At 44.9% G+C, this 288,358-nt stretch overlaps 1 protein-coding gene across 2 annotated transcripts; it reads right to left on the bottom strand.

The window, feature by feature from the left end:
• Positions 1 to 66,979: 66,979 nt before the first annotated feature.
• On the bottom strand, positions 66,980 to 216,509 carry SLC2A12 (solute carrier family 2 member 12). 2 transcript variants are annotated; one of them, XM_077289328.1, is made up of 5 exons: positions 216,174 to 216,499; positions 95,314 to 96,639; positions 83,116 to 83,238; positions 75,035 to 75,167; positions 66,980 to 67,572 (listed from the first exon to the last, which is right to left on the bottom strand). In XM_077289328.1, exons 1-5 carry the CDS (start codon positions 216,259 to 216,261, stop codon positions 67,488 to 67,490), a joined length of 1,755 nt encoding a protein of 584 aa, XP_077145443.1. In that variant the 5' UTR covers positions 216,262 to 216,499; the 3' UTR covers positions 66,980 to 67,487. The 2 variants fall into 2 exon arrangements, with proteins under 2 accessions (XP_077145443.1, XP_077145444.1); XM_077289329.1 differs by lacking the exons at positions 75,035 to 75,167; positions 83,116 to 83,238 and having other exon boundaries at positions 216,174 to 216,509.
• Positions 216,510 to 288,358: the final 71,849 nt, after the last annotated feature.

Genomic DNA, 288,358 nt, shown 5'->3' with positions numbered 1-288,358 from the left:
CCCGGCAGTTGACATGATCCATCCGATTATATCTTTTGTACTACCGCTATTTTATTTGCATATTTGCCCATTGTATATGTATAACCATTGTATATATAGCATATTGTGTAGTGCGCCCTTAAATATATAATTTAACTTGGACTGCTCTTTTCTTGATGGAAAATAGTAATAATCCAGCAGGAATCTAGTACTTGTCATAAAAAATCATTGTTTATTAGTCCATCATTAAAAACACGGTTTTCCACAAAAAGAAGTGAATTGGCACATACAGCATCATACACACAGAGCAGCGTTTCGACCGGAGTCTTAGTCATGGCATATGTGATGGAGCACTAAGCATTAATGTGTTATATAGTCTCACATACTAATTGTCCCAGCTGATCTCATTAACATTATGACCTCATGGGTAACCATTGCAGTAGCCGCCCAAGGATAGAGAAAAAAAAAGGGAATGAATAGAAAATCATGAAAAAGGAACCCTATGTGACAAAACATCACCACACTGGTACGTGGTACAAAATATCTACTACATAATTGGAGCGCCCCCACACCGCCGCAGGGCCGAGGGATACCCGGAGCCGGGCCTCTGAGTCTCTGCTCTGGGGTTGTCACGGTGGCTAGACCCGGTCCGTGGCCCTGTCTGTCAGTGGGGGACGTCCGGTGCAATAAGTGGTGGTGTAGCAGTGCAGTTGTGGGGTGCAGGTCGCGGTAAATAACGAGGACACCAGGTTGCAGTCTCTTTACCTCTTTACTGAAGATCTCTGAGTCCTCAGTCCAGAATACGGTTTACCAGGCTGCGCAAGTCCGGCCGGTCCAATGGCACCTCCAGAGTTCTCTTCACAGGTGGAAATCTGTGCCTTCCTGCTTGCGCTATGTGTTGTGGTCCTTCCCTGCTGTGCTTACGGAAAGTCCCCACAACTGTTGTGTCTGTTTCTTAAGTTCCCTCACAACTCGACTAGATGATGTTCTGCTAATCCTCCGTCCCTCCCTGAGGTTCGGGTAGGAACGGCACCCGTTTGACGGGTAGGCTCGGAGCTCTTCCGGGACCCTAGAGACGCCCCTCTCCACAAGTTGCCCCCCAAGACTTCATAGGTGATTTGAGTTAGACAGCCCGCCTGAGACTGACTGTCCTGCTGCTGTTTAGAGTATTGCTTGAAGCTGTATGTTATAATACTCTCTCGGCGTTCCGGCCACCGGTTGTGCGCCTCAGTAGGATGTTGCCTCGGTCTTACAGCACGACTCCTACTGGTATTCTCCTATTGCGATAATCTCGTTTCTCACTCAGCACAATCTATTTCGCTTCTGATCCCTCCTTGGGCACCGCCGCTATCCTGAGCAGGCACGGTCCCGTTACGTTCGTTCAAGTTGCCAAGCCTCTGTCAGGATCCCACCCCTGACAGAGACCCTACTGTATCTTCCCCCACAACACCCTCTGCCACAAGGTGTTGCCTGTTTCCAACCCAGTCAGCTTCTGACTAACTTCCTGCTTGACCCCCAGTTTACCCACTATGGTGGGGAGTGGCCTAATGAATAGAACCCTTAGCTCCCCCCGGAGGCCCGGCTGTGAAATGTATTGGTGTCTGTGATACCTGATCAGATGAACTCCTTCAGTGCCATCAGACGCACCATAGCTCCCCATAGTGGCGGAGCCACAGTACTGCAACGACCAGGACTCTGGGGCGCTGCACTCCCCCCTGGTTAAACACAGTACTCCGGGACTGGGAAGAAAACAGCAATACAAGTTAGCAAAAAGACATACAGTTTTGTTGAGTGCAATAACAGTAAGTATACTTGAACAGGCTTCCCTTTATGGGAGGTAAGGACACTTGAACGTTACAAACATGGTTAAATATCATAGCAACATGCTATAAACAACTCTTCTTACCCAACCGGGTATTCTACTTAGTGCAACATTGTTGAACAATAATTTAACTTTGCCTTTAAGGACTTACACACGGAATCCACTAAAGACCTTCTTATAATCACATTATAAGGCAGTTTTTAACTTTTTCATTCTCCTACTTTAAATCTGCAGGACCGCCTGTCCTAACGGCGCCAGACCTACTGCCTCTCCTTTCTTACAGGACCGCTCCTTTCAGCCCGAGCCTTCTGTCTTTTCAACTACTATACACAGTATAGAACATAACATACTTTCAGTTTAGGAACACTGAGCCATCTTCATATGGCTCCTAGGAGGACTCACTGACTAACCCCTATGGGTTCACTTTCTGTCCTCTGTAACACATTATTAAACTCTTTCTTTACAATAAACTAGTTTTCTACATAGGACTCAGGGTTCACCTTCTATCCCCATTTTCTATCAACATTATCAAACATTTTCTTAGAGCATTAACTTCCATCTTTACTTTCTTACTAGCAACTATGCAGGACACTATGTCTACCCCCTACGGGCCTACTGCATCTTTCCTCTAACTTTCACTTTCTACTAAAGAACATTATCAGCATTTATTAGTCTTAAAGCAATACGGTTCATCCGCGTAATACGTGGACATCCCCTTTAAGAGGGGACCAAGTCTTTATGAGGTAGCATATCTTCTCAGGCTACCAGTCCGTACTCAACAAAGGCTCCGGTGCGGTATCTTCACAAAGAGTCTCTCTTTAAGTAAAACCAGTAGGGAGCGCCTTTAAGAAGGTGCAACTATTTACAATAAGTTTGTATCATGCACTGTTCATGATTGCGGCAGTTCTTGATAACAGGAAACAAAAAGTAGAAAAACAAACCAAACAATAGGGATCCCGGGTCAACAAAGGGATCCCTTTAAGAGTTAACCCTAGACGGGTTCAGCAGCAAATCAGGAAATGAACAGTTAACTATTTACATTCTCGTGGTATCGAGGTTTATCCTCATAGTAGGTTGCAAGACATCAGCCGGAAGTGGACACCTTCCGACTGTGCAGGCTTCAATCCTTGGTCCATGGCTGCTGTCGCGCCAGTGTCACTGGTGGATCTTCCCGGTGCAGTCAGACCACCTGATGCCTGAACCTGAAGGCGGATTCTAGCTGCCAGCTCAGTTGCTGCAATAAGACGTACGGTGGCAACGTCGGTAAGGTCTGCCACACCCGGTTCCATCATGGTCGAAGCAACAGATGCCACTCTCCCAGGTTCACAGCGGCGAACATTCCGGGCGTACCATCCGTACGCATTCCGATGACGGGTGTAGGTCACCTGATCCCCCTTTTGCAAGGGGTCACTGTTATGGTTCTCAATGGCAAGAGAACATAGCCCAGCATACATATGAACTAGCTCTTGGAAGGATGGAAACTTAAACTGACCATGAACTAAACCTGCCGCACAACTAACAGTAGCCGGGTAGCGTAGCCTGCGTTTTATCCCTAGACGCTCAGCGCCAGCCGGAGGACTAACTAATCCTGGCAGAGGAAAATACAGTCCTGGCTCACCTCTAGAGAAATTTCCCCGAAAGGCAGACAGAGGCCCCCACATATATTGGCGGTGATTTTAGATGAAAATGACAAACGTAGTATGAAAATAGGTTTAGCAAAATCGAGGTCCGCTTACTAGATAGCAGGAAGACAGAAAGGGCACTTTCATGGTCAGCTGAAAACCCTATCAAAATACCATCCTGAAATTACTTTAAGACTCTAGTATTAACTCATAACATCAGAGTGGCAATTTCAGATCACAAGAGCTTTCCAGACACAGAAACGAAACTGCAGCTGTGAACTGGAACAAAATGCAAAAAACAAACAAGGACAAAAGTCCGACTTAGCTGGGAGTTGTCTAGAAGCAGGAACATGCACAGAAAGGCTTCTGATTACAATGTTGACCGGCATGGAAGTGACAGAGGAGCAAGGTTAAATAGCGACTCCCACATCCTGATGGGAACAGGTGAACAGAGGGGATGATGCACACAAGTTCAATTCCACCAGTGGCCACCGGGGGAGCCCAAAATCCAATTTCACAACAGTACCCCCCCCTCAAGGAGGGGGCACCGAACCCTCACCAGAACCACCAGGGCGATCAGGATGAGCCCTATGAAAGGCACGGACCAGATCGGAGGCATGAACATCAGAGGCAGTCACCCAAGAATTATCCTCCTGACCGTATCCCTTCCATTTGACCAGATACTGGAGTTTCCGTCTGGAAACACGAGAGTCCAAGATTTTTTCCACAACGTACTCCAACTCGCCCTCAACCAACACTGGAGCAGGAGGCTCAACGGAAGGCACAACCGGTACCTCATACCTGCGCAATAATGACCGATGAAAAACATTATGAATAGAAAAAGATGCAGGGAGGTCCAAACGGAAGGACACAGGGTTAAGAATCTCCAATATCTTGTACGGGCCGATGAACCGAGGCTTAAACTTAGGAGAAGAAACCCTCATAGGGACAAAACGAGAAGACAACCACACCAAGTCCCCGACACAAAGCCGAGGACCAACCCGACGCCGGCGGTTGGCAAAAAGCTGAGTCTTCTCCTGGGACAACTTCAAATTGTCCACTACCTGCCCCCAAATCTGATGCAACCTCTCCACCACAGCATCCACTCCAGGACAATCCGAAGATTCCACCTGACCGGAGGAAAATCGAGGATGAAACCCCGAATTACAGAAAAAAGGAGACACCAAGGTGGCAGAGCTGGCCCGATTATTGAGGGCAAACTCCGCTAAAGGCAAAAAAGCAACCCAATCATCCTGATCTGCAGACACAAAACACCTCAAATATGTCTCCAAAGTCTGATTCGTCCGCTCGGTCTGGCCATTAGTCTGAGGATGGAAAGCAGACGAGAAAGACAAATCTATGCCCATCCTAGCACAGAATGCCCGCCAAAATCTAGACACGAATTGGGTTCCTCTGTCAGAAACGATATTCTCCGGAATACCATGCAAACGAACCACATTTTGAAAAAACAGAGGAACCAACTCGGAAGAAGAAGGCAACTTAGGCAGGGGAACCAAATGGACCATCTTAGAGAAACGGTCACACACCACCCAGATGACAGACATCTTCTGAGAAACAGGAAGATCCGAAATAAAATCCATCGAGATGTGCGTCCAAGGCCTCTTCGGGATAGGCAAGGGCAACAACAATCCACTAGCCCGAGAACAACAAGGCTTGGCCCGAGCACAAACGCCACAAGACTGCACAAAGCCTCGTACATCTCGTGACAGGGAAGGCCACCAGAAGGACCTTGCCACCAAATCCCTGGTACCAAAGATTCCAGGATGACCTGCCAACGCAGAAGAATGAACCGCAGAAATGACTTTACTGGTCCAATCATCAGGAACAAACAGTCTACCAGGTGGGCAACGATCAGGTCTATTCGCCTGAAACTCCTGCAAGGCCCGCCGCAGGTCTGGAGAAACGGCAGACAATATCACTCCATCCTTAAGGATACCTGTAGGTTCAGAATTACCAGGGGAGTCAGGCTCAAAACTCCTAGAAAGGGCATCCGCCTTAACATTCTTAGAACCCGGTAGGTATGACACCACAAAATTAAACCGAGAGAAAAACAACGACCAGCGCGCCTGTCTAGGATTCAGGCGTCTGGCGGACTCAAGATAAATTAAATTTTTGTGGTCGGTCAATACCACCACCTGATGTCTAGCCCCCTCAAGCCAATGACGCCACTCCTCAAAAGCCCACTTCATGGCCAAAAGCTCCCGATTCCCAATATCATAATTCCGCTCGGCGGGCGAAAATTTACGAGAAAAAAAAGCACAAGGTTTCATCACGGAGCAGTCGGAACTTCTCTGCGACAAAACCGCCCCAGCTCCGATTTCAGAAGCGTCGACCTCAACCTGAAAAGGAAGAGCAACATCAGGCTGACGCAACACAGGGGCGGAAGAAAAGCGGCGCTTAAGCTCCCGAAAGGCCTCCACAGCAGCAGGGGACCAATCAGCAACATCAGCACCCTTCTTAGTCAAATCAGTCAATGGTTTAACAACATCAGAAAAACCAGCAATAAATCGACGATAAAAGTTAGCAAAGCCCAAAAATTTCTGAAGACTCTTAAGAGAAGAGGGTTGCGTCCAATCACAAATAGCCTGAACCTTGACAGGATCCATCTCGATGGAAGAGGGGGAAAAAATGTATCCCAAGAAGGAAATCTTTTGAACCCCAAAAACGCACTTAGAACCCTTCACACACAAGGAATTAGACCGCAAAACCTGAAAAACCCTCCTGACCTGCTGGACATGAGAGTCCCAGTCATCCGAAAAAATCAGAATATCATCCAGATACACAATCATAAATTTATCCAAATAATCACGGAAAATGTCATGCATAAAGGACTGAAAGACTGAAGGGGCATTTGAAAGGCCAAAAGGCATCACCAAATACTCAAAGTGGCCCTCGGGCGTATTAAATGCGGTTTTCCACTCATCCCCCTGCTTAATTCGCACCAAATTATACGCCCCACGGAGATCTATCTTAGAGAACCACTTGGCCCCCTTTATGCGAGCAAACAAATCAGTCAGCAGTGGCAACGGATATTGATATTTAACCGTGATTTTATTCAAAAGCCGATAATCAATACACGGCCTCAAAGAGCCATCTTTCTTAGACACAAAGAAAAAAACGGCTCCTAAGGGAGATGACGAAGGACGAATATGTCCCTTTTCCAAGGACTCCTTTATATATTCTCGCATAGCAGCATGTTCAGGCACAGACAGATTAAATAAACGACCCTTAGGGTATTTACTACCCGGAATCAAATCTATGGCACAATCGCACTCCCGGTGCGGAGGTAATGAACCAAGCTTAGGTTCTTCAAAAACGTCACGATAGTCAGACAAGAATTCAGGAATCTCAGAGGGAATAGATGATGAAATGGAAACCAAAGGTACGTCCCCATGCATCCCCTTACATCCCCAGCTTAACACAGACATAGCTTTCCAGTCGAGGACTGGGTTATGAGATTGCAGCCATGGCAATCCAAGCACCAACACATCATGTAGATTATACAGCACAAGAAAGCGAATAATCTCCTGATGATCCGGATTAATTCGCATAGTTACTTGTGTCCAGTATTGTGGTTTATTACTAGCCAATGGGGTGGAGTCAATCCCCTTCAGAGGTATAGGAGTTTCAAGAGGCTCTAAATCATACCCACAGCGTTTGGCAAAGGACCAATCCATAAGACTCAAAGCGGCGCCAGAGTCGACATAGGCGTCCGCGGTAATAGATGATAAAGAACAAATCAGGGTCACAGATAGAATAAACTTAGACTGAAAAGTGCCAATTGAAACTGACTTATCAAGCTTCTTAGTGCGCTTAGAGCATGCTGATATAACATGAGTTGAATCACCACAATAAAAGCACAACCCATTTTTTCGTCTAAAATTCTGCCGTTCGCTTCTGGACAGAATTCTATCACATTGCATATTCTCTGGCGTCTTCTCAGTAGACACCGCCAAATGGTGCACAGGTTTGCGCTCCCGCAGACGTCTATCGATCTGGATAGCCATTGTCATGGACTCATTCAGACCCGCAGGCACAGGGAACCCCACCATAACATCCTTAATGGCATCAGAGAGACCCTCTCTGAAATTCGCCGCCAGGGCGCACTCATTCCACTGAGTAAGCACAGACCATTTACGGAATTTTTGGCAGTATATTTCAACTTCATCTTGCCCCTGAGATAGGGACATCAAGGCTTTTTCCGCCTGAAGCTCTAAATGAGGTTCCTCATAAAGCAACCCCAAGGCCAGAAAAAACGCATCCACACTGAGCAACGCAGGATCCCCTGGAGCCAATGCAAAAGCCCAATCTTGAGGGTCGCCCCGGAGCAAGGAAATCACAATCCTGACCTGCTGTGCAGGATCTCCAGCAGAGCGAGATTTCAGGGACAAAAACAACTTGCAATTATTTTTGAAATTTTGAAAGCAAGATCTATTCCCCGAGAAAAATTCAGGCAAAGGAATTCTAGGTTCAGATATAGGAACATGAACAACAAAATCTTGTAAATTTTGAACCTTCGTGGTGAGATTATTCAAACCTGCAGCTAAACTCTGAATATCCATTTTAAACAGGTGAACACAGAGCCATTCCAGGATTAGAAGGAGAGAGAGAGAGGAAGGCTGCAATATAGGCAGACTTGCAAGTGATTCAATTGAAAGCACACTCAGAACTGAAGGGAAAAAAAAAAAAAAAAAATTTTCAGCAGACTTCTTTTTTCTCTCCTTTCTCTGCCAATTAATTTAACCCTTTGTAGGCCGGTCAAACTGTTATGGTTCTCAATGGCAAGAGAACATAGCCCAGCATACATATGAACTAGCTCTTGGAAGGATGGAAACTTAAACTGACCATGAACTAAACCTGCCACACAACTAACAGTAGCCGGGTAGCGTAGCCTGCGTTTTATCCCTAGACGCTCAGCGCCAGCCGGAGGACTAACTAATCCTGGCAGAGGAAAATACAGTCCTGGCTCACCTCTAGAGAAATTTCCCCGAAAGGCAGACAGAGGCCCCCACATATATTGGCGGTGATTTTAGATGAAAATGACAAACGTAGTATGAAAATAGGTTTAGCAAAATCGAGGTCCGCTTACTAGATAGCAGGAAGACAGAAAGGGCACTTTCATGGGCAGCTGAAAACCCTATCAAAATACCATCCTGAAATTACTTTAAGACTCTAGTATTAACTCATAACATCAGAGTGGCAATTTCAGATCACAAGAGCTTTCCAGACACAGAAACAAAACTGCAGCTGTGAACTGGAACAAAATGCAAAAAACAAACAAGGACAAAAGTCCGACTTAGCTGGGAGTTGTCTAGAAGCAGGAACATGCACAGAAAGGCTTCTGATTACAATGTTGACCGGCATGGAAGTGACAGAGGAGCAAGGTTAAATAGCGACTCCCACATCCTGATGGGAACAGGTGAACAGAGGGGATGATGCACACAAGTTCAATTCCACCAGTGGCCACCGGGGGAGCCCAAAATCCAATTTCACAACAGGTCACCATCTCGGCCGCAGCAGGAAGTTTTCACGTTGCAACTGGTAACGAAGACATCAGTAGGTAGCCCCGGCTCCTGTATGGAACCCCATCCCCTCTTCGGCAACACCACTAGCTCTGCCGAGAGGAGGCGGCTCTTACTGCGATGAGGATCGGTCACGAGAGCGGGACCGGGCAGGGGAGCAGGGGCGCCGTCCATACCTGCGCCTGATGTAGTTCCACCGATGTCGATCCAGTCCGTTGACAAGGACGCTGGAGTCGGCTGCAGCCCGGACCGCGGCTCCTCCAATGCGGTCTCCGGAGGCGGCTCCGCCTTCCGCGACTCCTCCTCCGTTGGCTCCGAGGTCGGAATGGGTAGGTTCAGCTCCGCTGCCGGTTCCAAGGACTTCGGGTCCTCCCGCTGCAGTGGACGTGGGTCTGTCTCTGATGAATGAGGGCAAGCCGGGACCGTTCCTCCCTCGTTCTGGCACTTGCTGTTCATCGTCAGGGTCCGATAATCGGTGACAGTGCATGCATCGGACTCCGCCATTTCTCCAGGGCCGAGCTTCTCCGTCACCTGCTTCCCGCCGTTCCAGATCAGGGGGTGGTCCTCTGCTTCGTGGCAGGTCACCGCTTTGCAACAAGAGGTGCAGGGGGCGGTCGCCGCTTCTGGCGCCACTTTGGTAGTCTCCTCCCATGGCACGCCCTCCTTCTCCTTTGGTGCAGCAATGGCGGCGACTTTTGGCGGGAACTTTTGGCGGTAAATAGCAGCACACAGTCTTTGCAATTAAGTACAGTCCAAACACAACAAATCACAGTTCCAAGGCACACATGACCTGATTCTCCAGGCTTAAGTAGATCCTGTTCGTGACACCAAGTTGGAGCGCCCCCACACCGCCGCAGGGCCGAGGGGTACCTGGAGCCGGGCCTCTGAGTCTCTGCTCTGGGGTTGTCACGGTGGCTAGACCCGGTCCGTGGCCCTGTCTGTCAGTGGGGGACGTCCGGTGCAATAAGTGGTGGTGTAGCAGTGCAGTTGTGGGGTGCAGGTCGCGGTAAATAACGAGGACACCAGGTTGCAGTCTCTTTACCTCTTTACTGAAGATCTCTGAGTCCTCAGTCCAGAATACGGTTTACCAGGCTGCGCAAGTCCGACCGGTCCAATGGCACCTCCAGAGTTCTCTTCACAGGTGGAAATCTGTGCCTTCCTGCTTGCGCTATGTGTTGTGGTCCTTCCCTGCTGTGCTTACGGAAAGTCCCCACAACTGTTGTGTCTGTTTCTTAAGTTCCCTCACAACTCGACTAGATGATGTTCTGCTAATCCTCCGTCCCTCCCTGAGGTTCGGGTAGGAACGGCACCCGTTTGACGGGTAGGCTCGGAGCTCTTCCGGGACCCTAGAGACGCCCCTCTCCACAAGTTGCCCCCCAAGACTTCATAGGTGATTTGAGTTAGACAGCCCGCCTGAGACTGACTGTCCTGCCGCTGTTTAGAGTATTGCTTGAAGCTGTATGTTATAATACTCTCTCGGCGGTCCGGCCACCGGTTGTGCGCCTCAGTAGGATGTTGCCTCGGTCTTACAGCATGACTCCTACTGGTATTCTCCTATTGCGATGATCTCGTTTCTCACTCAGCACAATCTATTTCGCTTCTGATCCCTCCTTGGGCACTGCCGCTATCCTGAGCAGGCACGGTCCCGTTACATTCGTTCAAGTTGCCAAGCCTCTGTCAGGATCCCACCCCTGACAGAGACCCTACTGTATCTTCCCCCACAACACCCTCTGCCACAAGGTGTTGCCTGGTTCCAACCCAGTCAGCTTCTGACTAACTTCCTGCCTGACCCCCAGTTTACCCACTATGGTGGGGAGTGGCCTAATGAATAGAACCCTTAGCTCCCCCCAGAGGCCCGGCTGTGAAATGTATTGGTGTCTGTGATACCTGATCAGATGAACTCCTTCAGTGCCATCAGACGCACCATAGCTCCCCATAGTGGCGGAGCCACAGTACTGCAACGACCAGGACTCTGGGGCGCTGCATAATCGTCTAAGGGGGCACTTCCGTCTGTCTGTCACGGAAATGCAGCCACGACCAATCAGCGATGGGCACAGTCCGGCCGCAAATTTGCCCCTTCCTACTCTGTCAGTGCCCCCTCCAGTCAGCGCTAACACAGGGTTAATGGCTGCGTTACACCACATTATGCTGCGGTGTAACGCAGTCCGTTAACGCTGCTATTAACCCTGTGTGACCAACTTTTTACTATTGATGCTGCCTATGCAGCATCAATAGTAAAAAGATCTAATGTTAAAAATAATAAACAAAATAAAAAATCATTATATACTCACCTGTTGTGAATTTGGATTCTGGGCTCCCCCGGTGGCCGCTTGTGGAATTGGACTTGTCATCCTCTTTCCTGTTTCACCTGGTTCCATCAGTAGTGGGTGTCGCTATTTAAGCTCATTTCTCTGGTGGTTTCTTGCCGGTCAACAATGTTATCTGATGCCTCTCAGTGCTTGTTCCTGCTTCTAGACAACTACTAGATAAGTTGGACTTTTGTCCATGTTTTGTTTTGCCTATTTGTTCCAGTTCACAGCTGAAGTTTTGTTACTGTGTCTGGAAAGCTCTCGTTGATCAGGGATTGCTACTCTGGCGTTATGAGTTAATGCCAGAGTTTAAGGTAATCTCTGGATGGTGTTTTGTTAGTGTTTTTCTGCTGACCATGAAAGTATACTATCTGTCTTCTGCTATCTAGTAAGCGGACCTCAAATTTGCTAAGACTATTTTCCTGCTGCGTTTGTTGTTTCATCTGAACTCACCGTCATTATATGTGGGGGGCTACTGTCTTCTTTTGAATATTTCTCTAGAGGTGAGCCAGGTCTTATATTTCCCTCTGCTAGCTATTTAGGTCTTAGGCCAGAGCTGGGCATCTAGCGATAAATAGGAAATGCTACCTGGCTATTTCTAGTTGCGCGGCAGGCTTAGTTCATGGTCAGTATAGTTCCATCTTCCGAGAGCTTGTCCCTCTATAGGCTTGCTATGATCTCTGCCTGCAGAGATCATGACAGTTTGACCGGCCATTAAAGTGTTAAAGACCCAGGTTGAGAAAGGAGAGTTATAAGAAGTCTGCTGGAATTTTTTTTTTTTTTTTTTTTTTTTTCCCTCCAGTCTGCCTTGCTGCAGTCTTTTTTCTCTCTCTCCTCCTAATCTCTGTATGGCTCTGTGTGCACCTGACAATAATGGATCTCCAGAGTGTAACTGCGGGTTTGAATAATCTCATCACGAAAGTACAAAATTTACAAGATTTTGTGGTACATGCTCCGGTATCTGAGCCGAGAATTCCTTTGCCGGAGTTCTTCACAGGGAATAGAGCTTGCTTCCAGAATTTCCGAAATAATTGTAAGCTTTATTTGTCCCTGAAGTCTCGTTCAGCTGGAGACCCTGCTCAGCAGGTTAGGATTGTGATTTCCTTGCTCAGGGGTGACCCTCAAGATTGGGCCTTCTCATTGCCAGCAGGGGATCCTGCGTTACGCGATGTGGATGCGTTTTTTCTGGCCTTGGGCTTGCTTTATGAGGAACCTCATTTGGAACTTCAGGCAGAAAAAACTTTGATGGCACTATCTCAGGGGCAAGACGAAGCTGAAGTTTTCTGCCAAAAATTCCGTAAATGGTCTGTGCTTACTCAGTGGAATGAGTGCGCCTTGGCGGCAACTTTCAGAGAAGGTCTCTCTGATGCCGTTAAGGATGTTATGGTGGGGTTCCCTGTGCCTGCAGGTCTGAATGAGTCCATGACAATGGCTATTCAGATTGATAGGCGTCTGCGGGAGCGCAAACCGGTGCACCATCTGGCGGTGTCTATGGAAAAGACGCCAGAAAGTATGCAGTGTGATAGAATTCTGTCCAGGAGCGAGCGACAGAATTTTAGACGGAAGAATGGATTGTGTTTCTATTGTGGGGATTCTACTCATGTTATATCAGCATGCTCTAGGCGTACAAAGAAGCTTGATACGTCTGTTTCCATTGGCACCATTCAGTCTAAGTTTATTTTGTCTGTAACCCTGATTTGCTCTTTGTCATCCATTGCCACGGACGCCTATGTTGACTCTGGCGCCGCTCTGAGTCTTATGGATTGGTCCTTTGCCAATCGTTGTGGTTTTGATTTAGAGCCTTTGGAGACTCTTATTCCTCTGAAGGGGATTGACTCCACCCCATTGGCTAATAATAAACCACAATACTGGACACAAGTAACCATGCGTATCAATCCGGATCACCAGGAGATTATTCGTTTCCTGGTGCTGTATAATTTACATGACGATTTGGTACTGGGATTGCCATGGTTGCAGTCTCACAACCCAGTCTTGGACTGGAGAGCAATGTCTGTGTTGAGCTGGGGATGTAAGGGTATTCATGGGGACTTACCTTTGGTTTCTATTTCGTCGTCCATTCCCTCTGAAGTCCCTGAGTTCCTCTCTGATTATCAAGACGTCTTTGACGAACCCAAGCTTGGGTCGTTACCTCCGCACCGTGAGTGCGATTGTGCCATAGATTTGATACCGGGTTGTAAATATCCAAAGGGTCGTTTGTTTAATCTGTCTGTGCCGGAACATGCTGCTATGCGGGAATATATAAAGGAGTCTTTGGAAAAGGGACATATTCGTCCATCTTCTTCTCCCTTGGGAGCTGGGTTTTTCTTTGTCTCAAAAAAAGACGGCTCTTTGAGACCATGTATTGATTATCGGCTTCTGAATAAGATCACTGTTAAGTATCAATACCCATTGCCATTGCTTACTGATTTGTTTGCTCGTATAGAGGGTGCTAAGTGGTTCTCTAAAATTGATCTTCGTGGGGCGTATAATTTGGTGCGGATCAGGCAGGGGGATGAGTGGAAGACCGCATTTAATACGCCCGAGGGCCACTTTGAGTATTTGGTCATGCCTTTTGGTCTTTCTAATGCCCCTTCAGTTTTCCAGTCTTTTATGCATGATATTTTCCGCGATTTTCTGGATAAATTTATGATAATATATCTGGATGATATTCTGATTTTTTCTGATGACTGGGACTCTCATGTCCAGCAGGTCAGGAGAGTTTTTCAGGTTCTGCGGTCTAATTCTTTATGTGTGAAGGGGTCTAAGTGCGTTTTTGGGGTCCAGAAAATTTCCTTTTTGGGGTATATTTTTTCTCCCTCTTCCATTGAGATGGATCCCGTCAAGGTGCAAGCTATTTGTGACTGGACTCAGCCCTCCTCTCTTAAGGGTCTTCAGAGATTTTTGGGCTTTGCCAACTTTTACCGCCGATTTATTGCTGGTTTTTCGGATGTCGTTAAACCACTGACTGATTTGACCAGACAAGGCGCTGATGTTGCTAATTGGTCCCCTCATGCTGTAGAGGCCTTTCAGGAGCTTAAGCGCCGTTTTGCCTCTGCCCCTGTGTTGCGTCAGCCTGATGTGAATCTGCCTTTTCAGGTTGAGGTTGACGCTTCGGAGATCGGAGCTGGGGCAGTGTTGTCGCAGAAAGGTTCCGACTGCTCCGTCATTAGGCCTTGTGCCTTCTTTTCTCGCAAATTTTCGCCCGCAGAGCGGAATTATGATGTTGGGAATCGGGAGCTTTTGGCCATGAAGTGGGCGTTTGAGGAGTGGCGCCATTGGCTCGAGGGGGCTAGGCATCAGGTGGTGGTATTGACTGACCACAAAAATTTGATTTATCTTGAGACTGCCAGACGCCTGAATCCTAGACAGGCGCGCTGGTCTTTATTTTTTTCTCGCTTTAATTTTGTGGTGTCATACCTACCGGGTTCTAAGAATGTTAAGGCAGATGCCCTTTCTAGGAGTTTTGACCCGGACTCTCCTGGTAATTCTGAACCCACAGGTATCCTTAGGGAGGGAGTAATTTTGTCGGCCGTTTCTCCTGATCTGCGGCGGTCCTTGCAAGAGTTTCAGGCGGATAGACCGGATCGTTGTCCGCCTGATAGACTGTTTGTTCCGGATGATTGGACCAGCAGAGTCATCTCTGAGGTACATTCTTCTGCATTGGCAGGTCATCCCGGAATTTTTGGTACCAGGGATTTGGTGGCAAGATCCTTCTGGTGGCCTTCCCTGTCACGAGATGTGCGAGTCTTTGTGCAGTCATGTGACGTTTGTGCTCGGGCCAAGTCTTGTAGTTCTCGGGCTAGCGGACTGCTGTTGCCCTTGCCTATTCCTAAGAGGCCTTGGACACACATCTCGATGGATTTTATTTCAGATCTGCCTGTTTCCCAGAAGATGTCTGTCATCTGGGTGGTCTGTGACCGTTTCTCTAAAATGGTCCATTTGGTTCCTCTGCCCAAGTTGCCTTCTTCTTCTGAGTTGGTTCCTCTGTTTTTTCAGAATGTTGTCCGATTGCACGGTATTCCTGAGAATATTGTTTCTGACAGAGGTACCCAATTTGTGTCTAGATTTTGGCGGGCATTCTGTGCTCGGATGGGCATAGATTTGTCTTTTTCATCTGCTTTTCACCCTCAGACTAATGGCCAGACCGAGCGGACTAATCAGACCCTGGAGACATATCTGAGGTGTTTTGTCTCTGCTGACCAGGATGATTGGGTTGCTTTTTTGCCATTGGCAGAGTTCGCCCTCAATAATCGGGCCAGCTCTTCCACCTTGGTGTCCCCGTTTTTCTGTAATTCGGGGTTTCACCCTCGATTTTCCTCCGGTCAGGTGGAATCCTCGGATTGTCCTGGAGTGGATGCGGTGGTGGAGAGATTGCATCACATCTGGGGGCAGGTTATGGACAATTTGAAGTTGTCCCAGGAGAAGACTCAGCGTTTTGCCAACCGTCATCGTCGTGTTGGTTCTCGGCTTTGTGTTGGAGATTTGGTGTGGTTGTCTTCTCGTTTTGTCCCTATGAGGGTCTCTTCTCCTAAGTTTAAACCTCGGTTCATCGGCCCTTATAGAATATTGGAGATTCTTAATCCTGTTTCTTTCCGTTTGGACCTCCCTGCGTCCTTTTCCATTCATAACGTTTTTCATCGGTCGTTATTGCGCAGGTATGAGGTACCTGTTGTACCTTCAGTTGAGCCTCCTGCTCCGGTGTTGGTTGAGGGTGAGTTGGAGTACGTTGTGGAGAAAATTTTGGACTCTCGTGTTTCCAGACGGAGACTCCAGTATCTGGTCAACTGGAAGGGTTACGGCCAGGAGGATAATTCTTGGGTCAATGCATCTGATGTTCATGCTTCTGATCTTGTTCGTGCCTTCCATAGGGCTCATCCTGGTCGCCCTGGTGGATCTGGTGAGGGTTCGGTGCCCCCTCCTTGAGGGGGGGGTACTGTTGTGAATTTGGATTCTGGGCTCCCCCGGTGGCCGCTTGTGGAATTGGACTTGTCATCCTCTTTCCTGTTTCACCTGGTTCCATCAGTAGTGGGTGTCGCTATTTAAGCTCATTTCTCTGGTGGTTTCTTGCCGGTCAACAATGTTATCTGATGCCTCTCAGTGCTTGTTCCTGCTTCTAGACAACTACTAGATAAGTTGGACTTTTGTCCATGTTTTGTTTTGCCTATTTGTTCCAGTTCACAGCTGAAGTTTTGTTACTGTGTCTGGAAAGCTCTCGTTGATCAGGGATTGCTACTCTGGCGTTATGAGTTAATGCCAGAGTTTAAGGTAATCTCTGGATGGTGTTTTGTTAGTGTTTTTCTGCTGACCATGAAAGTATACTATCTGTCTTCTGCTATCTAGTAAGCGGACCTCAAATTTGCTAAGACTATTTTCCTGCTGCGTTTGTTGTTTCATCTGAACTCACCGTCATTATATGTGGGGGGCTACTGTCTTCTTTTGAATATTTCTCTAGAGGTGAGCCAGGTCTTATATTTCCCTCTGCTAGCTATTTAGGTCTTAGGCCAGAGCTGGGCATCTAGCGATAAATAGGAAATGCTACCTGGCTATTTCTAGTTGCGCGGCAGGCTTAGTTCATGGTCAGTATAGTTCCATCTTCCGAGAGCTTGTCCCTCTATAGGCTTGCTATGATCTCTGCCTGCAGAGATCATGACACTCACCTTCCGTCGCGTTTCCCGCTCCTCGCGACGCTCCGGTCCATGCATTGCGGTGTCATTACTACGTCATCATCTCATGAGACCGCAATGCATTCTTGGGACCGGAGCGTCGCGAGGAGCATTGGTAAATGCCTGGGCTGGATTCGAGGCCGACTCAAGGTGAGTATATAACTATTTTTTATTTTAATTCTTTTTTTAACAGGGATATGGTGCCCACATTGCTATATACTACGTGGGCTGTGTTATATACTGCGTGGGCTGTGTTATATACTACATCTCTGTGCTATATACTACATGGGCTGTGCTCTATACTACATCGCTGTGCTATATACTACGTGGGCTGTGTTATATACTGCGTGAGCTGTGTTATATACTGCGTCTCTGCTATATACTATGTGGGCTGTGTTATATACTGTGTGGGCTGTGTTATATATTGCGTGGGCTGTGTTATATACTACGTCTCTGCTATATACTATGTGGCTGTGGTATATATTACGTGGCTGGACAATATACTACATCGCTGTGCTCTATACTACGTGGCCTGTGTTATATACTGCATGAGCTGTGTTATATACTACATCTCTGTGCTATATACTACATGGCTGTGCAATATATTACGTGGCTGGGCAATATACTACGTGTCTGCTATATACTACGGGGGCTGTGCTATATATTACATGGCTGGGCAATATACTACGTGGGCTGTGTTATATACTACGTGGGCTGTGTTATATACTACGTGGGCTGTGTTATATGCTACTTGGCTGTGCTATATTTCTCTGCTGTATCTGTGCATCATGAATCGTGGTATGTGTTAAAGAGTGGGGCCCACTGAGACTCTTTCGCCCGGGGACCTCAAAAACCTGGAGCTGGTCCTAGCTTCACTGATTGTTCGCGGCCGATTGTGACCAATCAGCGACAGGCGCAGTCCGGCCGAGAATTGGCGTGGAATTTGAACCACGCTTCGCTAATTGGTCGCGCCCGGCCGGCCAAATCCTGTGTATAAATTGCATTATTCTGAAAACTTCATAAATAAAATACATACATATTCTAGAATACCCGATGCGTTAGGATCGGGCCACCATCTAGTAGATACATAAAAACCATAATGGATATAATAAAAAATTCATAACTGATACATTAATATTGTAAGATCAAGTCTTGTCTATGGTTCAGACCGTGTGGTGTTCTAGTATCGAGTGTGAAGAACCAGAAGGACTCTTGGTTCAAGTGTTTTCTTCTGTGATCTCCATCTGTTATTTGGTCTATAGACTTTTTCTGTGCCACAGAAAACAAATCCAGACGAATCACTCTTATGGACATTCAAAAAATGTTTGGATAATTAAGAATTGGACAAAGCTGCAGGGTTTACTGCATCAGCTAGGTGATGTCTAATTCTTGCTTTTAATGAACCTATTGTATATCCCACATACTGTACCCTACAGAGTGTACACTCAATAAAATATACCACATGTGTCATTGTTGGTCATTCAGTATTTCAGAGCAACATTTAGAAATTTATTCATCTACTGGGAACCTGTCTTTTAGTTCAACAGGAATGCTTAGCTGTTTCTCAGGAGATTCCCACTGCGCCAGGATCAGATTTTGGCTGTTTTCGTGTATGGTATTGATACACTGACGATTTTACAAGTTTTCCCACCTACAAAGAATGGAGAGTTTTCTAAGTTCTATCGTATGCATACTTCAACTGATAGACAGAATCTTAAAAAAAAATCCAAAAAAATCACATTGCATGATTTTTACATAATTAATTTGCATTTTATTGCATGAAATCAATATTTGACACAACAGAAAAACAGAACTTATTTATTTCATATGGAAATCTTTCTTTGCCATTACAGAAGTCAAATTTTCTCTGTAGTTCTTGACCAAGTTTGCACTCTCTGCAGCAGGGATTTTGGCTAACTCTTCCATAGAGATCTTCTCCAGATCTTCCAGGTTTTGGGTCTGTCTCTGGGCAACATAGAATTTCAGCTCACACCAAAGGTTTTCTATTGCGTTCAGGTCTGGCCACCCCAGGACATTGAAATGCTTCTTCCGTAGCCACTCCTTAGTTGTCCTGGCTGTGTTTCACATCATTGTCATGCTGGAAGACACAGCCATGACCCATCTTCAATTCTTTTACTGCGGGAAGGAGGTTGTTGGCCAAAATCTTAAGATACATGACCCCATCTATTCTTCCTTCAATACTATGCAGACGTCCTGTCCCCTTTATAGTAAAGCACCTCCAATGTATGATGTTTCCCCCACCATGCTTCACCGTTGGGACGTTGACGTTGAGGTTGGGGTTGTACTCATCCATCCTCCAAACATGGGTAGTGGAGTTGATGCCAAAAAGTTCTATCTTGGTCAAATCTGACCACATGATCTTCTCCCATGCCTCCTCTGGATCATCCAGATGGTCATTGGTGAACTTCGAACGGGCCTGGACATATGCTGGAGGTAGCAGGGGGACTTTGCCTACCCTGCAAGATTTTAATCCATGATGGCGTAGTGTGTTACTAATGGTATTGTGTAAGACTGTGGTCCCAACTCTCTTCAGTTCATTCATCCTGACCCTGTGAAGCGAGATCTTGCATGGAGCCCCAGACCGAGGAAAATTGACAGTCATCTTGTATTTCTTCAATTTTCTAATAATTATGCCAACAGTTGTTGCCTTCTCACCAAGCTGATTGCCTGTTGTCCTGTAGCCCATCCCAGCCTTGTGCATGTCTTTAATTTTGTCCCTGGTTTCCTTAGACTGCTCTTTGGTCTTGGCCATGGTGGAGAGGTTGGAGTGTGATTGAATGTGTGGACAGGTGTCTTTTATACAAGTAACAAATTCAAGCAGGTGCAATTAATATAGATAATGAATGCAGAGTAGGAGGGCTTCTTAAAGAATTCTTGCTGGTTGATAGGTGATCAAATACTTATTTCATGCAATAAAATCCAGTTTGATTATTTAAAAATCATACAATGTGATTCTCAGGTTTTTATTTTTAGATTCTGTCACTCACAGTTGAAGTGTACCTTTGATAAAAATTACAGATCTCGTCATTCTTTGTAGGTGGGAAAAGTTTCAAAATTGGCAGTGTATCAAATACTTATTTTCCCCTGGAAAGGTATCCAGCAACAGATCCATTCGGTTTGAAACATGTAAGGCCATGAATTTCCCAGGTTACTTACCTTTTCTCTAAACTAATGGTTTTATACCATAATTTTAACCATGTTAAACATTAAAGATTTTTGTTTTTAGTTATTCATCGATGGATCTGTTGCTGGATACCTTTCCCTCTTTGATACTGCTCATTTTTGCTGCTAACACGAACCTCTTTCCGTGCACGCTGCGGTGAGCTGGATTTTTTCTACAAAGTTTTTTTTATTTTCCCCACTGTATGACTGACCAGATCCAGCTCCTTTATCTCATTAGAGACTCCTCTCCCGGTTCTAGTTGTGAGAACGAGGGGTGGGGCCCCTTGTAATCACTGGCAGTTATCCTCTTCAGTGCGCATTGAACATGTGCTCAGTGTGGCACGCAACTGAAAGCAACGCTGCCTGGGTGTCCAACATCACGTCCGACATACGTCTCCACACAGGAGAAAGAGAGGAGTAAGTCTAGGGAGCTCACGGTGACCTCCAGCCTGACTCCATCCAACTTTATCCGATGACACAGAGAAGATGGAAAGTTCTGAGTCTGTAGAGACAGAAGCAGCAGGGAGAGGAGAGGCGAAGCAATCATTCTCCACCGGCCTGCTTTTCCTGGTATTTTAGCAGTCTTTGATGCAGGCATAGAGCACCACAAGATGACATCTTCATAGCAATATTGACAGGAAAATCACTGGAGAGGCTATTTGTCCTGTTTGTGTTTCCTGTCCCTATTAGGGTGGGGTGACATCCTCCTGTAGTGCTATCATGGAGGGTGTTTTGAGAAAACCTCATTTGGGGCTGTACCGTACTGCTTAGCCGCACGGCGAGACTCGGGAGAGACACAGTGCTATTTGCCTCCCGAAGCACAGATTTTTCTAGAATAGTTTGCAGACTACATATACAGCTCTGGCAAAAATTAAGAGACCACCTCATCAAAATCTTGTCATGGGCAGCCCAATCTCCAGACCTGAACCCCATTGAAAACCTATGGAATGTAATCAAGAGGATGATGGATAGTCACAAGCCATCAAACAAAGAACTGCTTACATTTTTGCACCAGAATCAGTGTGAAAGACTGGTAGAAAGCATGCCAAGACGCATGAAAGCTGTGATTAAAAATCATGGTTATTCCACATAATATTGATTTCTGAACTCTTTCTGAGTTAAAACATTAGTATTGTTGTTTCTAAATGGTTATGAACTTGTTTTCTTTGCATTATTTGAGGTCTGAAAGCACTGTTGTTGTTTTTTTGACCATTTCTCCTTTTCAGAAAAAAAAAATACAAAATTTATTGCTTGGAAATTCGGAGACATATCAGAAGTTTATAGAATAAAAGAACAATTTACATTTTACTCAAAAATATACCTATAAAGAGAAAAATCAGACAAACTGAACATTTTGCAGTGGTCTCTTAATTTTTGCCAGAGCTTTACAGAGGCCCTAAGTGATAGAAGAGCAGAATCCTCCCTCAAGTGACTCCATTTTGAAAATCATACCCCTTTGGGAATTTATCTACAAGTGTAATTATGATTTTGACTCCATGGGTGTTTTCCAGTTAACAAGCCAGCAGTGGATGATGCTGAGTCAAACTTGCATATGTGCTATTGTAGTGCCTGTACATTGTAGTGCCCAGCTCATGCTTCTGGAGACATGCACTCGTAAATTAAGCGGGCTTTGATTGCTACAGAAATGTCAAACATATGAACACTAAATGTGGGTTAGACACAATGTAGGGCTCAGAAAAAAGGGGGCATTTGGATTTGGGAGTGTAGAATTCGCTGGATTTTTGGGGAGGAGAGTCATAGTGCTTTTCCAGAGCTTTTGTACTACCAGTAACGTGGAAGCCCCCTATATCTCCATTAACAGATGACAGACCTGAGTGGGGACTTGCTTTTTTTTTTAATTGAGTTGAAGCTTTTATTGAGAACATTTTACATAACATTTTGGATCACATCCGGCGTTCTACACTGAGCACTTACTGTACATTGGGGTTTCCATCTAAATCTGCGAATGACGCGATTCAGATGAAACTCCCGATGGATCCATTCACTATAATGAGGCAGCAGAGTTACTCTGGACTCCATCTGGCCTCTGTTTAGCGGTGTCCTTCTTTTCAGATGTGCATAAAACTGTGGCCAATGGCACTTTTATGCATGCCTAAAAAGACGAACACCACCGGATCACAGGTCAGACGGCGTCCACAGTGCCTGCTTATGCCTCATTATAGGGAACCTTCCACTGGGGGTTTTGTCTGAATCACAGCAAGTTTTTGCATAACCATATTTTGAGAGCTATAATTTTTCTGCCAACAGAGTTATGTTAGGGCTTTTTTTTGCTGGACGAGTTGACATTTTTATTGGTACCATTTTCAGGCACATGACATTTTTTGATTGCTGTTCTGATTTTTGGGAGGCAGAATGAACAAAGCCCAGCAATTCAGGAATTGTTTTGTTTTTTTTTATGCTGTACCACGTGATAAAATTGAAAAGGCAGCTTTATTCTTTGTGTCAGTATGATTACAGCAATATCACGTTTATTTTTTTGGGTGTTTTGATGCTTTCACACAAACTGTTTTATAGAAAAAGATTATTTTTGCATCGCTTTATTCTGAGAGCTGTAACTTATTTTACTGCTGATGGAGCTGTACGGTGGCTAGTTTTTGCAGGACAAGATGCCATTTTCATTATCAGGGTTACCGAGGCAGGTATTCCGTAAGTGCTATAGCTATTCAATCATCCCTATTTATAAGTGAAAGTGCTGCATTGACACAAGTTAGATCATTCACTGCTCGTGATCTAACGAACATACTAGCCCTGGTTACCCGGATGTCGTCATCATGACATAGAGTCACCATGGCAACGGCCATTCCCTCATGTTCATGTCATAGGGTGCAGATCAGAGAGAAGTGGGAGCCTGCCTTCTAAATGCTGCAATCGATATCGATTGCAGCGTGAGAGGATTAAACTGCCGGGAGTGGTTCTGAACACCCTGAATAAGGTCATGAAGGGGTTAACCACTCTGGTGAGGGGACACGTCGCGGCAACCTTTGGCACTCCTGTGACATGATCACAGTCACCTCTGGATTGTTATGACAGCCAGGTGTTTGCCAAAGACCACCATGCTTGTCATTACAGAGCTCCCTTGAAACCCAGCCTGTGGCCGGGTTTCAAAGAAGACTATGATTTTCACTACATGCAGAAATACTATGTTATTGCTGTATGTAACACAAGCAATCAGACATTCACATGTTCAAGGTGACTAATAAATACAGTGGAAAGTAAAAAAAAAATGAAAAAAAATAAAAAACTAAAGTTCAAATCACCCACCTTTTCCCCCATTAAAAATGAAGGTAATAAAAAATCATTACTTCACAAGAAGTCCTATCAAAATATAAAAACAATCAACCTGATCATTAACACCGTATATGAAAAAACTTAAAAAACGCCAACATTTCTTTTTCATTGGCTTTTGCAATACCACAAAAACGCTGTAACAAGCGATCAAAATGTCATATCTATCCCAAAATGGTATCAATAAAAACGTTTTGCCTTGCTATCATATAGCTCCATCGACTGAAAAATGAAAATGTTATGAGTCTCGGAAAATCGAGACAACCCCCAAAAACTTCTGATCTTTTTTTCCACCACTAAAATACAAAAAAAAAAACTTGACATGTTTGGTATCGAAGTAATCGTATTGATGAGCAGAATCATATTTTCCCACTTGGAATTTTTTTTCCTGTTTTCCAGTACACAATGTGGAAAAAAACAAGGCTTCATGTTTATGTGGAAAAAAAAATATAATGGGTTATGGCTCTAGGAAGAGAGGGAGGGGAAAAAAAACAAAAATGTAAATTTTTTCCATTGTGGGAGTTTTAACTTTTAATGTAATATTATTAAATCTTATATAGCAGAATGAATAGAAATATCGGTAATAGTAAATCATTATTTCCTCCAGGCAGATCAATATTAGTAATAGAGACCCCAATCCTGGGAAGGTGGCAAGGAACATATCGGCTGAATTTTAGTTCGCCTGTCCCCGCATCGATGTCACTCTTTGCAATGGATAAAATCCACAGACAAAAGTCTACATTGTACGAGTTATGTTCTGTACTTAGAACAATGGACAGTTTTCATAAATACAACTGTGTGAATCTTCCCGTAGCCAACACTTCCTGCATGTTCACTTATTAGCAGGCAACATTTTCAGTGTTGGGTAATAATGTAGCTTTTTCTTCCCAGCAGAGGGCAGTAGTAGTATACTCTGAAAATCGAATAGCATAAGCTTGGGAAAAATGTGACATTTTAATGACACTATAAAAGGGAGTAGATGACTTGTCCTACAAGTCTGAAGATGTTTCTGTAAGCTAATTCCTCAGACTAGGACATTTCTTTTCACTGTGTCACCAAAGATATTTAATTGTAAATATACAATTATAAGTATATATATATTCATATAGTATATTTTTTAATGGTTTACTACTTTTGCACAATAAATACTGTGAATGGAACCCTCCAAATAAGGCCATGTTCCCACATTCAGTATTTGGTCCGTATTTTACCTCAGTATTTGTAAGTCAAAACCAAGAGTGGGTGATAAATACAGAAGTGGTGATGTGCAGGGTTGTACTGGGGTGTATGGGCCCACAGGGAGAATGGACTCTAGGGGCTCACCCTACAGCTATATGCAAACATCTGTCAGTCGTTATCCCCATTATAGTGGAGCATCGGCTGTAAAACAAAGGCGGCTCCTGCTCATCTACTGTGCGCCCCCCATAACTGGGATGTACAATTATGGTAGTTTACATTAATGGGGTTCTTTGGTTAAAACAAGTTATCACCGATCCATGGGCTCCATAGGATAGGTGATCGCTTAGATCCGACCATTAGAAACTGCACCGATCGGAAGAATGGGGAAGTTTTATCGTTAATAGGACACTTATCCCCATTTTAAAATGGAGCGGCAGGTGGGATATCTGACGGCAGCTCCATTTATCTTCTTTAGGGCTTCCAGAAAAAAAACTAGTGCAGCCACTGAGGGAATGAATATATCAGTGGTCAAGTCGGACATGCCACTACAGTCTAATGGGGATAAAAAGTTCCACATTTTGCTGAATGGATAGGTGATTACTTTTTTTTCACAGGAAAACCCCTGTAAGTGCATCTCTGCCACTGTGTTCCAAGTGTCTAATCTGTAATGGAAATAAAGAATCTTCTCCTAATTAATATCAGAGAGAACAAATGACCGCCATACACAGCACAATCCCCTATACCAAGACCAATACTACCACATAGAGGGAAGGAATAGCACCACACCATCACCAGACCACATAGTGACCGAATAATACTACATGGAAGGGAAAATTACCACCACACCATGACCAGACTACATATTACCACCACATAGTGACTGAATAATATGACATATTACCAGCATATAGGAACGAAATAATACCACATACTAGGAGAAATACTGCCACACCATGACCAGACCACAAATTACCAAGACATAGTCACTGAATACTACAATACTGATCATGAATACAAACCATAATACAACACTGTTATTACCACGAGTGACGTTATACACAGTACCTCTGTATATAGTGTCAGCGTACAGGTAATACAGTGATCACCAGTGACACTATACACAAGAGCTCTGTATATAGTGTCAGTGTACAGTTAATACCGCGATCACCAGTGACATTATACACAGGAGCTCCGTATATAGTGTAAAGCTCCAGTAGCTTCGTATGCAGTGAAGACATATGGTGGAGAATGCGGGCACCATATCCACCTGTTTGCAATCGTTGCACATGCTAGTCCTCTTTCGGGCACAGGACATCCACTTCCGGGCACAGAACATCCACCTCCGGGCACAGGACTGTTCACATCCGACTCCTACGGGCACAGAACATCCACCTCCGGGCACAGGACTGTCCACCTCCGGGCACAGGACTGTCCACCTCCAAGACCAGTACCATGGACGACTTGCATCTCTGTGTACGCTGCGGGTGCCAGGCTATTCAGCTGCCCTGGGTGCTGGCTCTGCTGGCCTCCATGCACTCTGCAGACCAGCACACACCAGACTGACACTGACGTGCACCTCACACACCTGGCCTGACGCCAGACACGGCCTGCACGGCCTGACACACCCAAACCCCTTACTGCAGGGCTTTTAAACACACACAAACCTGTGGCCTTCAGCCACCTGGAAAACCCAGACCGGAAATCCATGACTCTCATGCACACCTATGGACTTCATCCGTCTGCATGCACATTCTGGGGAGAACAAACAGCGCCCCCTAGTTGTATCAGAGGCCACAGCCTCACAATAGTGTACAGTGAACAGGTAATACAGTGATCACCAGTGACATTATACACAAGAGCTCTGTATATATGACAACCCCCCCCGAGGAAGCCCACGCGAGATGCCCGTCAGGGCTGCACTGGACAGCACATCACGCAGGCATTCATATTGGTAAGCTGTCTTTGCACTTGATTATTTCATTATATCCTTGCCTGGTGCTTTGTTATATGCGCTGTTGTGAATTCCGTTCTCGGGCTCCCTCCTGTGGTCGTGAATGGTACTTTGGTGAGTTCTGTCCTTGGACACCCTCTGGTGGCTTTCAGTGGAACTGCTGATCTTTGAGGTTGGCTTTCTCAGCTGCCCTCGCTTATTGCTTCTGCTGGCTTCCCTATTTAACTCTGCCCAGGTCGTTAGTTCATGCCAGCTGTCAATGTCTCAGTACTGGTTCAGATCTCTCTTGGATTTCTCAGATGACCTGTCTACTCCAGCAGAAGCTAAGTCTGTTATGGTTCTCAATGGCAAGAGAACATAGCCCAGCAAACATACGAACTAGCTCTTGGAAGGATGGAAACTAAACTGACCATGAACTAAACCTGCCGCACAACTAACAGTAGCCGGGTAGCGTAGCCTGCGTTTTATCCCTAGACGCCCAGCGCCGGCCGGAGGACTAACTAATCCTGGCAGAGGAAAATATAGTCCTGGCTCACCTCTAGAGAAATTTCCCCGAAAGGCAGACAGAGGCCCCCACAAATATTGGCGGTGATTTTAGATGAAATGACAAACGTAGTATGAAAATAGGTTTAGCAAAATTGAGGTCCGCTTACTAGATAGCAGGAAGACAGAAAGGGCACTTTCATGGTCAGCTGAAAACCCTATCAAAATACCATCCTGAAATTACTTTAAGACTCTAGTATTAACTCATAACATCAGAGTGGCAATTTCAGATCACAAGAGCTTTCCAGACACAGAAACGAAACTACAGCTGTGAACTGGAACAAAATGCAAAAACAAACAAGGACTAAGTCCAACTTAGCTGGGAGTTGTCTAGCAGCAGGAACATGCACAGAAAGGCTTCTGATTACAATGTTGACCGGCATGGAAGTGACAGAGGAGCAAGGTTAAATAGCGACTCCCACATCCTGATGGAAACAGGTGAACAGAGAGGATGATGCACACCAGTTCAATTCCACCAGTGACCACCGGGGGAGCCCAAAATCCAATTTCACAACAGTACCCCCCCCTCAAGGAGGGGGCACCGAACCCTCACCAGAACCACCAGGGCGATCAGGATGAGCCCTATGAAAGGCACGGAACAAATCGGAGGCATGAACATCAGAGGCAGTCACCCAAGAATTATCCTCCTGACCGTATCCCTTCCATTTGACCAGATACTGGAGTTTCCGTCTGGAAACACGGGAGTCCAAGATTTTTTCCACAACGTACTCCAACTCGCCCTCAACCAACACCGGAGCAGGAGGCTCAACGGAAGGCACAACCGGTACCTCATACCTGCGCAATAATGACCGATGAAAAACATTATGAATAGAAAAAGATGCAGGGAGGTCCAAACGGAAGGACACAGGGTTAAGAATCTCCAATATCTTGTACGGGCCGATGAACCGAGGCTTAAACTTGGGAGAAGAAACCCTCATAGGGACAAAACGAGAAGACAACCACACCAAGTCCCCAACACAAAGCCGAGGACCAACCCGACGCCGGCGGTTGGCAAAAAGCTGAGTCTTCTCCTGGGACAACTTCAAATTGTCCACTACCTGCCCCCAAATCTGATGCAACCTCTCCACCACAGCATCCACTCCAGGACAATCCGAAGATTCCACCTGACCAGAAGAAAATCGAGGATGAAACCCCGAATTACAGAAAAAGGGAGACACCAAGGTGGCAGAACTGGCCCGATTATTGAGGGCAAACTCCGCTAAAGGCAAAAAAGCAACCCAATCATCCTGATCTGCAGACACAAAACACCTCAAATATGTCTCCAAGGTCTGATTCGTCCGCTCGGTCTGGCCATTAGTCTGAGGATGGAAAGCAGACGAGAAAGACAAATCTATGCCCATCCTAGCACAGAATGCTCGCCAAAATCTAGACACGAATTGGGTACCTCTGTCAGAAACGATATTCTCCGGAATACCATGCAAACGGACCACATTTTGAAAAAACAGAGGAACGAACTCGGAAGAAGAAGGCAACTTAGGCAGGGGAACCAAATGGACCATCTTAGAGAAACGATCACACACCACCCAGATGACAGACATCTTCTGAGAAACAGGAAGATCCGAAATAAAATCCATCGAGATGTGCGTCCAGGGCCTCTTCGGGATAGGCAAGGGCAACAACAATCCACTAGCCCGAGAACAACAAGGCTTGGCCCGAGCACAAACGTCACAAGACTGCACGAAGCCTCGCACATCTCGAGACAGGGAAGGCCACCAGAAGGACCTTGCCACCAAATCCCTGGTACCAAAGATTCCAGGATGACCTGCCAACGCAGAAGAATGAACCTCAGAAATGACTTTACTGGTCCAATCATCAGGAACAAACAGTCTACCAGGTGGGCAACGATCAGGTCTATCCGCCTGAAACTCCTGCAAGGCCCGCCGCAGGTCTGGAGAAATGGCAGACAATATCACTCCATCCTTAAGGATACCTGTAGGTTCAGAATTACTAGGGGAGTCAGGCTCAAAACTCCTAGAAAGGGCATCCGCCTTAACATTCTTAGAACCCGGCAGGTAGGACACCACAAAATTAAACCGAGAGAAAAACAACGACCAGCGCGCCTGTCTAGGATTCAGGCGTCTGGCGGACTCAAGATAAATTAGATTTTTGTGGTCAGTCAATACCACCACCTGATGTCTAGCCCCCTCAAGCCAATGACGCCACTCCTCAAAAGCCCACTTCATGGCCAAAAGCTCCCGATTCCCAACATCATAATTCCGCTCGGCGGGCGAAAATTTACGCGAGAAAAAAGCACAAGGTCTCATCACGGAGCAATCGGAACTTCTCTGCGACAAAACCGCCCCAGCTCCGATTTCAGAAGCGTCGACCTCAACCTGAAAAGGAAGAGCAACATCAGGCTGACGCAACACAGGGGCGGAAGAAAAGCGGCGCTTAAGCTCCCGAAAGGCCTCCACAGCAGCAGGGAACCAATCAGCAACATCAGCACCCTTCTTAGTCAAATCAGTCAATGGTTTAACAACATCAGAAAAACCAGCAATAAATCGACGATAAAAGTTAGCAAAGCCCAAAAATTTCTGAAGACTCTTAAGAGAAGAGGGTTGCGTCCAATCACAAATAGCCTGAACCTTGACAGGATCCATCTCGATGGAAGAGGGGGAAAAAATATATCCCAAAAAGGAAATCTTTTGAACCCCAAAAACGCACTTAGAACCCTTCACACACAAGGAATTAGACCGCAAAACCTGAAAAACCCTCCTGACCTGCTGGACATGAGAGTCCCAGTCATCCGAAAAAATCAAAATATCATCCAGATACACAATCATAAATTTATCCAAATAATCACGGAAAATGTCATGCATAAAGGACTGAAAGACTGAAGGGGCATTTGAAAGACCAAAAGGCATCACCAAATACTCAAAGTGGCCCTCGGGCGTATTAAATGCGGTTTTCCACTCATCCCCCTGCTTAATTCGCACCAAATTATACGCCCCACGAAGATCTATCTTAGAGAACCACTTGGCCCCCTTTATGCGAGCAAACAAATCAGTCAGCAGTGGCAACGGATATTGATATTTAACCGTGATTTTATTCAAAAGCCGATAATCAATGCACGGCCTCAAAGAGCCATCTTTCTTAGCCACAAAGAAAAAACCGGCTCCTAAGGGAGATGACGAAGGACGAATATGTCCCTTTTCCAAGGACTCCTTTATATATTCTCGCATAGCAGCATGTTCAGGCACAGACAGATTAAATAAACGACCCTTAGGGTATTTACTACCCGGAATCAAATCTATGGCACAATCGCACTCCCGGTGCGGAGGTAATGAACCAAGCTTAGGTTCTTCAAAAACGTCACGATATTCAGTCAAGAATTCAGGAATCTCAGAGGGAATAGATGATGAAATGGAAACCACAGGTACGTCCCCATGCGTCCCCTTACATCCCCAGCTTAACACAGACATAGCTTTCCAGTCAAGGACTGGGTTATGAGATTGCAGCCATGGCAATCCAAGCACCAACACATCATGTAGGTTATACAGCACAAGAAAGCGAATAATCTCCTGGTGATCCGGATTAATCCGCATAGTTACTTGTGTCCAGTATTGTGGTTTATTGCTAGCCAATGGGGTGGAGTCAATCCCCTTCAGGGGTATAGGAGTTTCAAGAGGCTCCAAATCATACCCACAGCGTTTGGCAAAGGACCAATCCATAAGACTCAAAGCGGCGCCAGAGTCGACATAGGCATCCGCGGTAATAGATGATAAAGAACAAATCAGGGTCACAGATAGAATAAACTTAGACTGTAAAGTGCCAATTGAAACAGACTTATCAAGCTTCTTAGTACGCTTAGAGCATGCTGATATAACATGAGTTGAATCACCGCAATAGAAGCACAACCCATTTTTTCGTCTAAAATTCTGCCGTTCACTTCTGGACAGAATTCTATCACATTGCATATTCTCTGGCGTCTTCTCAGTAGACACCGCCAAATGGTGCACAGGTTTGCGCTCCCGCAGACGCCTATCGATCTGGATAGCCATTGTCATGGACTCATTCAGACCCGCAGGCACAGGGAACCCCACCATAACATCCTTAATGGCATCTGAGAGACCCTCTCTGAAATTCGCCGCCAGGGCGCACTCATTCCACTGAGTAAGCACAGCCCATTTACGGAATTTCTGGCAGTATATTTCAGCTTCGTCTTGCCCCTGAGATAGGGACATCAAGGCCTTTTCCGCCTGAAGTTCTAACTGAGGTTCCTCATAAAGCAACCCCAAGGCCAGAAAAAACGCATCCACATTGAGCAACGCAGGATCCCCTGGAGCCAATGCAAAAGCCCAATCCTGAGGGTCGCCCCGGAGCAGAGAAATCACAATCCTGACCTGCTGAGCAGGATCTCCAGCAGAGCGAGATTTCAGGGACAAAAACAACTTGCAATTATTTTTGAAATTTTGAAAGCAAGATCTATTCCCCGAGAAAAATTCAGGCAAAGGAATTCTAGGTTCAGATATAGGAACATGAACAACAAAATCTTGTAAGTTTTGAACTTTCGTGGTGAGATTATTCAAACCTGCAGCTAAACTCTGAATATCCATTTTAAACAGGTGAACACAGAGCCATTCCAGGATTAGAAGGAGAGAGAGAGAGAAAGGCTGCAATATAGGCAGACTTGCAAGAGATTCAATTACAAGCACACTCAGAACTGAGAAAAAAAAAAAAAAAAAAATCTTCAGCAGACTTCTCTTTTCTCTCCTTTCTCTGTCAATTAATTTAACCCTTTTAGGCCGGTCAAACTGTTATGGTTCTCAATGGCAAGAGAACATAGCCCAGCAAACATACGAACTAGCTCTTGGAAGGATGGAAACTAAACTGACCATGAACTAAACCTGCCGCACAACTAACAGTAGCCGGGTAGCGTAGCCTGCGTTTTATCCCTAGACGCCCAGCGCCGGCCGGAGGACTAACTAATCCTGGCAGAGGTAAATATAGTCCTGGCTCACCTCTAGAGAAATTTCCCCGAAAGGCAGACAGAGGCCCCCACAAATATTGGCGGTGATTTTAGATGAAATGACAAACGTAGTATGAAAATAGGTTTAGCAAAATTGAGGTCCGCTTACTAGATAGCAGGAAGACAGAAAGGGCACTTTCATGGTCAGCTGAAAACCCTATCAAAATACCATCCTGAAATTACTTTAAGACTCTAGTATTAACTCATAACATCAGAGTGGCAATTTCAGATCACAAGAGCTTTCCAGACACAGAAACGAAACTACAGCTGTGAACTGGAACAAAATGCAAAAACAAACAAGGACTAAGTCCAACTTAGCTGGGAGTTGTCTAGCAGCAGGAACATGCACAGAAAGGCTTCTGATTACAATGTTGACCGGCATGGAAGTGACAGAGGAGCAAGGCTAAATAGCGACTCCCACATCCTGATGGAAACAGGTGAACAGAGAGGATGATGCACACCAGTTCAATTCCACCAGTGACCACCGGGGGAGCCCAAAATCCAATTTCACAACATAAGTCCCTGCTAGTTCATTTGCTGTTCATTGGTTTTTGAATATATTTCTCAGTACATGCTATGTTTCTAGTTCAGCTTGCTATTATGATATTTCCTTGCTAGCTGGAAGCTCTGGGGGTGCAGAGCTGCACCTCCACACCGTGAGTCGGTGTGGAGGTCTTTTTGCACACTCTGCGTGGTTTTTGTAGTTTTTAATACTGACCGCACAGTTCCCTTTCCTATCCTCTGTCTATCTAGAGAAGATTCGGCCTCCTTTGCTAAAATCTGTTTCATTCCTGTGTTTGTTACTTCCGTCTTAACTCACAGTCAATATTTGTGGGGGGCTACCTTTACTTTGGGGAATTTCTCTGAGGCAAGGTAGGCTGCTATTTCTATCTTTAGGGGTAGTTAGCTCTTAGGCTGTGAAGAGGCGTCTAGGGAGAGTTAGGCATGCTCCACAGCTATTTCTAGTGTGTGTGATAGGATTAGGGATTACGGTCAGTAGAGTTACCACCTCCTCAGAGCTTGTCCCAGGTTTTCTGTTTTAACCATCAGGTCATTTCGGGTGCTCCTAACCACCAGGTCCATAACAGTACAGCTGACCCGCAAAGTGTTAATGCATCTCAAAAGAGGGATAAGAGAAGTTCTGAGTCAATTTTTTTTTCTTTGCAGCTTGTTTTGTCTTTCTTTTCCCCTTAACCTCTGGGTGATTCAGGACTCAGGTGTAGATATGGATACTCAAGGTTTGTCCTCTTGTGTGGATCAACTCACTGCAAGGGTACAAAGTATTCAAGATTATGTAGTTCAGAATCCGATGTTAGAGCCTAGAATTCCAATTCCTGATTTGTTTTCTGGGGATAGATCTAAATTTTTGAATTTCAAAAATAATTGCAGACTGTTTCTTGCTCTGAAACCCCGCTCCTCTGGTGACCCCATTCAGCAAGTAAAGATTATTATTTCTTTGTTGCGTGGCGACCCGCAAGACTGGGCATTCTCCCTTGAGCCAGGAAATCCTGCATTGCTTAACGTAGATGCATTTTTTCTAGCGCTTGGATTGCTTTATGACGAACCAAATTCTGTGGATCAGGCAGAAAAGATCTTGCTGACTCTATGTCAGGGTCAGGATGAAGCAGAAGTATATTACCAGAAGTTTAGAAAGTGGTCTGTGCTTACACAATGGAATGAGTGTGCCCTGGCAGCAATTTTCAGAAAGGGTCTTTCTGAAGCCCTTAAAGATGTTATGGTGGGGTTCCCCACACCTGCTGGTCTGAATGAATCAATGTCTTTGGCCATTCAGATTGATCGGCGTTTGCGCGAGCGCAAAGTTGTGCACCATTTGGCGGTGTCCTCTGAGCGGAGGCCTGAGCCTATGCAATGTGATAGGACTTTGACCAGAGCTGAACGGCAAGAACACAGACGTCAGAATGGGCTGTGTTTTTACTGTGGTGACTCCTCTCATGCTATCTCTGATTGTCCTAAGCGCACTAAGAGGTTCGCTAGGTCTGTCACCATTAGTACTGTGCAGCCTAAATTTCTCTTATCTGTTACTCTGATTTGCTCATTGTCGTCCTACTCTGTTATGGCATTTGTGGATTCGGGCGCTGCCCTGAACTTGATGGACTTGGAGTTTGCCAGGCGCTGTGGTTTTTCCTTGGAGCCTTTGCAGAGTCCTATTCCCTTAAGGGGATTGATGCTACGCCATTGGCTAAGAATAAACCTCAGTACTGGACTCAGCTGACCATGTACATGGCTCCCGCACATCAGGAAAATATTCGCTTTTTGGTGTTGCATAATTTGCATGATGTTGTCGTGTTGGGTTGCCATGGTTACAGGTTCATAATCCAGTACTGGATTGGAAATCAATGTCTGTGTCTAGTTGGGGTTGTCAAGGGATACATAGTGATGTTCCTTTGATGTCAATTTCTTCTTCCACTCCTTCTGAAGTCCCTGAGTTTTTGTCGGATTACCAGGATGTATTTGATGAGCCCAAGTCCAGTGCCCTACCTCCTCATAGGGACTGTGATTGCGCTATTAATTTGATTCCTGGTAGTAAGTTCCCTAAGGGCCGACTGTTCAATTTATCTGTGCCAGAACATGCCACTATGCGGAGTTATGTAAAGGAGTCCTTGGATAAAGGGCATATTCGCCAGTCTTCGTCACCGTTGGGAGCAGGGTTCTTTTTTGTGGCCAAGAAGGATGGCTGTTATGGTTCTCAATGGCAAGAGAACATAGCCCAGCAAACATACGAACTAGCTCTTGGAAGGATGGAAACTAAACTGACCATGAACTAAACCTGCCGCACAACTAACAGTAGCCGGGTAGCGTAGCCTGCGTTTTATCCCTAGACGCCCAGCGCCGGCCGGAGGACTAACTAATCCTGGCAGAGGAAAATATAGTCCTGGCTCACCTCTAGAGAAATTTCCCCGAAAGGCAGACAGAGGCCCCCACAAATATTGGCGGTGATTTTAGATGAAATGACCAACGTAGTATGAAAATAGGTTTAGCAAAATTGAGGTCCGCTTACTAGATAGCAGGAAGACAGAAAGGGCACTTTCATGGTCAGCTGAAAACCCTATCAAAATACCATCCTGAAATTACTTTAAGACTCTAGTATTAACTCATAACATCAGAGTGGCAATTTCAGATCACAAGAGCTTTCCAGACACAGAAACGAAACTACAGCTGTGAACTGGAACAAAATGCAAAAACAAACAAGGACTAAGTCCAACTTAGCTGGGAGTTGTCTAGCAGCAGGAACATGCACAGAAAGGCTTCTGATTACAATGTTGACCGGCATGGAAGTGACAGAGGAGCAAGGCTAAATAGCGACTCCCACATCCTGATGGAAACAGGTGAACAGAGAGGATGATGCACACCAGTTCAATTCCACCAGTGGCCACCGGGGGAGCCCAAAATCCAATTTCACAACAGTACCCCCCCCTCAAGGAGGGGGCACCGAACCCTCACCAGAACCACCAGGGCGATCAGGATGAGCCCTATGAAAGGCACGGACCAAATCGGAGGCATGAACATCAGAGGCTGTCACCCAAGAATTATCCTCCTGACCGTAGCCCTTCCACTTGACCAGATACTGAAGTCTCCGTCTGGAAACACGGGAGTCCAAGATCTTCTCGACAACGTACTCCAACTCACCCTCAACCAACACCGGAGCAGGAGGCTCAACGGAAGGCACAACCGGTACCTCATACCTGCGCAACAATGACCGATGGAAGACATTATGAATAGAAAAAGATGCAGGGAGGTCCAAACGAAAGGACACAGGGTTAAGAATCTCCAATATCTTGTACGGGCTGATGAACCGAGGCTTAAACTTAGGAGAAGAAACCTTCATAGGGACAAAACGAGAAGACAACCACACCAAGTCCCCAACACAAAGCCGAGGACCAACCCGACGCCGGCGGTTGGCAAAAAGCTGAGTCTTCTCCTGGGACAACTTCAAATTGTCCACTACCTGCCCCCAAATCTGATGCAACCTCTCCACCACAGCATCCACTCCAGGACAATCCGAAGATTCCACCTGACCAGAAGAAAATCGAGGATGAAACCCCGAATTACAGAAAAAGGGAGACACCAAGGTGGCAGAACTGGCCCGATTATTGAGGGCAAACTCCGCTAAAGGCAAAAAAGCAACCCAATCATCCTGATCTGCAGACACAAAACACCTCAAATATGTCTCCAAGGTCTGATTCGTCCGCTCGGTCTGGCCATTAGTCTGAGGATGGAAAGCAGACGAGAAAGACAAATCTATGCCCATCCTAGCACAGAATGCTCGCCAAAATCTAGACACGAATTGGGTACCTCTGTCAGAAACGATATTCTCCGGAATACCATGCAAACGGACCACATTTTGAAAAAACAGAGGAACGAACTCGGAAGAAGAAGGCAACTTAGGCAGGGGAACCAAATGGACCATCTTAGAGAAACGATCACACACCACCCAGATGACAGACATCTTCTGAGAAACAGGAAGATCCGAAATAAAATCCATCGAGATGTGCGTCCAGGGCCTCTTCGGGATAGGCAAGGGCAACAACAATCCACTAGCCCGAGAACAACAAGGCTTGGCCCGAGCACAAACGTCACAAGACTGCACGAAGCCTCGCACATCTCGAGACAGGGAAGGCCACCAGAAGGACCTTGCCACCAAATCCCTGGTACCAAAGATTCCAGGATGACCTGCCAATGCAGAAGAATGAACCTCAGAAATGACTTTACTGGTCCAATCATCAGGAACAAACAGTCTACCAGGTGGGCAACGATCAGGTCTATCCGCCTGAAACTCCTGCAAGGCCCGCCGCAGGTCTGGAGAAATGGCAGACAATATCACTCCATCCTTAAGGATACCTGTAGGTTCAGAATTACCAGGGGAGTCAGGCTCAAAACTCCTAGAAAGGGCATCCGCCTTAACATTCTTAGAACCCGGCAGGTAGGACACCACAAAATTAAACCGAGAGAAAAACAACGACCAGCGCGCCTGTCTAGGATTCAGGCGTCTGGCGGACTCAAGATAAATTAGATTTTTGTGGTCAGTCAATACCACCACCTGATGTCTAGCCCCCTCAAGCCAATGACGCCACTCCTCAAAAGCCCACTTCATGGCCAAAAGCTCCCGATTCCCAACATCATAATTCCGCTCGGCGGGCGAAAATTTACGCGAGAAAAAAGCACAAGGTCTCATCACGGAGCAATCGGAACTTCTCTGCGACAAAACCGCCCCAGCTCCGATTTCAGAAGCGTCGACCTCAACCTGAAAAGGAAGAGCAACATCAGGCTGACGCAACACAGGGGCGGAAGAAAAGCGGCGCTTAAGCTCCCGAAAGGCCTCCACAGCAGCAGGGAACCAATCAGCAACATCAGCACCCTTCTTAGTCAAATCAGTCAATGGTTTAACAACATCAGAAAAACCAGCAATAAATCGACGATAAAAGTTAGCAAAGCCCAAAAATTTCTGAAGACTCTTAAGAGAAGAGGGTTGCGTCCAATCACAAATAGCCTGAACCTTGACAGGATCCATCTCGATGGAAGAGGGGGAAAAAATATATCCCAAAAAGGAAATCTTTTGAACCCCAAAAACGCACTTAGAACCCTTCACACACAAGGAATTAGACCGCAAAACCTGAAAAACCCTCCTGACCTGCTGGACATGAGAGTCCCAGTCATCCGAAAAAATCAAAATATCATCCAGATACACAATCATAAATTTATCCAAATAATCACGGAAAATGTCATGCATAAAGGACTGAAAGACTGAAGGGGCATTTGAAAGACCAAAAGGCATCACCAAATACTCAAAGTGGCCCTCGGGCGTATTAAATGCGGTTTTCCACTCATCCCCCTGCTTAATTCGCACCAAATTATACGCCCCACGAAGATCTATCTTAGAGAACCACTTGGCCCCCTTTATGCGAGCAAACAAATCAGTCAGCAGTGGCAACGGATATTGATATTTAACCGTGATTTTATTCAAAAGCCGATAATCAATGCACGGCCTCAAAGAGCCATCTTTCTTAGCCACAAAGAAAAAACCGGCTCCTAAGGGAGATGACGAAGGACGAATATGTCCCTTTTCCAAGGACTCCTTTATATATTCTCGCATAGCAGCATGTTCAGGCACAGACAGATTAAATAAACGACCCTTAGGGTATTTACTACCCGGAATCAAATCTATGGCACAATCGCACTCCCGGTGCGGAGGTAATGAACCAAGCTTAGGTTCTTCAAAAACGTCACGATATTCAGTCAAGAATTCAGGAATCTCAGAGGGAATAGATGATGAAATGGAAACCACAGGTACGTCCCCATGCGTCCCCTTACATCCCCAGCTTAACACAGACATAGCTTTCCAGTCAAGGACTGGGTTATGAGATTGCAGCCATGGCAATCCAAGCACCAACACATCATGTAGGTTATACAGCACAAGAAAGCGAATAATCTCCTGGTGATCCGGATTAATCCGCATAGTTACTTGTGTCCAGTATTGTGGTTTATTGCTAGCCAATGGGGTGGAGTCAATCCCCTTCAGGGGTATAGGAGTTTCAAGAGGCTCCAAATCATACCCACAGCGTTTGGCAAAGGACCAATCCATAAGACTCAAAGCGGCGCCAGAGTCGACATAGGCATCCGCGGTAATAGATGATAAAGAACAAATCAGGGTCACAGATAGAATAAACTTAGACTGTAAAGTGCCAATTGAAACAGACTTATCAAGCTTCTTAGTACGCTTAGAGCATGCTGATATAACATGAGTTGAATCACCGCAATAGAAGCACAACCCATTTTTTCGTCTAAAATTCTGCCGTTCACTTCTGGACAGAATTCTATCACATTGCATATTCTCTGGCGTCTTCTCAGTAGACACCGCCAAATGGTGCACAGGTTTGCGCTCCCGCAGACGCCTATCGATCTGGATAGCCATTGTCATGGACTCATTCAGACCCGCAGGCACAGGGAACCCCACCATAACATCCTTAATGGCATCTGAGAGACCCTCTCTGAAATTCGCCGCCAGGGCGCACTCATTCCACTGAGTAAGCACAGCCCATTTACGGAATTTCTGGCAGTATATTTCAGCTTCGTCTTGCCCCTGAGATAGGGACATCAAGGCCTTTTCCGCCTGAAGTTCTAACTGAGGTTCCTCATAAAGCAACCCCAAGGCCAGAAAAAACGCATCCACATTGAGCAACGCAGGATCCCCTGGAGCCAATGCAAAAGCCCAATCCTGAGGGTCGCCCCGGAGCAGAGAAATCACAATCCTGACCTGCTGAGCAGGATCTCCAGCAGAGCGAGATTTCAGGGACAAAAACAACTTGCAATTATTTTTGAAATTTTGAAAGCAAGATCTATTCCCCGAGAAAAATTCAGGCAAAGGAATTCTAGGTTCAGATATAGGAACATGAACAACAAAATCTTGTAAGTTTTGAACTTTCGTGGTGAGATTATTCAAACCTGCAGCTAAACTCTGAATATCCATTTTAAACAGGTGAACACAGAGCCATTCCAGGATTAGAAGGAGAGAGAGAGAGAAAGGCTGCAATATAGGCAGACTTGCAAGAGATTCAATTACAAGCACACTCAGAACTGAGAAAAAAAAAAAAAAAAAAATCTTCAGCAGACTTCTCTTTTCTCTCCTTTCTCTGTCAATTAATTTAACCCTTTTAGGCCGGTCAAACTGTTATGGTTCTCAATGGCAAGAGAACATAGCCCAGCAAACATACGAACTAGCTCTTGGAAGGATGGAAACTAAACTGACCATGAACTAAACCTGCCGCACAACTAACAGTAGCCGGGTAGCGTAGCCTGCGTTTTATCCCTAGACGCCCAGCGCCGGCCGGAGGACTAACTAATCCTGGCAGAGGTAAATATAGTCCTGGCTCACCTCTAGAGAAATTTCCCCGAAAGGCAGACAGAGGCCCCCACAAATATTGGCGGTGATTTTAGATGAAATGACAAACGTAGTATGAAAATAGGTTTAGCAAAATTGAGGTCCGCTTACTAGATAGCAGGAAGACAGAAAGGGCACTTTCATGGTCAGCTGAAAACCCTATCAAAATACCATCCTGAAATTACTTTAAGACTCTAGTATTAACTCATAACATCAGAGTGGCAATTTCAGATCACAAGAGCTTTCCAGACACAGAAACGAAACTACAGCTGTGAACTGGAACAAAATGCAAAAACAAACAAGGACTAAGTCCAACTTAGCTGGGAGTTGTCTAGCAGCAGGAACATGCACAGAAAGGCTTCTGATTACAATGTTGACCGGCATGGAAGTGACAGAGGAGCAAGGCTAAATAGCGACTCCCACATCCTGATGGAAACAGGTGAACAGAGAGGATGATGCACACCAGTTCAATTCCACCAGTGACCACCGGGGGAGCCCAAAATCCAATTTCACAACATAAGTCCCTGCTAGTTCATTTGCTGTTCATTGGTTTTTGAATATATTTCTCAGTACATGCTATGTTTCTAGTTCAGCTTGCTATTATGATATTTCCTTGCTAGCTGGAAGCTCTGGGGGTGCAGAGCTGCACCTCCACACCGTGAGTCGGTGTGGAGGTCTTTTTGCACACTCTGCGTGGTTTTTGTAGTTTTTAATACTGACCGCACAGTTCCCTTTCCTATCCTCTGTCTATCTAGAGAAGATTCGGCCTCCTTTGCTAAAATCTGTTTCATTCCTGTGTTTGTTACTTCCGTCTTAACTCACAGTCAATATTTGTGGGGGGCTACCTTTACTTTGGGGAATTTCTCTGAGGCAAGGTAGGCTGCTATTTCTATCTTTAGGGGTAGTTAGCTCTTAGGCTGTGAAGAGGCGTCTAGGGAGAGTTAGGCATGCTCCACAGCTATTTCTAGTGTGTGTGATAGGATTAGGGATTACGGTCAGTAGAGTTACCACCTCCTCAGAGCTTGTCCCAGGTTTTCTGTTTTAACCATCAGGTCATTTCGGGTGCTCCTAACCACCAGGTCCATAACAGTACAGCTGACCCGCAAAGTGTTAATGCATCTCAAAAGAGGGATAAGAGAAGTTCTGAGTCAATTTTTTTTTCTTTGCAGCTTGTTTTGTCTTTCTTTTCCCCTTAACCTCTGGGTGATTCAGGACTCAGGTGTAGATATGGATACTCAAGGTTTGTCCTCTTGTGTGGATCAACTCACTGCAAGGGTACAAAGTATTCAAGATTATGTAGTTCAGAATCCGATGTTAGAGCCTAGAATTCCAATTCCTGATTTGTTTTCTGGGGATAGATCTAAATTTTTGAATTTCAAAAATAATTGCAGACTGTTTCTTGCTCTGAAACCCCGCTCCTCTGGTGACCCCATTCAGCAAGTAAAGATTATTATTTCTTTGTTGCGTGGCGACCCGCAAGACTGGGCATTCTCCCTTGAGCCAGGAAATCCTGCATTGCTTAACGTAGATGCATTTTTTCTAGCGCTTGGATTGCTTTATGACGAACCAAATTCTGTGGATCAGGCAGAAAAGATCTTGCTGACTCTATGTCAGGGTCAGGATGAAGCAGAAGTATATTACCAGAAGTTTAGAAAGTGGTCTGTGCTTACACAATGGAATGAGTGTGCCCTGGCAGCAATTTTCAGAAAGGGTCTTTCTGAAGCCCTTAAAGATGTTATGGTGGGGTTCCCCACACCTGCTGGTCTGAATGAATCAATGTCTTTGGCCATTCAGATTGATCGGCGTTTGCGCGAGCGCAAAGTTGTGCACCATTTGGCGGTGTCCTCTGAGCGGAGGCCTGAGCCTATGCAATGTGATAGGACTTTGACCAGAGCTGAACGGCAAGAACACAGACGTCAGAATGGGCTGTGTTTTTACTGTGGTGACTCCTCTCATGCTATCTCTGATTGTCCTAAGCGCACTAAGAGGTTCGCTAGGTCTGTCACCATTAGTACTGTGCAGCCTAAATTTCTCTTATCTGTTACTCTGATTTGCTCATTGTCGTCCTACTCTGTTATGGCATTTGTGGATTCGGGCGCTGCCCTGAACTTGATGGACTTGGAGTTTGCCAGGCGCTGTGGTTTTTCCTTGGAGCCTTTGCAGAGTCCTATTCCCTTAAGGGGATTGATGCTACGCCATTGGCTAAGAATAAACCTCAGTACTGGACTCAGCTGACCATGTACATGGCTCCCGCACATCAGGAAAATATTCGCTTTTTGGTGTTGCATAATTTGCATGATGTTGTCGTGTTGGGTTGCCATGGTTACAGGTTCATAATCCAGTACTGGATTGGAAATCAATGTCTGTGTCTAGTTGGGGTTGTCAAGGGATACATAGTGATGTTCCTTTGATGTCAATTTCTTCTTCCACTCCTTCTGAAGTCCCTGAGTTTTTGTCGGATTACCAGGATGTATTTGATGAGCCCAAGTCCAGTGCCCTACCTCCTCATAGGGACTGTGATTGCGCTATTAATTTGATTCCTGGTAGTAAGTTCCCTAAGGGCCGACTGTTCAATTTATCTGTGCCAGAACATGCCACTATGCGGAGTTATGTAAAGGAGTCCTTGGATAAAGGGCATATTCGCCAGTCTTCGTCACCGTTGGGAGCAGGGTTCTTTTTTGTGGCCAAGAAGGATGGCTGTTATGGTTCTCAATGGCAAGAGAACATAGCCCAGCAAACATACGAACTAGCTCTTGGAAGGATGGAAACTAAACTGACCATGAACTAAACCTGCCGCACAACTAACAGTAGCCGGGTAGCGTAGCCTGCGTTTTATCCCTAGACGCCCAGCGCCGGCCGGAGGACTAACTAATCCTGGCAGAGGAAAATATAGTCCTGGCTCACCTCTAGAGAAATTTCCCCGAAAGGCAGACAGAGGCCCCCACAAATATTGGCGGTGATTTTAGATGAAATGACCAACGTAGTATGAAAATAGGTTTAGCAAAATTGAGGTCCGCTTACTAGATAGCAGGAAGACAGAAAGGGCACTTTCATGGTCAGCTGAAAACCCTATCAAAATACCATCCTGAAATTACTTTAAGACTCTAGTATTAACTCATAACATCAGAGTGGCAATTTCAGATCACAAGAGCTTTCCAGACACAGAAACGAAACTACAGCTGTGAACTGGAACAAAATGCAAAAACAAACAAGGACTAAGTCCAACTTAGCTGGGAGTTGTCTAGCAGCAGGAACATGCACAGAAAGGCTTCTGATTACAATGTTGACCGGCATGGAAGTGACAGAGGAGCAAGGCTAAATAGCGACTCCCACATCCTGATGGAAACAGGTGAACAGAGAGGATGATGCACACCAGTTCAATTCCACCAGTGGCCACCGGGGGAGCCCAAAATCCAATTTCACAACAGTACCCCCCCCTCAAGGAGGGGGCACCGAACCCTCACCAGAACCACCAGGGCGATCAGGATGAGCCCTATGAAAGGCACGGACCAAATCGGAGGCATGAACATCAGAGGCTGTCACCCAAGAATTATCCTCCTGACCGTAGCCCTTCCACTTGACCAGATACTGAAGTCTCCGTCTGGAAACACGGGAGTCCAAGATCTTCTCGACAACGTACTCCAACTCACCCTCAACCAACACCGGAGCAGGAGGCTCAACGGAAGGCACAACCGGTACCTCATACCTGCGCAACAATGACCGATGGAAGACATTATGAATAGAAAAAGATGCAGGGAGGTCCAAACGAAAGGACACAGGGTTAAGAATCTCCAATATCTTGTACGGGCTGATGAACCGAGGCTTAAACTTAGGAGAAGAAACCTTCATAGGGACAAAACGAGAAGACAACCACACCAAGTCCCCAACACAAAGCCGAGGACCAACCCGACGCCGGCGGTTGGCAAAAAGCTGAGTCTTCTCCTGGGACAACTTCAAATTGTCCACTACCTGCCCCCAAATCTGATGCAACCTCTCCACCACAGCATCCACTCCAGGACAATCCGAAGATTCCACCTGACCAGAAGAAAATCGAGGATGAAACCCCGAATTACAGAAAAAGGGAGACACCAAGGTGGCAGAACTGGCCCGATTATTGAGGGCAAACTCCGCTAAAGGCAAAAAAGCAACCCAATCATCCTGATCTGCAGACACAAAACACCTCAAATATGTCTCCAAGGTCTGATTCGTCCGCTCGGTCTGGCCATTAGTCTGAGGATGGAAAGCAGACGAGAAAGACAAATCTATGCCCATCCTAGCACAGAATGCTCGCCAAAATCTAGACACGAATTGGGTACCTCTGTCAGAAACGATATTCTCCGGAATACCATGCAAACGGACCACATTTTGAAAAAACAGAGGAACGAACTCGGAAGAAGAAGGCAACTTAGGCAGGGGAACCAAATGGACCATCTTAGAGAAACGATCACACACCACCCAGATGACAGACATCTTCTGAGAAACAGGAAGATCCGAAATAAAATCCATCGAGATGTGCGTCCAGGGCCTCTTCGGGATAGGCAAGGGCAACAACAATCCACTAGCCCGAGAACAACAAGGCTTGGCCCGAGCACAAACGTCACAAGACTGCACGAAGCCTCGCACATCTCGAGACAGGGAAGGCCACCAGAAGGACCTTGCCACCAAATCCCTGGTACCAAAGATTCCAGGATGACCTGCCAATGCAGAAGAATGAACCTCAGAAATGACTTTACTGGTCCAATCATCAGGAACAAACAGTCTACCAGGTGGGCAACGATCAGGTCTATCCGCCTGAAACTCCTGCAAGGCCCGCCGCAGGTCTGGAGAAATGGCAGACAATATCACTCCATCCTTAAGGATACCTGTAGGTTCAGAATTACCAGGGGAGTCAGGCTCAAAACTCCTAGAAAGGGCATCCGCCTTAACATTCTTAGAACCCGGCAGGTAGGACACCACAAAATTAAACCGAGAGAAAAACAACGACCAGCGCGCCTGTCTAGGATTCAGGCGTCTGGCGGACTCAAGATAAATTAGATTTTTGTGGTCAGTCAATACCACCACCTGATGTCTAGCCCCCTCAAGCCAATGACGCCACTCCTCAAAAGCCCACTTCATGGCCAAAAGCTCCCGATTCCCAACATCATAATTCCGCTCGGCGGGCGAAAATTTACGCGAGAAAAAAGCACAAGGTCTCATCACGGAGCAATCGGAACTTCTCTGCGACAAAACCGCCCCAGCTCCGATTTCAGAAGCGTCGACCTCAACCTGAAAAGGAAGAGCAACATCAGGCTGACGCAACACAGGGGCGGAAGAAAAGCGGCGCTTAAGCTCCCGAAAGGCCTCCACAGCAGCAGGGAACCAATCAGCAACATCAGCACCCTTCTTAGTCAAATCAGTCAATGGTTTAACAACATCAGAAAAACCAGCAATAAATCGACGATAAAAGTTAGCAAAGCCCAAAAATTTCTGAAGACTCTTAAGAGAAGAGGGTTGCGTCCAATCACAAATAGCCTGAACCTTGACAGGATCCATCTCGATGGAAGAGGGGGAAAAAATATATCCCAAAAAGGAAATCTTTTGAACCCCAAAAACGCACTTAGAACCCTTCACACACAAGGAATTAGACCGCAAAACCTGAAAAACCCTCCTGACCTGCTGGACATGAGAGTCCCAGTCATCCGAAAAAATCAAAATATCATCCAGATACACAATCATAAATTTATCCAAATAATCACGGAAAATGTCATGCATAAAGGACTGAAAGACTGAAGGGGCATTTGAAAGACCAAAAGGCATCACCAAATACTCAAAGTGGCCCTCGGGCGTATTAAATGCGGTTTTCCACTCATCCCCCTGCTTAATTCGCACCAAATTATACGCCCCACGAAGATCTATCTTAGAGAACCACTTGGCCCCCTTTATGCGAGCAAACAAATCAGTCAGCAGTGGCAACGGATATTGATATTTAACCGTGATTTTATTCAAAAGCCGATAATCAATGCACGGCCTCAAAGAGCCATCTTTCTTAGCCACAAAGAAAAAACCGGCTCCTAAGGGAGATGACGAAGGACGAATATGTCCCTTTTCCAAGGACTCCTTTATATATTCTTGCATAGCAGCATGTTCAGGCACAGACAGATTAAATAAACGACCCTTAGGGTATTTACTACCCGGAATCAAATCTATGGCACAATCGCACTCCCGGTGCGGAGGTAATGAACCAAGCTTAGGTTCTTCAAAAACGTCACGATATTCAGTCAAGAATTCAGGAATCTCAGAGGGAATAGATGATGAAATGGAAACCACAGGTACGTCCCCATGCGTCCCCTTACATCCCCAGCTTAACACAGACATAGCTTTCCAGTCAAGGACTGGGTTATGAGATTGCAGCCATGGCAATCCAAGCACCAACACATCATGTAGGTTATACAGCACAAGAAAGCGAATAATCTCCTGGTGATCCGGATTAATCCGCATAGTTACTTGTGTCCAGTATTGTGGTTTATTGCTAGCCAATGGGGTGGAGTCAATCCCCTTCAGGGGTATAGGAGTTTCAAGAGGCTCCAAATCATACCCACAGCGTTTGGCAAAGGACCAATCCATAAGACTCAAAGCGGCGCCAGAGTCGACATAGGCATCCGCGGTAATAGATGATAAAGAACAAATCAGGGTCACAGATAGAATAAACTTAGACTGTAAAGTGCCAATTGAAACAGACTTATCAAGCTTCTTAGTACGCTTAGAGCATGCTGATATAACATGAGTTGAATCACCGCAATAGAAGCACAACCCATTTTTTCGTCTAAAATTCTGCCGTTCACTTCTGGACAGAATTCTATCACATTGCATATTCTCTGGCGTCTTCTCAGTAGACACCGCCAAATGGTGCACAGGTTTGCGCTCCCGCAGACGCCTATCGATCTGGATAGCCATTGTCATGGACTCATTCAGACCCGCAGGCACAGGGAACCCCACCATAACATCCTTAATGGCATCTGAGAGACCCTCTCTGAAATTCGCCGCCAGGGCGCACTCATTCCACTGAGTAAGCACAGCCCATTTACGGAATTTCTGGCAGTATATTTCAGCTTCGTCTTGCCCCTGAGATAGGGACATCAAGGCCTTTTCCGCCTGAAGTTCTAACTGAGGTTCCTCATAAAGCAACCCCAAGGCCAGAAAAAACGCATCCACATTGAGCAACGCAGGATCCCCTGGAGCCAATGCAAAAGCCCAATCCTGAGGGTCGCCCCGGAGCAGAGAAATCACAATCCTGACCTGCTGAGCAGGATCTCCAGCAGAGCGAGATTTCAGGGACAAAAACAACTTGCAATTATTTTTGAAATTTTGAAAGCAAGATCTATTCCCCGAGAAAAATTCAGGCAAAGGAATTCTAGGTTCAGATATAGGAACATGAACAACAAAATCTTGTAAGTTTTGAACTTTCGTGGTGAGATTATTCAAACCTGCAGCTAAACTCTGAATATCCATTTTAAACAGGTGAACACAGAGCCATTCCAGGATTAGAAGGAGAGAGAGAGAGAAAGGCTGCAATATAGGCAGACTTGCAAGAGATTCAATTACAAGCACACTCAGAACTGAGAAAAAAAAAAAAAAAAAAATCTTCAGCAGACTTCTCTTTTCTCTCCTTTCTCTGTCAATTAATTTAACCCTTTTAGGCCGGTCAAACTGTTATGGTTCTCAATGGCAAGAGAACATAGCCCAGCAAACATACGAACTAGCTCTTGGAAGGATGGAAACTAAACTGACCATGAACTAAACCTGCCGCACAACTAACAGTAGCCGGGTAGCGTAGCCTGCGTTTTATCCCTAGACGCCCAGCGCCGGCCGGAGGACTAACTAATCCTGGCAGAGGTAAATATAGTCCTGGCTCACCTCTAGAGAAATTTCCCCGAAAGGCAGACAGAGGCCCCCACAAATATTGGCGGTGATTTTAGATGAAATGACAAACGTAGTATGAAAATAGGTTTAGCAAAATTGAGGTCCGCTTACTAGATAGCAGGAAGACAGAAAGGGCACTTTCATGGTCAGCTGAAAACCCTATCAAAATACCATCCTGAAATTACTTTAAGACTCTAGTATTAACTCATAACATCAGAGTGGCAATTTCAGATCACAAGAGCTTTCCAGACACAGAAACGAAACTACAGCTGTGAACTGGAACAAAATGCAAAAACAAACAAGGACTAAGTCCAACTTAGCTGGGAGTTGTCTAGCAGCAGGAACATGCACAGAAAGGCTTCTGATTACAATGTTGACCGGCATGGAAGTGACAGAGGAGCAAGGCTAAATAGCGACTCCCACATCCTGATGGAAACAGGTGAACAGAGAGGATGATGCACACCAGTTCAATTCCACCAGTGACCACCGGGGGAGCCCAAAATCCAATTTCACAACATAAGTCCCTGCTAGTTCATTTGCTGTTCATTGGTTTTTGAATATATTTCTCAGTACATGCTATGTTTCTAGTTCAGCTTGCTATTATGATATTTCCTTGCTAGCTGGAAGCTCTGGGGGTGCAGAGCTGCACCTCCACACCGTGAGTCGGTGTGGAGGTCTTTTTGCACACTCTGCGTGGTTTTTGTAGTTTTTAATACTGACCGCACAGTTCCCTTTCCTATCCTCTGTCTATCTAGAGAAGATTCGGCCTCCTTTGCTAAAATCTGTTTCATTCCTGTGTTTGTTACTTCCGTCTTAACTCACAGTCAATATTTGTGGGGGGCTACCTTTACTTTGGGGAATTTCTCTGAGGCAAGGTAGGCTGCTATTTCTATCTTTAGGGGTAGTTAGCTCTTAGGCTGTGAAGAGGCGTCTAGGGAGAGTTAGGCACGCTCCACAGCTATTTCTAGTGTGTGTGATAGGATTAGGGATTACGGTCAGTAGAGTTACCACCTCCTCAGAGCTTGTCCCAGGTTTTCTGTTTTAACCATCAGGTCATTTCGGGTGCTCCTAACCACCAGGTCCATAACAGTACAGCTGACCCGCAAAGTGTTAATGCATCTCAAAAGAGGGATAAGAGAAGTTCTGAGTCAATTTTTTTTTCTTTGCAGCTTGTTTTGTCTTTCTTTTCCCCTTAACCTCTGGGTGATTCAGGACTCAGGTGTAGATATGGATACTCAAGGTTTGTCCTCTTGTGTGGATCAACTCACTGCAAGGGTACAAAGTATTCAAGATTATGTAGTTCAGAATCCGATGTTAGAGCCTAGAATTCCAATTCCTGATTTGTTTTCTGGGGATAGATCTAAATTTTTGAATTTCAAAAATAATTGCAGACTGTTTCTTGCTCTGAAACCCCGCTCCTCTGGTGACCCCATTCAGCAAGTAAAGATTATTATTTCTTTGTTGCGTGGCGACCCGCAAGACTGGGCATTCTCCCTTGAGCCAGGAAATCCTGCATTGCTTAACGTAGATGCATTTTTTCTAGCGCTTGGATTGCTTTATGACGAACCAAATTCTGTGGATCAGGCAGAAAAGATCTTGCTGACTCTATGTCAGGGTCAGGATGAAGCAGAAGTATATTACCAGAAGTTTAGAAAGTGGTCTGTGCTTACACAATGGAATGAGTGTGCCCTGGCAGCAATTTTCAGAAAGGGTCTTTCTGAAGCCCTTAAAGATGTTATGGTGGGGTTCCCCACACCTGCTGGTCTGAATGAATCAATGTCTTTGGCCATTCAGATTGATCGGCGTTTGCGCGAGCGCAAAGTTGTGCACCATTTGGCGGTGTCCTCTGAGCGGAGGCCTGAGCCTATGCAATGTGATAGGACTTTGACCAGAGCTGAACGGCAAGAACACAGACGTCAGAATGGGCTGTGTTTTTACTGTGGTGACTCCTCTCATGCTATCTCTGATTGTCCTAAGCGCACTAAGAGGTTCGCTAGGTCTGTCACCATTAGTACTGTGCAGCCTAAATTTCTCTTATCTGTTACTCTGATTTGCTCATTGTCGTCCTACTCTGTTATGGCATTTGTGGATTCGGGCGCTGCCCTGAACTTGATGGACTTGGAGTTTGCCAGGCGCTGTGGTTTTTCCTTGGAGCCTTTGCAGAGTCCTATTCCCTTAAGGGGATTGATGCTACGCCATTGGCTAAGAATAAACCTCAGTACTGGACTCAGCTGACCATGTACATGGCTCCCGCACATCAGGAAAATATTCGCTTTTTGGTGTTGCATAATTTGCATGATGTTGTCGTGTTGGGTTGCCATGGTTACAGGTTCATAATCCAGTACTGGATTGGAAATCAATGTCTGTGTCTAGTTGGGGTTGTCAAGGGATACATAGTGATGTTCCTTTGATGTCAATTTCTTCTTCCACTCCTTCTGAAGTCCCTGAGTTTTTGTCGGATTACCAGGATGTATTTGATGAGCCCAAGTCCAGTGCCCTACCTCCTCATAGGGACTGTGATTGCGCTATTAATTTGATTCCTGGTAGTAAGTTCCCTAAGGGCCGACTGTTCAATTTATCTGTGCCAGAACATGCCACTATGCGGAGTTATGTAAAGGAGTCCTTGGATAAAGGGCATATTCGCCAGTCTTCGTCACCGTTGGGAGCAGGGTTCTTTTTTGTGGCCAAGAAGGATGGCTGTTATGGTTCTCAATGGCAAGAGAACATAGCCCAGCAAACATACGAACTAGCTCTTGGAAGGATGGAAACTAAACTGACCATGAACTAAACCTGCCGCACAACTAACAGTAGCCGGGTAGCGTAGCCTGCGTTTTATCCCTAGACGCCCAGCGCCGGCCGGAGGACTAACTAATCCTGGCAGAGGAAAATATAGTCCTGGCTCACCTCTAGAGAAATTTCCCCGAAAGGCAGACAGAGGCCCCCACAAATATTGGCGGTGATTTTAGATGAAATGACCAACGTAGTATGAAAATAGGTTTAGCAAAATTGAGGTCCGCTTACTAGATAGCAGGAAGACAGAAAGGGCACTTTCATGGTCAGCTGAAAACCCTATCAAAATACCATCCTGAAATTACTTTAAGACTCTAGTATTAACTCATAACATCAGAGTGGCAATTTCAGATCACAAGAGCTTTCCAGACACAGAAACGAAACTACAGCTGTGAACTGGAACAAAATGCAAAAACAAACAAGGACTAAGTCCAACTTAGCTGGGAGTTGTCTAGCAGCAGGAACATGCACAGAAAGGCTTCTGATTACAATGTTGACCGGCATGGAAGTGACAGAGGAGCAAGGCTAAATAGCGACTCCCACATCCTGATGGAAACAGGTGAACAGAGAGGATGATGCACACCAGTTCAATTCCACCAGTGGCCACCGGGGGAGCCCAAAATCCAATTTCACAACAGTACCCCCCCCTCAAGGAGGGGGCACCGAACCCTCACCAGAACCACCAGGGCGATCAGGATGAGCCCTATGAAAGGCACGGACCAAATCGGAGGCATGAACATCAGAGGCAGTCACCCAAGAATTATCCTCCTGACCGTATCCCTTCCATTTGACCAGATACTGGAGTTTCCGTCTGGAAACACGGGAGTCCAAGATTTTTTCCACAACGTACTCCAACTCGCCCTCAACCAACACCGGAGCAGGAGGCTCAACGGAAGGCACAACCGGTACCTCATACCTGCGCAATAATGACCGATGAAAAACATTATGAATAGAAAAAGATGCAGGGAGGTCCAAACGGAAGGACACAGGGTTAAGAATCTCCAATATCTTGTACGGGTCGATGAACCGAGGCTTAAACTTGGGAGAAGAAACCCTCATAGGGACAAAACGAGAAGACAACCACACCAAGTCCCCAACACAAAGCCGAGGACCAACCCGACGCCGGCGGTTGGCAAAAAGCTGAGTCTTCTCCTGGGACAACTTCAAATTGTCCACTACCTGCCCCCAAATCTGATGCAACCTCTCCACCACAGCATCCACTCCAGGACAATCCGAAGATTCCACCTGACCAGAAGAAAATCGAGGATGAAACCCCGAATTACAGAAAAAGGGAGACACCAAGGTGGCAGAACTGGCCCGATTATTGAAGGCAAACTCCGCTAAAGGCAAAAAAGCAACCCAATCATCCTGATCTGCAGACACAAAACACCTCAAATATGTCTCCAAGGTCTGATTCGTCCGCTCGGTCTGGCCATTAGTCTGAGGATGGAAAGCAGACGAGAAAGACAAATCTATGCCCATCCTAGCACAGAATGCTCGCCAAAATCTAGACACGAATTGGGTACCTCTGTCAGAAACGATATTCTCCGGAATACCATGCAAACGGACCACATTTTGAAAAAACAGAGGAACCAACTCGGAAGAAGAAGGCAACTTAGGCAGGGAAACCAAATGGACCATCTTAGAGAAACGATCACACACCACCCAGATGACAGACATCTTCTGAGAAACAGGAAGATCCGAAATAAAATCCATCGAGATGTGCGTCCAGGGCCTCTTCGGGATAGGCAAGGGCAACAACAATCCACTAGCCCGAGAACAACAAGGCTTGGCCCGAGCACAAACATCACAAGACTGCACGAAGCCTCGCACATCTCGAGACAGGGAAGGCCACCAGAAGGACCTTGCCACCAAATCCCTGGTACCAAAGATTCCAGGATGACCTGCCAACGCAGAAGAATGAACCTCAGAAATGACTTTACTGGTCCAATCATCAGGAACAAACAGTCTACCAGGTGGGCAACGATCAGGTCTATCCGCCTGAAACTCCTGCAAGGCCCGCCGCAGGTCTGGAGAAACGGCAGACAATATCACTCCATCCTTAAGGATACCTGTAGGTTCAGAATTACCAGGGGAGTCAGGCTCAAAACTCCTAGAAAGGGCATCCGCCTTAACATTCTTAGAACCCGGCAGGTAGGACACCACAAAATTAAACCGAGAGAAAAACAACGACCAGCGCGCCTGTCTAGGATTCAGGCGTCTGGCGGACTCAAGATAAATTAGATTTTTGTGGTCAGTCAATACCACCACCTGATGTCTAGCCCCCTCAAGCCAATGACGCCACTCCTCAAAAGCCCACTTCATGGCCAAAAGCTCCCGATTCCCAACATCATAATTCCGCTCGGCGGGCGAAAATTTACGCGAGAAAAAAGCACAAGGTCTCATCACGGAGCAATCGGAACTTCTCTGCGACAAAACCGCCCCAGCTCCGATTTCAGAAGCGTCGACCTCAACCTGAAAAGGAAGAGCAACATCAGGCTGACGCAACACAGGGGCGGAAGAAAAGCGGCGCTTAAGCTCCCGAAAGGCCTCCACAGCAGCAGGGGACCAATCAGCAACATCAGCACCCTTCTTAGTCAAATCAGTCAATGGTTTAACAACATCAGAAAAACCAGCAATAAATCGACGATAAAAGTTAGCAAAGCCCAAAAATTTCTGAAGACTCTTAAGAGAAGAGGGTTGCGTCCAATCACAAATAGCCTGAACCTTGACAGGATCCATCTCGATGGAAGAGGGGGAAAAAATATATCCCAAAAAGGAAATCTTTTGAACCCCAAAAACGCACTTAGAACCCTTCACACACAAGGAATTAGACCGCAAAACCTGAAAAACCCTCCTGACCTGCTGGACATGAGAGTCCCAGTCATCCGAAAAAATCAAAATATCATCCAGATACACAATCATAAATTTATCCAAATAATCACGGAAAATGTCATGCATAAAGGACTGAAAGACTGAAGGGGCATTTGAAAGACCAAAAGGCATCACCAAATACTCAAAGTGGCCCTCGGGCGTATTAAATGCGGTTTTCCACTCATCCCCCTGCTTAATTCGCACCAAATTATACGCCCCACGAAGATCTATCTTAGAGAACCACTTGGCCCCCTTTATGCGAGCAAACAAATCAGTCAGCAGTGGCAACGGATATTGATATTTAACCGTGATTTTATTCAAAAGCCGATAATCAATGCACGGCCTCAAAGAGCCATCTTTCTTAGCCACAAAGAAAAAACCGGCTCCTAAGGGAGATGACGAAGGACGAATATGTCCCTTTTCCAAGGACTCCTTTATATATTCTCGCATAGCAGCATGTTCAGGCACAGACAGATTAAATAAACGACCCTTAGGGTATTTACTACCCGGAATCAAATCTATGGCACAATCGCACTCCCGGTGCGGAGGTAATGAACCAAGCTTAGGTTCTTCAAAAACGTCACGATATTCAGTCAAGAATTCAGGAATCTCAGAGGGAATAGATGATGAAATGGAAACCACAGGTACGTCCCCATGCGTCCCCTTACATCCCCAGCTTAACACAGACATAGCTTTCCAGTCAAGGACTGGGTTATGAGATTGCAGCCATGGTAATCCAAGCACCAACACATCATGTAGGTTATACAGCACAAGAAAGCGAATAATCTCCTGGTGATCCGGATTAATCCGCATAGTTACTTGTGTCCAGTATTGTGGTTTATTGCTGGCCAATGGGGTGGAGTCAATCCCCTTCAGGGGTATAGGAGTTTCAAGAGGCTCCAAATCATACCCACAGCGTTTGGCAAAGGACCAATCCATAAGACTCAAAGCGGCGCCAGAGTCGACATAGGCATCCGCGGTAATAGATGATAAAGAACAAATCAGGGTCACAGATAGAATAAACTTAGACTGTAAAGTGCCAATTGAAACAGACTTATCAAGCTTCTTAGTACGCTTAGAGCATGCTGATATAACATGAGTTGAATCACCGCAATAGAAGCACAACCCATTTTTTCGTCTAAAATTCTGCCGTTCACTTCTGGACAGAATTCTATCACATTGCATATTCTCTGGCGTCTTCTCAGTAGACACCGCCAAATGGTGAACAGGTTTGCGCTCCCGCAGACGCCTATCGATCTGGATAGCCATTGTCATGGACTCATTCAGACCCGCAGGCACAGGGAACCCCACCATAACATCCTTAATGGCATCAGAGAGACCCTCTCTGAAATTCGCCGCCAGGGCGCACTCATTCCACTAAGTAAGCACAGCCCATTTACGGAATTTCTGGCAGTATATTTCAGCTTCGTCTTGCCCCTGAGATAGGGACATCAAGGCCTTTTCCGCCTGAAGTTCTAACTGAGGTTCCTCATAAAGCAACCCCAAGGCCAGAAAAAACGCATCCACATTGAGCAACGCAGGATCCCCTGGAGCCAATGCAAAAGCCCAATCCTGAGGGTCGCCCCGGAGCAAAGAAATCACAATCCTGACCTGCTGAGCAGGATCTCCAGCAGAGCGAGATTTCAGGGACAAAAACAACTTGCAATTATTTTTGAAATTTTGAAAGCAAGATCTATTCCCCGAGAAAAATTCAGGCAAAGGAATTCTAGGTTCAGATATAGGAACATGAACAACAAAATCTTGTAAGTTTTGAACTTTCGTGGTGAGATTATTCAAACCTGCAGCTAAACTCTGAATATCCATTTGAAACAGGTGAACACAGAGCCATTCCAGGATTAGAAGGAGAGAGAGAGAGAAAGGCTGCAATATAGGCAGACTTGCAAGAGATTCAATTACAAGCACACTCAGAACTGACAAAAAAAAAAAAAAAAAAATCTTCAGCAGACTTCTCTTTTCTCTCCTTTCTCTGTCAATTAATTTAACCCTTTAAGGCCGGTCAAACTGTTATGATCCGGTGGTAGGATCACAAAACTGACCTGTCATATAACCAGAGTATAAGGACAAGTTCTGGGGATGTGGAAGCTATACTGACCGCAATCCTGATCCTATCCAAACACACTAAAGGCAGCCGTGGAGCGTTCCTAAAAACCTAGACGCCTCATCACAGCCTGAGAAACTGGCTACCCCTAGAGGGAAAGCAAAGACCTCACTTGCCTCAGAGAAATAACCCCAAAGTTTTAGACAGCCCCCCACAAATAATAACGGTGAGTTAAGGGGAAAATACAAACGTAGAAATGAAACAGGTTTAGCAAATGAGGCCCGCTTACACTAGTGTTAACTCATAACATCAGAGTGGCAATTTCAGATCACAAGAGCTTTCCAGACACAGAAACGAAACTACAGCTGTGAACTGGAACAAAATGCAAAAACAAACAAGGACTAAGTCCAACTTAGCTGGGAGTTGTCTAGCAGCAGGAACATGCACAGAAAGGCTTCTGATTACAATGTTGACCGGCATGGAAGTGACAGAGGAGCAAGGCTAAATAGCGACTCCCACATCCTGATGGAAACAGGTGAACAGAGAGGATGATGCACACCAGTTCAATTCCACCAGTGGCCACCGGGGGAGCCCAAAATCCAATTTCACAACAGTGAGCTTTCCAGACACAGAAACGAAACTACAGCTGTGAACTGGAACAAAATGCAAAAACAAACAAGGACTAAGTCCAACTTAGCTGGGAGTTGTCTAGCAGCAGGAACATGCACAGAAAGGCTTCTGATTACAATGTTGACCGGCATGGAAGTGACAGAGGAGCAAGGCTAAATAGCGACTCCCACATCCTGATGGAAACAGGTGAACAGAGAGGATGATGCACACCAGTTCAATTCCACCAGTGGCCACCGGGGGAGCCCAAAATCCAATTTCACAACAGATGGCTCTCTGAGACCCTGTATAGATTACCGCCTTCTCAATAAAATCACGGTCAAATTTCAGTACCCTTTGCCTCTGTTGTCTGATTTGTTTGCTCGGATTAAGGGGGCTAGTTGGTTTACCAAGATTGACCTTCGAGGGGCGTATAATCTTGTGCGTATTAAACAGGGCGATGAATGGAAAACAGCATTTAATATGCCCGAGGGCCATTTTGAGTACCTGGTGATGCCATTCGGGCTTTCTAATGCTCCATCTGTGTTTCAGTCCTTTATGCACGACATCTTCCGGAAGTATCTGGATAGGTTCATGATTGTATATTTGGATGATATTTTGGTCTTTTCGGATGATTGGGAGTCTCATGTGAGGCAGGTCAGGATGGTGTTCCAGGTCCTTCGTGCTAATGCGTTGTTTGTGAAGGGGTCTAAATGCCTCTTTGGAGTTCAGAAGGTTTCCTTTTTGGGCTTCATTTTTTCCCCTTCTACTATCGAGATGGACCCTGTTAAAGTTCAGGCCATTTATGATTGGACTCAACCTACATCTGTGAAGAGTCTTCAGAAGTTCCTGGGCTTTGCTAATTTTTACCGTCGCTTCATCGCTAATTTTTCTAGTGTGGTTAAGCCTTTGACTGATTTGACGAAGAAAGGCGCTGATGTGGTGAATTGGTCCCCTGTGGCCGTTGAGGCTTTTCAGGAGCTTAAACGTCGTTTTACTTCGGCCCCTGTGTTGCGTCAGCCAGATGTTTTGCTCCCTTTTCAGGTCGAGGTTGATGCTTCTGAGATTGGGGCAGGGGCTGTTTTGTCTCAGAGAAGTTCTGATTGCTCTTTGATGAAGCCATGTGCTTTCTTTTCTAGAAAGTTTTCGCCTGCTGAGCGTAATTATGATGTCGGCAATCGGGAGTTGTTGGCTATGAAGTGGGCATTCGAGGAGTGGCGACATTGGCTTGAGGGAGCCAAACATCGCGTGGTGGTCCTGACTGATCACAAGAATCTGACTTACCTCGAGTCCGCCAAGCGGTTGAATCCTAGACAGGCTCGATGGTCACTGTTTTTCTCCCGTTTCGATTTTGTGGTCTCATACCTTCCGGGATCTAAGAATGTGAAGGCTGATGCCCTTTCTAGGAGTTTTTTGCCTGATTCTCCGGGAGTCCCTGAGCCGGCTGGTATTCTCAAAGAGGGGGTGATTCTGTCTGCCATCTCCCCTGATTTGCGGCGGGTGCTACAGGAGTTTCAGGTTGATAGACCTGACCACTGGTCCAGTGGAGAAACTGTTTGTCCCTGATAGATGGACTAGTAGGGTTATTTCTGAGGTTCATTGTTCGGTGTTGGCTGGTCATCCTGGGATTTTTGGTACCAGATATTTGGTTGCTAGGTCCTTTTGGTGGCCTTCCTTGTCACGGGATGTGCGTTCTTTTGTGCAGTCCTGTGGGACTTGTGCTCGGGCCAAACCTTGCTGTTTTCGTGCCAGTGGGTTGCTTTTGCCTTTACCTGTCCCGAAGAGGCCCTGGACGCATATTTCCATGGATTTTATTTCTGATCTTCCTGTCTCGTTTGATCGGTTTTCTAAGATGGTCCATTTGGTACCCTTGCCTAAATTGCCTTCCTCCTCTGATTTGGTTCCATTATTTTTTCAGCATGTGGTTCGTTTGCATGGCATTCCGGAGAACATTTTGTCGGACAGAGGTTCCCAGTTTGTTTCTAGGTTTTGGCGGTCCTTTTGTGCTAAGATGGGCATTGATTTGTCTTTTTCTTCAGCGTTCCATCCTCAGACAAATGGCCAAACCGAACGAACCAATCAGACCTTGGAAACCTATCTGAGATGCTTTGTTTCTGCTGATCAGGATGATTGGGTGACCTTCTTGCCATTGGCCGAGTTCGCCCTTAATAATCGGGCTAGTTCTGCTACTTTGGTTTCGCCTTTTTTTTGTAATTCTGGTTTTCATCCTCGTTTTTCTTCAGGGCAGGTTGAGCCTTCTGACTGTCCTGGTGTGGATTCTGTGGTGGACAGGTTGCAGCAAATTTGGACTCACGTGGTGGACAATTTGACGTTGTCTCAGGAGAAGGCGCAACGTTTTGCTAACCGCCGTCGCTGTGTTGGTCCCCGACTTCGTGTTGGGGATTTGGTTTGGTTGTCTTCTCGTTATGTTCCTATGAAGGTTTCTTCTCCTAAATTCAAGCCTCGTTTCATTGGTCCTTATAAGATTTCTGAAATTATCAATCCTGTGTCGTTTCGTTTGGCCCTTCCAGCTTCTTTTGCCATCCATAATGTGTTCCATAGGTCGTTGTTGCGGAGATATGTGGCGCCTATGGTTCCTTCCGTTGATCCTCCTGCTCCGGTGTTGGTTGAGGGGGAGTTGGAGTATGTGGTGGAGAAGATTTTGGATTCTCGTATTTCGAGACGGAAGCTTCAGTACCTGGTTAAATGGAAGGGCTATGGTCAGGAGGATAATTCCTGGGTTGTTGCCTCCGATGTCCATGCTGCCGATTTGGTTCGTGCCTTTCATTTGGCTCATCCTGATCGGCCTGGGGGCTCTGGTGAGGGTTCGGTGACCCCTCCTCAAGGGGGGGTACTGTTGTGAATTCCGTTCTCGGGCTCCCTCCTGTGGTCGTGAATGGTACTTTGGTGAGTTCTGTCCTTGGACACCCTCTGGTGGCTTTCAGTGGAACTGCTGAACTTTGAGGTTGGCTTTCTCAGCTGCCCTCGCTTATTGCTTCTGCTGGCTTCCCTATTTAACTCTGCCCAGGTCGTTAGTTCATGCCAGCTGTCAATGTCTCAGTACTGGTTCAGATCTCTCTTGGATTTCTCAGATGACCTGTCTACTCCAGCAGAAGCTAAGTCCCTGCTAGTTCATTTGCTGTTCATTGGTTTTTGAATATATTTCTCAGTACATGCTATGTTTCTAGTTCAGCTTGCTATTATGATATTTCCTTGCTAGCTGGAAGCTCTGGGGGTGCAGAGCTGCACCTCCACACCGTGAGTCGGTGTAGAGGTCTTTTTGCACACTCTGCGTGGTTTTTGTAGTTTTTAATACTGACCGCACAGTTCCCTTTCCTATCCTCTGTCTATCTAGAGAAGATTCGGCCTCCTTTGCTAAAATCTGTTTCATTCCTGTGTTTGTTACTTCCCTCTTAACTCACAGTCAATATTTGTGGGGGGCTACCTTTACTTTGGGGAATTTCTCTGAGGCAAGGTAGGCTGCTATTTCTATCTTTAGGGGTAGTTAGCTCTTATGCTGTGAAGAGGCGTCTAGGGAGAGTTAGGCACGCTCCACGGCTATTTCTAGTGTGTGTGATAGGATTAGGGATTGCGGTCAGTAGAGTTACCACCTCCTCAGAGCTTGTCCCAGGTTTTCTGTTTTAACCATCAGGTCATTTCGGGTGCTCCTAACCACCAGGTCCATAACAATGCGCAGTGCCATGTGGTGGGGTATGTGCACTGCACATTTTTTTTTTACCAGGGCACATATGCAGTAGACTATGTTGGTTAGAGTAGGTCAATTAACTCTTTTCTGACTCACTTGGCATTTGCTGCTATATTTCATTATCACCAAGCACTTTATGCTGCTATTTAATTTTGGAGAGACAGTTTCCTCTGACCCTGTTTACTCATGTGATGTGTTTTTGTCCTCACACCTGAGCCTCTTTTCTGTTTGACTTGTATCGTATATATATTTCTTGTTATTTTTTTATGCTTCATTACTTAATAAAATAATTTTAATATTATTTCTTGGACTACAACGTCGTGTTTCTGTGTAGGATATATTGTATTGGGAGTGTCCATATACACTTTATGCTGGTTTTTGTAGATTTGCATTGCCAGCTTAAGTGGATATTTAAGATGCTTCAGTGGCTTTTGTTTCTAGTTCTGTGTATAGTGTCAGTGTACAGGTAATCTAGTAATCACTGGTGACATTATACACAGGAGATCTGAATATAGTATCAGTGTACAGGTAATACAGTGATCACCAGTGATATGCACAGGAGCTCTGTATATAGTGTACAGGTAATACAGTGATCACCAGTGATATACACAGGAGCTCTGTATATAGTGTCAGTGTACAGGAGATACAGGGATCTCCAGTGATATTGTACACAGGAGCTCTCTATATAGTGTCAGTGCACAGATAACACAGGGATCACCAGTGACATTATACACAGGAGCTTTGTATATAGTGTCACTGTACAGGTAATACAGTGATCACCAGTGACATTATACAAAGGGCCTCTGTATATAGCATATAATGTACAGGTAATGCAGTGATCACAAGTGACATTATATACAGGAGATCTGTACACAGTATATAGAGTATAGTGTGCGTGTACATGTGTAAGGAGGTGGCGGGGACCCTCATGTGCCTTTTACCACTGTTTGAGGCTGTGGACAGGTGTCTTTTATACTGATAACAAGTTCAAACAGGTGCCATTACTACAGGTAATGAGTGAAGGACAGAGGAGCCTCTTAAAGAAGAAGTTACAGGTCTTTGAGAGCCAGAAATCTTGCATGTTTTTAGGTTGCCAAATACTTATTTTCCGCCATAATTTGCAAAATCAATTCTTGCCAAATCAGACAAGGTGATTTTCTGGATTTGTTTTCTTTTTTTGACTCTCATAGTTGTGGTCTACCTATGATGTCAATTACAGACCTCTCTCATCTTTTTAAGTGGGAAAACTTGCACAATTGGTGGCTGTCTAAAAAACTTTTTTCCCCACTGTATATGCAGTTATGACAATTGTTTTCTCATCCCATTCTTTGTCCTTCTGCAGGTTGCTTCCCATCTTGCTTTTTTCTTTTATTATGCATGGATTCCTCTACTGCAAAATTGCAGTACTCTCATTCTGGAATTTCAAAGCAAGGCAAACAGCTGCAAGACTATGGCCCCCTCCTTATCCCTTTCTGTCCTACCTAAGATATTAGTTCGTCTGGCTCACACAAAAACAGCAGGGGGAGCTTACACCCAATGCAGAATTCTATGGTGTGGGAATCCTTCAGCTATTTTTTTATGTAGTCTACAGACCAATCATAAATCAAAACATGTTAGTGCAATTAAAAACAGCAAAGACTCAAACAACAGCGATCAATTCCTTTTCGAGCGGCATTATTCACTCACTCATCAAATTTCTTTTTATACAGGATAACTGACCAGGCTTAGTCTACGGCTCACCTAGACTTAGAAACTATCATCAGGAAGATGCAGATAAATTGCTGTTTGTAAGCGGACCCTTTACCTGTCCATTCAGGGTACATTAATCAAAGTAGTCCAGATGAGAGTAGTTGCTGTCTGGTCCCTGTTTGGACGCTAAATTTACTGTGGGCGTAAAGGGCCCATCAGAGTTGATGTGCAAGGCCGGAGTAGAGGTGTTGTGATGAACAAGCTTGAAGATTCAATAGACAACCCACACAGTGTCTAGCAAGAGATTACACTTCAATGAAATGCAAGTGGGGTTTATAGACACCCCTGAAAAAAAGGAAAATGGATTTAGATTTCCCCCAATTATATTATATAGCAGTATACTTACAATTGCTCATTTTGCGTTTACCCAGCTAATTATTCTACTTTAAATTAGGTCTATGACATCACATTATTAAAAACTTACCAGCAGAATTCTGCTAAGCTCTATGTAGAAACAGGAAGTCTCTTTTAGCTGCATGAGTCCTAGGTCACTGTAAAAGTCCCTGACGGGGGGAGGGAGCAGCTGGGTCAAGAGATGAAATTGGAATAAAAAATGCAAGGGACAAGAGATTTCCTGTTTCTATGTAGAGCAGAGAAAAGAGAAGAATTGGCTGGGTAGAAAGACAAAATGAGCTATTGTAAGTGCTATATAATATGATAAATGCAATATATTAGGAGGATAACAACTTTGATGTAAGTGTCTCTTTAAGAAGGGAGCAAATTACCTTATCTCCATTATGCATTTCAACAAAATTAACGGTCAACAGCTGGGATGCCAGCAGTCTCAGATTAGTACCTATTAAGACTTTGGTGCAAATGTTCTCAGACACCTTCACTTCCTTTAATTTCATCTCTGCATCCCAGTCAAGGTAAACCTGGGCTATAGGCAGAGCAAGGTTGTTTTGTCTAATTCCAATTATCGTCAGCCTTTTTTCTAGGGTTTCATATTTAGATGGAACATGTTCAGAACGGACCATGATCATCACCACACCGGTGTACTTCAGGCCGAAAGTGACACTATTACCGACAGTAATGTTCTGCAAATTCTCTGTTTCCCCTCTACCTTGCCCACAAACAGTTTGGGTGGGGAGTATTCTTTTTTTTGTCAGGACAAGTAGAGCTAGTGTGGTGCCCCAGGGTCCTGGTCTTCACAGTGGTATTGCTTTCCCCCCCGGAGAGAGATGCTACGTTTGGAGGCAAGGAAGGATAACTGCATCCAGGTATCACAAACATGCCACACATTCATACTCCAGGCCACCAGGGGGAGCTTTTGATCCTATTTACTAGGTGACTCCCCATATATATATATATAACTGGTAGTCTGTAAGGAAAGTGAGTCAGTCCTTCAGGGAAGCTGTTCCTGGTAGAAGCCAATTCCTGTCAGAGATGGAGGAGAGGGTCCACGGAGCTGTGCATGCCCTAAGAGCTGCAGTTCCCAGAAAGAGACATTGCAGAAAGCAGAATTATATTGCATCAAGCGTGAAGGAAAGCAAGGCACAGGAGAGGATACCAGAAGGGGACCAGCCAGGAGCAGGCTGTCTCCTTCTGCGGCGCAGAACACCGGTAGCCGGAACAGAGACCGGCAGGACAGCTAGTTGCACGTTACTTGTCCGCACCTACACCCAGGAGGCACGATGGAACCCCTCAGAGGCCGGGGCGTGCTAGAGTCCCTATAAACAGCCTCAAGCCACCAGTCATACGGGTTTTGTCCTACCCGACTACGGGGGACAGAGAGAGAGACACCACATCTGTGAGGCCCTTATTTGAAGCTTATGCAGTAAGGGACTACACGACTACAGCGCAAGGGAAGGCTGTTGATTTCCACCTGGACAAGGGGACTCTGGAATTGCCTCCAAATCGGCTGGACTCTACCTGCCCTGTGTTCTGGTGCCCTGGACTGTGGCTGCTGAAACCAACAGTAAACAAGGTAAAGAGAATGCAATCCTGTGTCCTCGTTCTTCACTGCACCTCTCACCATTCTACCATCTACACACTGGGAAGCCCTGGGGATACACTTCACCTGTGAGAAGGTATACCATCTAGCTGCCATAACATCACCCCAGCAGACCCCTTAAAGCAGCGTCGGTCACCCTGACCGAATACCACAGGTGGCGTCACGAACATAAACTCTATTCCCTTTAAAGACCTTCCCCTTTTATACGGATGTCCCAGGGCCACGGACTGGGTCAGCCACTCTGACATTCCCCTGTGAACACACAACCCGCTACCAAGTAACCCCCTTTGCCCCAAAACATCTGCAGGAATCAAATGTAGGCCTGGTGGTGTGAAGTGGCCCAGGACCCCCTGACAGTTGATTGCAATTCAGCTTGCTCTGCCAGGCATTTTGCAAATCATTGCACTTGTGTTCTCAAATAACAAACTGCACATGCATTTGGGGATCACACTTTCCCATTTGCTGAAGAATTAGTGGTAAGGAAGAGACCAATCCATGCAAGAGCTGTAGTTACTTCTGGTTACCTTTGGGTTGGACAGTTCTGGAACCTGATCCATGACTTGATATCCTGATAGGAATATTGGTCCTTGGCTCAATGGTGCTTGGCATCATTCTTGACCAAGGCACAGATGAACATTTCTTTGGTTTTATCTGTCCCAATGATGCCTCTCACCTCACAAAAGCGGGTCAACTCAACTTTCACTTTCTTCTTATGTGGTGGAAATAATTTCAAAGTTTACATTCAGACTCATCACACCTCCTGGTCAGTTGAAAAGAGAATGGTTGATTATATGCAAAGACAGTCAGTTTCAGGAGACAATTCTAATTTATGTCATATTTTCCCAAAGAAAACTCATTGTGGAATAATATGACCCTGTGAGATATGGGATAATGATATCTAATTGATATCATTTTGATATCTGATGGAGTTCCCTATCAGATACAGTTTGGCTCAAAAATACTTGCTCCAAACTCAGCCCCCACTTTTGGCATTACCCCAGGCCAAAATGGAAGTCAAATACACCTCAAACAATGGGACCTTATTATTCAGCGAAGGCACTTCCTTGGGCAGGGCAAACCAATGTTTTTTTTTTTTTTTAATAAGCTAAAGCAATACTACTTTGAAACTCTCTCCAGGGGTGCCAAAAGGCATAGACCCCGTGACCCCAGCAACAAGTCCAGCAATTATCATGGGGGTGTGAGCTCTTGTGCAGTTACCAGCCAACTGGCTTCCTTTGTTGGACTGAGGCTGACATGCAGACATATTGGCACTGCAGATCTCAGCACAAGGCTCAGAGATGTTGGATCTAGAAAGTGACATATAATAAAAGAATGCAATATCTCTGAACTTAACTGAGGACATAATCGGAATCTGCATTCCTTTCCCCACAAGCCCATACCATGCAGCCACCATTAGAACGCTGTGTTATTGAGTTATAAAGCATAGCTACCAGTAATTAAATATGGTAGCCATATTTGGTCACCCTGCACAGATAAAAGCCAGCAGAACCCAGTGGCGGCACCGCCGTCCCATTTAGAGCTTCGAGCGGAAAGTTATGGGCATCCACATTTCTGGCCAGAAAACCATGCTCTCAGATATCGTAGGAGAGAGGCTGCACAGCCAAGGGGTTGGCGCAGCGTGTGGGAGGTAGCAGCCTAAGGGATCATAGGCAGCTCCTCATTTTGGACTTAGTTTTTTTCTACTGGCAGGAGGCCCATTAGCTGATGCAGCCAGAGAATTACATAACAAAGATTTGGACCTGTGATTCATCAGCCCCTCCCTGTGGTCACATGCTACATAACACGGTAATTGTGATCTATCTGTACCCTACCCTTTTACTACACTCCTGACTGTATACTTGTATATTTGTTCTTGTATATATACATAGTTACATAGTTATTAAAGTTGAAGGAAGACTTTAAGTCCATCTAGTTCAACCTATAGCCTAACCTAACATGCCCTAACATGTTGATCCAGAGGAAGGCAAAAAAAACCCATGTACCTGTATCTTTATAGTGCGCCTCTCAGCGATTAAAAACAAAATTAGTCTTGGGCTGCTTTTTTATCTCGATTCATGAATCCCCATGTCCGCATGCTCAGTTGGTTATTATATGCTACACCGTGGTTGGTTTCTGACCCGGTATAAGCCTGTTGTTGGATGGGGCTCACATCTAATGAGGAATTGGTGGCAGCATACCGTACTGTGTTAGTGAGGAACTGTGACTGTGACGTCCGGGAGGTTTACATATATATCCCCAGCCTGGACTGGTGATATATATCCCCCCTCACTGGGAGCTCCTCAATAACTCGTACCTATAAGGGAAGCCTCTCCGGCGACTATTTGCCTTTGGTGCAGTTTCCTGACTGACCTGGTGTAAGTGGTGGTGCCAGAGAGCTGATCCCTATTGGATCATTCTCTCCCCTCCCTAGAGGTGAGTGAAGTCGACACAACCCTTCCCCTGTACGCTCCGTCACAGACTCTCATGTTTCTGAGCACATTTTTACAACCCTATACATATCAAACATGACTATGATATATCCATCATTCGAGTTGATATCATACTTATGTGGTTTCCCAAAGCTGAAATTCCTTCCTTTTGTAACAGTAAGGTTCCGCAGATATATCCATGGATTGTTTTAGCATCAGATTATTGTAGAGATGGCACTAGAATATTGCATTTTCATTGTGCCATGTTGATGTCCCTGGTGTGAACTAGAGATGGCCAGTCAGTGTAGGGGCATTTATCTTCACCTGTTTGTTAGGACATCTTTGATACAGAGGAAGCACAGAGAGACCATTTGGTCTTCTGGTGGAAGGTCGACTCCTAGCTAATGTGATTACCTAGATGATTAGATATACAGTGGTGCATTGATATCAGATTCTTATTCACCTAATCCATAACTATCCATAGGATAGGTGATACATTTATCATAGCTGGAGGTCCTACCAGTTACTGTAACGGAAACTGAGTATTGTACCAGCTGAATGTTTTTGGTTGACCCTATATACATTAAATGGAGAGGTATGTGACATGCATGACCACCCCTCCATTCAAACCTCTCACTGTGGTTGTGCAGTGAGATGGAATTAATGGTTGTGGAACCCCATTCTAATATTTTGTTGCGATCCCAGGATCTTCTATTTATGTAATAGGTGATATATTTCCTTTGTGGGATAACGCTCTTAAATCAGAATTTTAAAGAAGACCTTCTTATTTATTATTCAGTGGCATGAAACTTTCTTCCAGGTGTTATCATGATAAAACCAATCCATTATCATCTGTTCTTGTTTTCCTTTTTGGCATATAATTGAACCATCATTATGTGCTCCAGTGTAATAAAATATAAAGCATGTTGAAAATGTATTTTTATTGTAAAAATCCAACTTTGTTTTAGATTTTTCATGACAATAATTCAGACTGCAATATGTATTTAATACAATGATGGATCAATAGGTAATATACACTGATTATAAATACCATTCATTATACTAACAGCACATTGTAGATAACAGTACTAGGAATAATTGTGTGGATCATTGTGCAATCATATCAACAATATCAAATGATCATACAGCAGGAAAGGAGAAAACAGTCTTGGCAGAGCTAGTCATTACCGTACTTGCCATAGTGCAATATATCAGAAATATTTCATTTTTTCTTCCAGATTGACCTACAAAATATTTACAGAAAGCATGACACTATCATTTATAACTGCAGAACTCATTATGGGAATTTCATTCAGTGCATAAACAATATTTATAATTCTATTATAATTATATTAAAGCAGATATTGCAAATGCTTCAGAGGAAAATGGAATCTAAACCAGAGCATCTTCTTACTTATTGCTAAGATGTGATCTCTAAGCAGGATTTTGAGGAAGTTCCATTGGCACCAACTTCTGTCTACTTCTACTCCTGGAGCAGAACGAACGGCACACGTAACTCCTGAAAAATAATTAGATGGTTAATCATGCAATAAAGACATTAAGACAGTGTTTGCCGTAGGTAGAAATCTACAAATGGCTTAAAGTAGTGAAGTGGAGAAAGTTGTGACTGTAATTATCAGCATTTTACAGTTCACAGTCAATACATATAATGTTTTCATATGAGAATCATGGGTTGTAGAGATATACCACTCAGAATCAGAATGATTTATTATAGTCCTCCAGTATTGTCTGTTTGTGAATTTTGGATATGTTGTCTAGAAAAATAAAAAAAATCAGGTTGACAACCCTTATACGGACTGCAATGCCATGACTGACCGAGGATCTTCTGAGGCTGGAAATTATAGCCTCATTTGGGTCAAGAGACCCAAAGCTCAGCCGGAAATTTCAGGCCATATACAAACCATGAAATACAGTCATCTGATCCCGGCCTTTGAGACATGATGTTGTGGCATTTAGTAATAAATATCACTGGTTCTTTTACCACCCCACTGTTTGCCAGCACTGGTTGATGCACATGTATGAGGTTGAGCTGGCATATTTCTGGAACATCTCCTGAAGCATTCCTCACACACTGTCCATCAGTTTCCTCCAATTCTATTAACTGCAATTTTGAGAACAGGAGAGCTGTGTGGTGTACAAGGAAACCCGTACTAACAAGTGCAGGAGCAGATCCTGTACTACATACAGTATATAGTAGTAATAATTGCTATGAATCATGTCCCCGACACATTTATTACAACAAATAATAAGTGTTCAACCCTTTTAATTATTATCATTACTTGTTCATCAGTACAACCATTTACAGCAAATTCTATATGAAGAGTGTGCGTCGCTGAGATAATAACAGAGCACTGTTCTATTTTATGTTAATTTCTAATTATGTCATCCATTTTATTACTTATGTAATCTCTTCTGTTTCTGGGAAATCTTGGTTACAACCAGTATGGCCTGACCAGAGTTGTTAATCAGTAGTGATGAGCGAATATACTCGTTACTCGAGATTTCTCGAGCACGCTCGGGGGTCCTCCGAGTATTGTTTAGCGCTCGGAGATTTAGTTTTTCTTGCCGCAGCTGAATGATTTACATATGTTAGCGAGCATAAGTACATGTGGGGGTTGCCTGGTTGCTAGGGAATCCCCACATGTACTTATGCTGGCTAACAGCTGTAAATCATCCAGCTGTGGCAAGAAAAACTAAATCTCCGAGCACTAAACAATACTCGGAGGACCCCCGAGCGTGCTCGAGAAATCTCAAGTAACGAGTATATTCGCTCATCACTTTTAATCAGCCATCGCAAAAAAAAATAATTGTAGTCGCCCATCCCACAATATTCGTTTGTCAACTTAGGGTAATTGTCACGGGATTACCGCGACAGAGAGGAGCAAGAAGCCCGCAGCATCTGATTGCTCCTGCTCCTGCGCTGCATAGAAGTACTTCACCTTCTTTTTACATGGTGTAAATTTCTTTTGGCAATGCAGGAGTTAATCGGCCATATTGAGAGCTCTGGGAGCTGTGGCTCTTAGCTGAGTGTGGTTAGCCACTACTTTCCCCTGTATAATCTGGGTCCTGACTGACACACATCATCAGAGCTAGCTTATGCACATCAGATACCATTGTCAATATGATCGGTTCTCTTTAAGGCAGGTGGTGTTTTATTCTACAAGTATCTCAAACTCTGGGTTTAATGACTTCTTGGTAACTGAATGGCATATAATCTCTTTTGTAAAAATGAACTTCAGTTGCATTCATTAAGTTATGTAGTTTACTTGTCTTAGACAATTAAAAAAATAAATCAGCGTAATAACAATCATCACATTACCGTTACTTTACATGTGGAATGTGATTGACTGTTTATTATCAGCATCAGTGTTTTTTTTTGCGTTGTTTATTCATTGAGAACATGCTGTACATTTTTCTCTTTTGATAGACTTACATAAATCAGTAATCTCACTGGGTGTTGTAAAGCTACCTGACAATGACATTAATTATATCAAAGTGATTTATTACTCAGGGAAGTTTGCAGGTCATTGCCAATTTATTCGCATGGCTAGCTATAAGTTGCAAAACAATTAGAAATATTATTGGTGTGGATATAGACAGTGGCAAAAAGATATCTGTGTGTTTAAAGGGAGCCGTCAGCAGGATTTTACTCCTTCAACGATTTATATTATAATGATCATGAAACCCTTTCAAAGACAAGTCCAGCAATACCTTTTCATGGCCAGTCCATTCCTCCATTACTGAGAAATCAGCATTTGAATTAATATGCAAATAAAGCTAAAGGACTTAGGGTACTGTCACACAGTACCATTTTGATCGCTACGACGGTACGATTCGTGACGTTCTAGCGATATCGTTACGATATCGCAGTGTCTGACACGCAGCAGCGATCAGGGATCCTGCTGAGAATCGTACGTCGTAGCAGATCGTGTGGAACTTTCTTTCGTCGCTTGATCACCCGCTGACATCGCTGGATCGTTGTGTGTGACAGCGATCCAGCGATGTGTTCGCTTGTAACCAGGGTAAACATCGGGTAACTAAGCGCAGGGCCGCGCTTAGTAACCCGATGTTTACCGTGGTTACCAGCGTAAAAGTAAAAAAAAAACAAACAGTACATACTCACATTCTGGTGTCTGTCCCCGGCGTCTCAGCTTCTCTCCACTGTGTGAGCGTCTGCCAGCCGGAAAGCGAGCACAGCGGTGACGTCTGACGTCACCGCTGTGCTTGCCGGCTATGGCGCTTACACAGTGGAGAGAAGCAGAACGCCGGGGACAGACACCAGAATGTAAGTATGTACTGTTTGTTTTTTTTTACTTTTACGCTGGTAACCACGGTAAACATCGGGTTACTAAGCGCGGCCCTGCGCTTAGTTACCCGATGTTTACCCTGGTTACCGGGGACTTCGGCATCGCTCCAGCGCCGTGATTGCAACGTGTGACAGCAGTCTACGACGCTGGAGCGATAATCATACGATCGCTGCGACGTCACGGATCGTGCCGTCGTAGCGATCAAAATGGTACTGTGTGACAGTACCCTAAAGGTACCTTCACACTCAGAATGTGAGTATGTACTGTTTTTTTTTTTTAACTTTTACAATGGTAACCAGGGTAAATATCGGGTTACTAAGCGCGGCCCTGCACTTAGTAACCCGATGTTTACCCTGGTTACCCGGGTGCTGCAGGGGGACTTCGGCATCGTTGAAGACAGTTTCAACGATGCCGAAGTCGTTCCCCTGATCGTTGGTCGCTGGAGAGAGCTGTCTGTGTGACAGCTCCCCAGCGACCACACAGCGACTTACCAACGATCACGGCCAGGTCGTATCGCTGGTCATGATCGTTGGTAAGTCGTTTAGTGTAACGGTACCTTATGGTAGATCTGAAGCCTCTGCCACGCTAACTCTATTTCCTGTGCCTACTTTCCTCCCTAGCCTAAGTTGGGCTCCAGTTCATCATGGCCTCTACAGCAGCTACTTATGCTGCCTTAAAGGAAATGTAATATAAAAATCACCTATTGGATGAATTATTTATTTTTCTTTTGTTAACCCCTTAAGGACAAGGGGTGTTTCCGTTTTTGTATATCCATTTTTTGCTCCCCTTCTTCCCATGGCCATAACTTTTTTATTTTTCCGTCAATATGGTCTTGTTTTTTGCGGGACGAATTGGCACCATTGATTTTACCATATCGTGTACTGGAAAACGGAAAAAACATCCAAATGCAGTGAAATTGCAAAAAAACTGCAATTGCACAATTGTTTTTTGGATTTTTTTTACCATGTTCATTAAATGCTAAAACTGACATGCCATTATGATTCTCCAGGTCATTTAGAGTTCAAAGACACCAAACATGTCTAGGTTATTTTTTATTTAAGTGGTGAAAAAAATTCCAGAGTGTGTAAAACATAAAAAAAGTTGCCATTTTCTGAGACCCGCTGGGTTTCCATTTTTCGGGATCCGGGGCCAGGTGAGGGCTATTTTTTTGTGTTCCAATCTGACGTTTTTATTGATACCATTTTGGTATAGATACGTTCTTTTGATCGCCCGTTATTGAATTTTATTGCAAAGTTGCAGTGACCAAAAAAAGTAATTCTGGCGTTGCAATGTTTTTCTTGCTACGCCATTTACTGATTGGATTAATATATTTTTTTATATTGATAGTTTGGGTGATTCCAATACCAAATATGTGTATATTTGATTGTTTTAATTGTTTTATTTTGAATGGGGCGAAAGGAGGACGATTTGAACTTTTTATATTTTTTAATTTTTTAAATATTTTTAAAAACTTTTTTTTGCTTATTACTTGCTTCAATAGTCCTCATAGGAGATTAGAAGTTGTGATCATCCAATTGCTTGTGCTGCAGCCCTGCTCTATGTAGCAGAAATGCTCACGTGCTATGAGCACCGTTCACTGGGCGGCGCTCATAGCTATCCAGCTATGACAACCACAAGGGTCTCCTGCTGACCCTGGGTTGTCATGCCAACCCATTGGTGACCCGTGGTCATGTGACATGGACGGTAATGGGAGGAGGTAATGACGCGCTTCCTGTGTGTGCATGTTAAATGCCGCTGTCATAGTTTGACAGCGGCATTTAACATGCTAACAGCTGTGGGTAGATCGCAATCCACACGCGGCTGTTAGGGGCACATGTCAGCTGATCAGATCAGCTCAGCTGTCATGTGCTGGAAAAGGTGCAAGCTCATCGCCGGAGCCCACACCAAACAGGGAGAGGCGTCCAATGATGGACACTACCCGTCATTGGACATTAAGGGGTTAAAAACTATATTAAATATTGCAATTTTCACACTGGCCACTAGGGCTATTTTTTTTTTTTACAAAAGACTTTTCTGCAGCCTCATTATCATCAGAAGTAGAAGAGAAAATACCGCACACTCAAAATTTGATATGATGCAAAAAGGTAAATGCCAGATTTATTAACAAAAAAAGGTCAACAATTGCCACTGTATTGGTTTGTAGTAAGGAAACCCGTAGTAAGGAAACCCGACGTTTCGACCCTCCCGGGTCTTATTCATGGGGTTACTTCACTCTTTTGTTATTCATACATAGGAGTGGCAGTGTTGGTAGGCAAGACAAAGGTCCTTTAAAGTCTAACCTTGTGAGACTAATAATCACTCCTATACAATAGGCCAGGGAGTCCTGTAAGGGGTAAGCTGCAGCAAGGTAGGGAGACCTTAAAATGGGTCCGTGAGCAGCTCCTCTGTCATGTATAGAGGGGTCCTGTGTAGGGTGAATAGCAGCCTGTAGGGCTGACCTGCTCTGTGAAGCGTCCGTAGAATAGCGGCGCATCCCGCGCCCAGCTGTGTAGTCCTGGAGTCCATTCTCCAGGACTACACAGCTGGGCGCGGGATGCGCCGCTATTCTACGGACGCTTCACAGAGCAGGTCAGCCCTACAGGCTGCTATTCACCCTACACAGGACCCCTCTATACATGACAGAGGAGCTGCTCACGGACCCATTTTAAGGTCTCCCTACCTTGCTGCAGCTTACCCCTTACAGGACTCCCTGGCCTATTGTATAGGAGTGATTATTAGTCTCACAAGGTTAGACTTTAAAGGACCTTTGTCTTGCCTACCAACACTGCCACTCCTATGTATGAATAACAAAAGAGTGAAGTAACCCCATGAATAAGACCCGGGAGGGTCGAAACGTCGGGTTTCCTTACTACGGGTTTCCTTACTACAAACCAATACAGTGGCAATTGTTGACCTTTTTTTGTTAATAAATCTGGCATTTACCTTTTTGCATCATATCAAATTTTGAGTGTGCGGTATTTTCTCTTCTACTATTGACTTGACCACACGGTCTGATCTACCAGCACCTCCTCAGCTTTCGACCAGAGTGCACACCATTCCTCTTTTTTATCATTATCATCAGAGGCAAAATTACAATGACAGTTAACATAACTGGACGTTCCATTCGAGCCTCCATGCATAACCCTTCACAACCTTGGAATTTTCCATTTTTGTGGTTTTGTTTTTTGCTCCCCTTCATCACAGAGGCATAACTTTTTATTTTTCCGTCAATATGGCCATGTGGGCGTTATTTGTTGAAGAATGAGTTGTACTTTTGAATGACACCATTGGTTTCACCATACAGTGTACTGGAAAACGTGAAAAAAAATCCAAGTGCGGTGAAATGGCAAAAAAGTGCAATTCCACGCTTGTCTTTTTAATTTTTTTTACCAAGTTCACCAAATGCTAAAACTGAGCTGCCATTATGATTCTTGAGGTCATTATGAGTTCGCAGATATCAAACATTTCTAGGTTCTTTTTTAGATTCAAAAAAAGATTCAAAAAAAAGTAAAGCAGCACAAAAGAATTGAAAAAAGTGGACTTTAATGCCCGGCGTGGCAACGTTTCGGATGTGTTATCCTTTCTCAAGCTAGGTTCTTTTTTATTTAAGTGGTGAAAAAAAATCCAAATTTAAGAAAAAAAAAAACAAAATGGCGCCATTTTTCAAAAGTTGTAGTGATTCCATTTTTAGGGATCTGAGGCTGGGTGAGGGCTTATTTTTGTGCACTAAGCTGATGTTTCTATTGATACCAATTTGGTGTAGATACAGTGTTTTGATCACCTGTTATTCCATATTATTGCAATGTTACAGCGACCAAAAAGACGTAATACTTGCTTTTTGATATTTTTTCTCGTTACGCCGTTTACTGATTGGATTAATTATTTTTATATTTTGATAAATCGGGTGTTTATGAATACCAAACGTGTGTATTTTAAACACTCAGTTGAACTACAAGCAGAGATTTCACATACTGCCTTACTGTAACAAAAATGTGAACATCTCTGCGATGGAGTGATGCAGCACGAAATGAAAAAGAGTGGCAGACTCAGTGGAGAGTGGGGATTTTTTACAAAGTATTTAAATGATTTTTTTGAGCAAGTGACACATCCTTTTTAAAGACGTAAACAATCTCTTTCGCTCATGTGTCTCAATTATAAAAAACGTTAAAATAAACCCTGCCTACAACAACCAAACACAGAGCCACTTTAATTTTTCTAGTGCTATTTAAGTAAATTAAAACGTTATTTTTATTTGTTACCGTGGGTTACAAGATAATTTTTCTATTTTAATAAATTATGCTAGCTCTTCTCTATTTATATCTGCAAGATAGGATGGGAATTCTGTTGGGATCACGGTTACCTTTGAAGGTAATAATAGCACAATGTTATGGGTTGTTTTGGGCTACAAGTGTACATTTTCCATTATACTGTTTGTTTGTTTTTTAAATTAGGCACCTTCTATCACAAAACATATTTTTTTATGTCATAGTTACAAATATAATAATGTAATTTGTCGTCATGGCACTGATCAGAAGATAAATAGGACAGCTTTTCTGTGAATATATACACTCACTTTACATGAATTTCTGGATATTTAAAAAAATCATAATTATCTTGTAATGCTATCTTAAAACAGTGAATAAACACATTTACCTGTTTGCTAATTCCAAGGAAATCTCCTCCAAGGTCCTTCCCTTTGTATTTGGAACAAACATAAGAACAAAGAGCAAAGACGCCATGCTCATTACTGCATAACTAAAAATCATCCATGGAAGGCCAATGGACTCTGTTCATATTAAAAGTAAAGAAAAATGAAAAATTACTGAACCTACAAATCTGTAATTCTGTGAAAAGTAGATTAATCTTTAATAATGCTTGATTAGAAATAACAAACGACTAGGGTGAGAGAGTGTGGTTCAGATGGCCATATAGCTGAAACTCTGTCTATCAACACTGGCTAATGGCCACATGATTTTGTTTCATAATTGTGAGGGCATTGGTCACCCAGGATCGGCGGGTGGAGATTCGGTCTTGTGGTCAGCTGCATTGTATGTTCTAACCCTTATATTTATTGAATCAAACTATTTTTTCATCCAAAAGTTAATAATAACTAATATAAAAGAGAATCATTAACATTTTCTGAGGGCTCACGGTGTTAATATAAAGCCAAAGAGTTAGAAAAACAGTTAGTAAAGCGGTTGTGGAGGATTAAAAAGAAAAATATATATATTTTTTTTCCCCTCGAAATTGTGCCATGCCTGTCCACAGGTTGTGTGTAGCCTTTAAGAGAACCTGTGATGTAAAAAAAAAAACTATTAACCTGCAGATATATGATTCATTTGCAGATTAATAGCGTTCTGGACCTGCCCGGCACGTACACTGAGAACCCTGCTGTCGGGAACAAATTAACTTTATTCCTCCTGGCAATGTTCGGATTTCAGTCAAAGTGATGGGCCGGCGTGGCTTCAGTCACTGTTCAGTGTATAGTGAGCGGCTGAAGTAACCATGCCCCCACCACTGACTGACAGCCAACTCTGCATTAATCATTAACCTGAACATCAACTCCATATCTGCAGATTATTAGCATTCTTTACATGGCAGGTTTCCTTAAAAGGGAACCTGTCATATGATTTATGCTGCCCCAACCACGGGCACAATGAGCCAAAGACAGATTCCATAATTACAATTATCTCAATTATCTAAAATGCCAGTGTTAAAAAAACAAACATACTTTGAACAAAGACTTAGCAACAAGGTTACTACGATGACTAATCATGGTGGCAGATTGGCTTCTACCAGCTTCTCCTTTCCAGCTTTTCATAACTGATAGGTGTCTCTCAAAACACACATACAGCGGGTGAAATAAATATTGAACATGTCACCAATTTTCTAAGTAAATATATTTCTAAAGGTGCTGTTGACATGAAATGTTCACCAGATGTCGATAATAACCCATCCAAGCTACACAGGCAAAGAAATCAAATCATAGATGTCAGTAAACTAAGTTATGTGTAATAATGAGCAATGACAGACACAGGGAATAAGTATTGAACACATTAAGAAAGAGAGGTGCCAAAAGCAACGGAAAGTTTTGATACCAGCTGAAATCTATCAATTAGAAAGCAATCCTGCCACTTAGTGAAAAATAATTTCAGTTGGTTCAATTGACAGCCTATAAAAAGGTGTCTCATTATCAAGGTGCCACACAAGAAATAGCTCATGATGTGTAAAATCAGTGATCTGTCTTAAGACCTTTGCAACCTTATTGTTGCAAAACATACTTATTATGGTGATACTGCGACCGAGAGGGGCCAAAAGATTGTAGTGTCTGGTCACACGAAATCTTGCACTGATTAGAACAGCTTCACCATCCTATTAAACAGTGCCGGTTTTCCTTGCTGTGTCATTGTATGGGTTAATCAGTTCAGTTGATCTCATTGAGTACTCCATCCTGAAGTGCCTCAGCTGTTCTGTGTTGGCCACTCCCCATTAGTATATATGCTTGCCACTGTCACTTGGGAATTGTCAGTGATAGGTTTTACTTCCTGGTTAGCTGTTAGGGAGAAATTATGTGTCTGGAGTAGGCGGTTTTAGAGTTATTCAATAAATTTTTGCGTGGAGTTAATTTGCTTTCATTTGTTTATCCTTATCCTCTCCTATGTGGTTTCTCCAACCTTTCCCTCCCCTGTGTTCCATTCAGTTGTTTTGTGAGTTTTCTTTCATCCCAGTCTGCCTGTTTAGTGTAATCTTATAAACTTCAGCCTCACACCTCCCTGAGTTTTGGAGGAAACACATAAGATTTATGATAGAAAAATAGTAAGGTACATGACTCCACCTTCTGGGATAATCCAGAAGACAGGTATAGACTAGTGTTAGGGGTCGAGTTCCTGCCTCTGCACAGGGGGAATCTCGAGCCATCTCTGCTGCGGTCTCCCATTCTTCTCCTGCCGCAGTGGAGCCTGCTCAGCAGTCCTAGCGTCATGCTCAGTCTGACACTGTGCAAAGGGTTACTGCTGCCATTCCAGCTTCTGTCATTGTAGCCAGTACTGGCCAGCGGCGAGCAGACATCTTTGGGACTAATTCCTACTTTTCCCCTTCAGAGCATGCCCAGGGTAAGATCTCTCATTGGAGATCAAGGGTCACATGCTCAGGTACTGCAGCTATTCCCATTGGTACTCTAGGAAGGTCCTGAAGTTGCTGAAGTTCTGTGGCAGCTTCCCATTGGTCCTTTTTTGGAAGGTCCTGTAGTTGCTGCAGCTATATAAGATGTGCATGACCTCACGGCCATGCGCTAGTATCTTTCTGAGTTATGTGCTTTGCGCCAGTGTGGTCATGTGAGATTGTATTCAGGGACCCGGCTGAAGTAAGCCCCTAGAATACCGGCACCTCCAGTGAGGAGATTGTGTGTTTTTGTGTATTCAGGGACCCAGGTGAAATAAGCCCCTAGAATACCGGCTCCTCCGGTGAGGAGATTGTGTGCATGCATGACCACTGACTGCTCTCTGTTGGGCAGTTAGCCTGTGCTCCTGTGAAATCTAACAGGGCGCAGTGCTTTCCTTTCGCGGCTACTCTGTGAAGTAACAAAGCTAGTCTATACTGCCCAATAGTGCCACCATTTACTACAGCAGGTTCCCCTGCACGGTGGACCCCGGGCTGCGAACGCATCAATAATAATAACCATCATATTTACTCGGTGCATTCCGCTAGCCCTAACAGACTAAGATGCCCTCTTTGATTGAGGGATCAGGTACGCACTCACCGTCCCTAGTCACTATGTGACATTATAACTTGCCGTAGCTTATTGGATCCATTGTGGATCCTGTGGCTTGGAGGGCAGTCTTGCACTCAGTGGGTTTGCAGCACCCATTATCTCCAGGCTTAGGTCCCTCGGCTACCCGGCAACCCCTTGGTGGAGCAAAAGATCGCTCTGCCAGATAGGCTGTCTGGTGGTCAGGATAAGTTTGTGGCTTTCAGGAAGGCCTGCAAAATTATTTTACATTGCTTCCTCACTCCTTTGGTGCCAAGGAGCAATGGATGGGAATCGTAATCTATCTTCTCCAGTCTTCTCTAATTACAAGCCGGTTCCTATATGACAGAAAGGGGTTGTTATTGCTACTATATGTTCATAAGTGATCATAGAAGCTCAGGGTGACATCTCTGCTGCCTTTCCTTCAGGTAAACTGTTTGTTCCTGTGTACCTCCATCTTGAAATTTTGAGTGAAGATCCTGATTTGGTCTTGGCTGGACATCCTGGTAATAAAGCCACCATAGAGCTTCTTACTTGTCGTTTTTAGTTGTTTGGGGTGCACCAGGGCGTTCGGGAGTATGTAACTGCCTGCAGTACTTGCTCTTGTTCTAAGACCCTACATAATCGTCCGTCCGTGGTATCCGGAATCTTTGGCAATTCCCTGCAGACCATGGACTCATTTATCTGTAGATTTTATCACTGATCTAACCGTTTCAGCAGGCAACACTCTAATATTGGTGGTGGTTTACAGATTCAGCAAGATGACTCATTTCATTGCGTTACCTGCTTTAATGAATGCCAAGACTTTGGACCAAATTTCTATAAAACAAATCATGAAATTACATGGGATTCCATCTGATATTGTTTCTGACAGGGTTTCCAAAATGTGGAAACATTTTGCTTGGGGATTCATCTTTTATTCTCATCCACTTTCATCTTCCGTCTAATGGGCAAACTGAACGAGTGAACCAGAACCTTGAGACATATCTTAGGTGCTTTGTGTCCGAGAATCAGGAGGATTGGGTTTCTTATTACCTCTAGCTGAGTTCACTGTGAATAATCGTTGTCATCAATCTACTGGCAAGTCTCCATTCTTTGAGGCATACAGTTTTTATCCTAAATTCTGCTCCTTCGATAGGAATCATTCTTCAGAAGTACCTGAGGAGGAACAGTTGTCTTCGTCTATTACATCAGTGTGGCAAGGTGTTCTTAATAATTTGGAAAAGACAGGGTCCAAATTTAAGAGTATGGCTGACCTGTGTGTTGGTAATTTGGTGTGGTTGTCCTCGAAGAACATTAAGTTGAAGGTTCCTTCTTGAACCAGGGACCTAGGTTCATCGGCCCCTATAAGATAGTTGCCATCGTTAATCCAGGTGGATTTCGTCTTGCTTTGCCACCCACTTTTAAGATGCATGTGTTTCATTGCTCCCTTCTCAAAAAGTACATTGCTTCCTCTGAGCCATTTTCACCACCACTTTCCCCAATCATTGTTGATGGTAATCTGTAGTTCCAGATAGCGAAGATTATCAATTCTCACTTTGTACGGTCTTTTCAATATTTGGTACATTGGAAGGGTTACAGTCCTAAAGAGAGAATGTGGGGACCGGCAACTGAAGTTCATGCGATCAGGCTGGTCCAGTGTTTTCAAGCATCACATCCAGATAAAGCTGGTTGTGAGATTCTGGAATTCCCTCTTAGGAGGGGTGTACTGTCACGGGGATACTACAACAGAGAACAGCCAGAAGATCGGAGCATCTGATCACATGAATTCCTGCAATGATTAGAACTGCTTCACCATCCTATCAAATAGAGCATGTTTTCTTTGCTCTGTCAATGCAAGGGTTAATCAGTTTAGTTGAGCTCCTGGAGCTCTCCATCCTGAGTTGCCTCAGCTTTTCTGTGTTGGTCACTCCCCCTCTGGTACATATGCTCACCTCTGGCACTTGAGAATTGCCATTGATAGTTCTTGCTTCCTGGTTAGGTGTTGGAGGAGAATTTCACTGTTTGGAGTAGGCAGTTGGAGAGTTGTTCAAGAGATTTCTGCATGCAGTTGGTTTGCATGCTTATCCTCATTCTATCCTATTTGGTTTCTCCTTCCTTTGCCTCCTCTGTGTTCAATTCAATTGTTTGGTGAGTATCTTTGTATGATTGTAGTTTTCTCTCATCCCAGTCTGTCTTCCTTTGTCTGTCTGGTTAGTGTAATCCTATACACTTCAAACTCACTCCTTCCTGGGGGTGGGACGGAACGGATAAAGTTTAAGAGAATTGCAAGGTACTTGACCCCGGCATCTCCACTACTGGGGAAATCCGGGGGACAGGGATAGACTAGGGCGCTCCCCATATCTCAGGGCATCAGGTAGTAGCCCAATGTCCCTTGTCACTATGTGACAAGACTAATGGCATTGGATACAGAAGAATTTCTAACCTACTGAAAGTTCCAATGAGCACTGTTGGGGCCATAATCCAGAATTGGAAAGAATATAATTTTACAATAAACTGGCCACGAACAGGTGCTTCCCGCAAGATTTTAGACAGAGGAGTGAAAATAATTATCAGAAGAACTGTTGCAAAGCCAAGGACCACCTGTGAAGAGCTACAGGAGGACTGGAATCAGCAGGTACAATTGTTTCAAAGAAAGCAATAAGTAATGTGCCCAGTAGCCATGGCCTGTATGCTCGCTCACCACAAAAGACTCTATTGTTGAACAAAAAGCAATTTCAAGTTTGTTTAAAAGTTGCTCATCAAGATTTAGAAAAGCCTATGAAATATTGGGTGAATAATGTCTGGTCAGATCAGACCAAAGTTGAACCCTTTGGATGCCATAGTACACACCATGTTTGGGACCAAAAGGCACTGCATAGCACCTGAAAAACACCATACCAACAGTAAAGTTTGGAGGTGGGAACATCATGGCATGGAGCTGTTTTTCAGTGTATGGCACCGGCAAACTTCATTTAATTGAAGGAAGGATGAATGGACAAATGTACCAAGACATTCTTGATAAAAATCTGCTGCCATCTACCATGAAGATGAAGTGAAGGTGGACATTTCGGCAAGACAATAATTCCAAACACACAGCCATGAAAACTTTCAATTGGTTTCAGAGAAAAAATAAAGCTACCCAGCAAATCACCTGACCTGAATATAATACAAAATGTATGGAAGCAACTAAAGCTCAGAGTTTATAGAAGGAGCTCACGGAATCTACAGGATTTGAAGAATGTTTGTGTGGAAGAATGGGCCCAAATCACACCTGAGCAATGAATGCGACTAGTTTCTCCATACAGGAGGTGTCTTGAAGCTGCCATCAGCAACAAAGGCTTTTGTACAAAGTATTAATTAAATTTCACTAAGTGTGTTCAATACTTTTTCTTTGTGTTATTACACATATCTTCATTTATGGACACCAATGGTTTAATTTATTTGCCTGGGTGGATTCGATGGGTTGTTACCGACATCAGGTAAGAATTTGATGTCAATAGCACCTTTAAAAATATATTTACCTAGAAAATAGGTGACGTGTTCAATACTTATTTCACCAGCTGTAGGTGGCTCCTTCTTCAAAGTACAGTATATTTTCTCTGAAACCACAGTGTCTCAGAGTGAAGCATAAGTGTAAGTAATGGAGGAGCCTGCCTATGATTAAAGCTTCCCAGGGGTTCTGGCAGACTGAATCAATTGACTGGTCCCTTTTAATGGAGCTGAGATAGAATACCAGCCAGAACCCATGGACAGGTGTTGTTGAGCCAAATATCCTTACTAAATGCTAATTCTGCTGTGTAATGTTTGCATGGATGTTGCCAAGAAGTGCTACATGTAAATGCAGATCGGCTAATACAGTTTACATTTTTGCAGAAGGTATTGGCTCTCACTCTTGTTAGCATGTACAGATAACACTGTGTGCATTTGGGTGTGCACAACAGGACCCACCTTAAATTTAATTAGCTGTGTAATGTACGCAGATGACTGGAAGTTTTATTAGGCAACGTGATCATTAAAATGAAACAATGAAAATTCTGTTGAGAATAAATTCTACAAATGGTGAGAGCAATAATTGTGATAAAATCTCTTAGCTTAGATGGGATACAATTATATAGACTAAGAAAATGTGAAGTCAGTTTCTTCTGCGTATATTGTCTTTAATTCTGCCAAATATATCAATGTCACATAATATTTGATACATTTGTTGTGTCTTTAGATGCAAGACTTTTGTCTAGAACTGATTCCAATTTTTACGCCATCCCTCTACTGGAGTGACTTTTTGACTTTTTAAAAGAGTTACAAGCCAGAAATATGGATACAACCATGAAAATGTCAGGGACATTTGTCATTTTGTGTGGAGTCCATCATTTTTATTTTGAGATCATCAAAAGATGGAGTCTGGACTCAACACAAAATGACAAAGAAAGCATAAACTGCCCCATACATGTTAGACTGACAACCGACTTTAGTCCAATATATAGTTTAGCCTTGACTACCCCATGAGATTGAGAGCTCCCTTCTGCTCCTCTTCTCAGTGACTTCACTGCTCTTTATATTAGCTGGCTCACTGTATGTTTTATGCGTAAGCCACAAGTCTCTTTCACAATGTAAGTCTATGGAGTGGCTTGTAGAAGTCACTTCCTGGTCACGTAGAGCGAAATGCGACCCGGATAGTTTGTAGAGAGAGGACATCACTAAGATGAGAAGCAAAACAGTGCTGGATCCCGGAGAAAGAGTATGCGAGTATATTAATACACTTATACTACATTAGATACAGATATACAGGTTTTTTGTTTTTTTTAAAAAAGAACAATCATCTTCTTTAAGGAAAACTGTATATATTTATCATACGTTTTTATGCATTATTCCACGTTGTTTTGTGTTAAAATTATGAGTGGTAAAGTTAAGGCATTGCTAACAGCAAAAATTATGAAAACATTAAAAATAATGTGATTGTGTGCTAGTTAAATTAAGTACACAAAAGAATTTTAAAGATCATTCTCACCCGTTAGTGTAAGGAACGTCAACGAGATGAGAAGATTCATGCCCCAGTTCATGCTACTTGTTATTGCAAAGGCTCGACCTTTTATCCCAGCAGGAAAGATTTCACTCTGTACTAGCCAAGCCACTGGAACACAGAAAAGCTGGAATGTTCACTTAATGACCGATATTCATGAAATTTGTGAGAAATAACAACTCAAAACATGAAATAGTCACCAATAAATCTAAAGACACTACTACTGGAGGCCAGTAGATACTACCAATATTTGTATTGCAATATATTTCAGGCTTTTTATTTAAGCAATGAGAAACAGGTAATTTTTTAATTTGTGATACAGTTTTAGTAAGTGATTAACCCCTTCGCTCCAAAACTTTTTTCACCTTTCTGACCAAGCCAAATTTTCAATTCTGATTAGTGTCACTTTATGAGGTAATAACTCTGAAACGCTTCAACGTATCCCAGTGTTTCTAAGCTTTTTGTTCATGACACATTCTACTTTACGGTAGTGGTAAGTTTAGGTAAATATTTTTTTGCGTTTATTTGTGAAAATATCAGAAATTTGGAAAGAATTTTGAAAATGTCGCAAAATTGACTGCAATAAATAGCGGACTCCATGTCACGTTTGAAAAGCACCTGATGTACCGAAACAGTGGAGACCCCCACAAGAGACCCCGTTTTTAAAGCTACACTTCACAAAGTAATTTTTCTAGAGCACCTTGAACTCACATGCTGCACAGAATTTGATAATGTTGAGCCGTAAAAATGAGAAAGTGACATTTTCCCTGGAAAAATGTTGCTTTAGCCCCAGATTTTTCATTTCCACAAGGGGAATAGGAGAAAGTGGACCACCCAATTTTTTGTGCAATTTATCCTGAGTATGCTGATATCTGGTGGGAAACTACTCTTTGGATACACAGCAGGGCTTGGAAAGGAAGGAGCACAATTTGACTTTTGAAGCGCAAAAAAGGCTGGAACAGAAAGCAGAGCCAAATGCCATGTCTCATTTGCAGAGCCTTTGAGGTGTCTAAACAGAGGAAACCTTCACAAATTACCCAATTATGGAAACTACACCTCTCAAGGAATTGTTCTAGAGGTGTGGTGAGCAACTTGAACCCATAGGTGGTTCATAGAATTTGATAACAGCTTGAGCTTTGAAAATGAAAAAATACATTTTTCCTCTAAAAATGTTGCTTTATCTCCAAATTTTTCATTTTCATAAGGGTAACAGGAGAAAATGGACCTCAAAAATTCTGCAATTTCTCCTGAGTATGTCAATATCCCATGTGTGATGGGAAACTACTGTTTGGGCACACTGCTGAGCTCTGAGGAAGGAAGGAGCAATGTTTTTGAGCTCAGACTTTGATGGAATGGCTTGTGGGTGCCTTGCTGCATTTGGAGAACCCCTGATGTGCCTAAACAGGGGAAACCCCTGGCAAGTGACCCCATTTTTGAAACTACACCTCTGAAGGAATTTATATAGAGGTGTGGTAAGCACATTGAACCGCAGGTGCTTCACAGAATTACATAACGCTGAGCTGTGGGAATAAAAAAATATTTTTCCCACAAAAATTTGTTGTAACCCCAAAATGTTATTTTCACAAGTGTAAACAGGAGAAAACGAACAATTTCTACAATTTATTGCTCATTTTCACATGCAGTATACACTAATACCCCATATGTAGTGAAAAAACTACTTTTGAGGCACAGTACAAAGTTCAGAAGTGAAGGAGTTGCCATATTATAGTGCAGATTTTACTCTTATGGTTTGCGGGTGCCATATCAGGTTGGCAGAGCCCTGAGGTGTCAAAACAACAGAATCCTCCTAAAAGTGACCCCATTTTGCAAACTACACACCTCAATGAATTCATCTAAGGGTGCAGTGATCATATTGACAACACGGGTCACAGCACCTTATACCAGTGAAGCAAAAATAATTACATTATTACCACAAAAATTTAGTTTCAGTACCAGGTTTTACATTTTCACATGGGAAAATTGGTAAAAATGGCACGAAAATTTGTTACTCAATTTCTGTTGAATGTGGTATGTGGCTGTATAGTACTGTATATACAGCAAGACTCAGTAATGAGCACTATGTGACTGTTGAAGCACAGATTTTCCTAGAATAGTTTGTGGATGCCATGCATGGGGCTCCTAAGTGACAGAAGAGCAGAATCCCAACTCGAGTGACCCCAGGTGTACTGATAATTTTGACTTCATGGGTGTTTTCCAGAAATAAACAGCAATAGATGTTGTTGAGTGAAAATTGCAAATCTGCCATTGTATTGGCCAGTATGTTGTAGTGCCCAATACATTGTAGTCCACATACAGTACATTGTAGTGCTCGTACCTTATGCCCAGCTCGTGTTTCTGGAGACATGCATCTGCAAATTAAGTGGGCTCTTATTGCTACAGAAATTACAAACTTGGATGCTAAATGTAGTTTAGGCATGCTGTGGCTCAGAAGGGAGGGGGACGTTTGGATTTGTGAGTGCAGAATTGTTTTGCGTTTGCCCTTTTGCTTTTCCAGAGCCATTGTGTTACCAGTAACATGGAATCCCCTATATTCCATTAACAGATGATGGACCTAAGTGGGGACTTTCTTTTTTTTTGGAATGAGTTGAAGCTTTTACTCGGAACATTTCACATAACATTTTGGATCACATTTATCCTGCGCTCTAAGCTGAACACTTACATCAGGGTTTCCATCTAAATCTCTGAATTGTGTGATTCAGATAACTGCCGTGTCTGATCCAATCACTATAAAGAGGCAGCGGCATTACTCTGGACTCCATCTTGCTTCTGTTCAGTGGTGTCCTTCTTTGCAGAGCTGCACAAAACTGTGGCGGATCGCGCTTTTATGGACGCCAAAAAAAGACAGACACATCCAGATCACAGGCCCAACAGTGTCCACAGTAACCCCATCTGCCTCATTATAGGGAGCCTTCCATCAGGAGTTCTGTATTTCAGAGATTTACATGGAAACCTCGGTGTAAGCGCTTAGCATACAGCGCAGGATAGATATTCAGCCGAGCCTTATTGCGATCTTTGGGAGGCAAAATAAACAAATAAACAGCTGGTCAAAAATTGGTTATATTTATTTTTCACGCCATTTCTTGTGTTGCATGAGTGATTAGATGGCTTTGTGCTTTGGGTCGGTGCGATTACAGCGATACCACATTTATGTCTTGATTTTATGTTTTGCTACTTTTACAGTAAAAAATGTATTAAAAAATTGATTTTGCGTCACTGTATTCTGACAGCTATATCTTTTTTATTTCTCACCTGATGGAGCTGTAAGGCAACTTCATTTTTGCGGGACAAGATTAGGTTTTCAGTGATACCATTTTTATTTACATTTTACAATTTGATCGTCTTTAATTCCTCTTTTTGTTTCGTGGTGAGATGAAAAACATTTTTTCCCACTTTTTTTATTTACCATGTTCACAGAAGAGGTTAACTAGTGTGACAGTTTTATAGAATGGGTCAATCTGGACGTGCCGATACTAGATACAGTGGGGAAAATAAGTTTTTGATCCCTTGCTGATTTTGTAAGTTTGTCCACTGACAAAGACATGAACAGTCTATAATTTTAAGGTTAGTTTAATTTTAACATTGAGAGATAGAATATCAAACATAAAATCCAGTAAATCGCATTTTATAAATTATATGAATTTATTTGCATTTTGCAGTGATAAATAAGTATTTGATCCCCTACAACCATTAAGAGTTCTGGCTCTTACAGACCAGTTAGACGCTCCTAATCAACTGGTTACCTGCATTAAAGACAGCTGTCTTATATAGTAACCTTTATAAAAAGATTCCTGTCTACAGACTCAATTAATTAGTCAGACTTTAACCTCTACAACATGGGCAAGACCAAAGAGCTTTATAAGAATGTCAGGGACAAGATCATAGACCAGCACAAATCTGGAATGGACTACAAAACCATACGTAAGATGCTGCGTGAGGAGACAACTGTTGGTGCAATAGTAAGAAAATGGAAGAAATACAAAATGACTGTCAATCGACATCGATCTGGGGCACCGTGCAAAATCTCACCTTGTGGGGTATCCTTGATCATGAGGAAGGTGAGAGATCAGCTTATAACTACATGGGGGAACTTGTTAATGATCTCAAGGCAGCTGGGACCACAGTCACCAAGAAAACCATTGCTAACACATTACACCGTAAAGTTTTAAAATCCTGCAGTGCCCGCAATGTCCCCCTGCTCAAGAAGGCACATGTGCAGGCCCATCTGAAGTCTGCCAATGAACACTTGGATGATTCTGTGAGTGATTGGGAGCAGGTGCTGTGGTCAGATGAGACAAAAATGTAGGTCTTTGGCATAAACTCAACTCGCCGTGTTTGGAGGAAGAGAAATGCTGCCTATGGCCCAAAGAACACTGTCCCCACTGTCAAGCATGGAGGCGGAAACATTATGCTTTGGAGATGTTTCTCTGCTAAGGGCACAGGACTACTTCACCGCATCAGTGGGAAAATGGATGGAGCCATATACCGTAAAATCATGAGTGACAACCTCCTTCCCTCTGCCAGGGGGTAAAAATGGGTCGTGGCTGGGTCTTTCAGCAAGACAATGACCCAAAACATACAGCCAAGGCAACAAAGGAGTGGCTCAAAAAGAAGCATATTAAGGTCATGGAGTGACCTAGCCAGTCTCCAGACTTTAAACCCATAGAAAACTTATGGAGGGAGTTGTAGCTCTCAGTTGCCAAGCGACAGCCTCAAAATCTTAATCATTTAGAGACGACCTGCAAAGAGGAGTGGACCAAAATTCCTCCTAACATGTGTGCAAACTTCATCATCAACAAGGGTTTTGCCACCAAGTATTAAGTCTTGTTTGCCAGATGGATCAAATACTTATTTATACAATGTGATTTTCTGGATTTTATTTTTGATATTCTATCTCTCAATGTTAAAATTAACCTACCCTTAAAATTATAGACATGTCTTTGTCAGTGAGCAAACTTACAAAATCAGCAAGGCATCAAATAATTATTTCCCCCACTGTATGTAGGGGAGCAGTATTATTAAATGTCCAGGCTGGTTTATTAGGACTGCATAAACCGCTTAGGAAACCAAACATCCTTTTTCAACACAAAATGAAAACACAAAGTAAATAGTCCATACACTGTTGCGGATTCGCCCACTCAGGTGAGTGTCCAGTTCTTAAGGCCTTACCACAGACCAACACACTGGAGATCTACACATCTCCAGACCCAGACACTGAATGAGAAAACTGGTCTCAATTTTATTGCCATACCACACCCCCATGGTGTAGATATGTGAGCAGTCAGTCACACTCATCTCTTTGACTGCTCATAAAACCTGGCCCTGATACACCCTATTAACTCTCTCAGCACTATAAGTGTTGAAGCCTGCTTTCCCACTCTTACATCACCAAAGCTACTAACCAACCTCGACGATGCATATCTCTCCTCAAGGACATGTCCTTCGGTAATCTTATAATGTGCACTTTTTTAACCCCTTTCTGACCTCGGACAGGATAGTACGTCCGAGGTCAGATCCGGCGGTAAGCCCACATCAAAGCTGCGACATGTCAGCTGTTTTTAACAGCTGACATGTGCGCGCAATAGCGGCAAGTGGAATCGCGATCCACCCGCCGCTATTAACTAGTTAAATGCCGCTGTCAAACGCTGACAGCCGCATTTAACTTCCCCTCTCAGCTGGAAATGCGCTCATCGCCGACCCCATCACTTGATCAGGGGTCAGCGATGCGTCAGCATAGTAACCAGAGGTCTCCTTGACACCTCTATGGTTGCTGATGCCGGCTTGCTGTGAGCACCACCCTGTGGTTGGCATTCATAGCAAGCCTGTAATTCAGCTTCATAGGAGCGATCTGATGATCGCTGCTATGTACCAGAGCCAATCAGGCTATGCCAGCTTCTAGCCTCCCATGGAGGCTATTAAAGCATGGCAAAAGTAACAAAAAATGTTTAAAAAAATATGAAATAAATAAAAAAAATATAAAAGTTTAAATCACCCCCCTTTCGCTTCATTCAAAATAAAACAATAAAAATAAAATCAAATATACACATTTTTGGTATTCAGAATCGCCCGATCTATCAAGAAAAAAAAGGATTAACCTGATCGCTAAATGGCGTAGAGAGAAAAAATTCGAAACACCAAAATTACGTTTTTTTGGTTGCCACGACATTGCATTAAAATGCAATAACGGGCGATAAAAGAACGTATCTGCACCAAAATGGTATCACTAAAAACGTCAGCTCATTGCGCAAAAAATGAGCCCTCCCCCGACCCCAGATCACGAAAAATAGAGACGCTATGGGTATTGGAAAATGGCGCAATTTTTTTTTTAGCAAAGTTTGGACTTTTTTTTCACCACTTAGATAAAAAATAACCTACACATGTTTGGTGTCTGTGAACTCGTAATGACCTGGAGAATCATAATGGCAGGTATCAGAAAAGTTCCCATGCTCGAGTTCATATGAGTTCATCCAGCAGAGCGCACATCACCGTGACTCGAGGTAACTACAAGACATTCCCCTGCATTCCAGTCATTCACAAAGTTTTACAGACAGGAGCACAGCTGCATTAGCAGAGCTCCTGGGTGTAAAATGATTTAACCCCTTCAGATGGATTTACAGCGTGGGACAATACTGAACGACGGAAGGTATGGAATATTGTTGTTTGTTTTGTTTAACTTTATTTCAGGTGACAAGGGTCTTCAGGTGGATTAAGAGTATAATAAAATATTAAAACACCATGTGTCTTTATTTCATTAAAATACTTTTAATAATGTGTGTGTGTTTTATTAACCATTTCATACTATTGGATTAATAATGGATAGGTGTCATAATTGACGCCTCTCCATTATTAACCTGGCTTAATGTCACCTTACAATAGCAAGGTGACATTAACCCTTCATTACCCCATATCCCACTGCTACACGGGAGTGGAAAGAGAGTGGCTAAGTGCCAGAATAGGCGCATCTTCCAGATGTGCCTTTTCTGGGGTGGCTGGGGGCAGATGTTTTTAGGCAGGGGGGGTCCTATAACCATGGTACCTCCCTAGGCTATTAATATCTTCCCTCTGTCACTGGCTTTCCCACTCTGGCGGAGAAAATTGCGCGGGAGCCCACGCCAATTTTTTCCGGGATTTAACCCTTTAATTTAATAGCTGGAGACTAGTGTTGAGCATTCCGATACCGCAAGTATCGGGTATCGGCCGATACTTGCGGTATCGGAATTCCGATACCGAGATCCGATACTTTTGTGGTATCGGGAATCGGTATCGGGATTAATATCAATGTGTAAAAGAAAGAATTAAAATAAAAAATAGGGATATACTCACCTCTCCGGCGGCCCCTGGACTTTACCGCCGTAACCGGGAGCCGTTGTACCTAAGAATGCGCGCTTGAAGGGCCTTAGATGACGTCACGGCGCTCTGATTGGTCCGTAGCGGTCGCGTGACCGCTACGCGACCAATCAGAAGCTGCGGACGTCTTCTAAGGTATTTCAAGCGCTTGAAAGACCTTAGGTGACGTCACGGCTTTGTGATTGGTCGCGTAGCGGTCACGCGACCGCTACGGACCAATCAGAGCGCCGTGACGTCATCTAAGGCCCTTCAAGCGCGCATTCTTAGGTACAACGGCTCCCGGTTACGGCGGTAAAGTCCAGGGCGCGTCAGAGGGTGAGTATATCCCTATTTTTTATTTTAATTCTTTCTTTTACACATTGATATGGATCCCAGGTCCTGAAGGAGAGTTTCCTCTCCTTCAGACCCTGGAAACCATACAGGATACCGTCCGATACTTGGTGTCCCATTGACTTGTATTGGTATCGGGTATCGGTATCGGATTAGATCCGATACTTTGCCGGTATCGGCCGATACTTTCCGATACCGATACTTTCAAGTATCGGACGGTATCGCTCAACACTACTGGAAACCCCAAATTTTACAAAGAGACACTTGTTACAATAGTAAAGAGGAATATGTAATAAAAGAAGGGATATGAGATGGTTTACTGTATGTAAACCATGTCTCATATCATGTCGGGTTTGTGAAGGAGAGAGCAAAAGCCTGCAATTGAATTATCGGCTTTTCTGCTATCTAGCGCTGAATTAAGTATAAATATATATATATATGTGTCTCACTGACATTATATATATATATATATATACCTATTCTATGTGTACACATTTATTCTACCAATTCTATTCTATTCTGTCAGTGTGATTTTACTGTACACCACACTGAATTGCCGGCTTTTCTATAGAACACTGGTCCGTATTTCTCGCAAGTCACACGCATGGTCCGTGTGTAGTCCATAATTTTCTCGCCCCTATAGACTTTCATTGGCATATTTTTTGCGCAATATGCTGACAAATGCAGCATGCTGCGATTTTCTACTCCCATAACATGCCGTATATTACGAATGCGTAATATACGGCAGATAGGAGCTGAGAATCATTGGGCCGTGTGCAATGCGTCTGCAATGCGTATTTTCTGGACGTATTTTCTGCGCTCATACGTCCGTAAAACTCGCCAGTGTGACGCTGGTCTAAGAGGTCTACCAATGTCTGATGAGTCTACTGGATGTTCCAAGGCAGTAGCCAAGTATGTGCTACACATTGATTTACAGCATTCATTTTTTACATTGTGCTCCCAACAAAAAAATGATCCCTCAATACTTCCTAAAAACACTCCTAAACTTTGAAATTCCAAAGCAAAGAAGGAAAAGTTGTAAATTTATGGAAATCACAGGATGAATAGACATGTTAATGATATGCAAGTGATGAACTAATGGAAACCTTTTTAAAAACATTTACATTTTTTCAATTTATTATGTACTGAGTATGAGTGCCACATGCACAAATGCACGCACTTACTCGCCTTTTCTGCTATCAGTGAGGATATTAATGGTTGTCTGAGGAATTTTCTGCCATTCTGAGTACATTTGGGCATCATCAAAATGCACTGCTGGCAGCTTCCTTTGCAATTGCCAACTAATGACTTCTCATATGGGTTTGATGGGAGACAAGTCTGGAGATGCCGCAGGCCATGGTAGCACATTTAGGCCATGCAGGTTGCTCAGAGTAGCATGAGAAAGATGAGACCTAGTATTTTCACATTTTAAAAAGGCACCTCGGACACTTTAGAAAAATGCAGTACAATTGGTACCATGACCAAATCAATGTAATTAGTAGCAACTAGTATCAAAGGATGTTTGCTGAACATTGGGCTACAAGGCTATTATGGTGCAAGACATAAATGGAGGCTGGACTTGAGGTCTATCCTCTTCAAACTTAAGTCTCAGTTTTGTCTTAGATGCAACGATAGCAGGCAATTGCTCTGTAGACCAAGTGTGCAATGGCATGAAGAGGTCTTCATGAGGGATTATCACACTGGCCCTACTCTCAGTTAGGGTGTAACAATGTCGGGTGGCATAATGTACATTAGCTGGACCACTCCTGTCTGCATTTCAGGTAAACTGCTACAGCTAGACATTACAATGTTGAAGAGTTTTTGTCTGCAAAGTGGTGTAGTGGTATTAAAAAACGTACTGATCATTGTATTCCCTGTTTCCTAATGTTATATAACTCCTGTGTGATCTGGAGTTTATTAGAAATTAAAGGGAACCTGTCACCAGGTTTAGCGGATTCGAGTTACGGCCACCCCCTTTCAGGGCTTATCTACAGAATTCTATAATGCTGTGTATAAACCCCCGATCCGACCTGCAAGAGAAGAAAAATAACTTTTATTATACTCACCTGGGGGTGCTCCGGTCTTATGGGTGTCACAGGTACTGGTCTGGCACCTCCTATCTTCTTGGGATGCCGCCTCCTGCTTGCTTCACAGGCTAGCTAGCATTGTGCTCTTGCGCAGGCGTACTTATCTGCCCTGTTCAGGGCAGAGCAAAGTACTGCAGTACGCAGGCACCAGGAAAGGTTCAGAGAGGCCCAGAGCCTGCGCATTGCAGGAATTTGCTCTGCCCTCAACAGGACAGATAAGTATTCCTGTGCAGGAGTGCGATGCCGGGGAGCCTGTGAAGCAAACAGGAGAGCGGCATCGCAAGAAGATGAGAGGCGCCGGACCAGGACCTGCGACATCCATCGGACCGTTTAATAAAAGTTATTTTTCTTCTCTTACAGGTCAGATTGGGGCTTATATACAGCATTATAGAAAGCTGTAGTTAAGCCCTGAAAGGTGATGGCCATAACTCATATCGGCCAAACCTGGTGACCGGTTCCCTTTAAAGTCACATGACTCAGAAGAGGACCAGTGCAACATTAGAAACCCATAAATATGGAAATCGGTAAGTATCATGTTCCTTTGAAAATAATACAGGGTCTTATAATATTTTTTGCTATAAAACATGGGTTAGGGCTTATTGTCAGAGGATGTCTTTTTTCCATGAACAATTCTTTCTTGAATTCTTATTCTTGAAGTACAAACTTAGCATTTATTAAATTACAATCATGTCATCTTGCATTTAAAGGACCTTTGATTAAATCATGGTCACATGATCGTGATGCCGCCAAAGGTCCATTGGCAGTTTTAAGCTAAGAATAGAAATGCTGGGGGCCCCTAAGAGAGTGGGGGCCCTGAGAAATTGCCCAGTTTGCCCCCTTCCCCCTAATGCCAGCCCTGCATAGCAGCCTGTATCCTCTTTAGTTCCTCTACACTCCTGTAGTCAAAAGACTTTTTTGTGACATCATGGTCACATGACCGTGATGTCACCAAAGGTCCTTAAGCATGTCCTTTAATCTTGGAATAGAAATACTGTGGTTCCATAAAAGAGTGGTAGCTCTGGGCAACTGACCAGTTTGCCCATACCACCATCCAAACCCTGGTCCTGTCTGTAACAAGTGCTTATTTTTGGAGTAGGGCTTATATTTCAAGCATACTCCAAAAATCCTGAAAAATAATGCTAGGGATTATTTTCAGGGTAGGCTTTTTTTTCAGGGAAACACAGTATTTTAATACAACTACACTACACTCACTGGCCACTTTATTAGGTACACCTGTCCAACTTCTTGTTAACACTTAATTTCTAATCAGCCAATCACATGGCGGCAACTCAGTGCATTTAGGCATGTAGACATGGTCAAGACAATCTCCTGCAGTTCAAACCGAGCATCAGTATGGGGAAGAAAGGTGATTTGAGTGCCTTTGAACGTGGCATGGTTGTTGGTGCCAGAAGGGCTGGTCTGAGTATTTCAGAAACTGCTGATCTACTGGGATTTTCACGCACAACTATCTCTAGGGTTTACAGAGAATGGTCCGAAAAAGAAAAAAAATCCAGTGAGCGGCAGTTCTGTGGGCGGAAATGCCTTGTTGATGCCAGAGGTCAGAGGAGAATGGGCAGACTGGTTCAAGCTGATAGAAAGGCAACAGTGACTCAAATCGCCACCCGTTACAACCAAGGTAGGCCTAAGAGCATCTCTGAACGCACAGTGCGTCAAACTTTGAGGCAGATGGGCTACAGCAGCAGAAGACCACACCGGGTACCACTCCTTTCAGCTAAGAACAGGAGACTGAGGCTACAATTTGTACAAGCTCATCGAAATTGGACAGTAGAAGATTGGAAAAACGTTGCTTGGTCTGATGAGTCTCGATTTCTGCTGCGACATTCGGATGGTAGGGTCAGAATTTGGCGTAAACAACATGAAAGCATGGATCCATCCTGCCTTGTATGGAGCATCTTTGGGATGTGCAGCCGACAAATCTGCGGCAACTGTGTGATGCCATCATGTCAATATGGACCAAAATCTCTGAGGAATGCTTCCAGCACCTTGTTGAATCTATGCCACGAAGAATTGTGGCAGTTCTGAAGGCAAAAGGGGTCCAACCCGTTACTAGCATGGTGTACCTAATAAAGTGGCCGGTGAGTGTATATTACAGACATATTTAGAAAGATTTAGGGGATAACATTTTGTCGAGAGTGCTTATTTAAAGGTAATTTTATTGAATTTGAATCAGAAATTTAATGACTGCACTCTTCTTCATATTCTGATGCCACATTTGCCATCACGAAAGTTCACAAATTGATATGGTTTACATGTGTACGTCAGTCTATGGATTCTGAAAAGACATATTTTTGAGCAACATAAAGTATAAATGAATTATAGTTTACACAGGTGTATACTCGTTTGTAACTATAATGCAAACTAAAAATAGGAACAAAACACTTACTTGGTCCTAAACCTATGGAAAATGCTGCTACATAAGACAGAAGACTGGCCAAATACAGCCATTTCATAAATACTGGAACATCTTCTTTCTTTTGGGTGATTTGAGGTCCTTCTGAGGAGCTTGGAGGTATCCGAATAGTCGAATATCCCAGTTCGATCTCATGTTTTGAAACATTCAGTAAAGATGTTTTAGATGATAACTGATTGAATTCTTTCCAAAGAGAGTCATTACTACTGACTATTGTCATTTGTTTATATAAATAGGTGTCATCCAATGACTGGTTTAGTTGGGAATTGATTTTACAAATACTATTAAAATTAACATGAATGTTGAGAGTTATGATTCCCATTGTAACTAGTGACGCAGCCATGACAGCTGACCCAACACAAAGAAAAGTCTTACTTCCTACACGATCTACAAAGAATGTTGCTGGAATTGTACTGACCACTTTAACAACTCCAATTCCTGTAGAAGCAAGGCTTGCAGCTTCATTACTTTCATAGCCTACTGACTTTAGCACTGTAGAGGCATAAAACAAGATATTTGGTTGCCCAGTAATTTGCACAAAGAAACTTAATGCTAAACCTATTAAAAGACGAGCTCTCATGTTGTCCCTCGAACAAAATAAGTCCCAAAAATTATATTGGTATTCCGCTTTGATAGAAGATCTGATGGTCGTGAGTTCCTCGTTGGTTTGCGAAGTTGCTCTTAGTTTTTGAAGAACTTTCCCTGCAGCCTCATCATTTCCCTTCATGATCAGAAAACGTGGGCTTGGTGGGAGAAAATACATAGCAATGGCTTGTAAAGCAGCTAAAGGAATGATGAGTCCAAACATATATTGCCAACCATTGGTGACTGTTGCAAATACATAGTTAGAAATATAGGCCAGAAGAATGCCAACAACAATCATTAGTTCATTTAGAGACACCAGCATTCCTCTTTTATGCTGAGGAGCAATCTCTGCAATGTAGACACAGGTTGCAATGGCAGATAAGGATATGGAAATTCCAATGACAATGCGACCCGCAATGAGGCTTTCATAGGATGCAACGGCGATCAACAGCAGATTAGCAAAAACAAGTAAACAAGAAGTAACCATGATTGTGATTCTCCTGCCATAGTAGTCTATGAGAAATCCTCCAACAAGAGAGGCAAAAAGTGCTCCAATGAGTAGTGCACTCACGACTATTTCCTGGTGTTGACATGAAAGGTCTAGTAAGGAGTGCAACTGAAGAAGAGCTCCTGAAATAATTCCTAATTCGTAGCCCACAAGTAGTCCACTTATGGCTGCTATTACCGATGACAGAATGATAAAAAATCCACATCCTAAAAAAAAAAAAATAGTTATATGAAGTAATGACACTTTTAGCTCTATATATCATAACAAAACATGTGATTATATCAGTTACAAATACACAATATTTAGATGCTAAAAATTATCACTTTTAATATACTTCTTATATAGTTTGGACCCAATTTATCAAAACAAACATTTTGTACTCCAGTATTGATTAAGAGTGACTTGGAGAAAGATGTGAGAAAATCACGAAGAGGCATGCACCCATAAAAAGAAAAGTTGTTAGAACATGACCTTTTATTTAAATCATATTTTTTGCCATTACATTTATTACCAAAAATGTTTTGCGGTAAATAATATGAAAAAACTATATTCGTAATCTTGCAATTTTTACCCTGGGGTTATTTTTAACTCATGCTTCCTTTCCTTCCAGGAACAGTTTAAGGCCATGTGCACACGTCAGGATTTTTTGCGTTTTTTCGCTATAAAAACGTGATAAAAACGCGAAAAAAAGCTAACATATGCCTCCTATTATTTACAGTATTCTGCATTTTTTGTGCAAACGTTGTGATTTTTTCCGCGAAAAAATCGCATCGCGGAAAAAAAAGCAACATGTTCATTAAAAATGCGGAATTGCGGGAATTCCGCACACCTAGGAGTCCATTGATCTGCTTACTTCCCGCACGGGGCTGTGCCCACCATGCGGGAAGTAAGCAGATTATGTGCGGTTGGTACCCAGGGTGGAGGAGAGGAGACTCTCCTCCACGCACTGGGCACCATATAATTGGTCAAAAATAAAAGAATTAAAATAAAAAATAGTCCTATACTCACCTTCGATGTCCCCCCGCAGTGTTCCCGCCTCACCGCTGCACGCTGCCGCTTCGGTTCCTATAGCTGGTGTGCGGTGAAGGACCTGTGATGACGTCACTGTCTTGTGATTGGTCGTGAGCGGTCATGTGACCGCTTACGTGACCGCTCACATGACCGCGACGTCATGGAAGGTCCTGCGCGCACACACCAGCTATAGGAAGAGGAACGGACGCCGCTGAGGAGATCGTCTGGGTGAGTATAAGCATTTTTTTTATTTTTTTTATTATTTTTAAACATTCTATCTTTTACTATAGATGCTGCATAAGCTGCATCTATAGTAAAAAGTTGGTCACACTTGTCAAACACTATGTTTGACAAGTGTGACCAACCTGTCAGTCAGTTTTCCAAGCGATGCTACAGATCGCTTGGAAAACTTTAGCATTCTGCAAGCTAATTACGCTTGCAGAATGCTAAAAAAAAACGCGAAAAAAACGGAAAAAAAACGCAAAAAAAAAATGCGGATTTCTTGCAGAAAATTTCCGGTTTTCTTCAGGAAATTTCTGCAAGAAATCTGGACGTGTGCACATACCCTTAAGCAGTTTTCTTATCATCAGGATTACAATGACAGATAACACCTCAATGCAAAGCTGATAATAAATCACAACAGTTCATTTCACAGCTGAACCTGCTCCCCCTCATTGCACAATGAGTTTTGCATGTGCTTATTAGAAGCTTCAGTACAAAACATAGGGTCAGAGTCTGTTAATTGCTGCTACTCTACATGTGAACTTCCTGAAAAAAAACAGGAAGTTAGAGTGTAAAAAGCCCAACTGGCAAGTGTGAGAATTGCAATATTTCTAATTATTATTTTTAATAAAGATTGTGCAATGGAAAAAAACATTGTTTGCAATTAAAAAATACCGTACATTTAACACAAAAACAGATTAAAACAATAACTTATTGGAATATCCATGTTGGTACCTTACGACTCTTAGGGTACTGTCTCACAGTGGCACTTTGGTCGCTACGACGGCACGATCTGTGACGTTGCAGCGTCGCTTGATTATCGCTCCAGCGTCGTAGACTGCGGTCACACTTTGCAATGCACGGCGCTGGAGCGATAATTTCATGACGTATTTGCGATGTAGAAGTCATACGGGACAGTCGTACGGGCATGTCACACAGGAGGTGCTCTCACAATCCTGCTTCTGTTGCTGGACAACACTGCAATTTTCATTGTGGATGAGGCAAGGTGACAGTGCGACGCGACTTCCCAGGGAGCTTGGGGATTAATTCCTGTTATTAGTTTAGCATTAACTTCCTGTTGTGAGCTCTGGATGATTCTGCTCAATATATAAACTCTTGAATCCCTGTCTTCCTATGCCAGTTATAATTACTGTTTTACCTGGTTCACAAATGTTCTTTTCCCCTGTTTTGCAAGTGTTGATTCCTGTTTAAGAAGAGGTCTTATTTTCTGACTATTTTTCTTTTTGACTTTTGGGTTCTCATCCGTATTTCTGAGTGAAGGGGGGCACAGGGCCGGTTGCTGTGGACCAGAACTGAGTTCTCTTTGCCTTGAAACCCCTCTTCTAAACAAGAATAAGTGGAGTGTGTTGGGCTGTGGGGTTCGTTCTTTACCCACTTTTAGTTCGGGAGTCCTTGTTACCTCCCCATCCATTGGACCAGATCCGGCTACAGACAAGACAGGAGACCTTAGGCCCGGTTTAACAGGTCCAGCTTTACTGTACAATTCAGTTACACATGGCTACAGCATACAAATTAAGTCAGAGTCTATTTTTGGTGATGTGCCCTTTGTCCTATGCCTTCGTTCTGCCTGACCTGACACCTCCTCAACTTCCTCTGTTGGTACTAGGGACCTTCTATCTGGCATGACAGCTTCCGTGAAGACCACTATTCTTCCCCTTCGCTGAGACCCAGCTGACAACTTCTTCACAGGGTTTGCATTAGAGATATTACACTCAGTACCTCTTCCAGGCCCTAGGCCCAAGACTTTCCCAGCATCCTCAAAAAGCTGGAGATGTGTCCTCATGCTGTTTGGAGATTTGTCACTGACAGAACACTTTCGCCTATGTTGCATCATCTTTCCCAGAACCTTCAAACACTGAAGTGTCTAGCCCTTTCTTCTACACTCCACACTCTCCACTCTGCTAGACTTCTCTCTTCTCTTTAGGCTCTCACTAACTTAACCTCTAAACCAAGAAATGCTTTTTCTAAAAACTCATCTAACTAATCACAACTAGTGGGCTAATCCCAGTGTATTAACTGTATGCTCCCTGTGTAGCGAGAACTATATCCCTATGCTGGTAATGGTTCCCCTACTGGACAGAGCTCCCAAATACCCAGGGACAGCCTTAAGGTAAAGCCTAGCGTAGAAGTGAGACACTAAACCGGCCATAGGAATAAAATAGAACTTTTTATCACACACCTAAATAATCACACATCAACATCAATATATCAAGCTTCAAACAGAGTCAGGTCAACCCCCTTGTTGCCACAGAGTCTTCATCATCCTTTCTTCCTCCCTGCATGAGCATACTGAAATTCTCTCACAGCATTCCCCTCCGGAACACAGCTACTCCTTGAACTCAACCCAGGGCACCTGGGTAAGTCTCAATCTCTGTGTAGGAGGCAAATGGTTAAGGCCAGGGATTCCTGGGACTTGATAGAAGGAGTAGCTAGTGTAAAGCCTGTGTGTGGAAACCTTATATAGAGCTGACATGCTACCCATAGAGAGCAACTTTACGGTCATTTTTTATGATGCATTCCCTTTAAATACAGTGTGTCTGGTCATACAGCTTAGCATTATTAACCTGAATGAAATCTGTAGTGGTATACAATACCAGGCACAGTCACGAATAAAAGTACAGAGCTATACCAGGTAGACAATAAAGGAAATGCACTGCTTATATTGCTGCAGCCCTATGAATAATTTGATTCAGGTTGACAACAAAAGGATAAACCATAAACTTTTCAGTTCTAGATAATTCTTTTAAAGGCTCCCTCACACAAGTGTAGTTTCTCTCATATAAGAGAATAGGATCGATTATGTAAGAGGTGTTCAGACTTCTGAATTCCCCCAGCGCATGCACTGTGCACTGCGAGGATTTGCTGGTGAGCCAACAACGGAATGAAGGTGATGTATGCATTATGCTATATCTCAGGCAGAACTGGGAATGGCGGTGATTTATGTAGTATGCATATTCCCAGGCAGAACCAGTGTAGTGGACACGGCCTAGTTCAGTATAAGTTTATGGAGTAGGCCGCGCACACTAGACAGGCTCTGGCCAGGAGTCCAATTGACTCTAAGGGTACCGTCACACATTGAAATTTTCATCGCTGCGACGGCACAATTCGTTACGTCGCAGCGTCGTATAATCATCGCTCCAGCGTCTTAGACTGCGGTCACACGTTGCAATCACGGCGCTGGAGCGATGCCGAAGTCCCCGGGTAACCAGGGTAAACATCGGGTAACTAAGCGCAGGGCCGCGCTTAGTAACCCGATGTTTACCCTGGTTACCAGCGTAAACGTAAAAAAACAAACAGTACATACTCACCCGTCGGGGTCCTTCAGGTCCCTTGCCGTCTGCTTCCTGCTCTGAGTGCAGCCGTACAGTGAGAGCAGAGCGCAGCACCGCTGTGATCTGCTCTCACTTTCCGGCCGGCACTCAGAGCAGGAAGCAGACGGCAAGGGACCTGAAGGACACCGACGGGTGAGTATGTACTGTTTGTTTTTTTACGTTTACGCTTGTAACCAGGGTAAACATCGGGTTACTAAGCGCGGCCCTGCGCTTAGTTACCCGATGTTTACCCTGGTTACAAGCGAAGACATCGCTGGATCGCTGTCACACACAACGATCCAGCGATGTCAGCGGGTGATCAAGCGACGAAAGAAAGTTCCAAACGATCTGCTACGACGTACGATTCTCAGCAGGGTGTCTGATCGCAGTAGCGTGTCAGACACAGCGATATCGTAACGATATCGCTAGAACGTCACGAATCGTAACGTCGTAGCGATGGAAATTTCAATGTGTGACGGTACCCTAAGGCTATTTCATGGACAGGTGTGGGCAATCCCTTCGTTATGTCATTCTCAATTAAGCAGATAAAAAGCCTGGAGTTGATTTGAGGTGTGGTGCTTGCATTTGGAAGGCTTTGCTGTGAAGTAAACATGCGGTCAAAGGAGCTCTCCACGCAGTTGAAACAAGCCAACCTTAAGCTGCGAAAACAGAAAAAACCCATCTGAGAAATTGCTACAATATTAGGAGTGGCAAAATCTACAGTTTAGTACATCCTGAGAAAGAAAGAAAGCACTGGTGAACTCATCAATGCAAAAAGACCTGGGCACCCACGGAAGACAACAGTGGTGGATGATCGCAGAATAATCTCCATGGTGAAGAGAAACCCCTTCACAACAGCCAACCAAGTGAACAACACTCTCCAGGAGGTCGGCGTATCAATATCCAAATCTACCATAAAGAGAAGACTGCATGAAAGTAAATACAGAGGGTTCACTGCACGGTGCAAGCCACTCATAGGCATCAAGAATAAAAAGGCTAGACTGGACTTTGCTAAAAAACATCTAAAAAAGCCAGCACAGTTCTGGAAGAACATTCTTTGGACAGATGAAACCAAGATCAACCTCTACCAGAATGATGGAAAGAGAAAAGTATGGCAAAGGCGTGGTACAGCTCATGATCCAAAGCATACCACATCATCTGTAAAACACAGTGGACGCAGTGTGATGGCTTGGGCATGCATGGCTGCCAGTGGGTCACCAGTGTTTATTGATGATGTGACACAGGACAGAAGCAGCCAAATTAATTCTGAGGTATTCAGAGCCATACTGTGTGCTCAGATCCAGCCAAATGCAGCCAAACTATTGGTCGTCGTTTCATACTACAGATGGACAATGACCCAAAACATAAAGCCAAAGCAACCCAGGAGTTTATTAAAGCAAAGAAGTGGAATATTCTTGAATGGCCAAGTCAGTCACCTGATCTCAACCCAATCGAGCATGCATTTCACTTGTTAAAGACTAAACTTCAGACAGAAAGGCCCACAAACAAACATCAACTGAAAACCACCACAGGGAAGGCCTGGCAGAGCATCAAAAAGGAGGAAACATAGTGTCTGGTGATGTCCATGAGTTCAAGACTTCAGGCAGTCATTGCCAACAAAGGGTTTTCAACCAAGTACTACAAATGAACATTTTATTTAAAATGATTTAATCTGTCCAAATACTTTTGGTCCCTTTAAAAACAGGGTGGCACATGTTAAGGAGCTGAAACTCCTAAACCCTTCATCCAATTTTAATGTGGATACCCTCAAATGAAAGCTGAAAGTCTGAACTTCAACTGCATCTGAATTGTTTTGTTTAAAATTCATTGTGGTAATGTCTATAACGAAAAATAGAAAAATGTTGTCTCTGTCCAAATATATATGGACTTAACTGTAGCTATAGTGTATTCAGTGCATACAGGACAGGCAAAAGAACTATTCAGAATAATAAAGGGAGAAGTGAGCACAATGAAGCTTCCACTGTGACAGTTGCACGTAGCTAAGATGTTATAATTAAAAGAGTTGTAAAAGAGTTGTCTCAAGTTCATTAAATGTTAAAATTGCAAAGTGTTTGTTAAAACAAGCAGCTTTGCAATTTATTAAACACAGAGGGATTTTAAATCTAGGTTACCGACCACCTGAAATTAGCTCCTAGGCAAAGAGAGCGTGCTTGCTTGCTGTTTGCTATACAGCTTGCATGTGCCAGTCTGAAGCTGAGTCTTTGGATTCAGTGTCCCGGTGCTACTCCCATGCTGCAGAGTGAAAGCTACCTCTGCTAGTAGTATCAGCCAGTGCACAGTTCAAATCAATGGCATGACCTTGCTGCTGATCAGAGATGTCAATCTTCAGGAGCACATCACTGACCAGCAAAAAAAAACCAGGAGGCAAAAGATTGATTTGCTCCTAAATACACAATATTAGCATACTTCTTCAAAATTTACAGTTGCAATCAGAATTATTCAGCCCCTATTGCAAATTAGGTTTATTAGCAAAATGTATGCTTTTATGCAATACACTTATCAAACTAGAAAAAACAAAATAACTCAACACAACCAATATAACAAGTGGTTGTTCCCTCTGCAGACTCTTGTCTTTAGCTGACATGATATCTCCCATGCACACCACAGCACACAGGCATTGATTCCTGCTCTTTATTTATTTTTTCATACGGACAGAATCAGCAGCAGAAGCAAGGAAATTAGGCAGCAGTGATCAGTGTAGATTGTTATATAATTGGATTCTGGGCTCCCCCGGTGGCCACTTGTGGAATTGTACTTGTGTGCATCATCCCCTCTGTTCACCTGCTCCTATTAGGATGTGGGAGTCGCTATATAACCTTGCTCCTCTGTCAGTTTCATGCCGGTCAACAATGTAATCAGAAGCCTTCTGTGCATGTTCCTGCTACTAGACAACTCCTAGCTAAGTTGGACTTTTGTCCTTGTGTGTTTTTGCATTTTGTTCCTGTTCACAGCTGCTGTTTCGTTACTGTGTCTGGAAAGCTCTTGTGAGCGGAAATTGCCACTCTGGTGTTATGAGTTAATGCTAGAGTCTTAAAGTAATTTCTGGATGGTGTTTTGATAGGGTTTTCTGCTGACCATGAAAGTGCCCTTTCTGTCTTCATGCTATCTAGTAAGCGGACCTCGATTTTGCTAAACCTATTTTCATACTACGTTTGTCATTTCATCTAAAATCACCGCCAATATATGTGGGGGCCTCTGTCTGCCTTTTGGGAAAATTTCTCTAGAGGTGAGCCAGGACTGTCTTTTCCTCTGCTAGGATTAGGTAGTTCTCCGGCTGGCGCTGGGCATCTAGGGATAAAAAACGTAGGCATGCTACCCGGCCACTTCTAGTTGTGCGACAGGTTTAGTTCATGGTCAGTATAGTTTCCATCTTCCAAGAGCTAGTTCTCATATATGCTGGGCTATGTTCTCTCGCCATTGAGAATCATGACAGTTTGACCGGCCCGAAAAAGGGTTAAATTACTGGCTGAGAAAGGAGAGAAAAAAGAAGTCTGCTACAATTTTTTTTTTTTTTTTTTCCTCTAGTTCTGAGTGTGCTCTTAATTGAATCACTTGCTAGTCTGCCTATACTGCAGCCTTCCTCTCTTTCTCTCCTTCTTATCCTTGAATGGCTCTGTGTTCACCTGTTTCAAATGGATCTTCAGAGTGTAGCTACAGGTTTGAATAATCTCGCCACAAAGGTACAAAATTTGCAAGATTTTGTTGTTCATGCACCTATGTCTGAGCCTAGAATTCCTTTGCCTGAATTCTTCTCGGGGAATAGATCTCACTTTCAAAATTTTAAAAATAATTGCAAATTGTTTTTGTCCCTGAAGTCTCGCTCTGCCGGAGACTCTGCACAGCAGGTCAGGATTGTAATTTTCTTGCTCCGGGGCGACCCTCAAGACTGGGCTTTTGCATTGGCACCAGGGGATCCTGCGTTGCTCAATGTGGATGCGTTTTTTCTGGCCTTGGGGTTGCTTTATGAGGAACCTCATTTAGAGCTTCAGGCGGAAAAGGCCTTGATGTCCTTGTCTCAGGGGCAAGATGAAGCTGAAATATACTGCCAAAAATTCCGCAAATGGTCTGTGCTTACTCAGTGGAATGAGTGCACCCTGGCGGCGATTTTCAGAGAAGGTCTCTCTGATGCCATTAAGGATGTTATGGTGGGGTTCCCTGTGCCTGCGAGTCTGAATGAGTCCATGACGATGGCTATTCAGATCGATAGGCGTCTGCGGGAGCGCAAACCTGTGCACCATTTGGCGGTGTCTACTGAGAAAACGCCAGAAAATATGCAATGTGATAGAATTCTGTCCAGAAGCGAGCGGCAGAATTTTAGACGAAAAAATGGGTTGTGCTTCTATTGTGGTGATTCAACTCATGTTATATCAGCATGCTTTAAGCGTACTAAGAAGCCTGACAAGTCTGTTTCAATTAGCACTTTACAGTCTAAGTTTATTCTATCTGTGACCCTGATTTGTTCTTTGTCATCTATTACCGCGGACGCCTATGTCGACTCTGGCGCTGCTTTGAGTCTTATGGATTGGTCCTTTGCCAAACGCTGTGGGTATGATTTGGAGCCATTGGAGGCTCCGATACCTCTGAAAGGGATTGACTCCACCCCATTGGCTAGTAATAAACCACAATACTGGACACAAGTGACTATGCGTGTTAATCCGGATCACCAGGAGGTTATTCGCTTTCTGGTGCTGTATAATCTACATGATGTTTTGGTGCTGGGATTGCCATGGCTGCAATCTCATAACCCAGTCCTCGACTGGAGAGCTATGTCTGTGTTAAGCTGGGGATGTAAAGGAACTCATGGGGACGTACCTTTGGTTTCCATTTCATCATCTATTCCCTCTGAGATTCCTGAATTCTTGTCTGACTTTCGTGACGTTTTTGAAGAACCCAAGGTTGGTTCACTACCTCCGCACCGGGAGTGCGATTGTGCCATAGACTTGATCCCGGGTAGTAAATACCCTAAGGGTCGTTTTGTTTAATCTGTCTGTGCCTGAACACGCGGCTATGCGAGAATATATAAAGGAGTCCTTGGAAAAGGGACATATTCGTCCTTCGTCATCTCCCTTAGGAGCCGGTTTTTTCTTTGTGTCTAAGAAAGACGGCTCTTTGAGGCCGTGTATTGATTATCGACTTTTGAATAAAATCACGGTTAAATATCAATATCCGTTACCACTGCTTACTGATTTGTTTGCTCGTATAAAGGGGGCCAAGTGGTTCTCTAAGATTGATCTCCGTGGGGCGTATAATTTGGTGCGAATCAAGCAGGGGGATGAGTGGAAAACCGCATTTAATACGCCCGAGGGCCATTTTGAGTATTTGGTGATGCCTTTTGGTCTTTCAAATGCCCCTTCAGTCTTCCAGTCCTTTATGCATGACATTTTCCGCGATTATTTGGATAAATTTATGATTGTGTATCTGGATGATATTCTGATTTTTTCGGATGACTGGGACTCTCATGTCCAGCAGGTCAGGAGGGTTTTTCAGGTTTTGCGGTCTAATTCCTTGTGTGTGAAGGGTTCTAAGTGTGTTTTTGGGGTTCAAAAGATTTCCTTCTTGGGATACATTTTTTCCCCCTCTTCCATCGAGATGGATCCTGTCAAGGTTCAGGCTATTGGTGATTGGACGCAACCCTCTTCTCTTAAGAGTCTTCAGAAATTTTTGGGCTTTGCTAACTTTTATCGTCGATTTATTGCTGGTTTTTCTGATGTTGTAAAACCATTGACTGATTTGACTAAGAAGGGTGCTGATGTTGCTGATTGGTCCCCTGATGCTGTGGAGGCCTTTCGGGAGCTCAAGCGCCGCTTTTCTTCCGCCCCAGTGTTGCGTCAGCCTGATGTTGCTCTTCCTTTTCAGGTTGAGGTCGACGCTTCTGAAATCGGAGCTGGGGCGGTGTTGTCGCAGAGAAGTTCCGACTGCTCCGTGATGAGACCTTGTGCCTTTTTTTCCCGTAAATTTTCGCCCGCCGAGCGGAATTATGATATTGGGAATCGGGAGCTTTTGGCCATGAAGTGGGCTTTTGAGGAGTGGCGTCACTGGCTTGAGGGGGCCAGACATCAGGTGGTGGTATTGACTGACCACAAAAATTTAATTTACCTTGAGTCTGCCAGGCGCCTGAATCCTAGACAGGCGCGCTGGTCGTTGTTTTTCTCTCGGTTTAATTTTGTGGTGTCTTACCTACCAGGTTCTAAGAATGTTAAGGCGGATGCCCTTTCTAGGAGTTTTGAGCCTGACTCCCCTGGTAATTCTGAGCCCACAGGTATCCTTAAAGATGGAGTGATATTGTCTGCCGTTTCTCCAGACCTGCGGCGGGCCTTGCAGGAGTTTCAGGCGGATAGACCTGATCGTTGCCCACCTGGTAGACTGTTTGTTCCTGAGGATTGGACCAGTAGAGTCATCTCTGAGGTTCATTCTTCTGCGTTGGCAGGTCATCCTGGAATCTTTGGTACCAGGGATTTGGTGGCAAGGTCCTTCTGGTGGCCTTCCCTGTCACGAGATGTGCGAGGCTTTGTGCAGTCTTGTGACGTTTGTGCTCGGGCCAAGCCTTGTTGTTCTCGGGCTAGTGGATTGTTGTTACCCTTGCCTATCCCGAAGAGGCCTTGGACGCACATCTCGATGGATTTTATTTCGGATCTGCCTGTTTCTCAGAAGATGTCTGTCATCTGGGTGGTGTGTGACCGTTTCTCTAAGATGGTCCATCTGGTTCCCTTGCCTAAGTTGCCTTCTTCTTCCGAGTTGGTTCCTCTGTTTTTTCAAAATGTTGTTCGTTTGCATGGTATTCCGGAGAATATCGTTTCTGACAGAGGGACCCAATTCGTGTCTAGATTTTGGCGGGCATTCTGTGCTAGGATGGGCATAGATTTGTCTTTTTCGTCTGCTTTCCATCCTCAGACTAATGGCCAGACCGAGCGGACTAATCAGACCTTGGAGACATATTTGAGGTGTTTTGTGTCTGCGGATCAGGATGATTGGGTTGCTTTTTTGCCTTTGGCGGAGTTCGCCCTCAATAATCGGGCCAGCTCTGCCACCTTGGTGTCCCCGTTTTTCTGTAATTCGGGGTTTCATCCTCGATTTTCCTCCGGTCAAGTGGAATCTTCGGATTGTCCTGGAGTGGATGCTGTGGTGGAGAGGTTGCATCAGATTTGGGGGCAGGTGGTGGACAATTTGAAGTTGTCCCAGGAGAAGACTCAGCTTTTTGCCAACCGCCGTCGTCGTGTTGGTCCTCGGCTTTGTGTTGGGGACTTGGTGTGGTTGTCTTCTCGTTTTGTCCCTATGAGGGTTTCTTCTCCTAAGTTTAAGCCTCGGTTCATCGGCCCGTACAAGATATTGGAGATTCTTAACCCTGTGTCCTTCCGTTTGGACCTCCCTGCATCCTTTTCGATTCATAATGTTTTTCATCGGTCATTGTTGCGCAGGTATGAGGTACCGGCTGTGCCTTCCGTTGAGCCTCCTGCTCCGGTGTTGGTTGAGGGTGAGTTGGAGTACGTTGTGGAAAAGATCTTAGACTCTCGTGTTTCCAGACGGAGACTCCAGTATCTGGTCAAATGGAAGGGATACGGTCAGGAGGATAATTCTTGGGTCACTGCCTCTGATGTTCATGCCTCCGATCTTGTCCGTGCCTTTCATAGGGCTCATCCTGATCGCCCTGGTGGTTCTGGTGAGGGTTCGGTGCCCCCTCCTTGAGGGGGGGGTACTGTTGTATAATTGGATTCTGGGCTCCCCCGGTGGCCACTTGTGGAATTGTACTTGTGTGCATCATCCCCTCTGTTCACCTGCTCTTATTAGGATGTGGGAGTCGCTATATAACCTTGCTCCTCTGTCAGTTTCATGCCGGTCAACAATGTAATCAGAAGCCTTCTGTGCATGTTCCTGCTACTAGACAACTCCTAGCTAAGTTGGACTTTTGTCCTTGTGTGTTTTTGCATTTTGTTCCTGTTCACAGCTGCTGTTTCGTTACTGTGTCTGGAAAGCTCTTGTGAGCGGAAATTGCCACTCTGGTGTTATGAGTTAATGCTAGAGTCTTAAAGTAATTTCTGGATGGTGTTTTGATAGGGTTTTCTGCTGACCATGAAAGTGCCCTTTCTGTCTTCATGCTATCTAGTAAGCGGACCTCGATTTTGCTAAACCTATTTTCATACTACGTTTGTCATTTCATCTAAAATCACCGCCAATATATGTGGGGGCCTCTGTCTGCCTTTTGGGAAAATTTCTCTAGAGGTGAGCCAGGACTGTCTTTTCCTCTGCTAGGATTAGGTAGTTCTCCGGCTGGCGCTGGGCATCTAGGGATAAAAAACGTAGGCATGCTACCCGGCCACTTCTAGTTGTGCGACAGGTTTAGTTCATGGTCAGTATAGTTTCCATCTTCCAAGAGCTAGTTCTCATATATGCTGGGCTATGTTCTCTCGCCATTGAGAATCATGACAGTAGATATAGTTTCATAATTTTTAATGTTGAAGTCAGACTTGGCTCTATCAAGTTCAACAGTTCAACCTATAGCTTAAAATGTTGATCCAAAGGAAGGCAAAAAACCCATGGAGCAGACACTAATAGCTCCATATATTAATAGCTTCTTTACTCTACATATGGCAATCAGAAGAGTCCCCATCACAGAATATAGTACACATAACTACATGTAAGCTAATCGGCGGTTATTTACAGACCTGTTTAGACAGGCCAATCACACTTCCATGTGCACAAACAGTTCTGAGCACATAGAACATCATGTTCTTAGCAATACATGTCCGGTGGACATTTACTCGGCAGCACACGTACCGCTCACCCGAGCGGTTTAAGGCTATGTTCATGTGTTGAGACAGCGTTGCATTCTTTTGTTGCTAAAGTAGAGCTGAAACATTTTTGGCACAATTTCAGAACAACAACACAATAAAAAAGTGCAGATACAGTAAATGCTTTTAAATTGTTACCTGCAATTGGTAAAATGTTTTTTAAACCTTTTGACAAAACCCATGAAGGAGCTTGGGAAGAGACAGATTAGATTGTTTTGTTTAAAATACATACATTTCCTCAGTGTTAATGACATTTTCTAAGGAAATCTCTTAAGACAATTATCTTTATTTTTTGTTTGCAAAAAATCTTAATGTGTATAGCCAGCTTAACCCTATTGATGCATAGTCCCTTCATATCTAGTGTCTATGGGAAGTTGTATAACTTCCTACTGGGCATTCGGCTTCAGGAGATTAGTGATAACAGGCATTTATTGTCGCTGAATCTGCTCTATTTTATCATAGATTTGTTTCCATCCTATCTACTTTGCTAGTGTCTGTTATACAGGTCCTTCTCAAAAAATTAGCATATAGTGTTAAATTTCATTATTTACCATAATGTAATGATTACAATTAAACTTTCATATATTATAGATTCATTATCCACCAACTGAAATTTGTCAGGTCTTTTATTGTTTTAATACTGATGATTTTGGCCTACAACTCCTGATAACCCAAAAAACCTGTCTCAATAAATTAGCATATTTCAACCGTCCAATCAAATAAAAGTGTTTTTTAATAACAAACAAAAAAACCATCAAATAATAATGTTCAGTTATGTACTCAATACTTGGTCGGGAATCCTTTGGCAGAAATGACTGCTTCAATGCGGCGTGGCATGGAGGCAATCAGCCTGTGACACTGCTGAGATGTTATGGAGGCCCAGGATGCTTCAATAGCGGCCTTAAGCTCATCCAGAGTGTTGGGTCTTGCGTCTCTCAACTTTCTCTTCACAATATCCCACAGATTCTCTATGGGGTTCAGGTCAGGAGAGTTGGCAGGCCAATTGAGCACAGTAATACCATGGTCAGTAAACCATTTACCAGTGGTTTTGGCACTGTGAGCAGGTGCCAGGAAGCATGAAGTGCTCCAAAATCTCCTGATAGCTAGCTGCATTGACCCTGCCCTTGATGAAACACAGTGGACCAACACCAGCAGCTGACATGGCACCCCACACCATCACTGACTGGGTACTTGACACTGGACTTCAGGCATTTTGGCATTTCCTTCTCCCCAGTCTTCCTCCAGACTCTGGCACCTTGATTTCCGAATGACATGCAAAATTTGCTTTCATCAGAAAAAAGTACTTGGGACCACTTAGCAACAGTCCAGTGCTGCTTCTCTGTAGCCCAGGTCAGGCGCTTCTGCCGCTGTTTATGGTTCAAAAGTGGCTTTACCTGGGGAATGCGGCACCTGTAGCCCATTTCCTGCACACGCCTGTGCACGGTGGCTCTGGATGTTTCCACACCAGACTCAGTCCACTGCTTCCTCAGGTTCCCCAAGGTCTGGAATCGGTCCTTCTCCACAATCTTCCTCAGGGTCCGGTCACCTCTTCTCGTTGTACAGCGTTTTCTGCCACATTGTTTCCTTCCAACAGACTTACCATTGAGGTGCCTTGATACAGCACTCTGGGAACAGCCTATTTGTTGAGAAATTTCTTTCTGGGTCTTACCCTCTTGCTTGAGGGTGTCAATGATGGCCTTCTTGACATCTGTCAGGTCGCTAGTCTTACCCATGATGGGGGTTTTGAGTAATGAACCAGGCAGGGAGTTTTTAAAAGCCTCAGGTATCTTTTGCATGTGTTTAGAGTTAATTAGTTGATTCAGAAGATTAGGGTAATAGGTCGTTTAGAGAACCTTTTCTTGATATGCTAATTTATTGAGACAGGTTTTTTGGGTTATCAGGAGTTGTAGGCCAAAATCATCAGTATTAAAACAATAAAAGACCTGACAAATTTCAGTTGGTGGATAATGAATCTATAATATATGAAAGTTTAATTGTAATCATTACATTATGGTAAATAATGAAATTTAACACTATATGCTAATTTTTTGAGAAGGACCTGTATTGGCTAAGTAGAGGAAAAGTAGAACAGCACTCCAGAGTAGTACATGTTTGCCTCAACCAAAGATTTCAGATTCAGCAGAAAGACACTTTATCAGACTTTATGATGATTTATTTATTTACTTTTTGAGCTGAAGCATTTTATGTAATGAATAAGAATTCCAAGAGCTGTATTTTTGTAGAGTCTGGATTTTTTCATTAAATCTATAATTGAGTAAATCCTGTAAGACTCTTGATTGCTGTTCTACTTTTCTCTACATATAAGGGTACTTGGATGAGGGGTGGGCAGCTAACATATAATGTGCACCCGTACCCCATACACTATGTAGCAGTTGTGCGGCCTTAATTTGTACCAGGTATCTGTTATTTTGAATATGCCCACATCTATCTTAGAACTGTAAGGCAGCGGCTTTAATGTCTGTGTGGTAATTAGGCAGTGACCCAAGAAAGTTCAATATAAATGTCTTTGTTTTCAAGATCACAAACTATATCATCCAGTTTGCAACTGGAACGTCCGTATCAGTCCTTTGCTGCGGGTGACTGCGCTACCATATGACTTGTGGGTGCGTCAGAAACTTTGCTTTCCCTGGCTCTGGCCTTTTATCAGTCTCACAAAGACTTGTCCTACATAGAGCCTCCTATTCTGATGTTCCAAACAGAATATTGACAAACCCAAACCATAACTGAAAGTTTAAATGTGATTTGTGGACATGTGTCAGTCCCATGACCTGGAGTGGAGGAAGGGATCCACCCAACTACCATCCTGCAGATCTCTCCAAAAATAAAAGCCCATCTGGTGACTCAAAAATTCCTCTCCTTGACATTTCTTATTGAGATGAAGTGCGAATGGTTCGTTACCAAGCGAAACTGTTACCGGATCAGATAATAACATAGAGACACCAAGGCACACTTAATGGCCAATCACTCCTTTTCCATTACATTATAAGTTTTATCTGCCGGGGTACATTTCCTACTCAAGTAGGTGACTATTAGTGTTGAGCGATACCTTCCGATATTTGAAAGTATCGGTATCGGATTGTATCGGCCGATATCCGAAAAATATTGCATATCGCCGATACCGATACCCGATACCAATACAAGTCAATGGGACACAAATATCGGAAGTGATCCTGGATGGTTCCCAGGGTCTGAAGGAGAGGAAACTCTCCTTCAGGCCCTGGGATCCATATTCATGTGTAAAATAAAGAATAAAAAAAAAAAATAGGGATATACTCACCCTCGGACGCGCCCTGGTGGTAACCGCTGCAACCGGCAGCCTCCGTTCATAAGAATGAGCGAGTGAAGGACCTTCGATGATGTCGCGGTCACATGAGCGGTCACGTGAGCGGTTACGCGACCAATCACAAGACCGCGACGTCATCGCAGGTCCTTCACTCGCTCATTCTTAGGAACGGAGGCTGCCGGTTGCAGCGGTTACAACCAGGGCGCGTCCGAGGGTGAGAATATCCCTATTTTTTATTTTTATTCTTTATTTTACACATAAATATGCATCCCGATCCTGATTCCCGATATCGCAAAAACATCGGAACTCGGTATCGGAATTCCGATACCGCAAATATCGGCCGATACCCGATACTTGCGGTATCTGAATGCTCAACACTAGTGACTATATGTTTTTCTCTGTTCACCTCCTGTGACAAAACTGCTCCTAGTACTGCTTCAAATTAGGGTTGAGCGAAACGGATCGTTCATTTTCATAAGTCGCCGACTTTTGGCAAAGTCGGCGTCTCATGAAACCCGACCCGATCCCTGTGTGGGGTCGGCCATGCGGTACGCGACTTTCGCGCCAAAGTCGCGTTTCAATGACGCTAAAAGCACCATTTCTCAGCCAATGAAGGTGGACGCAGAGTGTGGGCAGCGTGATGACATAGATCTCAGTCCCCACCATCTTAGAGAAGGGCATTGCAGTGATTGGCTTGCTTTCTGCGGCGTCACAGGGGCTATAAAGGGGCGTTCCCGCCGACCGCCATCTTACTGCTGCTGATCTGAGCGTAGGGAGAGGTGCCGCTTCATCAGAAGCAGGGATAGACAGTGTTAGGCAGGGTACATTCACCCCCAAACCGCTTGTGCTGTAGCGATTTCCACTGTCCAACACCACCTTTTGTTTGCCGGGACATTGGAAGCTACATTTTATTTTTCCTCAGCGCTGTAGCTCATTGGGCTGCCCTAGAAGGCTGCCTGATAGCTGCGTTGCTGTGTGTGTACGCCGCTGTGCAAACCAACTGCTTTTTTCAAAGCACAAATCCTGTTGTTCCTTCCTTTCTGCACAGCTATCTTGTTTGTTTGTCCACACTTTTGTGTGCAGCAGTCCTTTTTATAGCTGCCTGCCATACTTTTCTGAGATTACTGCAGGGAGATAAAGATTGGCAAGTCTGCCTCTGTGCCAGTGCTGTGTGTGGCATCTGTCTCTCATTGTGTGCCACAGAAAACCTAGTGTGTAATATTGTTTTGTTTTTTTTTGTTTTTTAATTCTCCCTGAAAAAAAAAAAAATAGTGGGAGATAAAGATTGGCAAGTCTGCCTCTGTGCCAGTCCTGTGTGTGGCATCTGTCTCTCCTTGAGTGCCACCAAAAACCAGTGTGTAATATTGGGCCATTTTTTTTGGGGGGGGTAAATTCTCCCTGTAAAAAAAAAATTAATAGTGGGAGATAAAGATTGGCAAGTCTGCCTCTGTGCCAGTGCTGTGTGTGGCATCTGTCTCTCATTGTGTGCCACCGAAAACCAGTGTGTAATACTGGGCCATTTTTTGGGGGGGGTAAATTCTCCCTGTAAAAAAAAAATTAATAGTGGGAGATAAAGATTGGCAAGTCTGCCTCTGTGTCAGTCCTGTGTGTGGCATCTGTCTCTCCTTGTGTGCCACCAAAAACCAGTGTGTAATACTGGGCCATTTTTTTGGGGGGGGTAAATTCTCCCTGTAAAAAAAAAAAATAATAGTGGGAGATAAAGATTGGCAAGTCTGCCTCTGTGCCAGTCCTGTGTGTGGCATCTGTCTCTCCTTGTGTGCCACCGAAAACCAGTGTGTAATATTGGGCCATTTTTTTGGGGGGGGTAAATTCTCCCTGTAAAAAAAAAAATTAATAGTGGGAGATAAAGATTGGCAAGTCTGCCTCTGTGCCAGTCCTGTGTGTGGCATCTGTCTCTCCTTGTGTGCCACCGAAAACCAGTGTGTAATACTGGGCCATTTTTTTGGGGGGGTAAATTCTCCCTGTAAAAAAAAAAATTTATACTGGGAGATAAAGATTGGCAAGTCTGCCTCTGTGCCAGTCCTGTGTGTGGCATCTGTCTCTCCTTGTGTGCCACCGAAAACCAGTGTGTAATACTGGGCCATTTTTTTTGGGGGGGGTAAATTCTCCCTGTAAAAAAAAAATTAATAGTGGGAGATAAAGATTGGCAAGTCTGCCTCTGTGCCAGTCCTGTGTGTCGCATCTGTCTCTCCTTGTGTGCCACCGAAAACCAGTGTGTAATACTGGGCCATTTTTTTTTTTTTTGGTAAATTCTCCCTGTAAAAAAAAAAATTAATAGTGGGAGATAAAGATTGGCAAGTCTGCCTCTGTGCCAGTCCTGTGTGTGGCATCTGTCTCTCCTTGTGTGCCAACGAAAACCAGTGTGTAATACTGGGCCATTTTTTTTTGGGGGGGGGTAAATTCTCCCTGTAAAAAAAAAATTAATAGTGGGAGATAAAGATTGGCAAGTCTGCCTCTGTGCCAGTCCTGTGTGTCGCATCTGTCTCTCCTTGTGTGCCACCGAAAACCAGTGTGTAATGCTGGGCCATTTTTTTTTTTTTGTAAATTCTCCCTGTAAAAAAAAAATTAATAGTGGGAGATAAAGATTGGCAAGTCTGCCTCTGTGCCAGTGCTGTGTGTGGCATCTGTCTCTCATTGTGTGCCACCGAAAACCAGTGTGTAATATTGGGCCATTTTTTTTTGGGGGGGGGTAAATTCTCCCTGTAAACAAAAAAATTAATAGTGGGAGATAAAGATTGGCAAGTCTGCCTCTGTGCCAGTCCTGTGTGTGGCATCTGTCTCTCCTTGTGTGCCACCAAAAACCAATGTGTAATATTGGGCCATTTTTTTGGGGGGGGTAAATTCTCCCTGTAAAAAAAAAATTAATAGTGGGAGATAAAGATTGGCAAGTCTGCCTCTGTGCCAGTCCTGTGTGTGGCATCTGTCTCTCCTTGTGTGCCACCGAAAACCAGTGTGTAATACTGGGCCCTTTTTTTTTTTTTTTTAATTCTCCCTGGAAAAAAAAATAGTGGGAGATTAAGATTGGCATTTCTGCTTGAGTGCCGGTCCTGTGTGTGCCATCTGTCTCTAATTATTGGGCCACAGAAAACCTAGTGTGTAACATTGGGCCTGATTTTCCTTTCAGTGTCAGGCACCTATAAAGGTATATATAAATCCAACAGAAGTTTGAGTTCACCTTATAAGTTGTTTTACAGTAACAAATACCGTTACTTTGGTTACGTTTTGCAAACAATGAGGAAGTCTAGTGGAAGAGGTCGTGGCCGTGGGCGGTCATTGTCAGCTGGTAATGATGGTAGTGGTGGTGGAGCATCAGGTGGTCGTGGTAAAAGCAGTACAGCACCTAAGTCTCGAGTTGTTGAGCCAGGTTCGTCGTCTGGCTACACAAGGCCTCGAACGCTCTCTTTTCTGGGAGTAGGAAAACCACTTTTGAAGCCAGAGCAGGAGGAACAAGTATTGGCTTTCATTGCTGACTCTGCCTCTAGCTCTTTCGCCTCCTCCTCGGAAAGTGCCAAATGTCAGAGCAGTGCATCGTCAGTGGATGCTCCCGGTCAGGAACAAGTCGCTTCCTTGTGTCCTTCACCCAGAACAACAGTGAAGGATGCGTCAGTCGACACAACAGGTTACTCCATGGAGCTCTTTACACATACCGTTCCTGGGTTAGACAGTGAAACAGTTAACAGGCCATGCCCATTAGAAGTTGAATCGGACATGGAGTGCACAGATGCACAGCCACAGCCAGGTTACTATGCTGTTTCTTTGACTCAGACCAGAAAATTGCCCTCGCAGTGTACTGAGGCAGAATCAAACCCAGCGGAGACTATGGTGCCCCGTCACGAACGCTATACCACCGGCTTACACGGTGACACAGACGAAGTTGCACACGACATAGAAGAGGAGGTCATAGATGACCCAGTTGTTGACCCCGATTGGCAGCCATTGGGGGAACAGGGTGCAGGCGGCAGTAGTTCTGAAGCGGAGGAGGAGGAGCCACAGCAGGCATCAACATCACAATAGGTTCCATCTGCCGGGCCCGTATCTGGCCAAAAACGCTTGGCAAAACCAAAACCAGTTGGAGGACAGCATGGCCATCCGGTTAAAGAAGCTCAGTCTGCAATGCCTGAAAAGGTATCCGATAGTAGAAAGAGTGCAGTCTGGCATTTTTTTAAACAACATCCAAATGATCAGCGCAAAGTCATCTGTCAAAAATGTTTAACTACCTTAAGCAGAGGTCAGAATCTTAAAAGTCTAAATACAAGTTGCATGCATAGACATTTATCCACCATGCATTTGCAAGCCTGGACTAACTACCAAATGTCCCTAAAGGTTGCAGCACCCTCGGCCAATGAAGCTAGTCAGCAACGCTACATCCCTTCCCTCACTGTAAACCCACCATTTCCCGCACCACCTGCAGTATCTGTGCAGCTTTCGTCGCCAGGCCAAAGCAGTCAGGGAATCACCAGGTTCGCAGTAGGAAACACTGCATGTAGGGCACCGGCAAGAATACCATCTCCAACCCTCTCTCAGTCACCCATGTCCACCGGCACCACCGCTAGTTCCACGATCTCCAGCTCTCCAGTCCAGCTCACCCTACATGAGACTCTTGTTAGGAAAAGGAAGTACTCATCCTCGCATCCGCGTACACAGGATTTGAACGCCCACATTGCTAGACTAATCTCATTAGAGATGATGCCCTACCGGTTAGTTGAAAGCGAAGCTTTCAAAGCGCTGATGGACTACGCTGTACCACGCTACGAGCTACCCAGTCGACACTTCTTTTCTAGAAAAGCCATCCCAGCCCTCCAACAGCATGTTAAAGACCGCATCGTCCATGCACTCAGGCAGTCTGTGACTACAAAGGTGCACCTGACAACAGATGCATGGACCAGTAGGCATGGGCAGGGACGTTACGTGTCCATCACGGCACACTGGGTGAATGTGGTGGATGCAGGGTCCACAGGGGACAGCAATATTGGGACAGTTCTGCCTAGCCCATAGTCAAGGAAAGAGTTGGCTGTAGGCGTTCGCCCCCCCTCCTCCTCTTCCTCCTCCTCCTGCAGAAGCGAGAGCTCGTCCACAGACCGCAGTCGCACATCCACTCCATCCGCAGCTGCCACTGTTGCACACCAGGTGTGCCATTATGGGACAGCTAGTGGCAAGCATCAGCAGTCTGTATTGGCAATGAAGTGTTTGGGTGACAACAGACACACCGCGGAAGTTCTGTCCGAGTTCTTGCAGAAAGAAACTCAGTCATGGCTGGGCACTGTACATCTTGAGGCAGGCAAGGTAGTGAGTGATAACGGAAGGAATTTCATGGCTGCCATAGCCCTTTCCCAACTGAAACACATTCCTTGCCTGGCTCACACCTTAAACCTGGTGGTGCAGTGCTTCCTGAAAAGTTATCCGGGGTTACCCAACCTGCTCCTCAAAGTGCGCAGACTTTGCTCGCATATCCGCCGTTCGCCTGTAAACTCCAGCCGTATGCAGAACTATCAGCGGTCTTTGAACCTTCCCCAGCATCGCCTAATCATCGACGTTGCGACAAGGTGGAACTCCACACTGCACATGCTTCAGAGACTGTGCGAACAGAGGCGTGCTGTTATGTTTTTGTGGGAGGATACACATACACGGGCAGGCAGTTGGATGGCAGACATGGAGTTGTCAGGTGTGTAGTGGTCGAAGCTACAAGACCTGTGTCAAGTCCTTCAGTGTTTTGAGGAATGCACACGGCTGGTTAGTGCAGACAACGCCATAATAAGCATGAGCATCCCCCTAATGCGTCTGCTGATGCAAAGTTTGACGCACATAAAGGAGCAGGCGTCTGCAGCCGAGGAAGAGGAAAGCCTTGATGACAGTCAGCCATTGTCTGGTCAGGGCCGTGTAGAGGACGCGGTAGCGGGTGAAGAGGAGGAGGAGGACGAGGAGGATGATGGGGATGAGTACTTTTTTAATGAGGAAGCTTCTCCTGGGCCAACCGAAATTAGTGGCGTTGCAAGGCCGGGTTCTGTTTTTTTAAGGGAGACAAGTGACGTAGATTTCCCTGTAACTGCCCCTCAAACCAGCACAACCGCAGATTTGACAACTGGAACTTTGGCCCACATGGCGGATTATGCCTTACGTATCCTCAAAAGGGACCCACGCATTATTAAAATGATGAGCGATGACGATTACTGGTTGGCCTGCATCCTTGACCCTCGCTATAAAGGCAAATTGCAAAATATTATGCCACATGAGAACCTCGAACAAATATTAGCAACCAAACAAGCTACTCTTGTAGACCGTTTGATTCAGGCATTCCCAGCACACAGCGCCGGTGATGGTTCTCACACGAGCTGCAGGGGGCTACAGGGCAGAGGTGTTAGGCTACGTTCACATTTGCGTTGTGCGCCGCTGTGTCGGCGACGCAACGCACAACGCAAACAAAAACGCAACAAAACGCACGCTAAAACGCTGCGTTTTGCGACGCATGCGTCCTTTTTTGCCGAAAGTTGGACGGAAAAAAAATGCAACTTGTTTGCGTTCTCTGCGCCCAACGCTTTTTTTAACAAAAAATTGGTGGTTACGGCCTACTAACGGTGTCTGCCGCTCCATGGTGTTGTCCTCCACTGTATAAAGCTGAGCTTCAGTCTTTAGGCTTTTGGCCTATAGTAGCAGATATTAAACTGCATTTGGCCTACTAGTGTGGTTGGGCCCTTAAAACAGTGTCTGCTGCTCCTGGGTTTGCTACTCCACTGAACAAAGCAATGCCGCCTGTTTAGTCCTGTTACCAATTTTGAACTGCATTTAGCCTACTTTATTCTTTGGCCCTATATCTGTGTTTCCTCCTCATCCTGCCCATTGCCCAGCCACTGCTAGATGAGTCTGCTGGTACATTGACCTAGACCACTACATTCCCCTTGCACTCTACACAGCCAGAATCTGACCCTGCTGAAAGTAAGGTTCCCCTTCCCGCATGTTATACCACCTTACACAGGGACAAAGAGGAAGGTGCAGATGAAAGTGCAGGTTCCTTCATCAGGTGTGGGGGGCATACTCGTTGGCGATGTCACTGGCACAGGGCCCCTCAGAGTACGCAAAAGTGTCGCTGCTGGTGGGAGGCGCCCCCGCCGTGCAAACACACCGCTGTACTTTGAGGGGCCCTGTGCCAGTGCCAATGCCAACGAGTGGGCCCCCCCTGCTTGCTTAGGATCACAGCACTTGCAAACTTGACATACTTACCTCTCACTGCTCCACCGCCGTGACGTAGTCCATGTTTCCTGGGCCCACTAAAACCTTGAACCAGCCCTACCCCCCACAACTTTTGCCAAATGACCCCCAATTTCCAATGTCCAACTATTATTATAAAGTTAAATAAGATTGACAAGCTTCAGAAACAAGAATGGATGTTTTTGGCATTAAAATGGGCACTGTAGGTGTTTTCCTGGCCTCCACTCACTGCCGACTATGCTTCCCCATTGACTTGCATTGGGTTTCGTGTTTCGGTCAATCCCCGACTTTTAGCGATAATCGGCCGACTGCACTCAACTCGACTTTGGACAAAGTCGGGTTTCGCAAAACCTGACTCGATCTTAAAAAAATGAAAGTCGCTCAACCCTACTTCAAATGCATCTGTTTGCACAATAAAGTCTTTCTTGAAGTTGGGACTGGTGAGGATGGGCTTTCCTCACAATGCCAACTTCATGTACTGGAATTTTCCTCCACAAAACCATTAACAATTTCCTTTGCTTTAAGAGATCGGTCAAGGGTACAAATCTCCAGGCAAAATTAGCTATAAATTGTTGGTAATACCTAATGATGCCGAGGAATGCTCTTACCTGTTTTGTAGTAAGAGGCTGGGGCCAGTATTGAATGGCCTCAATTTTGTTTAATTGGGGTTAGCTAAAACCACGGCCAATCATGTAACCCAAATCCTAGGCTTTATCCAGACCTATTGCAAATTTTTTTGGGTTCACCATCAAGCCTGCGGCTCGGAACAAATCTACTACCTCTTGCACCTGGGATAAGTGGGTATGCCTGTCGGTACTAAAGATGATAATATCATCCAAATATGCAAATTCATACTTCTGATGGAGCTCTCAAACTATGTCCATCAGCCTCTGAAACGTGGCCGGGGCCCCATGTAACCCAAAATGCAAGAAAACATAGTGATAGAGACCCTACTGCATTATGAAGGTGGTCTTTTCTTTCGCTGACTCTGTCCGAGGCATCTGCCAGTATTACTTTGTCATTTCAAGCGTCATAAATCACTGGGCCTGCCCCAGTCTCTCATTCAAGTAGTGCACCCAGGGCATTGGATAAAGGTCAAATTTTGATATTTCATTCAATTTTCATAATGATCCATCTGGCTTCGGAATCAGGGCAAGTCCACCCACTCCTGGACTTCTCAATAACTCTTAGCTGGAGCATTTGTTTCATCTCAGCCATAATGGCTTGCCTTCGGCACATGGTACAATTTCATTTGTATCCTTACCTGAGGCTCGGTGACAATGTTATGTTGGATTACAGATGTTCAGCTGGGCAGTTCCAAGAATACTTCTGTATTATTTTGCCATTTTCCGGGCCTCACGATTCCGCTGTTTAGAGAGTGTCGGTTATGTTTACCTCTCCCCCAGTGTAGGAGGATTCACAGACCATACAACCAGAGTGTCATCCGTGATCATACATTCTTGGTCTTTCCATGCTTTTAGCAGATTTACAGGATATAGTTGTTCAGGTTACCTCTTCCCAGGCAGATATACTCTATAATTTACTTCCCCAACATTTTCCTGGACTTCATATGGCCCTTGAACTTGGCCACGAGCTTACTTTGTGAGGTGGGCACTAAAACTAAAACCTGATCACTTTGTTTAAAGGACTAATTGTTGCCTTTCTATTATACGTTCAGCTCTGTGCTGCCTGGGCATCCAAAAGATGTTCCTTTATTTTTTTTACAATAAGCATTACTGCCATGATCTGGTCCTGCATACTCGCCGCATGGTCTATTATGCTTTTATGTGGAGTAGGCTCCTGTTCCCATGTCTCTTTGGCTATGTCCAGCAGGCCTCTGGGATGTCTACCGTATAATAGATCGAATGGAGAGAACCCCATTGAGGACTGCGGTACCTCTCGGACGGCAAACATTAAATAGGGCAGTAACATATCCCCATCCTTCTCATCTTTGGAGACCACTTTCTTTAGCATAGATTTAAGGGTCTTGTTGAATATTTCCACTAGACCATGTGTCTGTGGCTGGTACACCGATGTGCGCAACTCTTTTATCTGAAGCAGTTTACACAGTTCCTTTATAACCTTGGACATAAAATGAGTCTCCTGATTCATAAGGATCTCCTTAGGTAGCCCAAGGCGACAGAACATGGAAAACCACTCTTGAGTAATAAGTTTAACCGAGGTGTGATGAAGCAAAATTTCCTCCATTGTAACGAGTAGCATAGTCCCACCAGATCCATAGCAATCCATTCAAAAGGTACCTCTAGATAATAAGATAATAGGCAGAGGCACCAATGGACTACAGAAAATTGCGGTGGGTGTGGTGATCTAACACTCTGGGTATGACTAACAAAACCTTTGAACCTCGGCATAAATCCTGGGCCAAAGAACAGTTGAAGAATACGCTCTTTTTAACTTCTAGGTGACCACCCAACATGTGTTTTTGTGCCATCTCGCACGCCACCTGGTGGAACGATTGAAGCAAAACCAGCTGTTCCACTACTTTGTCCCAGATTTTGTGAACCTGATACAGCAACTGTTAGTTGACCGCCATATGCGGAAATAACGCTTCTGCTCCCAGTTGCTGAGCCACCCCATTTACCTCTATCACCCTTTCCCATGCCCAAGTCAGATTAGGATCCTGAGATACTTCCAGCTCTTGGATCAACGTGGTCTCCTCGACCTCGCCTGTCAACAATTCTTGGGAAAACCTGTGCAGTGTTTCTTTCGAAGATGGTGAGGAAGGCTTCCAGGTCGTCCTCCAGACTCATTTTCCTCAGTGTCATTCTGACTTAGTCCCAGGCCTCGGAATGGACCAAGGTCAGTGGTGGGGGTGCCTCTCACAGAGCAGCAATCTGTTGCAGTTTCAGGCTGTTAGTCTGCAACTGGTACAGCTCCTGCTGTTGACGCTGCTCCTGCAGTTGCCACTGAAACTATAGTTTCTGCTCTTGGGTGAGATCGACTGCTTCAATAGCTCCTCCATATTGTCATATAGGAGAGTAGCTTACTCACCTACCTAGCACCCGATGTGCAATTCGTCTGACAAAGTGCATCGGGTGCTTTGTGGGTGAGTATGCTACTCTCCTATATGATGAAGCACGTCGGGTGCTTGGTGAGTGAGTAAGCTACTCTCCTATTTGATTTACATGTGATCCTTTACTTCATACCTTGGGGGCTATTTGTATGTGCAGGTTTAATGCCCGTTTGCATTCCTCTTTGTATACAATCTTTCATAATAGTAGCTAAAATACATATATACTTTTTCTTGCTTTGTATAACATGATAGTAGGAATATTTAACTCTGAGGTAGCTTTGTAAATGTATTTATTTATTAATGCACTTTAGAACTAGCACATACTTATATATATATAGGAGCAAAAATATGATATACCCTTTACCTGAATACATTTGTTAAAACCTCATCTTCACATATTTGTATGTAAATACCCCAGATTGTCTCAGCTACCATCTTTTATGTGTCTGCTCTTTGGATTTTAAATATATATTTTAAATATTTTTTATATATATTAATTTCAATAATGATTTTGAACTTTTTTAACATGATATAATACTAGTCCTGGCATTCTTTTTTCTTTTTGATGTATATTTGGTGATGCTATATGGGACAAAATAAATACCACCAGAGGTAATATTGCAGCTCATTGATATTTATACATGTAGATGTTAGTAAACCGTAAGTCAAATTGTATGCAAGTAGTAAAGATACGTAGCAGTTAAGGTAAACATTTATGCTTATAGGTATTACTGGAGTGTTCAATCTGAGCACAATCTCGCCTGATGCTCCAACAATAGTCAGTGACTAGTCACCCATCCAACAATAGTCACCCATCATGTGAGCAGGTAGCAGGATATAGTAACGGACAGGAGGCAGAGCAAAAGTTAACAGGTTTATTAACAGGGGTATACTCCATGCAGGGAGGTAATGGGTTAAGCAGGGGGTGTAAGGGTTAATATAAGCATGATATGAATGCGGGGCGAGGTAACAGAATAAGCAACTGTTCATAACAGGGTTAACTTATCAATCCGCCGACTTCCTGACTGCAGAGCCTTTAGGTTCCAGTGGTGGCGCCTATGCAACTGGCGCGTGATGACACCGGTTTTGTCCTTTAGAAGCTGGAGGTCCAGTTCCCGATGATGGCGATGAGTCTTCGTTGTTTCAAGTGGCAACCTGGATCCACGGTTTGTCGTATGGGGTACAGCACAGTCTGTTACACCGCTGGAGCGTGGCTCAGCTCGGTGAAGGTCAGTCCGAGTTGGAAAGCTTTCCCCCTGGCATCAATGGTGACAGCCCCGACCGTTCCGGAACCGGCGAAAGAGAAGTAGCTCTCCAAAAGTTTCTAAACAATTTTGGTGAAACTACATTGTATTTCCAAAAAAGACAAGGTCTATGAGTGATAACAAAGCATTCTTTTGGAGTTCTGAGACTGTCCTGAGGAAATGTTCATTATTGATGAGCTGTTGAATCTGTGGACCATCAAACACACCGGTCTTTATTTTTTCATATGACAGGCTAGTAAATGCCAAAATGAGGTACTTGAAACAGTAGGAAATGCTTTTTGAGACCAAGTTTCATGTGCAGAGGTGGGAATATTATCATGCAGAGTGTGGGAAGACTAAGGGTACCGTCACACCGTGCAATTACGATCGCTACGACGGCACGATCCGTGACGTCGCAGCGTCGTATGAGTATCGCTCCAGCGTCGTAGACTGCGGTCACACTTTGCAATCACGGCGCTGGAGCGATGCCGAGGTTCGCTGGTAACCAGGGTAAACATCGGGTTACTAAGCGCAGGGCCGCGCTTAGTAACCCAATGTTTACCGTGGTTACCAGCGTAAAAGTAAAAAAAAAAAAACCGTACATACTCACCATCTGATGTCTGTCAGGTCCCTTGCAGTCCGCTTCCTGCTCTGACAGTGCCGGCCGTACACTGAGAGCAGAGCGCAGCGGCGACGTCACCGCTGTGATCTGCTCTCGCTTTCCGGCCGGCGCTCACAGTCAGAGAGGGAAGCAGACTGCAAGGGACCTGACGGACATCACATGGTGAGTATGTACGGTTTGTTTTTTTTTACTTTTACGCTGGTAACCACGGTAAACATCGGGTTACTAAGCGCGGCCCTGCGCTTAGTTACCCGATGTTTACCCTGGTTACCAGCGAACAGACGCGGATTCTTTACTGTAAGAGCAGTGAGACTATGGAACTCTCTGCCGTATGATGTTGTAATGAGTGATTCATTAATTAAATTTAAGAGGGGACTGGATACCTTTCTGGAAAAGTATAATGTTACAGGGTATATACACTAGATTCCTTGATAAGGCGTTGATCCAGGGAACTAGTCTGATTGCCGTATGTGGAGTCGGGAAGGAATTTTTTTCCCCATGGTGGAGTTACTCTTTGCCACATGGGGTTTTTTTGCCTTCCCCTGGATCAACATGTTAGGGCATGTTAGGTTAGGCTATGGGTTGAACTAGATGGACTTACAGTCTTCATTCAACCTTAATAACTATGTAACTATGTAACTATGGATCGCTGTCACACACAACGATCCAGCGATGACAGCGGGAGATCCAGCGACGAAAGAAAGTTTCAAACGATGTGCTACGACGTACGATTCTCAGCAGGGTGTCTGATCGCAGTAGCGTGTCAGACACTGCGATATCGTATGTATATCGCTACAACGTCACGAATCGTGCCGTCGTAGCGATAAAAATGCCACTGTGTGACGGTACCCTAAGTGCAACACGAGGGGAGGAGGGGAAGAAAGCTCAATGGCTAGAGAAAGGGGGAGTGGAGACCCCTAGGCAAATGTGTCATCTTTAACGTTAGGCCTTTAGACATCATTTCATCTTCAAATTGCTTACCTGTTCACAATAACAGTAATTTTCACCAAGGGTACCCAAACTTTTACATGCCACTGTACATGATGCCTTAAAACACAGTCAGATTTGTGCATGCAAAGAATGCAGATTCATAATATAAAAAGTCAGTACAAGCTCGTTTACGGCAATTTACACGGCACAATGCACATCAAATATAATAATCGATTTGTATATTGTTAACAGCAGATCAAGCGTTTTCTTTTGAAAATGAGATGCCAATGTCACTTATATTTGAGGCCTCACAAATTATGCAATTTTCTCTTTCAACGTAAACCTTGTATCTCCAATATCTCCAATGATCAGGAACAGTCGTTCTTATAAATGGTTGTTTGTCTGACTAACAATAATCTAAAAAGGCCTTTGGTTTAGCTAATTCTGCTTGTACATATTACATTATACTACCACCATGAAGGCAGCTTTTCTTACATCGATTAGAAATTGCTAGTTCCCTTGTTGTTTCATGGTGCTGATTTTTCTCTTCTGTTTTACATGTGGTGAGAAAACTGAGATACTTTACCTTATCAGTACTCATGTCCCCAGATAATTAAAGTCCTTGGCAATTCGGCCATGTTTGTAGAGTTAAACCTGACAATATGCTTACATAATCTTTCTTATGTTTGAGGAGATGAAAAGTGCAAAGGGCAAAAAGAAAGGTCTAGATAATCTGACACTATACATCTTGGAAACGTGAGTTCATTACTGACTTCTAAAGTAATTTAGCCAAAGTAAAAACAAGTGGTAATAAAAGCAATTTAAAGCAAAATACAAGTGATTTATTTTCTTTTTTCTAAATATCCATTATATCAAATTGTGCCCTTCATTGACCCCTTTCCGACATCGGGCATAATAGTACGCAGATGTTGGACTCCTCCTGTTTGGTGCGGTCTTTGGCGCTGAGCCCGCACCTTTCCAGGCACATGAAAGCTGAAATATACAGTTGACATGTGCCCGTAACAGCTGCGGTTGGAATCGCGATCCTCCCACGGCTGTTAACTAGTTAAATGCCACTGTCAATTTCTGACAGCGACATTTAGCTCGCCCTTCCATCAAGTGCACCTGAAATTCCCGAACATCGGTGACCCCGTCTTGTGATTGTGGGTCACCAATGGGTTGGCATGACAACCAGAGGTCTTCAGCAGACTTCTATGGTTGTCATAGCCAGATTGCTATGAGCGCCGCCAGGTGGTCGGCGCTCATAGCAAGTGAGCATTTCTGCTACATACAGGTGATCTGATCATCACCTGTATGTAGCAGAGTCGATCAGACAACTGCAGCTTCTAGTCTCCCATGGAGACTATTGAAGCATGCAAAAAGTAAAAAAAATGTTTTTAAACATATTAAAAAAATAAAAAAAATAAAAGTTCAAATCACCCCCCTTTCGTCCCATTGAAAATAAAACAAAAAAAAATCAAATATACACATATTTGGTATTGCCACATTCAGAATCAATATAAAAAAAATTAACCTGATCGTTAAACGGCGTAACGAGAAAAAAGTTAAAACGCCAGAATTACATTTTTTTGGTTGCTGCAACATTGCATTAAAATGCAATAATGGCTGATCAAAAGATCGTATCTGTTCCAAAATTGTATAATTAAAAAGGTCAGCTCAGCACACAAAAAATAAGCCCTGAACCAACCCGAGATCACGAAAAATTGAGAAGCTACGAGCATCGGAATATGGCGCTTTTATTTTTATTTATTTTTTAGCAAGCTTTGGAATTTTTGTCACCATTTAAATAAAAAAGAACCTAGGCATGTTTGGTGTCTTTGGATGAAGAAATCCATCTTCTGTTTCTTGTGTAATCAGTGTTAGAAAGTTTCAGATAATGATATGCCCGTGCTCCGGGGCGGGACTGTCTGTTCATCATCATAGAGACAGACAGTTTGTGGTTCGGGGTGGCCTGTGGGCAGGTCTCTCCTTGGTTTCTCTGGCCTAGAGCAGGAAGATAAGACCCTTCCTACAGTCCAGCATGGGGATATCATTAACTGAAAACTTCTAACACTAATTGCACAAGCACTAGAGACAGATTTCTTCACTGCAGGTATCAGTTTAATCAGTATAACACTGCCAACCTGACAATGCCTGTAGTTTACTTAGCAAAATCCTGCTGACAGGTTTGTTTTAACCTATTGTTGCTATGATGAGGCACAAAATGAAAAGGCTAATCATCTAGAGATGACTTTTGTTGCAACCATACCACAGAGAAGACAATCAAGGACAGGTAACTACATGCATCTAGCAGAAGTCAATCAATGTATTTTCACTTTTTTAGTGTTGAATTTAAAACTGGACATTGTATTGACATACTGTATATATTTGTGTATAAGCTGAGTTTTTCAGCACTTTTTTTTGTGCTGAAAATACCCCCCTCGGTTTATACACGAGTCATTGTCCAGAGTTTATGGTGGGGGAGGGAGAGTGGTGGAGCAGTGGGTCTCAGGAGGCTGGAGCCGATCTTGTGCCTGCTGCTAAGGAGAAATGAATATTCATTGCACTGGCAATGAATATGAATTCCTCTTATAGCCTGCGCCCTGTTACAGCTGCGGCTGCCGGCTTCCAGCAGATTCCGGGCTCTCACGGGTGCCTGCTCATTAAGGTAATTAATATTCACCACTCAAACATGCGTGGAGAGAGATGAACATTCATTACCTTAATGAGCGAGGACACATGATCGCTTGGCCGGAAGAGCTGCTGGCATCGGAACGAGATGCTGGGAGAGCGGGCAGGGAAGGTAAGTAGTATGTTTTTTTTTTTAATGCTTTTCTCAGGTGGGCGATACTTAACAGGATGAGGATAAGGAGCCATGTATACAAGGATGACGATAAGGAGCCATGTAGACAAGGATGGGAATAAGGAGCCATGCATACAAGGATGAGGATAAGGAGCCATGTAGACAAGGATGGGAATAAGGAGACCATGTATACAAGGATGGGAATAAGGAGCCATGCAGACAAGGATGAGGATAAGGAGCCATGCATACAAGGATGAGAATAAGGAGCCATGCATACAAGGATGGGAATAAGGAGCCATGCAGATAAGGATGGGGATAAGGAGCCATGCATACAAGGATGGGGATAAGGAGCCATGCATACAAGGATGGGAATAAGGAACCATGCATATAAGGATGAGGATAAGGAGCCATGCATACAAGGATGAGGATAAGGAGCCATGCATACAAGGATGGAAATAAGGAGCCATGCATACAAGGATGGGAATAAGGAGCCATGCAGACATGGATGGGAATAAGGAGCCATGCAGACAAGGATGGGGATAAGAAGCCATGCATACAAGGATGAGAATAATGAGCCATGTAGACAAGGATGGGAATAAGGAGCCATGCATACAAGGATGGGAATAAGGAGCCATGCATGCAAGGATGGGAATAAGTATCCCGTGCAGACAAGGATGGGAATAAGGAGCCATGCATACAAGGATGGGAATAAGGAGCCATGCATGCAAGGATGGGAATAAGTATCCCGTGCAGACAAGGATGGGAATAAGGAGCCATTCAGACAAGGATGGGAATAAGGAGCCATGCATACAAGGATGGGAATAAGGAGCCATACATGCAAGGATGGGAATAAGGATCCCGTGCAGACAAGGATGGGAATAAGGAGCCATTCAGACAAGGATGGAGATAAGGAGCCATGCATACAAGGTTGGAATAAGGAGCCATGCATACAAGGTTGGAATAAGGAGCCATGTAGACAAGGATGGGAATAAGGAGCCATGCATACAAGGATGAGAATAATGAGCCATGTAGACAAGGATGGGAATTAGAAGCCATGCATACAAGGATGGGAATAAGGAGCCATGTATACAAGGATGGGAATAAGGAGCCATGCATACAAGGATGGGAATAAGGAGCCATGCAGACAAGGATGGGGATAAGAAGCCATGCATGCAAGGATGGGAATAAGGATCCCGTGCAGACAAGGATGGGAATAAGGATCCCATGCAGACAAGGATGGGAATAAGGAGCCATGCAGACAAGGATGGAATAAGGATCCCATACATACAAGGATGGAATAAGGAGCCATACATACAAGGATGGAGATAAGGAGCCATGCATGCAAGGTTGGAATAAGGAGCCATGTAGACAAGGATGGGAATAAGGAGCCATGCATACAAGGATGAGAATAATGAGCCATGTAGACAAGGATGGGAATAAGAAGCCATGCATACAAATATGGGAATAAGGAGCCATGCAGACAAGGATGGGAATAAGGAGCCATGCATACAAGGATGGGAATAAGGAGCCATGCATGCAAGGATGGGAATAAGGATCCCGTGCAGACAAGGATGGGAATAAGGAGCCATCCAGACAAGGATGGGAATAAGGAGCCATGCATGCAAGGATGGGAATAAGGATCCCGTGCAGACAAGGATGGGAATAAGGAGCCATTCAGACAAGGATGGAGATAAGGAGCCATGCATACAAGGTTGGAATAAGGAGCCATGTATACAAGGATGGAAATAAGGAGCCATGCATACAAGGATGAGAATAATGAGCCATGTAGACAAGGATGGGAATTAGATGCCATGCATACAAGGATGGGAATAAGGAGCCATGCATACAAGGATGGGAATAAGGAGCCATGCAGACAAGGATGGGGATAAGAAGCCATGCATGCAAGGATGGGAATAAGGATCCCGTGCAGACAAGGATGGGAATAAGGATCCCATGCAGACAAGGATGGGAAAAAGGAGCCATGCAGACAAGGATGGAATAAGGATCCCATACATACAAGGATGGAATAAGGAGCCATACATACAAGGATGGAGATAAGGAGCCATGCATACAAGGTTGGAATAAGGAGCCATGTAGACAAGGATGGGAATAAGGACCAAGGCATACAAGGATGAGAATAATGAGCCATGTAGACAAGGATGGGAATAAGAAGCCATGCATACAAATATGGGAATAAGGAGCCATACATACAAGGATGGGAATAAGGAGCCATGCATACAAGGATGGGAATAATGAGCAATGTAGACAAGGATGGGAATAAGGAGCCATGCATACAAGGATGGGAATAAGGAGCCTTGCATACAAGGATGGAGATAAGGAGCCATGCATAGTAGGTTGGAATAAGGAGCCATGCAGACAAGGATGGGGATAAGGAGCCATGCATACAAGGATGGGAATAAAGAGCCATGCATACAAGGATGGGAATAAGGATCCCATGCATACAAGGATGGAAATAAGGAGCCATGCATACAAGGATGGGAATAAGGAGCCATGCATACAAGGATGGGAATAAGGAGCCCATGTATACAAGGATGGAATAAGGAGCCATACATACAAGGATGGAGATAAGGAGCCATGCATACAAGGTTGGAATAAGGAGCCATGTAGAAAAGGATGGGAATAAGGAGCCATGCATACAAGGATGAGAATAATGAGCCATGTAGACAAGGATGGGAATAAGAAGCCATGCATACAAATATGGGAATAAGGAGCCATACATACAAGGATGGGAATAAGGAGCCATGCATACAAGGATGGGAATAATGAGCAATGTAGACAAGGATGGGAATAAGGAGCCATGCATACAAGGATGGGAGTAAGGAGCCTTGCATACAAGGATGGGAATAAGGAGCCATGCATACAAGGATGGGAATAAGGAGCAATGCATACAAGGATGGGAATAAGGAGCCATGCATACAAGGATGGGAATAAGGAGCCATGCATACAAGGATGGGAATAAGGAACCCATGTATACAAGGATGGAAATAAGGAGCCATGCATACAAGGATGAGGATAAGGAGCCATGCAGACAAGGATGGGAATAAGGAGCCATGCATACAAGAATGGGAATAAGGAGCCATACATACAAGGATGGGAATAAGGAGCCATGCAGACAAGGATGGGAATAAGGAGCCATGCATACAAGGATGAGGATAAGGAGCCATGCAGACAAGGATGGGAATAAGGAGCCATGCATGCAAGGATGGGAATAAGGATCCCGTGCAGACAAGGATGGTAATAAGGAGCTATTCAGACAAGGATGGGAATAAGGAGCCATGCATACAAGGATGGGAATAAGGATCCCGTGCAGACAAGGATGGGAATAAGGAGCCATTCAGACAAGGATGGAGATAAGGAGCCATGCATACAAGGTTGGAATAAGGAGCCATGCATACAAGGATGGAGATAAGGAGCCATGCATACAAGGTTGGAATAAGGAGCCATGCAGACAAGGATGGGGATAAGGATCCCGTGCAGACAAGGATGGGAATAAGGAGCCATTCAGACAAGGATGGAGATAAGGAGCCATGCAGACAAGGATGGAATAAGGAGCCATACATACAAGGATGGAGATAAGGAGCCATGCATACAAGGTTGGAATAAGGAGCCATGCAGACAAGGATGGGGATAAGGAGCCATGCATAAAAGGATGAGAATAATGAGCCATGTAGACAAGGATGGGAATAAGGAGCCATGCAGACAAGGATGGGAATAAGGAGCCATGCATACAAGGATGGGAATAAGGAGCCATGCATGCAAGGATAGGAATAAGGATCCCGTGCAGACAAGGATGGGAATAAGGAGCTATTCAGACAAGGATGGGAATAAGGAGCCATGCATACAAGGATGGGAATAAGGATCCCGTGCAGACAAGGATGGGAATAAGGAGCCATTCAGACAAGGATGGAGATAAGGAGCCATGCATACAAGGTTGGAATAAGGAGCCATGCATACAAGGTTGGAATAAGGAGCCATGCATACAAGGTTGGAATAAGTTTCCATGTAGACAAGGATGGGAATAAGGAGCCATGCATACAAGGATGAGAATAATGAGCCATGTAGACAAGGATGGGAATTAGAAGCCATGCATACAAGGATGGGAATAAGGATCCCATGCAGACAAGGATGGAATAAGGAGCCATGTATACAAGGATGGGAATAAGGATCCCATGCAGACAAGGATGGAATAAGGAGCCATGCAGACAAGGATGGGGATGAGGAACCATGCATACAAGGATGAGGATAAGGAGCCATGCATACAAGGATGGGAATAAGGAGCCATGCATACAAGGTTGGAATAAGGAGCCATGGATACAAGGTTGGAATAAGGAGCCATGCATACAAGGATGGGGATAAGGATCCCATGCATACAAGGATGGGAATAAGGAGCCATACATGCAAGGATGGGAATAAGGAGCCATGCATGCAAGGATGAAAATAAGGAGCCATGCAAACAAGGATGGGAATAAGGAGCCATGCATACCAGGATGGGAATAAGGAGCCATGCAGACAAGGATGGGAATAAGGAGCCATGCAGACAAGGATGGGAATAAGGAGCCATGCAGACAAGGATGGGAATAAGGAGCCATGTAGACAAGGATGGGAATAAGGAGCCATGTATACTAGGATGGGAATAAGGATCCCATGCAGACAAGGATGGAATAAGGAGCCATGCAGACAAGGATGGGTATGAGGAACCATGCATACCAGAATAGGGATTAGGAGATAATGCATACTCGGCTTATACTCAAGTCAATATGTTTTCCCAATTTTTCGAGGCAAAATAGACATACACGAGTATATACGGTAATTAGAAACTATATGAAAATTTGAAAATGCTACTGTAGTGGAAAAAGAATGTGTAATTTGTAAGGTCACTTTACTCCTGTATTGAGTAATTGCCGCAAACATTTATAGGAAATTACAGCCGTGCAGGCCAATGTAGCAATGGTTAAAGGGAATCTGTGAGCAGTTTTTTGCTATGCAATCTGAAGACAGCATGACTTCAATGATGTGTCGCTATTTTGGCTGTGTGCTGTTGTTTCCATACAATGAAGGTTTTGACATCAGAACATTATTACTGTCAGGACTAGTACCCACACTCTTCCTTCTCTGATAAGGAGCTTACTGTCATTATACAAGGTACATGAAAAGCTGTGGTGTGGGCAAGGTTAGCTTTGTGAGCTTTGCTACATGCTACATCTAAAAACTCTTTGTCATAACTGCTGCACCCATTAAACTAAGTGATACATCGTTGGAATCAGGGTCTCTTTTCTGACATTATTCTGCTCTCAGATGGGATAGCAAAAACTTGATGACAGATATCTTTCAACCAACTTGGGTCCCTTAAAAAACAATGAATGGTTGGGATATGGATGTGGAACACAAGTGGCAAAGATACCATGATGATATTTATGTTTGCAGGGGAAAAGGCAAACAGCATCCTCTCACACCCGTGTCCTTGTAAGAATACCATATTACAAGGGCAAAACACGCCAACACATTATACTGAGTAGACTGTGTTATACTCAGTAGTTTATTGAATCCCTTCTTTCCTTGACAACTCAGCAATTTCAGCAAGTCAAGTAGTGCTCCAAGAAGGGCTCCCATCAACATTTTTATCCTCTTAACCCCTTTCTGACATCAGACGTACTATCCCATCAAGGTGACCTGGGCCCGTATGACCATCGATGGGATAGCATGTCATATGCGATCAGCCGCGCTCACGGGGGGAGCACAGCCGATCACGGCCGGGTGTCAGCTGATTACCACAGGTACCATCCAGTACTATGTGCCAGGAGCGGTCACAGTGTTCACAGTGTTTCGGTGGCATAGGGAAGCATCGTGCAGGGAGGGGGCTCCCTGCATGCTTCCCTGAGACTCTCAGAACAATGCGATGTGATTGCGCTGTTCCGAGGGTCTCCTCCCTGCCATGCGCCCAAACGGTGATTCCCCCCACATATGGGGTATCAGCATACTTAGTACAAATTGCACAACAATTTTTGGGGTCCAATTTCTCAGTTACCCTTGAGAAAAGGGCGAAAAGATCATTTTTGTGAAAAAAATATGATTTTTTAATCTTTACAGCTCTACATTATAAACTTCTGTGAAGCACTTGGGGGTTCAAGGTGCTCACCACACATCTAGATAAGTTCCTTAGATGGTTTACTTTCCAAAATTGTGTCACTTGTGGGGGTTTCCACTGTTTAGGCACATCAGGGGCTCTCCAACGCGACATGGCGTCCAATCGATCTCAATTCCAGCCAATTTTGCATTGAAAAGTCAAATGACACTCCTTCCCTTCTGAGCTCTGCCATGTGCCCAAACAGTGGTTTACCCCCACATATGGGGTATCAGCGTACTCAGGACAAATTGCACAACAACTTTTGGTGTCCAATTTCTCCTGTTACTCTTGGGAAAATAAAAAATTGATGGCGAAAAGTTCATTTTTGTGAAGAAAATATGATTTTTTATTTTTAACTCTCTACATTATAAACTTCTGTGAAGCACTTGGTGGGTCAAAATGCTCACCACACATCTAGAAAAGTTCCTTAGGGGGTCTAAATTCCAAAATGGTGTCACTTGTGGGAGGTTTCCACTCTTTAGGCACATCAGGGGCTCTCCAAACGTGATCTCAATTCCAGCCAATTTTGCACTGAAAAGTCAAAGGCGCTCCTTCCCTTCCAAGCTCTGCCATGCACCCAAGCAATTGTTTACTCCCACATATGGGGTATTGGCATACTCAGGAAAAATTGTGCAACAGTGATGTAGAGTTGTAGTTCTAATGATGACTCATACAGGGAGAATAATTTGCCAAGCCTACCTTTTACCCCGCACATGAAGGTAGATTTAATCCACCATTATATGCCTCTAACAGCCACAGGTGGACCTAATAAATCCCGATGGCAATCTCTGACAGCGGCACTTCACAGTGCCAACAAGGGCACGAGTCGTTCCACGCTCCCATCGGCAGTGTGCTCGTGACATGATCCTGGTGCACTGATGAGTTGTCATTACAGCCGGGGTTTTGCTGATGACACTTATGCCTCTCATTAGGATCCTTCTATGAACGCCAGCCAGGGGCATTCATAGGAGATCACGGTTTAGCTATGCACTGCCATGTATAGCACAAGCGATTGGATGATTGCAGCTTCAAGTCCAGGGAACCCCCTTCGACAAAGCTGGTTTGCGAAACGCATGTCAGGGGCCGTGGGGAGGGTGACAGTTGCTGAGATCTACTATGGGTAAGCGGAGAGGACTTCTTAATGACTGGTTCATTACTTGATGCTTATCTTGCACTGTATCTTTTTACTCCTGTGATGGTTGGACCTGTGTCACAGTGTTTTACTTGATCCGCTTTATGGGTCCTATTTTCACACTGCTGCCTATTTCCTCTCCTCCCCTATCTCCTCCACATGTTTTCATGTTTTTCATGGTTACATGTTTTCTATTGTAATATGTGTGGTTTTTATGTGTATTAATAAAAATCTGATTTGTTTTGCTTTTCAACCTTTGTGGTTTACGGCTTACTCCATTTTTCTTGTCTTATAATAATCTCGGCGCACTCCCAAAATACTCAGAGAACACCAGAGCATGCTTGGAAAACCCGAGTAGCAAGCACACTCGCTCATCACTAATGATTAGTGTTGAGCATTCAGATACTGCAAATATCGGGTATCGGCCGATATTCGCTGTATCGGAATTCCGATACCGAGTTCCGATATTTTTGTGATATCGGAAATCGGAATCGGAAGTTCCCAGTGTGTGGTTCCCAGGGTCTGGAGGAGAGGAGACTCTCCTTCAGGCCCTGGGATCCATATTCATGTAAAAAATAAAGAATAAAAATAAAAAATATGGATATACTCACCCCTCCGGCGGACTCTGGACCTTAGCAGTGTAAGCGGCAGCCTCCGTTCCTAAGAATGCAGTGAGTGTACGACCTGCGATGACGTCACGGCTTGTGATTGGTCGCGTGAGCGGTCACATGAGTGGTCACGCAACCAATCACAAGCTGCGACATCATCGAAGGTCCTTCACTCTGCATTCTTAGGAACAGAGGCAGACGCTTGCAGCGGTGACAGCCAGGGGCCGTCCGAGGGTGAGTATATCCATATTTTTTATTTTTATTCTTTATTTTTTACATGAATATGGATCCCAGAGCCTGAAGGAGAGTTTCCTCTCCTTCAGACCCTGGGAACCATCCAGGATACCTTCCGATATTTGTGTCCCATTGACTTGTATGGGTATCGGTATCGGCGATATCCGATATTTTTTGGATATCGGCCGATCCAATCCGATACCGATACTTTTGAATATCGGAAGGTATCGCTCAACACTACTAATGATTACAGATTATTAAAGGCATATGGCATCTGAAAATTAACTATTGGTTGAATTCAATTTTTATGTTGATGATTTTTTTGCTTATTTTTTTAAATCAACTTTCCATATCCAATCAGAAATCTTGCACTTCTTATAAAGGTCACTAGTTCTTAAGCTCATTCTCATCACAGACAGGATTATGTAGTATATCGTAGAGGATCTATCATATACAATAGGTGGTGTCACAACTCACCACCTCCCTTTACAATGACGTTTGCCCACATTAGAGCATGCTCAGATTATAAACTCAGAAAAATTCTATATAAACAAAATAGGGTCTGAGCCAGTCTATTGATATTAATGTCTGACAGACAAAATATTTTAAATTTTTTTCAATATAGATAGCAATATTTTTTTGATACAACTATGTGAACATTTCCCATTTATTTGTTCTGTTCCAGATTTTTGCTCTGTTTAGCATTCTAGTGTAAATCTGCAACAAGGTCCCTGCAGAGATTAAGTCAGAGCTGGAACATCTTCCAAGATGTGGTTATTATTGATAGTCAGTAAGTAAAAACATGATAATCTGCTTTTCTTAGAAAGCAAAAGAGTTTGTTGTCCTGGTATAGGATTTATCCACGAGCAGAAATGAAAAGTAGAACGGCACTAGAGCGATGTGAGTTTCCAATGGACAGGACTAAAAGTGGACAGCTGGTAAGCAGGCGTCACGAACGCTAAGGGTTTTTTGGTGCTCTGCATGAAAATATCAGGAATATTCCATAAACCATCCAAAAAGAGAAAAGAATATGCGGCACTCACCCCAAGATAGCAGTGATGTTCGTGAGCTTTATTGGAGAAAATATATACAAAACATCCGTCAGGACATCAGGAGTACAGGTATGCAGGAGGGTGCGGTATTGGAGTGTGGACAACGGCCGTTTCGCACAAAAGTGTGCTTCGACGGGTCCAGAAGGTAGATTACACCACGCCATTTCCTTTTAAAGGATCTCAGACGTGTAACCATAATTAAAAACATAGGATTTCAACGATTGTGACCAGTTTGTGATTGTGACATATAAAATAATCTACATACAGACATACAATCTAGATTGGAAACTTCATTTTTACATTTTATCAAACCGTCATACGATATACGATCTCGACTTATTTATAAAAATTAATAAATAACCTCTCAAATATCATCAGTGCCATACCATAGAAAAAAATCTTATAAAAATACAGACATATCCAAAGATTGGATATGTCTGTATTTTTATAAGATTTTTTTCTATGGTATGGCACTGATGATATTTGAGAGGTTATTTATTAATTTTTATAAATAAGGGTGGTGCTTTGATGTAGGGTAGTGCTGAGCCATGGAGTGCTTTGTGGATGAGGATAAAGGTATGTGCACATGTCAGGATTTCTTGCAGAAATTTTCCTGACAAAAACCGGACATTTCTGCCAGAAAACCGCATGCATTTTTTTGCATTTGCGTTTTTGACGCTTTTCTTCTGCGTTTTTTGTGCGTTTTTCTCCAAATGCATAGAATTGCGGGAAAAAAGCAGAAAATCCGCAAAATTAATGAACATGCTGCTTTTTTTACCGCAATGCGTTTTTTTTGCGGAAAAAACGCACCATGTGCGCAAAACATGCAGAATGCATTTTAAATGATAGGATGCATAATGTATGCTTTTTAAATGAGTTTTTATCGCAAAAAAACGCGAAAAACCTGAACGTGTGCACATACCCAAAAAGTTTTGTACTGGATTCTTGAGTGGATGGGTAACCAGTGTAATGACTGGCCCAGGGTAAGGCATCGGTGTAACGGTTGGTGAGGAATATAATCCTGGCAGCAGCATTCAGGACAGATTGGAGCGGGGAGAGTTTGGTAAGAGGGAGGCCAATTAAGGCTACGTTCACATTTGCGTTGTTGTGTGTTGCGTCGGCGACGCAACGCACAATGCATGCAAAACGCATGCAAAACGCATTGTTTTGTGACGCATGCGTCCTTTTTTTGCTTGATTTTGGACGCACAAAAAATGCAACTTGCTGCGTCCTCTGCGCCCTGACGCGTGCGCCGCAGTGACGCATGCGTCACAAACCGCAAGTGCAACGCATGTCCGTGCGCCCCCATGTTAAATATAGGGGCGCATGACGCATGTGTCGCCGCAGCGGCGCCCGACGCTGCGTCGCACGACGCTAATGTGAACGTAGCCTAAGAGAGAGTTGCAATAGTCCAGACAAGAATGAATGAGTGAAACAGTAAGAGTTTTTGCAGTGTCGAAAGTAAGAAAAGGGCGAATTCTAGAAATGTTTTTGAGATGCAGATAAGAAGAGCGAGCCAATGATCGGATGTGGGGGGTGAAGGAAAGCTCAGAATCAAGGATAGCCCCAAGGCAGCAGGCATGTTGCTTGGGAGTAATGGTGGAACCACACATGGATATGGCAATGTCAGGCAAAGTTAGGGTAGTAGAGGGAGAGAACACGAGGAGTTCAGTTTTTGACAGTTTCAGTTTCAGATAGAGGGAGGACATGATGTTAGAGACAGCGGTAAGACAATCACTGGTGTTTTCTAAAAAGGCAGACATGATATCAGTAGAAGAAGTGTATAATTGGGTGTCATCATCATAGAGATGGTACTGGAAACCAAATCTACTGATTGTCCAATAGGGGCAGTATACAAAGAGAAAAAGAGGGTACATAGGACTGATCCTTGAGTAACCCCAACATTCAGGGGAAGGTGAGGGGAGGAGGAACCAGCAAAAGATACAGTGAAGGAGCGGTCAGAGAGGTAGGAGGAGAACGAGGAGAGAACAGTGTCCTTGAGGCCTATGGAGCGAAGCATAGTGAGGAGGAGCTGATGATCCACAGTATCGAATGCTGCGGAGAGATCCAAGAGAATTAGCATGGAGTAGTGACCATTAGATTTAGCTGTTAGTAGATCATTAGAGACTTTAGTGAGGGCAGTTTCAGTAGAGTGTAAAGAGCAGAAACCAGATTGAAGAGGGTCGAGAAAAGAGTTATCTGAGAGATAGCGGATAATACCGGAGTGGACCAGGGGTTCGAGGAGTTTAGAGATGAAGGGAAGATTAGAAACAGGTCTATAATTAGTGGCACAGCTTTGATCGAGGGATTTTTTTAAGTAATGGGTGTATGATGGCATGCTTAAATAAAGAGGGAAAAATACCGAAAGAGAGAGAGAGGTTGAATATTTTTGTTAGGTGAGAGGTGACAGCTGGGGAAAGGGACTGGAGGAGATGTGACGGAATGGGGTCACTGGTGCAAGTGGTCGGGCAAGAAGATGCAAGGAGCATGCTTACTTCTTCTTCTGTAACTGGTTCAAAGTCAGAGAGTGAACTGGATGCGGTGGGGGAGGGAGGACAGTGCATGGTATGAAGGGATTGGGAGATAATTTCCTGTCGAATGTGGTCAATATTTTCTTTGAAGTTATTGGCCAGATCAACAGAGCGGAGATCCGTGGTTGGGGCCTGCACTCTTGGGTTGAGTAGGGAATGGAAAGTGTCAAAGAGACGTTTAGGGTTATTGGACAGCGACCTTCAGTCAGTTTCCACATACACTCCAGACTTTTTGTTGCCACCACTTGCTTTTTGAACGAGGCCAGTGGGATGCTCGCAGTGAGTAACACACTAGCACACTTGACACCTAGATTTCCCAAGCATCCTGGTAGGTACTCTTCCTGAACCACCAGGCTATACTTTCCCTCTTAAGAGCTGTGAATATGTTTTGAGCAACAAGGCACAACTTTATTACATTTTAGATTTAATATACAAAAAACTGTACAGTGCTTCAGAAGTTAAGTACAGTATAAAAATAAAAGGGATAAATACAGAAATGTCTTACGAATTGGATCCGTGAAAGCTTTGGGCAGAAATTTGGACAGATCTACAATAGACGCTTTCTTTTCTGAACATCAAATCATCTAGATGAGATTTTATATAAGTCTCATCTGATACCTCTCACCCATTGTCTTGGTCAGGATAGACGAGGGTTGCTAATTGCATGCACAGGAAAATGGTAGACAGGCACAATTCAAAAATAAAATAGGACCAGAGATGAGCAGATTGAACTACTACGAATCGACTTTTAGTCAAATTTCTTGAAATTTTCCAATACTGGAAAATACAAATTATTTGCTATTTGATTTTGGAGGATCAAAAAAAAAATCCTGGCATTTCACAAACAGCTGACGATTGTATCAGCCTTCTAGCGGGCTTATGAAGTCATGCACAACCTTGCAGGCCTCTTCATAGTGCCTAGCAGCTATCATGCATTGTTTAGCACAGCCAATCAGGGTGTCTATTGCAAGGACTATAGAAGATAAAAGGGCAAGCAGCAGCTATTTTAAGAGTTTACAGCCATGGCATCGTCAGTTTGCACATAGGAATATTAAAAAGGCCTTAATCTGATTGTGGGGTACTACTGCATTGCTGAAACACATTAAAAAGGAGAGTGGTAGTCATAGGGCAGAGACAGACTGCCGTATAACTCATGCGAAGATCGTAACGCAATCCTCGAACTGGCTGTCTGCTCTCCGGACCAGAGTGTGACAGCTGCATAGAAATACATCACGCTGATATACTCAGGTCAGGAGAGATGCAGGGCCAGTCCGTGCAGTGTGATACGATCATTGCACGAGTTATTTGGCAGTCTGTCTCTGCCCTCAGTTGGTGAATAATAATGCGAAGACTTAAAGTTATAGGGAGGTGCTGGAGATGTAGAGTGTAACTGTGAATTAATTAATTGATTTTTAATAGACAAAAAAATCACCAGAATCTAGAAATTTGAACACAACTGTCTACTTCACAAATTGTGTGTGTTGTAAAATAAGATATATTTTTAGCACACTTAGTTGTATTAATAGTCCACTATTAGACCCATACACACCACCATACAGTAGCATGTTGGGACCTAACTTTTCTTATCCTGTCTTTATTTATTTTTAAACATCTTTAAAAAAAGACACATTTCAGTTTATGAATTGATGTTTTAATAGTCAAATTTCACACCTGTGTACCCCATGGCAATATTCCATACTGTTGGCACATGCTACTTTACAGGTGTTAACCTATATATAGCTACTTAGCAACAATGCATTTTAGGGTTTTGTTCCATTTTTTTTCCAGGAGGGGGTGGGTGGAATAATTAAAACAGAAAAAAGTAAAAGCTGTATATAAAATAGCAAAAACAATTAAAGTGAGGAACTGTTTTACTAGTCCAATTTAACAGACGTATACATTATAACAATACTTCTGGCTGTTCATGCAACTTCCTTTCTATGCATGCACATACAGCACAACAAAGTTTTTTTAGAGTTGAGAACTTTGTTAAGATGAGGAGAATATAAGCAACAAAATATCTATTAAAAAAATACTAAAATGGTTTTGCATTACTCTTTTAAAAATACAATTTAACAAGGGTATGCGCCACAAGAATCTGGCTGTCCTTTGCCGCAAGTTACTTTCCAAACGTGTTTTAAAAAAACAAATGGTTTTGACATTGGGCACACATTACTTCTTTTATACCTGTTTTAATACTTCTTTTATACCTGTTTTAATATTCTAATTATCAACTGTACAAACCACAAATATACTTTGGGATTTTGCTGCATTTCAATACAGTGTTTCTAGGTCCGGGTATTTGTTGTTATATGGCCCTTTTTGGGCAAGTGGAATTAATGTTTTTTAACCAAAAATCTAATTATTACACTAAATCAAGATATTTATCTATGCAGGTCTGTTTTGGTGCATCTGTTTAAACTGTCAAATTGGAGACACACACAAGCCACCCGATATTTCAGGGAGGCTGCTATTGCATTAGACCTTCTATGCATCATGCGTACCCTTGCAATTCTGGATAATTTCATATTGCAATAAGCGTGGTATAAATTCTTTAAAAAAAATTTAAACATTATACTTCTGTTCAAAATGTATGTTAAATGAAACAGTGGCACAGGCAACAAACATGGCAACACGTGAGAAAAAAAACCACACACCACATCAAGAAATGTGGAAGCCGTTAACAGCAACAACACCAGCTCTGCTGGCAGCAACCATTCTGACAATAGTAATTCCAAATGCAGGTCATGCTTGGCATTTTTAGCCTCTGGCAAGCACACTACTGAGGAGGAAGCACAGGGGGTAATTGAATGTATCTCATTTCACATCAGTCTTTGAGGGAATGTGTAGCCTCTGACAGCAACAAAATCAGCTTAAGTCATTGTTCTGTTCCCAGTCCATCATGCTATCAATACTGCAGTACTACTGCTGTCTGGGCTGGCCTTGCTAACCCTACAATGCCTGAAATCTCTGTTGCCTGCCCCATTTTATTTTTCTCACTTGCAGCTTCTGAAGCTGCCACTGACTCTGCACAGCCTGGCCAGCCATACATCTCCTGACTGCCCATGGTGTTTTACCATACTATACTACCGGCTGCTATTGCTGGTCTAGCATTTCCAGACATGTTCTTGTGTGCTTCATATTATTTTTCACCCATGCGGCTTCTGCCACTGGTGCTAGACGCCCAGACAGATCTCCTCCGCTTGTGTATTGTGTTGTATAATTATAATGTACTGGTGCTAAGAAGCAGACTACCTTAAAGCTACATGAACATGTATCAGATAAGAAAATATAAATAATTTTTTCCACAGCTCGTTGACAAGCCATTCTTCACTTTGAAAACAGCTAGCCTGTTCCTGATCCCTAAAACAAGGATAATTTTGGATGGCTTGAATAAAGCATTGGTAGTTATTTAATCACTTTGACAATAGCAAACCTATTGCGGATCACAAAAAAGGGATATTTCTTTCTCACTTTTGAAAAGCCATTTCTTCTTCACTTTCAAAACAACACACTGTTTTAGCTCCCTACATAAAGGGATAATTTCTGGATGGCTTGTGAAAAAGTTATTGCTTTTTTAGCGAGGAACATAGTTCTTGATCCTGTGACTTGAGACTGTGTTTGAGTTAAACCATACCAAAGCCGTTCAACAGTTCAAGGAGACCTCAGCTTGTTATACATGTATTTTCCAAGATGTTAAAATGTTTGCAGTAATGAGAATCTCTATGGATTTATTCATTGGAAATTACATTTTGACGTAAAATTTGCCAAACATGGCAAATTCAAATGTCAAAGGATCTGCTCATTTTTATCTAGGACTCCTACAACTTGCTTTAATGAAAAAGATGCATTGCCTTGGCGTATAATGTTGACTACAGTATCTGTTTACCAGAATAAAGGTGCTACCATGGAAGCAAATATCAACGATATGTACACGTGCACGTATATATGTCAGTTATTTGTGTATGTGTACTTGTTTATTTGCGTATGTGTATTAGTGAATAACCTTATAACTAACCAACTATTTTGAAAAATCTGGCAACTCATTTTGCTTCATGGACGGCATGTTACTTTGCTGTAGTCAGTTGTGAATGTCCATTATCTATATTAGAAGGCAGACAGTTATTCTTTGTTTCTAGGCAATATTTTTTGTTCAGATTAAGTAATTGATTTTACTTGTGTCAATTCAGAACCATTGTTTGTACGGTTACACCCAATGTCTACTAATTCTTATGTCGTAACTTAATATCAATTCCAATAACAGTTGCTCAAAAGAACAAAGCATGCTGGCATCCAGCAAAAGGTATTTGGAAATCTTTCTTATTAGTTTACTTTTAGGAGATAATTGATGCATTACAGGCGAATTATAATGCTTACCTTCTACATGTACCTGGATAGTGTTGCCTTACATTATTATATTTATCAGAATATACCCTATAAGAGGTTGGCGCTTTTGTACAGCAAGGTCCTATGTGTTTGGCTCTCAGTAAATTTGCTAGAGGAATAAAACATTCCTTTAATAATATATGAACAGATAGTACCTTCTCCGTGTTTCTGCTTGTTTGGGAGTCTTGCTGTAGCCTCCTTATTATCGGAAGTGGATTGTAAAGATTTCAGTAAAGGGTGATTTTTCCCTTAAATCCAAATTGATGTGAGATATAACCATTTGCACTGTGCAAATTTGTATCCTTCACCATGGGGTACATTAGTGCATAGATAGGAAAGATAAAGTGTTTGATTGAAAAAAAATATTTTTGTATAATTCTCAAATATGCAAATCAATGTTGATATTTCCCCTCTCTGCTATTTTTAGCAAGTTATTTAAATGGGGATTTCATTAAGACACCAATCTTAATATAACACGTGCTGGAGTAAGATGCGCCAACTTTATTGAGACCTGTTTACACTTACTGTCTGGCGGCACAATACATCCCGTTTGGTAAACTTTTGTCTGTCTGCGGTCAGTTAAATGTCTGTTTACACAGGCAGACCAAAGTGAACAAAGCACACTGAGTGATCTATACTATACCTGATCACAAATTGCATAAGCTGCCACAGTTCTTGGTAGTGCAAGTCCTGTTTACAAAGGACGTTGTACCGCCAAGAACGATGATCTTTTGTGATGCACAAAAGATCATTTGATCCAATGCTTGAGCGTTTTGCTTGTTTATTGGGCGATTTGCAGCCTGTTTACATGGCCATATCATTGTTAAATTTGCATTTTTAGCAAAGCTCAATCATGGCTATCTTTCATTGCAAATGCGTCTTTAAATTTGGTATATCTCTTACCGTTCATGCTCCAGAAAGAAAAATCTACTTCTGCATGCTGCTTCTTTCAAATACTACCTAGTATTCCCATAGTTCCCTCTTATCCTCCATTAGCTGTCTGAGTAAAGAGGAAGACCGAGCTGTGGGCACCTGTACTGTGCTGCGTCCAGAACTGTCAAGGCTACATCCCAGGTTGTCCGGGGGAAAGAATAGGGAACCGGACAGACCTTTTCACCCAGAAGCAGGGGGCATGGCAAACAAAAAAGCACACGTAGCGATCAGCAGTTTCCCACCAACGGAGACAGAGCTGGTGTGTGTGCAGCGTGCTTCGCTTAGCGTGCAGCAACACCGCAATGTACTGTTGGCAGCTACACATGACCACGCCACTGAGACCGGCAGCAGAGGAAGAGCCGTGGGCTCCATTAAGCTGAGTGCTGCGCGCGGGTATAAGAACGAGGCCCATGTTCTGTACTGTTCACTGTGGCCCTCTTTGCCGGACATCATACTACAGTTCTCCCTTGACAATAGACTGTACGCAACTCCTTTGACTTTGGCTGCACAAGTTTATGGACTGTTGGCTCAACGGGTAAAACTGAAGATCGACCGTTGCCACCAGAAGACATATCGTGAGCTGTGGAATTTCCCCTGAGGACATTGCATTGGCCGTTGTTGGGACTACAACCCTCATCAGATCGTCCGTGGCCGAGGAAGCCACGAACACGATAAGTTTATTGGGTGGACTGTTATCATGTTGTTGTCATCTATTTTCCCTATCATTTGCCATTTAACTGTTCATCTCCCTGCGAGAGGAGTATTTTCACCGCTAAATTAAATTGTTAACCCTTGCTCTGCGTTTCTTGCGTCACTGCATCCCGCAACCTGCTTACACTTGCTCTGCAATAGTTTTCAACTGGAAGTTCATCTGATAACTCACCTCCAGTTGAACATAGCACTGGCCCCAAAGGGCCCCCATTCTTTCTGGGGCTAGCTGCTGTTGCACCCCCTGTGATGATGATCGTTATGCTCACGTCGATGAGCAATACTACCACTTTTATTGCTGCAGAGCAGATGTTTAGCTAGGTGTACTTTTACCTGACAATATCAGATTTATTTGTAAGAGAGGGTTGCCATGATTAGACAACTCCTGTAAAGAAAATGAGTCATCAGAAAATAATCTAAGTTTTTTATCAAGTTCTCATGTTAAATGTATTTCAGTAAAAAAAAATAAGTTTTTTTTCTTTCCATATCACGATCCATATTAATTAGAACATTTCAGAATTCTTGCAATTTTCACTCTGGTCCCTAGACTTTATATTAGACTCATACTTCTTATTTTGTACTGAAGACTTTTCGTCAGACTCATTCTCACAGACACGATTATAATGATAGGTGACACCTCAATATACACCATTATTAGTAGGTGACCTTATGCTATTGTTGACCATAACATGAGGCCATGTGCACACGTTCAGTATTTTTCGAATTTTTTTCGCGTTTTTTTGCTATAAAAACGTGATAAAAACGCAAAAAAAACGCGAAAAAAAGCTAACATATGCCTCCTATTATTTACAGTGTATTCCGCATTTCTTGTGCAAATGTTGCATTTTTTTCCGCCAAAAAATCGCATTGCGGAAATAAAAGCAACATGTTCATTAAAAATGCGGAATTGCGGGGATTCCGCACACCTAGGAGTGCATTGATCTGCTTACTTCCCGCACGGGGCTGTGCACACCATGCGGGAAGTAAGCAGATTATGTGCGGTTGGTACCCAGGGTGGAGGAGAGGAGACTCTCCTCCACGGACTGGGCACCATATAATTGGTAAAAAAAAAAGAATTAAAATAAAAAATAGTCATATACTCACCCTCTGATGGCCCCCGAAGTGTTCCCGCCTCTCAGCGCTGCATGCTCTCTCTTCCGTTCCTATAGATGCTCTGTGTGAAGGACCTGCGATGACGTTGCGGTCTTGTGATTGGTCATGTGACCGCTCACGTGACCGTGACGTCACCGAAGGTCCTGTACGTACCATCTATAGGAACGGACGCCGCTGAGGAGATCAGCTGTCTGCAGGTGAGTATAATCATTTTTTTTTTTTATTATTATTTTTAAACATTTTATCTTTTACTATTGATGCTGCATAGGCAGCATCTATAGTAAAAAGTTGGTCACACTTGTCAAACACAATGTTTGACAAGTGTGACCAACCTGTCAGTTTTCCAAGCGATGCTACAGATCGCTTGGAAAACTTTAGCATTCTGCAAGCTAATTTCGCTTGCAAAATGCTAAAGAAAGGGAAAAAAACGCAAAAAAAAAATGCGGATTTCTTGCAGAAAATTTCCGTTTTTCTTCAGGAAATTTCTGCAAGAAATCCTGACGTGTGCACATACCCTAAGATCTGAATCCAGCCAAAATTAAATACCCTAAAATATAATTAGTATAGAAAATCTTTTTTTTTTCTTTTTATATAGAGCTAAAATATTCCGCAGCGCTTTACAGTTTGCACACATTATCATCACTGTCCCCGATGGGGCTCACAATCTAGAATCCCTATCAGTATGTTTTTGGAAAATGAGGAATGTTCAAAAAACAAGTTTGGAGACATGCAGTGCTTTACAAAGAAACCTGCATTAATGCTTATTAAATGGTGACAGTTTTTATATCAAAGGTGCTGGTATTAATCACTTAGGAAAGTACTCCTTGTTCTTTTTTAATTTATTATTTTCTTGTTACACTTGTTTATCCTGTTCCATATATACCTGTGAGTTTGTTAAACCATACATTTTTGTCTAACAATTGTGTGTTGTTTGTGCTTTTTGCATTGACAGTCTAACCTGTAATTACTAAAACATTTTTGCTTTCAGCTACAGTACAAAAAAAATGTAACCCTGCCCTTCCATGTGATAGCAATATCCCCACATCTTGATACTGCACCAACATGTTTTAAAGCTTTTATTTATACGAGTAGACATGTGATATACATGATTGCTGATATAGTAGCTATAAGTCAGCACACTGTGATTAATGATGCGAATTCCACTATTGCTATAAAAGTGAAAACACTTTTTTTTTTTTTTTTAGCAAAAAGCGTAAAGGCCATCCAAACATGCCAATATGACATATGCCCAGCCAGGCTTTAAATAAAAATGGTGAAGAACTAGAAACCAGGCTTAGCTTATAATAATACCTTTCTGGAAAAGATTGGTGGATAAAGGTGTAGAGCCAAGGAGGGGGCTACCCTCTTCCCAATGCAAACTAAAAAAAAAAAAGGTCCCACACACCTTTTCACCTTTTCTACCAGCCTGGGCTCCTTGTGTGTTCAACTTCTTTGTGTGTTCCCAAATTAATTGACAATTTGTTGTAATCTTTTGCCACCACATTGTGAGCTATAAGTTAGTTTTGGATACTAGCAATAGATAGTCCTCAAGTTCCTTGTAGGATTCACTTAGCAAGAAGGAAATCATGTCCTACCCATAGAATTCCACCTCACTTGGTCATGGAAATGTAAATGGAATCTGTCAGCATAATCTCACACCCCAAACTACTTATATGTGCACGTGCAAGCATGTGGGGAATAGACCTGGAGTGACAGATGCTTCAAATCTGCAATAGCTCTTCAGCTTCAATTGCACATCAATGGACTGGCTATGTAAATGCATTGCTGGACTACTCTTTGAAAGCACTAAATGCACATAAATAGTTTGGTGCTTAAAATCTAGCAAATAGATTCCTTTAAAGGGTCACAAATTTGTTAACTATTGTGGTAGATGGGCTCACTTAGCTGCACATAGAGGTAGACACAGGAACACTGTCTATTTAACCCCTTAACGACCGCCGATACGCCTTTTAACGGCGGCCGCTAAGGGTACTTAAACCACAGCGCCGTTAATTAACGGCGCTGTGGAAAAAGTGAATAGCGCCCCCCAGAGTCGGATTTTCTCTGGGGTCTCGGTTGCCGAGGGTAGCCGAGACCCCAGAGAACATGATTCGGGGGGTTTTTACCGACCCCCGAGTTGCGATCGCCGGTAATTAACCGTTTACCGGCGGTCGCAACAAAAAAAAAAAACGCGATGTGCCGTTTAATTTCTCTGTCCTCCGATGTGATGGCACATCGGAGGACAGAGAAATAGGGTCCCCGATGGCCCCCAATAGCCCCCCGATACTTACCTACCTCCCCCGGTGCTCCTCGTGGGTCCCCATGGGCGCCGCCATCTTTTTTCCGGGAAAAAATGGCGGGCGCACGCGTAGTGCGCCCGCCGCCCGGCACCCGGATGTTCTTTGGGGTCTCGGCTGCCGGGAGTAGCCGAGACCCCAAAGAACATGATCGGGGTCGGTTTGCACCGACCCCTGTTTTGCGATCGCCGGTAATTAACAGGTTACCGGCGACCGCAAACAAAAAAAAAAAAAAAAAAAAGCGATCTGTATTTCTCTGTCCTCTGATGTGATCACACATCAGAGGACAGAGAAATAGGGGGATTCGGGGACCCTAACATACTCACCCGGTGTCCCTGGGTCCTCTTCTGTCTTCTCCTGCCAGCCGGCTTTTTCCTTATGGCGGGCGCATGCGCAGTGCGCCCGACATCTGCTGCCATCTGCCGGCCGGCAGGAGAAGACGAGTTGGGGCTAAAATTAGGGTTAGGGTTAGGGTTAGAGTTAGGGTTAGGGTTAGAGTTAGAGTTAGGGTTAGGGTTAGGGTTAGAGTTAGGGTTAGAGTTAGGGTTAGGGTTAGAGTTAGGGTTAGGGTTAGAGTTAGGGTTAGGGTTAGAGTTAGGGTTAGGGTTAGGGTTAGGGTTAGGGCTAGAGTTAGGGTTAGGGTTAGGGCTAGGGTTGGGGCTAAATTTAGGGTTAGGGTTAGGGCTAGGGTTAGGGCTAGGGTTAGGGTTAGGCTACTTTCACACTAGCGTTTTTTGGCCTCCGTCGCAATGCGTCGGAGAAAAAACGCATCCTGCAAAAGTGCTTGCAGGATGCGTTTTTTCTCCATTGGCTTGCATTAGCGACGCATTGCGACGGATTGCCACATGTCGCATCCGTCGTGCGACGGATGCGTCGTGCTTTGGCGGACCGTCGGCACAAAAAAAGCTACATGTAACTTTTTTGTGCGACGTGTCCGCCATTTCCGACCGCGCATGCGCGGCCGGAACTCCGCCCCCGCCTCCCCTCACAATGGGGCAGCGGATGCGTTGAAAAAACAGCATCCGCTGCACCCGTTGTGTGGCGCTTACAACGCTAGCGTCAGTACGTCGGCCCGGCACACTGCGATGGGCCGAGTACGACGCTAGTGTGAAAGTAGCCTTAGGCTTCTATCACACTTGCGTCGGTACGGGGCGGTCGCAATGCGTCGGCCCGACGTACCGACGCACGTTGTGAAAATTGTGCACAACGTGGGCAGCGGATGCAGTTTTTCAACGCATCCGCTGCCCAGTCTATGTCCTGGGGAGGAGGGGGCAGAGTTACGGCCACGCATGCGCGGAAATGGCGGACGCGACGTACAAAAAAAAGGTTACATTGAACTTTTTTGTGACGACGGGGCTAAAGTTATGGTTAGGGTTGGGGCTAAAGTTAGGGTTAGGGTTGGGGCTAAAGTTAGGGTTAGAGTTGGGATTAGGGTTTGGATTAGGGTTGGGATTAGGGTTACGTTTGGGATTAGGGTTAGGGGTGTGTTGGATTTAGGGTTTTGATTAGGGTTATGGTTAGGGTTGAGATTAGGGCTGTTTTGGGGTTAGGGTTGTGATTATCGTTAGGGCTGTGATTAGGATTATGGATCGGGTTAAGATTAGGGTTAGGGGTGTGTTGGAGTTAGGGTTGGAGTTATAATTTGGGGGTTTCCACTGTTTAGGTACATCAGGGGGGTCTCCAAACACAACAGCCAATTTTGCGCTAAAAAAGTCAAATGGTGCTCCCTCCCTTCTGAGCTCTGCCGTGCGCCCAAACAGTGGTTTACCCCCACATATTGGGCATCAGCGTACTCGGGATAAATTGGACAACAACTTTTGGGGTCCAATTTCTCCTGTTACCCTTGTGAAAATAAAAACTTGGGGGCTAAAAAAATCTTTTGTGGGGAAAAAAAAATATTTTTTATTTTCACTACTCTGCATTATAAACTTCTGTGAAGCACTTGAGCATTCAAAGTTCTCACCACATATCTAGATAAGTTCCTTAGGGGGTCTAGTTTCCAAAATTTGGTCACTTGTGGGGGGTTTCTACTGTTTAGGTACATCAGGGGCTCTGCAAACGCAACATAACACCCACAGACAATTCTATCAAAGTCTGAATTCCAAAATGGCGCTCCTTCTCTTCCGAGCTCTGCCGTGCGCCCAAACAGTGGTTTACCCCCACATAGTGGGTACCAGCATACTCAGGACAAATTGGACAACAACGTTTGGGGTCCAATTTCTCCTGTTACCCTTGTGAAAATAAAAACTTGGGGGCTAAAAATCTTTTTTGTGGGAAAAAAAAATATTTTTTAATTTTCACTACTATGCATTATAAACTTCTGTGAAGCACTTGGGCATTCAAAGTTCTCACCACATATCTAGATAAGTTCCTTAGGGGGTCTAGTTTCCAAAATTTGGTCACTTGTGGGGGGTTTCTACTGTTTAGTAGGGTTGAGCGAAACGGGTCGTTCATTTTCAAACGTCGCCGACTTTTGGCTAAGTCGGCGTCTCATGAAACCCGATCCGACCCCTGTGCTTGTCGGCCATGCGGTACGCGACTTTCGCGCCAAAGTCGCGTTTCAATGACGCGAAAAGCGCCATTTCTCAGCCAATGAAGGTGAACGCAGAGTGTGGGCAGCGTGATGACATAGGTCCTGGTCCCCACCATCTTAGAGAAGGGCATTGCAGTGATTGGCTTGCTGTCTGCGGCGTCACAGGGGCTATAAAGGGGCGTTCCCGCCGACCGCCATCTTACTGCTGCTGATCTGAGCTTAGGGAGAGGTTGCTGCCGCTTCGTCAGAAGCAGGGATAGTGTTAGGCAGGGTCCACTAACCACCAAACCGCTTGTGCTGTAGCGATTTCCACTGTCCAACACCACCTTCGGTGTGCAGGGACAGTGGAAGCTATTTTTTTTTTTTTCCCTCAGCGCTGTAGCTCATTGGGCTGCCCTAGAAGGCTCCGTGATAGCTGTATTGCTGTGTGTACGCACTGTGGAAACCAACTGCTTTTTTCAAAGCACATATCCTCTTGTTCCTTCCTTTCTGCACAGCTATCTTTTTTGTTTGTCCACACTTTTTATTTAATTTGTGCATCAGTCCACTCCTATTGCTGCCTGCCATACCTGGCTTACATTACTGCAGGGAGATAGTAATTGTAGGACAGTCCCTGTTTTTTTTTTTTTTTTTTGTGGAAGATTAAGATTGGCATTTCTGCTACAGTGCCATCCCTGTGTGTGCCATCTCTCACTGAGTGGGCCATAGAAAGCCTATTTTTTTTTTCCTTGATTTGTGTTCTAAAATCTACCTCAACACAAAAACACTACATCAATCAGTGGGAGAAAAATATTGGCCTCAGTCAGGGCTTGTGTGCCACTCCTGTGTGAGCCATCTCTCATTCAGTGGGCCATACAAAGCCTATTTATTTTTTTGTTTTTTTTAATATTATTGGGTTTCTAAAGTCTCCGTGAAAAAAAAAAAAAATACATAAAAAAACAGTGGGAGAGTAATATTGCCCTTTCAGCTTGTGTGCCAGTCTTGACTCCTGGGTGTGCCACCTCTCTCTCTCTAATTGTGGGCCATAGAAAGCCTATTTATTTTTTTGCTTTTTTTAATATTATTTGGTTTCTAAAGTCTCCCTGAAAAAAAAAAATACATAAAAAAACAGTGGGAGAGTAATATTGCCCTTTCAGCTTGTGTGCCAGTCTTGACTCCTGGGTGTGCCACCTCTCTCTCTCTAATTGTGGGCCATAGAAAGCCTATTTATTTTTTTGCTTTTTTTAATATTATTTGGTTTCTAAAGTCTCCCTGAAAAAAAAAAAGTACATAAAAAAACAGTGGGAGAGTAATATTGCCCTTTCAGCTTGTGTGCCAGTCTTGACTCCTGGGTGTGCCACCTCTCTCTCTCTAATTGTGGGCCATAGAAAGCCTATTTATTTTTTTGCTTTTTTTAATATTATTTGGTTTCTAAAGTCTCCCTGAAAAAAAAAATACATAAAAAAACAGTGGGAGAGTAATATTGCCCTTTCAGCTTGTGTGCCAGTCTTGACTCCTGGGTGTGCCACCTCTCTCTCTCTAATTGTGGGCCATAGAAAGCCTATTTATTTTTTTGCTTTTTTTAATATTATTTGGTTTCTAAAGTCTCCCTGAAAAAAAAAATACATAAAAAAACAGTGGGAGAGTAATATTGCCCTTTCAGCTTGTGTGCCAGTCTTGACTCCTGGGTGTGCCACCTCTCTCTCTCTAATTGTGGGCCATAGAAAGCCTATTTATTTTTTTCCTTTTTTTAATATTATTTGGTTTCTAAAGTCTCCCTGAAAAAAAAAAAAAGTACATAAAAAAACAGTGGGAGAGTAATATTGCCCTTTCAGCTTGTGTGCCAGTCTTGACTCCTGGGTGTGCCACCTCTCTCTCTCTAATTGTGGGCCATAGAAAGCCTATTTATTTTTTTGCTTTGTTTAATATTATTTGGTTTCTAAAGTCTCCCTGAAAAAAAAAAATACATAAAAAAACAGTGGGAGAGTAATATTGCCCTTTCAGCTTGTGTGCCAGTCTTGACTCCTGGGTGTGCCACCTCTCTCTCTCTAATTGTGGGCCATAGAAAGCCTATTTATTTTTTTCCTTTTTTTAATATTATTTGGTTTCTAAAGTCTCCCTGAAAAAAAAAAAAGTACATAAAAAAACAGTGGGAGAGTAATATTGCCCTTTCAGCTTGTGTGCCAGTCTTGACTCCTGGGTGTGCCACCTCTCTCTCTCTAATTGTGGGCCATAGAAAGCCTATTTATTTTTTTGCTTTGTTTAATATTATTTGGTTTCTAAAGTCTCCCTGAAAAAAAAAAATACATAAAAAAACAGTGGGAGAGTAATATTGCCCTTTCAGCTTGTGTGCCAGTCTTGACTCCTGGGTGTGCCACCTCTCTCTCTCTAATTGTGGGCCATAGAAAGCCTATTTATTTTTTTGCTTGATTTGGGTTCTAAAATCTACCTGAAAAAAAAAAATACTACATCCATCAGTGGGAGATTAATACTGTCCTCAGGGCTTGTGTGCCACTCCTGACTCCTGTGAGCGCCATCTCTCACTCAGTGGGCCATAGAAAGCCTATTTATTTTTTTGCTTGATTTGGGTTCTAAAATCTACCTGAAAAAAAAACACTACATCCATCAGTGGGAGATTAATACTGTCCTCAGGGCTTGTGTGCCACTCCTGATCCTGACTCCTGTGCGCGCCATCTCTCACTCAGTGGGCCATAGAAAGCCTATTTATTTTTTTGCTTGATTTGGGTTCTAAAATCTAACTGAAAAAAAAATCACTACATCCATCAGTGGGAGATTAATACTGTCCTCAGGGCTTGTGTGCCACTCCTGATCCTGACTCCTGTGCGCGCCATCTCTCACTCAGTGGGCCATAGAAAGCCTATTTATTTTTTTGCTTGATTTGGGTTCTAAAATCTAACTGAAAAAAAAATCACTACATCCATCAGTGGGAGATTAATACTGTCCTCAGGGCTTGTGTGCCACTCCTGATCCTGACTCCTGTGAGCGCCATCTCTCACTCAGTGGGCCATAGAAAGCCTATTTATTTTTTTGCTTGATTTGGGTTCTAAAATCTACCTGAAAAAAAAACACTACATCCATCAGTGGGAGATTAATATTGTCCTCGGGGCTTGTGTGCCACTCCTGATCCTGACTCCTGTGCGCGCCATCTCTCACTCAGTGGGCCATAGAAAGCCTATTTATTTTTTTGCTTGATTTGGGTTCTAAAATCTACCTGAAAAAAAAACACTACATCAATCAGTGGGAGATTAATATTGTCCTCGGGGCTTGTGTGCCACTCCTGATCCTGACTCCTGTGCGCGCCATCTCTCATTCAGTGGGCCATAGAAAGCCTATTTATTTTTTTGCTTGATTTGGGTTCTAAAATCTACCTGAAAAAAAAACACTACATCCATCAGTGGGAGATTAATATTGTCCTCGGGGCTTGTGTGCCACTCCTGATCCTGACTCCTGTGCGCGCCATCTCTCACTCAGTGGGCCATAGAAAGCCTATTTATTTTTTTGCTTGATTTGGGTTCCAAAATCTACCTGAAAAAAAAACACTACATCAATCAGTGGGAGATTAATATTGTCCTCGGGGCTTGTGTGCCACTCCTGATCCTGACTCCTGTGCGCGCCATCTCTCACTCAGTGGGCCATAGAAAGCCTATTTATTTTTTTGCTTGATTTGGGTTCTAAAATCTACCTGAAAAAAAAACACTACATCCATCAGTGGGAGATTAATATTGTCCTCGGGGCTTGTGTGCCACTCCTGATCCTGACTCCTGTGCGCGCCATCTCTCACTCAGTGGGCCATAGAAAGCCTATTTATTTTTTTGCTTGATTTGGGTTCTAAAATCTACCTGAAAAAAAAACACTACATCAATCAGTGGGAGATTAATATTGTCCTCGGGGCTTGTGTGCCACTCCTGATCCTGACTCCTGTGCGCGCCATCTCTCACTCAGTGGGCCATAGAAAGCCTATTTATTTTTTTGCTTGATTTGGGTTCTAAAATCTACCTGAAAAAAAACCACTACATCAATCAGTGGGAGATTAATATTGTCCTCGGGGCTTGTGTGCCACTCCTGATCCTGACTCCTGTGTGCGCCATCTCTCACTCAGTGGGCCATAGAAAGCCTATTTATTTTTTTGCTTGATTTGGGTTCTAAAATCTACCTGAAAAAAAAACCACTACATCCATCAGTGGGAGATTAATATTGTCCTCGGGGCTTGTGTGCCACTCCTGATCCTGACTCCTGTGCGCGCCATCTCTCACTCAGTGGGCCATAGAAAGCCTATTTATTTTTTTGCTTGATTTGGGTTCTAAAATCTACCTGAAAAAAAAAACACTACATCCATCAGTTGGAGATTAATATTGTCCTCGGGGCTTGTGTGCCACTCCTGATCCTGACTCCTGTGCGCGCCATCTCTCACTCAGTGGGCCATAGAAAGCCTATTTATTTTTTTGCTTGATTTGGGTTCTAAAATCTACCTGAAAAAAAAACACTACATCCATCAGTGGGAGATTAATACTGTCCTCAGGGCTTGTGTGCCACTCCTTATCCTGACTCCTGTGTGTGCCATCTCTCACTCAGTGGGCACTGGGCCATAGAAAGCTTTTTTTTTTTTTTTATTATTATTTGGTTTCTAAATTGTCCCTGAAAAAAACAATTTATCTTATTTGGTTTCTAAAGTCTCCCTGAGGGAAAAAAAAAAAAAAATAGGTGGGAGATTAATATTGACATTTGTGTTTGAGTGACATTCCTGCATGTGTGGCATCTCTGTGATTTGGTGCCACAGAAAACAGAGTGTGTAACATTGTGCCTGATTTTCCTTGTGGTCTCACCAACCTGTTAAGGGATATTGAAATCATACTGAAGTTATAGCGCACCGTGTAAGTTGTTTGACAGCAACAAATAAAGTTACTTTGGTTAAGTTTTTAAAACAATGAGGAAGTCTGGTGCAAGAGGTCGTCGTGGGCGTTCATTGTCAGCTGGTAATGATGGTAGTGGTAGTGGAGCATCAGGTGGTCGTGGGGATAAAAATATTCCACGTAAGTCTGGAGCTGTGGAGCCAGTTTCGTCGTCTGGCTACACAAGGCCTCGAACGCTCTCTTTTCTGGGAGTAGGAAAACCGCTTTTAAAGGCGGAGCAGCAACAGCAAGTTTTGGCTTACATTGCAGACTCAGCCTCTAGCTCTTTTGCCTCCTCTTCTGAAACTGGTAAATGTAAAAGCAGTGCGTCACTTGTGGATGTCCACGGTCAGGGACAAGTCGCTTCCTTGTCCTCTTCAGCAAAAACTACAACAAGAGAGAAGGATGCAGCAGGCGACACAACGGGTTACTCCATGGAGCTCTTTACACATACCGTCCCTGGCTTACAAAGTGAAACACTTAACAGGCCATGCCCATTACAAGTTGATTCTGACATGGAGTGCACTGATGCACAGCCACAGCCAGAGTACTATGCTGCTCCTTTGACTCAGACCACCACATTGCCCTCTCAGGGTACTGATCCACAATCAGACCCTGATGAGACTATGTTGCCCCGCCACGAACGCTATACCACCGACCGACACAGTGACACAGACGAAGTTGCACACGAGCTCGAAGAGGAGTTAATAGATGACCCAGTTATTGACCCCGATTGGCAGCCATTGGGGGAACAGGGTGCAGGCGGCAGTAGTTCAGAAGCGGAGGTGGAGGAGGGGCCACAGCAGGCATCAACATCGCAACAGGTTCCATCTGCCGGGCCCGTATCTGGCCCAAAACGCGTGTCAAAGCCAAAACCTGTTGGAGGACAGCGTGGCCATCCGGTTAAAGCTCAGTCTGCAATCCCTGAAAAGGGATCCGATGCTAGGAAGAGTGCAGTCTGGCATTTTTTTAAACAACATCCAATTGATCAGCGCAAAGTCATCTGTCAAAAATGTTCAACTAGCTTAAGCAGAGGTCAGAATCTGAAAAGTCTCAATACTAGTTGCATGCATAGACACTTAACCACCATGCATTTTCAAGCCTGGACTAACTACCAAACGTCCCTTAAGGTTGTAGCACCCTCGGCCAATGAAGCTAGTCAGCAACGCAACATCCCTTCCGTCACTGTAAGGCCACCATTTTCCGCACCACCGGCAGTATCTGTGCAGGTTTCTTTGCCAGCCAAAAGCACTCAGGGTCAGGGAATCACCAATTTTGTAGGAGGAAATATTGCATCTAGGTCACCGGCGGAAACAATACCATCTCCAACCGTCTCGCAGTCTGCCATGTCCACCGGCACACCCGCAAGTTCCACGATCTCCATCTCTCCAGTTCAGCTCACACTACATGAGACTCTGGTTAGAAAAAGGAAGTACTTATCCTCGCATCCGCGTACACAGGGTTTTAACGCCCACATAGCTAGACTAATATCGTTAGAGATGATGCCCTACCGGTTAGTTGAAAGCGAAGCTTTCAAAGCCCTGATGGAGTACGCTGAACCACGATACGAGCTACCCAGTCGACACTTTTTTTCCAGAAAAGCCATCCCGGCCCTGCACCAGCATGTTAAACAGCGCATCGTCCATGCACTCAGGCAATCTGTGAGTACAAAGGTGCACCTGACTACAGATGCATGGACCAGTAGGCATGGCCAGGGACGTTATGTGTCCATCACGGCACACTGGGTGAATGTGGTGGATGCAGGGTCCTCAGGGGACATCAATTTCGGGACAGTTGTGCCTAGCCCACGGTCTAGGAAACAGTTGGCTGTAGGCGTTCGCACCCCCTCCTCCTCCTCCTCCTCGTCCTCCTGCAGAAGCTACAGCTCTTCCACAGACCGCAGTCGGCCAACCACTCCATCGGCAGATGACACTGTTGCACACCAGTTGTCCCATTATGGGCCAGCTACTGGCAAGCGTCAGCAGGCTGTATTGGCTATGAAGTGTTTGGGCGACAACAGACACACCGCGGAAGTTCTGTCCGAGTTCTTGCAACAAGAAACGCAGTCGTGGCTGGGCACAGTAGATCTTGAGGCAGGCAAGGTAGTTAGTGATAACGGAAGGAATTTCATGGCTGCCATCTCCCTTTCCCAACTGAAACACATTCCTTGCCTGGCTCACACCTTAAACCTGGTGGTGCAGTGCTTATTGAAAACTTATCCTGGGTTCTCCGACCTGCTCCTCAAAGTGCGTGGACTTTGCTCACATATCCGACGTTCGCCTGTACACGCCAGCCGTATGCAGACCTATCAGCGGTCTTTGAACCTTCCCCAGCATCGCCTAATCATAGACGTTGCAACAAGGTGGAACTCAACACTGCACATGCTTCAGAGACTGTGCCAACAGAGGCGGGCTGTTATGTTTTTGTGGGAGGATACACATACACGGGCAGGCAGTAGGATGGCAGACATGGAGTTGTCAGGTGTGCAGTGGTCGAAGATACAAGACATGTGTCAAGTCCTTCAGTGTTTTGAGGAATGCACACGGCTGGTTAGTGCAGACAACGCCGTAATAAGCATGAGCATCCCCCTAATGCGTCTGCTGATGCAAAGTTTGACGCACATAAAGGAGCAGGCGTCTGCACCAGAGGAAGAGGAAAGCCTTGATGACAGTCAGCCATTGTCTGGTCAGGGCAGTGTACAGGACGAGGTAGCGGGCGAAGAGGAGGTGGAGGACGAGGAGGATGATGGGGATGAGTATATTTTTAATGCGGAACCTTTCCCGGGGGCACTGGAAATTGGTTGCGTGTCAAGGCCGGGTTCTGGTTTTTTGAGGGACACAAGTGACGTAGATTTGCCTGCAACTGCCCCTCACCCAATCACAACCGGAGATTTGACAACTGGAACTTTGGCCCACATGGCGGATTATGCCTTACGTATCCTAAAAAGGGACACACGCATAACGAAAATGATGAACGATGACGATTACTGGTTGGCCTGCCTCCTTGATCCACGCTATAAAGGCAAATTGCAAAATATTATGCCACATGAGAACTTGGAACTAATATTAGCAACCAAACAATCAACTCTTGTTGACCGTTTGCTTCAGGCATTCCCAGCACACAGCGCACGTGATCGTTCTCACACGAGTTTAAGGGGGAAACAGACTAGGAGTGATAGGGGTGCACACATCAGAAGTGGCGTTGGACAGAGGGGTTTTCTGACCAGGTTGTGGAGTGATTTTGCTATGACCGCAGACAGGACAGGTACTGCTGCATCAATTGAAAGTGACAGGAGACAACATTTGTCCAGTATGGTTACTAACTATTTTTCATCCCTTATCGATGTTCTCCCTCAACCGTCATTCCCATTTGATTACTGGGCATCAAAATTAGACACCTGGCCAGAATTGGCAGAATATGCATTGCAGGAGCTTGCTTGCCCGGCAGCAAGTGTCCTATCAGAAAGAGTATTCAGTGCTGCAGGTTCAATATTAACCGAAAAAAGGACTCGTCTGGCTACCCAAAATGTTGACGATCTAACATTCATTAAAATGAACCACAACTGGATTTCGAAATCTTTTGCCCCACCTTGCCCGGCCGACACCTAGCTTTCCTATGAAAAGCTCTTGCCTGTGAATTACTTTTCTAATGTCTAATTTGCTGCAGCTGATTGTACAGCATACGACATGTTTACACCTCCCTAAATGGCCAAACTCCCCACACGGGGCCGTGGTATCGCGACTTGGCGCAAGCACCCGTGAGACTGCTGTTTGTCTGAAGAGGTGGGTGTGCTCGCTTTTGGTTGACGGCATTGCTACTGGGTCCCTCATAGTACAATGTAGTGTCTCTGGCGGTGGTGGTGCGCACCCAACGTCAGACACACCGTTGTAACATGAGGGACCCTGGGGCGGTCCCGCCGGCCTCAAGAGAGTTCCCCCCTCCCCCAGCTCAAACTGTGCTCTACCAAGTGCAAAATTATGTCGCACAGCTCCACCAATCTTTAGTCTATTCGCTGACATCATTCAATGTCTGGCACTGACAATACAAATTTGTAGACATCTATGATGCAACTTAAAGTAGTCTGTGTCTGTGTCCTATATTGGCACCATTAAATAGTTACTGCCAAATTACTATGTCAGAAACTCAGCAGATGAGCCAACCCTGTACCTAAGTATGCCACCTTTTTTTTTTTTTGGTTGTTTTGCGAGACATTAACATCTATTTATATTTTGGGAGTACTGGGACAGACACTCCTTGCAATACTCCTCCACTGACCACCAAGCTGCCTGCCCGTGTATCCATGTAACCGATGTAAAACAGCCATGAGCCTATTGTTTGTTATTTTAGGCCTTTGATAGCCTGTCTGCGGTCCCTACTTTAAATACTCCTCCACTGACCACCAAGCTGCCTGTGTATCCATGTAACCGATGTAAAGCTGCCATGAACCTATTGTTTGTTATTTTAGGCCTTTGATAGCCTGTCTGCAGTCCCTACTTTAAATACTCCTCCACTGACCACCAAGCTGCCTGCCCGTGTATCCATGTAACCGATGTAAAACTGCCATAAGCCTATTGTTTGTTATTTTAGGCCTTTGATAGCCTGTCTGCGGTCCCTACTTTAAATACTCCTCCACTGACCACCAAGCTGCCTGTGTATCCATGTAACCGATGTAAAGCTGCCATGAGCCTATTGTTTGTTATTTTAGGCCTTTGATAGCCTGTCTGCGGTCCCTACTTTAAATACTCCTCCACTGACCACCAAGCTGCCTGCCCGTGTATCCATGTAACCGATTTAAAACTGCCATGAGCCTATTGTTTGTTATTTTAGGCCTTTGATAGCCTGTCTGCGGTCCCTACTTTAAATACTCCTCCACTGACCACCAAGCTGCCTGCCCGTGTATCCATGTAACCGATGTAAAACAGCCATGAGCCTATTGTTTGTTATTTTAGGCCTTTGATAGCCTGTCTGCGGTCCCTACTTTAAATACTCCTCCACTGACCACCAAGCTGCCTGCCCGTGTATCCATGTAACCGATGTAAAACTGCAGTATTTTGCTTATAAAAAAGAAAATACTGGAGAGATATCAAATGCAGACATTTTAACATTAAAAACAAAAACACATACAACAAAAAACTGGTACAGTACAAAAATTGTCCACCAGCTACAAAAACTTTCTCCTGCAAGTAGTTAACTGAAAGGTTTTTTTCCATTGAAAACACAGATATGGCATCCACCGAGTGTTGTCCTGTCGCGTCTTCTTTATATTATTGCCAAGAAGCTGCAACTGAATAAAGCTGAGCTTCTACCTTCTGCCTCTTATTAACTGCTTTTTTTAAAAAAAATTGTCCACCAGCTACAAAAACTTTCTCCTGCAAGTAGTTAACTGAAAGGTTTTTTTCCATTGAAAACACAGATATGGCATCCACCGAGTGTTGTCCTGTCGCGTCTTCTTTATATTATTGCCAAGAAGCTGCAACTGAATAAAGCTGAGCTTCTACCTTCTGCCTCTTATTAACTGCTTTTTTTTAAAAAAATTGTCCACCAGCTACAAAAACTTTCTCCTGCAAGTAGTTAACTGAAAGGTTTTTTTCCATTGAAAACACAGATATGGCATCCACCGAGTGTTGTCCTGTCGCGTCTTCTTTATATTATTGCCAAGAAGCTGCAACTGAATAAAGCTGAGCTTCTACCTTCTGCCTCTTATTAACTGCTTTTTTTAAAAAAAATTGTCCACCAGCTACAAAAACTTTCTCCTGCAAGTAGTTAACTGAAAGGTTTTTTTCCATTGAAAACACAGATATGGCATCCACCGAGTGTTGTCCTGTCGCGTCTTCTTTGTATTATTGCCAAGAAGCTGCAACTGAATAAAGCTGAGCTTCTACCTTCTGCCTCTTATTAACTGCTTTTTTTTAAAAAAAATTGTCCACCAGCTACAAAAACTTTCTCCTGCAAGTAGTTAACTGAAAGGTTTTTTTCCATTGAAAACACAGATATGGCATCCACCGAGTGTTGTCCTGTCGCGTCTTCTTTATATTATTGCCAAGAAGCTGCAACTGAATAAAGCTGAGCTTCTACCTTCTGCCTCTTATTAACTGCTTTTTTTAAAAAAAATTGTCCACCAGCTACAAAAACTTTCTCCTGCAAGTAGTTAACTGAAAGGTTTTTTTCCATTGAAAACACAGATATGGCATCCACCGAGTGTTGTCCTGTCTCGTCTTCTTTATATTATTGCCAAGAAGCTGCAACTGAATAAAGCTGTGCTTCAACCTTCAGTTCCAAATTACCATTTTTAAAAATGCCATTGGCTGTTCCGGCCTACTAAAGGTGTCTGTCTGCCCCTGCCTGGTGTTGTCCTCAACTGAATAAAGCTGAGCTTCAATCTTCAGTTCCAAATTACCATTTTTAAAAATGCAATTGGCTGTTCCGGCCTACTAAAGGTGTCTGTCTGCCCCTGCCTGGTGTTGTCCTCAACTGAATAAAGCTGAGCTTCAACCTTCAGTTCCAAATTACCATTTTTAAAAATGCAATTGGCTGTTCCGGCCTACTAAAGGTGACTGTCTGCCCCTGCCTGGTGTTGTCCTCAACTGAATAAAGCTGAGCTTCTACCTTCTGGCTCTGATTAAGTTTTTTTTTTTTTTTTTTTTTAATTGCTGGATGGGGCCTAATACCTCTGTTTGCTGCTCCCTGGTGTTTGTCCTCAACTGAATAAAGCTGAGCCTCTACCTTCTGGCTCTGATTAACTGCTGTTTTTTTAAAAATTGGTGGTTCCGGCCTACTAACGGTGTCTGCCCCTCCCTGGTGTTGCCCTCAACTGAATAAAGCTGAGCTTCTACCTTCTGGCTCTGATTAACTGCTGTTTTTTAAAAAATTGGTGGTTCCGGCCTACTAACGGTGTCTGCCCCTGCCTGGTGTTGTCCTCAACTGAATAAAGCTGAGCTTCTACCTTCTGGCTCTGATTAAGTTTTTTTTTTTTTTTTAATTGCTGGATGGGGCCTAATACCTCTGTTTGCTGCTCCCTGGTGTTTGTCCTCAACTGAATAAAGCTGAGCCTCTACCTTCTGGCTCTGATTAACTGCTGTTTTTTTAAAAAATTGGTGGTTCCGGCCTACTAACGGTGTCTGCCCCTCCCTGGTGTTGCCCTCAACTGAATAAAGCTGAGCTTCTACCTTCTGGCTCTGATTAACTGCTGTTTTTTTAAAAATTGGTGGTTCCGGCCTACTAACGGTGTCTGCCCCTCCCTGGTGTTGCCCTCAACTGAATAAAGCTGAGCTTCTACCTTCTGGCTCTGATTAACTGCTGTTTTTTAAAAAATTGGTAGTTCCGGCCTACTAACGGTGTCTGCCCCTGCCTGGTGTTGTCCTCAACTAAATAAAGCTGAGCTTCTACCTTCTGGCTCTGATTAAGTTTTTTTTTTTTTTTTTTTTTTTTAATTGCTGGATGGGGCCTAATACCTCTGTTTGCTGCTCCCTGGTGTTTGTCCTCAACTGAATAAAGCTGAGCCTCTACCTTCTGGCTCTGATCAACTGCTGTTTTTTTAAAAATTGGTGGTTCCGGCCTACTAACGGTGTCTGCCCCTCCCTGGTGTTGCCCTCAACTGAATAAAGCTGAGCTTCTACCTTCTGGCTCTGATTAACTGCTGTTTTTTTAAAAATTGGTGGTTCCGGCCTACTAACGGTGTCTGCCCCTCCCTGGTGTTGCCCTCAACTGAATAAAGCTGAGCTTCTACCTTCTGGCTCTGATTAACTGCTGTTTTTTAAAAAATTGGTGGTTCCGGCCTACTAACGGTGTCTGCCCCTGCCTGGTGTTGTCCTCAACTGAATAAAGCTGAGCTTCTACCTTCTGGCTCTGATTAAGTTTTTTTTTTTTTTTTTTTTAATTGCTGGATGGGGCCTAATACCTCTGTTTGCTGCTCCCTGGTGTTTGTCCTCAACTGAATAAAGCTGAGCCTCTACCTTCTGGCTCTGATTAACTGCTGTTTTTTAAAAAATTGGTGGTTCCGGCCTACTAACGGTGTCTGCCCCTCCCTGGTGTTGCCCTCAACTGAATAAAGCTGAGCTTCTACCTTCTGGCTCTGATTAACTGCTGTTTTTTAAAAAATTGGTGGTTCCTGCCTACTAACGGTGTCTGCCCCTGCCTGGTGTTGTCCTCAACTGAATAAAGCTGAGCTTCTACCTTCTGGCTCTGATTAACTGCTGTTTTTTAAAAAATTGGTGGTTCCGGCCTACTAACGGTGTCTGCCCCTGCCTGGTGTTGTCCTCAACTGAATAAAGCTGAGCTTCTACCTTCTGGCTTTCGGCCTATACTATCAGATATTAAACTGCATTTGGCCTACTAGTGTGGTTGGGCCCTTGAAACAGTGTCTGCTGCTCTTGGGTTTGCTACTCCACTGAACAAAGCAATGCCGCCTGTTTAGTCCTGTTACCAATTTTGAACTGCATTTAGCCTACTTTATTCTTTGGCCCTATATCTGTTTCCTCTTCATCCTGCCCATTGCCCAGCCACTGCTAGATGAGTCTGCTGGTACATTGACCTAGACCACTACATTCCCCTTGCACTCTACACAGCCAGAATCTGACCCTGCTGAAAGTAAGGTTCCCCTTCCCGCATGTTATACCACCTTACACAGGGACAAAGAGGAAGGTGCAGATGAAAGTGCAGGTTCCTTCATCAGGTGGGCGGGGGCATACTCGTTGGCGACGTCACTGGCACAGGGCCCCTCAGAGTACGCAAAAGTGTCGCTGCTGGTGGGAGGCGCCCCCGCCATGCAAACACACCGCCGTACTTTGAGGGGCCCTGTGCCAGTGCCAATGCAAACGAGTGGGCCCCCCCTGCTTGCTCAGGATCACAGCACTTGCAACGTTGAAATACTTACCTTTCCCTGCAACACCGCCGTGACGTAGTCCGCATTTCCTGGGCCCACGAAAAACTTGAGCCAGCCCTACTCCCCCCACAACTTTTGCCAAATGACCCCCAATTCCCTATGCCCAACTATTATTATAAAGTTAATTAAGATTGACAAGCTTCAGAAACAAGAATGGATGTTTTTGGCATTAAAATGGGCACTGTAGGTGTTTTCCTGGCCTCCACACTGCCGACCATGCTTCCCCATTGACTTGCATTGGGTTTCGTGTTTCGGTCGATCCCTGACTTTTAGCGATAATCGGCCGACTGCACTCGACTCGACTCTGGACAAAATCGGGTTTCACAAAACCCGACTCGATCTTAAAAAAATGAAAGTCGCTCAACTCTACTGTTTAGGTACATCAGGGGCTCTGCAAACGCAACATAACACCCACAGACAATTCTATCAAAGTCTGAATTCCAAAATGGCGCTCCTTCTCTTCCGAGCTCTGCCGTGCGCCCAAACAGTGGTTTACCCCCACATATGGGGTACCAGCATACTCAGGACAAATTGGACAACAACATTTGGGGTCCAATTTCTCTTGTTACCCTTGTGAAAATAAAAATTTGGGGGCTAAAAAAATCTTTTGTGGGAAAAAAAAATATTTTTTATTTTCACTACTATGCATTATAAACTTCTGTGAAGCACTTGGGCATTCAAAGTTCTCACCACATATCTAGATAAGTTCCTTGGGGGGTCTATTTTCCAAAATGGGGTCACTTGTTGGGAGTTTCTACTGTTTAGGTACATTAGGGGTCTGCAAACGCAACATAACGCCCGCAGACAATTCTATCAAAGTCTGCATTCCAAAATGGCGCTCCTTCCCTTCCGAGCTCTGCCGTGCGCCCAAGCAGTGGTTTACCCCCACATATGGGGTACCAGCATACTCAGGACAAATTGGACAACAACTTTTGGGGTCCAATTTCTCTTGTTACCCTTGTGAAAATAAAAACTTGGGGGCTAAAAAATCTTTATTGTTAAAAAAAAATTTTTTTTATTTTCACGACTCTGCATTATAAACTTCTGTGATGCACTTGGGCATTCAAAGTTCTCACTACACATCTAGATAAGTTCCATGGGGGGTCTAGTTTCCAAAATGGGGTCACTTTTGCGGGGTTTCTACTGTTTAGGCACATCAGGGGCTCTCCAAACGCGACATGGCATCCGATCTCAATTCCAGTCAATTTTGCATTGAAAAGTCAAATGGCGCTCCTTTGCTTCCGAGCTCAGCCATGCACCCAAACAGTGGTTTACCCCCACATACGGGGTGTCGGCGTACTCAAGACAAATTGTACAACAACTTCTGGTGTCCATTTTCTCCTGTTACCCTTGGTAAAATAAAAATTTGGAGGCAAAAAGATCATTTTTGTAGAAAAAATGCGATTTTTTTATTTTCACGGCTCTACGTTATAAACTTCTGTGAAGCACCTGGGGGTTTAAAGTGCTCACCACACATCTAGATAAGTTCCTTAAGGGGTCTAGTTTCCAAAATGGTGTCATTTGTGGGGGGTCTCCACTGTTTAGGCACATCAGCGGCTCTCCAAATGTGACATGGCGTCCGATCTCAATTCCAGCCAATTCTACATTGAAAAAGTAAAACGACACTCCTTCTCTTCCAAGCTCTTCGGTGCGCCCAAACAGTGGTTTACCCCCACATATGGGGTATTGACGTACTCAGGAGAAATTGCACAACAACTTTTGTGGTCTAATTTCTCCTGTTACCCTTGTGAAAATAAAAATTTGGGGGCAAAAAGATCATTTTTGTAGAAAAAATGTGATTTTTTATTTTCACGGCTTTACGTTATAAACTTCTGTGAAGCACTTGGGGGTTCAAAGTGCTCACCGAATATCTAGATAAGTTCCTTAAGGGGTCTAGTTTCCAAAATGGTATCACTTGTGGGGGGTTTCCACTGTTTAGGCACATCAGGGGCTCTCCAAACGCGACATGGCATCCGATCTCAATTCCAGCCAATTCTGCATTGAAAAAGTCAAACGGTGCTCCTTCACTTCCAAGCTCTGCGGTGCGCCCAAACAGTGGTTTACCCCCACATATGGGGTATTGACGTACTCAGGAGAAATTGCACAACAACTTTTGTGGTCTAATTTCTCCTGTTACCCTTGTGAAAATAAGAATTTGTGGGCGAAAACATCATTTTTGTGAAAACAAATGCGATTTTTTATTTTCACGGCTCTACGTTATAAACTTCTGTGAAGCACTTGGGGGTTCAAAGTGCTCACCACACATCTAGATAAGTTCCTTAAGGGGTCTAGTTTCCAAAATGGTATCACTTGTGGGGGGTTTCCACTGTTTAGGCACATTAGGGGCTCCCGAAACGCGACATGGCGTCTGATCTCAATTCCAGCCAATTCTGCATTGAAACAGTCAAACGGTGCTCCTTCACTTCCAAGCTCTGCGGTGCGCCCAAACAGTGGTTTACCTCCACATATGGGGTATCGGCGTACTCAGGAAAAATTGCACAACAAAATTTGTGGTTAAATTTCTGTTTTTACACTCGTGAAAATTAAAAAAAATGGTTCTGAAGTAAAATGTTTGCAAAAAAAAGTTAAATGTTCATTTTTTTCTTCCACATTGTTTCAGTTCCTGTGAAGTACGTAAAGGGTTAATAAACTTCTTGAATGTGGTTTTGAGCAGCTTGAGGGGTGCAGTTTTTAGAATGGTGTCACACTTGGTTATTTTCTATCATATAGACCCCTCAAAATGACTTCAAATGAGATGTGGTCCCTAAAAAAAAATGGTGTTGTAAAAATGAGAAATTGCTGGTCAACTTTTAACCCTTATAACTCCCTAACAAAAAAAAAAATTGTTCCAAAATTGTGCTAATGTAAAGTAGACATGTGGGAAATGTTATTTATTAACTATTTTTTGTGACATATCTCTCTGATTTAAGGGCATAAAAATACAAAGTTTGAAAATTGCAAAATTTTAAAAATTTTCGCCATATTTCCATTTTTTTCATAAATAATCGCAAGTAATATCGAAGAAATGTTACCACTAACTTGAAGTACAATATGTCACGAAAAAACAGTCTCAGAATCAGTGGGATCCGATAAAGCGTTCCAGAGTTATAACCTCTTAAAGTGACACTGGTCAGAATTGTAAAAATTGGCTCGGTCATTAAGTACCAAATTGGCTCTGTCACTAAGGGGTTAAATCTTCCACTGGTTTATTAAAAGTACTGCATAAACCAGTGCAATGTTAGCAAAAACAAACCCGCCCTTCCTGGCCTAACAGGAAAACAAAAACATAATGTAAGGCACAGTCATTGTTGCTACGGGAATGCTGCTTCAGGAACAAATAGCAAAACGTTCAACTTCCCTTAACATGACAACAAAGCTCCAGAGCTTGCACCTCCAGGCCCACTCCTTCTGAATGCACCTGAAGGCTGGGTATTTACCCTCTGGAACTAGAACCTAGAACTAAACGTAGATGATTAACCCCTTTCAGCACTTAGCGTGTTGGGGCATTTGCTAGATTGCTATCACTGAGGCTAACCCTTAGTGAAACATACTTCCCCTCCAGTACTTTGCCAGTGACTTTGTCACACTATATACACAGTCCACAAACCGGGTTGGGCTGTCCATCTCAGTTCTTTAAAAATGACTCTGTAGCTTAATTTCATTCTCTGCTCACCTAAATTTCTTGTAGTGCAGAGATGCCTGCAACATTTATGCCAATGGTTGAAAGAAGACTTCACTGGGTTAGTATCTCTGACCAAGTTTCATTAGCTGCATACTTTGTGGTCAACATAATTGTGATCCTTAAATGAACCATATCCTTTTGCTGCAAACACACCCATAAATACTCAAAAGACATCCAAAATGTGAAATGTGCCTTAGGCTTCAAACACATAGCTATAATACTTCTATGTATTGCACTCATATTTGTTAAAAAAAACAAAAAAAAAAACCTCTTGGTTATGGGTCTATACTAGAGATGATTAAATCTCTTGAAATGAAATTTTACAAAGTTTCCCCAAAAAGTGTTTTGCAGCTCATTGATTCACCCAAAATTTCACTAATGCAAAGCCCCTTATTGCTCAGAAAAGATGTAACATTATCAGGTTTCTTTTGGACTGTATTGAACCCATTTAAGTTCTTTAACGGAAACAACCTTAAAAATGTTCAAGTGAGCTCAACATATCTAGCTAGGGAATAAACAGAAGGTAATCTCTGATGACTAACAACACACTGCACTATTAGACTTTTTACATTGTAAAAATTGTCCAAAAATTATCACTTTTTGGGGGCAGATGTATGCCTTCCTGGTGTTTATAAGCAGGCAGAGCAAATGGAAGAAGCCTTTACATAAGGGGTGGTGCAAATATTATCCCCACTTGGGGGTATCAAGATCTTTCTAGTTCTTTGCTAAATGAAAAGGCAGGAATTTTTTTAGACACTGATCTATGTCTGATTCATTTTGGCAAATATAAGATTTTCCATGCTTGTGGTTAATAACCTGGTTTGCTTTGATGTGACAAAGCCACTGACCATGCTGAATGCTATTTCTTACAGTACCCTGGAGAAGGTTAGACATTATAGTATGCTCTTAACAAACTGGGTCAGTTTTTGACACTGCGCCAGTAAGATGTCAATGGGATTAGGACTCCAGTATACAGCCTTGGTATGAATAAATAAGCATCAGGTTGGCACAGCAGATGATTAAACATATGGTACATCATGCCAAATATACTGTAGGTGCTGCTGATTATAGACCTAACACTGGCACAGGCAAATAAGCGCTATCTCTGCAGATAGCAAAGAGGGTTCTCCTGGTCAGCTGTATGTTTAGCAGGTGTTTCTCTGCAAGAGCATCACTAAGCAGTGCACACAGCTTATCCTTGTAATACACCAATTTGAAATCCCTTTTGGAAACCAGGAAAAATTTCCCCAATTTGTTTTTATAGCAAGGGTCTCAAAGGATGCCTATCCAATAGCCATCCCTAAAGGTACCCATGTCATGCCACAAAAATTCCAGCATACAGATTGACTTTCTCTAAAGCACTACTGAGGGCACCATTGGTTTAATTTCTGCCCACCCCTGAAAAGACTAGTCATCATGGCTAGTGTTGCTGTTGTCATTATTTTCAATCTGATTGTCAGCCTTGTCTCTTGGCTGCGTCAACTCAATGTCACCCTCCACACCCACTCACTGCTACTCCTTTTCCACTCCCTCCTCCAAACCTTGCAGCATGTAACATGGACCTTGAGTTTTTCAACAGCCACATGGCAGTGATGAACATATATAAGTTGCTGTTCTTCCTCCATCACTTTTTCTATGAGAGTATTTTCCAGGATAAATATGTGTTGAATTACATTGTTGATGCCACAGTGCCCTCCTTACAAATGTTGTCACCTCTTCGAAGGGCTTCAGTAGGCAACACACATCTCCTCATCAGCTGTCAATAGCAGATCTCAAAGCAAGCTGTGCTTTAACTGCTACATGATATAAGCTATGACCCCTTTATGCCACTCATACAGACCCTACAGCATATGCAGCATTGAATTCCAGCATTTTATGACATCGGAGATCAGGCTGTGCGTTGGCAACACATACTGTTTTTGAAAAACCAGGAGAGCATCCTTTGCCACAGTTAAAATGAGCACTTTCCTTGCCATAGCCACTTCTTGGTATATTTCAAAAGAAATGTTGCACAATTAAATTCAGGATGAGTGCCATGAAGGGAGCTTCAGTTACTTTACTCAACTATAAGGAAACCAGAATGTTCCAGGCATTGTCGCTCACAACAGTTCCCAGCTGCAGTTGACAATGAGCCATCCAGGTGGGATTTACGGCTACATGCACAGCAACAGCTCATTCGCATATGGCTTTTGTCACACATGCTTCCAAGCTGTATAACTGTTTGGCAGCAATTTGCATTGCATGAACAAAAATAATGAGGACAATGTGTAGAATCAGTGCTTTGGGGATCGGGTCATATTTGTTGAGTAGAATGTGTAGGAGGAAACAGATATTTGCCACTTGGTGGTGGAAACAGATGTAGCTGCCAGTTGTAGAGGCATTACCACCTATCCCAATTGCTTTGGTGCATCGCTGCCGCTCAAAACATTTACTCAATGGGATGTGAAACTCATATGTTGTTCCTGGCCATAGTTACTGCTCCAAGTGTCTACAGTGTAGTGCACTTTAGAGCACAAAGACAAGTTGAGAGAGTGGCACAGATTCTCCTGAATGTGACAGCACAGAGCAGGTAACCTTTATGTGCAAAATAATGATGGCTCTGTATCTTCCAGGAATGCTGAGTGCTAGCCGTAATTTTGCAAAATAGCGATGACTCGGAGAGCACACAGTTATATTTCAAATAGAGGTGTCAGAAGATAGAGACAGAGCCGTGATAATATGTCTAGTCACTAGTGTTGAGCATTCCGATACCGCAAGTATCGGGTATCGGCCGATACTTGCGGTATCGGAATTCCGATACCGGGATTCCGATACTTGCCGCGTATCGGATACCGGAATCGGAAGTTCCCAGATTCAAAATTCCGAAATTCAGCCAATGAGAATGATTCCAAGTGTGGGCACATCCTGTTTAGCATGGAGGGCATGAAACTACTGGCAAGGCTGTGATTGGCTGCTGAAATGATGTCATGCTGCAGTTTAAAATTCGCTGGCGCCATTTTGCGATCACTCTGCTGTGAATTCAGTTAGTGACAGGACGCTGTTTGCTGACTGAGGGACAGTTTAGAGATAGCGATTTGCTTCTTTGTGCTTTCCAAAGGCTAATTTAGCAACCGCTGTGTTCACCTACGATTCACCTTGCTTTTGCCTTGTAGCGCTGTTTTCACAGCGATCTGCAAGGTCTGTGTGTGTGTGTGTGTGAGTGCAGCCCACTCTCTAGTCTGAGTGCAGCCACATAGGCCATCCATAGCTGGTTGTATTCAGTTCAGGGAGGGTGGTTCATTGCCTCATACTGTTCTTTTTTTTTTTTTTTTTTTTCAAGTAGTGTAGTCTGCTGCTAATTTATTCAAAAAAATCCTATTAGTGTCTTTCCACCCGTCTCCAGCTAATTTGTGGAAAAACACTACATAGGATAAAGTAGAGGAGGGTTTTTGGGCCTTGCAGCGCCGTTTACGGCTGTCTGCACGGTCTCCGTGTGACTGCAGCTCGCCCTGTAGTCTGTGAGCAGCCGTAGCCTGGTTGTCTCCAGCTCAGGGTTGTTCACTGCGTCATACCGCCAAATCAATTTTAATTTTTTTTCAAGTAGTGTAGTCTGCTGCTAATTAATTTAAAAAAATCCTATTAGTGTCTTTCCACCCGTCTCCAGCTAATTTGTGGAAAAACACTACATAGGATAAAGTAGAGGAGGGTTTTTGGGCCTTGCAGCGCCGTTTACGTCTGTCTGCACGGTCTCTGTGTGACTGCAGCTCTATCTGTTGTCAGTTCAGCCCCCAAAAAAGAAATAAATAATAAAGTTCACCAAACACACCAGTTACACCACTTTACATTTGTGTAGGCCACATTAGCTCATATTAAAGTCTAGTCCACACTTTAGAAAATTAGTGTTTCTTATACCTGTTAGGAGGAGTTGCTCAGGAATAAGCACACAAATCCGTTAGTACTTTTCTGCTTATCTTTATCAGTCAACCAAGATGAAGAAGGCAGTGAGTAAGGCACGTGGGCGTGGGCGTGGGCGCGGAGCAGGGAGGGGACGTGGGGATTCTGTGCCTGCTGCGGGCACCGGTGACTCATCAGCACCCACTTTCACCAGGCAACAGTCGTTCATGCGCAGCTTTGTGTCAGAGCGCCGTACACCGCTGCTGCGTCAAGACCAAATTGAAGCTGTTGTCGGATGGATGGCAGCTAATGCATCAACTTCCATTAGTGCCACATCCTCTCAGACACAGAGCACTGGAGAGCAGCCATCTGTCTCTTCACCACCTGCCAAATTGCCCAGGCAGACAGAGAGCCCAGGACAGGAGCCGTCTCTACTTCTGTTCTCTGAATCTCTTGGCTTGGAAACAGGGGGCCAGCCAAGCAGCATTGGAGAAATGGAAGAAGAGGCAGGGTGCAGTGATGCCCAACAGCTTTTTCTGTCTTCCTCTGAAGAGGCGGGTGGGCCAGTGGCTCCGGTCACCACATCGCAGGCCGCATCAGCTGATGATGACACTCAGGTGCCACTTACTGGTGCGTGCTCTGCTGCTGAGACTACCCAGGAGGAGCAGTTGGGGGCAGAGGGTAGTGTAGATGATGAGGTCCTCGACCCATCTTGGCGTGAGGGACAGGAAGGTGGTGGGAGCAGCTCTGAGGAAGAGATTCCCCGTACGGCCCAAAGAGGGAGAGGGAGGGGGAAGACTGCGGATCCTGCAGCCTCCGCTTTGGCACCCGTTAGGAGCATGTCTCTTCCAAAAGCCAAAAAGGGCGCTCCCAAGACTTGCAGTGCCTGGTCCTTTTTTGACACAGTTGCAGATGACATTTGCTATGTCAGATGCAACGTGTGTCATCAAAAAGTCAAAAGAGGGAAAAATGTCAGCAACCTCAATACCTCCAACATGTGGAAACATGTGCGCAACAGGCACCCGGCGGAGTTAGAAAAACACACTGAAGAGGTAGGCCAACCAACAGCGGCAGCTACCACCTCTTCAGCTCGTGTTGCCTCTTCCTCTAGCTCACACGCAGCTGGTTCGGCTTCCTCCCAGGATCGCCGTGGAAGAACCTCTGGCCCTGTTGTCCAGAGACCCGCTGTAATTCCACCCGCAGCACCACTTTCCCAGTCATCCACACACTCCCAGCCCAGTCTACAGCCATCGGTAGTACAGGCATGGGAGAAAAGGCGGCCTTTCTCGTCAAACCACCCACGAGCACAGGCTCTGACTGCAGGCATTGCCAAACTTCTGTCACTGGAAATGCTGTCATTCAGGCTGGTGGAGACTGACAGCTTCCGTGACTTGATGTCATTGGCAGTCCCACAGTACAATGTGCCCAGCCGCTTTTACTTCAGCAGGCAAGCCGTCCCTGCCCTGCACAAGCATGTGGAGGGACACATAAAACATGCGCTACTGAACGCCGTCAGTAGCAAGGTCCACCTCACCACCGATGCGTGGACCAGTCAACATGGACAGGGGCGATACCTTTCCCTCACTGCCCATTGGGTTAATGTCGTTGAGCCAGGTACAGACCGTGCGAGTGGCGCAGGACGTGTCCTGCCCACTCCAAGGATTGCAGGAATCCATTCTGTACGCATTGACTCCTCCTCTTACACCAGTTCCTCAGAATCATCGCTGCAGGAGCCGTCACAGTCCACCTCCACATGGACCCGTGATGAACGTGTACCTGTTACGACCGACATGAGCACAGCCGTGGCCAAACGTCAACAGGCCGTCTTGAAATTAATTTTTTTGGGGAATCGTAGCCACACAGCGCAGGAGCTCTGGAATGCCATCAAGCAGGAGAGCGATGTGTGGTTTGTGCCAGCGAATCTCCAGCCAGGCATGGTAGTGTGTGATAATGGCCGAAATCTGGTGGCAGCTCTGGGCCTCGGCAACCTCACTCACATCCCATGTCTGGCACATGTGCTCAATTTGGTCGTGCAGAGCTTTTTGAGGGACTATCCGGATCTTGATGCACTGCTGCACAAGGTCCGCCTAGAGTGTGCTCACTTGCGGCGTTCCAGCACGGCAAAAGCGCGCATTGCGGCTCTGCAGCGCCGACACCGCCTGCTGGAACATCGCATCATATGTGACCTACCTACCAGGTGGAATTCCACGTTACATATGTTGGAGCGGTTGTGTGAGCAGCAGCAAGCTGTAATGGAGTACCAGCTGCTTCAGGCACAAAAAAGTCGCAGTCAGCGCCGTACAGACTTCACAACCACAGAGTGGGCCACTATGAATGACGTCTGCCAGGTTTTGCGTCCCTTTGATTATTCCACGCGGATGGCGAGTGCAGATGATGCACTAGTCAGCATGACTGTCCCCCTTATCTGCCTGCTTGAAAAATCACTGCAAGCGCTAAGGGATGATGTTGTGGAAGAGGTGGAGGATGAGGATTCACCATTTCCATCATCTTCTGGACAGTCAGCGCCACGTGGTTCCTCACAAACGCTTAGGCAGGGGACAGTTTGTGAGGAGGATGAGGAGGAGTCAATGGAGGAGGAAGACATCCGTCCAGAGGAGGGAGTTACCGAATTGTCCAGTACTCAGTGTGTACAGCGAGGGTGGGGTGATGACGAGCAGGCAGAGATCACGCCTCCAGCAGGGGACAGCGTTTCTTGGGCAGTTGGCAGTCTGCAGCACATGGTGGATTACATGCTGCAGTGCCTGAGAAACGACCGCCGCATCGCCCACATTCTCAACATGTCTGATTATTGGGTGTTCACCCTCCTCGATCCTCGCTACCGGGACAACGTAGAAAGCCTCATCACACCGTTGAACCGGGAGCGAAAAATGCGGGAGTACCAAGACACACTGGTCAATTCCATCATCTTCTCCATTCCAACTGAGAGAAGTGCTGCTAGTGCATTCCAAAGCAGCTCAGTGCGTCCAGGCAGTGGTGGAGGCTCTGCACAAAGAGGGAGCAGAAGCAGTGCCTCTGCCCAAGGCAAGACCAGTATGGCCCAACTGTGGCACAGTTTTCTGTGCCCCCCACAAAAGTCTACACCATCACAGACGGCTCCAGTCAGCAGGAGGCAACGGTTCCGTCAGATGGTGACAGACTACATGTCTTGCCCTCTTGCTGTACTCCCAGACGGCTCTTCCCCTTTCAAGTTTTGGGTCTCAAAGCTGGATACATGGCCAGAGCTAAGCCAGTATGCATTGGAGGTGCTGTCTTGCCCTGCGGCCAGTGTATTATCGGAACGTGTCTTTAGTGCTGCAGGTGGTGTACTAACTGACCATCGCATGCGACTATCCTCCGATAACGTTGACCGGCTTACTTTCCTGAAAATGAACAAGGCCTGGATCTCGCAGGAATTTGCCACTCCTCCTCCTGATTAAATAATTAGGTCACTGTATACGTTATCCAGGTCTCCTGTTGTGTTCATCTTTCTACCACCTGAACTTAAATTCCTGTGCTCCAACACCGCCAGTTGAGGCTCAGAAGTGCCGTCTGCACAGTCAAAACATACGACCCAGTGTTATTGGGTTTCAGTAACGTCAGCTGATCCCCAGCTGTGTAGCCGGCAATGTGTCATGCGACCGCCACGCTGACACAACAACTGAAATGTAAGGGAATCTGTCCCCCCCCCCCCAAGGCGTTTGTTACTGAAAGAGCCACCTTGTGCAGCAGTAATGCTGCACAAGGAAAAGGTAGCTATTTTTGTTTAGCTCCTTGCACACGCAGAACTTAACACTTATAAAATGTGTCCACTGGTACCGTAAAACCGTCCCGGAGGTGGGACTTTCCTTCGTAATGTGACGCAGCACAGCCGTCATTCCTACCCCCACGGCGCCGCGCACCGGCTCCTCAGCGTTGTTTTATTCCATCCCGGAGCCTGCGCTGTTATGTTATCCCGTGGCCAGGCACACTTAGCGCTGCCCGTCTTCTGGCATCATTTGGTGTCAGGATTGCTGCGCCTGTGCGGCCGCGCTGGCAGAGAGCCCGCCTCGCAGTGTCTTCTGATTTAATCCCACTGGGGGCCTGGGATCCATGGACATGCGCAGTGCATATCTGAACCTCCACCTCTCACTCATTTCCCTATGGCTTCTTCACACTGTTCGGTGTCAGCTGGTCCCTAATAGCATGCCACGGCCGTGACACCGCACAGTCTTAAGAAGCCGTAGGGAGGGGAGTGAGAGGCGAGGATATGCACTGCGCATGTCCATGGATCCCAGGCCCCCAGTGGGATTAAATCAGAAGACACTGCGAGGCGGGCTCTCTGCCAGCGCGGCCGCACAGGCGCAGCCATCCTGACACCAAATGATGCCAGAAGACGGGCAGCGCTAAGTGTGCCTGGCCACGGGATAACATAACAGCGCAGGCTCCGGGACGGAATAAAACAACGCTGAGGAGCCGGTGCGCGGCGCCGGGGGGGTAGGAATGACGGCTGTGCTGCGTCACATTACGAAGGAAAGTCCCACCTCCGGGACGGTTTTACGGTTGCAGGGGACACATTTTATAAGTGTTTAGTTCTGTGTTTGCAAGGAGCATGATGAAAAGAGCCACCTTTTCCTTTTGCATCTTTTGTGCTGCACAAGCTGGCTCTTTCAGCTACAAACGCCTTGGGGGGGGGTTAAAGGTTCCCTTTCGACTTTCTCAGGCTTCGGCCTACATTGTGTTCCTCTGCTTTTCCACCTGTCCCTGGGCTCCAACACCGCCAGTTGCCGTCCAGAAGTGCTGTACGCACAGTCAACAGTCGCTCCTCTGTTATTGGGGTTCAGTAACGTCAGCTGTTCCCCTGCTGTGTGTGTGGCAATCCCTCCTACCTCCTCCAACCTCCTCCTCCTCCACTTGTCCCTGGGCTCCAACACCGCCAGTTGCCGTCCAGAAGTGCTGTACGCACAGTCAACAGTCCCTCCTCTGTTATTGGGGTTCAGTAACGTCAGCTGTTCCCCTGCTGTGTGTGTGGCAATCCCTCCTACCTCCTCCAACCTCCTCCTCCTCCACCTGTCCCTGGGCTCCAACACCGCCAGTTGCCGTCCAGAAGTGCTGTACGCACTGTCAACAGTCGCTCCTCTGTTATTGGGGTTCAGTAACGTCAGCTGTTCCCCTGCTGTGTGTGTGGCAATCCCTCCTACCTCATCCAACCTCCTCCTCCTCCACCTGTCCCTGGGCTCCAACACCGCCAGTTGCCGTCCAGAAGTGCTGTACGCACAGTCAACAGTCCCTCCTCTGTTATTGGGGTTCAGTAACGTCAGCTGTTCCCCTGCTGTGTGTGTGGCAATCCCTCCTACCTCCTCCAACCTCCTCCTCCTCCACCTGTCCCTGGGCTCCAACACCGCCAGTTGCTGTCCAGAAGTGCTGTACGCACAGTCAACAGTTGCTCCTCTGTTATTGGGGTTCAGTAACGTCAGCTGTTCCCCTGCTGTGTGTGTGGCAATCCCTCCTACCTCCTCCAACCTCCTCCTCCTCCACCTGTCCCTGGGCTCCAACACCGCCAGTTGCCGTCCAGAAGTGCTGTACGCACAGTCAACAGTCCCTCCTCTGTTATTGGGGTTCAGTAACGTCAGCTGTTCCCCTGCTGTGTGTGTGGCAATCCCTCCTACCTCCTCCAACCTCCTCCTCCTCCACCTGTCCCTGGGCTCCAACACCGCCAGTTGCCGTCCAGAAGTGCTGTACGCACAGTCAACAGTCCCTCCTCTGTTATTGGGGTTCAGTAACGTCAGCTGTTCCCCTGCTGTGTGTGTGGCAATCCCTCCTACCTCCTCCAACCTCCTCCTCCTCCACCTGTCCCTGGGCTCCAACACCGCCAGTTGCCGTCCAGAAGTGCTGTACGCACAGTCAACAGTCGCTCCTCTGTTATTGGGGTTCAGTAACGTCAGCTGTTCCCCTGCTGTGTGTGTGGCAATCCCTCCTACCTCCTCCAACCTCCTCCTCCTCCACCTGTCCCTGGGCTCCAACACCGCCAGTTGCCGTCCAGAAGTGCTGTACGCACAGTCAACAGTCCCTCCTCTGTTATTGGGGTTCAGTAATGTCAGCTGTTCCCCTGCTGTGTGTGTGGCAATCCCTCCTACCTCCTCCAACCTCCTCCTCCTCCACCTGTCCCTGGGCTCCAACACCGCCAGTTGCCGTCCAGAAGTGCTGTACGCACAGTCAACAGTCGCTCCTCTGTTATTGGGGTTCAGTAACGTCAGCTGTTCCCCTGCTGTGTGTGTGGCAATCCCACCTACCTCCTCCAACCTCCTCCTCCTCCACCTGTCCCTGGGCTCCAACACCGCCAGTTGCCGTCCAGAAGTGCTGTACGCACAGTCAACAGTCGCTCCTCTGTTATTGGGGTTCAGTAACGTCAGCTGTTCCCCTGCTGTGTGTGTGGCAATCCCTCCTACCTCCTCCAACCTCCTCCTCCTCCACCTGTCCCTGGGCTCCAACACCGCCAGTTGCCGTCCAGAAGTGCTGTACGCACAGTCAACAGTCCCTCCTCTGTTATTGGGGTTCAGTAACGTCAGCTGTTCCCCTGCTGTGTGTGTGGCAATCCCTCCTACCTCCTCCAACCTCCTCCTCCTCCACCTGTCCCTGGGCTCCAACACCGCCAGTTGCCGTCCAGAAGTGCTGTACGCACAGTCAACAGTCGCTCCTCTGTTATTGGGGTTCAGTAACGTCAGCTGTTCCCCTGCTGTGTGTGTGGCAATCCCTCCTACCTCCTCCAACCTCCTCCTCCTCCACCTGTCCCTGGGCTCCAACACCGCCAGTTGCCGTCCAGAAGTGCTGTACGCACAGTCAACAGTCCCTCCTCTGTTATTGGGGTTCAGTAACGTCAGCTGTTCCCCTGCTGTGTGTGTGGCAATCCCTCCTACCTCCTCCAACCTCCTCCTCCTCCACCTGTCCCTGGGCTCCAACACCGCCAGTTGCCGTCCAGAAGTGCTGTACGCACAGTCAACAGTCCCTCCTCTGTTATTGGGGTTCAGTAACGTCAGCTGTTCCCCTGCTGTGTGTGTGGCAATCCCTCCTACCTCCTCCAACCTCCTCCTCCTCCACCTGTCCCTGGGCTCCAACACCGCCAGTTGCCGTCCAGAAGTGCTGTACGCACAGTCAACAGTCCCTCCTCTGTTATTGGGGTTCAGTAACGTCAGCTGTTCCCCTGCTGTGTGTGTGGCAATCCCTCCTACCTCCTCCAACCTCCTCCTCCTCCACCTGTCCCTGGGCTCCAACACCGCCAGTTGCCGTCCAGAAGTGCTGTACGCACAGTCAACAGTCGCTCCTCTGTTATTGGGGTTCAGTAACGTCAGCTGTTCCCCTGCTGTGTGTGTGGCAATCCCTCCTACCTCCTCCAACCTCCTCCTCCTCCACCTGTCCCTGGGCTCCAACACCGCCAGTTGCCGTCCAGAAGTGCTGTACGCACAGTCAACAGTCCCTCCTCTGTTATTGGGGTTCAGTAACGTCAGCTGTTCCCCTGCTGTGTGTGGCAATCCCTCCTACCTCCTCCAACCTCCTCCTCCTCCACCTGTCCCTGGGCTCCAACACCGCCAGTTGCCGTCCAGAAGTGCTGTACGCACAGTCAACAGTCCCTCCTCTGTTATTGGGGTTCAGTAACGTCAGCTGTTCCCCTGCTGTGTGTGTGGCAATCCCTCCTACCTCCTCCAACCTCCTCCTCCTCCACCTGTCCCTGGGCTCCAACACCGCCAGTTGCCGTCCAGAAGTGCTGTACGCACAGAGCCAAACACCTCGCCAATGTGTTAGTGGGGTTCAGCACCGCCAGCTGTTCCCCTGCTGTGTATACGGCAACGTGTACTGCGACCGCCACGCAGGCACAACAAGTTAAATTTAAGGGAACCTGTCCCCCCCCCCCAGGCGTTTGTTACTGAAGGAGCCACCTTGTGCAGCAGTAATGATGCAAAGGGAAAAAGTGCCTCTTTTCGTGGTGCTCCTTGCAGATGCTGAACCTAACACTTATGAAATGTGTATCCTCACAGCGTTCAACCGTCCGGTAGGTGGAACTTTCCTTTGTCATGTGACGCAGCACAGCCGTCATTTTTACCCCCTTGTCGCCGTGCGCCACCTCCTCAGCGTTGTTTGAATCTGTCCCGGAGCCTGCGCTGTTAGGTTACCCCTTGGCCATGCACACATTTTGCGCTGCCCGTCTTCTGACATCATTTGCTGTCAGGCTGGCTGCGCCTGTGCGGGTGCGCTGTCCGAGATTCAGCCTCGCGGTGTCGTCTAATGTAATCCCACCGCGGGCCTGGGATCCGTGTCCATGCGCAGTGCATATCCTCGCCTCTCACTCCCCTCCCTACGGCTTCTAAAGACTGTTCGGTGTCAGCTGATCCCTAATAGCATGCCACGGCCGTGACACCGCACAGTCTTAAGAAGCCGTAGGGAGGGGAGTGAGAGGCGAGGATATGCACTGCGCATGGACACGGATCCCAGGCCCGCGGTGGGATTACATTAGACGACACCGCGAGGCTGAATCTCGGACAGCGCACCCGCACAGGCGCAGCCAGCCTGACAGCAAATGATGTCAGAAGACGGGCAGCGCAAAATGTGTGCATGGCCAAGGGGTAACCTAACAGCGCAGGCTCCGGGACAGATTCAAACAACGCTGAGGAGGCGGCGCACGGCGCCAAGGGGGTAAAAATGACGGCTGTGCTGCGTCACATGACAAAGGAAAGTTCCACCTACCGGACGGTTGAACGCTGTGAGGGGACACATTTCATAAGTGTTAGGTTCAGCATCTGCAAGGACCATAATTAAAAGAGCTAAGTTTACCTTTTCCAGCATTAGTGCTGTACACGATGGCTCTTCCAGCTACAAACGCCTGGGGGGGGGGTTAAAGGTTTCCTTTCAACTTGCTCCAGTGCAGGCTTCGGCCTACACTCCGCTCCCCCTGCTCCTCCTGCTGACCCTGGGCTCTAACACCGCCAGTTGGGGCCCAGATGTGCTAGCTGCACAGAGAAAAACACCTCGCCAATGTGTCAGTGGGGTTCAGCACCGCCAGCTGTTCCCCTGCTGTGCAGCCGGCAACGTGTCCTGCAAAAGCCACGCAGACACAACACACCCAAAGCTGCCGCCAGTGCAGGCTTCGGCCTACACTCTGCTCCCTCTCCTCCTCCTGCTGACCCCGGGCTCTAACACCGCCAGTTGGGGCCCGGTACTGCTAGCTGCACAGAGAAAAACACCAGCCAATGTGTCAGTGGGGTTCAGCAACGCCAGCTGTTCCCCTGCTGTGCAGCCGGCATCGTGTCCTGCGACCGCCACGCAGACACAAGAACTGAAATTGAAGGGAACCTGTCCCCCCTCCCCCAGGTGTTTCTATGTTTTACAGCCACCTTGTACAGCAGTAATGCTGCATGTGTGCAAGGTGGCTCAGAAACGTATTCTCCTTGCACTCGTGGAACTGAACACGTCTAAAATGTGTCCTCTGTGACCATTAAAACGTCCCTCAGGTGTGATTTTACTTTGTATTGACATACGCAACAAGCTCCTTGGTAACGCTGCCCGTCTTCTGGCATCATTGTTTGGCTGGGTGCGCCTCTGCGGCCGCCTTGACCCACACAACGCCCCTCGGTGTCTTATTTATTTTGACTGCGAGGGTGTGATTGACGGGCATGAACGGTGCAATTCTTCGCCTGTCCCTCATCTCCTTCCGCCTTCTTCGGACTGTGCGGCTTCATGGCCGTGGCATGCGATAAGGGATCAGCTGACGCCACATAGTCTGAAGCAGGTGTAAGAACCCAAGCGAGAGGCGAACATATGTACTGCGCCAGGCCATGAATCCCAGCCCCGCAGTGTTTTAACTATGTCAATACACTGCGGGGCTGTGATTCATGGGCATCGCGAACCGCACCGGCCGACATTAAATGAGGTCAGAAGATGGGCAGCGCTAACAGCGCTAGGCCAGGGGATAACACGACAGCGCAGACTCCTGTACAGCAAATAACAACGCTCAGGAGGCTGCACCCAGCACCAAGGTGGGATTCTTGACATCTGTGCTGTGTCTCATTACAAAGGGAACTCGCGCCTCCAACACAGTTTGACTGTATAAAGGGCTAAATGTTATACGTGTTCCATTCAGCGTGTGCAAGGAGCCAAATTAAAAGAGCAACCTTTGACTTGTGCAGCACTACTGCTGCATAAGCTGTTGCTCTTCTACTTTGTAACCCCTGAGGGGGGGTTAAAGGTTACCTTTGAAATTGGTTCGATTAGGCTTCGGCCTACACTCTGCTCCCCCTGCAGAGCCCGGGCTCCAACACCGCCAGTTGGGGCCCGGTACTGCTAGCTGCACAGAGAAAAACACCTCGCCAATGTGTCAGTGGGGTTCAGCACCGCCAGCTGTTCCCCTGCTGTGCAGCCGGCATCGTGTCCTGCGACCGCCACGCAGGCACAACAGACCCAAAGCTGCCGCCAGTGCAGGCTTCGGCCTACACTCTGCTCCCTCTCCTCCTCCTGCTGACCCCGGGCTCCAACACCGCCAGTTCGGGCCCGGTACTGCTAGCTGCACAGAGAAAAACACCAGCCAATGTGTCAGTGGGGTTCAGCACCGCCAGCTGTTCCCCTGCTGTGCAGCCGGCATCGTGTCCTGCAAAAGCCACGCAGACACCAGAACTGAAATTGAAGGGAACCTGTCCCCCCTCCCCCAGGCGTTTGTACGTTTTTAAGGCCACCTTGTACAGCGGTAATGCTGCATGTGTGCAAGGTGGCTCATAAACGTATTCTCCTCGCACATGTGGAACGGAAAACACGTCTAAAATGTGTCCTCTGTGTGACCATTTAACCGTCCCGGTGGTGTGACTTTCCTTTGTAATGACACGATGCAACCCCCTTGGTAGCGCTGCCCGTCTTCTGGCATCATTGTTTGGCTGCCTGCGCCTCTGCGGCCGCCCTGACCCACACAACGCCCCTCGGTGTCTTATTTCTTGGGACTGCGAGGGTGTGTTTGATGGGCATGAGCAGTGCATCAGTTCGCCTGTCCCTCATCTCCTTCCGCCTTCTTCAGACTGTGCGGCTTCATGGCCGTGGCATGCGATAAGGGATCAGCTGACGCCGCACAGTCTGAAGCGGGTGTAAGGACCCGAGTGTGAGAGGCGAACATATGTGCTGCGCCAGGCCATGAATCCCAGCCCAGCAGTGTTTTAACAATGTTAAGACACTGCGGGGCTGGGATTCATGGTCATCGCGAACCGCACCAGCCAACATTAAATGAGGTCAGAAGATGGGCAGCGCTAACAGCGCTAGGCCAGGGGATAACACGACAGCGCAGACTCCTGTACAGCAAATAACAACGCTCAGGAGGCTGCACCCAGCACCAAGGTGGGATTCTTGACATCTGTGCTGCGTCTCATTACAAAGGGAACTCGCGCCTCCAACACAGTTTGACTGTATAAAGGGCTAAATGTTATACGTGTTCCATTCAGCGTGTGCAAGGAGCCAAATTAAAAGAGCAACCTTTGACTTGTGCAGCACTACTGCTGCATAACCTGTGGCTCTTCTACTTTGTAACCCCTGAGGGGGGGTTAAAGGTTACCTTTGAAATTGGTTCGATTAGGCTTCGGCCTACACTCTGCTCCCCCTGCAGAGCCTGGGCTCCAACACCGCCAGTTGGGGCCCGGTACTGCTAGCTGCACAGAGAAAAACACCAGCCAATGTGTCAGTGGGGTTCAGCACCGCCAGCTGTTCCCCTGCTGTGCAGCCGGCAACGTGTCCTGCAACAGCCACGCAGGCACAACAGACCCAAAGCTGCCGCCAGTGCAGGCTTCGGCCTACACTCTGCTCCCTCTCCTCCTCCTGCTGACCCCGGGCTCCAACACCGCCAGTTCGGGCCCGGTACTGCTAGCTGCACAGAGAAAAACACCAGCCAATGTGTCAGTGGGGTTCAGCACCGCCAGCTGTTCCCCTGCTGTGCAGCCGGCATCGTGTCCTGCAAAAGCCACGCAGACACCAGAACTGAAATTGAAGGGAACCTGTCCCCCCTCCCCCAGGCGTTTGTACGTTTTTAAGGCCACCTTGTACAGCGGTAATGCTGCATGTGTGCAAGGTGGCTCATAAACGTATTCTCCTCGCACATGTGGAACGGAAAACACGTCTAAAATGTGTCCTCTGTGTGACCATTTAACCGTCCCGGTGGTGTGACTTTCCTTTGTAATGACACGATGCAACCCCCTTGGTAGCGCTGCCCGTCTTCTGGCATCATTGTTTGGCTGCCTGCGCCTCTGCGGCCGCCCTGACCCACACAACGCCCCTCGGTGTCTTATTTCTTGGGACTGCGAGGGTGTGTTTGATGGGCATGAGCAGTGCATCAGTTCACCTGTCCCTCATCTCCTTCCGCCTTCTTCAGACTGTGCGGCTTCATGGCCGTGGCATGCGATAAGGGATCAGCTGACGCCGCACAGTCTGAAGCGGGTGTAAGGACCCGAGTGTGAGAGGCGAACATATGTGCTGCGCCAGGCCATGAATCCCAGCCCAGCAGTGTTTTAACAATGTTAAGACACTGCGGGGCTGGGATTCATGGTCATCGCGAACCGCACCAGCCAACATTAAATGAGGTCAGAAGATGGGCAGCGCTAACAGCGCTAGGCCAGGGGATAACACGACAGCGCAGACTCCTGTACAGCAAATAACAACGCTCAGGAGGCTGCACCCAGCACCAAGGTGGGATTCTTGACATCTGTGCTGCGTCTCATTACAAAGGGAACTCGCGCCTCCAACACAGTTTGACTGTATAAAGGGCTAAATGTTATACGTGTTCCATTCAGCGTGTGCAAGGAGCCAAATTAAAAGAGCAACCTTTGACTTGTGCAGCACTACTGCTGCATAAGCTGTGGCTCTTCTACTTTGTAACCCCTGAGGGGGGGTTAAAGGTTACCTTTGAAATTGGTTCGATTAGGCTTCGGCCTACACTCTGCTCCCCCTGCAGAGCCCGGGCTCCAACACCGCCAGATGGGGCCCGGTACTGCTAGCTGCACAGAGAAAAACACCAGCCAATGTGTCAGTGGGGTTCAGCACCGCCAGCTGTTCCCCTGCTGTGCAGCCGGCAACGTGTCCTGCAACAGCCACGCAGGCACAACAGACCCAAAGCTGCCGCCAGTGCAGGCTTCGGCCTACACTCTGCTCCCTCTCCTCCTCCTGCTGACCCCGGGCTCCAACACCGCCAGTTCGGGCCCGGTACTGCTAGCTGCACAGAGAAAAACACCAGCCAATGTGTCAGTGGGGTTCAGCACCGCCAGCTGTTCCCCTGCTGTGCAGCTGGCATCGTGTCCTGCAAAAGCCACGCAGACACCAGAACTGAAATTGAAGGGAACCTGTCCCCCCTCCCCCAGGCGTTTGTACGTTTTTAAGGCCACCTTGTACAGCGGTAATGCTGCATGTGTGCAAGGTGGCTCATAAACGTATTCTCCTCGCACATGTGGAACGGAAAACACGTCTAAAATGTGTCCTCTGTGTGACCATTTAACCGTCCCGGTGGTGTGACTTTCCTTTGTAATGACACGATGCAACCCCCTTGGTAGCGCTGCCCGTCTTCTGGCATCATTGTTTGGCTGCCTGCGCCTCTGCGGCCGCCCTGACCCACACAACGCCCCTCGGTGTCTTATTTCTTGGGACTGCGAGGGTGTGTTTGATGGGCATGAGCAGTGCATCAGTTCACCTGTCCCTCATCTCCTTCCGCCTTCTTCAGACTGTGCGGCTTCATGGCCGTGGCATGCGATAAGGGATCAGCTGACGCCGCACAGTCTGAAGCGGGTGTAAGGACCCGAGTGTGAGAGGCGAACATATGTGCTGCGCCAGGCCATGAATCCCAGCCCAGCAGTGTTTTAACAATGTTAAGACACTGCGGGGCTGGGATTCATGGTCATCGCGAACCGCACCAGCCAACATTAAATGAGGTCAGAAGATGGGCAGCGCTAACAGCGCTAGGCCAGGGGATAACACGACAGCGCAGACTCCTGTACAGCAAATAACAACGCTCAGGAGGCTGCACCCAGCACCAAGGTGGGATTCTTGACATCTGTGCTGCGTCTCATTACAAAGGGAACTCGCGCCTCCAACACAGTTTGACTGTATAAAGGGCTAAATGTTATACGTGTTCCATTCAGCGTGTGCAAGGAGCCAAATTAAAAGAGCAACCTTTGACTTGTGCAGCACTACTGCTGCATAAGCTGTGGCTCTTCTACTTTGTAACCCCTGAGGGGGGGTTAAAGGTTACCTTTGAAATTGGTTCGATTAGGCTTCGGCCTACACTCTGCTCCCCCTGCAGAGCCCGGGCTCCAACACCGCCAGTTGGGGCCCGGTACTGCTAGCTGCACAGAGAAAAACACCTCGCCAATGTGTCAGTGGGGTTCAGCACCACCAGCTGTTCCCCTGCTGTGCAGCCGGCAACGTGTCCTGCAACAGCCACGCAGGCACAACAGACCCAAAGCTGCCGCCAGTGCAGGCTTCGGCCTACACTCTGCTCCCTCTCCTCCTCCTGCTGACCCCGGGCTCCAACACCGCCAGTTCGGGCCCGGTACTGCTAGCTGCACAGAGAAAAACACCAGCCAATGTGTCAGTGGGGTTCAGCACCGCCAGCTGTTCCCCTGCTGTGCAGCCGGCATCGTGTCCTGCAAAAGCCACGCAGACACCAGAACTGAAATTGAAGGGAACCTGTCCCCCCTCCCCCAGGCGTTTGTACGTTTTTAAGGCCACCTTGTACAGCGGTAATGCTGCATGTGTGCAAGGTGGCTCATAAACGTATTCTCCTCGCACATGTGGAACGGAAAACACGTCTAAAATGTGTCCTCTGTGTGACCATTTAACCGTCCCGGTGGTGTGACTTTCCTTTGTAATGACACGATGCAACCCCCTTGGTAGCGCTGCCCGTCTTCTGGCATCATTGTTTGGCTGCCTGCGCCTCTGCGGCCGCCCTGACCCACACAACGCCCCTCGGTGTCTTATTTCTTGGGACTGCGAGGGTGTGTTTGATGGGCATGAGCAGTGCATCAGTTCGCCTGTCCCTCATCTCCTTCCGCCTTCTTCAGACTGTGCGGCTTCATGGCCGTGGCATGCGATAAGGGATCAGCTGACGCCGCACAGTCTGAAGCGGGTGTAAGGACCCGAGTGTGAGAGGCGAACATATGTGCTGCGCCAGGCCATGAATCCCAGCCCAGCAGTGTTTTAACAATGTTAAGACACTGCGGGGCTGGGATTCATGGTCATCGCGAACCGCACCAGCCAACATTAAATGAGGTCAGAAGATGGGCAGCACTAACAGCGCTAGGCCAGGGGATAACGCGACAGCGCAGACTCCTGTACAGCAAATAACAACGCTCAGGAGGCTGCACCCAGCACCAAGGTGGGATTCTTGACATCTGTGCTGCGTCTCATTACAAAGGGAACTCGCGCCTCCAACACAGTTTGACTGTATAAAGGGCTAAATGTTATACGTGTTCCATTCAGCGTGTGCAAGGAGCCAAATTAAAAGAGCAACCTTTGACTTGTGCAGCACTACTGCTGCATAAGCTGTGGCTCTTCTACTTTGTAACCCCTGAGGGGGGGTTAAAGGTTACCTTTGAAATTGGTTTGATTAGGCTTCGGCCTACACTCTGCTCCCCCTGCAGAGCCCGGGCTCCAACACCGCCAGTTGGGGCCCGGTACTGCTAGCTGCACAGAGAAAAACACCAGCCAATGTGTCAGTGGGGTTCAGCACCGCCAGCTGTTCCCCTGCTGTGCAGCCGGCAACGTGTCCTGCAACAGCCACGCAGGCACAACAGACCCAAAGCTGCCGCCAGTGCAGGCTTCGGCCTACACTCTGCTCCCTCTCCTCCTCCTGCTGACCCCGGGCTCCAACACCGCCAGTTCGGGCCCGGTACTGCTAGCTGCACAGAGAAAAACACCAGCCAATGTGTCAGTGGGGTTCAGCACCGCCAGCTGTTCCCCTGCTGTGCAGCCGGCATCGTGTCCTGCAAAAGCCACGCAGACACCAGAACTGAAATTGAAGGGAACCTGTCCCCCCTCCCCCAGGCGTTTGTACGTTTTTAAGGCCACCTTGTACAGCGGTAATGCTGCATGTGTGCAAGGTGGCTCATAAACGTATTCTCCTCGCACATGTGGAACGGAAAACACGTCTAAAATGTGTCCTCTGTGTGACCATTTAACCGTCCCGGTGGTGTGACTTTCCTTTGTAATGACACGATGCAACCCCCTTGGTAGCGCTGCCCGTCTTCTGGCATCATTGTTTGGCTGCCTGCGCCTCTGCGGCCGCCCTGACCCACACAACGCCCCTCGGTGTCTTATTTCTTGGGACTGCGAGGGTGTGTTTGATGGGCATGAGCAGTGCATCAGTTCGCCTGTCCCTCATCTCCTTCCGCCTTCTTCAGACTGTGCGGCTTCATGGCCGTGGCATGCGATAAGGGATCAGCTGACGCCGCACAGTCTGAAGCGGGTGTAAAGACCCGAGTGTGAGAGGCGAACATATGTGCTGCGCCAGGCCATGAATCCCAGCCCAGCAGTGTTTTAACAATGTTAAGACACTGCGGGGCTGGGATTCATGGTCATCGCGAACCGCACCAGCCAACATTAAATGAGGTCAGAAGATGGGCAGCGCTAACAGCGCTAGGCCAGGGGATAACACGACAGCGCAGACTCCTGTACAGCAAATAACAACGCTCAGGAGGCTGCACCCAGCACCAAGGTGGGATTCTTGACATCTGTGCTGCGTCTCATTACAAAGGGAACTCGCGCCTCCAACACAGTTTGACTGTATAAAGGGCTAAATGTTATACGTGTTCCATTCAGCGTGTGCAAGGAGCCAAATTAAAAGAGCAACCTTTGACTTGTGCAGCACTACTGCTGCATAAGCTGTGGCTCTTCTACTTTGTAACCCCTGAGGGGGGGTTAAAGGTTACCTTTGAAATTGGTTCGATTAGGCTTCGGCCTACACTCTGCTCCCCCTGCAGAGCCCGGGCTCCAACACCGCCAGTTGGGGCCCGGTACTGCTAGCTGCACAGAGAAAAACACCAGCCAATGTGTCAGTGGGGTTCAGCACCGCCAGCTGTTCCCCTGCTGTGCAGCCGGCAACGTGTCCTGCAACAGCCACGCAGGCACAACAGACCCAAAGCTGCCGCCAGTGCAGGCTTCGGCCTACACTCTGCTCCCTCTCCTCCTCCTGCTGACCCCGGGCTCCAACACCGCCAGTTCGGGCCCGGTACTGCTAGCTGCACAGAGAAAAACACCAGCCAATGTGTCAGTGGGGTTCAGCACCGCCAGCTGTTCCCCTGCTGTGCAGCCGGCATCGTGTCCTGCAAAAGCCACGCAGACACCAGAACTGAAATTGAAGGGAACCTGTCCCCCCTCCCCCAGGTGTTTGTACGTTTTTAAGGCCACCTTGTACAGCGGTAATGCTGCATGTGTGCAAGGTGGCTCATAAACGTATTCTCCTCGCACATGTGGAACGGAAAACACGTCTAAAATGTGTCCTCTGTGTGACCATTTAACCGTCCCGGTGGTGTGACTTTCCTTTGTAATGACACGATGCAACCCCCTTGGTAGCGCTGCCCGTCTTCTGGCATCATTGTTTGGCTGCCTGCGCCTCTGCGGCCGCCCTGACCCACACAACGCCCCTCGGTGTCTTATTTCTTGGGACTGCGAGGGTGTGTTTGATGGGCATGAGCAGTGCATCAGTTCGCCTGTCCCTCATCTCCTTCCGCCTTCTTCAGACTGTGCGGCTTCATGGCCGTGGCATGCGATAAGGGATCAGCTGACGCCGCACAGTCTGAAGCGGGTGTAAGGACCCGAGTGTGAGAGGCGAACATATGTGCTGCGCCAGGCCATGAATCCCAGCCCAGCAGTGTTTTAACAATGTTAAGACACTGCGGGGCTGGGATTCATGGTCATCGCGAACCGCACCAGCCAACATTAAATGAGGTCAGAAGATGGGCAGCGCTAACAGCGCTAGGCCAGGGGATAACACGACAGCGCAGACTCCTGTACAGCAAATAACAACGCTCAGGAGGCTGCACCCAGCACCAAGGTGGGATTCTTGACATCTGTGCTGCGTCTCATTACAAAGGGAACTCGCGCCTCCAACACAGTTTGACTGTATAAAGGGCTAAATGTTATACGTGTTCCATTCAGCGTGTGCAAGGAGCCAAATTAAAAGAGCAACCTTTGACTTGTGCAGCACTACTGCTGCATAACCTGTGGCTCTTCTACTTTGTAACCCCTGAGGGGGGGTTAAAGGTTACCTTTGAAATTGGTTCGATTAGGCTTCGGCCTACACTCTGCTCCCCCTGCAGAGCCCGGGCTCCAACACCGCCAGTTGGGGCCCGGTACTGCTAGCTGCACAGAGAAAAACACCAGCCAATGTGTCAGTGGGGTTCAGCACCGCCAGCTGTTCCCCTGCTGTGCAGCCGGCAACGTGTCCTGCAACAGCCACGCAGGCACAACAGACCCAAAGCTGCCGCCAGTGCAGGCTTCGGCCTACACTCTGCTCCCTCTCCTCCTCCTGCTGACCCCGGGCTCCAACACCGCCAGTTCGGGCCCGGTACTGCTAGCTGCACAGAGAAAAACACCAGCCAATGTGTCAGTGGGGTTCAGCACCGCCAGCTGTTCCCCTGCTGTGCAGCCGGCATCGTGTCCTGCAAAAGCCACGCAGACACCAGAACTGAAATTGAAGGGAACCTGTCCCCCCTCCCCCAGGCGTTTGTACGTTTTTAAGGCCACCTTGTACAGCGGTAATGCTGCATGTGTGCAAGGTGGCTCATAAACGTATTCTCCTCGCACATGTGGAACGGAAAACACGTCTAAAATGTGTCCTCTGTGTGACCATTTAACCGTCCCGGTGGTGTGACTTTCCTTTGTAATGACACGATGCAACCCCCTTGGTAGCGCTGCCCGTCTTCTGGCATCATTGTTTGGCTGCCTGCGCCTCTGCGGCCGCCCTGACCCACACAACGCCCCTCGGTGTCTTATTTCTTGGGACTGCGAGGGTGTGTTTGATGGGCATGAGCAGTGCATCAGTTCACCTGTCCCTCATCTCCTTCCGCCTTCTTCAGACTGTGCGGCTTCATGGCCGTGGCATGCGATAAGGGATCAGCTGACGCCGCACAGTCTGAAGCGGGTGTAAGGACCCGAGTGTGAGAGGCGAACATATGTGCTGCGCCAGGCCATGAATCCCAGCCCAGCAGTGTTTTAACAATGTTAAGACACTGCGGGGCTGGGATTCATGGTCATCGCGAACCGCACCAGCCAACATTAAATGAGGTCAGAAGATGGGCAGCGCTAACAGCGCTAGGCCAGGGGATAACACGACAGCGCAGACTCCTGTACAGCAAATAACAACGCTCAGGAGGCTGCACCCAGCACCAAGGTGGGATTCTTGACATCTGTGCTGCGTCTCATTACAAAGGGAACTCGCGCCTCCAACACAGTTTGACTGTATAAAGGGCTAAATGTTATACGTGTTCCATTCAGCGTGTGCAAGGAGCCAAATTAAAAGAGCAACCTTTGACTTGTGCAGCACTACTGCTGCATAAGCTGTGGCTCTTCTACTTTGTAACCCCTGAGGGGGGGTTAAAGGTTACCTTTGAAATTGGTTCGATTAGGCTTCGGCCTACACTCTGCTCCCCCTGCAGAGCCCGGGCTCCAACACCGCCAGTTGGGGCCCGGTACTGCTAGCTGCACAGAGAAAATCACCAGCCAATGTGTCAGTGGGGTTCAGCACCGCCAGCTGTTCCCCTGCTGTGCAGCCGGCAACGTGTCCTGCAACAGCCACGCAGGCACAACAGACCCAAAGCTGCCGCCAGTGCAGGCTTCGGCCTACACTCTGCTCCCTCTCCTCCTCCTGCTGACCCCGGGCTCCAACACCGCCAGTTCGGGCCCGGTACTGCTAGCTGCACAGAGAAAAACACCAGCCAATGTGTCAGTGGGGTTCAGCACCGCCAGCTGTTCCCCTGCTGTGCAGCCGGCATCGTGTCCTGCAAAAGCCACGCAGACACTTGCTCTTGTACCTTCTGCTCCCCATCCTGGTTCCAGTACCGTCAGCTGGTTCCGGGCAGAGCCTTTGGCTTAGGTGCCTCCCTCTGGGTATCCGAGTTCCACCAACGTCAGGTGGTCCTTGGTAGTGCTTTCAGGCACGGGTACCTCCTGCTTAGTAACCGGGTTCCAGTAACGTCAGCTGGTCCTCGGTAGTTCCATTGGCTCTTGGACCTTCGGCTACCCATCCGGGTTCCAGCACCGTCAGCTGGTTCTCGGCAGTGTCTTTTGCTCTTGTACCTTCTGCTCCCCATCCTGGTTCCAGTACCGTCAGCTGGTTCCGGGCAGAGCCTTTGGCTTAGGTGCCTCCCTCTGGGTATCCGAGTTCCACCAACGTCAGGTGGTCCTTGGTAGTGCTTTCAGGCACGGGTACCTCCTGCTTAGTAACCGGGTTCCAGTAACGTCAGCTGGTCCTCGGTAGTTCCATTGGCTCTTGGACCTTCGGGTAGCCATCCGAGTTCCAGTTCCATCAGCTGGTTCTCGGCATTTTCTCAGCCTTCTTGTACCTTCTGCTACATTTCCAAGTTCAAGAGACTAAACACGATGACCCGGAAGAACACCCCTAAGATGACGACGACACCAGAGACGACAACCACCGTGATGACGACGACCCTGGAGACGATGACCCTGAAGACCACCGTGATGATGACGACCCCGGAGACGACGACCCTGAAGACCACCCCGATGACGACGACCCCGGAGACGACGACCCTGGAGACGACGACGACCTGGAAGACCGAGAAGCAGAAGAACAAGAGGCTGCAGAACAAAGAGCAGAAGAACATTAAGCATAACACTAAATATCAGAGCAAAAAATATTATCTAAATTATAAGCAGAAGAAGACTAAGCAGTGTATGGGGGTGAATCCGTTCCTCCTCGTGGTGCCCCTGGATAAAGCCTGATGCTGCAGGCCAAACTGAACGCGGACAAATGTAACTGTTTTGTGACAGGCAGAACGGAAGGTGTAATCTTCAAACTTTTATAGATAACAACTACAGGAATGCCTGTCACAAATAAGGATATGATGAAGAAGTAGAATATGATGAAGATAATAGTAAAATAAAAAGAATATGAACAATGTAACCCAAAAAATAATAGGTAGAAGATGAAGAAGAAGATGAATAAGGTGAAGAAGTTGATGTCAAAGAAGCTGATGATGAGGATAATGAAGAAGAATGCGTGGGAGAAGTAAAAAAGAAGGTGAAGGGCGTTGAAGTAGTGAAACATCAATATGTGACATCAAAAAAAAAAAAAAAATTAACATAGTCAAATTCTTTCTAACGCCGAACGTCATCAAAAAAAAAAAAAATCCTGCTATTCTATTACATTGGGCTAAACCTCTGTGCCTTTAATGTCTCCGCCACGTCCCCCAATACATCCTACATTATTCTTAGTTGTTTTCCTTCATGTAGAATGAACCTACAAGTGTATAAAGGGTTTATTTTAATTCCGATATTTTCGTCCCATTGACTTGCATTGGGATCGGGTATCGGTATCGGATTGGATCCGATATTTTGACGGTATCGGCCGATACTTTCCGATACCGATACTTTCCGATATCGGAAAGTATCGCTCAACACTACTAGTCACATTCACTGCACACTCCAATAGTATCACTCATCAAATATATTTTATTGTGGTAGATAAGATGTCATACAGTTCAAAGGAAGACAATGCAATCATTCAATGCTTTTTGGAGATTTTACACATGTGGTCAAAATTGTTGGAACCCCTCGTTTAATGACAGAAAAACCCACAATGGTCACAGAAATAAATTGAATCTGACAAAAGTAATAATAAATAAAAAATCTATGAAAATGAACAAATGAAAGTCAGACATTGTTTTTCAACCATGCTTCCACAGAATTAAAAAAAAATAAAACTCATGAAATAGGCCTGGACAGAAATGATGGTACCCCTGAAAATAATGTGACGAAAGGGACATGTTAAATCATGGTGTGTCCACTAATTAGCACCACAGGTGTCTTGGAATCAATCAGTGAGTGGGCCTGTATATAGGGCTACAGATACTCACTGCGCTGTTTGGTGACATGGTGTGTATCAAGGTATGTGCACACGTCCGGATTTCTTGCAGAAATTTCCTTAAGTAAACCGGAAATTTTCTGCAAGAAATCCGCATTTTTTTTTTGCGTTTTTTCCCCGTTTTTTTCGCGTTTTTTTAGCATTCTGCAAGCGTAATTAGCTTGCAGAATGCTAAAGTTTTCCAAGCGATCTGTAGCATCGCTTGGAAAACTGACTGACAAGTTGGTCACACTTGTCAAACATACTGTTTGACAAGTGTGACCAACTTGTTACTATAGATGCTGCTTATGCAGCATCTATAGTAAAAGATAGAATGTTTAAAAATAATTAAAAAATAGATGCCGGTGTGGTTCAGGACCTGTGATGACGTCGCGGCTTGTGATTGGTTGCGTGAGTCACATGAGCGGTCACGCGACCAATCACAAGACAGTGACGTCATCACAGGTCCTGGACCACACCATCTATAGGAACCGAAGAGAGAGCATGCACCGGAGAGGCAGGAACACTTCGGGGTCCATCAAAGGGTGAGTATATATTTTTTATTTTAATTCTTTTTTTTTGACCAATTATATGGTGCCCAGTCCGTGGAGGAGAGTCTCCTCTCCTCCACCCTGGGTACCAACCGCACATAATCTGCTTACTTCCCGCATGGTGTGCACAGCCCCGTGCGGGAAGTAAGCAGATCAATGCACTCCTAGGTGTGCGGAATCCCCGCAATTCCGCATTTTTAATGAACATGTTGCTTTTTTTTCCGCGATGCGATTTTTTTGCGGAAAAAATCGCAACATTTGCACAAAAAATGCGGAATACTATGTAAATAATAGGAGGCATATGTAAGCGTTTTTTTCGCGTTTTTATCACGTTTTTATAGCGAAAAATCCTGAACGTGTGCACATGGCCTCACGCTCAACGTGGATCAGAGGAAAGGAAAGAAAGTGTTGTCTCAAGAGATTAGAAAGAAAATTATAGACAAACATGTTAAAGGTAAAGTAATAAGACCATCTCCAAGCAGCTTGATATTACTGTAGCTACAGTTGCACATATTATTCAGAAATTTAAGATCCATGGGACTGTAGCCAACCTCCCTGGATGTGGCCGCAGGAGGAAAATTGATGACAAATGAAAGAGACCGATAATATGAATAGTAACAAAAGAGCCCTGAAAAACTTCTAAACAGATTAAAGGTGAACTTCTGTAATAATTATAGGGGATAACTCAGGAGACTCTTTGCGTGGAACAAGACAACTACAGGACACAGTTTTATAAGTGGTAAAGTCTATATTATCACACGGTGATTCAAACAGGTGCAGAGAGAAACTCAAGTCCACAACACTTGGTGCAAATATCAAATGCAGCTCTGCAGTCTATAGGAAACTTATATATATATATATATATATATATATATATATATATACACTCACTGGCCACTTTATTAGGTACACCTGTCCAACTTCTTGTTAACACTTAATTTCTAATCAGCCAATCACATGGCGGCAACTCAGTGCATTTAGGCATGTAGACATGGTCAAGACAATCTCCTGCAGTTCAAACCGAGCATCAGTATGGGGAAGAAAGGTGATTTGAGTGCCTTTGAACGTGGCATGGTTGTTGGTGCCAGAAGGGCTGGTCTGAGTATTTCAGAAACTGCTGATCTACTGGGATTTTCATGCACAACCATCTCTAGGGTTTACAGAGAATGGTCCGAAAAAGAAAAAAAATCCAGTGAGCGGCAGTTCTGTGGGCGGAAATGCCTTGTTGATGCCAGAGGTCAGAGGAGAATGGGCAGACTGGTTCGAGCTGATAGAAAGGCAACAGTGACTCAAATCGCCACCCGTTACAACCAAGGTAGGCCTAAGAGCATCTCTGAACGCACAGTGCGTCGAACTTTGAGGCAGATGGGCTACAGCAGCAGAAGACCACACCGGGTACCACTCCTTTCAGCTAAGAACAGGAAACTGAGGCTACAATTTGTACAAGCTCATCGAAATTGGACAGTAGAAGATTGGAAAAACGTTGCTTGGTCTGATGAGTCTCGATTTCTGCTGCGACATTCGGATGGTAGGGTCAGAATTTGGCGTAAACAACATGAAAGCATGGATCCATCCTGCCTTGTATGGAGCATCTTTGGGATGTGCAGCCGACAAATCTGCGGCAACTGTGTGATGCCATCATGTCAATATGGACCAAAATCTCTGAGGAATGCTTCCAGCACCTTGTTGAATCTATGCCACGAAGAATTGAGGCAGTTCTGAAGGCAAAAGGGGGTCCAACCCGTCACTAGCATGGTGTACCTAATAAAGTGGCCGGTGAGTATATATATATATATATATATATATATATATATATATATATATAGGAAAATGCAATCACGCAGAAACTCTATGAAGCACAGTTATTCTTGAGGATACTTGACACGAAGTCCTTGCTTAGTCCACAACACAGATAGATATGCTTATAATTCAGTTCAAATAATATCTTTGCTCAACCAGGGAGGTCTGCGTAATAGTCACAGGTTCTTGCAGAGCAGAAACAGCTTACATGTCCAGCAAATGCAGATGGAAGCAAACACGAGCAGCAGATGAAGGAGGATTACTGGAACTGGTGTATGCAGCAGGAACTCAGAGCAGAGTAGCAGGATAACCCCACAGGTTCACAGGAGCAGGTATATAGCCAGGGAGTCACCAGAGGTCAGGAGCTGGATGAAAGGCAGAATACTCTAGCACAGACTGAAGGTTGGGGTGGAGTTTTATAGCAGGAAGACACAGTGCACATGAGACCAAAGACGCCATCTTGGAAAAGGGCAGTAATGCACAAAAAGGTAATAAAAAATTTTTTCAGAGTCCTGACAACTTCAAGCTCAAGCAACATCAGTGTCAAATTGCACCATCCATTGTTCTCTGAGCCAAAGCGGACTTCATGGGAGACGACCAAGGAGGACACCATTGTTGAAAAAAAATCATAAAAAAGTCAAACTGGAATTTACCAAACTACATGTTGACAAGCCACAAAGCTTCTGGGAGAATGTCCTAAGGACAGATGAGACAAAAATGGAACTTTTTGGCAAGGTACATCAGCTCTATGTTCACAGACGGAAAAATGAAGCACATCAAGAAAAGAATACTGTCCCTACTGTAAAACATGGAGTAGGCACTGTTATGTTCTGGTGCTGCTTGGTCTCAGTCACAGGCCATGGGTCTTGCAACAGGATAATGACCCAAAACACACAGCTAAAAACACCCAAGAATCGCTAAGAGGAAAACATTGGGCTATTCTGAAGTGGCCTTCTATGAACTAAATCCTAATGAGCATCTTTGGAAAAAGTTGGGACATGCCATCTGGAAAAGGCAACCTTCAAACACGAGACAACTGGAGCAGCTTGCGCTTGAGGAGTGGGCCAAAATACCTGTCGAGAGGTGCAGAAGTCTCATTGACATTTACAGGAATCGTTTGATTGCAGTGATTGCCTCAAAAGGTTGTGCAACAAAATATTAAGTTAAGGGTACCATCATTTCTGTCCAGGTCTATTTCATGAGTTTTATTTTTTTTTAATTCTGTGGAAGCATGGTTGAAAAACAATGTCTGACTTTCATTTGTTCATTTTCATAGATTTTTTATTTATTATTACTTTTGTCAGATTCAAGTTATTTCTGTGACCATTGTGGGTTTTTCTGTCATTAAACGAGGGGTACCAACAATTTTGACCATGTGTGTACTTCTTTATTGGAGCATGCATTGATTGTAACCATGCTTCATTTCACAAAAGGTAGCCAGCTCCACATGGTAGTATGGCAGCGACTGCACCATCAGCCCCTTGACCTGGTGGGATTTTAATTGGCACACAAACAGTTGTCTGGGAGCATACGTACATCTGTTTTAGTCTACGTTCACATTAGCGTTCGGCACCGCAGCGTCGGGCGCCGCAGCGTCGCCGCATGCGCCATGCGCCCCTATATTTAACATGGGGGCGCATGGACATGCGTTGTGCTGCGTTTTGCGACGCATGCGTTTTTTTGGCCGCAAGCGTTGGGCGCAGGAAACTGTTATGACCCCAATGGCGAGGGTCTCAGAGATATCGGCAAGTCTGCGAAGTACAAAAATCCAGCTCATAGGGCAGTGGTAACTGGGTTGACCATATATCTACTCCTAACGCCAACACTAGAAGTAGCCGGGGAACATGCCTACGTTGGTCGCTAGATGTCTCGCGCCAGCCGGAGAGCTAACTACCCCTAGAAGAGGAAAACAAAGACCTCTCTTGCCTCCAGAGAAACGACCCCAAAAGTTGGATACAAGCCCCCCACAAATAATAACGGTGAGGTAAGAGGAAATGACAAACACAGAGATGAACTAGGTTTAGCAAAGAGAGGCCCACTTACTAATAGCAGAATGTAGTAAGATAACTTATATGATCAACAAAAACCCTATCAAAAATCCACACTGGAGATTCAAGAACCCCCGAACCGTCTAACGGCCCGGGGGGAGAACTCCAGCCTCCCTAGAGCTTCCAGCAAGGATAGGATACAGATTATGTACAAGCTGGACAAAAATGCAAACAAAAACAAATAGCAAAAAGCAAGAAAGCAGACTTAGCTTAATCACGCAGGAACCAGGATCAGTAGACAAGAGCACTACAGATTAGCTCTGATATCAACGTTGCCAGGCATTGAACTGAAGGTCCAGGGAGCTTATATAGCAACACCCCTGACCTAACGACCCAGGTGAGCATACAAGGAATGAATGACATACCCAGAGTCAAATCACTAGTAGCCACTAGAGGGAGCCAAAAGGTAAATTCACAACAGTACCCCCCCCTTAGTGAGGGGTCACTGAAACCTCACCAAGACCACCAGGGCGATCAGGATGAGCGGCGTGAAAGGCACGAACTAAATCGGCCGCATGCACATCAGAGGCGACCACCCAGGAATTATCCTCCTGACCATAGCCCTTCCACTTGACCAGGTACTGAAGCCTCCGCCTGGAGAGACGAGAATCTAAGATCTTCTCCACCACGTACTCCAACTCGCCCTCAACCAACACCGGAGCAGGAGGCTCAGCAGAAGGAACCACAGGCACAACGTACCGCCGCAACAAGGACCTATGAAATACGTTGTGAATGGCAAACGACACCGGAAGATCCAGGCGAAAGGATACAGGATTAATGATTTCCAATATCTTGTAAGGACCAATGAAGCGAGGCTTAAATTTGGGAGAGGAGACCTTCATAGGAACAAATCGAGAAGACAGCCATACCAAAGCCCCAACGCGAAGTCGGGGACCCACACCGCGGCGGCGGTTGGCAAAACGCTGAGCCTTCTCCTGTGACAACTTCAAGTTGTCCACCACATGACTCCAGATCCGCTGCAACCTATCCACCACGGAATCCACCCCAGGACAGTCAGAAGGCTCCACATGTCCCGAGGAAAAACGAGGATGGAAACCAGAGTTGCAGAAAAATGGCGAAACCAAGGTGGCGGAACTAGCCCGATTATTAAGGGCAAATTCAGCCAACGGCAAGAAGGTCACCCAATCATCCTGATCAGAAGAGACAAAACACCTCAAATAAGCCTCCAGAGTCTGATTAGTTCGCTCCGTTTGTCCGTTAGTCTGGGGATGGAAAGCGGACGAAAACGACAAATCAATGCCCATCCTACCACAAAAGGATCGCCAGAACCTGGAAACAAACTGGGATCCTCTGTCCGACACAATATTCTCAGGAATGCCGTGCAAACGAACCACGTTCTGGAAGAACACAGGAACCAGATCAGAAGAGGAAGGCAGCTTAGGCAAAGGAACCAGATGGACCATCTTGGAGAAACGATCACATATCACCCAGATGACAGACATGCCCTGAGACACCGGAAGATCCGAAATGAAATCCATAGAGATGTGTGTCCAAGGTCTCTTCGGGACAGGCAAGGGCAAGAGCAACCCGCTGGCACGAGAACAGCAAGGCTTAGCTCGAGCACAAGTACCACAGGACTGCACAAATGACCGCACATCCCTTGACAAGGAAGGCCACCAAAAGGACCTGGCCACCAGATCTCTGGTGCCAAAAATTCCCGGGTGCCCTGCCAACACTGAGGAATGAACCTCAGAAATGACTCTGCTGGTCCATTTAGCAGGCACAAACAATCTGTCAGGTGGACAAGAGTCAGGCCTACCAGCCTGAAATCTCTGCAACACACGTCGCAGATCTGGAGAAATAGCAGACAAGATAACTCCTTCCTTAAGAATACCCACAGGTTCAGCGACTCCAGGAGCATCAGGCACAAAGCTCCTAGACAGAGCATCGGCCTTCACATTCTTAGAACCTGGTAAATACGAGACCACAAAGTCAAAACGGGAGAAAAACAATGACCAGCGGGCCTGTCTAGGATTCAGGCATTTAGCAGACTCGAGATACATCAGATTTTTGTGATCAGTCAAGACCACCACACGATGCTTAGCACCCTCGAGCCAATGACGCCACTCCTCAAATGCCCACTTCATGGCCAACAACTCCCGATTGCCCACATCATAATTTCGCTCAGCCGGCGAAAACTTCCTAGAGAAGAAGGCACAAGGTCTCATAGTAGAGCAACCAGGGCCTCTCTGCGACAAAACGGCCCCTGCCCCAATCTCCGAAGCATCCACCTCAACCTGAAAGGGAAGTGAGACGTCAGGCTGGCACAAAACAGGCGCCGAAGTAAACCGGCGTTTCAACTCCTGGAAAGCCTCCACGGCCGCAGGAGCCCAGTTAGCTACATCAGAGCCTTTCTTGGTCATATCCGTCAGCGGTTTAACAACGCTAGAGAAATTTGCGATAAAACGATGGTAGAAGTTAGCAAAACCCAAGAACTTCTGAAGACTCTTAACTGACAAGGGTTGAGTCCAATCATGAATAGCTCGGACCTTGACTGGATCCATCTCCACAGCAGAAGGGGAAAAAATGAACCCCAAAAAGGGAACCTTCTGTACACCAAAGAGACACTTTGAGCCTTTTACAAACAAAGAATTTTCACGCAAAATCTCAAAAACCATCCTGACCTGCGCCACATGCGAGTCCCAATCATCAGAAAAAACCAGAATATCATCCAGATAAACAATCAAAAATTTATCCAGATACTTCCGGAAAATGTCATGCATGAAGGACTGAAAAACTGAAGGTGCATTAGAGAGCCCAAATGGCATCACCAAGTACTCAAAATGACCTTCGGGCGTATTGAATGCGGTTTTCCATTCATCGCCCTGCCGAATGCGCACAAGGTTGTACGCACCACGAAGGTCTATCTTGGTGAACCACTTGGCACCTTTAATCCGGGCAAACAAATCTGACAACAGCGGCAAAGGATACTGAAATTTGACAGTGATCTTATTTAAAAGCCGGTAGTCAATACAAGGCCTCAAAGATCCGTCCTTTTTGGCCACAAAAAAGAATCCCGCACCAAGAGGGGAAGAAGAAGGACGGATATGCCCCTTCTCAAGAGACTCCTTGATATATGAACGCATCGCGGTATGTTCAGGTACCGACAGATTAAACAGTCTCCCCTTAGGAAACTTACTGCCAGGAATCAAATCTATTGCACAGTCACATTCCCTATGAGGAGGCAGTGCACTGGACTTAGACTCGCTGAAGACATCCTGATAATCAGACAAATACGCCGGAACTTCCGAAGGCGTAGAAGAAGCAATAGACAAGGGCAGGGAATCTCCATGAATTCCATGGCAGCCCCAACTTGACACTGACATAGCCTTCCAGTCCAAGACTGGATTATGGGTCTGTAACCATGGCAAACCCAAAACAACCAAATCATGCATTTTATGCAGAACAAGAAAACGTATTACCTCCCGATGTTCGGGAGTCATGCACATGGTAACCTGTGTCCAAAACTGCGGTTTATTTTTTGCCAATGGCGTAGAATCAATACCCCTAAGAGTAATAGGATTTTCCAATGGCTCAAGAACAAATCCGCAGCGCTTGGCAAATGACAGATCCATAAGGCTCAGGGCAGCACCTGAGTCCACAAACGCCATGACAGGATACGAAGACAGTGAGCAAATCAAAGTTACAGATAGAATAAATTTAGGTTGCAAATTACCAATGGTGACCGGACTAACAACCTTAGTAAGACGTTTAGAGCATGCTGAGATAACATGTGTAGAATCACCACAGTAGTAACACAAGCCATTCTGGCGTCTATGAATTTTCCGCTCATTTCTAGTCAGGATTCTATCACATTGCATTAAATCAGGTGCCTGTTCAGACAACACCATGAGGGAATTTGCGGTTTTGCGCTCCCGCAACCGCCGGTCGATTTGAATAGCCAGGGCCATAGAATCATTCAGACTTGTGGGAATGGGAAAACCCACCATCACATTCTTAATGGCTTCAGAAAGGCCATTTCTAAAATTAGCAGCCAATGCACACTCGTTCCACTGGGTCAGCACGGACCATTTCCGAAATTTTTGGCAATACACTTCAGCCTCGTCCTGGCCCTGAGACATAGCCAGCAAGGCTTTTTCTGCCTGAATCTCAAGATTGGGTTCCTCATAAAGCAAACCGAGCGCCAGAAAAAACGCATCAATGTCAGCCAATGCCGGATCTCCTGGCGCCAGCGAGAAGGCCCAATCCTGAGGGTCGCCCCGTAAAAAAGAAATAACAATTTTTACTTGCTGAGCGGAGTCTCCAGATGAACAGGGTCTCAGAGACAAAAACAATTTACAATTATTCCTGAAATTTCTAAATTTAAATCGGTCTCCGGAAAACAGTTCAGGAATCGGTATCTTAGGTTCTGACATAGGATTTCTGGTAACATAATCTTGTATGCCCTGCACACGAGCAGCAAGCTGGTCCACACTTGTAATCAAGGTCTGGACATTCATGTCTGCAGCAATCACAAGCCACTCAGAGGTAAAGGGGAAAAGAAAAAAAAAAATGAGAGAGAAAAAAAAAAACTCAGAACTTTCTTTCTTATAATCCCGCTTCTGCAATGCATTTAACATTTAATACGGGCCTGGCAAACTGTTATGACCCCAATGGCGAGGGTCTCAGAGATATCGGCAAGTCTGCGAAGTACAAAAATCCAGCTCATAGGGCAGTGGTAACTGGGTTGACCATATATCTACTCCTAACGCCAACACTAGAAGTAGCCGGGGAACATGCCTACGTTGGTCGCTAGATGTCTCGCGCCAGCCGGAGAGCTAACTACCCCTAGAAGAGGAAAACAAAGACCTCTCTTGCCTCCAGAGAAACGACCCCAAAAGTTGCATACAAGCCCCCCACAAATAATAACGGTGAGGTAAGAGGAAATGACAAACACAGAGATGAACTAGGTTTAGCAAAGAGAGGCCCACTTACTAATAGCAGAATGTACTAAGATAACTTATATGATCAACAAAAACCCTATCAAAAATCCACACTGGAGATTCAAGAACCCCCGAACCGTCTAAAGGCCCGGGGGGAGAACTCCAGCCTCCCTAGAGCTTCCAGCAAGGATAGGATACAGATTATGTACAAGCTGGACAAAAATGCAAACAAAAACAAATAGCAAAAAGCAAGAAAGCAGACTTAGCTTAATCACGCAGGAACCAGGATCAGTAGACAAGAGCACTACAGATTAGCTCTGATATCAACGTTGCCAGGCATTGAACTGAAGGTCCAGGGAGCTTATATAGCAACACCCCTGACCTAACGACCCAGGTGAGCATACAAGGAATGAATGACATACCCAGAGTCAAATCACTAGTAGCCACTAGAGGGAGCCAAAAGGTAAATTCACAACAGGAAACGCAGCAAGTTGCATTTTTTTTTGCGTCCAACTTTTGGCAAAAAAGGACGCATGCGTCGCAAAATGCAGCGTTTTAGCGTGCGTTTTGTTGCGTTTTTGCTTGCGTTGTGCGCTGCGGCGCACAACGCAAATGTGAACGTAGCCTTACTGATACACAATCATGGATGAATATCTGGTGTTACAGAAAAGGAGGAGTATTTGGAGAAAAACAAGCAGTAATGGTGGATGGTAATAAATCATATGAAGACTGCAACCAGGTAGTACTTGATTGCTGAACTGCTTGTTTTTTCCAAATGAACAGGTGATGCTGCTTTGTGTATTGATGGAGAGCTTGCAGAGAGCCAAAGAATCATATGGCAGAAATGTGCAAAAGAACTCTCACACATGAAATAGCTGTGCATGCAAGTTTCAGAGTTCTTAGGTGCTTTTTAGCTTCCTCCATTAATAGCATGTGCAGAATCACCTGGTCCAGAACCAACCACAAAAGAAGGAGATTTTACCCGAGTTTAATTTTGCAGCACATTGCCTCTGCTGTGTATCACTGAGGCAAGTACCCTGCTCCTCTGATAACATCACCTCCTCAAAACCCTTCTTCGGTTCCCAGATCTGGTCCACCACAGAATCATCATTATTATCATCCTCATCATCCCCTACTCGGCTGACTGTTTCCTCTGTGTGAAAAATGACCTCAACTCCTTGCCCTGCCTCCACAAAATCCCCACCAAGAGATTTGCCCTGGGTCAGTGGGCTACTGCCACTGCCAGTGCCTCAAACACCATAACTCTGACTGACTGTTTACGCTTCCAATAAATCAACTAGAACTTTCTTCAATCCCAGGGGGATGTAGAGGTGTCATTGATAAAATTGAAATTGTACTATGTAAAGTATTAAGCAAAGGATGTGGACTAAGCAGGACATTGACTCACTGATTGTGTCCCTGTTGGAGGCAACATCATCCTCCTGTGACCTAGATGAGTGATGTTGCATAAATTACATTATCGCCTCCACTTCATCACCGATATTGTGCTTCCTAGAAATTAAATAGGGAAGTGTGACCTAAATTTGGTACTACTATTGATGGAATGGCTGATGCCAGCAGTGCCTGTGGTATGTTTTGATTTTTACACTAACACAATCGTTGCCAGTGCCACATTTTAATTCACCATACATTGTGGACATATGTATAATGTTATCCAACTCTGGAAAATATTGCATCAACAAGAAATGCTATGCAGGTTACACGTGATAAAGGCTAATGTCAAAAGGTGTAGGGGATATGATAAACTGTATTTATGTTTTTGCCAAATGTTCTTTGTTTACATATAATTGACACATACATACACTATGGTACTGCTATACCACTAAGGTGTATTACCATTGTTTGTAATATTGGAATTGCTACATCTTATATGTATTACCATTTACTGTATTTGTATGTATTAAATAGGGACAGTTTACTACCCCGGGTTAGCCACTAGATGGGGGAAGAGAACATTACCTCAGCTGGGTCACTAGATGGGGGAATTGTAGTACAGTACATAGTTAACAATAGGAGGGGCTGCTGCTTGGTAAGCCAGGGAATAGTTCCTGGAATAGTTGACTAGGGTGGGAGCGCCCAAAGGGTCCACATGGGCTATAGGCCTAGGACACAGCAGAAGCTACGCACCATCATGAGTGGGCCCAGCATCTAGCATCCAGGGGGCCAGAGCACAGAAGAAAGTACAGCAGCAGCAGAGCTAGCCCACGAAGAGTGACTGAGGCTGTAGCACTGAGGAAGAAGGCTAAGCAGAACGGGAGCAAGTAATCCAACATGTGGCAGATTTTTGCGTGGGCCGCTATTCTTAGGACCGGGACGAAATGGCAGAGAATACCCCCATGAGAAGCATTTTTGCCAAATGTTCTTTGTTTACATATAATTGACACATACATACACTATGGTACTGCTATACCACTAAGGTGTATTACCATTGTTTGTAATATTGGAATTGCTACATCTTATATGTATTACCATTTACTGTATTTGTATGTATTAAATAGGGACAGTTTACTACCCCGGGTTAGCCACTAGATGGGGGAAGAGAACATTACCTCAGCTGGGTCACTAGATGGGGGAATTGTAGTACAGTACATAGTTAACAATAGGAGGGGCTGCTGCTTGGTAAGCCAGGGAATAGTTCCTGGAATAGTTGACTAGGGTGGGAGCGCCCAAAGGGTCCACATGGGCTATAGGCCTAGGACACAGCAGAAGCTACGCACCATCATGAGTGGGCCCAGCATCTAGCATCCAGGGGGCCAGAGCACAGAAGAAAGTACAGCAGCAGCAGAGCTAGCCCACGAAGAGTGACTGAGGCTGTAGCACTGAGGAAGAAGGCTAAGCAGAACGGGAGCAAGTAATCCAACATGTGGCAGATTTTTGCGTGGGCCGCTATTCTTAGGACCGGGACGAAATGGCAGAGAATACCCCCATGAGAAGCAGAAATTCTGGGCATTGAGGACACTAAGGGACTGGAAGACACGGTCCGTCCCGGGGACAGGCTTAGCGGCAGAGAGAAGAGGCAAGGGAAAGCGTTACCAATTGCTGTGATTGATTGTGCCCTGGATGATGTCATGCTGAGTAAAAGAGTTGAAGTTAAAGTGAAGCCGGACTGTGACTCTTTATTTGTGGAACCATCTGCAGAGGAAATAATCCTGTACCGGGAGAACCCAGATGGCGTAGAGGAGCAGCACTGAGGTACTCAGCAGGGAAGTGGCCAGCGGTGATACAGGGATTACTGGCGGCCATGATAACAGCCCTGGCCCCAGCTTTCTACAAAGGTCTAATGCAACAGCTTGCCCATGATATTGGTTTGGCTTGTACTTGTCTGCAATTTGAAAATTTAAACTGATATGCCACTACAGACCAGAACTATTAAATGTCTCAATGTAGTGTAATAATTTCCTTTTTTGATTGCTGGTTAAAGTGAACCTGTCAGCAAGATTGTGCACAGTAACCTACAGACACTGTCAGATTGATGCCGTTACCCTGATTAAAGGGAACCTGTCAGCAGGATTGTGCACAGCTCCCTACAGACAGTTTCAGGTCGGTGCCATTATACTGATTAAAGTGATACCTTGGTTGATGAAATCCATCTTGTGGTTGTTGTTTAATCTTTATTTTCAGTTTTTAGCTAATGATTTGCCCATGCCCCGGGGTGGCCTGTGGGGGGGGGTCTTCATGTGGAGCTCTGCTTAGGTATTCATAATGCAGACTGCTGACAGGTCACTGATCCCTCATTGACCTGCCCCCAAGATTGCATAATGAATACCTGTACGTATTTTTTTTTAAAACCTTTTGCAGGCAGGTGCCAGCCGTGACACCTGTTCTGCAGTATAATCGCATGTTTACCAATAATTAGTGTTGAGCATTCCGATACCGCAAGTATCGGGTATCGGCCGATACTTGCGGGTATCGGAATTCCGATACCGAGATCCGATACTTTTGTGGTATCGGGTATCGGTATCGAAACAACATTAATGTAAAAATGTGTAAAAGAGAGAATTAAAATAAAAAATATTGCTATACTCACCTCTCCGACGCAGCCTGCACCTTACCGAGGGAAGCGGCAGCGTTCTTTGTTTAAAATTCGCGCTTTTCTTTCCTTTACGTGAAGTCCCGGCTTGTGATTGGTTGCGTCGCAGTCACATGGGCGACGCAACCAATCACAGCAAGCCGTGACGTAATTTCAGGCCCTTAAGGATTTTAAAATTACGTCCCGGCTTTGTGATTGGTTGCGTCGCAGTCACATGGGCGACGCAACCAATCACAAGCCGTGACGTCACGGGAGGCTGGACACGCGCGCATTTTAAAATGCGCGCTTGTCCAGCCTCCCGTGACGTCCCGGCTTGTGATTGGTTGCGTCGCGGTCAACCAATCACAAGCCGGGAGGCTGGACACGCGCGCATTTTAAAATGCGCGCTTGTCCAGCCTCCCGTGACGTCCCGGCTTGTGATTGGTTGCGTCGCGGTCAACCAATCACAAGCCGGGAGGCTGGACACGCGCGCATTTTAAAATGCGCGCTTGTCCAGCCTCCCGTGACGTCCCGGCTTGTGATTGGTTGCGTCGCGGTCAACCAATCACAAGCCGGGAGGCTGGACACGCGCGCATTTTAAAATGCGCGCTTGTCCAGCCTCCCGTGATGTCCCAGCTTGTGATTGGTTGCGTCGCGGTCAACCAATCACAAGCCGGGAGGCTGGACACGCGCGCATTTTAAAATGCGCGCGTGTCCAGCCTCCCGTGACGTCCCGGCTTGTGATTGGTTGCGTCGCCCATGTGACTGCGACGCAACCAATCACAAAGCCGGGACGTAATTTTAAAATCCTTAAGGGCCTGAAATTACGTCACGGCTTGCTGTGATTGGTTGCGTCGCCCATGTGACCGCGACGCAACCAATCACAAAGCCGGGACGCAATTTTAAAATCCTTAAGGACCTGAAATTACGTCACGGCTTGCTGTGATTGGTTGCGTCGCCCATGTGACTGCGACGCAACCAATCACAAAGCCGGGACTTCACATAAGGAAAGAAAAGCGCGAATTTTAAGCAAACAACGCTGCCGGTTCCCTCGGAGAGGTGAGTATAGCAATATTTTTTATTTTAATTCTTTCTTTTACACATTAATATGGTTCCCAGGGTCTGAAGGAGAGTTTCCTCTCCTTCAGACCCTGGGAACCATCAGGAATACCGTCCGATACTTGAGTCCCATTGACTTGTATTGGTATCGGGTATCGGTATCGGATTGGATCCGATACTTTGCCGGTATCGGCCGATACTTTCCGATACCGATACTTTCAAGTATCGGACGGTATCGCTCAACACTACCAATAATACATTTTCTTCACATTATTCAGCTAGGAAAAAAAAATCAATTTGAAAATGATGCCCACCGCACCGATAGATGCAACTGCGCAGGCAGCGCCATCTTGTAGGAGGATTTTTTTTTTTCTCCGGTAAGATGGCTCCGCCGGCGCATGCGTAATAGCAGCTATCAGATCACAGCTAGACACCCAGAGCAGCTACTGCACAGGTGCGGCGGGCGCCATTTTCAAATTGATATTTTTTCCTAGCTGAATAACGTGAATAAAATGTATTATTGGCACATAAAACATGCGATTATGCTGCAGAGAAGGTGCTACGGCTGGCACCTGGCTGCAGAAGGCTTTTTTTTTTAATTATGTAAGGTATTCATTATGTAAACTAGGCTGCAGGTCACCGAGGGATCAGTGACCTGTCAGCAGTCTGCATTATGAATATCTAAGCAGAGCACCACATGAAGCCCCCCACAGGCTGCCCTGGGGCTCGAGCATATCATTAACTGAAAACTGAAAATAAAGATTAAAGAACAATCATATGATGGATTTCATCAACCCAGGTATAATTTTAATCAGTATAACGGCGTCGACCTGACACTGTGTCTAGGTTACTGTGCACAATCCTGCTGACAGGTTCCCTTTAAGCAGGTACATTCCCCCTGCTCAAATAGGATAACATAACAACTAATGTAAGGGAGTAGTACAGTTGTGCTCAAAAGTTTACATATCCTGGCAGAATTTATGCTTTCTTAGCCTTTTTTCAGAGAATATAAATAGAATTATAGAATCATAGAATGGTAGAGTTGGAAGGGACCTCCTGGGTCATCTGGTCCAACCCCTTGCTCAAAGCAGGATTCAAATGTTAACACAAAAACTTTTTCTCCACTCATGGTTAGTGGTTGGGTGAAGCCATTTATTGTCAAACTACTATGTTTTCTCTTTTAAAATCAAAATGAAAACCCAAAACATCCAATTGACCCTGATCAAAAGTTTGCATACCCTGGTGATTTTGGCCTGATATCATGCACAGAAGTTCACACAAATGGGTTTGAATGGCTACTAAAGGTAACATCCTCCTCACCTGTCACCTGTTTGCTTGTAATCAGTGTGTGTGTATAAAAGCTGAGTGAGTTTCTGGGATCCAGACAGACTTGCATCTTTCATCCAGCCACTGACGTTTCTGGATTGAGAGTCATGGGGAAAGCAAAAGAATTGTCAGCGGATCTATGGGAAAAGGTAGTTAAACTGCACAAAACAGGAAAGGGATACAAAAAGATATACAAGGAATTGATAATGCTAGTCAGTAGCATTCAAAATGTGATTAACAAATGGAAAATCAGCGGCTCTGTAAAAACAAAACCACAGTCAGATAGCCAAAAAAAATGTCATCCACAACTGCCAGGAAAATTGTTCGGAATGCAAAGAATAACCCACAAATAACATCAGCTGAAATACAAGACACTCTGAAAACTAGTGGTGTGGCTGTTTTAAGATGCAAAATATGGCAGCACTTAAAGAAAAATGGGCTGCATGGTCGAGTTACCAGAAGAAAGCCATTACTGCGCAAATGCCACAAAATATCTCGCCTTCAATACGCAAAACAGCACAGAGACAAGCCTCAAAACTTCTGGAACAAAGTAATTTGGAGTGATGAGTCCAAAATTTAACTTTTTTGCCACAACCATAAACGTTAAATTTGGAGAGAAGTCAACAAGACCTATGATGAAAGGAACACCATTCCTACTGTAAAGCACGGAGGTGGATCGCTGATGTTTTGGGGATGTGTGAGCTACAAAGGCGCAAGAAACTTGGTCAAAGTTGAAAGAAAGATGAATGCAGCATATTATTAGCAAATACTGGAGGCAAATTTGCACTCATCATGAAGCTTGTATAACAGTGTTCATTTGAAATTCATGAAGAACAGGAGAAGTTCCAGAAGACTGGAGAAGAGCATGTGTTGTCTCTATCTTCAAAAAGGGAAAGAAGGTGAACCCAGGGAACTATAGGCTTGTGAGCCTGACTTCTATACCTGAAAGATCTTTGAACAAACTATTAAACAACATGCATGCAAGTACCTGGTTGAGAATGAAGTGATTAACCAAAGCCAGCATGGGGTTGTAACTAATAAGTCATGTCAAACTAACTTAATTTCCTTCTATGACAGAATCACTGACTGGGTGGATCAGGAAAATTCAGTAGCTATAGTGTGTCTTGACTTCAGCAAAGCATTTGACATCTATATTTGATTTGATATCATACCATCCTTATTGAAATGACCAAGTATGGAATGGACAAGGCAACTGTTAGGTGAATTTATAACAATCTTAGTGATCTGACCCAAAGAGTGGTCATAAAGTACTGCACAAGCTAGGAGGGATAGCTAATACTAGAGAAGACAGAGAGAGGATTCAAAAGGATCTATGCAAACTGGAACTGTGGGCAGCAAATAACAGAATGGTTTTTAACAAGTAAAAATGCAAAATCCTACATCTGGGCATGAAAAAATGCTAAAAACATATACAGAATGTGAGGAATAGAGCTAAGCAACAGCACATGTGGAAAAGACTTGGGTATACTAGTAGATCACAGACTGCACATGAGTCAACAGTGTGATGCAGCAGAAAAAAGGCAAACACAATTCTGGGTTGTATTATCAGAAGCATAAAGTCTAGATCACGTGAAGTAATTATCTCCCTCTACTCCTCTTTGGTCAGACCTGGAATACTGTGTTCAGTTTTGGGTAGCACATTATAAAAAAGGCATTAACAAACTGGAGCAAGTTCAGAGAATAGCGACAAGAATGGTGACTGGTCTGCAAACAATGTCCTATGAGGATCGTTTAGAGGAATTAGGAATAGTGATGAGCGAGTGTACTTGTTACTCGGGTTTTCCTGAGCACGCTCGGGTGATTTCCGAGTATTTGTTAGTGTCAGGAGATTAAGTTTTAATCGCCTCAGCGGAATGATTTACAGCTATTAGCCAGGCTGAGTACATGTGGGGGTTAGCTGATTGCTAGGGAATCCTCACATGTAATCAAGCTGTCTAGTAGCTGTAAATCATTGAGCTGCCACGATGAAAACTTAATCTCCGAACACTAACAAATACTCGGAGATCACCCGAGCGTGCTCGGGAAAACCCGAGCAACGAGTACACTCGCTCATCACTATTTAGGAATGTTTAGTTTGCAAAAGAGAAAACTGAGAAGAGACTTAATAGCTGTCTACAAATATTTGAAGGGCTGTCACAGTGTAGAGGGATCATTCTTATTCTCATTTGCACAAGGAAAGACTAAAAAAAATGGGAAGATATAGATTAGATAATAGAAAAAAAAATGTTGACAGTGAGGGTGATCAACGAGTGGAACAGGCTGCCACGAGAGGTGGTGAGTTCTCATTCAATGACAGTCTTCAAACAGAGGCTGGACAGACATCTGTCTGAGATGGTTTAGTGACTCCTGCATTGAGCAAGACACATGAAAGCTGTGTTTAAAAATCATGGTTATTCCACAAAATATCGATTTCTGAACTCTTTCTGAGTTAAAACATTAGTATTGTTGTTTCTAAATGATTATGAGATTGTTGTCTTTGCATTATTTGAGGTCTGAAAGCCCTGTTTTTTAATTTTTAATTTTGACCACTTCTCCTTTTCAGAAAAAAAATACAAAATTTATTGCTTGGAACTTCGGAGACATGTTGTCAGAAGTTTATAGAATAAAAGAACAATTTACATTTTACTCAAAAATATACCTATAAAGAGAAAAAATTAGACAAACTGAACCTTTTGCAGTGGTCTCTTAATTTTTGCCAGAGCTGTATATACTGTATATACTGCATATTTTAAAATGCATGTCATAGTCCGCCCTGACTGGGTGCGCTAAACGATATGATGTGATAACTGCACGGCATTATGAAGATGCTCGTGTGGCCATACGTACTGTTATGTGAGCCCGCACTCTGGCTAATTCAATATTCAGCAACGTGTTAAATGGCACCAGGTATTTTTGTTTTTTACTTTTTGCCCAAATGAAATCGAAAATTGTTCAAATTCACCAGGACCTGCGAATTTCATGAAATTCAACTCAAATTCAATTAGCAGCAGACGTTTTGATCATCTCTGTACCCTTGTGAACCTTGTGGCATGCATCATTGTACCACATATTAGGCAAAAATACTCTTGTAAAAACACTGATGAACGATTGCATACAGGTGCATAGAAAGGACCCTACTATACCATTAGATGAGATATTTGATGGGCTCCTTATAATGTAGAACTGTCATACGATAATATGAAGGAAACCCTGTGATCACCAATGCTTCTAATTTCCTATTAGCGGCATTGTAGGTCCAAAAATGCAGAAATGGAAAGAAAATAACTAGAGTGGTGTAGATACAGCCGAATCTGCTCTGCATTATGGCCTCAAAAATTGTTTCACTTATCTTATAGGCTTATATACATGCCTGTATCCTGAAATTTTAATATGATAAATTACAGCATCCATAGACTTCTGTAAGTACCCTACTGTGAGATTGTATGTTCTCCCCAGGTTTGCATGAGTTTCCTCCCAGCACTCCGGTTTCCTCCCACACTTCTAAGACATACTGATAGGGAATTTAGATGGGGACAGTGATGATGATATCTGTGATATCTGTAAAGTGCTGTGGAATATGATGGTGCTATATAAGCAAGCAAAATAAAATATTGAGTTATGAAATACTGCACCTCTGTGATCTCCATTGAATGTCATATTATGCACCCAATAACCTCATGATGGAGAAACACAGACCCGTTGTGTCCTTGAAAAGCCTCATGCACAGATTAATTATACACACGAGGCTTAAATATAACGCTAGGGAAAAGGAATATTGCACTTTCAGAACTTTTAACTTGTGAATAAAGTTAGACAAATTTTTTTTTATAAATGTAGCAAAACAGCACCAACTAATACATGACAACTGGTATGGGCAGCATGGTGGCTCAGTGGTTAGCCCTACAGCGCTAGAGACCTGGGTTCAAATCCCAAGAAGGACAACATCTGCATAGAGTTTGTATGTTCTCCCAGTGTTTCCTCCCACACTCCAAAGACATACTGATAGGGAATTTAGATTGTGAGCCCCATCGGGGACAGTGCAGATAATGTATGCAAACTGTAAAACGCTGTTGAATACCTTAGCGCTATATAAAAATAAAGATTATTATTACGGACACTTTTTTTGCTTTTGGAGGTTCAAGTAATGATTTTACAATATATGGATAAAAAAACCACAAAACCAAAACAAATAAACAAAGACGGAAGCAGTCTGAAATAATATAGATCACTTTATGCATTTTGTGAATAAAAAAGTCAAGCTACAGTATGTTTTAGAGTTACTTTACCTTTGGTCACTGCTGAAACAAACCACATTAGCAAAAGTAGAAGAACAAGAGGCCTGGTGAGAACTTCACTTAATAAAAAATGAGAGAAAGTAAAGTTCCAGAACGAGCAGAATTTGTATTTCCATTGTCACGCAGATTGTCGTTACCTGTTTGTCTAGGATCTGGTTGGTTCCTGTCAGCTGCGGCACTCTGCTGCTGTAGTATGAGGTCCTCTGTGGTGCTCTCGGGAAGCATTTTCCTGGTGTATGGGATTGTTTCCCAGGGGACATGGATCTCTATGGAATAGATGCTCTTCTCTTCCCAGCTGCAGCAGACAGTGAGTTTACCTTGCCCAGCATGGCTTCATACGGGCTGCAGGTTTTAAAGTGCTGGTGCGAACAACTTTGTTTCTATTTCAAAATACTTTGCCCTTCAGTGACACAGACTGCAACTATTCTTAGCAACCTATGGCAGGCTCAGGGAGGGGCCTTGTGCGGCCGCATATTGTTCTGTGCCTGACACAACAACAGCCTGAAACATGGAGCATTTCTGTTCCCTTCATTTGCATTCTTCTTATGATTAATGTCCCGTGTGTGCTTCATTACAGGATTTAAAGCTCACCTAAGGTCAAAACCTGTTACTTGACTCCTTCAAGAATTTGCAGCGTAATGAATAAAGTTTCCCTGGTTGTTATTAGACTTTTACAGATTTTCCTTAAAGAAAAAGTCCCTTTCCTGGGTCCTCTCCTCAGTCTATCTAGAACAGGGATGTCAAACTCAAATACACAGAAGCTTGAACAAAGTCGCCGGCCAACCTTGATATTTATTAAAAAAAATGTCTACAATTGAGGAAGTTTTTCCTTATCAAATATAACGATGAACTTTTTCATATGGAAACAAACTTAAAGGGTTGTCCCACTAACAAAGTATATTTTAATTAATAGATCTTAGAATAAAATATTGGAATAATATAATATGTTATGCAAGAGCAGTAAAAAACATATTGTCCCAGTGGCCTAATTTAAATATGTAATAACAAAGCATGAAAAACCTTGAATAATACAGACAATAACGTAGACTGCTCAAAAAATAACGGGAACACTTAAACCACAGAATATAAGTAAATCAAACTTCTGTGAAATCAAACTGTCCACTTAGGAAGCAACACTGTTTGACAATCAATTTTACATGCTGTTGTGCAAATGGAATAGACAACAGATGGAAATTATTGGCAATTATCAAGACACACTCAATAAGGGAGTGGTTCTGCAGGTGGGGACCACAGACCACATCTTAACTCCAATGCTTTCTGGTCACTTTTGAATGTTGGATGTGCCTTCACACTCGCGGTAGCATGAGATGGACTCTACAACCTACACAAGTGGCTCAGGTAGTGCAGCTCATCCAGGATGGCACATTAATGTGAGCTGTGGCAAGTAGGTTTGCTATGTCTGTCAGCGTAGTGTCCAGAGACTGGAGGCACTACCAGGAGACAGGCCAGTACGCCTGGAGTAGTGGAGGGGGCCGTAGGAGGGCAACAACCCAGCAGCAGGACCGCTACCTCAGCCTTTGTGCAAGGAGGAACAGGAGGATCACTGCCAGAGCCCTGCAAAATCACCACCAGCAGGCCACAAATGTGCATGTGTCTGTGGTTAGAGTGCCCGACGTCCACAGATGGGGGTTGTGCTAACAGTCCAACACCATGCAGGACGATTGGCATTTGCCACAGAAGACCAAGATTGGTAAATTTGCCACTGGCACCCTGTGCTCTTCACAGATGAAAGCAGGTTCACACTGAGCACATGTGACAGACGTGACAGACGTGACAGAGTCTGGAGATGCCATGGAGAGCGATCTGCTGCCTGCAACATCCTTCAGCATGACCGGTTTGGCAGTGGGTCAGTAATGGTGTGGGGTGGCATTTCTTTGGAGGGCCACACAGCCCTCCATGTGCTCGCCAGAGGTAGCCTGACTGCCATTAGGTACCGAGATGAGATCCTCAGACCCCTTGTGAGACCATATGTTGGTGCGGTTGGCCCTGGGTTCCTCCTAATGCAGGACAATGCTTGATCTCATGTGGCTGGAGTTTGTCAGCAGTTTCTGCAAGATGAAGGCATTGAAGATATGGACTGGCACGCCCGTTCCCCAGAACAGAATCCGATTGAACACATCTGGGACATCATGTCTCGCACTATCCACCAACGTCACTTTGCACCACAGACTGTCCAGGGGTTGGCGGATGCTTTAGTCCAGGTCTGGGAGGACATCCCTCAGGAGACCATCTGCCGCCTCATCAGGAGCATGCCCAGGCATTGTAGGGAGGTCATACAGGCACGTGGAGGCCACACACACTACTGAGCATCATTTCCTTGTCTTGAGGCATTTCCACTGAAGTTGGATCAGCCTGTAGCTTCATTTTCCACTTTGATTTTGAACATCATTCCAACTCCAGACCTCCGTGGGATATTAGTTGTGATTTACATTGATAATAGGTTTTATTGTTCTCAACACATTCCACTATGTAATGAATAAAGTTTACAACTGGAATATTTAATTCAGTGATATCTAGGATGTTGGATTTTAGTGTCCCCTTTATTTTTTTGGGCAGTGTATGATGCAAACAAAAGTGCCCTCAAACACAGTAAGATACCTCCACAGTGAACTCATCCACGGTACCCTCTACTCGTAAGTTGTGATGACTCTACTGTACCCCACCTCCATCAAACCCCCTGACAAAGAATGGTGACACCATCACAGTATGGTTCTCCAACTGTAATATCCACACAGCCCTCCATACAGTATAATGGCCACAAAAAGTGCTCCATACACTATAATGGGCTTCACATAGTCCTCCATATAGTGTAACAGGACACTGCATTGCATTCCATACAGTACACTGTGTGCAGAATTATTAGGCAAGTTGTATTTTAGTGGATTATTTTTATTATTGATCTACAACTATGTTCTCAATCAACCCAAAAGACTCATAAATATCAAAGCTTAATATTTTTGAAAGTTGGAGTGTTTTTTTTAGATTTGGCTATCTTAGGAGGATATCTGTTTGTGCAGGTAACTATTACTGTGCAGAATTATTAGGCAACTTAATAAAAATCAAATATATTCCCATATCACTTGTTTATTTTCACCAGGTAAACCAATATAGCTGCACAAAATTTTGAAATAAACAATTCTGAAATGCAAAAACAACCCTCCCCAAAAATTAGTGACCAATATAGCCACCTTTCTTTATGATGACACTCAGCAGCCTTCCATCCATAGATTCTGTCAGTTGCTTGATATGTTTACGATCAACATTGCGTGCAGCAGCCACCACAGCCTCCCAGACACTGTTCCAAGAGGTGTACTGTTTTCCCTCCCTGTAGATCTCACATTTTATGAGGGACCACAGGTTCTCTATGGGGTTCAGATCAGGTGAACAAGGGGGCCATGTCATTATTTTTTCTTCTTTGAGACCTTTACTGGCCAGCCACGCTGTGGAGTAGTTGGAGGCATGTGATGGAGCATTGTCCTGCATGAAAATCATATTTTTCTTGAATGATACCAACTTCTTCCTGTACCACTGCTTGAAGAAGTTGTCTTATAGAAACTGGCAGTAGGTCTGGAAGTTGAGCTTCACTCCATCCTCAACCCGAAAAGGTCCCACAAGTTCATCTGTGATGATACCAGCCCATACCAGTACCCCACCTCCACCTTGCTGGCGTCTGAGTCGGAGTGCAGCTCTCTGCCCTTTACTGATCCAGCCTCTGGCCCATCCATCTGGCCCATCAAGAGTCACTCTCGTTTCATCAGTCTATAAAATCTTTGAAAAGTCAGTGTTAAGATATTTCTTGGCCCAGTCTTGACATTTTATCTTATGTTTCTTGTTCAAAGGTGGTCGTTTTTCAGCCTTCCTTACCTTGGCCATGTCCGTGAGTATTGCCCACGTTGTGCTTTTTGTTACTCCAGTAATTTTGCAGCTCTGAAATATAGCAAAACTGGTGGCAAATGGCATCTTGGCAGATTCACGCTTGATTTTCCTCAATTCATGGGCAGTTATTTTGCGCCTTTTTTGCCCAACACGCTTCTTGCGACCCTGTTGGCTATTTGCCATGAAATGCTTGATTGTTCGGTGATCACGCTTCAAAAGTTTAGCAATTTCAAGACTACTGCTTCCCTTTGCAAGACATCTCACAATTTTGGACTTTTCAGAGCCCGTCAAATCTCTCTTCTGACCCATTTTGCCAAAGGAAACGAAGTTGCCTAATAATTAAGCACACCTTATATAGGGTTTTGATGTCATTAGACAACACCCCTCCTCATTACAGAGATGCAAATCACCTGATTTACTTAATCGGTAGTTGGCTCTCAAGCCTGAACAGCTTGGAGTAGGACAACATATATAAAAAGTATCATGTGATCAAAATACAACTTGCCTAATAATTCTGCACACAGTGTATAATGGCCTCACATACTGCTCCAAATAGTATAATGGCCACAAGAGGTGCTCCATACAGTATAATGGCCCAACATGATTATCTATACTGTAAAATAGACACAAAAAGTGCCCCATACAGTATAATAGGCCCCACATAGTGCTCCATACCGTATAATAGCCAACATAATGCTCTATACAGTTTAAGGCCTCACATAGTGCTCCATACAGTATAATTGCCCCATATAGTGGTCTGTACAGTATATTGGCCTCACATAGGGCTCTATACAGTATAATAACCTCACATGGTGCTCTATACAGTATAATTGCCTCACATAGGGCTCCATACAGTATAATAGCCCCATATAGTGCTCCATACAGTATAATGGCTTCACATAGGGGTCTATACATTATAATGGTCTCACAAAATGCTTCATACAATATAAAGGGCTACAAATAGGGCTCCATACAGTATAAAGGCCTCTCATAGTGCTCCATACTGTATAATGGCCCCAAGTAGTTCTACATTCAGCATAATGGCCTCACATAGTGCTCCATACGATACAAAGGGCCACATATAGTGCTCCATACAATATAATGTCCCCACATAGTGCTCCATTCAGTATAATGGGCCCACGTAGTGCTCCACAGAGTACACTGGGCCCACATAGTGCTCTATACAGTAAAATGGCTCTACATAGTGCTCCATAAAGTATAATGGCTCCACATAGTGTTCCATACAGTATAATAGGCACCACATAAAAAAAAATACTCACCTCTGCCCCTTCCTCCACTGCTGCAGTCTCTTCATGTTTTCAGATCTTTTGCGCATCTCGCGTTGTAATGACATTATCGTGCCCACTGCGCTGAGACATCTGACACAGAGGGGAAATTTTGAGAGAAGGGGCGTCAGCTGATGCTCACTCCTCCATCATTACTTTCACATTTAGATGTCAGGGACCAAATATACTCACCTTGCAGACCAGATTTGCTCTTGAACATCATAAAATACAGAATACAATACAGCCCAAGTCCCAATCCAATATCTTCTTCTCTTATGTATCAAGAGCCAGAAGGGATGGTAGACCACAACTTTAATATTTGTGGTTTACCAGAATTGTTGTATATTTTGCTTACAGCTCAAGATGAAAGAGGATCTTTCACCAAATTTGTCATGTTGAACTGGACACATGATGTGATAGTGGTACACAGTAGTACACAGGGGGCACACTCCCGTCCTGATTGCCGACGGCAGTGCCGGGTATTGATAAGAGAGACTCATGCAAGTTTCTCGCATTGCACTCGCAAGTGTGCCCTTGGCCTAACATCGTGTCTCCAGTACAACATGAAAACTGTTATAATCATTTTGATTATCAATGTATTAATTATTTTTATTTTCCTTGTACCCTTTCTTGCTTTAAGCAATAAGATAATGCCTAAATGATTCATACATAGCTCAGCATCAGCTTTGTGAAAATAACTTACTGTAAAGAACAAGTTCTCCTTTCTCTGGCTTACTGTTACACCCACAGGGCGTGACGGTGTATAGTGGACGCAGTAGGCCACTGATGGTGCAGTGGTAGCTGTATATCCGATACTTAAGAGACAGGAGAATGAGCTTCAAAAACCAAAGATATGTATTAAAGAAAGCTTAACAAAAGGGAAAATATGCCTGAGGGAAGAACCCTCTGGATCACGACACTGTACCACGCAGTGGAGCACAGGCAAGGTATACCGCTATACAGGGATTTACCTGTCGCAACACCAGGAGGCCTAAATTCCGCGAATCGTGTACCAGAGGGGCGACCCGTACAGACCACATAGAAGGGACTGTGAAATTCTGGCTCTGTCGGTGAATCCCGGAAGCTCTGTGTAATCCTGGAAAGGCTGATCCATCCAGCAGTGATATCTGGATGGTTCCATGAGGAGAGGCTTGGTCAGCCTGGAGTGGAAACTGGAGTGTCCAGAAGGATCCAAGATAGGGAACTGCCAGCAGAGGATTTTGAGGAGACAGAGGTATTAGTATAATGCAAAGCAACAGTCTTCAAATTGCAGAGCACAGCAGAGTGTGGCCTGAGTAAGAGGCAACGATCCTACAGAATGAACACGTTGCCCAGGCACCTCCCTTAAGGGGAGGATGCCTTTTATGCACAGAACATCACAGCACAGACAGCCCTATTAGAGAACAGGTGTCCTGTTCCTTTAAGTATGTGCAGGAAGTGGGGCACGCCTCCTAAGAGCATTTCCAGGAGACCTGCTAAGGGAATGCAGGTTTCTAGCAGAGAAAGGAGCCGCCGATCATTTGGAGCCATGGACAGGGTGAGCAGTACCAGTGGAGCTGCGTGAATGGCACCAGTCTCCTTGCACAGCAAGGACCGGGCCCGCAGCAGGGGCAGAGCGGGTGAGGTGCATAGCACCACGTGATGAGCGCTGGTCTCCCTGTCCATGAGAGACTGGATCCAGGGCTGAGGGCATGACTCTTACATTGGTTTTGTTGTTTGTAACGAAACGGCAGGGCCAGCTCCAGGTTTTTGGGGGTCCCAGGCGAAAGAGTCTCAGTGGGCCCCCCTTTTAACACATACCACAATTCATGATGCACAGATACAGCTGAGAAATATAGGTATAGTACAATGCCAGATTTCACTTCTTACATGAGTGATAGCTATTGTAAATTCTACAATACCATACAGCAGAGGGGCTTTATATAAGTCAACCCCTTATATGCCAATTTTTGTGACCTACTCCCTTTTCCTCCATTACCTGTAGGCATTTTATTGTTAGCTGAACTTGCTGCAAAGAAAAAACTGCATACATTGACTATGACAATTTTTTAAAGGAAAACTTTTTAAAGTAAATATTAGAAAGTATTAACGTAGAACATTTGTAAAAGTGCGAAATGGGTAGCATATAACACAACCACGTAGCATATTGTACAGCCATGTAGTATATGGCACAGCCACGTGCTATATAACATGGCCCACGTAGTACATAACACAGCCATGTAGTATATAGCAGAGCCACATAGCATATAACACAGCCCACGTAGTATAGAACACCGCCCATGTAGTACATAGCACAGCCACATAGTATATAACACAGCCCATGTAGTATAGAACACAGCCATGTAGTATATAGCACAGCCACATAGTATATAGCATAGCCCACGTAGCATATAACACAGCCCACATAATATATAGCACAGCCACATAGTATATAGCACAGCCACGTAGCATATAACACAGCCCATGTAGTATATAGCACAGCCACGTAGTATATAACACAGCCTGTGCAGTATATAAAACAGCCACATAGTATGTAACACAGCCCATGTAGTATATAGCACAGTCACATAGCATATAGCACATCTCACGTAGCACATAACACAGCCCACATAGTATATAACACAGCCCACATAGTATATAGCACAGCCACGTAGTATATAACACAGCCCATGTAGTATATAACACAGCCACGTAGTATGTAACACAGCCCACATAGTATATAGCACAGCCACATAGTATATAGCACAGCCACATAGCATATAGCACAGCCCATGTAGCATATAACACAGCCCACGTAGTATATAACATAGCCCACATAGTATATAGAACAGCCAACGTAGTATATAGCACAGCCACATAGTATATAGCTCAGCCCACAAGGCATATAACAGCCCACGTAGTATATAGCACAGCTGCGTAGTATATAGCACAGCCACATGGTATATAACACAGCCCACATAATATATAGCACAGCCACATAGTATATAACAGTCCACATAGCATATAACACAGGCCACATAGTATATAGCACAGCCACATAGCATATAGCACAGCAAACATAGTATATAACACAGCCCATGTAGCATATAGCACAGATATGTAGTATATAGCACAGCCACGTAGTATATAACACAGCCACGTGGTATATAACACAGCCCATGTAATATATAGCACAGCCACATAGTATATAACAGTCCACGTAGCATATAACACAGCCCACGTAGTATATAGCACAGCCACGTAGCATAAAGCACAGCAAACATAGTATATAACACAGCCCATGTAGCATATAGCACAGATATGTAGTATATAGCACAGCCACGTGGTATATAACACAGCCACCTAGTATACAACATAACCCACATAGTATATAGCACAGCCACATATTATATAACACAGCCCATGTAGCATATAACACAGCCCATGTAGTATATAGTACAGCCACGTAGCATATAACACAGCCCATGTAGTATATAACACAGCCCACGTAGCATATAGCACAGCCATGTAGTATATAAGACAGCCCACATAGCATATTGCACAGCCCGCATCTCCCCCCGAGAATGGCCCCACAGTTCAGTACTCGCTGTTATAGTAAAAAAACAAACAAACAAAAAAACACACTCCTCACCTTTCCTCGTGCCCGCGCTGCTCCCTGCTCCTGGTCTCAGCGGCTGCACTGCCTGGCACACAGTGAGTGCGCATTGACGTTATCATGCACCCGCAGTGTCAGAGGCAGAGTGGTGAATGATGGGAGAGGAAGTGTCAGCTTACGGTCTCTCCTCCATCATTGCTTTGAACTGTACCGGCAGATGCCGGTAAAGTTCAATGCGGCGGCGGGGGAGTCGGCGCTGGCGGCAGGCGGGCCTCCCTGCCTCACAGGGGCCCCATAGCGGCTGCGTGATGTGCCGCTAGTCAAGTCTAAATTGGGAAATTAAAGACTCATAGTCTGGCTTGCCTGGTCCGAGTTCGCCGGAATAACGTATCTAATATTTGGGGAGTTGAAAGGTAAGTTCTAAAATTGCATGGATTGCAGACTGTCTGTGAGTTCTGTGCAGGTAAGAAAAAGATTGAACCCGAATGGTAATCCCAAAGGTCCTTGTCTGACAAATAAAGTACTATATGATTACATACAATGTCTCCAGTTGTGCCTAAGCAAAATAAGAAAAAGTGTTTTATATTGTCAATAATGTCCTGATCGACAAGTAATACCTACAAAAAATATAAGACTACGAAATAGAGGACAATAAGTAAAATATATGGAAAACCGTCCCTTATCAATAAAGTGTGTTGACATTAGGTTGAAGGATTTGTATTTATTTTCTTGTGTCTTCTTACATTTTTTCATTGCAATCACGATTGCTTGTAACATAATGAAAGGACTACAGCATGCTAACCTGTTATAAATGTTGTGTCCTCAATGTACGTTTGGGTCATTGTTAGCAGTATCCTTTGAAGGTTGGAAAATAACAAGCGTCGTTGAAGAAAGGATATAATCAAATTGATACAGGGTTTGGTTTCCTTTCACCCGCATATTCCAGATTCAAAGTATTTAGGCAAAATATCCAATGTGTTCCCACAATTCCATTAATTATCAGGTCAAAACTGAATTGCATGGAAGGAAGTCGACAATACTTCCCAAAAAACGACCCTTTTTCGGTGTCTTCACAATAATGGGAAAATCCCAAAGGAATACATGGATTAAGCAAAAATACTGGACTGAACCTCTAAGAAATGGAAAACATGTCAGGAAAAGGATTGGGCTGTGTATTGCTTTGCTGTTGTGAAAAGAATAAGTTTTTAGAGGGAAAAGTTAAGTTGATGCACATGAGAGACCCTGAATGTGTAAAGTATGTTGATAAATGGAAGAGGAAGCACGGATTTTCAGGAAAACTCAGTTTGAGTAAATGCGAGATGTTAGTAAAGGAACTTGGAATTATTTCACAGATCAAAAGTTTTTTCTGTACAGGCAAAAAAAGAAAATATGAGTCACCTTGTAAAAATCTGTACTTTTCATATAACCTTTATAAAAGTCTTCACTTATCGTGAAGTTAATAATTAAAAGGAGACCACTATCACCATTTAAAAGAAGAAGAAGATAGGACCCAGGAGGTGCCTGAACCTACCGATTGCTGGACTGACCCTGCCTTGCAGTGGAGGTTGGCACCCTAGAACCTGCGCACTGGCGCCTCTGCTCACCGAAGGCTGACCCTTCTACCCCTAGATAACCTTGTAGGGAAAGGAAAGGAGACATGTAATCAGCCTAAGAGGATGCAAAATATGGCCAAAAATTAGGCCTTATTTGTATTGCAAACCTATTTTTGAAGAACCTTATATAGATATGGAGTGTTAATGCAATCAATAAAGTGCATGGTTGATAAATCATATGCAATGACTTAATGCCAATGGCAGGAGGGGACAAAATTTCCCCTATCTGAACCCTGCCTGTCAGCGGGGGTTGGCACCCTAAATTGGGAACGAAAAATGGCGCCCCCGCTCCAGATGGCTGACCCTCCTTTCCCTGAGAGGATGTCAGCAGGGGCCAGCAAGGGTGACCCAGATCGGATATACTGGGCGATAAGGGATGAAAATGGGAATTAAATATAAGGTGGTATCCAGCAATCATATATACCAAACATATTAATGCACTATCTCAATAACAAGGCAATAGTTAAATAAAAGATTCTCAAATATCACTCATGGAAGATTCAAAACATGAGACACAAGACTGCATAGAACATTTCATAGGTAAATATATCAATTCATGGGTAATTACATCAGAAATTAGAGAACTAAGAGCTCTGAGGAACACTCAACGTGTTTCCCCTTTCAGTGGATCACCAGGAGTGAATGCAATGTTAAAGAGACTACTTAGCTGGTAGATGTTCAAGTTCACCCAGTATAGTGCCAAGGTTTGGTGGTCAAGCACTTGAGGATCAGTCCCTCCGGGCAGTGTGCTGCATGAGGCAATGCATGTGGACTGATGAATCTTTGAAAGGGGAAATGCGTGGAGCGTTCCTCAGAGGTCTTAGTTCTCTAATTCCTGATGTAATTACCCATGAATTGATATACAGTAAGGAAAAAAGAATTTATTCAGTGACCAATTGTGCAAGTTCTCCCACTTAAAAAGATGAGAGAGGCCTGTAATTGACATCATTGGTAGGCCACAACCATGAGAGTCAAAATGAGAAAACAAATCCAGAAAATCACCTTGGCAAGATTTGTTTTGCAAACTTTGTTGGAAAATAAGTATTTGGTCATTAACAAAAGTTCATCTCAATATTTTGTTATATACCCTTTGTTGGCAATGACAGAGGTCAAACGTTTTCTGTAAGTCTTCACAAGGTTGTCACACACTGTTGGTGGTATGTTGGCCCATTCCTCCATGCAGATCTCCTCTATAGCAGTGATGTTTTGGGTCTCTTGCTGGGCAACACGGACTTTCAACTCCCTCCAAAGGTTTTCTATGGGGTTGAGATCTGGAGACTGGCTAGGCAACTCCAGGACCTTCATATGCTTCTTAAAAAGCCACTCCTTCATTGCCCTGGCGGTGTGCTTGGGATCATTATCATGCTGAAAGACCCATCCACGTTTCGTCTTCAATGCCTTTGCTGATTGAAGGAGGTTTGCATTGAAAATCTCACGATACATGGCCCCATTCATTCTTTCATGTACACAGATCAGTCGTCCTGGTCCCTTTGCATTGAAACAACCCCAAAGCATGATATTTCCACCCCCATGCTTCACAGTAGCTGTGGTGTTCTTTGGATGCAACTCAGCATTCTGTCTCCTCCAAACATGACGAGTTTTGTTTCTACCAAACAGTTCTACTTTGGTTTCATCATACCATATGACATTCTCCCAATACTCTTCTGGATAATCCAAATGCTCTCTAGCAATCTTCAGATGTGCCCGGACGTGTACTGGCTTAAGCAGGGGGACACGTCTGGCACTGCAGGATCTAAGTCCCTAGTGGCATAGTGTGCTACTGATGGTAGCCTTTGTTACAGTAGTCCCAGCTCTATGCAGGCCTTTCACTAGGTCCCCATGTGGTTCTTGGATTTTTGCTCACGGGGGTGAGATCTTACATGGAGCCCTAGATCTAGGGAGATTATCAGTGGTCTTGTATGTCTTCCATTGTCTTATTATTGCTCCCAGAGTTGATTTCATCACTCCAAGCTGCTTGCCTATTGTAGATTCAGTCTTCCCAGCCTGGTGCAAGGCTGCAATTTTGTTTCTGGTGTCCTTCGACAGCTTTTTGGTCTTCACCATAGTGGAATTTGGAGTGTGATTATTTGAGGTTGTGGCAGGTGTCTTTTTATGCTGATAACAAGTTCAAACAGGTGTCATTACTACAGGTAGTGAATGGAGGACAAAGGAGCCTCTTAAAGAAGAAGTTACAGGTCTTTGAGAGCCAGAAATCTTGCATGTTTTTAGGTGACCAAATACTTATTTTCCACCATATTTTGCAAAATAAATCTTGTCAAATCAGACAAGGTGATTTTCTGGAGTTGTTTTCTCATTTTGACTCCCATAGTTGTAGTCTACCTATGATGTCAATTACAGGCCTCTCTCATGTTTTTGAGTGGGAGAACTTGCACAATTGGTCATTGACTAAATACTTTTTCCCCCACTGTAATTACCTATGAAATGTTCTATGCAGTCTTGTGTCTCATGTTTTGAATCTTCCATGAGTGATATTTGAGAGTCTTTTATTTAACTACTGCCTTGTTATTGGGACGGTGCATTAATATATTTGGTATATATGATTGCTGGATACCCCCTATTATTTAATTCCCATTTCCTTTCCTTATCGCCCAGTATATCCAATCTGGGTCACCCTTGCTAGCCCCTGCTGGCATCCTCTCAGGGAAAGGAGGGTCAGCCATCGGGAGAGGGGCGCTATTTTTCGTTCCCAATTTAGGATGCCAACCCCCGCTGACAGGCAAGGTTAAGATAGGGGAAATGTTGTCCTCCCCCTCATTGGCATTAAGTCATTGCTTATGATCTAGCACCCATGCACTTTATTGATTGCAGAAGCACTCCATATCTATATGAAGTTCTGAAAAAATAGGTTTGCAATACAAATAAGGCCTAATTTTTGGCCTTATTTTGCATCCTCTTAGGCTGATTACATATCTCTTTTTCTTTCCCTACCCTATGCCATACAGGGTTATCTAGGGGTAGAAACATCAGCCATCGGTGAGCGGAAGCGCCAGTGCACAGGTTCTAAGGTGCCAACCTCCGCTGCAAGGCAGGGTCAGTCCAGCAATCGGTAGGTTCAGGCACCTCGTGGGTCCTCTTCTTCTTTTAAATGGTGATGGTGGTCTCCTTTTAATTATTAACTTCACAATAAGTCAAGACTTTAATAAAGGTTTTATGAAAAGTACAAATTTTTAAACGGTGAATCAAAAAGATACTTGGAAAGTGTAATAGGATCACAGAAGGAGTGGGCTAGATAGTGCAAAGAAGTGGTAGCGGGAGGCATAGAACAGAGAAAAAGGTAGACAAAGATAGTCAGAGAGAGACAAAAGAGAAATGTTGCCATTGTATGATAAGTAGGACGATTTAATAATGTCAGTAACTAATAGGCCCCCACCCTATAATGGGTGGCAGGCCTCTTTTCCGCCTGTCACAGCAGCACCACCACAACCCCAGAACACTGGTGAAAACATACAGATAGAACCCCCACAGAAATACCAGGATCTGCAACATAAACACCAATAAAGCTTCAAAGGAGCACTACCTTTGGGGAGAACTGGTATCATCTATTGATGTATCAGAGGATATGTTGCCCATGATTGAAGTACCGGATGGACAGGAAGAAATGGTACATGTGTATACACCCTGTGCAGATAAAGATGTCATTGAAGCCAAAAAGGGAATTTCCCTCTCAGAAGTTAAAGTAAGGGAATTTGAGAAGGGGTGGCGTTTTGTTTGTACACCAGTTTCAGAATGAAGTGGAGTTAGAATGGGTCATCAGAAAACTTATGGGTCCTGATTGATATACCATATGTGGCAATTTTACAGGTCTCCATGAAGAGCCACAGGTCCCAATGCCCTTTGAAAATGCAGCCCTTGCAGTAGGGTTAAATGATCTTATGACCCAAGTAAGGAACAGATACACGGGTACAGCAAACTGGATAGAAATAAACAGGATAATACAGCAGGACGATGAGGATGTGGACAAATATTACCACAAACTAAAAGAGGTATTTAACATACACAGTGGGATCACTCCAACTCGTGACATGACACTGGATACTCCTTATGAACAACCGTTAAAAAAACACTTTCCTTGAGTGGTGACACTCTCAGTTAGTGGTTATATTGTAAGGAGATGCACATATTGCCCATATTCCCGCTTGTAGACATGAGTACTGTTATGATGTATAATGTGTATTGTGATTTGCAATATTGGTGTTGGTGTTGTAATCTTCTTAGCAACAAGAAGTAAGTAGACATCAATCCTGTGCTTGCTGGTTGGAGGACTACAAGTGCCATATATTCTAAGCAGTAGTGTAGCTACCGAGGGGGCAGAGGGGGCGGTCACGCCGATCCCCCGTCCTCTGAGGAGGCCCACCCGGAGCTACGCTACTGTAACTGTATTGGCGTGTACAGCGTGCCCATACAGTTACATTCTGCAGCAGAGCAGGGAGAATCAATCTCCCTGCACTGCCACTTGGCCGCTATTGGGGCCCCTGTGCAGGAGGGTGGACCCGGTGCCAGCAGTGGGCCCCCCGCTGGTCATTACAAGTTCAACTGCATAGGCTAAATACTGATGCAGTTGACTGCACTGATGAGACTGGAAGCATCACGCTCCCTCTCCCATCATTCCCCCTTTCAGCTTCTGATGTCACTGATGCAGACACTGACAGTGGGTGTGATGACGTCATTACCTGGCGCCTGCTGTCTGTAGATGTGTGGGCACTCATAACAGTGGGGGAACGAGGAGGAGCGGTGAGTATTTATTTGCACATTTATTTTATTGGGTGCATTATATAATATAGAGTCTGCCTATGGGGGTGTATTATACTATAGAGTCTGCCTATGGGGGGGCATTATACTATAGAGTATGCCTATGGGGGTACATTATACTATAGAGTCTGCCTATGGTAGTGCATTATTCTATAGAGTCTGCCTATGGGGTGTGCATTATACTATAGAGTCTGCCTATGGGGGTGCATTATACTATATAGAATCTTCCTATGGGGGTGCATTATATTATAGAGTCTGCTATGGGAGGTGCATTATAGTATAGAGTCTGTCTATGGAGGGTGCATTATACTATATAGAATCTGCCTATGGGGGTACATTTACAATATAGTCTGCCTATGGGGAGTGCATTATACAATATATATATTCTGCCTATGGGGTGTGCATTATAATAAATAAAACATGCCTATGGGTAGTGCATTATACGATATTGTCTGCTTATGGGGGTACATTATACTGTATAGAAGCCTATGGGCAGTGCATTATACTATAGAGTCTACCTATGGGGAATGCATTATACTATATGGAGGCCTATGGAGAGTACATTATACTATATAGAGGCCTATGGGGAGTGCTTTTTACTACATTGAGGACTATCTGGTGCATTCTACTATACTACTATATGGAGGCTATCTAGGGGGCCATCATACTTTGTGGAGATTACAGTCTGGGGGCTATCATACAGTGTTTGAGCCATCAAACTGTTTGGGGGCTACTAAGAGGTCAGTATACTGTGTGGGTGATACTATAGAGTGAGAGGGCATTATACTGTATATAAGAGAACATCATACTGTGAATAGGGGAGCTGTACAGGGGAGACTAAGAACATTAATAAATGTAAAGTGGACACTTATTGTTACAAGAGGACTCAGATTACTATGACTGTCAAAGAGGCACACAGAGTTAAATATTACTTTCTAGGAGGCGTAATATGCCACTGTTTTCTAGGGCACTAGCACAGGGCATTACTATAGAGGGTTGCTTTACACACATACGGCAGCAGCGGCTCAGTTTTAAGGTATAAGCAGGACAAGGAGTTTGTGCAGGCTCGGAATAGATGAGGAAAGTGCTGAAAATATGAGGAGTGAAATGTGTCTTTGTTGTAATCTCTGCAGCCGAGTCCTGGCTGGCACAAGTTGTCAGGTCGACTGGGCCAGATGGAAAAGATGGGAAAAGTGATCGATTCTATCAGAAAAAATGTCAGCTGTCACCAACAATAACTGTACTGTAATCACTAAGGCTGGTTTCACACTTGCGTTTTTATATGCATGCGTTTTTAAAAAAAAAACGCATGTGTGAAAAACGCATGTAAACGCAGTAAAACGCATGCGTTTTTTAGATGCATGCGTTTTTATAGAAAAACACAAGAAAACACAAGAAAACACAAGAAAAAACAAGAAAACCCTAACCCTAACCCTACCCGTAACCCTAACCCTAAACGTGACTGAAATACGTGGCACTGAAATACGTGCAACTGAAATACGTGGTACTTAAATACGTGGCACGTGGCACTTAAATACGTGGCACGTGGCACTTTAATACGTGGCACGTGGCACTTAAATATGTGGTACTTAAATACGTGGCACTTAAATACGTGGCACGTGGCACTTAAATACGTGGCACGTGGCACTTTAATACGTGGCACGTGGCACTTAAATATGTGGCACGTGGCACTTAAATACGTGGCACGTGGCATACGTGGCACTGAAATACGTGATACGTGGCACTTAAATACGTGGCAATATGACTGTCAGAAAATGTTCATTAAACGGTTAGGGGTGAGGTTAGGGGTAGAGTTAGGGTTAGGGTTTGGATCCCTTTATCACCTTGATGGTGGTGGGTGGCTTTTCAGTGTGTTTTCTGGTTTTTTTCTATAAAAACGCATGCGTTTTTAGCGCAAACAAACGCATGTGCTTAAAAACGCATGCGTTTACATAGACAGCAATGCATTTTTTTGCCGCGAAAAAACGCATGCGTTTTTTCGCGGCAAAAAAACGCGCAAGAAAATACTGCAGGTAGCATTTTTGAAAATGAACGCATGCAGACAAAAAACGCATGCATTTGAAAACGCGACCAAACGCATGTGCAAAAAAACGCATGCGTTTTCAATGTTAAATATAGGAAAAAAAAACTCATGCGTTTTTTGTGCAAAAAACGCTGCAGACAAAAACGCAAGTGTGAAACCAGCCTTATATGTTTGGTAGGACTGGTATCCATCACTATATGTCACTATATGGCAGTAATATCAATGTTGGTCTTTGTATACAGATTATTTTCAGTAACAGTAAAGTCATTTGCTGAGGTTTTCCTACACCACTTTTAGGGTGCATTACCCAGTAGTAATCAAGGTTACCTGGTTAGGGCCCCACTAAGAAGTTTCACCCCCCTGAACCAAAACCCTAGCTACGCCTCTGACTCAAAGCGAGGGATGCTGAGCAGATAGAGGACTGCCTTTAAGTGCAGGACTGCAGGTAAGTGCACAGTTAAGTACAATATCATAGTTATGATAACTGTGTAATAGTTATATTTATTTGGGGATTTTGAGTTTGTGGGCAGGTTTAATGTTGTGGGAAAAAAACAAAAGGGTTCTTGTGATTGGTCCATGTGATCAAGTGTTCTAGAAGCTTCTATTAGCTACACCTGTGCTTGCTGGTTGGGGGAACACAAGTGCCATATACTCTAAGTGAGGGCTGCTGAGTGAAGAAAGGGCTGCCATTAAGTACACGGCTGCAGGTAAGTGCATAATTAAACACAGTATCATAAGTTAACACAAGAGAATAGTTTGGTGCATTTCTGATTTTATCTTTATGGTTTATCCCCATTGGTATATGCTCCATGGAGGGTGAATACAGCTGTGTTGTGATTCGGTTCGTGGGCTCCCCCGGTGGTCTCTTGTGGTACTGGTGTCCTGCAAGCTTTGCCTTCTCAGTTCACCTGTTCCTATCAGGATGTGGGAGTATCCTATTTAACCTTGCTCCTCAGTCATTCTAATGCTGGCCATCAATGTATCCAGAGTGATTCTGTTGCATGTTCCTGCTCCCAGTTTTCTGCTCAGCTAAGTTGGACACTTTAGTCCTTAAGTCTATTTTTGTATGTTTTGTCCAGTTTGCACTTATGTGAATCTCTGCAGCTGGAAGCTCTTGTTGGGCTGAAATTACCACTCCAGTGGCATGAGTTGTCACATGAGTTAAGGTAATTTCAGGATGGTGTTTTGAAGGGTTTTGCAGCTGACCGCGAAGTCCTCTGTTGTATATTTCTGCTATTTAGTTAGCGGGCCTCTCTGTGCTAAATCTGCTTTCATACTACGTTGTCATGATCTCAATGGCAAGAGAACATAGCATAAGCATATATAGGAACTAGCTCTTGGAAGATGGGAACTGAGCTGACCATGAACTAAACCTAACGCACAACTAGCAGTGGCCGGGTAGCATGCCTACGTTGATTCTAGATGCCCAGCCCAGCCGGAGGACTAAATAAAGCTAGCAGAGGAAAATATTAGTCCTAGCTCACCTCTAGAGAAATACCCCGAAAGGAGACAGAGGCCCCCCACATGTATTGGCGGTGAGTTGAGATGAAATAACAAACGTAGTATGAAAATAGGTTTAGCAAATTTGAGGTCCACTTACTACATAGCAGAAGACAGAAAGGACACTTTCATGGTCAGCTGAAAACCCTATCAAAAACACCATCCAGAAATTACTTTAAAACTCTGGCATTAACTCATAACACCAGAGTGGCAATTCCCGTTCACAAGAGCTTTCCAGACACAGTAACGAAACTACAGCTGTGAACTGGAACAAAATGCAAAAACAAACATGGACAAGAGTCCAACTTATCTAGTAGTTGTCTAGGAGCAGGAACAAGCACAGAGAGGCTTCTGATAACATTGTTGACCGGCAAGAAACTAACAGAGCAGCAAGGTTATATAGCGACTCCCACATCTTGATGGGAACAGGTGAACAGAGAAGATGAAGACACCAGTTCAATTCCACCAGTAGCCACCGGGGGAGCCCAGAATCCAAATTCACAACAGTACCCCCCCCTAAAGGAGGGGGCACCGAACCCTCACCAGAACCACCAGGGCGATCAGGATGGGCCCTATGAAAGGCACGAACCAGATCGGAGGCATGAACATCAGATGCATTCACCCAAGAATTATCCTCCTGGCCGTATCCCTTCCACTTGACCAGATACTGGAGTCTCCGTCTGGAAACACGAGAGTCCAAGATTTTCTCCACAACGTACTCCAACTCACCCTCAACCAACACCGGAGCAGGAGGCTCAACGGAAGGCACAACCGGTACCTCATACCTGCGCAATAATGACCGATGAAAAACGTTATGAATAGAAAAGGATGCAGGGAGGTCCAAACGGAAGGAAACAGGGTTAAGAATCTCCAATATCTTATACGGGCCGATAAACCGAGGCTTAAACTTAGGAGAAGAGACCCTCATAGGGACAAAACGAGAAGACAACCACACCAAATCCCCAACAGAAAGCCGAGGACCAACACGACGGTGGCGGTTGGCAAAAAGCTGAGTCTTCTCCTGGGACAACCTCAAATTGTCCACCACCTGCCCCCAGATCTGATGCAATCTCTCCACCACAGCATCCACTCCAGGACAATCCGAAGATTCCACCTGACCAGAGGAAAATCGAGGATGAAACCCCGAATTACAGAAAAACGGGGACACCAAAGTGGCAGAGCTGGCCCGATTATTGAGAGCGAACTCCGCCAATGGCAAAAAAGCAACCCAATCATCCTGGTCAGCAGACACAAAACACCTCAGATATGTCTCCAGGGTCTGATTAATCCGCTCGGTCTGGCCATTCGTCTGAGGATGGAAAGCGGACGAAAAAGATAAATCTATGCCCATCCTAGCACAGAATGCCCGCCAAAATCTAGACACGAATTGGGTCCCTCTGTCAGAAACGATATTCTCAGGAATACCATGCAAACGAACAACATTTTGAAAAAACAGAGGAACCAACTCGGAAGAAGAAGGTAACTTGGGCAGAGGAACCAAATGGACCATCTTAGAAAAACGGTCACACACCACCCAGATGACAGACATCTTCTGAGAAACAGGCAGATCTGAAATAAAATCCATCGAGATGTGCGTCCAAGGCCTCTTAGGAATAGGCAAGGGCAACAATAATCCACTAGCCCGAGAACAACAAGGCTTGGCCCGAGCACAAACGTCACAAGACTGCACAAAGCCTCGCACATCTCGTGACAGGGAAGGCCACCAGAAGAACCTTGCCACCAAATCCCTGGTACCAAAAATGCCAGGATGACCTGCCAACGCAGAAGAATGAACCTCAGAGATGACTCTACTGGTCCAATCATCAGGAACAAACAGTTTATCAGGTGGGCAACGATCAGGTCTCTCCGCCTGAAACTCCTGCAAGGCCCGCCGCAGGTCTGGAGAAACGGCTGACAATACCACTCCATCCTTAAGGATACCTGTGGGCTCAGAGTTACCAGGCGAGTCAGGCTCAAAACTCCTAGAAAGGGCATCCGCCTTAACATTCTTAGAACCCGGTAGGTATGACACCACAAAATTAAACCGAGAGAAAAATAATGACCAGCGCGCCTGTCTAGGATTCAGGCGCCTGGCGGTCTCAAGATAAATCAAATTTTTGTGGTCAGTCAATACCACCACCTGATGTCTGGCCCCCTCAAGCCAATGGCGCCACTCCTCAAAAGCCCACTTCATGGCCAAAAGCTCCCGATTCCCAACATCATAATTCCGCTCAGCGGGCGAAAATTTACGGGAAAAGAAGGCACAAGGCCTCATCACGGAGCAGTCAGAACTTTTCTGCGACAACACTGCCCCAGCTCCGATCTCAGAAGCGTCGACCTCAACCTGAAAAGGTAGAGCAACATCAGGCTGACACAACACAGGGGCAGAGGAAAAACGGCGCTTAAGCTCCCGAAAGGCCTCCACAGCATCAGGGGACCAATCAGCAACATCAGCACCCTTCTTAGTCAAATCGGTCAATGGCTTAGCAATATCCGAAAAACCAGCAATAAATCGACGATAAAAGTTAGCAAAGCCCAAAAATTTCTGAAGACTCTTAAGAGAAGAGGGCTGCGTCCAATCACAAATAGCTTGAACCTTGACAGGATCCATTTCAATGGAAGAGGGGGAAAAAATATATCCCAAAAAGGAAATCCTCTGTACCCCAAAAACACACTTAGAACCCTTCACACACAAAGAATTAGACCGCAAAACCTGAAAAACCCTCCTGACTTGCTGGACATGAGAGTCCCAGTCATCCGAAAAAATCAGAATATCATCCAGATACACAATCATAAATTTATCCAAATAATCGCGAAAAATATCATGCATAAAGGACTGGAAAACTGACGGAGCATTAGAAAGACCAAAAGGCATCACTAAATACTCAAAGTGGCCCTCGGGCGTATTAAATGCGGTTTTCCACTCATCCCCCTGCCTGATTCGCACCAAATTATACGCCCCACGAAGGTCAATCTTAGAGAACCACTTGGCCCCCTTTATGCGAGCAAACAAATCAGTCAGCAACGGCAATGGGTATTGATATTTAACAGTGATTTTATTCAAAAGCCGATAATCAATACATGGTCTCAAAGAGCCGTCTTTTTTTGACACAAAGAAAAAACCGGCTCCTAAGGGAGATGACGATGGACGAATATGTCCCTTTTCCAAGGACTCCTTTATATATTCTCGCATAGCAGCATGTTCAGGCACAGACAGATTAAATAAACGACCCTTTGGGTATTTACTACCCGGGATTAAATCTATGGCACAATCGCACTCTCGGTGCGGAGGTAACGAACCAAGCTTGGATTCTTCAAAGACGTCACGATAGTCAGACAGGAACTCAGGAATTTCAGAGGGAATGGATGATGAAATGGAAACCACAGGTACATCCCCATGAGCCCCCTTACATCCCCAGCTCAACACAGACATAGCTCTCCAGTCGAGGACTGGGTTGTGAGATTGCAGCCAAGGCAATCCTAGCACCAAATCATCATGTAGATTATACAGCACCAGAAAGCGAATAATCTCCTGGTGATCCGGATTAATACGCATAGTTACTTGTGTCCAGTATTGTGGTTTATTATTAGCCAATGGGGTGGAGTCAATCCCCTTCAGAGGAATAGGAGTCTCCAAAGGCTCTAAATCATACCCACAGCGTTTGGCAAAGGACCAATCCATAAGACTCAAAGCGGCGCCAGAGTCGACATAGGCGTCCGTGGTAATAGATGACAAAGAGCAAATCAGGGTCACAGATAGAATAAATTTAGACGGTAAGGTGCAAATGGAAACAGATTTACCAAGCTTTTTAGTGCGCTTAGAGCATGCTGATATAACATGAGTAGAATCACCACAATAGAAACACAACCCATTTTTCCGTCTAAAATTCTGCCGCTCGCTTCGGGACAGAATTCTATCACACTGCATACTCTCTGGCGACTTCTCAGTGGACACCGCCAGATGGTGCACTGGTTTGCGCTCCCGCAAACGCCTATCGATCTGAATAGCCATTGTCATGGACTCATTCAGACCCGCAGGCACAGGGAACCCCACCATAACATCCTTAATGGCATCAGAGAGACCCTCTCTGAAAGTCGCCGCCAGGGCGCACTCATTCCACTGAGTAAGCACAGACCATTTACGGAATCTTTGGCAGTAAATTTCCGCTTCATCTTGCCCCTGAGATAGGGACATCAAAGTTTTTTCTGCCTGAAGCTCCAAATGAGGTTCGTCATAAAGCAACCCCAAGGCCAGAAAAAACGCATCCACATTGAGCAACACAGGATCCCCTGGTGTCAATGAAAAAGCCCAGTCTTGAGGGTCGCCCCGGAGCAAGGAAATCACAATCCTGACCTGCTGTGCAGGGTCTCCGGCAGAGCGAGATTTCAGAGACAAAAATAATTTGCAATTATTTCGAAAATTCTGAAACCCGGATCTATTCCCCGAGAAAAATTCCGGCAAAGGAATTCTCGGCTCAGATACAGGTGCATGACAAACAAAATCTTGCAAATTTTGTACCTTCATGGCGAGATTATTCAAACCTGCAGTTACACTCTGAAGATCCATTACAAACAGGTGGACACAGAGCCATTCAAGGGCCAAGAGGAGGTAAGAAGCAGCTAGACAGCAATTAAGGGCCAGGCAGCAAAACTCTGAGGGGAAAAAAAAAAAAATTTCCCTCCAACACTTCTTTTTCTCCTGCTTCAGCCCAAACAACCAACACTTTGCGGGCCGGTCAAACTGTCATGATCTCAATGGCAAGAGAACATAGCATAAGCATATATAGGAACTAGCTCTTGGAAGATGGGAACTGAGCTGACCATGAACTAAACCTAACGCACAACTAGCAGTGGCCGGGTAGCATGCCTACGTTGATTCTAGATGCCCAGCCGGAGGACTAAATAAAGCTAGCAGAGGAAAATATTAGTCCTAGCTCACCTCTAGAGAAATACCCCGAAAGGAGACAGAGGCCCCCCACATGTATTGGCGGTGAGTTGAGATGAAATAACAAACGTAGTATGAAAATAGGTTTAGCAAATTTGAGGTCCACTTACTACATAGCAGAAGACAGAAAGGACACTTTCATGGTCAGCTGAAAACCCTATCAAAAACACCATCCAGAAATTACTTTAAAACTCTGGCATTAACTCATAACACCAGAGTGGCAATTCCCGTTCACAAGAGCTTTCCAGACACAGTAACGAAACTACAGCTGTGAACTGGAACAAAATGCAAAAACAAACATGGACAAGAGTCCAACTTATCTAGTAGTTGTCTAGGAGCAGGAACAAGCACAGAGAGGCTTCTGATAACATTGTTGACCGGCAAGAAACTAACAGAGCAGCAAGGTTATATAGCGACTCCCACATCTTGATGGGAACAGGTGAACAGAGAAGATGAAGACACCAGTTCAATTCCACCAGTAGCCACCGGGGGAGCCCAGAATCCAAATTCACAACACTACGTGTGTCTTTTCATCTGCTCTCACCGTTATTATATGTGGGGGGCTGCTATCTCCTGTGGGGACATTCTCTGGAGGCAAGCCAGGACTGTGTTTTCTTCTACCAGGGGTAGTTAGTTCTCCGGCTGGCGCGCGGCATCTAGAGACAACGCAGGAATGCCCCCTGGCTACTTCTAGTGTGGTGTGTAGGTTTAGCATCGCGGTCAGCTCTAGTTTCCATCACCCGAGAGCTTGTCCGTTTATTCTATGCTTCTGATGTTTCCTTGCCATTGGAAACCATAACACAGCTGCCCTCGAAGTCAGCGAGTTGCATGTTTGGAAGCCCAGGTAATAGATCTAAATATGCAGCTGGCAATACTCAGGGGCATTGTAAACCGGGAGAGGAGCTTGGAGCTCACTGAACATGCGCTGGCTGGCCAGTGATATGGAGGAGAGTGAATATGGGGGAAATCAGGACTCCGAAGTACATAGCTGGGTGACAGTTACAAGAAGGGGTAGGGGGAAAAGTGCCAGGGAGCTCTGTCCTGATCTGGCACAACCCAGTAAATATGCCTGTTTAACTGATATTAGGAATGCAGGCCCAGAACTGGGATCACTATGGCAGGATGTTGCTCCTAGCCACCAGGAAAATGGCTGCTGTAGGAAGAAGGGAGATAGGAGTGCAGCAGAGGCCAGAGAGATGTGCTTTACAAGAGTTTCAGGCGGATCGGCCTGATCGTTGTCTGCCTGGTAGATTGTTTGTGCCGGATGAGTGGACCAATAGAGTCATCTCGGAGGTTCATTCTTCTGCGTTGGCAGGTCATCCGGGAATTTTTGGTACCAGAGATTTGGTGGCTAGGTCCTTCTGGTGGCCTTCCCTGTCTCGGGACGTGCGTACTTTTGTGCAGTCTTGCGATGTTTGTGCTCGGGCCAAGCCTTGTTGTTCTCGGGCTAGTGGGTTGTTGTTGCCCTTGCCTGTTCCTAAGAGGCCTTGGACACACATCTCTATGGATTTTATTTCTGATCTCCCTGTTTCTCAGAAGATGTCCGTCATTTGGGTGGTGTGTGACCGCTTTTCTAAGATGGTTCATTTGGTGCCCTTGCCCAAGCTGCCTTCCTCATCTGAGTTGGTGCCCCTGTTTTTTCAGAATGTGGTTCGGCTGCATGGTATTCCGGAGAATATCGTTTCCGACAGGGGATCCCAGTTTGTGTCCAGATTTTGGCGGGCGTTTTGTGCCAGGATGGGCATTGATTTGTCTTTTTCGTCTGCATTTCATCCCCAGACAAATGGCCAGACGGAACGTACTAATCAGACCTTGGAGACTTATTTGAGGTGTTTCGTGTCTGCTGATCAGGATGACTGGGTCTCCTTTTTGCCGTTGGCTGAGTTTGCCCTTAATAATCGGGCCAGTTCTGCCACTTTGGTCTCCCCTTTCTTTTGCAATTCAGGGTTCCATCCTCGTTTTTCATCTGGTCAGGTGGAGTCTTCGGATTGTCCTGGAGTGGATACCATGGTGGATAGGTTGCATCGTATTTGGGGGCAGGTGGTGGACAATTTGTAGTTGTCCCAGGAGAAGACTCAACGTTTTGCTAATCGCCATCGTCGTGTTGGTCCTCGTCTTCGTGTTGGGGACTTGGTGTGGTTGTCCTCCCGTTTTGTCCCTATGAGGGTCTCTTCTCCTAAGTTTAAGCCTCGGTTCATCGGTCCTTATAAGATTTTGGAAATTCTTAACCCTGTGTCTTTTCGTTTGGACCTCCCAGAATCCTTTGCTATCCATAATGTCTTCCATCGGTCATTATTGCGGAGGTATGAGGTACCACTTGTGCCTTCTGTTGAGCCTCCTGCTCCTGTGCTGGTTGAGGGTGAATTGGAGTACGTGGTGGAGAAAATCTTGGACTCCCGTGTTTCCAGACGGAGACTTCAATATCTGGTGAAATGGAAGGGCTACGGTCAAGAGGATAATTCTTGGGTTACAGCTTCTGATGTTCATGCTTCTGATTTGGTCCGTGCCTTTCATAGGGCTCATCCAGATCGCCCTGGTGGTTCTTGTGAGGGTTCGGTGCCCCCTCCTTAAGGGGGGGGTACTGTTGTGATTCGGTTCGTGGGCTCCCCCGGTGGTCTCTTGTGGTACTGGTGTCCTGCAAGCTTTGCCTTCTCAGTTCACCTGTTCCTATCAGGATGTGGGAGTATCCTATTTAACCTTGCTCCTCAGTCATTCTAATGCTGGCCATCAATGTATCCAGAGTAGTGTTGAGCATTCCGATGCTGCAAGTATCGGGTATCGGCCGATACTTGCTGTATCGGAATTTCCGATACCGAGATCCGATATTTTTGTGATATTGGATATCGGTATCGAAACAACATTAATGTAAAAATGTGTAAAATAAAGAATTAAAATAAAAAATATCGCTATACTCACCTGTCCGACGCAGCCTGCACCTCAGCGAAGGAACCGGCAGCGTTGTTTATTTAAAATTCGCGGTTTTACCTGGTTACGTGAATTCCCGGCTTGTGATTGGTCAGCGCGGCCATGTTGCCGGGACGCAGACCAATCACATCAAGCCGTGACGAAATTACGTCACGGCTTGCTGTGATTGGTCCGCGTCCCGGCAACATGGCCGCCATTAACCAATCACAAGCCGTGACGTCACGGGAGGCTGGACACGCGCTCATTTTAAAAAGGGCGCGTGTCCAGCCTCCCGTGACGTCACGGCTTGTGATTGGTTGCGTCGCGGTCAACCAATCACAAGCCGGGAGGCTGGACACGCGCCCATTTCAAAATGAGCGCGTCCAGCCTCCCGGCTTGTGATTGGTTGACCGCGGCGCAACCAATCACAAGCCGTGACGTCACGGGAGGCTGGACACGCGCCCATTTTAAAATGAGCGCGTCCAGCATCCCGGCTTGTGATTGGTTGACCGCGGCGCAACCAATCACAAGCCGTGACGTCACGGGAGGCTGGACACGCGCCCTTTTTAAAATGAGCGCGTGTCCAGCCTCCCGTGACGTCACGGCTTGTGATTGGTTAATGGCGGCCATGTTGCCGGGACGCGGACCAATCACAGCAAGCCGTGACGTAATTTCGTCACGGCTTGATGTGATTGGTCTGCGTCCCGGCAACATGGCCGCGCTGACCAATCACAAGCCGGGAATTCACGTAACCAGGTAAAACCGCGAATTTTAAATAAACAACGCTGCCGGTTCCCTCGCTGAAGTCCCGGCTGCGTCGGAGAGGTAAGTATAGCGATATTTTTTATTTTAATTCTTTCTTTTACACATTTATATGGTTCCCAGGGCCTGAAGGAGAGTTTCCTCTCCTTCAAACCCTGGGAACCATCAGGGATACCGTCCGATACATGAGTCCCATTGACTTGTATTGGTATCGGGTATCGGTATCGGATTGGATCCGATATTTTGCCGGTATCGGCCGATACTTTCCGATACCGATACTTTCAAGTATCGGACGGTATCGCTCAACACTAATCCAGAGTGATTCTGTTGCATGTTCCTGCTCCCAGTTTTCTGCTCAGCTAAGTTGGACACTTTAGTCCTTAAGTCTATTTTTGTATGTTTTGTCCAGTTTGCACTTATGTGAATCTCTGCAGCTGGAAGCTCTTGTTGGGCTGAAATTACCACTCCAGTGGCATGAGTTGTCACATGAGTTAAGGTAATTTCAGGATGGTGTTTTGAAGGGTTTTGCAGCTGACCGCAAAGTCCTCTGTTGTATCTTTCTGCTATTTAGTTAGCGGGCCTCTCTGTGCTAAATCTGCTTTCATACTACGTGTGTCTTTTCATCTGCTCTCACCGTTATTATATGTGGGGGGCTGCTATCTCCTGTGGGGACATTCTCTGGAGGCAAGCCAGGACTGTGTTTTCTTCTACCAGGGGTAGTTAGTTCTCCGGCTGGCGCGCGGCATCTAGAGACAACGCAGGAATGCCCCCTGGCTACTTCTAGTGTGGTGTGTAGGTTTAGCATCGCGGTCAGCTCTAGTTTCCATCACCCGAGAGCTTGTCCGTTTATTCTATGCTTCTGATGTTTCCTTGCCATTGGAAACCATAACAGTATGGCCAGCCCAAATGTTTAATCTATAGGCTGAAGCAGGAGAGAAAAGGAACTGTGTGAAACCTTTTTTTTTTTTTTTCCTTCCTCTGAAGTTGCACTCCAGCTCTAATTGCAGTCTCCTGTTTTCCTCTCCTCTTAACCTCTGAATGGCTCAGACTTTATCTGTTGAAATATGGATCCCCAGAGTCTGGCTACCAATTTGAATAATCTTGCCTCTAAAGTTCAGAATATACAAGATTTTTTGTTACATGCTCCTCGGTCTGAACCTAAAATTCCTATACCGGAGTTTTTTCTGGAGATCGATCTTGTTTTCTAAATTTTAAATACAATTGTAAATTGTTTCTTTCGCTGAGATCTCATTCTGCTGGAGATCCTGCCCAGCAAGTAAAAATTGTTATTTCTTTACTGCGGGGTGACCCCCAAAATTGGGCATTTTCATTGGCACCAGGGGATCCTGCGTTGCTCAATGTGGATGCGTTTTTTCTGGCTTTGGGGTTGCTTTATGAGGAACCAAATTTGGAGATTCAGGCTGAGAAAGCCCTAATAGCCCTCTCTCAGGGGCAAGATGAAGCCGAAATATATTGCCAAAAATTTCGAAAATGGTCTGTGCTTACTCAGTGGAATGAGTGCGCTCTGGCGGCAATTTTCAGAGAAGGTCTCTCTGATGCTGTAAAAGACGTCATGGTGGGGTTTCCTGCGCCTACTGGACTGAATGAGTCCATGACAATGGCAATTCAGATTGATCGGCGTTTACGGGAACGCAAACCTGTGCACCAGTTGGCGGTGTCTTCTGAAGAGGCACCACAGAGTATGCAATGTGATAGCTTTCTGTCCAGAAGCGAACGACAGATTTATAGGCGCAAAAATCATTTGTGCTTCTATTGTGGAAATTCTACTCATGTTATATCAGCATGCTCTAAACGAACAAAGAAAGTTGATAAATCCTCTGCTATTGGCACTTTGCAGTCCAAGTTTATTTTGTCTGTAACTCTAATTTGTTCGTTATCTTCTATTGTTGCGGATGCGTATGTGGATTCTGGCGCCGCTTTGAGTCTTATGGATTGGTCCTTTGCCAGGCGCTGTGGGTTTGATCTAGAGCCTCTGGAAGTTCCTATACCTTTAAAGGGTATTGATTCTACACCATTGGCTAGTAATAAACCACAATACTGGACACAAGTGACTATGCGTATGACTCCAGACCATCAAGAGGTGATTCGCTTCCTTGTACTGTATAATCTACATGATGTGTTGGTGCTGGGATTGCCATGGTTGCAAACTCATAACCCAGTCCTTGACTGGAAAACAATGTCTGTACTAAGCTGGGGATGTCAGGGAAATCATGGGGACACATCTTTGGTCTCCATTGCTTCATCTATTCCCTCTGAAATTCCTGAGTTTTTGTCTGATTATCGTGAGGTTTTTGAGGAATCTACTCTTAATTCTCTTCCTCCTCACAGAGATTGCGATTGCGCCATAGATTTGATCCCTGGCAGTAAATTTCCTAAGGGTCGTCTATTCAATCTGTCTGTACCTGAACATGCTGCCATGCGAGAGTATATTAGGGAGTCCTTGGAAAAGGGACATATTCGTCCTTCTTCGTCTCCTCTTGGAGCGGGGTTCTTTTTCGTAGCTAAAAGCGATGGTTCTTTGAGACCTTGTATTGATTATAGACTCTTGAATAAGATCACAGTCAAGTATCAGTATCCTTTGCCATTGCTGACAGATTTATTTGCTCGCATTGAGGGGGCGAAGTGGTTCTCTAAGATTGATCTTCGCGGTGCGTATAATTTGGTGCGAATTAAGCAGGGGGATGAGTGGAAAACCGCATTTAATACGCCCGAGGGCCATTTTGAGTATTTGGTGATGCCTTTTGGTCTGTCAAATGCCCCTTCGGTCTTTCAGTCTTTTATGCACAATATTTTCCGTGAATATCTGGATAAATTTATGATTGTGTATTTGGACGATATCTTGATTTTTTCGGATGACTGGGAATCTCATGTTCAACAAGTTAGGAGGGTTTTTCAGGTTTTGCGGACCAATTCTCTGTTTGTTAAAGGTTCAAAGTCTGTTTTTGGGGTTCAGAAGATTTCTTTTTTGGGGTACATTTTTTCCCCCTCTTCTATTGAGATGGATCCTGTGAAGGTTCGGGCTATTTGTGACTGGACGCAACCGACTTCTCTTAAGGGCCTTCAGAAATTTTTGGGCTTTGCTAACTTTTATCGTCGATTCATAACTGGTTTTTCTAGCGTTGTCAGGCCTTTGACTGATTTGACTAAAAAGGGTGCTGATGTTGCAGATTGGTCTCCTGCTGCTGTGGAGGCCTTTCGGGAGCTTAAGCGCCGTTTTTCTTCTGCTCCGGTGTTGTGCCAGCCTGATGTTTCTCTTCCTTTTCAGGTGGAAGTTGATGCTTCCGAGATCGGAGCGGGGGCGGTTTTGTCGCAGAAAAGTTCAGATTGTTCAGTGATGAGACCTTGTGCGTTCTTTTCTCGAAAATTTTCGCCCGCCGAGCGAAATTATGACGTCGGTAATCGGGAGCTTTTGGCAATGAAGTGGGCATTCGAGGAGTGGCGTCATTGGCTTGAGGGTGCTAAACATCAGGTGGTGGTCTTGACTGATCACAAAAATTTGATTTATCTTGAGTCGGCCAGACGTCTGAATCCTAGACAGGCGCGCTGGTCGTTGTTTTTCTCCCGGTTTAATTTTGTGGTTTCGTATCTGCCAGGTACTAAGAATGTGAAGGCGGATGCCCTTTCTAGGAGTTTTGAACCTGATTCCCCTGGTGATTCTAAACCTACGGGTATACTTAAGGATGGGGTGATATTGTCTGCTGTCTTCCGAGACCTGCGACGTGCTTTACAAGAGTTTCAGGCGGATCGGCCTGATCGTTGTCCGCCTGGTAGATTGTTTGTGCCGGATGAGTGGACCAATAGAGTCATCTCGGAGGTTCATTCTTCTGCGTTGGCAGGTCATCCGGGAATTTTTGGTACCAGAGATTTGGTGGCTAGGTCCTTCTGGTGGCCTTCCCTGTCTCGGGACGTGCGTACTTTTGTGCAGTCTTGCGATGTTTGTGCTCGGGCCAAGCCTTGTTGTTCTCGGGCTAGTGGGTTGTTGTTGCCCTTGCCTGTTCCTAAGAGGCCTTGGACACACATCTCTATGGATTTTATTTCTGATCTCCCTGTTTCTCAGAAGATGTCCGTCATTTGGGTGGTGTGTGACCGCTTTTCTAAGATGGTTCATTTGGTGCCCTTGCCCAAGCTGCCTTCCTCATCTGAGTTGGTGCCCCTGTTTTTTCAGAATGTGGTTCGGCTGCATGGTATTCCGGAGAATATCGTTTCCGACAGGGGATCCCAGTTTGTGTCCAGATTTTGGCGGGCGTTTTGTGCCAGGATGGGCATTGATTTGTCTTTTTCGTCTGCATTTCATCCCCAGACAAATGGCCAGACGGAACGTACTAATCAGACCTTGGAGACTTATTTGAGGTGTTTCGTGTCTGCTGATCAGGATGACTGGGTCTCCTTTTTGCCGTTGGCTGAGTTTGCCCTTAATAATCGGGCCAGTTCTGCCACTTTGGTCTCCCCTTTCTTTTGCAATTCAGGGTTCCATCCTCGTTTTTCATCTGGTCAGGTGGAGTCTTCGGATTGTCCTGGAGTGGATACCATGGTGGATAGGTTGCATCGTATTTGGGGGCAGGTGGTGGACAATTTGTAGTTGTCCCAGGAGAAGACTCAACGTTTTGCTAATCGCCATCGTCGTGTTGGTCCTCGTCTTCGTGTTGGGGACTTGGTGTGGTTGTCCTCCCGTTTTGTCCCTATGAGGGTCTCTTCTCCTAAGTTTAAGCCTCGGTTCATCGGTCCTTATAAGATTTTGGAAATTCTTAACCCTGTGTCTTTTCGTTTGGACCTCCCAGAATCCTTTGCTATCCATAATGTCTTCCATCGGTCATTATTGCGGAGGTATGAGGTACCACTTGTGCCTTCTGTTGAGCCTCCTGCTCCTGTGCTGGTTGAGGGTGAATTGGAGTACGTGGTGGAGAAAATCTTGGACTCCCGTGTTTCCAGACGGAGACTTCAATATCTGGTGAAATGGAAGGGCTACGGTCAAGAGGATAATTCTTGGGTTACAGCTTCTGATGTTCATGCTTCTGATTTGGTCCGTGCCTTTCATAGGGCTCATCCAGATCGCCCTGGTGGTTCTTGTGAGGGTTCGGTGCCCCTTCCTTAAGGGGGGGGTACTGTTGTGATTCGGTTCGTGGGCTCCCCCGGTGGTCTCTTGTGGTACTGGTGTCCTGCAAGCTTTGCCTTCTCAGTTCACCTGTTCCTATCAGGATGTGGGAGTATCCTATTTAACCTTGCTCCTCAGTCATTCTAATGCTGGCCATCAATGTATCCAGAGTGATTCTGTTGCATGTTCCTGCTCCCAGTTTTCTGCTCAGCTAAGTTGGACACTTTAGTCCTTAAGTCTATTTTTGTATGTTTTGTCCAGTTTGCACTTATGTGAATCTCTGCAGCTGGAAGCTCTTGTTGGGCTGAAATTACCACTCCAGTGGCATGAGTTGTCACATGAGTTAAGGTAATTTCAGGATGGTGTTTTGAAGGGTTTTGCAGCTGACCGCAAAGTCCTCTGTTGTATCTTTCTGCTATTTAGTTAGCGGGCCTCTCTGTGCTAAATCTGCTTTCATACTACGTGTGTCTTTTCATCTGCTCTCACCGTTATTATATGTGGGGGGCTGCTATCTCCTGTGGGGACATTCTCTGGAGGCAAGCCAGGACTGTGTTTTCTTCTACCAGGGGTAGTTAGTTCTCCGGCTGGCGCGCGGCATCTAGAGACAACGCAGGAATGCCCCCTGGCTACTTCTAGTGTGGTGTGTAGGTTTAGCATCGCGGTCAGCTCTAGTTTCCATCACCCGAGAGCTTGTCCGTTTATTCTATGCTTCTGATGTTTCCTTGCCATTGGAAACCATAACACAGCTGCCCTCGAAGTCAGCGAGTTGCATGTTTGGAAGCCCAGGTAATAGATCTAAATATGCAGCTGGCAATACTCAGGGGCATTGTAAACCGGGAGAGGAGCTTGGAGCTCACTGAACATGCGCTGGCTGGCCAGTGATATGGAGGAGAGTGAATATGGGGGAAATCAGGACTCAGAAGTACATAGCTGGGTGACAGTTACAAGAAGGGGTAGGGGGAAAAGTGCCAGGGAGCTCTGTCCTGATCTGGCACAACCCAGTAAATATGCCTGTTTAACTGATATTAGGAATGCAGGCCCAGAACTGGGATCACTATGGCAGGATGTTGCTCCTAGCCACCAGGAAAATGGCTGCTGTAGGAAGAAGGGAGATAGGAGTGCAGCAGAGGCCAGAGAGATGTTGGTGGTAGGGGACTCTTTAATTAGGAGGACAGACAGGGTCATCTGCTACCAAGACTGTGAAGTCCGAACAGTGTGTTGTCTGCCTGGTGTTTGGGTTCAGCATATTGTGGATCGGATAGACAGATTGCTGGGTGGGGCTGGGAAAAAGCCAGTGGTCATGGTACACATCGGTACCAATGACAAAATTAGAGGGAGGTGTAGCATCCTTGAAAACAATTGCAGGGAACTAGGAAAGAAGCTGAAGGCCAGGACCTCCAAGGTGGTGTTTTCAGAAGTACTGCCAGTGTCACGAGCGTCACTAGAAAGACAGTGGGAGCTTAGGGAGATAAGTGGCTTAGAAATTGGTGCAGGAAGGAAGGGATTGAGTTCATGGATAACTGGGGAAGATGGGTGAGAAGGTGTAATAAATGTGTAAATAGTACTAAATGTCTACTGGCAAATACAAGTAGTCTTGCAAACAAAGTAAATGAACTGGAAACTCTTATGTCAGCCACAGAATACGATGTGGTGGGCATTACAGAAACCTGGCTGGATGAAATGACTAACAGAGGATTACACTACATTTAGACAGGAAAGACAGAAAAGGTGGAGGGGTGTGTATTTTTATTAAATCTAACTTAAGACCAGTGCTCAGTGATGACATTGGGGGGAGCTGCGGCAATGTAGAGTCAGTATGGGTAAATGTACATGAAGATGGCAATAATAGAAAGCTGCTAATTGGAGTTTGCTACAAGCCTCCTAATAAAGCTGAATAGAGGTAGGTAGAGGATGAAATGCTGCAGCAAATTAAAAAGGCTGTAAATAATAATAGGTTCCTTATTATGGGGGATTTTAACTGTCCAGACATTCAAAGGGATATAGAATTTTCTCGTTGTGCTAATTGCTGCAAGTTCTTATCAACAGTTCAGGACAATTACCTCTCTCAGCTGGTGGATGAACCAACAAGGGGAGGTAATCTACTGGATCTGGTTCTGTCGAACAGACCAGATACAATTTCAGATCTGAGGGTATGTGCACACGTCAGGATTTCTTGCAGAAATTTCCTGAAGAAAACCAGAAATTTTCTGCAAGAAATCCGCATTTTTTTTTTTGCGTTTTTTTTCCCGTTTTTTTCGCGTTTTTTTAGCATTTTGCAAGCGAAATTAGCTTGCAGAATGCTAAAGTTTTCCAAGCGATCTGTAGCATCGCTTGGAAAACTGACAGGTTGGTCACACTTGTCAAACATAGTGTTTGACAAGTGTGACCAACTTTTTACTATAGATGCTGCCTATGCAGCATCTATAGTAAAAGATAGAATGTTTAAAAATAATAAAAAAAATAACCAACCGCACATAATCTGCTTACTTCCCGCATGGTGTGCACAGCCCGTGCGGGAAGTAAGCAGATCAATGCATTCCTAGGTGTGCGGAATCCCCGCAATTCCGCATTTTTAATGAACATGTTGCTTTTTTTTCCCGCAATGCGATTTTTTCGCGGAAAAAAATGCAACATTTGCACAAGAAATGCGGAATACACTGTAAATAATAGGAGGCATATGTTAGTGTTTTTTTCGCATTTTTTTTCGCATTTTTATCACGTTTTTATAGCGAAAAAACGCAAAAAAAACCCGCAAAAAATACTGAACGTGTGCACATGGCCTAAAGGTCAGAGAGCATTTGGGAAGCAGTGGCCATAATATGATAAGTTTCAAGGTAATTTTCAATCTAACATTGAAAGGGGGAAATGCAATAACCTGGAATTTTAGGAAAGCCGATTTCAACAAATTAAGGGAAGAGTTTAATTAGACTGGGACCATGTCATGGTAGCTGGGGATACCGAACATAAATGGGAAGTGTTCAAGGAAATACTACTAGAATCCAGTAGAAAGCATATACCCTCTGGTAAGAAAATTTCCAGGAATAAAAAGAAACCATTATGGATAAATAAGACAGTTCAAAGTTTAATAAGACTAAAACAAAGGGCATTCAAAATCTTGGAGGCCGAGAATACATAAATAGCATTTCAGGAGTATAAAAGACTAAGTGAGAAATGTAAAAAAGAAATCAAGCTGGCAGAGTTATCTACAGAGAAACAAATCACCAGTGACATTAAAATAAATCTACAAAATATTTATAACTGCATCAATGCCAAAAAGAAAAAAAAAAGGCCTCTTAAAAGATGATAATAAGATAATAATAGAGGACGAAGAAAAGGCTGAGAAATTAAACAGGCACTATTCATCCGTGTTCACCAATTAACTGACTATTCCAGAGATTATTCAACAAGGCAAAAATCTAAATTCACCACCTGATATAATTAGTTTAACACCAGAAGAAGTACATCTACGTCTGAACAAATTAAACATTGACAAATCCCCCAACACAGATGTCATTAATCCACAAAAACTGAGGGAATTGAGCTCAGTAATTGACAGAGCACTGTATCTCATATTCTTAGACTCTCTTGTAGCAGGGTTGGTGCCACATGATTGGAGGATGGCTGATGTGGTACCGATATTTAAGAAAGGTAAGAAGGTGGATCCAGGCAAATACTGTCCGGGCAAGCCTGACATCAGTAGTGTGCAAAGTTTTTGAGATCGCCGATACTGCTCTAGCAAGATGGCGCCGCCAGCACCTGCCTGCACAAGGATTTTTTTCCCAGTATGTACATATTCATTACGTAAACCAGGGGGCAGGTCACTAAGGGATCAGTGACCTGTCAGCAGTCTTCATTATGAATAACTAATCAAAGCGCCACATGAAGCCCCCCCCCCCGGAGCACGAGTATATCATTAACTCAAAACTGAAAATAAAGAGTAAACAACAACCACAAGATGGATTTCATCAACCAAGGTATCATTTAAATCAGTATAACGGCGCTGACCTGACACTCTGTGTAGGTTACTGTGCAAAATCTTGCTGACAGGTTCCCTTTAAATGGGAATATACTTGGGATTACAGAACAGGAGAAGGACTTGGGTATTCTGGTTACAAGTAAGCTGAGCAGCAGTACTCAATGTCAAGCAGCAGCCGCAAAAGCAAACAAGATTTTAGGGTGCAAAAAAAGAGATAAAATCACGCTATCCCAACTTATTGTTACTCCTTTATAAGTCACTTTTGAGGCCACATCTAGAATATGGGATACAGTTTTGGGCTCCAAATTTAAAAAAGGACATTCAAAAATTAAAGTCAGTTTAAAGGCGGGCAACTACTGTATATACTCGAGTATAAGCCGATATTTTCAGCCCATTTTTTAGGCTGAAAGTGCCCTTCTCAGCTTATACTCGAGTCACCCCCACCGGTCTGTCTCCAGTCACCCCAACCGGTCTGTCTCCCCTCTACTCAGTCCGTCTCCCTTCCCAGGGGGTGATTCTTACCCCCTCTTTCACAGCAGCAGCAGCATGGCAATCCTGGCATATATTGAATCTCTGAGGGAAGCGGAGTGCCGGTAATCTATGGAGCAAGCTGCAGCAGCGGAGCAGTGCCATCCTATCATGTATGGAGACGCGGAGGTAGTGGTGTGCTGGTAATGTATAAAGCAGCAGTCGTGGAGGCAAGCGGTAGTCGCACGGCAGGTGGAGGTTGCGGACGGCCTGTATTTTCAGTGCCACACGCTTCACTTCCTATGACGTCACGAATATTCATAAACCATAATGAGCGGGACCGGAAGTGAAGTGTGCGCAGCGAAAATACCTGCCGCCCACTACCTCCACCTGCCTTATGGCTACCGCTTGCCTCCATGACCGCTACTGCTACTCCATACGTTACTGGCATGCTGCTACCTCCGGGACTCCATATGTAACAAGATGGCGCTGCTCCGCCGCTACCGCTTGCTCCATAGGTTACTGGCACGCCGTTACCTCCAGGACTCCATACATGACAGGATGGTTCTGCTCCGCTGCTGCCACAGCTGTGTAGGAGTGGGAAAAATATACCCCCATGGAAGACTTGCGGACTGATGGGGAGAGAGGAGACTAGCCGCTACTATGTAGAAGTGGGTAAGAAACACCCCCATGGGAGACTCTTGGACCGACGGGGAGAGGGAAGACTTGCAGGGAGAGAGGAGACTTGCAGACCCAGTAGCTGCTGCATCTCCCCCTCGGCCTATACTCGAGTCAATACGTTTTTCCGGATTTTTAGGTAAAATTAGGTACCTCGGCTTTTACTCGGGTTGGCTTATACTCGAGTATATATGGTAGATTATAACATGGGATGGAAGGCCTCTCATATGAGGAGAGGTTGGAAAAGTTGGGCTTGTTTAGCTTAGAAAAAAGGCGCCAGAGAGGAGATCTCATTTACATGTATAAATATATGTTTGGTCAGTACAAAGGACTGGCACATGACTTATGACTTCCAAAACTATACTTAAGACCAGGGGGCACACATTCCGGGTGGAAAAAAGGCGATTCCAGCAGCTAAATAGGAAATAATTCTTTACAGTTAGATCAGTCAGACTGTGGAATGTCATACCACAAGATCTAGTAGTGGCATACACTATAACAGCTTTTAAAAAAGGATGGATTATTTCCTAAATACACATAACATTGTGGGTTACCGTTAATTTAGTGACAAAATGAACAATTGGTGGCAAGCAGAGCAGCTAAGTACTGGCCATGTTCGCAAACTAGTTCCCTTAAGAGGAAAAGAAGATGCAGAACCGAAAGTTGATGTTCAGTACTCTCAAGTACTGGACTCTAGTACAGTGTTGGGTTGTGGTGAAGGCAGGTGAACTAGTGGAGACAGAAACCAAATGAGTTAAGAGAAAGGAACTGAGACTGTGTGCGCAAGTGCTCCATGTGTTGAAGGAAATGTTCATTAAGTTATGTAACCGCTATCTTTTGTACACACTCCCCATCAACTTATCTTTCAGTAAAAAGATTATTTTTGACTGATGGTCTCCCTCATTGAAGTCCTCAACATCTGGTTCTGGCCAACCAAAGCAATCGGTAACATGAGGCCTCGAAGGCGTAATGCCCCCATATACAAAGTCCACAAACCCAGCCAGGACCCCCACCTTCATGTAACATGCCAGCTGTAAGAGACGAGTACCTGGTCCACAGCTACCGCCCCGCACCACATTACAATATACTGTAACTAAGCACAAGGTAACACACAGGACAGCAAAACTTACTGAGGTCCTGGACTATGCCAGACATAGAGAAAGGTGGTTCACAGAGACAAAAAGAAGAATAAGAAAGGACAAGAACTATTTATTGATGATACAGTAGGTACGGAAAGTATACAGACCTCATTTAATTTTTCACTCTCTGTTTCATTGCAGCCATTTGGTAAATTCAAAGAAGTTAATTTTTTTTCATTAATGTTCACTCTGCACCCCATCTTGACTGAAAAAAACAGAAATGTAGAAATATTTGATAATTTATTAAAAAAAGAAAAACTGAAATATCACATGGTCATAAGTATTCAGACTAGTGTTGAGCATTCCGATACCGCAAGTATCGGGTACTGCCTTCCGTGACGTCACGGCTTCTGATTGGTCGCGTGCCGCCCATGTGTCGGCGACGCGAACAATCACAACAAGCCGTGACGTAATTTCAGGTCCTGAATGCCTAATTCTAGGCATTCAGGATTTTAAAATTACGTCACGGCTTGTGATTGGTCGCGTGCCGCCCATGTGACCGCGACGCGACCAATCACAAGCCCTGACGTAATTTTCAAATCCTGAATGCCTAGAATTAGGCATTCAGGACCTGAAATTACGTCACGGCTTGTTGTGATTGGTCGCGTCGCGGTCACATGGGCGGCACACGACCAATCGCAAGCCGTGACGTAATTTTAAAATCCTGAATGCCTAGAATTAGGCATTCAGGACCTGAAATTACGTCACGGCTTGTTGTGATTGTTCGCGTCGCCGACACATGGGCGGCACGCGACCAATCAGAAGCCGTGACGTCACGGAAGGCAGTAAACGCGCGCATTTTAAGCAAAGAAGGCTGCCGGTTCCCTCGGTAAGGTGCAGGCTGCGTCGGAGAGGTGAGTATAGCAATATTTTTTATTTTAATTCTTTATTTTACACAGTAATATGGATCCCAGGGCCTGAAGGAGAGTTTCCTCTCCTTCAGACCCTGGGAACCATCAGGGATACCGTCCGATACTTGAGTCCCATTGACTTGTATTGGTATCGGGTATCGGTATCGGATTAGATCTGATACTTTGCCGGTATCGGCCGATACTTTCCGATACTGATACTTTCAAGTATCGGACGGTATTGCTCAACACACTAATTCAGACCCTTTGCTCAGTATTGAGTAGAAGCACCCTTTTGAGCTAGTACAGCCATGAGTCTTCTTGGGAATGATGCAACAATTTTTTCACACCTGGATTTGGGGATCCTCTGCCATTCTTCCTTGCAGATCCTCTCCAGTTCCATCAGGTTGGATGGAGAATGTTGGTCGACAGCCATTTTCAGGTCTCTCCAGAGATGTTCAATTGGGTTCAGGTCAGGGCTCTGGCTGGGCCAGTCAAGAATGGTCACAGAGTTGTTCTGAATCCACTCCTTTGTATTTTAGCTTTGTGCTTAGGGTCATTGTCTTGTTGGTAGATGAACCTTCGGCCAAGTCTGATGTCCAGAGCACTCTGGAAGATGTTTTCATCCAGGATATCTCTGTACTTGGCCACATTTATGTTTCCTTCAATGGCAACCAATCATCCTGTCCCTGCAGCTGAAAAACACCCCATAGCGTGATGCTGCCTAGTTTTCTCCACACAGAATTGTGTACAGTCTCTGAGCAAAGACACACACCCACATGTGCAGACAGAGTGGTAGAATATCCACCCACACTCACCAAACATAAATGATACTAGCGCGCCCACGTGCACTGCTAAGAGCCTTTTAGACCCTAGGCTTCATCCCAAACACGCCCAGCTGGACGTGACATCGCCCGCGGGCCAATCCAGAGCTGCCACATCACCAGAGCAGCTAACGTCCGTCCACCAATGAGAAGACGCCACATTACGGACATGACCAGCAAGGTGGTCTCTGGAATTAGACTCCAGAGTGCAAGGCTGCACCCACATATCACTGGTTACCAAAGACTTGGCTGAAGAGCCAGCAGTAACCAAACGAACACCACGAGCCTAAGCAGGACACTGGGACTGAAGTCTGTGCTGAGCAGCAATCGCAGCGGCCGGACCTGAATGGGAGACCACAGAAGCAGATAATGCTTGGGATCTATCCCACTCAGCCGGAGAATCCTGATGCCTAACACTACCTTCATGTATTCAAGCCGTAGTGGCAGTAGCTGATGCTGTGAAATCTTCAGCCTCATTAGTATTAATCCACCCTCTTACCCTCAGATCACCACATGCTGCAGCCATCATACTTCTGCAGAACAAAATTTGATATCTCTCCACCTCAAGGCTGTTAATTGACACTGTTAATTTCACAGCCACACCTGGTGACAGAGAGATGCACTACACTGAACCCATCTATTCTGCCACAGGATATGCAATAGTCACTCAGGATGAGGTCCTGATAGCCAAAGCGCTCTCGAAACACCTATTAGCACAAGCAGCAGAACTTACAGCACTCACACAGGCTTGTAAAATTGCCAAGTACAAAGTTTTAAATATATACACTGACAGTCAATATGAGGTTTCTACCACACGTCTTTGCACAGCATTGGAAGAATAGGGATATGGTTACCTTCACAGGTAAAGAACTAAATCACAAACAAAACTCATTTTGAATTATTAGAGGCAATACAGTATCCCAAGAAAATGGTGGTATGTAAATGTCCAGCACACACACACATAGAGATGACCCCATCTCCAATGGAATTGTTGATGTAACAAGGATCTGGTGATGAGACCAACAAGTTCTTTGGGATATGCAACAGGTACCTCCAAAAATGGAGCAAGCTAAGTGGATAACTGTAAGAGCTACCCTAAAGGCCCCGTCACACATAGCGAGATCGCTGCTGAGTCACAAGTTTTGTGACGCAACAGCGACCTCAGTAGCGATCTCGCTATGTGTGACACGTACCAGCGATCAGGCCCCTGCTGTGAGATCGCTGGTCGTGTCGGAATGGCCTGGGCCGTTTTTTGGTCGTTGAGGTCCCGCTGACATCGCTGAATCGGTGTGTGTGACACCGATCCAGCGATGTCTTCACTGGTAACCAGGGTAAACATCGGGTTACTAAGCGCAGGGCCGCGCTTAGTAACCCGATGTTTACCCTGGTTACCAAAAAAAACAAACAGTACATACTCGCCTTCTGATGTCCGTCAGGTCCCTTGCCGTCTGCTTCCCACACTGACTGAGCGCCGCAAAGTGAAAGTGAAAGTACAGCACAGCGGTGACGTCACCGCTGCGCTCTGCTCTCACTGTACGGCCGGATCTCAGTCAGAGCAGGAAGCAGACGGCAAGGGACCTGACGGACATCAGAAGGCGAGTATGTACTGTATGTTTTTTTTGGTAACCAGGGTAAACATCGGGTTACTAAGCGCGGCCCTGCGCTTAGTAACCCGATGTTTACCCTGGTTACCCGGGTGCTGCAGGGAGACTTCGGCATCGTTGAAGACAGTTTCAACGATGCCGAAGTCGTTCCCCTGATCGTTGGTCGCTGGAGAGAGTTCTCTGTGTGACAGCTCCCCAGCGACCACACAGCGACTTACCAACGATCACGGCCAGGTCGTATCGCTGGTCGTGATCGTTGGTAAATCGCTATGTGTGACGGGGCCTTAATTGATGGCTTATATAAATCCTCTGGAACTAAATATATCCTGCCCACCAAGCTCTTCAGATAGGCTGCAGCAGTATTGAGCAATAACATTAGGCATGTCTCAACAGGAGTGATGTTACAGTCAGATCATATCTTAGGTATTCACAGCCTATGGCTTTAATAACTACTCAAAAAAATTCTGCTCTACTTGTTTAAAAAACAATTCTCAAGGCAATATATGTCCATAAAGAGGTAATTTCCCACACTCACAGTGTCTCTTTCGACAAATCTGTATGACCTTTATTGAACTGAATAGATGTGAAGGAAATAAATACTGTTTGGTAATAATAGGTGCATTCAACAAACAGATTGAAGTGTTTCCCTCCACACACCCCTGATTTAATGATGGTAGCAAAGGCTCTTTTAAAAGAAATAATACCTACAGTTGATATTCCAGGGAGACTATACGGGGCAATGGTCCACACTTCATGAATCCAGTAATACCACTATTAGCCAAGACACTGTCTATTGAATTAAAGAACCATTGTGCGTATCATCCACAGTCAGCACAGTTGGTGGAGAGACACAATGTTATAATTAAAACTATATTAAACAAGACTATGCAGGAAGCAGGGAAAAATTGGCATTATTGTCTTTCATTGGTAATTTTAAACATGCATATCATGCCAACCCCTGCTGGAATAAATCCTTTTGAAATAATATACTGTGGACCCTTTCTACTCCCTCCATTAAAACCTTTTAAGAGAGTAAATAATTATCCACTAGCAGATCACATGTCAAAGTAGTAGAATTATAAAGAAGTTTCTGCCCCTAATTCTATTCCATGAGAACCATTAACCAAACCCAAGACTATGAACCCAGCTAACTGAATCCTAGTAAAGGAAATTAAAAAAAAACACTGGAATATGCTAAAGTAGGAAGAGCTATATCAAGTTTTATTAGCCACATCTATAGCACTTGAAATAGCGTAAAGAACCTCATTAATACGTTTATCAAATTGTAAATTACTAAAACGTCTGAGGAAAAAGGAAGGAAGAGAGAGGACAGCAATCCAACCTCCTGGGACTTTAGTCTGGTTACAAAGGGGGTTTCTCCAAAACAGAGAACTCATATCAACTCAGTGAAGTCTGTTTTCCCAGTCGAAGGTGGTGGGGTAGGATCTTGAAAAAGACGAAGGGATAATATAGCAATGAATGAGACAGATTATTTGATAAAAAAAAAATTGACTAACATTTTTACATAGATTATAGTGCTGGGAACAATGTTTGGAGTTGAAGGAGGATATGTTCTTGCCCCCAAGATGTAACCTAGGCAGACAAATATGTGTGCTACCCAACCATGACAACACCAGCTTCTGTCTGGTGTAGGGAGTGGACCAACGTCAAATGGAATACGGGAAAGGATTATGGATATAAGATATACTTGTGCGGGACAAATCCTGACACGAAACTACAAGAGAGATTTAAGATCATAATTAAGGCTAGTTCAGAATGTACCACTAATACCAAATGGATTTAGCTTCAAGTCACATTAGAAAAAGCAGACAAAAAAGATTGTATGTAATAGTGGTCGATATATCCGGAACAGATCCCATAGGACACTTTTATATAAAAGTAAAGAAACCCGAGAATGACCCAAACAAAGATTTAGAGAATGTTCTAGAGGAATTGGGTCCAGTGGTTCATTTTTACGACATGACATATGAAGATAAGTTGACCTTAGAAACAGGGTATACTGAACAGAATTGGTGGCAAGAATTGATGAGGTATACAGCAGTGACTATTTTTAAGGCCAATTGTATTACATGTGCTAGGACACAACCGCACCTTGGTACCACACCTCTGTCTCAGCTATGAAAATGACCCTGAAGGACTGCTGTGCATTTTACAATTATATAAATCCACTTATAATGCAATTACTGAGAAATATAAAATGCTTTCTTTGAACTATCCCCCCTCGGGAAGAATATGCCTCCCTTGATAACTGCCCACCCTGGGAACTATACCTGCTTCCAGAAGAAAGGTGAAAGTAAGGATTTATTTCCCCAGTCCATAAGCATAACTGCCTCCAAATCCAACTTCCCCAATGGTTTGATAACCAAGATGTCTCAAGAGCAGGTATTTGGATGCTGAGGCTCAGCCTCCCTACCAAATGGAGGGGAAATTGTGCCTTGGTGAATCTCCTGACGCCCTTCCAACTGTTCTCAATGGGTAACCTCAAGGCATTCAAGGAAAAATCGAGAGAGCAGTTCAAAGTGAATAAGGAGCAAATGCATGATGGGTCCTTTGACCCATTGATTTATATTTCTGACATAGTAGTTCCAAGGTGGGTCCCCAACCAGTTTCAAGTAAGAAATCAGATTGCTGCAGGGTTTGAGTCTTTTCTGACATGGTGAGTTACAGTAAATAAAAATGTAAATGGGAAAAACTATATATATATATATTATAATAGGTGGCACTAGATTTCTAGTCCTCTTCCTCTCTGAAGAGACAATTTGCATAACTTAACTACACCCGGGAAGCAGTAAAAAGCATTGCAGAACAATTGGAGCCAACGTTCCTAATGGCATGACAAAATCAGATGGCATCTATAATATAACGCTGGGAGCGTCACTCTGTCCGAAGCCTTTATAGACTGCGCAAGCGCAAGCGCCGGCGCAGTCTGGACCCCACAGAGCGACGCTCCCAGGAGATCGCGGTATGCGTAAGCGCTGAACGCACACCGCGATCTCCAACAGAGAAGCAGGGACGAGCCAGGAGGCGGAGGGTGAGTATACTTACCTGTCCCGTTCCACCGACGCCATTCCGGGCCATGAATATCCCCCTGCTCCCGGAATCGGCGCCTGCGCAGTCCGCGCTTTCCGGCGCCATTTTCTTGAAGACACATTGCAGTGTGTCTTCAAGAAAATGGCGCCGGAAAGCGCGGACTGCGCAGGCGCCTTTTCTGGCACCAGGAGGACACAGAAAATCTGTCCTCCTGGTGCCGGAAAAGGCGCCTGCGCAGTCCACGCTTTCCGGCGCCATTTTCTTGAAGACACACTGCAATGTGTCTTCAAGAAAATGGCGCCGGAAAGCGCGGACTGCGCAGGCGCCGATTCCGGGAGCAGGGGGATATTCATGGCCCGGAATGGCGTCGGTGGAATGGGACAGGTAAGTATACTCACCCTCCGCAAGTAACAAATTGCTGTGCCATGAGGCTGTGGCACTTCATGCCACAGCTATTTGTTACTTACGCCACTTACGTCCACAGCCACCGCACCCACCACAGCCGCCGCATCCAGCACAGCCACCGCACCGAGCACAGCCGCCGCACCCAGCACAGCCACGTACAGCCGCCCACAGCCACGCACAGCCGCCCACAGCCGCCGCACCCAGTACAGCCGCCGCACCCAGCACAGCCACGCACAGCCACCCACAGCCGCCGCACCCACCACAGCCACCGCACCCAGCACAGCCACGCACAGCCGCCGCACCCAGCACAGCCGCCTACAGCCACGCACAGCCGCTGCACCCAGCACAGCCACGCACAGCCGCCCACAGCCACGCATAGCCGCCCACAGCCGCCGCACCCAGTACAGCCGCCGCACCCAGCACAGCCGCCGCACCCAGCACAGCCACGCACAGCTACCCACAGCCGCCGCACCCACCACAGCCACCGCACCCAGCACAGCCACGCACAGCCGCCGCACCCAGCACAGCCGCCTACAGCCACGCACAGCCGCTGCATCCAGCACAGCCGCCCACAGCCGCCCACAGCCACGCACAGGCGCCTACAGCCACCGCACCCAGCACAGCCGCCGCACCCAGCACAGCTACGCACAGCCGCCGCACCCAGCACAGCCGCCGCACCCAGCACAGCCACGCACAGCCGCCCACAGCCGCCGCACCCAGCACAGCCGCCGCACTCAGCACAGCCGTCCACAGCCGCCGCACCCAGCACAGCCGCGCACAGCCACCCACAGCGACGCACAGCCGCCCACAGCCACACACAGCCGCCCACAGCCGCCGCACCCAGTACAGCCGCCGCACCCAGCACAGCCACGCACAGCCACCCACAGCCGCCGCACCCACCACAGCCACCGCACCCAGCACAGCCACGCACAGCCGCCGCACGCAGCACAGCCGCCTACAGCCACGCACAGCCGCTGCACCCAGCACAGCCGCCCACAGCTGCCCACAGCCACGCACAGGCGCCTACAGCCACGCACAGCCACCGCACCCAGCACAGCCGCCGCACCCAGCACAGCCACGCACAGCCGCCACACCCAGCACAGCCGCCGCACCCAGCACAGCCGCCCACAGCCACGCACAGCCGCCGCACCCAGCACAGCCACCGCACCCAGCACAGCCGTCCACAGCCGCCGCACCCAGCACAGCCACGCACAGCCGCCTACAGCCACACACAGCTGCCTACAGCCACGCACAGCCGCCACACCCAGCACAGCCGCCGCACCCAGCACAGCCACGCACAGCCGCCCACATCCACGCACAGCCGCCCACAGCCACGCACAGCCGCCTACAGCCACGCACAGCCACTGCACCCAGCACAGCCACCGCACCCAGCACAGCCGTCCACAGCCGCCGCACCCAGCACAGCCACGCACAGCCGCCGCACCCACCACAACCACCGCACCCAGCACAGCGACGCACAGCCGCCGCACCCAGCACAGCCGCCCACAGCCACCCACAGCCACGCACAGCCGCTGCACCTAGCACAGCCACCGCACCCAGCACAGCCGTCCACAGCCACCGCACCCAGCACAGCCACCCACAGCCGCCCGCATCCAGCACAGCCACGCACAGCCGCCGCACCCACCACAGCCACCGCACCCAGCACAGCGACGCACAGCCGCCGCACCCAGCACAGCCGCCGCACCCAGCACAGCCGCCCACAGCAACGCACAGCCACCCACAGCCACGCACAGCCGCTGCACCTAGCACAGCCACCGCACCCAGCACAGCCGTCCACAGCCGCTGCACCCAGCACAGCCACCCACAGCCGCCCGCACCCAGCACAGCCACGCACAGCCGCGCCACATACAGCCGCCCGCACTCAGCACAGCCGCCGCACTCAGCACAGCCACCGCACCCAGCACAGCCGCCCACAGCCACGCACAGCCGCCTACAGCCACGCACAGCCGTCGCACCCAGCACAGCCGCCGCACCCAGCACAGCCGCTGCACCCAGCACAGCCGCTGCACCCAGCACAGCCACGCACAGCCGCCGCACCCAGCACAGCCACCGCACCCAGCACAGCCGTCCACAGCTGCCGCACCCAGCACAGCCACGCACAGCCGCCCACAGCCACGCACAGCCGCCTAGAGCAACGCACAGCCGCTGCACCCAGCACAGTCACCCACAGCCGCCACACCCAGCACAGCCGCTGTACCCAGCACAGCCACGCACAGCCGCCGCACCCAGCACAGCCGCCGCACCCAGCACAGCCGCCCACAACCGCCGCCCACAGCCACACACAGCCGCTGCACCCAGCACATCCACCGCACCCAGCACAGCCACCCACAGCCGCCCGCACCCAGCAGCGCCACGCACAGCCGCCCGCACTCAGCACAGCCGCCCGCACTCAGCACAGCCGCCCGCACTCAGCACAGCCGCCCGCACTCAGCACAGCCGCCCGCACTCCGCACAGCCGCCCGCACTCCGCACAGCCGCCCGCAATGATGGGGGCGCAGGATGGAGCAGCACGTGATAGGATGGGGGCGCAGGATGGGAGCACATGACAGGATGGGGATGCAGGATGGAGCAGCACATGACACGGTGGAGCAGCACATGACAGGATGGGGCGCAGGATGGAGCAGCACATGACACGGTGGAGCAGCACATGACAGGATGGGGATGCAGGATGGAGCAACACATGACACGGTGGAGCAGCACATGACAGGATGGGGGCGCAGGATGGAGCAGCACATGACACGGTGGAGCAGCACATGACAGGATGGGGATGCAGGATGGAGCAGCACATGACACGGTGGAGCAGCACATGACAGGATGGGAGAGCAAGATGGGAGCAGCACATACCAGGATGGAGACCATATACCAATATAAATGCTCGCCACCCGGGCGTAGAACGGGTTCAATAGCTAGTTAAATATGTTGCTGGCAGAGAAGGGCAGGGTATATAAGGTGTTTGGAACTTTTTGTTGTTCCTTGTTTACCCTAATTACTCTGCTCCTAATGGTAGATTGAGGGATTAACTTCATTGTCTGAGGAATTAGCTGAAAATGCAGGCATAAACTAACCATTCTTTAAATTATTGGAGTGCTGGTTTGGAATATGGACAGGACTGGTTACCTTAGTTTTCCCCGGGCAAGTAACATAGTAGTTTGACTAAATCACAGATGCTGGCGCAGAGGGGTGAGCAGGAATATGGACGGGGGAAGGGGTGAATATTCATTTGTCATTTACATACGTTTGCTTTGACGGCATTCAACTATAAATTTTCCAGGGCTTACAGCAACAGAACGAGGCAACGTACAGAAATAAAAGTTACATATCGTGAAAGGGTACAAAGCACTATTTCAGGATACTATTAGTATGGTACGCAAAAATGACCTGACAGATTCCCTTTAAGCAATAATATAATGACTAAATAATTCATGCATAGCTCATCATAATCTTTTTGAAAAAAGCTTACTGTGAAGAGTAAGTTTCTCGCTTGCAATGGCTTCGATGTTTGCAACGAAGCTATGCGGTATGTAACCGGTTTCAGGCGGAGGTTGCATTGTTCTACATATTTTCAAAAGTTGTCAGATTCAGTTATGAAATGAGCCATTTCTTAATCATTTTGATCTCCTGAATTGAACTCTGACAATGACAATTTTTAGATGGCTCTTATTTCTATGATATCAAAGAGTTTTCCTTCTACTGCTACACATAATTAATGCATTAAAGTTTCAGTAATTTGAAACAATATTATTCTTGCAAATGTAATGATGTAGAATGTATTGTTATGCCAATTTTCTGATATTTATTTAGAGGAAACTTAGCAACAATTCAAATAACTAAAACACTTCTAAACACTATTGCGAATTATAAACAATTACTGAAATTTCAGTACAAAATTTGATCCTCATTCAGTGACAACTCTATTTTGCTTGTCTCTTGTACTCCTGCATCTGCTCATTTCTTACAATTGCCCAACAGTAATCTGCAAGCATTGATGGATTCCATTTTCCTTGATATTTTTTCTCCATAGCTGCAATATCTTGGTGAAATCTTTGATGGAAAAAAGTCTATATGCAAATATAAGAAATGAATATTTAAAGAGATGTCACAGCCAAGATCCGTATATGTTTTGGGGAGATTTTCCACCAACTCTTCATAATTATCTGTTCTTTAGTTTCCCCAAAAAATTGGTTACCAGTAATAAGAATGCTACCCATGCAGCCTTTTCCTTGCTCTTGCAACAAACAGAGAAACTCCTCATCTTCAAGAAGCTTATGAATCTGAGATCCAGTAAAGGCTCCTTTCTTTATCTTTGCTTCATTCAACCTTGGAAATTTATCAATAAGATACTTGAATGAATTTTGCAATTTTAACCGTTATCCTTTAAAAAATTATAGTCTAAAATGTAGGCCAAACTTGATATGTAATAGTGGTAATAAAGTCTTATGTTGGTGAACAAGTGCTGGAGGTAGGAAATTTGTACTTCCTGGCTGATGTGAATGTACAGAGAGGCCAGTCTCTTTTATTGTACTGATATTTTCTTGCATGCATATCCTAATCACACATAAAGCATCAGTTCTTGTGTATCTGTAGGGTGGAGAGCCAGTTTCTTCTGAGTATCTGGGCTGGAATCACTGGGGTTGTCACCAGTGTTTTAGGGGGAAAAGATTGTGGAACGGAGCCACCATACAGCTCCATCAGCAGAAAAATAAAAAAAGTTATAGCTATCAGAATAAAGCAATGCAAAAATAATTATATTTTCTATAAAATAGTTTCTATTGTGTAAAAGCGCAAAAACATAAAAAAAGATATAACTGTGGCATCGATGTAATCGTACTGACCCGAGGAATAAAGCTGTCACATCAATTTTACCAACGGGGAATGGTATAAAAAAAAAAAAAGCAATTCCTGAATTGCTGGTTTTTGTTCATTCTGCCTCCCAAAAATCGGAATAGAAAGTGATCAATGTCTTGTGCCTGAAAATGGTACCAATAAAATCATCAGCTTGCCCCACAAAAAACAAGCCATAACATGACTCTGTTGGATAAAATATGAAAAGTTATAGCTCTCAAAATATGGTGATGCAAAAACTAGTTTTTGCAATAAAAAGCGCATTTTAGTGTGTGACAGCTGTCAAACATAAAATCCCGATATAAATCTGGTATCGTTGTAATCGCACCGAATAAAGTCGCCTAATCACTTATACCAAATGTGGAATGGCGTAAAAAATAAATAAAACCAATTCTTCACATGCTGTTGATTTTTTTCATTCTGCCTCCAAAAGATTGCAGTAAGCCTCGGCACACATTCATCCTGCGCTCTGCACTGAGCGCTTATATCGGGGTTTCTGTGTAAATCTCTGAAATACATGATTCAGGCCGAACCCCCGGCGGAAGATTCCCTATAATGAGGCAGATGGAGGCACTGTGCACACCATCTGATCTGTGGTCTGACGATGTCTGGCTTTTTAGGATTGCATAAAAGGGCAGTTTTGTGCACTTTTGAAAAGGTCACTGCTGAACAGAGGCCAGATGGAGTCCAGAGTAAATCTGCTGCTTCATTATAGTGAATGGATCCCTCGTGGGTTTCATCTGTCACGTCACTCAGAGATTTATATGAAAACCCCAAAGTTAGTGCTCAGTGTAGAGCAACGGATAAATGTGATCCCAAACATTAAGTAAAATGTTCCCAATAAAAGTTTCAACTTAATACACGAATAAAGCAAGCCCTCACTCAGGTCTGTCATCTCTTAACAGAATTATAGGGGGCTTCCACGTTACTGGTAGCACAACTGCTCTGGAAAAGCTAAATGGCTTCACGCTCACCAAAAGAACTTCAGCAAATTCTGCGCTCCCAAATCCAAATGCCCCATCCTCCCTTCTGAGCCCCAGTGTGTCTAAACCTCATATAGCGCCCACATGTTTGGCATTTCTGTAATGATAAGAGCCCACCCAATTTACAGATGCGTGTCTCAAGAAGCATGAGCTGGGCATAATTTACTGGTGATGGCAACATACTAGTCACTACAACGTACTGGTCACTACAACGGCAGTTTGCAATTTTCACTAAGCAACATTCACTGCTGCCTGTTTCTGGAAAACATACATGTAGTCAAAATCATCACTACATCTGTAGATACAGTTCCAAAGGGTTATAATTTCCAAAATGGGGTCACTTGACTGGGGTTTCCACTGTTTAGGCACATTAGGGGCTCTCCAAATGCGACATGGCATCCGTTAAATTATTCCAGTAAATTTTACATTTAAAAAGTCAAATGGCGCTCCTTTCCTTCCAAGCCCTGCCATGCGCCCAAACAGTAGTATTCCATCACAAATGAGGTATCGTGTACTCAGGAGAAATTTCACAACAAATTGTATGGAGCAATTTCGCCTGTTACCCTTTTGAAAGAGCAAAATATGGAGCTAAAAAAGATTTATTTTGGAAAAATGTGATTTTTTTTATTTTATTTCCACAGCTCTATGCTATAAACTTCTGTGAAGCACCTGCAGGTTCAAGGTACTCAATGCACATCTACATAAGTTCCATAAGGGGTCTAGTTTCCAAAAATGGTATCACTTGTGGGAGGTTTCCACTGTTTAGGCACATCAGGGGCTCTTCAAACTCAACATGGCGTCCGCTAATTATTCCAGCAAATTTTGCATTCAAAAAGTGAAATAGCGCTCCTTGCCTTCTGAGCCCTGCCATGTGCCCAAATAGTAGGTTTCCCCCATATATGGGTATCCTCATGCTCAGGAGAAATTGCACAGCAAAATGTATGGTCCATTTTCTCCCGTTACCCTTGCAAAAGTAAAAAAACTTAGGTCTAAATTCTAAATTTTTTGTGAAAGAAAAGTAAATGTTTATTTTTTCTTCCACATTCCAAAAATTCCTGTGAAGCACCTGAAGGGTTAATAAACTTCTTGTATGTGGTTTTGAGTACCTTGAGGGTTGAAGTTTTTAGAATCGTGTCATTTGGGGTATTTTCTCTCATATATGCCCATCAAAGTCACTTCAAATGTGATGTGGTCCCTAAAAAAATGGTTTTGGAAATTTTGTTGTAAAAACCAGAAATCGCTGGTCAAGTGTTAACCCTTACAACTTCCTAACATAAATTATGTTTCCAACATTGTGCTGATGTAAAGTAGACATGTGGAAATCTTATTTATTAACTATTTTGTGTGATATGGCTCTCTGATTTAAGGACATAAAAATTAAAAGTTTGAAAATTGCAAAATTTTGACCATTTTTTTTTTAAATAAACACAAGTCATGTCAAAGAAATTTTACCATTATCATAAAGTATAAACATATAACCCAGCCCCATTTCCCCACTCTAGGGATGGGCAACACTCAATATATATATATGAACATACTGATCAACGATCGCGTTATTAAACTGCGTTGCATCAAAAGTGTTTTTAGTTCTTAAAAAGTTACAACTTTATTAACATATATATCAACAAAACAATACTTGAAAGTTAAAATAGTGCCTCAAAACCGCTAAAAAAGCTGTAATAGTAGGTAAGCGTAAGAACTACAAACATCCAGGGAGAAAATAATTTCAATTAACAGTTTCCAAGTAGCATTGCGATTATATTAATTTAGAGCATAAAAAATATATCCCAGATAGAAAAACAATAATGTGTCACAGGACAAATAGCATGCTGATAAAACACCTCAAAACATATAGGTGCCTACGTGTATGCAAACGCCCCCCAGTATCTGAGGCAAATTGCCCTACTGTTAATATTTCTTATATTAGCAATTGAAGGTTATGATGTAGATATTGTTAAAGTGCTAGTGCCTATCAATAATACATGGGGCATGAAAATAACAGCAACGCATATATAGGTTAACAGTACTAATACCATAGTCTTAGCGATCCTATGAGCCTGTCTCAAGAGGGGAAACTCTCACTAAACGTTGATGCTCAATACATTGCCCATATAAATAATTATAAATATACGTATGAGCATGGGCCCACATCAAAAGGTTTGGTCTAGGTGTAGCGTGCCACTCGGCCACATACGGTGAACATCATTCATCCAGGTATATGTATTTATTGATTTCCGTAGCTTAGTCCTTAGTGTGTGGTGTAATTCAGCACTGTTAGCATCACTGTTGTTATAGCGCTACTCATTATGTTGCCACTGTTGTCAGTAACGCGGTCATTTCAGCGCAACTTTTTGTGTTGCTAGTACTGCCACGAAACGCTGTCAGTATAGTGTGATTCATCATGTCATATTGATTTGATTTGAGGTTAGCTGCGGTCAATACTTATTCTATATGGGTTCTTAAATTGGTTGAGGCATTTCAGCTATTAAATCGACATATTTTGATGTGGGCCCATGCTCATACGTATATTTATAATCAGGGCTGTGGAGTCGGTAAGCCACAGTTGCGACTCCGACTCCTGGATTTTATTAGGTTTCGACTCCGACTCCTTCATAAATTGCCAATTCGTAACAATAAATTTACTGTTGTAAAATATTAACATCGTGCTTATTCAGTTTCTCACCATCATATAAGTAATCAGACCACTTAGAGCAAAAACTATATTTATTAGAATACAATTAGAATATAGCAAATAACTTTTATAAACTTTTATAAACTCTTGTAAGTAAATATGCAATAAACACTGTTATACAGTTAATAAGAAGAAATCTATAAATTTGTCCTCAGAAAAAGTATTGCCTCTGTCAGATCCTCCTTCATGGATGCCCTCAAATCTGATCTAATTATTTTGAGAGCAGAGAACAACCTCTCTACACTAACTTGGGTTGGTGGCAAAGCAGTAACCACTCGGGCAACATCTCTGACAATGTCAGGATACAGAGGAATTGCTTGTTGCTAGTGTTGAGCGATACCTTCCGATACTTGAAAGTATCGGTATCGGATAGTATCGGCCGATATCCGAAAAATATCGGATATCGCCGATACCGATACCCGATACCAATACAAGTCAATGGGACACAAGTATCGGAAGGTATCCTGGATGGTTCCCAGGGTCTGAAGGAGAGGAAACTCTCCTTCAGGCCCTGGGATCCATATTCATGTGTAAAATAAAGAATAAAAATAAAAAATAGGGATATACTCACCCTCTGACGCGCCCTGGTAGTAACCGCTGTAACCGGCAGCCTCCGTTCCTAAGAATGAGCGCCTGAAGGACCTTCGATGACGTCGTGGCTTGTGATTGGTCGCGTGAGCACTCATGTGACCGCTCACGCGACCAATCACAAGCCGTGACGTCATCGAAGGTCTTTCACACCTGCATTCTTAGGAACGGAGGCACCGCTAAGAGCAGGGGCCGCCGGATGGGTGAGTATATCAATATTTTTTATTTTTATTATTTATTTTATACATGAATATGGATCCCAGGGCCTGAAGGAGAGTCTCCTCTCCTCCAGACCCTGGGAACCATACGCACCGCACACTTCCGATTCCGATTTCCGATATCACAAAAGTATCGGAACTCGGTATCGGAATTCCGATACCGCAAGTATCGGCCGATACCCGATACTTGCGGTATCGGAATGCTCAACACTACTTGTTGCACTGTTATTTTTGATGAACGGTCAAATTTCTCAATTTATTTTAGTGCACATGAAAAATTCTGCTGAAATGTACTGGCTGTGTTCTTTGATGCGGGAATGCTTTGCACGGTCCTTGTGATCCAAATATTTTTCAAAATTAAATTCTTCATCAGTTGATGAGGGTGAAGATGTGGCAGGATGACCAAATTATTGTTGTTCCTCCTGACTGTTCTGCAACCCTTTCATCCTTACTGCTATTTCAAACAGAGCTTCTTTTCCTTTAGTTAGCTGTTGATCATTTAGAAGAATCAGATGCATTGGGTCTACATAAACAGCTGCCAAAAGAATGTTATTTTGTAATAGTAGCTCCTCTCTCTGTTTCATTGATGTAGCAATGCCACTTGCAATTAACCCTCCTCTTTGGGACAGGCGAAACATCAGGTTCTTCCACTCCTTTAAGAAAATACCTGGAGTTAAGTCCTCTGCTTGTAATTTTTTAGTCACTGTAAATGGGTGCTCTAGCAATTTTTCCAGCTCAGTCACCTGATTCCACTGACTTTCATTTAGCGTCAGTTGAGGGTTAGCCATGTCTACAAGAAAGGTTTTCAGTTCAACCAAGCACTGAATCATTAAGTAAGTACTGCCCCATCATGTGGCTTGATCAATAATTGCCCCTTTTCCAGTACGTCTCTTCAAAATTGAGTCAACTTTAGGGGTTCTGGCAACAGTAGCCAATTTTCTCACCTTGCCAATCAGTGCAGCAGCATGTCCTTCTTGCAGACTGTCTCTTATAGCCAGCTGTAGCGTATGCACAACACAGCACATGTGATGAATGAAAGAACGTATTGAAACAGTTTCAACAAGATCATCTAAACTATCATGTTGCTGTTCATCTGAAGCAACTTCAGTTTGCTCCTCAGTTACAATACTGTGTTCCTCTATTTCAAACATTTCTGTGTCTGTGGACCCAGAATGTTCTACAAGCTGCTGGTCACCATCATTACTCTCATTCATTAGCTTAATAGTACTTATCATATTTGAAGCATTGTCAGTTATGACAGAAAGAAATTGCTCTTTTTTAAGTTCATAGTCTTGCAGAACCTTTTCCACCAAGACCTGGAGAAACTCACTTGTGTGATGAGCTTTGGTGTCTTTTACTGCCAATGTCTTGGTAACTACTGTATTTCATTTTTGTCACAAACAAATCGGACATTGATGGCAAAATAGTTCACTCTGTGACGTGTGCAGGCATCCATTTTAAGAAACAGAAAGCATCCCATGAGAGTTTTTTTAAGTTCTTCCTTTTGTTTAAAAGCTTCTTCGATTACTAATTTTCTAATACTCTCTCTCTCCAGAGAAACACCAAGCTTGCGGGCCATTTCCCCATTCAGACACATAAAAGCTGGTCGTGAAAATAATGAAATAGGCACACTATCCTTTACAACAAGCTTTATGATCTGTTTTTTAAATGTATCTACTGTCATTGTCACAGTAACTTTGTCACTGACAAAATATCTTGCAACTGATGGCTGCAAAGTTCTCTGCTCCTTTGTTTGGCTGGAAGAGCTGGGCACTGGTTCATTGGTTTGGATGCAGTCTTTCTCATCCACTGCTTTCAGTACTTCTGGATGAAAGCGCTGTAAATGTCTCTTTAGATTAGAAGCTCTGGTAGGAGCATTTTTATGTTTGCCTGAATATGCACTGATCTTGGCTTCACAGCATTTGTTTTCGTCTGGATCATTTGTCATACACTGACAGACATAATGTTTTCTATCTTGAGTGATGGTGAAATGTTCAAATACAGCTGATTTAATGTGACGCTTCTTTGACATTCTCAGGTTTTTAATTCTGCATTCACAATCCAAATGACAATTGTTTTTCCTAAAAACAATTGTACAAAATTATTGGCAGGTCGTACAACTGATATAGTGGTCAGTAATACTGTTATTCCTCATGTACTCACAGTTAACTGATGCAAAGTTTGTTGAAAGGATAATACTTCTTACAGATTTCCTCTTCTGAGTAGCAGCTGTGAGATGCTTGGAAGACGCACACCTAGTAAACATCTAGTCTAGAGGAGGAACTTTACTACTAAGAATTTGCAACACATTTTCACTTTCAGTTTCATACATTGTAAGTAGGGGGTTGGGGCAGCATGAGGTTAACCAAGTATAAGATTAGATAAGGGCAGTGGAGAACAGTGACACACAAGAAGTAAGAAATGTCTCTATCTCCAGCAGAACTGCTTATCACTGTTGTTCATAGTTTGATAGAACATATATATTTGAGTAACATTTATAAAATTCCTATGAAAGTTCAATTATGAAATATTAATACATTTTTTTTAAAGCTGGAGTCGGAGTCGGTACATTTCTACCGACTCCGACTCCAACCAAAACTAACTCCGACTCCGACTCCACGACTCCGACTCCGGCTCCACAGCCCTGTTTACAATTATTTATATGGGCAATGTATTGAGCATCAACGTTTAGTGAGAGTTTCCCCTCTTGAGACAGGCTCATAGGATCGCTAAGACTATGGTATTAGTACTGTTAACCTATATATGCGTTGCTGTTATTTTCATGCCCCATGTATTATTGATAGGCACTAGCACTTTAACAATATCTACATCATAACCTTCAATTGTTAATATAAGAAATATTAACAGTAGGGCAATTTGCCTCAGATACTGGGGGGCGTTTGTATACACGTAGGCACCTATATGTTTTGAGGTGTTTTCTCAGCATGCTATTTGTCCTGTGACACATTATTGTTTTTCTATCTGGGATATATTTTTTATGCTCTAAATTAATATAATCGCAATGCTACTTGGAAACTGTTAATTGAAATTATTTTCTCCCTGGATGTTTGTAGTTCTTACGCTTATCTACTATTACAGCTTTTTTAGCAGTTTTGAGGCACTATTTTAACTTTCAAGTATTGTTTTGTTGATATATATGTTAATTAAGTTGTAACTTTTTAAGAACTAAAAACACTTTTGATGCAACGCTGTTTAATAACGCGATCGTTGATCAGTATGTTCATTATCATATAGTACAGTATGTCACGAGAAAATATTCTCAGAATCACCGTGAGCCGTTGAAGTGTTCTAGAGTTATGACCTTGTAAAGTGACAATGGTTAGAATTGTAAAAATTGACCTGGTCAGGAAGGTGAAAACAGGCTTCGGGGTGAAGGGGTTAAAAATCAGAAAATAATTTAAAAAAATTGAAATATGTTATACTCATAAATTTCTATTTTTATATTAAAAAAGTACACATACTTTGTAATACACCATCTGTGATGACCCGCCCCATAAAACTGTCCCACTAGTTAACTCCTTCAGTGAACACTGTAAAAAAAATAAAATATATATGAAAAACCATGCTTTTTCATCATATTGCCAAACAAAAAGTGGAATAAAACGCAAAAAAAAACAAGAATGTAAATAAACATGGTCTCTGAAAACATCATCTTGTCTCATAAAAAAACAAGCCACCATACAGCTCCACCAGTGGAAAAGTAAAAAAGTTATAGCTCTCATAATACAGTGAAGCAAAGATAATAGTTTTTTCTATAAAATAGTTTTTGCTGTGTAAAAGCGCCAAAATATATATATATTAAAAAAAACTATATAAATTGGCATCATTATAATCATACTGACCTGAAGAATAAAGCTGCCTTCCGAATTTTACCACACACAGAACGGCATACAAAAAACCCCAAAAAACAATTCATGAATTGTTGGTATTTGTTCATTCTGTCTCCAAAAATTAGAATAGAGATAGATCAAAAAACGCTGTCTAACCAAAAATGGTACAAAAAAAGTCAATTCGTCTTGCAAAAAACAAGCCCTTACATGACTCGGATGGATGAAATATGGAAAAATTATAGCCCTCAAAATATGTCGATGCTAGTTTTTGCAATAAAAAGTGTCTTTTAGTGTGTTACAGCAGTCAAACATCAAAAAACCATATAAATCTGGTACTGCTGTAATCGTACTGACCCGAAGAATAAAGTAGCCTAATCACTTATTAATCAGTCAATTCTTCACCTGCTGTTGATTTGTTTATTCTGCATCCCAAAGATTGCTGTAAGTCTCGGCTCAAATTTATCCTGCGCTCTATGCTGACACTTACACCGGCGTTTCCATGTAAATCTCACGCACGTATCTCAGGTTAAATAGGGACCCTACCGAAGAGTACCTAAAGGAAATGAAAAATCTGACCAAATTGGGTTTAGATAGGGGTTTCATTAATAAGCAGGAGTTCGAATTCATAAACGATGGGCCCCCCAGAGTAGCAGTATTTTATTATCTGCCAAAAATACATAAAGATCTAAATAATCCACCCGGGAGGCCGATCGTGTCGGGCATTCAATGCCTGACAGCCAATATGTCTAAATTCGTAGACTCCCACTTACAGAAAATTGTACCCCTGTTACCATCTTACTTAAAGGACAGCTCACATGTTTTGCGCCTCTTACAGAATATTGAATGGCAAGATCACTATCTATTGGGCACCCTTGATATCACCTCTCTTTACACGGTCATTGACCATACAAAGGGATGTGATGCGGCCAAATATTTCTTGAACAAATTATCTGAGGTACCATTGGAACAGATTGATTTCTTAGGTGATCTTATGTTTTTTATTTTAACACACAATTATTTCCAGTATCAGATGAACCACTACTCCCAGCAGTGGGGTACTGCCATGGGGACCAGGTTCGCGCCCAGTTATGCCAACCTATATGTGGGTAGGTGGGAAGACTCCACCATCTACCCCGGCGGGCATCTACGCGCGAACCTGGTCCTCTGGCAGCGTTTTATTGACGATGTCATTTTTATTTGGTCTGGTGGTTTGGATACCCTTAATACATTTTTAACTGATATTAATAAAAATGAATATTTTTTAAATTTTACCTCAACCACCAGTTCCACTAATATAAACTTTTTAGATTTAAATATTTTTATTAAAAATTCAGAAATCCAGACGTGTACATTTATAAAACCCACCGACACAAACAGCTTTATCCCCCTTGACAGCTGCCATCTCCCTAGCTGGCTGTTAAATATTCCGAAGAGTCAGTATATGCGGATTCACCGCAACTGTTCGAGACCCCAGGATTTCAACAGTGAGGCCCAACTTTTGACAAAGAAATTTGTGGAGAAAGGATATGATGCTAAGATGCTAGAAGATTCCAAAAACACTGCCCTGAAAAAATCTAGAAAAGAACTTATTAGGAACAACACTGTGAAATCTAAGGATACGGAGGACTCAATTCCTATTATTGTACAATATAATGCCAATACCAATATCCTCCGTAAAATAGTCTATAGACACTGGCATATACTCAAGGATGACAAAATTTTGGGGGACAGAATAGCTGATCATCCACAATTTGTTTACAAAAAAGCCCGTAACCTGGCCAATAGTATTGCACCTACTGTCCAGGAAAAATCAATATACCAACCATCCTCCTTTTTCCATAGGATATTGAAAGGGTTTTTCCCATGTAACAAGTGTAAAATGTGTAAACAAATTAAAGTACATAAACAAACCGATATTGAGAAGGGTAATACAATATTTCCAATTAAAGACTTTATTACATGCTCCACTACAGGGGTAATATACATGATCAAGTGCCCCTGTGGGAAAGGGTATGTAGGTCGAACAAAACGCCCAATGAAAATTAGGATTTATGAACATATCCGAAATATAAAAACTAAGTTCATGGGCCACCCACTCTCAAAGCACTTTATTGAATATCATGGGGGACAGGTCAAAGATATGGAAGTCACAGGCATTGCGGTGGTACAAAAACATTGGCGAGGTGGTAACTTTATTAAAGCAATGTCCAGAGTAGAGACCAAGTGGATATTTCTATTGGACACTGTTGCACCAAGAGGCCTCAATGCGGGAGCTGAACTATTTGGGTTCCAATAAAGGAACCGATTATGGGAGGCGGTATATAAAGATTCCTAGTGGGGTAACGGACCATCCCTGAAGAAGGAGACAGGCGTCTCCGAAACGCGTAGGATAGTGGTCCTTACCGCACTCCGTACACCTATCACCCGGCACTAGCGGCGGTCACGTGAACAGACACGTCTCGTAGGTCCTGTAGTGTAGCTGTGCGCACCACCCGCTCCACACGCGGCGCCGGCACAACTGGACCTCGCCGTTCTCTGCCATAAGGTGAAGAGTGGCTGCTACCGGCCGGGGTAGCCACGACTTTCCCTGCATCTACGGACTCTGTCCCACCTGGACTTATTCATCTGTAAAGGATTTTCCGGACGGACACCTTTCAGCAGTTGCGGGACTATTGGATGCGCTCTACCATCTCCACAAGTAGGGTGAGCGTTTTTTATTCACTGTGTCCTTGCTTTTATGAACTCTGTTTCTGGACTTATCGATCATCTTCCTCCATCTAAACCATTAGTATTTTCCTCCATTTTATTATATATTTTCTACATACGGCCACATTTCCAGCGCGAACCCTTACACAGCCATGTGTATGTATTATTTTTAAATCTCTGATATACATGAATCAGATGAAACTCCCGACACAAGATTCTCTTCAACGAGGCAGATGGAGGCACTGTGGATACTGTCTGGGGTGTGATCCAGTGGTGTCTGTCTTTTTAGGAGTGCATAAAAGTGTGATCAGCCACAGTTTTCTGCACTCCTGAAAATAAGTAAACCGCTGAACAGAGGCCAAATGGGATCCAGAGGAACTCTGCTGCCTCATTAGGCCGGCGTCACACTAGCGAGTTTTACGGACATAAGAGCACAGAAAATACGTCCGTAAAACTCGCCAAACAAACGGCACAATTATTCTCAATGGGTCTGGTCCTATCAGCCGTATATTACTGATCCGTATTATACGGCTTTCTACGGCCGTACAAAATCGCAGCATGCTGCGTTTGTCAGCGTATTGCGCAAATAATACGCCAATGAAAGTCTATGGGGGCGAGAAAAATACGGATTCCACACGGACCAGCAGTGTGACTTGCGAGAAATACGCAGCGGTGTTAGTGAAAAGCCGGTAATTCAATTGCCGGCTTTTCATTTCTCCTTCCCAAACCCGACATGAGATGAGACATGGTTTACATACAGTAAACCATCTCATATCCCCTTTTTTTTTGCATATTCCACACTACTAATGTTAGTAGTGTGTATGTGCAAAATTTGGGCGCTGTAGCTGCTAAAATAAAGGGTTAAATCGCGGAAAAAATTGGCGTGGGCTCCCGCGCAATTTTCTCCGCCAGAATGGTAAAGCCAGTGACTGAGGGCAGATATTAATAGCCTAGAGAGGGTCCATGGTTATTGGCCCCCCCTGGCTACAAACATCTGCCCCCAGCCACCCCAGAAAAGGCACATCTGGAAGATGCGCCTATTCTGGCACTTGGCCACTCTCTTCCCACTCCCGTGTAGCGGTGGGATATGGGGTAATGAAGGGTTAATGCCACCTTGTTATTGTAAGGTGACATTAAGCCAGGTTAATAATGGAGAGGCGTCAATTATGACACCTATCCATTATTAATCCAATTGTGTGAAAGGGTTAAAAAACACACACAGATTATTAAAAATTATTTTAATGAAATAAACACACCGGTTGTTTTAGTATTTTATTGCTCTCTCAATCCAGCTGAAGACCCTCGCTTGGCAAAATAATAAACCCACAATATACATACCATCCGAGGATCTGTCAGGTCCCACGATGTAAATCCTTCTGAAGGGGTTAAATCAATTTACAGGCAGGAGCTGCGCTAAAGCACTCGCTCGTGCCTGTAATCCCCGGGTGCTGAAAGGAAAGCTGGGTGATCTGTACTTACATTGAGTCACAGTGAGGCGCCCTCTGCTGGATGTCTTCATGAACTGGAGCCTTGGAAAAGTTCCCACGCTCGAGTTCATATGAGTTCATCCACCAGAGGGCGCCTCACCGCAACTCAATGTAAGTACAGATCACCCAGCTTTCCTTTCAGCACCCGGGGATTACAGGCACGAGCGAGTGCTTTAGCGCAGCTCCTGCCTGTAAATTGATTTAACCCCTTCAGAAGGATTTACATCGTGGTAGAGCAGAGGATAAATGAGATCCTAAACTCTATGTAAAATGTTCCCAATAAAAGTTTCAACTTAATTCACAAAATTAGGAGAAAAAAAAGGAGGAGAAACAGTCCACTACTAAAAGGTACAACTTCATTATAATTTAAACAAGACACATATGAGATCAGAACCTGTTAGGAGTAATTACATGATAGATGTTGAATAGTGTTGAGCGATACCGTCCGATACTTGAAAGTATCGGTATCGGATAGTATCGGCCGATACCCGAAAAGTATCAGATATCGCCGATACCGATACCCGATACCAATACAAGTCAATGGGACACCAAGTATCGGAAGGTATCCTGATGGTTTCCAGGGTCTGAAGGAGAGGAAACTCTCCTTCAGGCCCTGGGATCCATATTACTGTGTAAAATAAAGAATTAAAATAAAAAATATTGATATACTCACCTCTCCGGAGGCCCCTGGACATCACTGCTGGTAACCGGCAGCCTTCTTTGCTTAAAATGAGCGCGTTTAGGGCCTTCCATGACGTCACGGCTTCTGATTGGTTGCGTGCCGCTCATGTGACCGCCACGCGACCAATCACAAGCCGTGACGTAATTCTCAGGTCCTAAATTCCGAATTCTAGGAATTTAGGACCTGAGAATTATGTCACGGCTTGTGATTGGTCGCTTGGCGGTCACATGAGCGGCACGCGACCAATCAGAAGCCGTGACGTCATGGAAGGTGCTGAACGCGCTCATTTTAAGCAAAGCAGGCTGCCGGTTACCAGCGGTGATGTCCAGGGGCCTCCGGAGAGGTGAGTATATCAATATTTTTTATTTTAATTCTTTATTTTTTACATGGATATGGATCCCAGGGCCTGAAGGAGAGTTTCCTCTCCTTCAGACCCTGGGAACCATACACTGGGAACTTCCGATTCCCGATACCACAAAAGTATCGGATCTCGGTATTGGAATTCCGATACCGCAAGTACGTAGCAGCACGGGAGCACTGGTCAACCCCGACGTATGTTTCACAAACACACAAGTCTCCTGGTACCCCAAAAGACATCTAGTGAATTCTGAGCTCCTAAATCCAAATTCCCCCTTCCTTCTGAGCTCCAGTGTTCCTAAACTACATTTAACGTACACGTTTGGCATTACTGTAGCGATAAGAGAACACCTAATTTACGGGTGCATGTCTCTAGAAGCATGAGCTGGGCACCACAACGTACTAGTCACTATAATGTACTAGTCACTAAAATGGCAGTTTGGAATTTTCTTAGTAACATACACTGCTGTTTGTTTCTGGAAAACAACCATGGAGTCAAAATCGTCACTACACAACTAGATAAATTCCCAGTGGGTATAATTTCCAAAATGGAGTCACTTGGAGGGGAAATTCTGCTCTTATAACACTGAGGGGCTCTATGTATGGAGTCCGCAAACTATTCTAGGAAAATCTGCGCTCCAGGAGGCAAATAGCGCTCCGTTCCTCCCAAGTCTGTTCGTATGACTAAGCAATACTGTACAGCCACATACGGGGTATTTCTACATTCAGCAGAGATTTTGTGACAAATTGTGGTGACATTTTTTACCCATTTCTCCTTGGGAAAATGTAAAATCTGGCATTAAAACAATTTTTTTGTGGCAAAAAATGTAATTATTTTTTCTTCACAGTCCAATTGTATAAAATTCTGTGACACACCTGTGGTCTCAAAATGGTCACTGCACCCTAAGATTTCTTCAGCAAGAGGTGTGTTTTGTAAAATGGGTCATGTATGAGGAGTTCTGCTTTTCTGGCACCTCAGGGGCTCTCCCAGTGGGTCATGGTACCTGCAAATCATAGGAGTAAAATATGCACTGTAATATGGTGCTCCTTCCCTTCTGAGCTTTGCACTGTGCCTGAAAAGTATTTCCCATTTATATATATACTAGATGGTTGCCCGATTCTAATGCATCAGGTATTCTAGAATATGTATGTAGTTTATTTATGAAGATTTTAGAATAATACATTGAATACACTGGATTCGGCCAACCACGACCAATTAGCGAAGCGTGGTTCAAATCCTGCGCAAATTCGTGTCCGGACTGCACCAGTTGCTGATTGTTCGCGGCCAGCCACATAGTATATAACAGCCCACGTAGTAAATAGCACAGCCATGTAGTACATAGCACAGCCACGTAGTATATTGCACAGCCACGTAGTATATAGCACAGCCACGTAGTATATAGGACAGCCCATGGAGTATATAGCACAGCCCATGGAGTATATAGCACAGCCACGTAGTATATAACACAGCCCATGGAGTATATAGCACAGCCCACGTAGTATATAGCACAGCCACACAGTATATAGCACAGCCACATAGTATATAGAACAGCCACGAAGTATATTGCACAGCCACGTAGCATATTGCACAGCCACATAGCATATTGCACAGCCATGTAGTATATTCCACAGCCCACATAGTATATAGCACAGCCCACGTAGTATATAGCACAGCCACATAGTATATTGCACAGCCACGTAGTATATTGCACAGCCCACGTAGTATATTGCACAGCCCACGTAGTACATTGCACAGCCCACGTAGTATATAGCAATGTGGGCATCATATCCCTGTTAAAAAAAGAATTAATGTAAAAAATAGTGATATGCTCACCTTCCGTTGGCCCCCGGATCCAGCCCAGGCATTTACCGCTGCTCCTCGCGTGCTTCAGTCCCAAGAGTGCATTGCGGTCTCGCGAGATGATGACGTAGCGGTCTCGCGAGACCGCTACGTCATCATCTCACGAGACCGCATTGCATGGAGCGGTCACCGGAGCGTCGTGAGGAGCGGGAAAGGCCTGTTCTGGATCTGAGGGGCAGATGGACGGTGAGTATATAACTATTTTTTATTTTTTTTTATTATTTTTAACATTAGATCTTTTTACTATTGATGGTGCATAGGCAGCATCAATAGTAAAAAGTTGGTCACACAGGGTTAATAGCAGCATTAACGGAGTGCGTTACACCGCAGCATAATGCGGTCCGTTAACGCTGCCATTAACCCTGTGTGAGGGCTGACTGGAGGGGATTATGCAGCGGGCACGGACTGCGGGGAGGAAGGAGCGACCATTTTGCCGCCGGACTGTGCCCATCACTGATTGGTCATGGCTGTTTTGCCGCGACCAATCAGTGACTTGGGATTTCCGTGACAGACAGAAAGACAGACAGACAGAAAGACGGAAGTGACCCTTAGACAATTATATAGTAGATAAGGTAGTCGCGCACTCAGGAAAAATTTAAAATTTGGTGGCTAAAACAACATTTTAATAGTAGCATGTAATTAGTCTTTCTTCACCGCCCAATAGTATAAAAATCTGTGAAGCACATGTGGTGTCAATATGACATGGCACCCTCAAACCATTCCAGCAAAATGTGAACTCCAATATGGCACTTCTAAGCTTTGCACTGTGCCTCAGAAGTACTTTTTGACCACATATGGAGTATAGTTGTACTCGAAAGAAATTGCACAACAAATTTTGTGGTCCATTTTCTCCTGATATCCTTGGGAAAATGAAAACAAATTGGGGCTAAAACAACAGTTTTGTGGGAATGTTTTGTATTTTTCCATTTTCACAGATCAACATTATAGAATTCTGTAAAGCATCTGGGGTTCAAGGTGCTCACCACACATCTAGATAAAATCCTTGAGGTGTCTAGTTTCCAAAGTGGGGTCACTTGTGGGTGTTTTCCACTGTTTAGGCACACTAGGAGCTCTCCAAACACAACATGACAGCTGCACACAATTCCAAGAAAGTTTGCTTTCCAAAACGTCACTCCTTTCTTTCTGAGCCCTGCCATGCACCCAAACAGTAGTTTACCCCCACATATGGGGTATCAGTATGTACAGAAGAAATTGCCCAATAATTTGCATTCTGCAATTTCTCCTGTTACTCTTGTGAAAATAGAAAATTGGGGCTAAGATTACATTTTTTGTTTTGAAAAAAATGTGATTTTTTTTTATTTTCATGGCTCTACGTTATAAACCTTTGTGAAGCACCTGGCTCAAAACACATCTAGATAAGTTTACTCTTGGGTCCAGTTTCCAAAATGGTGTCACTTGTCAGGGATTTCCACTGTTTAGGCACATCAGGGGCTCCCCAAATGCGACATGGCGTCCACTAATTTTTCCAGCAAATTTTGCATTTAAAAAGTCAAATGGCACTCTTCTGAGCTCTTCCATTAGTCCAAATAGTAGTTTACCCCAACATATGGCATATTGGTATGTTCAGGAGAAATTGATCAACATATTTTAAAGTCCATTTTTCCTGTTAGGCTACTTTCACACTAGCGTTAACTGCAATACGTCGCAAATGCGTCGTTTTGCCGAAACTACGCATCCAGCAAAAGTTCTTGCTGGATACGTTTTTTCGTCATAGACTAACATTAGCGACGCATTTGCGACGCATTGCCAAACGGTGCGTCCGTTTTGCGACGCTTTGGCGTGTGGTAGCGGACCGTCGGGAGAAAAAAACATGTAACGTTTTTTGCTCCCGACGGTCCGCTTTTTCCGACCGCGCATGCGCGGCCGGAACTCCGCCCCCACCTCCCCGCACTTCCCCGCACCTCACAATGGGGCAGCGGATGCGTGGGAAAAATGCATCCGCTGCCCCCGTTGTGCGGCGGAGACCACGCTAGCGTCGGGAACGTCGGCCCGACGCACAGTGACGGGTTGTTCCCGACGCTAGTGTGAAAGTAGCCTTAGTCTTGTGAAAATAAAAAAAATTGAGTCTAAAATTATTTTTTTGCTAAAATAAAGTTAATGTTCATTTTTTGCTTCCACATTCCAAAAAATTCTGTGAGGTATCCAAAGGGTTAATCAACTTCTTGATTGTGGCTTTGAGCACCTTGAGGGGTGCAGATTTTAGAATGGTGTCAAATTTCTTCAAAGTCTTCAAAGTCACTTCAAATGTAATGTGGTCTCAAAAAAATTGGTTTTGTAAATTTTCTTGAAAAAAATTAGAAATCTTTGGTCAACTTTTAACCCTTATAACTTCCTAACAAAAATTAAATTTCAGATGTAAAGTAGACATGTGAGAAATTTTATTTATCAATTATTTTGTGTGACAGAATTCTCTGATTTAAGGGCATAAAGATTAAAAGTTTAAAATTGCTAAATTTTCAACAAATTTCTTTTTTTTTTACACATAAACTCAAGCCATATCAAAGAAATGCTACCACTATCGTGAAGTACTATATGTCACGAAAGAAACTTTCCTATTAGGCATATACTCACCCTCGGACGCGCCCTGCTTCTTTCCGGCAGCCTTCCTTCTTAAGAATGAGCGCGTTCAGGGCCTTAGATGACGTCACGGCTTGTGATTGGTCGCGGCCGCCCATGTGACCGCCACGCGACCAATCAGAAGCCGTGACGTCATCCCTCAGGTCCTAAATTCCTAATTCTAGGAATTTAGGACCTGAGAATTACGTCACGGCTTGTGATTGGTCGTGTGGCGAGTATATCAATATTTTTTATTTTAATTCTTTATTTTACACATTAATATGGATCCCAGGGCCTGAAGGGGAGTTTCCTCTCCTTCAGACCCTGGGAACCATCAGGGATACGTTCCGATACTTGAGTCCCATTGACTTGTACTGGTATCGGGTATCGGATTAGATCCGATACTTTGCCGGTATCGGCCGATACTTTCCGATACCGATACTTTCAAGTATCCAACGGTATCGCTCAACACTATTCATGACACCAAGCACCCTCTTCTTCCTCAACTGACTTGACTAAAAATGTTTCTAATGCTTTTGGACCCGGCAGTTCTTCTTTATGTGGTACTGGGCATGTTGCAGATGGAATATGGTAAAGTCCACTCCATCTTCCTTGAAATTCCTTTCCTAAAGGAGAGCTCCATGAGGAAATAGCAATTGGTAGTATTATCAGTTGGCTCTTTCCAGATCATTGGGACTGTAAAAGGCATAGATTGCCTCTTCCCATGCAACCACTTAAAATGTGATGCACATCAACTAAAGCATTTGTGTGAAGCCCAACTCTCGTCCTGATCTCCTAATCTGCAGCCAAAATACAGGCTGTAGGTTTTCCTTATCATGGTTGTCAAGTTTCACTTTTATGACGCAAAAGTGACATCCCCACATATGTAGAAAATACAATCTCCTTTGTTAATGCAGGAACAAGGCATATCTTAAAAAAGCATAAAGAAACATGTCAATATTCGAAGAAACTAAGCTAAGAAATCCTAAAACTGTATATCTTACACAGAGAGCATTTATAACAGTAGGTTATGCAACTGTAATTAGAATGACATCATCTGAGTTGAGTAGGCATTTTCTGATTGGTCACCCTAAGATGATAGAATACTGAAGGCTCAATAGATTATATAGATGATGTCATAGACTAACTACCAACAATGCAATAATGATTGTAATGGGCTGGGTGGTGGAACCACTGTGCCGAAGCCCAAGGAAGGCCTGGAGGGGTGTGACTAGGAGCCTGCCCTAATTTGATCACGAATACGCAGCAGCATACAATACCGAGATCCGAGGAGAGACAAGGGAGGTCGTCCAGGTGCTACTCCAAGACTGACCTTGGGTGGCAGCTGACCCTCTAGGAACAGATTGCTGGGGCAGCCCAAGGGAATGTCCAACTGATGCAAGCAGGCGGAGTAAGAGGACAGGTACCATGGATGCAAATGGGACCGGCGGACAGAGAGATGGTAAAGTCAACTCTGACTTTAGATCGGCGCTAGCAAGTGCATCTGGGCAAGGTGATGTAGAGGTGAGCACTGGCAGGTGCAACAGGACCTGCAGACATAGAAATGAGACTGGCAGGTGGGATGGAACTGGTTGACGTAGAGCTGAACACTGACAGCTGCAGTGGGACTGGCTGACGTAGAGATGAGCTCTGGCAGGTGCAACGAGATCGGCTGACGTAGAGCTAAGCATTAGTAGGTGCAGCGGGACTGGATGACATAGAGATGAGCACTGGCAGGTGCAGCGGGACTGGCTGATGTAGAGATGAGCACTGGCAGCTCCAACGGGACCAGCTGACATAGAGCTGAGCACTGTTAGGTGCAATGGAACTGGCTGACGTAGAGCTGAGCAATAGAAGGTGCAGCGTAAAGGGATACAAGCACTGAGACCTGAGAACTTACAAGAGTGTTAGGAAACAAACTCACAACATTGCACAGGCACCTCCATATTGGAGGAGGTGCCAAAAATAGTAAAATAGTAAGTGTTCTTCAGCTATTGGCTGGGGACACTTTAGGGGACACACACGTGGCCCCTTTAAAAAAGGGGAACTGAGCGTGTGCCCTAAGAACAGTGTTTGGGGACTTGCATGCGGTGAACACACCCTGGGCAGCTGCAGAACCGGAAGTAGGAGACCAAGCAGGATTGGAGCCATGCTGGTAAGTACGCTGGCCTCTCTGCAGGGGGAGAGAAACTGCACGCAGAGTCGCCGGCACTACAGTACCCCCCCTTTATGCCCCCTCTTTTTCAAAGCTGCCAGAAATCTCTCCAGGAGAAGAAGAGCATGGATTTTCTCCCTGGTCTGCCAGGACCTCTCCTCAGGATCAAACCCCTTCCAATCCACGGGAAAGAAGGAATTTCTTCTTACCCTCTTGGTACTCAGAATGTTCTCTTTGCCGCAAAAACGTCCTCAGTGCTGACAGGAGCCTTGAAGAAAAAACTTAAAACAACGGGTTTGAGAAGAGACACATGGAAGGAATTGAGGAATCACAAAGAGGCTGGGAGTTTGAGTTTATAGGCTGCAAGATTAATTTGTTTCAACACCTCGAAGGGATTGATGAAGCGAGGACCCAGTTTATATGTTGGTATCTAGAAACGGACATACTTAGATGAAAGCCAGACATTATCTCCAGGATGTAACAGAAGCAAATCCAGTCTCTTGTCCGCTTGTTTTTTCATCTGCTCAGAGGCTTTTACTAAAGACACCTTGGTGTCCTCCCAGACCTCTGAAAAGCTGCTTATGGGAGAATCTGTATTAGGAATATCGGAGGTAATAGCCACAGGAATCAGGACTTTGGGGTGTTAACTGTAGAACACAAAAAAATGAGATTTGGCGTAAGACTCGCTCACGTGGTTATTGTAAGAGAATTCGTCCCAAGGCAAGTGTGCAACCCAGTCACTGTAGTGATCATTGACAAAGTATTAGTTAGTATCTGATTGACTCGTTTCACTTGGCCATTGAACTAAGGATGGTAGGATGATGAGAAATCCAAAGTAACATCCAGTAGCTTACAGGTGGCCCTCCAAAAACGAGAGGTAAACTGAACATCTCTATCAGAGACTATGTGAAGTGGTAGGCCGTGGAGGCAAAAAATATGAAGAATAAATTATTTTGCCAATACTAGCACAGATTGAAGACAGATTAGCTGGGTAAAGTAGGCCATCTTGGAGAAACAGTCCACAACCACCCAGATGACAGTACTCAAAAACCGATACTGGCAGATCTGTGATTAAATCCATGGAAATATGCTGTCAGGGGGCAGAAGGCACAGGCAAGGGAAGCATCCGACCGGTCGGAAGCTGTTTGGGAGTCTTATTTTGGGCACAAGAAGGACAGGCAGAAACGAAATTCACACAGGATCGAGATAAAAGGAGAGCTGTCTTCTGTCTGGCATAGCCCACTATCTTAGATGAATGGCCCCAGAGAAGAACCTGCTTCCTAACAGGATCAGCAACTTAAGTCTTGCTGGAGGGAAGACGAGACAAGTCCAGCAGAGTAACCATGACTATTTTGGAGGGGCTCGATGTAATGTTTAAGCTCTTCCTTCTGGTTGGAGGCCTGGAAGGATGTGGACAGAGCATCCGTATTGACGTTTTTATTAGCTGACCGAAAACGGAGAGTGAAATTGAAGCGAAGAACAAAGACCACCTGGCTTGACGAGGTTTAAGCCGCTGTGCGGATTGCAAAGAAGCAAGATTCTTGTAATCAGTGTATATAACCACAGGATGCAAAGCTCCTTCCAGAAAGTATTGCCACTCCTCCGGAGCCAGCTTGATGGCGAGCAGTTCTCTATTGCCAATAGAGTAATTGCGTTCCAGTGCAGAAAGAGCTTAGAGAAGAAGGCGCAGGACACCATGTGACCGGATGAAGACTTCTGAGTAAGAATGGCACCAGCCCCGGAGGAAGATGCATCCATCTCCAGAAAAAAATTGTTTGTTATGGTTTGGACGATACAGCACAGGAGCCAAGAAGAATGCATGTTTGAGGGATACAAAGGCATCTTCTGCCTCTGGAGTCCATTTGCAGCCCCTTTGCAGG

The sequence above is a fragment of the Ranitomeya variabilis genome, chromosome 2, assembly GCF_051348905.1.
Source record: "Ranitomeya variabilis isolate aRanVar5 chromosome 2, aRanVar5.hap1, whole genome shotgun sequence".
In the NCBI taxonomy this organism is placed as follows: Eukaryota; Metazoa; Chordata; class Amphibia; order Anura; family Dendrobatidae; genus Ranitomeya; species Ranitomeya variabilis.
Note: the sequence above shows the minus strand (reverse complement) of the source record. Positions and strands in the feature narration are given on the sequence as shown.

Bases quoted from the DNA above. Each gene is read 5' to 3' on its own strand.
- SLC2A12 (XM_077289328.1), bottom strand. From the start codon at position 216,261: ATGCTTCCCGAGAGCACCACAGAGGACCTCATACTACAGCAGCAGAGT. The intron at 96,640-216,173 runs GTAACGACAATC...TTTTTTTTTTAG, and splicing joins ACCAGATCCTAGACAAACAG to GATGTGGATTTTTTATCATT. The intron at 83,239-95,313 runs GTAAGTGTTTTG...TCTGTGTTCCAG, and splicing joins TTCCATAGGTTTAGGACCAA to TGGCTTGGCTAGTACAGAGT.